The 258919-nt window shown below is 29.3% G+C and overlaps 7 protein-coding genes across 10 annotated transcripts; 3 read left to right on the top strand and 4 right to left on the bottom strand.

Moving 5' to 3' along the window:
- The first annotated feature begins 1221 nt into the window (after window positions 1-1221).
- Window positions 1222-37516, top strand: LOC129984913 (alpha-1,3-mannosyl-glycoprotein 4-beta-N-acetylglucosaminyltransferase C-like). The gene is made up of 5 exons (XM_056094863.1): window positions 1222-1321; window positions 7949-8043; window positions 11320-12490; window positions 35516-35684; window positions 37297-37516. The coding sequence occupies exons 1-5, from the start codon at window positions 1222-1224 to the stop codon at window positions 37514-37516; spliced, it is 1755 nt and encodes a 584-aa protein (XP_055950838.1).
- A 10557-nt stretch (window positions 37517-48073) lies between these two features.
- On the bottom strand, window positions 48074-94016 carry LOC129983683 (protein NPAT-like). The gene is made up of 13 exons (XM_056093265.1): window positions 93893-94016; window positions 90864-90943; window positions 87436-87600; window positions 87154-87350; window positions 83211-83415; window positions 82181-82823; window positions 67725-67818; window positions 66865-66984; window positions 65398-65488; window positions 62651-63742; window positions 54016-58877; window positions 52637-52660; window positions 48074-49372 (listed from the first exon to the last, which is right to left on the bottom strand). The coding sequence occupies exons 2-13, from the start codon at window positions 90904-90906 to the stop codon at window positions 49304-49306; spliced, it is 7605 nt and encodes a 2534-aa protein (XP_055949240.1). The 5' UTR covers window positions 90907-90943; window positions 93893-94016; the 3' UTR covers window positions 48074-49303.
- A 281-nt stretch (window positions 94017-94297) lies between these two features.
- On the top strand, window positions 94298-112631 carry LOC129985230 (cap-specific mRNA (nucleoside-2'-O-)-methyltransferase 2-like). 2 transcript variants are annotated; one of them, XM_056095177.1, is made up of 12 exons: window positions 94298-94801; window positions 96648-96842; window positions 98042-98239; window positions 101313-101433; window positions 103509-103768; window positions 104589-104795; window positions 104874-105011; window positions 105233-105418; window positions 106225-106377; window positions 107615-107713; window positions 111595-111775; window positions 112454-112631. In XM_056095177.1, the coding sequence occupies exons 1-12, from the start codon at window positions 94568-94570 to the stop codon at window positions 112558-112560; spliced, it is 2079 nt and encodes a 692-aa protein (XP_055951152.1). In that variant the 5' UTR covers window positions 94298-94567; the 3' UTR covers window positions 112561-112631. The 2 variants fall into 2 exon arrangements, with proteins under 2 accessions (XP_055951152.1, XP_055951151.1); XM_056095176.1 differs by having other exon boundaries at window positions 94298-94999.
- Window positions 112632-130805: 18174 nt separating this feature from the next.
- LOC129984615 (ribosomal protein S6 kinase delta-1-like) lies at window positions 130806-156256 on the bottom strand. 2 transcript variants are annotated; one of them, XM_056094538.1, is made up of 16 exons: window positions 155953-156256; window positions 155587-155622; window positions 154618-154735; window positions 152805-152920; window positions 149982-150112; window positions 144811-145226; window positions 143448-143753; window positions 142592-142713; window positions 140093-140239; window positions 139280-139789; window positions 137913-138148; window positions 137762-137799; window positions 137391-137480; window positions 136220-136302; window positions 133049-133144; window positions 130806-132340 (listed from the first exon to the last, which is right to left on the bottom strand). In XM_056094538.1, exons 1-16 carry the CDS (start codon window positions 156049-156051, stop codon window positions 132215-132217), a joined length of 2670 nt encoding a protein of 889 aa, XP_055950513.1. In that variant the 5' UTR covers window positions 156052-156256; the 3' UTR covers window positions 130806-132214. The 2 variants fall into 2 exon arrangements, 1 of the variants encoding a protein (XP_055950513.1); XR_008785509.1 differs by lacking the exon at window positions 130806-132340 and having other exon boundaries at window positions 133089-133144; window positions 137751-137799.
- Window positions 156257-156822: 566 nt separating this feature from the next.
- LOC129983695 (serine/threonine-protein phosphatase 2A 56 kDa regulatory subunit gamma isoform-like) lies at window positions 156823-190947 on the top strand. The gene is made up of 15 exons (XM_056093280.1): window positions 156823-156954; window positions 166954-167128; window positions 168600-168799; window positions 170707-170817; window positions 171243-171335; window positions 173296-173426; window positions 173740-173799; window positions 174309-174471; window positions 176022-176072; window positions 176187-176306; window positions 176387-176514; window positions 177847-177948; window positions 178032-178104; window positions 178193-178324; window positions 186628-190947. The coding sequence occupies exons 1-15, from the start codon at window positions 156928-156930 to the stop codon at window positions 186766-186768; spliced, it is 1707 nt and encodes a 568-aa protein (XP_055949255.1). The 5' UTR covers window positions 156823-156927; the 3' UTR covers window positions 186769-190947.
- A 4571-nt stretch (window positions 190948-195518) lies between these two features.
- On the bottom strand, window positions 195519-208254 carry LOC129984698 (techylectin-like protein). The gene is made up of 6 exons (XM_056094637.1): window positions 208116-208254; window positions 204758-204912; window positions 202763-202932; window positions 200332-200437; window positions 198505-198669; window positions 195519-195895 (listed from the first exon to the last, which is right to left on the bottom strand). Coding segments are annotated over exons 1-6 (891 nt in total). The 5' UTR covers window positions 208118-208254; the 3' UTR covers window positions 195519-195602.
- A 35416-nt stretch (window positions 208255-243670) lies between these two features.
- LOC129984185 (techylectin-like protein) lies at window positions 243671-258027 on the bottom strand. Of its 2 annotated transcripts, XM_056093997.1 has the most exons (6): window positions 257901-258027; window positions 255687-255817; window positions 253083-253243; window positions 250194-250299; window positions 246806-246970; window positions 243671-244042 (listed from the first exon to the last, which is right to left on the bottom strand). In XM_056093997.1, exons 1-6 carry the CDS (start codon window positions 257918-257920, stop codon window positions 243741-243743), a joined length of 885 nt encoding a protein of 294 aa, XP_055949972.1. In that variant the 5' UTR covers window positions 257921-258027; the 3' UTR covers window positions 243671-243740. The 2 variants fall into 2 exon arrangements, with proteins under 2 accessions (XP_055949972.1, XP_055949973.1); XM_056093998.1 differs by lacking the exon at window positions 246806-246970.
- Window positions 258028-258919: the final 892 nt, after the last annotated feature.

Genomic DNA, 258919 nt, shown 5'->3' with positions numbered 1-258919 from the left:
CAGTTCGACGTAGATCTTCATGTCCGATCTCGGTCAGTTTCTTCTTCTTGCATGCATCTGCGGTGGTTTCCGCCAGGTAATTCGCCAAGTCCATCAGAATGTGACCCAGGTATTTCGGTGCTTTTGAATCCAGGCCAACATCTGCGTTTCTATCATTTAAGAGCCTTTTGATACCATTCTTAAAAACGGATGCGAATATCAGATCCCAGGCAGCAGACTCTTCCGTCCAGCCTGATTTGATAGTCCGTCTTGGTTTGAAATCGAGCAATCCATTTTCGTACATAACTAAACACTTGTTTCCTTCGCTGTTAGCTGATCTTAGAGCATCTCCCTGCAAATATAGGGTTACGATATTCTTTATTTCAGCTGGCAGAAGTTCATCCTTCTTTTCATAAGTTTGGGATACTCGATCCACTACAATTTTGGCAAAAGTGTATATGCGGTGGCCCAATAAATGAGCGGCTCTGATATCGAGCGAAAGAGTGGGCAAAAGATTCGAAAAGGTTTTCTTAATACCGACCTTAAAGCTATTCGCCTTCTTTTCTATTTTTTCAGATTTGGCTCTTTCACTTGCTTCACTTTCTTGCCTCCTTTTCAGTTGTTGAGCTATTCTTTCGTCGTCGGCGCCATAGATCATGCATCCGCTCTGCAACAGAGCTAGTTGCTTGTGGGCCTCCGACAAAGCATTTTTTTGCAAATTTCCAGGATACAGTCTTATGACGGCTCTTTGAGCGCAGTGCCGGAAGATCCCTTCCTCATTTTTCTTTGAAGATTTGAAATCTTGCCCAATGATGGAAATGATATTTGCATTAATATCATTCATTAATTTGGAAATTAATTCCATTCCAGGATTTTCCATTTTTACGCCATGAAAGTAACTTTTCATTAAGTTTTCTACGCCAACCTTAAAGCTAATTTTCCTATTCGCAGACATTTTTTATTTATTTTTTTATTTTACAATTACAGCTCTATGGTGGATAATTTTTAGAATTTTGGAGGGTCAGGTCAAAGGAAAATTAAAAACTTCTGATCACAAGAATTTGTTACCTGCCATACATAATTTTAATCATATCTAAAATATTTTTGAACAATTTAAAAACAGAAACAGACTTTGAGAAGCTCGTGATAACAGTAGTATATGGTTTGCAAAATAAGTAATACTTTTTATTTTGCTTTCATCGGATAAATTAAACCTAATACTAAATTAGGTAAAATAAACGAATGACTTCCGGTACTGTATTATTCCAAGAAAAATCAGGAATTCAACAAGTGCAGTCAGTTTATTCTTCCATGATACACGTCAAATGTCCCATGACAGTTTGTGAGTTAAAATATATGTTAGTATATCCTTTTATAATGCCAAGGATGCCAGCAATGCTAAATTTAAAAAAAAAACGTATACAAATCAATGGCAAAAGTGTCTGGCAATCTTAATATACAAATCAGCAGTATTAAGATTGCTGGAAAAACTACATCATTTGCTTGTTAGAGTTACCATATTGGCTGAAAAATCAATGATTCACTCTCAATAGTGGATTTCAATCGATTTTTGAATCCATTGCGCAAGAGGAAAGCGGAAGCGACACTAGAGTAAAGCATATTGTTACGAATCTGTGATGCTGCTTCCCAGCATAGTTGGTTCCATCATCAGAAAGACTGTTTTACAGTCATCTGTATTGGACGGGGTCCGGGTGTCGCGTTGGAGGTCCCAGAGCTTGGCGAGAAATTTGGCGACTATTTGCAGACTTGGCGACGAATTTATACCCGAGATTATACCCGAAACATCGAGAATTTTCTCGATCCGTCCATTAGGAACCGAGATACGCCTCGAAGGTTCCTGATTGGTTGAGAGGCTTCTAGTCCTGCCTCTTGAGACTTATAAAATGAGGCAGTCTGCAGCTGCCGTAGAGTAGTCAGAATCGACGGTGAAGAACTGGTCTTCCAGAGCTTAGCAGGGCAGCGACGGAGTCAAGCTAGTGCTGAACTAAGCTGTGCGCTACTGTCTGCAGTAGAGTCTTGTTGTGTGCACGTCTCGGCTGAAGATAATTGTCTTCTCTGTGCTGTATATAATTGTCGTCTTTGTGCTGTCCTGTGTGTCTTCGTGTAAATAAACGTCGTTGTTTTATTTTCTACTTCCGCCTGCTGATTGAGCGTTCTCCACATCATATAACTTCCACTATCCAAACGAACCCCGGAAATTCCGTAACAATATGATAGCTTGCATACGTTAAACAGCATGCACAGTACGCTTTTCGTATGACTATGACAGGAACTAACTCACTTGCTGTGAATGATTGCTGGTCGCCTTTGGTGACCAGTTGAATCGGCGATAACGATGGTTTTTAAAAATTTCGATTAAATCTTATATATAACTTGATCTTATTAGCTCTTCAGAAAAGTATTTTTAAATTTCAAATTTTGATAGAGTCGCAACTCGCAGTTTTTTAGCTATGGCATGTTTATTGGGCTTTATACCTAGCTAATGTTCTTTTTATCATTTAAAATATGAACTGAAACGAGAAGAGATTAACTTTGAATCAATGCAATAACTTTCGCGAGTTCGCAAATTGTACAGACTAAATCTATGGCAAAGGATACCGACGTGCTCTGATTGGTTTAAGCCTTGGCATTTTTTTTTTTTTTTTTTGGCAATGCCTTGACATCTTTGGCAATATATTTTTATAAAAATAAATAAAATATGTGGATCCCCCCCCCTTTTTTACGGTTTACATGCAATATTAATCTGGAACACATATACAGCAGAAAAGATCAAATCCCGAAGCCTAATTCAGAAAATATAAAAATTACAATTTATTAAAAATATTTTTTGTGTCTGTTTTTTCTTAATAATATTTTGATATAACTAAAAAAATTAGCTACGAAATCACATATTCCGTTAAAGCTTACATATTTATACGTTTTGGGCATTAAGTAATCATCTCCCTATATGTAGTTGATGGAAGAGTAACAAACGTTCAGCAACAAGTTTCAATGACTGCATAAATTATCTAATAAAGGCACGAAAATCATAGAAAAATAATAATTATTTAATTGCTGCATCATATGTTGAGTAATTAATTTCATATAGTTTTTATACTTCTGTTCATAAACAACATTAGTTACTTGTATTACTAGTATTATTAGTAATATTTATTATTATTAATAATAATTAGTATTAGTAGTATTACTAGTAATATTCAGAGAAAACAATCATATTAATAAAAATTAGATCGTGTTGATATTCATTCGTATCTTCCATAAAACTAATGAAAGGTACAAGGTTTGAGCCAAATAAGCGAAAACTACACTATTATGAGTGCAAAACATTGCCAAAAAGATGCCAAGGCTTAAACCAATCAGAGCACATCGGTATCCTTTGCCATAGACTTAGTCTGTACAATTTGCGAACTCGCTATATCTTCATACCTTGATTCTGAACAATGGGAGAAAATTCTGGAATGATATAATTGTAGCAACCAAGAAAACGATTTGAGTTTTATTACAGCAATGAAATATACTTTAAAATATCATAAAAAATTTGTTGTTGTTGCTAATCTCTATGGCCTGACTTAGTCAGACCAAATCCAAAAATCCGTTGACAAAAAGAAAGTCAAAAACGAGGAAGGGAGAAGAATAAATTTCCCCCCAAAGAAGTCCTAAACAGTCTAGAATATGTTCGGCAGAAGCCTGATGTTGGAGGCAAAGAGGGTAAGATTTTTCACTCTGAGAAAAGAAAAGACATTTAAGGTGGCAACTGGCAAGGCGCGACAGGCAGGTGTTGGTTTTTCTATCATAAGAAAGAATTAAGGACTGGCCCGGCTTATTGGCCCTATACCAAACATGAGTAGGGGGTACCATCCAATTCTTCTTATATAGGAATTTCGCCTGAGAAAAGAGTTCTAAATATGTGAAATATATGTGCTGCTTCCTATCTTTGCAAGCCTGTCTGCTATTTCGTTACCAAGTAGATCCATATCAGATGGGATCCACTGGAAATGAATATCATGTGGGAGTGAAATCAGCTTCAACTTCTGAAGAATAGACAAACTTGCTTTATTTCCAACATAGGTCCAATTATTAAGGTGTTCCATTGAGCTGCGGCTATCAGTAAGAATCCAAAGGTTCTTATAATTATTTTCGTGTAAAATGGTCTTAAGTCCCTCATCGATTGCTAGAAGTTCGCTTCTAAAAACGGAACAGAAGTCTGGATTTCGTTGGCGTAGAGAAAAATTAGACTGAGGAATCGGTTGACAAATAAAAATTTTTTACCAAATTAAACAAATGAACCGAAAACCTATTGCCAATTTTATCTTTTGCAAAAACATTAAGTTTGATATTACATCAAGATAAAATATCTTGTCATAACTTATACATATTTTAATTGTATGCAATGCAAGTTATCGACATATACTACATCTCTACTAAAGGAGAAAAGGTACTTGTCGGTTGCAAAGGCGACCAAAAAGTGCCAAGAAAAAATATCGCCAATTTGGTGATTTTAGTTGGCAATATGTGATTTGCACGTGATTTGATCTATAATTATGCACATATTTTATTTATACATTTGAGCATATTTTTATAATTTGGTAAAATGTTTTCTTGGCGCTTTTTGTTTACCGTTACCAGAGAAAATTTGTGGTTTATCATTTTGCAGGCAGAGCGTTAGATACAGTGCTACCAGACTTGGCACAAATATATCTTGAAAAGTGGAAAGAGGCACTTGGAAACGATATTTTAAGTTTTTACAGAGAAAAATTAAAAATTAAGTAGAATTTTGAAGTTTTTCTTCCTTTCCCATAGCTGCTCATAATTCCACAGCCAAAAACACGTTTAACATTAACTTTAAAAAAAATTTAAAAAAATTATCTTCATCTTTTATAAAGAAGAATTACATCAATTTAATTTGTATACAGTTATTTATTATAGTAATCAATTATTTTTAAAATTATTTTACAATTATATTTTTCATGGTTGAAAAGAGCTTAAATCGTTTTTATTTGCTACTAGAAATGTTCCATTTTGGATATTTCTTTCACGATGAAGATAAGAATATATAAACCTTATTTTTCATTGATGAGTAGGTTTCTACTTTATGCTGTTAATAATATTTTCGAAATTTTGTTAAACGTTCAATCAAGTTTCAACTTCACATGTCAGCAATAAGGATAAATTTTTAAAATACGTTCATTTAAAAATATTGTTACGAATCTGTAATGTTGCTTCCCAGCAGGTTAGCTCCATTGTAGGAAAGGCCGTTTTACGATCAGCTCTATTGGATGCTCATCGGATGCTAGATCAATGACCCTAGGACTTGGCGACAAACTTGATGACCATTTGGTGACTTTGGCGCCAAAATGGTTGATACTAGAATCTTCAAGAGTTTTGACCATAGGGCCAATAGGAACGGAGTTATGCTTGACTGGACGATGACCTTCTTTGCCCTGCTCCGGAAGCTATAAAAGACTGATAGTCCAAGCCGAAGATGGTCCTCTAGTGAGAGTCGCATAGTGAATCAGCAATGAATTTGTTGAATCAGTCCAGCTAAGCGCAAGCGTTGAATGGACTCAAACGAATACTGGATTGAGAATTGATACCTTGCGCGCCAAATTTCGGAAATAAATATTGAAGTAGTATCGAGTCGTGTATGGAGTAGCCAGTCGTATAGCAGTGAGTCGTGAGTTGGGTGCAGCTAAAGCGAGCAGACAGTAGAGAATAGCTGACGTTTCAAGAGACCATAGTGAACAGCTTCGTAGATTCCCTCCTCCTGCTGAGCTGCTTTGTGTGATGTGATTGTTGTTTGCTACCGATTGCTACTTGTGAGCTGTCGTTAGTTCTAATGTGCTGATATGTATTGCTTGTGTACGTCTGGACTGAGTTTTGTCGTCTGTGCACTCGGGTCTACGTATTAATGAAGGCCGTTATTTTTTAATGAGGCCTATTGACTGTGTCTCCATACACCCACCACAGCGAACTCGTCGAGTTTATGGACTTGGTGGAGGAAGTTCCGTAACAATATTTTTGCCGAGAAAGGTTTTGTATTATTTGAAGTCCAATCACTTTCGCTTCAAATTAAAGTTTAAACTTTAGATGAGATGACAGAAAATTAGAAAAATGCATAGCACATTGAATGGAATGGTATAAGCCTTTTAAAATAGTACGTTTACATGTCTATCAAAATTTGAAGTTTAAAAATACTTTGCAAAAAAATTAATTAAAAGAAAGTTACTTAAAATATTTAATTATAAATTTTTACCAATCTTCAGTCTAAGTAAGTCAACTGATCACTAAAAGCGGTTAATTTAAAATACTCGAGCTCATCACATAAGACTAAGCTGCCAGTTGATTTTTTTAATTTCATTCATCTTTAATTGGTTGCAAAATCAATCAAAAAATTGTACGGCAATAAATTTATATGATCAAAAAGACAATTATTAAATTTTAAGATGGTAAAAAACCATTTATTTGCTCTAACATTTTCGTAAGTAACGGTGAAAAAATTTCGAAAATTTCCTATCCTCCAAAGTACCTAGCTCTATTCGTTAGTACAATTTCTAACAATCTGCCCTGTAGATCCTTAAAATGCCTACTATCAGGCGTCACAGAAACAATCTGCTTTATTATAAAGTGAGAATCTGTTTGATTAATGATAGCGATTTATTTCAATAGTCCCGGATTAATCGTCAGTTTCGTTTTATTGTTGAATTTTTTTAAATATCTGATAGGTAATCGTAATAATCAGTTTCATAAGCAAAATAAATACTTATTAAAATTTACGTTGGGCATATGGTAATCTAGAATATGAAGTTGAAATCTATTTTAATGTCCCTTCTGAATTTGCCGCCAAAATGTTAGTCCTACAAGCAAGTCAAGTAGTTCTTTTAGCAATCCTATTTACACAATTGTTTTACTTGCCTGCTGTCTTGATTTCTGATTTTAACAACTTGGCATCCTTGGCGAGGTGAAGAGGCATATTATATAGATTTCAACAGAATTTGCTCCTTCCAGTTTGAAATTGTGTTGTAAATTTTTTCTTATTGAAACAGGTTATGTCGAAAAATTTGCCATATTATCTCAATTAAAAGATAAAATTGAAATCTGCTATCTCAAATTTCATGTTGAGGACATTATTATTTTTAAGCCATTGTTTCTCTTAATTAATTTAAGTCATTAACCAGTTTAAACCTGTTTGAAACAATCACATGACTACGCATGCAGTCAGATTACGCATGCGTCGATATTTAAAAAAAATCGCATTTTTTAATTATTTTTTTATTTTTTATTCCATCTCAAAATCGCTCCAGCTCCAAAACTTTATCTCAAAACCAGAAATGGTTTTTGCGAAAATACGGTTTAAATTGGCTTAGAATGATTATGTGTCTACTGTATTACGCAACCGTTAATTTTTAAAAAAAACGTGTGTTTTTTTAAATTTTAAAATTGTTTGAGTTTCAAAACTTTTTTGCCAGCTAGAAAAATTGAAATTTAAAAAAACATATTATTATGTAACTTTCGATACTTCTCCTCGCTGTTCCACTTTCATTCCCATTTTCTTCTCTGTGCTTTTTTTGGGCACTAACTTCTTACGACCATGCCTTTTATTGGCCAGACAGGAGAATCGGGTAGATGGTGGACGTTCACGCCAAGTTGTAACTTTTTATTGGCGATAATTTGGCAAATGTGACAACTTTCTTTATCATTTTCCAATAACCCTAAAAATGAAAAATTGATGTCTAAAAATTGATCAATCGCCTTTTTCTGCCAGTGCATTTTGTGGCTTCAAAAACTTCAAATCATAACAACATCATGCTCTCACATGATAAATAAAGATTAACCTGATTGAAAAAAATCTGAAAAATATTTTAACTAACCATTTTTAGAAATTTTAGCTTTAGATTAGCAAAAAATTTTTTAATTGGTATCCTTATCTTTTATTTACCTATCTTTTCAGTGAGTGAATCTACTTTATCAAATAAAAAATGTGAATCTGCAGTAAATGAAGCCGTATCTCTTTGTAAACAATGTACTCTCTTGATGAAAGCTAAGGTATGTAATTAAGGCAATCCCCATGAATATTAATAATATTGATTGCAATTTTCAAACTTTTTCATATATGTCACTTACTTCTAATATATTCTGTAACAAAAACAAGCAAAATTGCAGTTGAAAGCTACTTGAACGCTTTTTGAATTTTTTGCGAATGTAACAACCCAGATAACCAAAAGGAATTACTTCGCTGGCAACCGTTTAGTGATTGTTTAGAAGTCTAGTGGCACTTTAGTAACTTTGCCATATAATTTATTTTTCATGTTAATAATGAACAAGGCATTTATTAGAATAGAAGATTTTTATAATTTTCAAATAGAAAATTAGAACAGATTTTAGAGTAAAAACCAGAATTTAGAATAGAATAAAAATAAAAGAACAGAATAAAATAGAAATAAAAACTTTTAACAGGTTTTTTTTTTTTTTTCAAATTTTTTTCGACTTTTCTAATATTATATGTGAATTTCCGAAGCCAATAGAAATTTTTTATCTTGAAACTAAAAAATTCGAAATTGAAGCATTATTTGAAGTAACATAACGTTTGATAGTATATTTTATATATACCTTTTTAATACCTACAACTTTTTAAATTAAATTTCCCTCTCAATTTAATAGTTTTTTTATTTAAAGACGAATACCTGGTTTCTCTTATCGATAACATAATGGTATATAAACTTAAAAGTCTTAAAACTCAGCAACTTAATCCAATAAAATTGCTGTACATATTTTCCTTCATATTTTGATATTTTCGAAACAATTCAATTGGATTATTAGCAACCATCTTATTTTATGGCATTGACGACTTGGCATCGTTGGCGACATGAAGAGGCGGTATTCTAAAGCAGCTTTCAACCAAAATCGGGAATGTCCTTTCCTGGATAGCTTTGTGTCGTTTTTCTTAAAAAAACAATACTCCAGCTGATAAATTTAATACAAAATTTGATACATATTTACAATTTTGATGCGAAAAAAAATACACAGAAATTTTTTGCTCAAGATACATATTGAAACTCACATGCAACAATAGTCAATCCTTTAATGGATTTTATCCTAAATTTGACAGTTATTGCCCATTTTTAGAGCAAGAACTTCGCATCAAAATTCATTTATACAGATCTTTATGTGCTTGAATATTTATGTTGACATAGTTCAGAAGCCCAAAAAATAATTCACAAAAATGTGTTTTTGGATTTAGAGATACCTAAGATTTGGAGAATTTGAATGGAAAAAAAAATTTGGAATCAAAATCTCATCATCGATATTTATTTTTTTTTGGTGCTGTTACAATATTAATACTAAATACCTGTTATTCTAAATAGTTGAAAGAGTTTCATGGGTGCACCATAAATCTAAATCTAATCAAATTTTATTAACTATTCCATCATAACCGTTTAGAATGAATTTGTAAATTTTCACCCTTTGATTTATGACCCCCCCCCCAATGTTTTCTGTAACACGTGAAGATGCCCCCCCCCCCACTTAGAATAAGACTCTCAGTGCCAGTTTTTATTAATAATTCTAAATACCAGTTATTTTAATTAGTGACAGATTTTGAAAACCCTTGTTCCCTGAGGATACCACTAATCTCACGGTCGTGTCATTATTGCTTGATTTTGTAAATTATTTCTTCTTCGATTTATGACAGGCAAGACATCATAGATGACAGCGGTTTCCATCTGAGGCATCTGTATTAGGTAAAAAGAAAAAATATTTAGTAGGAAAAAATTATATTAACAAATCTCTGCTTACGACATTTACTGACAGCATTAACTTGTGATAGGGAGCTTTAGGGACTGGCTTACTTCACATGGTCTTCCGTTTTCGAAAGCTCCATTTGCAGAATTTCCATTATTTAAGTCTTTCTAAAAAATCTACGCATATTTTCATAATGATTTGTCATTTTGTGAATTCAATCTTTATTTGTTTTTTTTTCTTTCACAAAATAGAATTTAGGCTAATTTTTAACAAGTGTATTTTTGGTACAAAAAAAAATAAATGCCATTAAATAAAAACGAATATTTTGCCACAAGCACTGAAACCTTTTGTTTTAGAAACATTTAAATTCTTTAACATTAATATTAAGAACATTTAAGAAATAAAAGCATTGGAGACAAATAAATTAAATAAATAATGATATTTCTTTGGGAATTAAAGACCTGAAAAGCGATTAGGCTGTTAAAAAAATTTCAAAAAAGCTGAAAGCCGGCGAAAACATTAAAAAAAATGCTGCGAAATTGCATCCTTGAAATCGCAAAAATTTAAAAATTAATTTAAAAAGAAGAACCTCAAAAACGAAAGAATACAAAGCTGAAGAGATTTTGTATTTTAAAGATATATGATTTAACTTAAATGAAGTTGATTGACAAAATGATTGTAGAATATTGTTTGTTGATAATATTTGAACTAAAATTTTGTTACCGTTTTTCTCCAATTCTTCATCCTAGCAAATGTATTTTGGATTCACCATTATAAGGAATATTATCCCCAGATTTGCTCGGGGGCTGTCTGCCACAGAGAATTTGAATACCTCCAGAAAAAGTTTTTGGAAGACTATTCCCTTTGTTTTGTTTGTCGTTAACTACACAGATATTAAACAGAATCTTTCTTCCTTGGCTATCCATAGTAGTAGGAAAAATCAAACGATTAATGTTTGTTGAAACAATGAAAATGGTTTGATATCTATTGTCTGTCTATTGAGAAAAATGTAGTCTATTGTCGGAAACTAGGGGAAAAATAATTTTTTTTTCAAAATCCAGCAAAAATTCACACGACTAATTGATGTTTTTAAAATCAATTTTTAAAATTATATTTAAAATTTCCAAAAAAAAAAAAAAAAATTGCTCTGAGGTGCACATTTTCACATTCCAAGGTACACATGTACCAAATTTGGAAAGAGTAGGTCTGACGGTCTGTGAAATTGCCAAAATTCAAGAAAGATTTCTATGACTATTCGATTACCGTTAAAAGACATTAAAAAGACATTTATTTAAAAATTAAATGGTAAAATTTATTTTTGTTTTCAATAGTAAAGCCAAAATTCATTTAATTTTTAATTAAAATTTCAAAAAAAATGACTCCGAGATGTGCATTCCCACCCTACAAGATATATAAAGGCCAAATTTTGAAGTTGTAGATCAAATTGTTTAGCCTGTCGACTGCCAATGTGTAAGAAGAACACAAATACAGACATTTATTTTTATTATTAATAGAGATTGTTATTTAAGATGCTTTTTTTCCATTTGTTATATCAAAAACACATATTTGTTATCTTTTTAGAATGCAAGGGCCAAACCCATCAACCTGGGATCATCCGCTAAGACGAGAATGGAAACCATAAAGATGTACGGAACAGTACCTTCGTTCAAAAAGTATCTGACAATAGGAATTCCAACCGTTTCGCGCAAAAAAGAAAACTATTTACACCAGACGTTACAATCGGTGATTGACAGTATGGATGATGCTGAAAAACGAAATGTTACCATTCTTGTTCTCTATGTTGATACAGATGGCGATGTCAGAAAAAAAAGGGCAAAGGAAACTGCTTACAAGTTTGCCAGCAGTATTAAATCTGGCTTGTTGTTACTGTATCAAATTTTACCTGAATTTTATCCCGAAGAAAATGCAACTAGAAGAACATTCAATGATTCCGTGGAGAGAATAAAATGGCGATCAAAACAGGTTTTGGATTTCGCTGTTTTGCTAATGTATTCTCAGAATATTTCTGAATACTTTCTAATTCTTGAAGACGACGTAGTAACCACGCCCCATTTTGTGATGTCCATTAAGAAGTTTGTTCAAGAAAAAGGGGATTCTGATTGGGTGTCTTTGACCTTTTCTAGTTTTTTCATCATCGGGAGACTGTTCAAGAACCAGGACTTGAATAAACTTAGGGAATTCTTAATTTTGTTTCATTTAGAAAAGCCTGTAGATCTTTTGATCATGCAGTTTTTAGATCTTTTAGTACCTAGCAAAACTATCGTAACTCGGCGAATACCAGGACTCTTCCAGCATATTGGTTTGTTTTCATCCCTCGAAGGCAAAGTGCAAAAAGCCAAAGATAGAAGTTTCACAGGTGCGTCCAGAGTTTATCATTTCAATAATCCACCTGCTGACATCGTTACCACTTTAGGAGTCTATAGAAAGCACTATCCGGAATTATGTTACTACGATTCCAATAAGTATTTTTGGGGAAGTGCCCCCAAAAGAAACGATACGTTTGATGTAATTTTAAGAGAACCTGTAAAAGTAAAAAGGATTTTTATCAGTTCTGGTTTGGCAACACATAAAGATGATATTATCAAATATGCTGAATTAAGAGTGGCTCCAGTTTTTGATAAGATGATAACTGATAAAAAGGCATCTTGTTCGAATTTTTATACAGTTGCCTATTTCGAAAAGGGAAAGGTTGATATTTCGTCCAATGGAACATTTAAGTCAGAGATTCAGTGTATTAGAATTTCATTTATAAAACAACACTCTAATTGGGTGATTATCAACGAAATTTCAGTAGATTCAGTACAAAATATCTAGGTATGTTGTACTGATTTAGAAATTAATACATATTTTTATATGAAATTATATAATGGGCAGTTAGAAAAGTGTTACTAATCCTAAAAGCACAAGATGTTCCACAATATTATTTCGATATCTTCACGATAATGTATGACATTCAGAATATTAAATAATATCCCACAGATATTGAACAATATCTCTAGCTAACAGAGGTTTGTAAACGTTCGTTGCAAAATATCAACTTAATCAAATTTAACCATTAATTTTAACTGCTTGTTAAATATATTCGCAATGTCTTTAAAAAATATTACATTGTTGATTGATGGGAAAAAAATAAAAGAAGATTTTTATCTAATTAAGTATTTGAATACATTCCAATGATGTGAAATTAATACATATTTTTATATGAAATTATTTAAAAAGCAGTTAGAAAAATTCAATTTTTATTGATAATACAAGTTGCTCCACAATATTGTTTCGATATCTTCACAATAATGTACGAGGATTCAGAATAATATCACAGAGATAGTGCACAATATCTATAGCTAACAGAGATTTGTAAAAATGCGTTGCAAAATATGAACTTAATCAACTTTCGCCATCAATTTTAACTGCTCATTAAATATATTCGCAATGGTTTAAAGAAAATTAATATTGCATTGTTGATTGAAGGGAAAAATAAAAAATCAGTTATCTAATTGGATATTTATCAATGAAATTTCAGTTGAGTCAAAACGATGGTTTGGAATCAGTTCCGATGAAAAATGCAGAAAAATTCAACTTTTATTCATAATACAAGTTGCTCCACGATATTTTTTCGATATCTTCACGATAATGTATGACATTCAGAATATTGAATAATATCATAGAGGTCATATCACAATATCTATAGCTAATAGAGGTTTGCAAAAATTCGTTGCAGAATATGGACTAAATTAACTTTCGCCATCCATTTTAACTGCTCGCCAAATGATCTCTAGATGTCTTAAAGAAAATTAATATTGTATTGTTGTAGGAAAAAAATTTTAAAAATTATTCAAATCCAATATTTTAAAACTAAAAAATAATAATAATAAGCTTACAACATTAAATCAAAGATACGTGCGCTGACAACTTCTGCCGCTTTTACTATTTTAGTTTTAGACGTATCCCCCATCCTTCAATTCTGAAGAAGTTTTTCTTTTCTGAAGAATTTTCAAGGAGAAAAATAATATATTTTTTAAGAAAATAGGTTATTTATCATATTTATTTTGATAAAAAAAAACGCCAATGGATGCATTCATGAAATATTTCAGTTCAGTACTCGGTTCATTATAAGTTAGAATCAAGTCTAAATCTTTGAAACACACCTAACTACAATTGTCTAAAACCTGAAGTTAGTGAATAAAATCTATATGAATTATCTGCTTAAATTATCTATAGATCAGAAAAGTTCCTCTTGACGAATTGAATAAACTGACGTTTTATTCAATTAATTTTAAAGAGATACCATAATGAGTATAAATTCAACATCCCATTAAAAAATTTAAATTTCGTCATTCTTTTCTTTATAATTTGACTTAGAACATGTATTTTTGCGATAGAAATATTTGTGCTTATAATTGTTTAAATATGAATCTCATGCAGATGAAAATAAGTAAAAAGGTGCATCATTTCAAAGTTAAATTTTTTAGCTTTTTTATTGAGATGAAATGAATACATTATAAATAATGGGCTCTTAAGGATTTAAAATTTTCTTAAAATGATTAAAACTTATGCAAATTTTTTATAATATCAATCATATACATTGATGCAATATATGAATAACACTTTGAAGTTCCAATTCCATAAAATTATATGTTTTACAGGAAGTATTTTTGAAAAGAATAATACAAAGTTTGAATAAAGATAATTATTTTAAGTTACATTGCAAAGCTATCAGAATAACATTCTTAAGATTTTACTTTTTTAGTGAAGCTATTTTGAATTATTTTCTATAGTAAAAAATAACAACCCATATGTTAACAATGCACCAAATAAAGATAGTATATAATTTCTGTTGAAGTTCACTATATTGAAAGCTGTCATTTCTGTATTCTCCTTTTTCAATATTGTTTTAATTATTCTCATGGTCTGGCATTTGGCATTCGAATGAACTAATTTGTTCAGATATATCCTTTCAAATTCTGTCTTAATATTTCCCATTTTCAAAGGAATTTCTGAAGCAGTGATAGGTAAGAACAAAGCTGAAAATACAGATGTGATTCCGAGGTATATTATTTCACAGTTTATAAAAATATTCACAAAATGCTGCGACAAAAGTAAATACCACGACAAAATGATCATCAGTTGCAAAGAAGGAAAAATACAACTCAATAATGCTGGTAGCGAAATTAAATCTTTGATATCATTAATTAGCTGAACTACTTCAAAATAAGATACTATATAATAAAATGGCACTGCGTTATCATTAAAACTTCTCAACTTATTTTCATATTGAACAAGTAAATACTTACATTGATAATACGTTAAGGATAATAGAAAATTTATGTAGCAAGGAAATACAAGCATCGGTAAGAAATATAAACAAATAAATGAAAATATCATTGCCAATTGTAGAGATTTATCTTTTACTCTTTGATTATAAGTCCATAACAAGTAATGGTCTGGTTCAAATTTCCATGATAAAAGCATTACAATTAAGCTATACGTTGGCAAAGACAAAAATATTAGAATGGCTAGAGTCTTCATTGTTCTAGATATCTTCAGTTCTTGTTTGAAAAGCTTTACACTGGCAAAATTCAATTTGTTCCAGGAATCGTGCAGACGCTCTTTGTGGTTGTACATGACAATCCAAAGAATTGGGATTAGAAAAGTATATATTGTAGAAAATATGAAAGATTTAAAGAATTCTGGTATATCACGCAAGAAGTTACATAATGTCAGCATGCTGTAAAAGAGGCTTATTGTACCCAAAATAAGAAAAAGAATTATTCCAACAGTGTTTTTCGTACTTTTGGATGATGCTCGTATATGTAGTCCAAAGACTTTAAGCAGCTTCCAAAACAAGTTGTTAGTTGTAAGACAAATTCTAGTTTTTGAATTCGATTCGATATTATTCGCCATCTCTATACAATTTGAGATTTTTAAATAAATAATTAAGTTAGAAATATTGTGAAACTGGAAAAACGGTTTTCTTTTTAAATATAAGGTTAATGCTTGGATGTGACAATGCTTCAAGAAAATAATTAATGCATTTTGTATTGTCTGTTAATAAATTCGTTGAACAGTCGGGATATCACCTTCTACAAAAGAAAAAAAAAGAATTAAGCTTTCTTTTTGATGCCACAAATCTTCATAAACATATTCAGAAGAATAATTTTCCTTCTAATATTAGTTTATGTATGTTATCACACTTATGATACAGTGAATATTGTGTTTTTAAATTAATTAAATCTTATAATTCTTTATAATATAGTCTTAATAAAAACTTTTTATTCCATTTGTCAAGTTAAAAAATATTTCTTAAATATTTTCGTTTTTAGAAATATCCACTTTATTTTTCGGCGTAATAAAATAAATATGCTGCTTGGATATGTTGATGGCAACAGCAAATATTTCCGATATAATAATTATAATAAAAATCCTCCATTAAGTCAACAATGAATGTTTCTTCTCTTTTATGTTATCTTCACGATGGTAAAATGGGTCACTCTTTGTTAGCTATTGTAGTATTAATCAATTTTCTTATTTTTTTAATGGAAATTGCTTGTTGAAATTCTTTTCGTTGGCTTTTTATGTTATTAAAAAAAAACATAAAAAGCCGATGAATTATGATCTTTCATTTCCAAATATGGGGAATCAATAAGGCTCACAGAATTTTTTTCTAAATGTTTTCTTTAACGTTTGGAAAATTGGCACTGGTTTGATTGATGGTTTATAACAGGCAAATAGAGTAACTGTCTGTTTATTCTGTTATAAATTTATAAATCTTTCCTATATCATAATTTTTATGTATGAATATGCAAATAAAAATTAAATTTGTTCCGATTTATTAATACTATTGAAAAATACATATTGAATTTATTTCAATAAATTATAAAGACATTAAATTTAACTTATAACCAATTCAGATTTATTATTTAGTGTTTAGTTTTCAAATCATCTTTCATGTAATAATAAACATAATTCTTACACACTAGACTGCGAGAAAAACTACAATATACTCCTGAATATCCGGCCTAATGTGGAGGAAGTACTGGTAAGATAAGAAAAATGCCTAATAGGCCGGAATTCTGTGAAATCATTTCTTTGCCCACCAATACAAGAAGACGAAGTTTTTATTCAAAAGTCATTGTTATAATACGTATTTTCTCACTTCTCATTGAGTACTAAGAACTCCATTTATCTTAATGTGAAAGCAACCGCGGCCCCGTGAATCATAGAAGGAGTTATCGGTAACGTGTCGAGTTAAAATAGAAGGCTCTGTACTAGTAGTTTATATATGTTTATATACTGCACTGCACGTTTCAAGAATTTATTAATGAAAAAATAAGCTAATTGATATAAATTGCTCATATTTTAACGTAAATTCTGTAATGCCCAACTTGAATGCAGGAAACATAAACAAAACATTAACGTAAATCGTAGACCTAATTCTTATGAAAATTGGCTCAAACTGATTTTATTTTTCACTGATAAATGATTGCACAAATATGAAAAGATAAAATAAGAGTCAAAATTTACAGTTTTTAGGTTTTGAAAAAGTTTTTAATAGATAACTTAGAAAGACACCTTGCCTTTCACATTTAATTACGATAAAAGAAAACTAGGCCGAATAATACGGAAGACAGATAGTCACTAACCGGATACTCAGCAGTGTACTTACTGTATTAGTATAAATTTTTGATTGGCATTATTATTTAATTATACATCCGAAACTGAGACTTAGATATCCCATCAAATTTACTGGAACTTTAAATATTAATTCATCAATATTTTCAGTACTGTAATTTCGATAATTACACCTATAAATCTTCCAGATGAAACTGATTTTAGTAGGGAGATTTTTGATATTGAAACCAGTAAAAATTCCATATTACCCGAACTGTGTAAAATATTAATTTGAGTTGCTTCGTTTCTTTTATTAGTTCAGAGCAAAAAAATTTGAACTAAATGGGCAAGAATTCTTTTAAAAATAATTGAAAGACGAATGTATTTGAAAGCGAATTTATGCTATTATTTGCACTTCGCTAATTTCATTTGTGCCATTAGATAATGGTTATCAAACTCAATCTCTAATACTGATCAAATAAAGAAGATCTAAAGTTTGTGCCATTAGATAATGGTTATCAAACTCAATTTCTAATACTGATCAAATAAAGAAGATCTAAAGTTATGAAGACTATAAAAAAAAAGGAACCGTCTTTTATTTTCATTAAAACATAAGCTTATTTCAAAAATAATGTATAAATAAGAACAAAGATAATCCATTTTAAGTATAATGTCCATTTATCTAAGATGAATTATTTTGGGTAACTTTTTGCCAAATATGGTATTTCTGGTAACTTTGTTGTCATCCTAAAAGCTGTTTGATACTAATTCATGTAACCATCCAAGATGGCGGACATAGGGCTAATTTATGAACGGCGGGGAATATTTTGTCATATTTGTTTGGAAATTGGACATTTTAGTCTTACCACAAAAGCAACAGTAAAGTAAGGTTTACATTCAGCTAGCTACAATCTATTCAATAAGATCAAACAAGCGCAAAAATTACACATATCAGCAACAAGCACTTGCTATTATCCGCTCCTTCAGCGCATGCGCAATTTTCCTTCTGCACATACGTGATCTTACTGGTATCTAAAAACTGGCTGCGTGTAAACCGAACTTAAGAATTCTTCGGGATACTAAACTTCTCTTCGCCACTATCTGTTCTATTCCGAGAAATATCTTGCCCTCAGAAATTTAAAACCGATCCAAGATAAATTTCAAGTTCTAAATCTAGCAGGAGACTATTTTCCTTTTATAAAGCAAAATTATCATTCGTATTAATAAGTACTTGTATGCGTTAGACTCAAATATATAAGTGATATCTTACTCTACTTTTTGAATATTTTCAAACCTGGCAGACAAATTGTTGTAAAATTCAAGCATTCTATTTTCTCTAAGAATTTGTTTTTAAATCCGTACAGCTTAAAATTTCGCTTATCTTCAATGCATTTGGTTAGTAATGATTTTATATAGAGAGAAAAAAATCGATGAAAATAAAGAAAACTTAGATAAGGAATATAAAATCCTCAAATTCAGTTTTAAAACTTGATATCTTTTCTGATATTTTTAATTCTATACAATATCATCTAAATTTGATTGTCCAGGAATATAATCAGGAATTGTAAAAATTAAACTATGGATTTTTTTTATTAAAATCTCTGTAATTATTATATTTGCAGAATCATAAAATGATTCATTGTGAATCACAAGTTTTGCACTCTTGCGCTAGATTAATGTTCTGTTTTAAAGCAACTTAAGAGTTATGTTAGGTTGATATCGTAATTTTTTTAACTGTGATGTATGCGATAATTAAGTTTAAAAAAAAAAACCCAAGTCGTATCAACAAGTATTACAAATCAGATGTCAATTCCATCGATTGACAGTGAATTAGAAACTTACCAAAATATTTATCATCCTTTATGACCTTATGCCCTCATTTGTAAATCAGTCTATGTGACTTGTTCAAGAGGCTAGGATCTTTTAGTGTGACATCAGTTTTCTGAATCAACGCTCGTGAGTTTGGGACCCACCTAAAATAGCAACTCTACCCATTTTTAATTTTACTCTGATAAATTGGTTTGAGAGACTTTTGATAAGTATGGCATCAATTTTCTATATCAACGATCAAGAGTTTGAGATTGAACGAGTTTATAACATACAGCCGTTTATGATCTTACGCTCTCACTGGTAAGTCGATTTGCGGTAATTAGTGTGGTATCAGTTTTCTAAATCGACCATCGCGAGTTCGAAACCCACCGAGTTTATCACAGCCAGCCGATTATGATCTTACGCTTTCACTAATATGCCGATTTGAGGTAATTAGCGTTACATCAGTTTTCTAAATCGACGACCGTATGTTCTGGACCCGTCTAGAATGTCACCACGACCCATTTATAATTTTACTTTGGTAAACTAATTTCAGTAATTTTGGCATCCATTTTTTAAGTAGGTGATCGTGAATTCGAGACTCGCCGAGCGTTTATGAGCACAGCTGAAACACAGACCTTATGTTTATGGCAGACCACTTATGATCTTACACCCTCACTATACTCTATTTCACCCTAACTTGGCAGTACTGTAAAAGGCAGAAAATGTGACTCTCCGCGTTGGGAAAGAGTTCCCCATCAATTTTTGACTTTAAAATAACTAAAATGCGCAAAAATTTATCAAATATTATCACAAATTACAAAAATCGTTTTTTATCAGCATGTATTTAAAATTATTCTCAAGTTAGAAGTGCTTATCTGTTAAGTATTTTGTAAATAAAGCGAATGAATAAAACCAAAAGATTTACATAATGAATTCCACTTTGGCTAGAACCGGTCTTCAAGGTCAAATATTTGGCGCGCTTTTCTTGTACGTCACCATCACCTTTGCTTCATTTAGTTCGCAACCGTTATTATCATCACTCGTACTTTTTCATTTTCGCCTTTTTACCAGTTGATATTTTTGATACTGTTAATCACATTAGTAGTTATTAGTTTCGATTGTTGAATATTTATTCCAGTCTTCCTTTCTATTCACTTCTAAAATGTCTGAAAAAGTGTTATCACCGACCACCTTCAAGACGAGGGAAACCAATAAAAAGTGCAGCACGCAGAAACATATATGTTAGATTCCGAGAAGAAAACCCTCAAGATTCTATCAATCAAATCGTCGATAAAGTTTCGTATCTTACAGGTATTCCGCAAAGAACAGTTTTCCGCTTGAAAAAAGAAATAAAGGCATCCAGTCCTTTAAGTACCCTCGGAAAGAAGCGACCAGGTTCAGTAGGTAAACATTCAAGGCTTGTAAAATATGATGACTTTACCTTATCCTGTATTCGACGAAAAATCCATGCATTTTTTCGTAGAAATGAGATTCCAACATTAGATAATGTTTTAAAAGATGTGAACGATGATACAGATATCTTTTCGAAAAACATATCCTGAACAGTGTTTTACAAAATATAAAAAGATTTTGAATTTTTTTGAATTTCAAAATATAAAAAGAATTGAAAAAAAAAAAAAAGAAAAGAAATAACTTTAAAGATTTATTAAAATAATGTATCAATAATATTGAACAAATAATGAAAATACAGAAAGAATTAATTCTCTGATTTAAAATGATGATATAATAAAGTTAATAAATATTTACTATTTGGCGAAACATTTGCGAGATAAAGTTTCGCCAACGATCTGCATTTCTAGTAACTTTGTACTTAAAGTAACCCAGTTCCTCTGACAATGACTGTGATTCGGCATGCGTAGAATATACATTACTGCCAAGTTAGGTTGGAACAGAGTATAATAAGTCGGTCTATGAGAATTGTCAATGAGGTTGTTGTTACGTAAGCATGTTGCCCCGCCTCTCACTTGTAACGCCCTCTAGCGGTATATGTAAAAAACCATCAGTCTTTGTAACATCATCGACGAAGCAGCAACGCCGAAAGGCAAGGCTCAATCCAACTCCCGAAAGCGGAGAAACAATAAAATCTTTAAAATACAAAAAAGGTCCGTCATCATTATCGAACCTCTTCATTCTGGTCCTAGCGATCCGGAGACGAATTAGCGAAACTATGGAGAAAAATAAAACTCAAAAAGCCAAAGAGTTAAATAGAATCCGTGGAAGGATAAAGGCGAAACTAACAAGTGTTAAAAAGTTTGTTGAAAGTAGTTCAACGGTTGAAGAAGAAAATAAATTCATATTAAGCTGTCAACAAAAGCTGGCCATTGTGGAAGAAATAAAACAAGAATTAAAAATTTTATTCAAGGATTATTTAGAAATCGACGAAGATGAAACGTTAAGCCAGAAGTGCGATCAAGAAATGTTGGATATCGAAGAAGAAAGAAATGAATTAGAGGTAAGTTTGAAATGCTTACTCTCTAATTATAATGTTAACGAAAATGTAATTCATAATATAAATGATCAAAATTCAAATTTGAACGCTTATATCAATCATATTCAATTAAAAACGAAACTTCCGGAAATTCCCTTACCGTTATTTTACGGAAAAATGGAAGAATTCAGTAATTTCAAAAATCAATTTATGTGTCTAATAAACGATAATATCGAATTAACGAATGATCAAAAGTTAATTTATTTAAAAGCTGCCCTCCGTGGTGAAGCTAGATTTATAGAAACAAGTGACGATACATTTGAGTCACTGTTTGCTGCTCTCGAAGAACGCTTTGAAAATAAGCGAGCAGTTGTTGATATTCACATTCGAAATATGCTAAAACTAGAAAAATTAAATTTTGAGTCTGCAAAAGGCTTACGAAATATCACAGACACAATACATAAAAGTCTGAGAGGTTTAAAAAGTTTTAGTTTAGAATGTAATGACTTAACAAGTGCTATATTAGTAAATATAATATTAGAAAGACTTGACAAAGAGAGTAGAAAGGCATATGAAAGGTCCCTACAATCAAAACAAATACCTTCATTAAAGGAGCTCTTGCAATTTTTAGAATCAAGAGCGTTGGTACTCGATCAATTAGAGAAATACCCTACAAGTAACAATTTCCACAAGGAATTTCAAGGCTCAATAAATAAGCCGAAAAACTTTCTTCTTACTGCGAATAAACTAAGTAATGCAAAGCCATGTATTTTATGTAAATTTGAACATCCTTTACAAAGATGCTCTGAATTTTTAAAATTGAGTGTTACTAAAAGAATCGAGCTTTTAGAAAAATATAACATTTGCAAGAACTGTTTGAAATTGCATAAGCCACCCTGCAAATCCGCATTCCTCTGCCGAAGCTGTCAAAAATCAGGCCATAATTCTTTGATACATCTGGATCCTAAACTCTTAACGCGCCTAGCAGAGGTAACGCCCCCAGACGCGGGGGAGCAACTTTATGTAAACAATGAACCGTCTGGCTCGTCGAGGTTCCCCCAAAAACTAACCCCTGATGCTGAGTCAGCGCTTACAAGTAACTCGAAACTATCTTCAACCATTCTATGCACCGCGCAGTTATTTATTGAAGATGCATTTGGTCAAAAAATAAAAATAAAGGCCCTGTTGGATTCAGGGAGTTCGGTAAACATAATAACTGCAGATTTGGCCAATTCTTTAGATTTGAAGCGGGAAAAGGTTAATGCATCCATCTCTGGTATTAACGGAGGAGAATTCTTCGTTAAAAATAAATTAACCACTACCATTTTTAATGAAGACAATGATTTTTCCAGAACTGTATCATTTTTAATTATGCCTAAAATTACGCCTTTAACTCCTTCTAAAGAAATTGATATCTCAAAAGTTAACTTCCCAAGTGAGATAAAACTTGCGGATGATACTTTTCATATTCCTAGTAAAATTAATGCATTACTCGGATGTGAGTTGTTCTTTGATTTATTGAAAGCAGAAAAATTTAGATCATATGATAATTCACTCTTGTTACAAAATAGTGTGTTCGGATATTTAGTAACTGGAACAATCAACGGCAGAAATTCTCATTTCTTTTCTGGATTAATTTTTAAAAATGATAATCTGGAGAATTCTGTTAAAAATTTCTTTAAGTTAGAATCTTTTCCTGGTGATAATACAGATGATTCAGTCGAAACAAAAACATATGAACAAGCTTACTGTGAGGAACATTTTCTTTCCACTCATAAGAGGGATAGTATCGGAAGGTATATTGTTAAATTACCAATAATTGAAGAAAAACGTTCTACATTAGGCGATTCAAAAGAAATAGCGGAAAGGCGTTTAAATTTACTTTGGAAAAGATTAGATAAAAATAAAACAATGGCAATACAATACAAGGCTTTTATGGATGAATATTTCCAGTTAAATCATATGGAAAGAATTTTAGATTCTCCTGAAATTGCCAATAGTGAATATTATATTCCTCATCATGCCGTGTTTCGCCCAGAAAGCACATCAACACCCTTGCGTGTCGTTTTGATGCATCTGCAACAGGAACTATTTTGCATCATTCCAAGATTCCGAACATATCAGTTTGCATTTAGTACAGATATAAAGAAAATGTATCGCCAAATTTTGGTTGCAGAAACAGATGGAGACCTGCAAAAAATTCTGTGGAAACCTAATAGATTTGCTCCTGTGGAAACATACAGACCACGGACTGTGACATATGGAACAAAATGTGCTCCATTTTTAGCCACCAGAACACTCAAGGCATTAGCTGAGAAAGAAAAAAGTGAATTTCCTCAAGCATCTGCAGCACTTCTTACTGATGTTTATGTTGACGACATTTTAACTGGTTCAAATAACTTACCAGAAACCAAGGCTTTACAACAGCAGTTAATAGAACTTTTAAGTAAGGGAGGCATGCAACTTCACAAATGGGTTTCCACCCACCCACCATAGATCTACATTGCTTCTGTGATGCCTCAAATAAGGCCTACGCTGCAGTCATCTAAGTGTGTTCAAAAAATAAATCCTGTGAAGTGAAGCAAGTAAGCAAGGTGCAATCTTCTGAATTTTCAGAGGAAATTAAAGAATTAATAAAAGGTTCATATGGTTTAGTCAGAGTTGTTGTAATAAGAGTTTTGAATGGTGTTATTAAAAGAGGTATTAGTCAAATATGTTTACTCCCAAAAAATTAAGTGTATATGTGTATATGATTGTAAATAATACATAGAGACTTTAACTCATTTGTATAAATGTGTATATATAAGAATTATTTCAGTATTATTTTGGGTAAATTTATATATAAGAATTATTTCAGTACTATTTTGTGTAAATTTATATTTAAGAATTATTTCAGTATTTTTTTAAATTTGTTTTTACATTTATTCGTTTTTTGTAATAATTCTGTCGAATTTATTGTTATGTGTGAAATTCATATGTGTCTGAATATTGAAATTGTGCAATTTCAAGGCGGGAGTATGTTACGTAAGCATGTTGCCCCGCCTCTCACTTGTAACGCCCTCTAGCGGTATATGTAAAAAACCATCAGTCTTTGTAACATCATCGACGAAGCAGCAACGCCGAAAGGCAAGGCTCAATCCAACACCCGAAAGCGGAGAAACAATAAAATCTTTAAAATACAAAAAAGGTCCGTCATCATTATCGAACCTCTCCAGTTGTGACCTACATTAGTGCGGCCAAAGAGGTGACAAGCGTCATGCATCGAAGACATGACTTTTATTACTTCATTTAACATACAACAGGTTACATACAAATCAGATCTTTTGAGGAATCAGAAATTTAATATATGATCCTCCAGAAGCAAAAACTACCGCAGACCTTGAAGTTTATTGAATATTTTTCTATGATAATTTAAACTTGCTTTCCTTTATACCATTATAATTAATAGTTTTGATCTTTTAATATTTACTTAAAAGGTTAAAATGGTGGAATTAAGGAAAGATTTGACTAAGAAAAAAAAATGGACATATCGAAAGAATTTGAATTAATTGGTTTGATATCATCTATTAATTATATTAATAAATTGGATTACACTTGTAACGGATTGGCAACAGCAAAATTGAAAAACTCATTTTTAATTCATTAACGGTTTGTTTGACTGCATGATTTTCATTTTACAAATTTTTCATTGATAACTGCAATATGGTTATTTCTACTCAAATTTCAGTTTCACTGTGATTGTAACATAGTGGGTTTTTAAATTCTCCAGCTTCGCTTGTGTTTATTCTTTTTCTGTGTGGTATTTCGTATGCTGAATGTGATTTGACAAATGATTAAAATAAATATTTTTTTTAGTTAAAACGATGGAAACGCAATTTTCTTAAACAAGTATATTTCTCATTATGAACTAAATTTTTTTAAAACTAAACATCTACATTTAATATGAAGATCATAAATACCCAAACCTTTAATCGAATTCGAATCTTTAAAATGAATATTTATCTCTTTAAAGATGATAAAATACATGATACTCACAGAGAAAAATAAAACTGTCACCTTTTTCATCTCTATATTATAATGTATTACATTTTACATTAATCTTGGTTTTTTATTATTGATTAGCTGATATGGCCGGCATTACTCTGAATGAAGTAGTTTTCATACATTTTACTAATTAAAAAGTAACTATGTATTTATTGTTTCAAATCCTTCCTTGAAAACTTTTTACACTTCCATATTTTAACTAATATTTGAAACATAATAACTATTTCAAATATCAATGTTTAAATCCATAGCACATCAAAGTTTTTAATTGAGAAAATTCTTTTTGTATAAAGCATGGCACACAAAATCTTTCTATTATCTTGAACTGAAATGAGAAAATATGTTATGCCAAAGATACTAATAAAATACGAAAAAATAGCTTTTGCGGTTATTGAAAATCGTTTGGGAGAATTTGTAATTTTCCGAGAACTTCTCGGAAAATTACAAATTGTCCCAAACGATTTTCAATAACCGCAAAAGCTATTTTTTCGTATTTTATTAGTATTAGTTATCATATAGCTTTCATATTTTATTATTATTTAGTTATTGATAAAAGAATAATATAATATTTAATTTACTGTAAGTAGCAACTTAAAATGTTTTTACTGCATGAAGTATGAAAGCGGAACTTTGAACAATCTTTGAATCAGTTTTAAAATAATATGAAGCTTCAAAACAATTTCAAAAGGAAAAGACATTTTTCAATATCAATAACATAAAATAAGCTTGTCTATAAACCTCTCTTCCCCATGTTCTGTGTACATTAAATTCAGTTTTCAAAATAAACAAAATGCAAAAATTTAAAAAAAAATAATTATTGCAGAACCTTTTCTTAAATTTTAATATTAATTGTAATTATGGACAAAATCTGAAAAAAATTCATTTATTGATTTCGGATTTCTATAGTGTACAGACAATGTAAGCGCTCCAGTTTTATTTGTTCAAGTTAATTTTTTTTTAATTCATATACACTTAAAAATTTACATATTTCTGGATTATCTCCCTTTTATATTGATCTTTCGTTGATAATTTGAATATAAACTAACATGAATTACCGAGATTCAACAGAAATTTAAGAAATGTTGGAAAAAATACTTTCAGGTATTTACATGTATATGGTGACTACATTATACATTTTATAATACAGGTGTATGATATGTAATACATTACACTCAATGATATTATCGATGTAAACCAGAAAGAAAAGTAACACTTTCTAGTTAAACAGGCTAAAAGTGTTTGTTTGTATAAACGATAGCAATTCTATGTAAAAAATAAAACAAATGACAAGGAACATACATATATGCTCAATACACGAAGAATGTAATAAATGCATTTTTCCTGTAACAAAACTATCGCTGTGTGAACCGAATTTCCGATCATAACACTCTGTCAAACAAAAATTTATTCATCTAAAAAGAAAATCAATGTGATATGAACACAATTACGTAATCGAAGATCTTCTACAATATACATAATTTAAAATATAATCGTTTTTTGTAAAACAATACAGAAAATATGCTAATGTTGCATTTTCAAAATTAAATATTTATTTAAAAATAAACTTTTCTGCAACATATTTATATTAATTAACTCTGCCAAACAAACTACTCACAATTAGATTATTAATGTAATTAAAATCATTAAAATCTCAATCAATTATGGTCATTGAAATAATACCGAAATCTATTAAAGGGTGATTAATTTTTGATTACGTAATTAACAATTACGTGGATGGATGGATTTATTGGATGAATTTATATGATAATAGCCGTAAATAGATTAACGGTTAATACTATTGTAATTCCACATAGAAAAATTATGCAATTGCATTAGGTAATATATAACTTGAAATAATAATTATATTTGTTCCTAGCCCAATTTAATTATAAATATATTTTATCACTATTCTAGAATATTCTGTTTATATTCTACTCATCCTATTCTTGGAGATCATAAATGTCGTCTGCCATTTAGCTATAAGCTGGAAAATTGTTAAAAATTACAGTATATCAGGAAACATAAGTTTAACTCGGACATAAAAAATTGTGTAAAAAAATATTACTTATAGCTTTTGGGGAAAGAATTATTGAGATTAATTTGTGTATTAATAAACCCATATTCTCCGCGGCCAAGTATTATAACAATAGCATCGCTTCTTTGGAAACCACAGCAAATGAAATGCCCAAATTTCTCCATAAGTAATGGTTTAGAAACAATTAAAGTGAGAATAAAAAAGAAGAAAATATGTTCAACAAATTCCAGAAGCTTAAATTATATTTATGCATTTGAGTTTGTTATCGGTTTATTTTCCTAATTTGCATGTAAGTTTCTCTAAAAAAAGATGTATATTGCCGCGGTAAAATCTTCACTATTGCTTGCAGTTTCATCAACTATTTCTAATATGCTTACCACCAAATTTATCTATTTTATATGCTTACCAACAAATCATCAAACTTTGAATGAAGTTATCTAAGTTGGCGTAAGTTCACACAAATTTTTCAGTAAAGCCAAGTCCTAGATGCTGTAGTTTCTTATCTCACACAAAATGATGTGTCTTGATTTGTTATTTAGTTATTAATTATTCAAATTAATAAATCAAATAAAATTTATGTAATAAGCTAATGAATCACTTTTCTTAAGCCAATTTCAGTCCTTAAAATATTTTAATATACCATGAATACTATAAGTAAATGGCATTTTAAAGGATTAAATTAATTGTATATTTCCTTGCTAGAATATTTATCACACTTTAAACGTCTCCATTCCTACGACTTTTCAGAAAACCTTCAATGTTTATGGAATATCTGCATTCATCATGGAGGTTTCAAGAAGAAAAGAAATTTCTAAAATCATTCATAATATTTACTCTCTTTATCCAAAAGAAAAACAACTACTCGAGGCATTGACGTTTGTACTGTCTTCAACATTTCCACCGTAATTCCATTCATAGCTATATTTTCATCTGAAACTCCATACAGGGATTATATTCCTGAACTTAGGATGAAAATGGATGACTTTTTCGCCCACATTTCAAATTATGGTTTTTAGACTCTATGTTTATGCCCCTAGTATATCCTTTGCCTTCACTTACATATCTAATATGTTGACAATGGAAACGAAATTTTTTCCAGTTTAAGTGATGCGGGTTCTTAGTTATTGTCGATCATTACAGAAGCTTATAACCAGTAAATTTAATGACGTATTCAGTGTTCAAGATTACTTAACAGACTTCAAGCGAATTGCGAATTGCACTGAAATAGTTGAAGTTGGATTTTCGTGGATTAGTTTATTCCTGGTTATATCAATACATTCTTTCTAATACTAAGTATAATATTCGATGGTAGAATAATGTATTTCCAAACACTGAATTTAATTTTCATCATGTCCGTGACCGAGTTCATTGTCATTATGAGTGGTGCTATTAAGCTGTGCAAAGAAAGTGGCGGTTGGAAAAAAATTGCAATGTGGTTTTCTGAAGAAATTTCCTTAGCCTATAACTCTCGGAGAGAAAGTGAGCCCTTAAAGAGTTTGCTATATTTTTCTTTTATGGCGCAAACTCTGTGAGAAACTACTTTAGAGTTGACAGGTGGAAAATCATTTGTTGTTTGCGTTTCTTGCGTTTCAATTTGGCCACCAGTGATGAATGATTATTTGCAACAAAATCTAATAAGTCTTTTACAAAATCAAATCAATCATATTACAGTACATTCATAAGTATCCGGTTTTCGATTCTTCGGCTTCCGCACTATCCGGCCTATTCTTCTTTATCGTAATTAATTGAGGAAAGTAAGGCATTGCATTGGCAACATTGCCAATGCATTGGAAGTGGCGTCTGTTACGATTTTATTACATGTCGTATGCAACATACAAATTGCGTTCTGCTCTTTGCTCATTGTTTCATCAGTGTGCAAAGGACCTCAATTGTTACCGCTGTTCCTGATTACAACTGCACAGTGCGTGCAGGATTCGTAAATTGTTCTCGGGGTATGCTTAATGTTTTTTTAAGTATACCACAGTGAAGTGTATAGAATTCATGCCAAAATGAGAACAGTTTATATCCTTTAACTTTTCTCTAATAAATTCTTACAATGAAGTATATAAATATAAATAAACTACCAGTACAGAGCCTTCTGTTTTAACTCGATATGTTACCGGCAACTGCTTCTATGTTTCACCAGGCCGCGGTCGCGTTGACATTCTACGTGGCTTGAGATAAATGGAGGGCTTAGTACTCAATAAGAAGTGAGAAAATATGTATTATAACTGTGAGTTTAGTATAAAACTTTGTCTTCTGGTATTGGCGGTCAAAGAAATGAGTTCCTAGAACTCTGGCTTATCCGGTTTTATTGTTATCCGGCATGTTCTTCCACTGCATTAGGCCGGATACGGGAGTATACGATACTTTAAATACAGAATAAAAATAGACGCTTGAATATTTAATGGGAAAATAATATCACAATGCTTGTTTGAACAGGAAGTCCTTTAAAAATCATAAATATATTAAATTGTTAAAATATATTGTTCCTCTTTTCTTCGGAATACATGTCATTCATTATAATTTCAATATACTTACATATTTAATAAATTCCATTTGTAAGAAAAATTTAATTTGCTTCTTTAAGATAATTTTATGTTTAATAGACAAACTATTGCAGATAAAAACATCCTTTAATACGTAATTCATCTCATTTCTCTAAGGAAATAAATAACAAACCATATGTGAATAAAGCGCCAAATAAAGATAGCACATACCCTCTGTTGAAGTTCAATACTTGAAAAGCAGTCATTTCTATGTCCTCTTTTTCCAAGATGGTTTGTAATATTCTTAAAGATTGAGATTTAACACCAAAGTGAGCTAATTCCTTTTCATATAATCTTTCAAATTCGACTTTGATCTTTTGCATTTTTAGAGTGATATCTGCAGCGATAATTGGTAACGTCAAAGCCGATAAAGTAGACATCGTTGTCATGTATATTAGCTCACATTTATATGGAAAGGTCACTTTAAACTTGGTCATGAGCAGAAACCAAGTCAAGTTAGACATTAACTGCAGGAAAAAGAAAATACAACAAAGAAAAGCTGGTAGTGAAACAATATCATTAGCATCATTAATGATTTGGGCTACATGTAAATAAGATATTACATAATTCAAAGGTACGTTGTTGTTTTTAAAGCTTGTAAGTTTCTTTTCATACTGAACGAGCAAACATTTACATTCGTGATATATTTTACATAGTAAAATATTAATACAACACGGAAATATAATCGCTGGTAACATATACAAAAAAACTGATAAACATATTGCTATCATCTGCAAAAATTCCTCTTTTAATCTGAAGCCATAAGTCCATATTAAATAATAGTCTGGGTCAAATATCCAAGAGGAAAACACCAAAATTAAGGCATACAATGGTAGAGATATCCATATTACAATTATAATACCAACAAACAGGCCAGATGTCTGCAACGTCTGATCACTAATTTTAATGCTGGCTAAATTCAATTTCTGTGATATGTCATACAGATGTTCTTTGCTTTTGTACATGACAATCCAAAGAAAGAGGGATAAAATATTACATCCAATTAGACAGAAAAATGCTTTAAGAAATTTTGGCTCATTAAACAAGAATTTGCATATTATCAATATATTATAAAAGAGGCATACTGCAGCTAGTGCCATACAAAATCTTCTTGCAAGTTTCCGAAATGTAATTTTCGAACTTTTTGTTGATGTGCTTTGTACGTGAAATCCAAACACCTCGAGTGTTTTCCATATAAAACTATGATTTTTAAGAAAAAGTTTTATTCTTACTTTAGCTGGAATAAATTGTTCCATTTTAAGGTCAAATTTTCGAGATGGAACTTAGAGAAAAACTTTATCAACATATATTACTATAAATGATTGGCGTCCTGGATTCGAGTCCCGGTTCGGGCATGGTTTTTCTTCATCTGTGAAATGTGTGAATGTGCCCTCCTGTAAAAAGTAGTTGTGCAAGCGAATGAGTGATTCATGAGTGGCAAAGTCGTACTCTTGGCTCTAGTTGGTGCTTCTAAAACAAGAGACGCACCCCTTATCGGCTTAAATCGTTGTCTTCGTAACAGTGGGCTTGTCAAAGTGCTATAAGAAACAACAACACTATAAATGAGACAAAAGATAAGATTTTCATTCTTTTGATGTATCAAAGGTTCAGAAAGTATTTTCAAGCAATACAGTAAAAATAAAAATGCTTGTTTATGATATGTAATATAACAAGCAAAAATTTTTTAGCAACTCACGTAAATCAGTTCTTTATTCCATTAGCTGATTTAAAGGATATTCTCTTTAAAAAAAAAAAAAGTCATTATTTTAGGTATCTAATCTTGTTGCATTATTTGAATGATTTAAAATGAACTTGCATGTTTATAGATTCAAATTAGTTAAATAGATTTTTTTAATGAAATTGTTCCATTAGAGTTCACTTTAAATGGATGAGTTATCCTCCTATAATTTGGCTTCCATAATACAATAAAGTCGATTTATTTATCAATAACATTGTGTTGGTTAAATAGATTTTTTTAAAATAAAATTCCATTAAAAGCACATAAAATAAATGAGTCTTTTTAATATACTCCAGTCTCCATAGTAGTAATAAAGCCAATTTATTTATCGATAAAGATGTTTTGATTTATTTCTCAAAAAAAATCTTTTTATTGGAAATTCTTTCAGCAGCATTTACTATTATTAAAGACTATTGACGCAATTATTTTTGACACTTTTGTTGTTGAAAAAACATCAATAAAATGTCATTGAAGCTTTTTCTTCCTTAATTTCTTGTTAAGGAAGTATTTACACTATATGATCAAAAGTATATAGACACTTTTGGATTTATACCGTTTTTTGAAGTTTCCAGAAAAACTGCACGAACTGCCTTTCAATTTCAAAAATGTATAGATATTTCAATTTCAAAAATGTATAGATATTTCAATTTCAAAAATGTATAGATATTTCAATTTCAAAAATGTGTTGAACACACATTTTGCAATGAAGATTTGAACATGGTATTTAAGGAATAGTTTAGAAACTGATGAAGAAGGGGCAGATTTCAGTTCACCTCCTTTCTTAAAAAAATTGATAAAATTTAAAAACATCCATCAGTATTTTTTTTTCTTTTGCCTAATATTACTATTGACAGCATTTACATCCTTTTAAAAATAAAAATAAAAACTGAATTTTTCATTGAATCCGTGAAGATATTATAAATTATGATTGAGAATAATTGATTATAAATTATGAAAATTATTCTGCAGTGCACATAAGACTTCAATGCCGAATGCGACTCTGCTTTCAGTTCTTATTTTTTTTAAACAAAATGACATGCGTGAGTTCGTTAAAAAAAAAAAAAAAACGTTTTTATATTAATTGCAGTTTTATCATTTCCATTTTAATTTAAAATTGAATGTTACGGGTGCTAATAGAAAATTAGAGAGATGCATAGTCCAATGAACAAAATGGCTTAAGGTCTACGTAATAGTATAATGAATGATATGACTATCAAAATTTGAAGCTTAAAAATATTTAGCTGGAAAAAAAACCTATTATGAGAACAAGTTACATAATGTATTAATTGAACATTTTAGAGAGCATTAATATTGGTGAACCGGCTGGTCGCCAAAGGCGGCTAGTATTTATTAAAAGGAAAGCAAAAGTAAGAATTTTTACACATAAATTTTAATTTAATATATTTACGAGAAAAAAAATATCACTTATTGGAACAACATAAAATTTCAAATATTTTTTCAAAATATCAAAATTAGAAACAGATGTCAAATTTCAAAATTTTGTCAGCAATTTAAGGAAATGAATTTCAACGACATTTATTCAGCATGAAAATATTTCTGTTTAATTAAAAACGGTTTTCAAAAATTATTTGATTTTGATGAACTCACTTGTGATGAAAACACACACACACACACACACACACACCAATATTTTGAATATTAGTAATCGAAACGTATTGTTTCAGTCTTTGAAATCCTCATTTTCTTCCAGCATTACAGTTCTTATTGTTATAAATGCGAGCAAATTAATTTAAAATTGAATTAATTTTGAATTATAATTTTGGAATGATACTTTTTAAGTTGTAGAGTATAAAGTATAAAGTTATACTCTACAAAGTATAAAGTTACAAAAGTGTGTAATTTTTTTATATTATAATACTTGTTCTTTCGTAAGTTTTTCAACTTTGCCTTAGAATACAATTATCATATTTTTATAGGCATTTATCCTTAAGTTTAAAATCTTTAAAATATTTTTGTAACATACTAAAGAAATCTTATTTAGTCAAATATTTTTTTGATGTTTTCATTGTTCATTTAGAAAAACTACATGAATATCTTCTCAATAATACCATCTGCCCTTAAAAATTAATATAATAAAAGTGGACTTTCAAACATAAACATTAAAGTTTTAAAATATTTCAAACACTTTATTAATATTTAATGTCAAATTAAGTCAGTTGAAAAAAAAAACTTGCTTTGCGATCACAGAAATACCAGCAAATATTGAAGAACGGTCATTAACAATGTATATACAACATGAAAGGAAAGCACATTAAAAGCACACATCAAATACAATGTGACAATTCGATTTTCGAATGCATAGTTTCTTCTAATCCGATGTTCCGAGACAGAATGTGTAATCTGCTAACATTAATTATACAGCATATAATATGTATGTATTTCTTGTGTATTTTGCAAGAGAGAGGAGCACGTTACTTCTCAACACAGCATGCGACAACGAGCAGTTACAAACTAGATGGTCCGCACTCTTACATTGATAGTTATATTCATCAAATTATACAGAAAGTCCACTCTAATCGTTGTCCAATAGCTAATTTATAAACCTATAGAGATAGGATAACTAATTCTAATAATTCCAGTTGGAAAAATGCTGTAAGTGGCGCAAAGCAATTTATTTTATACTGTCTGAATAAAAAAAAAAAAATAAAAAAAAATACAAGGCGAAAAAATTTCAAAATCTGAATTTTAATATAGTTTTTTGGTTAGTCAGTTACAATAAATAAAATTTTTTTGATACACTTACATTTGAGAAAAAGAAAATCCCATTCTTCCGCAACGAAAACTAATCAAGTTACAAAGTTTTGATTATTATTGACCAATCAACAATCGTTTCTAGGAAACCTTATAAGTTAAATAGCGGATTAAGGCAGCCATTGAAGGCAATTCCCTAAGACAGCCTAAAATCATTTGAAACAAAGATGTTCTAAACTTTTTGATTTGGCTAATTATTATCGCAAAAAAGAGATTTCTGTTTAAAATATTAATGTGTCAAATATGGGTAACTGTAATAAAAAAATGTAATTTCTCAACACTATATTAAATTAATATAAAATATAATTATTCATGTCGTTTACAGTGTTGCTGTAATTAGAAGTACAAGGTAACCAATAAAGTTCTTGCCTTTCTTGCTTTGCAAATGAAATAAGTGATAATAGGTAAGAAAACTAGAGTATCAAGTGATTTAAAAATCTGTCGTCGAAAGTAGGAATATCAGTCATGATAAAAGCAGGTTCACCACACAATTTAATCATTCGTAATTCGTACAGTAGCGAAGACAAATGAAAATACCCAAGGAGCTCGTTCGGTGTTGTTTTCTTTACGACTTCAAAGTAATGTTATCGGCAACTGCATAACTAGCCGAATATGTCAAGAGTTTGGAGATACTGCTATGAATGGACATACTGCAATGCATTGATTTAAAAAATTCAGGTCGTGTTGGACTGTGTTGAATCTTTATGTTGATCCTCGCAATAGATGATCACAAGCTTTGGATAATGTAGCCCTGCAGGCGGCTATTGAGGAAGATAATAGTCTGACGTGTGGAAAACAGTGCAATGTTTCTGATGAAGCAATGAGAATTCATCTGCACCGCTTAGGTAAGACGTACAAGCCGAGCAAGTGGGTTCCGCACATGCTGTTGGAAATCGACAAAAAAAACAAGTGGAGCCTGTATGTCGTTGCTTTCTCGCCACCTTACCGTATCCATATTCAGTCGAGTCTGAGTGCTTAGGAATGACGAAAAGTGGGTTCTATAAGATACTCCCAAACATTACAAACAGTGGTTGTTACCCCTGGATAAGGTCCCTCATAGCACAAAACCATCTGTGCAGCTATGCAAGATTATGCTTTGTGTCTGGTGATCTAAAAGTCAAGTGATTCACTATGAGCTGTTACCAAGAGTCCAGACGGTCACTGCGGTCCTGTACTCGCAGCAATTGGAACGTGCACAACAGGCATTGATGTAGAAGAAACAAACGATGAATTGAAATGGTGTACTCTTCTTGCATGACAATGCCGCATGTTCCGCGGGTGGCCAGGAAAACCATATAGCGGTTTGGTTGGGAGACTTTGTCCCATCCTCCTAATTCACCTAATGTAGTGCCATCAGAATACCACCTCTTCCCCGTTCTGGACAATCATTTTCGTGGAATCCTTCACCATTAAAGTAGATTTACGTCAAGCACTCACAAACTTCTTTGCGTCCAAACCCTCCGAGTTACCACAAAGGGGTCGCAGAACTGGAAACACGTTGGCAGAAGGTGCTGGATGCTGATGGATATTGGTTACCTAGTTATGCCGATTTCTCACAGTTTAGTTTGATCACAATTACTTCCAGCTGGCGTCCTGGCATAGGGGTAGTGGGTCTTCCCGTGATCTGGGCGTCCCGGGTTCGAGTCCCGGTTCGGGCATGGTTGTTCTGTTTTCTATCTGTGAGGTGCATGAATGTGCCCCTCTGTAAAAAGGGGTTGTGCAAACGAATGTGACGCATGAAGTAGCTAGAGGGGTTGTAAAATGCTATAAGTCACAACAACAATTGCTTCTCATTTTAAAGAAATTTGAGGGATTCCTTCAAACGGGCTTCGTAAATAATGAATTCTAGAGCAATTTCCGACTTAGTCAGATGTTGATGACGACGACATTTGAATCAGAGATTGTTCTCAAAACTTCGGTACTATACTAACCGGAGGATATTTGGTCTCAAAAGATTAAAATACCACAAATTCGCTCACGCATTAGTTATTCGTTGGAATTGGATTTGGGGTCTGGAAACATTCGAGACCTTACCACCTTAACCTCTAGGCTATGATTAGAGTGGACAATCTGTATAATAGTACTGCTATTACAAAAATGATTCTATATGTTATATTATCTGTAATTTTTAATGTTGGTAAAGAATTTTGGAACCATCCCGTCACGAAATCCTGACCCTTACCATCTTAGCCACTAGTGGACAGAAACCGTATCACTCAAGCTACTACGTTTTGAGTAGACATTCTGTGCAACAGTATTTATGTTTCTCTTTGTTATATTACCTGTGATTACCTTAGCAATGAATTTAATTTTTAATGTTGATAAACAATAAGCCGTAAGTGAAAAACGCACCCAATAAAGACAGAATATATCCTCTGCTAAAATAAAAGACATAGCATGCAGTCATTTCTATTTGCTTCTTTTTCAAAACTATTTGAAATGTTCTCAAGGTTTGGCAATCCACGTAAGACTTACATAATTCTTTTTCGTATAATTTCTGAATTTCCATTTTAATTCTCCTCATTTTAAGAGTTACTTCTGAAGCAAATATGGGAGTAGATAATGCTGATAACATTGATACAACTCCAGTGTACACAGTTTCACAAATTTGTGTTGAAGAAAATGCATCGCTGGGATCGAGTAAAATCCATGTCAGATCTGTCAGCAATTGTAAGAAGAGTATTACAGTGCAAATAAAAACTGGCCCTAAAGCTACATCATTTATATCAGCAATACATTTGACAATATGAGAATATGATGCTATAAAATTGATTGAAATGGCGCCATTTTTTAAGTGTCGGAGTTTTTCTTCGTATCTCAAGAGCAACACTCTACAGTTGTAATATAATGCACAGATCATCCAGTTTATGAAGCAAGGAAATATTACGAATGGGAGAAAATACAACAAAATTGAAAAAAATACAATGATTAAAGATATTAATTCATTGCCAGACTTAAAACCTAATGTCCAAAAGATATAAGAATCAGGATGCGATTTCCAACATATAAATAAAAATATTATTGCATATACTAATAAAGAAAGCCATATAAAAACTGCTATTGCGTTAATGTGCTTAGACTTCTGATAAGAATGTTCGAAAAGCTCCAAGTTGATTATGCTCAATTTCGTCAGGGAATCGTGCAACAACTTTTTCCGTTTGTACATACAAATCCAGAGAAAGGGAACAAGGATATATCCTCCTAAAGAACATAATGTTCTAAGAAAGGCCGGAGAAAAGCATAAAAAGTTTTTTAATATTAACATACCGTAAAAGAAACATGCCGATACAAAAAGGATTTTCAAAACTAGAACACATCTTCGAATTTTATTGTTCTTTGTATTGTCAGAAGATATAAATCGAACATCTAGTTCAATAATTTCAAGTATTTTCCACAACATTTTATAATCTTTGAAGTATATTTCCATTCCAAAGGCAAGATTCTTTCAAATTCGAAGAGTTTTTTTTTTAAATATCGTTGTAAATCGTTTCTTGAAAAAATAATTTAATTGTGATGTTCCATATTTTAACTAGCGTTCTATTGTATTTTTTGTGCTTTATTATTATTATTTTAATACATATTATAATTTCTAATGATTAAAACTTTTAGATCTCAAAACAAATTTATATCATTCATATTCGCTAAGGAATAAGATAAATTCCCAAAATTTCCCTTAGTTCTCTCTATTTCATCCAGTTGTTACCATAAACAATGAATAAGCCAAACGATAATAAAAAAAAGTAGCTCTTTTAAGACTCGTTGATGAACAAAAATCTGCATGTTCGTAATTATGACACTTTTGCAGACTTTTCCTCCCTTTCAATATAATTAGAATTCTATTGAAATAAGTTCCGAAAACAACTTCAATCAGAAATAACAATAGATTTCTAATACATTTTAATGGCATATAAATTGTATTTTTCCATTTTGTGATATTACATACATCAATAATGTAGCAAAAATGAATTATTTGAAATCAGTTGAGTCGTAAATAAATACTTTTATTCTTTACAAATGGTACTAAACACTTTTATTCCTTTTGTTAATGAAAAATATCGATTCCGAAAAGTTTTGATTTGTTCAGCTTCCGAACAAATTATTAGCATAGGATACATAATTAAACCTCTATATATAAAAAGTTTTTTTTTAAAAAAATATCAAAGTTTTAAAATATGAACGTTTTAAATTTGAACTGCATGTATTAATACGAATAAATAAATCGAGTTTGAAATCAATACTATTTATTATTGAAAAATTGCATCATCATAAATTCTTTGAATCTTAATCATGAAGAACATCTTTGAATCTTTTTCTAAACATTCTTTAAATCTTCATCATTAAATAAGTGCCGTTTGTACTAATGGGCTTGGAGTAAATATATATATTTACTTTACTTTCTCGTATTTATAGTATAGAAAAAAAGGTAGCAATTGTCAAAAGATTCGAACTCAAGATTTTGATGAACCTCCACATTTTAAAACTCTCCGAGTTCGAAAAACACATTTTTGGAAAAAGTCCGTGAGTCTGTCTGTCTGTGACAAAGACAACTCAAAAATGCTTTGAGCTAGACGGTTGAAATTTGGTATGCGGTCTTAACATAAAATTAGCAGATTTCGATCAAATTTTAAGTAAAATCCGTTCAGAGGAAGTTCATCTCTTCGAATATAAGTCACCACGATAACTATAAAATGAAAAATGCTAGATAGATAAGATTCGGTACACAGATTTAATATCTATAATGTATAGTTACATGTCAAAATGTGAGACAAAGGCAACAGCGATTGACTATGTGTTGACTTGTACATTCCGAAACGTATAAACACGATAATTCAAAAACGCAGTGAATTAAATATATCAAACAAGGTACGGGATTTTGAGACTACAAAGTTTTGTGTCAAATCTTTGGTTCAATCGTTTGAGAAAAACATATCTAATTCACGCCAAAAGTTAATATATTGTATCTATTGCATGCTAATGCCGTGCAATATGTGCTCTGGCATGACAAGTTTATAAGAGAATATGCGAAAAACTTTTAGGGAAACAACTCTCGCTGTTTTTCAAAATTAAAAAAAAAAAAATTACAATTTCAGAAGAAAAGGATGCTAAAAAGCATTAAACTTAGCATTACATTAAAAGCTCAACATTTGAATAATTAATAATTGATCAACACGGTCTCTACAATACGATATGACATAAGTCAAGCAAGTAAGCCCGTAACAGTTTATTTTTAAATGTACGGACCGATGTCCTCCAAAATTCCATCGTTGAGTTTCGCCAAGATGACAAGCTGGGTCATAACTAGAGGCTTGAGGATCCCGATTCAACCTAGCTATTTACTATTTCTCCCAACCTTCAAATTTTTTTAAGGTGTGAAAACGTGATGTTATTTTGGGAATGGAATTTATGTCGAAAAAAATTTGGCTAGATATAAAGATCGTGGAGCGTTAAAAATCGTCGATTATAGAAATTTGAACCATAAAAAATTTCAAATTTCTGAAAAATAAGAATTATTGTAACGTTTCCCCTCTTCCCTCACATGGTCAATGGCATCCAGACCAGATGTAAAGTCTCCCGTTTTCCCCACAGTTAAGGGCATACGGACCTCCAGATGTGGATCCTTTTCACTAGGAGAGTCAATTGTTACTATATACATGTGTGGCAAAACAGATGTGTAGGCCATCGTTTCAAATAGATCCATCATGTCTTCAAGGGAGAGGAACGTCAAAACATCCAGATGCTAAACCCACAAAGAAGAATCCTTAACAGGCACTCTCTAAATCGAGTTGAGACCACTGAAGAAACATTGCTGAACAACTGTTAGGTGATAGGGAACTCAAGTTCACCAATGAGAAACCAGAAGTAAATTTCTGATGGAAATAAAATGCGGTATTTTTTTTTTTTTCCAGGGGGAGAGGAGAGAAAGGTTTCGGAGAGACGTCGGTGTGCGAAGTTGTTCCCGATTTTTTGAGAAGCTCCGTGTGATTCGAGTTTCTGTGTTAGGGTCCACCCGATAAAGATCGGTAAATTTCTGGGCCGGCCCTGGATTAGCCGTTTAGAGCTAACAAACTGACAGCGGCTTTTTTGGTGATTTATTCTCCGCTTTGATCGAGAAACTATTTCGTGATTGAACCGTTATTTGATTTTTGTAAACAATATTAACCTAGATCAGGACGAGTTGTTTTTTGTACATATGTAAAGCTGTAAATAAAAGAATTATTTTGTCACTCTACTCTCTTATTTGATCGGTCTTGATCAATATATTACGCAATCTATTTTTTTAACTGTATTTACATTAGTAAAAATACTTTTGCAGGAAGATTTTGATATAAAGACTAATCTATTTTTTCTTAAAATTCGGATGATCTGAATTATTAAATTCATTTCATGTGATTAACTATGATTTAAAAATCCATTTTCATTACGAAATACAAATGTTCAAGTCCGATAACTTAAAATTTGTGATAGCAGATTTAAAATTTATTTTTTAGTGAATCGTTTGGTCATTTTCTTTATAATTAAAATAGCTTTATTGATTTTAACCGAAAGAATTTTTTTGGTAAATATCTCATTGATGTGTGCTTATTCTATGGCATTTTTTATTCTAGTTTAATTCTGAAACAACAACAAGATTATGATATCTGAAGCTTTTTAAGGTCAAAAAGAGTGTAATTTAAACTTACGCAATAAACACATAATTGGAATAAAATGTTTAGTAGAAAGTTATTAGGCTTACCTTATTTTTACACTTGGATTACAGAACTATCTGTTGAAGAAAAGAAAAAAAGAATTTTTTTAAGGCTTGATTATTCTCATTTGAGAGTACAACCCAAGTTAGCTAACTTTTCCTGTCCCATACTGCTTTGCAAACAGTTCCTTTACATTAATTTCAATTTTGAAAATCGTCCTTCTGAAATACATGCAACGAAATATATATAAGTAATTTATCATTTATTTCTTAAAACTGAGAAAGCGTTATTTCTTGATCTACAATTAAATTAAGCTTCCGAATTTTGTTTTGTATTTAGCAATCAGTTTATTGATGACAACAACAGAAAATGGTCTTCATGAATACATCTTATAATACTTTTCACCATAACACGAAAATTTAATTTCTGATTGTATTACACTATTTTGTACAAAACGAAAACATGTTTCCACTCAAAATTCTAGCTAAGATTGCACAAATAGCTAAAAACTTCAAAAGCTACAGGTAATGGAGCAAAGCAATTCAAATGCAATTGTAAAATGTACAAACCAATTCCAGAAGTGGGAATGGAAGATCTGCAAAAATGCAGGCATAAAAAGAAGCAATGAAAGATAGCCAGAAAAGCAGAAATCTTTGAAAAAATTACCATAATGAGCCTTCATTTTGAGGTGCGAATATTGGTAAATCCGTCTCTTACACCCAAGTCATATCATACGATGACTTTCTCAATTTTGATAGCTCTTTTGATAACTTCGGCAATGTGCTGTTATAGTCACTAGAAACGTTAAATGTATGCATCCAAAAAACACAATGCAAATAAACTGTGAGTCACTATGAACAATTCTGTCAATCCTCTGATGCCATTAATTTTTTTAAGTTTCTTTTTTAAATTATGCCTTAACAAAAGATTGGAATGAAAAAGTAGATAACACATTTTCTGGAAAATTACATACAAACTGTTTTGTTATGGATATTTTTTTGTTTGTTTGTTTCCATTAGAATCTAAGTTGGTAAATATTAAGAACCATCTTCATACCTTAGAAAAGATGACAAAACTAAATGTAAAAAGTCTTTATCATTGGGCAAAACACAGTTATCTTAAAATAAGATTCTTGGTCTTTTAATCGTTCTTCGCATAATCTGTGTTATTTATTTCCTTTTCCTAAACCTGTTCTTCTTAAATTCTATTTCCCAAGGTTCAAAAATCTCTAAAACTATATACGCCAAAGCTCCATTTTTTTTTTTTTTTCGAATTTTGCTAATTATATGAAAGGATTTCCTCCATAATCCATATGCTAATAATAGCCTCACGGTTTCAGACTGCAAAATTTTTTTAATTAACTTTAGGATTCCTAAAACTTCGCATTATAGAAACAGAACAAAATGAAATGTTCTCAGTTCTTTCTTTCTTTAGCAAAATCTCTTTATTCTTCTCTTTGCATCTTTTGGATAGTCAAAATTATGCAGTTAAAACATTTCATCACGTTACCAAGCTTTTCTTTTAAGACATACTGCATCATATTTACTAGACCCGGGAGTTGGATTTAAAAGGTTCAATATTTTCGTGTAACCCGATCCATTCTGGTGCACTGTTTTTAATTCTTTTCAATGAACATTATTATTACCGGAATAGCTAAACACATTTTGAATCCTTTCGAAAAACTGATACATTTATCTGCTTCCTTCAAAAGCAGCTTTTAAAAATGAATTTAGATTATGAGCTGTACAGTTAATAAATATTGGATCCTTTCTATTTTATATTGCTACACAGTCATTTTCTTGTATGCAACATTTTATTGTATCCATATTTTTCTTGCACAAAGACTTCTTCTACAAGATCCTTTGATGGAGGATCTTTAATTGTCCTAAAAGAGATAAAAAATTCACAAATTTTTAGCACGACAGAGTTTTCTTGTTTCGTCGCTTATTGTTTTCAATATCAATAAACTTTATTCATTTTTTTTCTAAATTTTGAGATATCTGAGGTTGTATTTAAAATTAATAATAAAATTATTTTAAAATTCCAGAGTGAACTTCAGGTGCTAAAATATTTACAAGCTCATTTTGGATACAAATAGTTTACTGTACCATGTGATCATTGTTACAAGTCATATATTACTGGATCATACGTTTAAAAAAAGCTCAATAATTGATAGGAAATTCCTCTTTATTTTATGTTGAAGTCTTTTGCAAGTGTGAAATTAATATAATGGAATAACTTTTTATTTTATTTTATGAATATATCTATTGTGTTGAATTATTGTTACGAATTATTCTTTTAACTTCGGTAAATTATTATGCAATGATTATCTTTTTATTTAAAAAGGATAATCTAATAATTTTAAAAACTTCAACTGTTGATCTGACAAAAATTAATTTATATACTTTTTTTATTTTGAAAGTGTTTGTTTCAATTAGATTTTTTCCTTACTTTTTAACTAACGTAAAAACCATAGAAAAAAACCAACATTCTGCCCTTCTTTAAAAGGTTGTTTGCTAAATTTTCAAGCATTCCTCTCTGTCATAAAAATATTTCTGAGGTCATGTGTTCTGTGTAAATTAAACGGTAAAAATTATTATTTTGTTTATGTCTGAGAGGGGGAGGGAATGTACATACGGATATTCCCTTCCCGACACACGTGAAAGAGAGAATAAGAAAGAGCGACTGTTTTTGAACTCCGTAAGACCTCTCCTATCTTACGGCTGTGTTGAGAATCTTTTAACCCTTTCTTCCGGAGAAATAGACGGCTTTATTTGTCAGAGAAATTGTAAATTGTGGGAGGAAATTCTTTTACAGGCTCACAAATCTGTCGCCACAGCTAGAAAAAATTTAAAATACTCCAATCAAAGTGAAGAAAGTAGGGAAGAAATTCCTTCACAGGCTCACAAATCTGTCGCCAAAGCAGGAAAAAATTAAAATATTCCAATCAAAGTGAATAAAGTAGGGAAGAAATTCCCTTACAGGCTCACAAATCTGTCGCCAAAGCTTGAAAAAATTAAAATACTCCAATCAGAGTGAAGAAAGTTAGCATGAAGACAAGTGAAATAGCCGAATAAGTTATATAAATAAGAAAACCCGAAATGAGATAACTGTTTTTTACAATTTACATCATTTTGGAAATATAAAGGACTTCGCCTAAAATGACTATGGGGGTGGAGCGATAGAAGCAACTGACCAACCCTCGCGCCTTCCTATCTTACAGGTGGGCCCTACTACCTTACAAACCGGTCATTCCTGTCAATGTGATGCCATGGATAAGTAATGAAGAGAATCTTTATCAGCGAAAACGAACCAACATACCAAGTTTGATAGAGATGGTCAAATCTTGTACTGTCCCTTTTCCGATGTGTACATTGAGTCTAGGGATTGCAATACCGGACTAAAATTTCAATACCGGTATTCGGTATTTTTTAGATCTTAATACCGGGAAACCGGTATTAGAAATTTTAGAAAAAGAAAAAAAACACAGGTGTTTGTTTTATTTGACAGTTTTATTAGAGAGTGTAAATATCACAAAAAATAATTTGTAACTTATAAATTATAACAGTATATAAAGAATCAGAAAAAAGTAAAGGAATATCTTATTTAACTCACAAAAAAGTGCAAATATCACTATTTAGTCTGTGGTACTATTACAAATTTTTGAAATGATGTTATCTTAAAAACATACGGCATCAATTGTACTGTCATTAAGCCTGAAAAGAAATTTTGTGTAAAAATTACCATCTGTCGAAACGCTCGGCATCTACGCTAGTTAGTGGTACTGTTATCAATGCGTGGTATACTTTTTCCAAGTATTTACTTCTAAATCCCTCATTATCGCTAATTCTAATTTTTGTTCAAGAGACAATTCCTTTTCACTATCGACATTAGTGCCATCATAATCTTCGATAACTGAACCGAATTCTTCTGAATGTGGATAGGTTTGTGGGTAAAACATTTTAAGAAAATTTACTCTAAACTTGATAAGATTTGAATTGGTTTGTCACTTTTCCATTTTCATTTTTAAACTCATTATAATTATGTAAATACCGTAAGACATTTTCTATTTCGGTATGCCTTTCCTCTGTGCGATTTTTCAATGTAATATATAATTCTTCAGATAGTGATGTGTGCTGTTCTTTCAGAGACTGCAACATGAAATTTATTGTTGCATTAGCTGTTAATAATTAGAATCTCTCCGACATAATGCCTCAATTGTCAGTTTTATTGGAAGTAGAGCTGATATAGTTATGGATATTAAGTCGAATTCACTATCTGAAAAATTAATTTACAGGTTTAAGTCGATTATTGCTTTTTGGATTAGATTTCTCAGTTTCAAAAATCGTTCCATCATTAGGTGTAAACTGTTCCAACGTGTTTTATAATCTAATATTAGCATATATTCTGTTTTATTTTTAGTTAGTATATATTTTAGTAATACATCATTTTTTATAGAGAAACGTTTAAATATCTTAACAATTAATCGAACTTTATAAATTATAGGAAGCAATTCTTGATGGTTAATATTTCATCCTTATTAGCAGTTTCTTCTTCAACAATTACATTGTCATTATCTTCATTGCCAATATCACTCTGACTCTTATTCTCTTCAAAGTTGGAATCCGAAGTTTCTATATCCACAGTATTTGGATTCTTCTGTTCTTTATTTTTTTGGTATAATACATCTATTACTCCTAATTCAATTCCATGTGCATAGCACAATTGCTGATTTGCATTAATCAACTTTGTTGCTCCATCAGTCATTATGGATACAATATCTTCGTTGGGGGATAATCCCTGTTTCGCAGCTAATTTAGATTTAAGCAATTAATTAGTTAATTAATTTCGCTCATTAGGGAGACATAAAAACAAAAACGTAAACTATTTTGCTATGTTCGCGATCCCTGAATATATAGTGGAAACAATTTAATAAAATTTCAGTAAATACCGAAAAACCGGTATTTAAACTTGTGAATACCGGTATTACAAAATTGTACAAATGGCTCAAAATACCGGTATTCGGTATTGAAATCCCTAATTGAGTCTTGTGTAGTAGGGACCAGCATTCTTCTTCGAAATGACCCAATGGTGTGATTAAAAAGGGTGGTGACCCCCAGGTAAGTGCCTTTAAAGGCAATGTCATTTTTTCTTGTCAAAAACGAATCACAAATAAGAAAATGGATTCATACATCTTTAAATTTTCATTTAATTTTTAAAAATGACATTATATTAAAAGCTAATACTAGTATTAATCTATTCGTGAATTTATTATTTTACTTTATTTATTCAGATTTTACAGCTGTATTCATTCAACTCACTTTTGAAAACTTCTTTATTATTATTTTGATGATCAAAGATTTTCAGTTTTCAGTAACTCTAATCAGTTAAACATACTTGAAAACAATTTTGTCTAAATGCCAGTAAAATCGAATGCATTTACCAATCCAATTCTTTTTTTTATTTTTCCCTTTTTACATAATAATTATTTTGAAAATAAAAAGATTATAAAAAGTATCCAATTATTAATCGAAAGTAATATTCAAAGATCTTTCTTATTTCATTTTATCTATACTTTTTTCATAGCAAACCCATTTACCGAATTGTGACAATCATCAAATATTGTTAATCTGACTACCCTGCATATTTTCAGAACTATTGAACCAAAAGGAATTGAATTTTGCTAGCAATGTTTTTTACAACAGAAAATGAAAACTGCATTGTATTAAAAATCCAGAGAAAAAGTAATAGAATTGAAAACTTTAAATAGAAAAAAAAAATTCCTGTGATCCCCTTCCTTTCATTACATAGTCGAATAACTAGTAACCTAATTATACGATGTTATTCAGATTTGAAGACAAAATTATCTGAAATTAGATTGTCAAAATTTCACAAATATTCGTCCATTAAGTTAGAAAACAAGAAAATCCAGCTTATGAAATTATTTTTATTGTGCGTGAGTACTTATTCATACAATTATATACCTCCCATCAAATTCAGAATCACTGAACGTTCAACTTAAGTTTGAAAATAATCTTACTGATAAAATAACCTTGAAACATGAAAGATGGTAGAAAAGAAGAAATGCAAGTGTCAAGAAGAAAACAACAATTCTATCATTAACCTTCATCATATTTTACTTTATTATAATTCATTCATAATGAGATTATTATTAAATGTTATTACAATAATTTTTTCCATCAATATTCATTATCCTCAGAATAGGCTTTAATTTAATTCTATTGATATTGCAACACCACCTTTTTATACCATAGAGCACCACATGGTATAGAATGAATAAAAATACCTATTTTATATTTCTCTGGTATCATATTAAATATATATATATATATATATAAAATAACACTGAAGATCTACATTCTTACAGTAAAAAGTAAAGTATTTTTCGACACAATATTTCTTCTCGCATATCACTGAATTTAACTATAAATAAATACAACCAAAACAGAAATATAACATATAAAATTTTATTTCTTTCTATACAAATAAAATTTACATGAATAATATGTACAGATAAACAATTCTGTCAATACCAAAAATATAAATAGTTATTTCAAAGAACGTTAAAAAAAATTTTTTTAACAAAAACAGTGACAAGAAATACTGGACCACTTTTAATTTAATTTTAAAGAAAAATTCTATCCTCCTTTTTTTAATAGAATTCCTTTTTTAGGTGCATTTAATAGGTACATTCATTCATGCTTTATGAATAATAAAATTGCATGCTAACTTAGGCTTTAGCCTAAAAGATAAATCTAGAATAATAAAAGATTAAAAAATAGAGAAGAAATTAACAAAAGTTATAAATGCATTTATGAATGTTATTTTTAACTGTTATAAAACTGATGTTATAAAACTGATTATGTACAATGATCAATTATATACACCTTGGCATTATAAAGAAATATATTATCACTTGATTTATAAGGCACATAATTGTTTTCTTCAGTATAGTGAGAAATACAAGAGTAACAGATAACATTACAGTATTTCCTTTATAATATATAGTGTGTTCACAATAATATTATAAAGGGAACAAAAATTAAATTGTACTAATTGGTACTAGTTAAAATGTTACAATATGAACTCAAAACTAAATAATAAAAATACAATGATGATAAAAGTTTTGTTTTTTGCATCTGTCAGTGATAGTTATAAGGTCTTAGTTTATCAAAGGCTCATAAAAACATTCATATTAAGATTAAAATTTTTTAAAAATTCAAACCATAAAATTTAATAAGTCAATTGTAACATTCTATTGAATAGTATTCTACAGATAAAGAAATGTGTGATAAAAACTAGTCAGTTCTGTAAATTTAAGAAAGTAAAAGATTTCTACATTGAAATAAAATGGTACATTATTATAAATAAGTCATACAAGTTATTTACAAAATTATATTTGTACTATAAATAGATGAACAGTAATGAAGATAGTTCGGAAATAATATTGAAGTGAATATACAAAAAAATGAAAATAATTATTTTCAATGATCAGTTGATTTGAAAAACGGCAATGAGTTATATATCTAGTCTTATGGAACAAAATGGCACATGGAGTAATTTCAATCAAAGTGCAAGCAATTATTTAAAAATTTAACCATACAGAAATAATTTTTTAAAAATTAATAATTTAAATTATTTATCTGTGAGAATATCAATAAAAAAGGGCATATAATATTAATTATTTAAATTTTAAATGGTATATGATGTCTTTAAAAAGACGCTAGTTTAAAACCCAATGCAGAAAAAAAAAAAAAGAAAAAAAAAAGCATGAATTGATATAATAAAAGTTCATCTTACAGAAGGGGGGGAAAAAAACTTGAGTCATTTTTATTTCTTTTGGCCAAAGATGTCTGCAATATTTTCCAGGCCTAACTCTTTTATTTTCTCTAAGAGATGCTATGAAGAAAAATAGAAATAAAATATTACAATGTATAATTAACTAATGGGTATATACAAATGCACATAATAAATTTCATTATTTAATATTATTACATTTGCATAGAATAATGAGCTACACTCATAATGCATTATTGAAGCCAAAATGCAAAATAATGAATCAGCTCATACAGAGTCGCAATACTTTGGGTATTATTTAGCAAGTGTCCTTCATGCAGTGTGTACAGTGATATATTTGATTTTATAAGTTTTCATTTCCCTATATAATTACAAAATGATTTAGAATATTTATCAATCAGAATATTTTAAAATATATTATAAAAAATAAATTAGGTAAAAACAGTCAAATTAAAAAAAAAAAAAACTAAGAGTTATTGATATATATAATTCTGTTTGTTTGCTAAAGAAATATTTTATGTTTATGTGCAATATGAATTAATAGTCAATTAATAAATATTAATAATTTCTCATTTTTCTGATATATTTAATAATATATATACTATATAACTCTTCTAATCAGTTTCAAACGTTTTTGAATGCTTTTTAACTAAAATTATTCAACACATAAGACATACAAATCCATAATAAAAAGAAAATAAATGTCACATGAATGGGTTATATTGCAATATACCCTCCAATATTGGTTATCCAGTCATTAGTAGTATTTTTTACCAATATATTACATATAACATAATATCAACAAATTATTGAAGAATAAAAATTGCTAAAGAATATTTCTAAAGAATTTTAACTAATTAAAACAAATATTTTCAAACATTATTCAAAATTCTTTAAGATATTTATTACTGACTGCATATATAAGTGAAATAAGTGTTTTCAAAAACTGCATAACACGATTTTGTTGATCAAATAAATTAATGCTATTTGTTAGATATTTACAATTTTGTTTCATTACATATTAAGAAATTTTCCTTTTTTTTTTTCAGTCACTATTGTTCAGTTTAACATCATAACAAACTCCCATATTCAATTATGCTATGAGAAGCAACTCTAGAGTTTTTGCATTCATGCTAAAACAAGATTCCGTTTTTTGTTTGTTTCTTTATAATCAAGCTAAGAATACTTGCTGAGAATGAAGATTCGGGAAAAGGGTATTCACAATGTATTTTGTAGTTCCCATAGTTTTTCAATATATATCCATAATTCTGAGTTTTCACCTAATTTCCGTAGCTGCTGGTGGGTATGTTCCAATTAATATTTGTTTTAACTTCCTTTAATGGTACATTTTTCCTTGAGATAATTTCAGAATGTCTGTTAAAAAGTAATAAAGTTTTGCAAAAGCCTTCACCTTTCTTTTCTCTGGAATTTATTTTAACTAAAATAGCAGGAATTTAATTCTAACAAGAGTAATTTTTTTACAATACAATAGTGAAATGTATTTTAAAAACAATCTAATAAAACATATTAAATAACTAGGCTTTGCTTAAGTGGAAAAATTCAATCTTCAAATAATGCCATAATCATAAAACCAATGCAGTACAAATTAAAAAAAAAAAAAAAAATGGCTGAACATTTATGTATCTTTCATGATAATAAAAATAAATATGACAAAATAATTAAGATTTTAAATTTGGATTTAATGATTATTTTTATTATTGTATATAAATAATTATAAGATATCCAAATTGTTTCACATAATATGCTTGAATGATTAAGCCCACACCTCTCTACTTCTGATCCAAAATTGCACAGGAATTTCAGTTTAAAGGAATTATCTACAATGGTGTGTACACTACATTCTGTAACTTTTTATTGTTACTCTGCAAAGTATTATATATATTTTACATTTATTTTTTTAGAAAATTAGTTTGGAATAGTTTAATACTTAGAATAAAACATCTTACTTGCAGTTCTTTTTTTTTTTTTAAGTAGGAAAGTTCCTTTAAGCAATCATTTTAATTAAAAATTAATTTTCAAAGTTATTTCCTCCAGGCCCATTGTAACTTTTAAAAAGATTAATACAACCAAAGCTGAGAAATAAACAGACTGCAAAATGCAGGGTTAAATACAGATGTTGGAAAATTAATAGAGTTAAAATAAATACAAATGTGTTTTGAAGTAGCACATGGGGTCTTTTGGGATAATCTTGTAATTTTGAATCATGTTCAGATAGTATGAATGACACCAGAGCGAATAAATAAATAAAATAAAAATTTCTGAATCACACCAGCAACTGAACATTTAGCCTCAATGAATTTAACATGTATTGTAGTTCTTTAGTAGGATCCGGTTTTGAATCTGGGACTCTCCTGAGATTTTACCACTAAGTCATCAAACTTACTTCTTATAACTAGGTCTCAAACACAGTTATAAGAAGTTATTGGATGTTAATTTATTTTATTATTTCTATGTATAAATATACTGAGCTGTTTTTGAATTTTAATATATTTATTATATCTTTTAAACAGAGGTAATCCTTCAAACCATATTAAAAGTGAAAAAGTCTTTAAAAAAACACTTAGTATAAGTGTTTCCCCCCCCAATTTCATGTTTGTAAATATAAAATTTTGTAATCAATTTTACATTCATATCCTGATGTACTTAAAATACTACCAAGATTAGCAATCCAGCAGAATTTAATGTCTGGGCACTTCTCTTTTTATAAGAGAATTAGGGGGGGGGATACAGTATTTTTACTATTACCTGTTCCTATATCTCCAGACAAATGAAATCTAATTTTGCCTTCATAACATCAAATTTTTCTTTATTTATATTAAAATTATCATGCAACTTGCTTAGTTGTTAGCTAATAAGTTGAAGTACAAGACAATATCATTATTTAGCTCCAGTTTGCATAGATGAGAATTTGTTTTTGAACTGATGCAGATTTTATTTTTCTTTATCTCTTCCCACCAGTCAATTCAGTGATCACAACATTCTGAATAAACAAACTGATACAAAATTTAAAATGAGCAAACAGGTGAACATGTTAAAGGCCACAAGGTGAGTGGCTCATCCCTCTCATCAAATAGAAACACAACTTATCATCAGAATCTGACTAACTCCCTCCAAACTACTATTACATTCACGAAGAAAGCGAAAACAAACATAATGTCAATACTTCTTATCTCCATAACAGGAGAGTCAATTTATAAAAATAATCTTTTATCAATGATTTAAAATTCTTTAAAGAAAAATATTTGCCATACAGTTTATTTTTTTAAATAAAACTATATTATGAAATTTAAACTAACATATAAAATTCAAAATGTCCATACCATATAAATAAAATGAAATACTTACAGAGATGTCTTGAACCTGCATAGGCTAAAAAAAGAAGGAAAAAAAAAATCATGAATATAAATAATTTAAAAAATTTTAACAGTCTATAAAAATATATAAAAAGCAATATGGACAAAAAAACTAAATTTAAGCAGAGGCTAATCTTATTCATTATTCAGAAGCAAAAATAGTAAGATAAATAACTTCAGTGGCTCACCATTGCAGTTTTGCAAGTAAATCTATAAAATACTACATTTTGACCAAAAATTATAATGTTTATTCGAAAACATCAAACTGATAAAATAGTAAAATCTGACAGTTAAAAAATAAAACTTTAGTATAAGTTTTCTGAGCAGTTTAAAATGCACCAGCCATACAACATAGATTCTGATAGATTGAAAAGCATTTTAAAAGTCACTGCTTTGATATTCTTTTCTCCTGAAAATGATAATTAATGCATGGTTTTCATGATAGCTTTTATTTGGGCACAATGTTATATAAATAATGTGAAGTAAAATTCGATTCTAGCAGTAAAAATACATTGTAAATGTCAAATTAAATCACCCACATCATATACATTTTTACTGTAGGTGGTTTATTAAATGATCACATAATATGATCATTAAATCATGCATTAGTATTTAGTGGCCTTATTAAAGAATTTTATTTAAAAAAATTAGTTTGCTTTGATTAAAAGCAACATGAAACATGCTAATTATAGCAATGGATATAATTAATTTTTGTAAACTAGTATTCAATACTGATAATAATTTTCTTCTCAAAAGTATATAAAACAAATTGCTTTTTCTATCTTATAAATAATTAGTTCAAAAATTTATTATATTTGTTCTGGAGAGTTAATTTTTTTAGTACTATTAAACACAACTTTTCAATTCATTTAAAAACCATATAATAGAAGAAGAAGAAGAAAAAAAAAGTGCAGTGGTTTGGTTTTTTATTGAAAAGAAAACAGTTTAAATGGCACGAAAAAATAATATAAACTATCTTTCCTTTATTAAATATAATTCAGTAAATTTTAAGGATGCAAATGCATAGAATTTTGTCTTAGTAGAACTCATATAAAAATTTAAAATGTGCAACTTTTTGAAAAATAATGATAGAATTATTTCATTAAAATAATTTTATTTCAATAGCTTATTTTGAATCTTAATGCAATTTACAACTTTTTATAGCAATTGTCTACTAATCTTTTAATATAAAAAAAAATAAAGTATAAATTTCAATCCTTTGGGATATTCTGTATAATGTGAAATTACTTTATATCAACCATTCACAAATGCTAAAGCCTAGCAGAAAACTATTTATGATTCAACTTAAATGCTTAGAATTAATTAATAACTCAATTTAAATGTCAAAAATCTATATAAAAAAAAGTTTACCACTGAAAGGCCAGCTGCTTTGGACAATTGTTTTATAACCAATGCACCAAAATCATCAGAATCTTTATCTGGAGCGTCATCTGTAACCTTGTCTCCATCAGCAATATTTTGACTAGATTTCACAGGTTCTTGTGATTTTGGAACTTCATCATTAGTTAAGAAAGCTACAGCTTGATCTAGTTCTTTCTGGTCAGTAGATGTCCTGCTTAAAGAACCTACAGCTTCATCAAAAATCTTACAATCATTTAAGTCTGAGTGTTCATCCCCACCTTCTTTATTTTGTTCAGTATTGAGAATTTGTGAGCTATTTTCAAGTTGTGATTCTTGCCTCAATTCAGTATGACTTTCCTTTAATAAAGTTCCTGATTCTGAATGAGACAGTTCTGTGTCTTCATTATATGATAACTTATTTTGTTGTATTTGATCTACCTCTAGTCTAATTCTGCTTTTCTCAAAAACTGCATCACATTTTTCAGAAACAAGAGATGCTTTATTTTCATCACTTAAATTATTAGCAGATTTATGTTTATTATTAGTACTTATCAATTTTTCTTTGGCTAAAATACCCTTATTGTATCCTTTTTCCTCATCATCAGGAAAATTGCTAGATGATGCTTGCTTATGAAAGCTTTCATTGGATTTTTTCACACTTGTGATGTTTTTATTTGGCTTTTCTGGCACTTCAACATTTGCAATATTTTTTGTTGATAATTTATCACGAGTTTCCTTTACTGGATTGGATTTTTCAAGTAAAATTGTTCTTTCTTTTTGTTTGTGTTTATTGGAAGAATCTTGATGGTCAAGATCTTTTTCAGATACTTTGAAATTGGAGTTAGAACTTTCATGCTTGCTTGTATTTCTGTTGCTTGATGATTCATATGGGAACAAGTGTTTCTGAGAGTCATTGTTCCGACAGCCAATTTCACTGCTTTTATTGGATATATCTCTATGCTCATGCTTCTTCCTAGAATAATTTCTAGTTGTTGATTCTTTGGAAAAAGACAAATTGCTTTCACTGTAGTTAAAATTAGGAGATGTTATATGCTTATTTTCATGCCTATGAGGGTGAGTAGAAGATCGATTATTATTGAGGTTAGGCGATTGTCGGAAAGATGATCTACGATTTTCTAACTGCAGCCTACGAGCTTGTCTCTCAGAATATAGTGTTCTATAAGGATTTGGTCTATTTAGATGACTAGATGGGTGCTCATTTTTCCTTTTAAAAGATGAACTGGGCTTTGATGGAGATTTAAAACCTACAACTTTTATATTTGGCCTACTTCTTCTAGGCCCCTTGAATCTTGTTTCATCTTCAGGTCTTGTAATAATACTTGAATAGTTATTAATTTTAGAATTATTCCATTTGTCAGGAATTTTTACTCCAGCTGGAATCACTGGGGAGACAACATTTTTTTTCAGGTTTGATTTAGATTTAGCTTTATTTAACAGAATTGAATGATGAACTGGTGATTTTTCTTCTTGGAGATGCTTTTCTGCAGTTTTGTCATGAAGTAAAAAACTATCAGTTTTAACAGACTTTAATTGATCTGAAACAGAACTATTTAAGTTTTCAAGGTGTGGACTAAAACCAGTAGAAAGTTTTTGTTTCTTTTCTGGTTGAACTGATATTTGATCACTTTTTTGTCCATGGCTTAAATTTTTCACTGGAGATTTTATCAAGCCTTCTTCATCAGATGATGATAAATGCACATCTTTTAAATGAACTTGAGGAGAAAGTAATGCAACATATTCAGATGCAGTTTCAGTATCTGAAGTGTTTCTAACAATAGTCTCTGCTCTTGACGGAGATTTTATCAAACCTTCTTCATCTGAGGAGTCTTTTATAGAGGTTGATGAAAGCTTTCTTTTTTGACTTACTTTTTCTGCTTCTTTCTTTTTAGGGGATATTTTATTTATAAGACTGTTCTCCTTATTGGAAGCTGTTTCACAAATATCAGCTGATGGAATATTTCTTCGAGCAAGAAGAGTATCTAATGTACATGAGGAACTAGACATAGGATCAGGGCTGATCGGCAAATCACTTTCACGATCTGGCAAAGCACTTTTATAGAACTCTGCCATTGCTTTTGGCTTACCTGCAGAGCATTTTCGTACAGGACCAACATTTATTGGAGTTACAGAAGACATTTCTTTAGTTTTAACAGTTGTTTCTGAACAAATAGTGTTTATTGGTGAACTCAATTCAGGTGCCGAAGAAACTGTTTCATTAATTTCTTCTGCATTAGAGATATTTCTAGCTATAGAATGCATTTCTACAGGTCTTGAAGGTGGGTCAATAAAAGGTAATTGTGCTGGAGAAGGCAGATCAGACAGACAAGAAATTATTTTATTGATTGGTGAGTCAGAAGGATTTCTAGATATAGAAGGAATTTCTTTAGGTTTTAAAGTTGAATCAAAGCAAACTGAATGCGCCGGAGAAGAAAAAGGTGAAAAAGGAGAAAATCTACCATCACGTGGAGAAGCAACTGGAACTGGTCTTATCCTTTTTTTGGGAGGAGGCAGCACTCTCTTTTTAACATTCGGTTTTATAGGCTCATCACTTATACTGGACTGTTTGGAATTAATAGTAATTTCAGGATCTAGTGTTACTGTATTTCTTATATCTGCATAGATTACTGATTTCTCTGTTCCTAAAATTTCAATAGATGTAGGCTTTAATGTTTCCTTTTCAGCAGGGTTCAAAGGTGCAGTTGTTTCTGAAGGAAGAAGTCCTTGTTCAAATGAGGTTTCATTAACTGGTATATGAGTTGAATTTTTAGCAGTTATATTTGTCACAACTGGCGGCAATTTATGAAGTGCCTTAGTTAAAGAATTTATAGTGCCTTCCTTCTTAGGAGAATTTTGAACAACATTCAATCTCAATTTATCACAAAGTTCATCAATTTTTTTGCTTTTCTTTATTGTTCCTGATGAATACTGACTCTTTTCTAATGAATCAGAGTGGCAAACTTCTTTCTCTTTTTGAGGTGATGATATGTACCATTTATCCTTCTCTGAACTTATTTGTTTCTCTATGGGAAATTTTTGAGATATCCTAGAATTATTTTTTTGAGATGGAGCATCTGTCTCTTCATTTGACAAAGGATGATTATTAGTTTCATTTATATTTATTTTTTCACTTAATTTTTTAGACATGTTTGAGTCTTCACTCTTCGACTTTTTATTATTTTGCTTCTCCTCTGTAAAGTTCTCTTGTGATACTTTACAGCTGTTTTTTTCACTCCGAGGACTGGATTTATCACTTTTTAAAAGATTATCACTTGTTTCACTAATTCTTGGTGAATTTGACTTTCGAGATACTGATGAATTTCTTCTTTCAGATTTTTTATGACCCAAAGCTTTTTCTTTTGAAGGTGAAATTAATTTTGTACGAAGCTTTTTCTTCTTACGTTTTCTCTTCTGTTCTTTCTTTGAAGATTTACTTTCAGAACTACATATCACGGGGGAAGCAATATTTTCATTCTCTATTTCAGGTACCTCCATATCTTCATCACTATCAAGAACAATAAGATCACATGGGGAATTATCAGGCACTTTTTTTATTTCTTCACTCACTTTAGAAGATTCTTGCTGAATATGATGGTCTAACTTATTTGATTTAATTTTCTTTGAACCATTGGCTTTTTTAGAACTTTTATTTTCTTTGTTTGGACAGACAGTTTTTGATATATTTACATGTGAATTAGAATCTTCTTTAAAACTAGACTTCCCAACTGCTGCCTTTGAAAGTTCAGTAGATTTAGTATTTAATGGAACAGCAGAACTTTCAGACAATTCAGAAGCTTTATGCAGTGCTAGTTTATTTATGCATTCCTTATCTGCACAAGGGAGAATTTCTTCTACAACACTTTTATTTGTTTCCTTTTCAACATTTGATTTTTGTGTATTATTTTGTTTAAGAGTAGATGTTTCAGTTTCTTTTATATTAGTATCTTTTGACTTAGATGCAATAATTAAACTCAATGGTATATTATCTGATTCTGAATCACTAGCAGATGAGGAATCTGGAAAATATTGATCTCTTGATATTGCTTTTTTACCGATGGATGAAACTTTCAGTGGAGTTTTCTTAATTGGGGACAAACTTATTTCAGCTCTTTGGAACACATCGCAAACAGATGATGAATCTTGCTTTTTGCTTTTCACAGGTTTTGCTTGTAAAGCATCTTGCATAGCACTTAGCACAACACTAGACATTGAAGAAGAAACAGCTTTATGGGCAGTTAATTTTTCAATTGCATTTGAGACCAAATCAGCAGTCATATCCACTTTTTCCTTAGTGCAGAGCTTACTACCATTCTTTTTAGCATTTGCATTTTCAACAGGCTTCAAAGGAGAGCAACATGGTGATTTACAGGAAGTTTTTTGTTTCAAGCGTGGAGAAGATCGCCTGCCATCGATTTCAGTAGAAGTTCTGGATTGTTTTGATTTATTTCCTTCCTCCTGAACAGTCTCAGGAGCAGAAAATTCAAGGGTCCTGACATGTGTGGAATTTAGTCTACCACCTTTTTCAGCCAAAATTTTGGCAGATGAAATCATAGCTTTTAGTAATGGGCTTTGTGTATTTGCACCTTCAGTTATAGATGTCAATATTTCCATGGCAGACATCGATTCATCTTTGTTAGGTGAAGGGTCTGGAATGGAGAGAACAGGAACATAATCACTAATTTCACTCTCTGGTGGATTGTCAGGATCTTTAGGAGAAGGAAATAATGGCCTTCGTTTCTTTTTCGGAGGCCTTTTTGACTTCTTTTTACCAAGTGAATTTTTCGCTGGTGATGCAGGGATATTGAACTTGGAGCTTTGCTTTTTATCTGCATTCTTCTTTGATTGAGCAGTTTCTATAAGAAAAATGAAAATAATATGAATAAAAACGTCTTTTAATTTATAGTACTTCGTTTAACATAAGCAGATAATTTTTGACATATTTAGATATTTTTTAAAATATACATTATATTAAAAATATAAAATCATCTCTATCATTTAAAATCTCGAGTGAAAGCAACAGATTTATAATTACTTAAATAAGTGCTTGTAATGAAAATGAAATACGATTCTTATATAATTCAAATCGCATTTATTCCTTCTCTGTTTTCAGCAAATCATTGTTTAATTGGCAGAAAGAAGATGGATTCTTTTAAAGAATTCTTTTTAAAAAAAGAGCATTGCAAAGGTTTGCTATTATTCATATTTCATTAATATTAATTTAATAAATCACAATACTTAATGAAAAACAGATGGCTTTCTTTGAGAAGAAACTAATCATGGGAAAAGAAAAATTCTTTAAAATAAATTGTAGCATTTTATTCTTAATGTAAAACTGACATCTACATTTGTGATTTTAAGGCATGAAATTTGATGAGCATAAGAATAGGTATTTACAAGAAACTTCACTCGTTAATAGATATCAGATACTAAATTGAGTACATAAATAAAAATATATATATATCCTTTGCAATTATTGTACGTAATTATAATACAAAAAATAAAATATTGGCTATTCTTTTTTAAAGATCTTGGATTGGAATTTGATTTAGGGGCAGCTCATGCATTGGCATAGCAGAACTGCAATACTTCTATCCCCTTCACCTTTTCTTTTCAATGTATAAATATAATTACTAATTTATTTTATTTTCACCTAATATTTAAATCAGGGTGACCAGCATTTCTGCTGTTTGAATTTCTCTGACATTTCCAGGTTCTTTAAGAAATTTCCCTGGCATTTTTTGGATTTTCTATCTTTAGAACAATGTCGCTTTATTTTATTCTCTTTAATTACTGTACAATAAGTTCTTACCTTTATTTGAAAAATTGTTCCACCCTTTTAACTAAAATCAATGTAAAATATCGTTTAATTCTCAGAAAGAAAAAAAAAAACAATTTCACTTACTGAATTTCAGATTAGCTTCAATTATGTAAAACCCTCCCCCCCCCCTTTTTGCAAATATATTAGAAAATACACTCTAGACAAACACTGCAAGATACATGCCCATCCAGATTGACTTTTAGCCAAACAGTCATATCTCAAATCTGTTTGTCAAATTTACTCAAGAAAAATGCAATACAAAAATACATGCACATTGGTGGAGTGCTTAAGAATGAAATGATTTGTTTCCTTCCAGTGGGGTCTTCCCTATCCATACTGTTTACCATGATGCCAATCAGAGCTGGACAATAATTTTAGTAACAGAGAGATAAAAAAATCATTTACAAATAAAAAATGAAATCTCTGTATCGAAATAAGAAAAATTCGTCAATGAAATCAAAATTGCATTGACTTTTAGCTTACCAACTATAATAATTTTTAAAAAAATCACTTGCATGTTGGCTTAATGCTTAATCCATAAAATAGAGAAAAAAAGTGAAAAACTGGTCCTTATCAATTTTTTTTTCCCTTCATTGCATACTAAGGAAAATGTTTTATAGGTATAAATTTCAAAAAAGATAGTATGAATCATTTTGTAAATTTTTATGGCAATAGTTACATATACATCAAACTGTATAAAATAAATGCTGCCCTTCTCTTTTAATTTTTTTTTAAATTACAAGTCATTTGTACCTATAATGTACCAAACCAATTAATTTCTAGTTTTATATTATTTTAATATTATAGAGCATGTTGTTGAATGTATGGGAATTTTAAATTAACACAAAATTAAAAAAAAAAAAAATGTTAAAAGAAAATATTAGCAACAATGCCCATTTCATGTCGTTCATAGTATCCATTCATATGAAGAATTTAATAATCTGTATTCATAATGTTTAAAAAAAAAAATGTTTTACTTAAAGTATAATAATAACATCCTATACTTCATAATTCAACAAAAAGATCTCCAAGAAGAGGGGGGAAATAATTATTGCAAAATACTTATTTAATTAAAATAAAATAATTTTGAATTGTAATAATGGGTCACTATTTTATAACCACTTTGGAATATTAATACCTAAAATACATATTTTTGCAACACATGGTATAAATGATTTGATATTTGAAGAAAGAAAAGGGAGGAGGGTAGCTCCCTCTCTCTCTCTCTCTATATATATATATATCTTTTTAAATAAAAGAGACCCATTAAAACTTAAAATCATAATAGCAAAAAGATCTGGGTTTTAGTTATACTGCCTTTTCCCATAGTATGCAATAGCATTTTTGCTAATTATGCCAATAACTTGTCGTTCTGAAAAAAAAAAGCACACAAAAACTTTCGACGAAAATATTATATATTTATACATATATGCAATAAATTAGATATGGTGGTTAATCTTTCTATTTTGTAGTCTGTTTTACACTATCAGTGAAAGTTTGATTTTCATTAGCCGCCAATGATGTATCATACTACTTATGAAATAATACCAGCAAATTATCATGTTTAATAAAAGTCACTGATTTATAAAAAAATGTCTAGTTTTATAATAAATTTCCCTCACTTTTCCCAACCTCCTGGAATTCCCCGATTCCCAGTAGGCTGGCCACCATGTAAATCCCTCAGTAATATAATGCATTTTTCTCTTCAATGTTTTCACTTATCATAGAAAAATATATGTCTCTTGCCAACAATGAGAAAACTTTTCAAAGTATTGCTTTTTAAATTGTTTCCAGCTGTTTCAACTACATAGTTTGTGAAGGGAAGAAGGTGCTGTCAAAAATAAAATCAGAGGTGTTACAGGCAACCTTTAAAATGTTTTCATTCAGTAGAAATATTTTTCTCTAGCTCAAAACTAAAAAGAAATAAAATCTGATAGATAATTAATGGTAAAAAAAGTTTATTTAAAAATATCACACTATTAAATTATTCTTATAAAGTAATACGGAAATAACATCCTTGCATGTGCATATTTTATGTTTTTAATTGCATTTTTTTAAAGGACACCAGCTAACTCCTAAATCATTAAAATTTATTCCATCTAGGAAACAGAAACATATGCATCAAAAAGATAAATATCTATGCTAATAGATAATCTTTCTCTCCCTCTCTCTCTCTCTATATATATATTTGGGGGCATCAGAAGTCACTTCAAGTCAATTCTGACAGAATTGAAACAGCTTTCATATTTACACTATATGGGGCTGGATTCTTAGTCCACATATATATTTATCACAGTTTTACATATATAAAAATATGAAAACAAACATTCTTTATTATATATATGAAAGAAGCATTTTATAATTAATCAATATGCTAATACATGTTATCATTCAATTAAAATTAAAAATTAGTTAAAAAGAAAGAATATTGCAGCACATGTTATAATATTTCTATGGTTACAATAAACAAAATGCCAGTGAACTTACCCTGTTCATTTAGATTCGATTTTATCCAAGATATAAAAATTAAACTAACAATTCGAATTAATATAAATTTCAATCTTTAATACTTAATTCAATCAAAAATGGAAGATTGGTATAAAACTTGCTAATTAGAATTGGTTATCAATAATAATTCTCAAGTAAGTATGATTGATTACATCGACTTATGATTACAGTTTCTGAAATTCTCACTTAAGAGATATATGTTTGTCTTATTGAATGTAATAAAAGTCATGTGAATATTTTTTAAATATCTAGTTAGTTGAATTAAATTATTTTTTAAGAAATTAATTAAATATCACTTACCAGATGTAACTGTTACAAAATTCCCAACATTAGATGCAAGGAAAGACTTTGAAGGGCTATAATCATGAGGTATTTTTATAGGAGATTGATTTATAACAGAGGGCTGAGCTACATTTTCAGCAGACACTGTCTGAACTGGAATAATGACATCATTCGTTAAATTATTATTTGTCCAATTTGTAGCATTCAAGCTATGTGTGGGGCATGGTTGCTGAACTACAATTATTTTAGATTGGAAGTTATCTAATGATTGCACAGGGAAACTAGGAGCTGGTGAGTAAGAAAACTGCAAAAGAGGTGAAGGCTGAAAATTGGAATTTAAAATGAAGCCTTGATTTTGAACAGCAGGTAGAATAGGAATATTTCTATTACTTGGGATAAATGACATTGTACTATTTGTGAGAGATGAAGGTGGATAGCACACAATTGTTTGAGAGGTTGGAATGGATTGGTTAATGTTGCTTGTGGCTTGTGAGACAGCTATTTGAGATCCAACTTGAAAAGGTGTTCCAATAGACACTGGTTTCAAAGTGCTTGTATCATCGAGTCCTGTTATATTTTCCGTCACAGAAACAGGAACAGGGGTGGAGCTTTCATTTACATCAGATGGTGAAGACTGTACCTCATTAGTATCATCAGGAACATCATTATTTTGCTCAAAATTACAGTCTTGCAAATGTGTTTCAGTATCTGGTTGAATAATAGACATGCAAGAGCCTAATAAATCTTTTGGACCAGATTCCTGAGTCAAATTTGTTTTATCATGATCCACTTGCATTGGTTCAGGATCTTCAACGTTAGCAACTGTTGGCGTATTTTGGTTAGCAGCTGATTCACTGCTAAGAGGAGTAACCTCAGATGAAGATGGCAGCTGTGAAGATGTTTCATTTTCTGAATTTTGGTCATTATTTTTCTCTTGCATATTATCATGATTCTTTGAATTATCTGTTTCATCTTTTGAAGTACTTGTTTCAGTAACTGTAGCTTGTTCACATTCATCTTTATTTGTCTGAGTACCTTCGGTTAAAAAGTTAATCTCTGAAGTTTCAGCAGCAGATTCTTGAATGTTTAAATCATCACAATCTCTGCTGTCTGCAAAAATACAGAATACATTTTTTTTTTTTAAATTGGATATCTTTAATCTTTTTAATACTTAAAAATGACAGTAAATTTATATAGCAGTTAAATCAAAAATTTTAACAAGAATAATTGAACACTCAAGTCAATTTTCAAAACTAAAATAATTAGAATGATCTAATCAGAATTGCTAATTAATATACGATTATTACAGAATATGAAATGATGCAAAAAATCACAAAAGAATACATAAGATTAACAAAGTAAAAATTAATATAATTTTACCAGACATTTTAATTGCCAAAAATAAGTGAATGAATCCATCAAACAAACTTTCATGTAATAAATTTTTTATAATATAGATAATAGATAACATGTTTAAGCATAAACATATATCTCCTCTCCATATTATAAAAAATAATCTCCATTTAAAGAATTTTTTTACAACATTTTGTGACTTTCCATTTTTGAATTTTCAATAAAATCTTGTGACATTACAATTATACTTTCTGATTTATTATGGAAGTGAAAGAGCTGTCTAATTTTATCCATGTCAATAACAATATAGTGACCACTGAATATCTTACAGAAGCATAATACATAGCAAAGTGTTATGAAAGAATAAATAAAGAGTGATGAAGAAGCTATTAAAAACCCTTAAGAGGAAAGACTAACAGTTTTTGGGATAGTATGAAGAAAACTATAATTTCTAGGAAATGCTATAAAAAATATTTTTAAATTTTGACCATAGCATAACAATTTTAATTAAATGTATGTTACTTATATAATTATACATAATTACATTTTCTTTTTGTTTTTGACACATGCATATCCCCCCAGCATTGCTTAACCAATCATCAGTAGCACTTCTTACAGATATATTCCATTTAAATAGTATATCAACAAATTATTGAAGAATAGATATTTCCAAAGAATTTTAATTAATTAAAAAATATTTTCAACTATTATTTAAAATTATTTAAGAGACCTTTATTATTGACTAAATAAGCCAGAATTGTTGAAAGAAGATATTTTCAGTTTTTTTTTTTTTTTTTTTTTTTTTGTAGTTTTTCACTATATAACCATAACTCCGTAGTCTTCACTAAAATAAATAAAATGGATATGTAGAAACTTTTAAATAGAACGATGAGACTTTGAATTGTATTTCTAAATAACTTATTTTATGTAAAAATTATATAATATTTTTACCTTTGAAACTTGTTTAATTTGGAGTGGGAAAGGGAACAACAACAAAGAATACCCTTTTATTTAATAATATCTTTAAGCATATAAATTATAGATAGATTCCGTTTTTTTTTTCTTTTCTTTTTGCTATTACATAGAGGTGAGGGGAGAAAAAACAAAGAACAACTCTTTATTTAATTATATCATTAAACAAATAAATCAACCACAAATAATTTCTTTTAAAAACAAAATTTTTTTGTTAAACATAATTTGAAAATGGAAGAATTCTCCATTAAAATTTAAATATTTATTACCATTAAGCAGAAGACTGGCAATTAATTCATTCACAAATAATATGTAGGGTATGATTTTTCTCTCAAGCTCAAAACAACAAAATATACCAGAATACTTTTTTTTTTTTCATAGTTGTCTCAAGGCATAATGCATTTTCAAATCATTGAAATGGATTAAATCAATGTACTTACTTCCAAAGAGAGAAATTATGTCATTAAATAAGGAGTCTGATTCAGCTCTGGCTAGAATATTTTGTATCACAATATCAGAATTTTGAATGTCCTAAAAAATATAAGATATACATTTAATGCATTCAACCATACTCAAAAACATTAAAATAATACGATCATAATAGAGATAAGAAGAATTCAGTCATATGATTAACTATTATTAAGAAATATCAGAAATCATTTTTCAACTGAAAACTTAAATCATTTAAGTTTTTGTACAAAGAATTTCAGTAAAAAAAAAAAAAAAAAAAAAAAAAAAGCAGTTTAAGATATAATTATTTTCTATTAAAACAAAGAATCATCAAAATGATGAAAAATTTTAAATCATACTACAGAAATATTTCATGCTATAAAATGGATGTTTTAATTATTTTACATCAATTTAACTGAATGACGATGAAGCCCTTCCTTGCGATTTATTATATTAAAGAGTTTTTAAAAAGTTGATGTTTTTTTTTTTTCTTTAACTAAATATTTCTCTTCAGTCTACTTTATTCCTTTACTGAATAAATGTATTGTATTAAAACCCCATGCCCCCCGTAAAACATCTCCACTTTTTTAAAGAGGGAGAAGGAAAAGCAAGGCTTACAACAATGCAAAAAAATTGTCTGATACATATACAATATAATTTCAAGATTTTCCTCAAAAGATGTTATTTTACTTTATGTATATAAAAACTGAAATACATACATGCATGCATATACAATTGAACCTAGCTTAGCACACACCTCTCACAACAAGCAAAACAAAATGTTGAAGGGGGGGGGGAAGACTGGAATGATGGATATACCAAATGGCAATATATGGGGATATTGAAAGACATCTGGAACATATCTCTCATTCCTTTTTCCAGCAAGTTTAAAATCTGTTTCCCATGCATAACCCTGCACTCCCCCCATTTAAGAACAATAATATCTATTTTAGGTATTCCTAAAATAATTTGCATTAAATCTTGGAAGTTTAAAAAAGTAATTCAAATTTCTTAAAAGCATTTCCTTTAAAACTAGCCATTAATAGTAACCTCATGCCATGTGAATAGGATGGTGGTACTGAATGTCATTCCCATTCTTGGTCACTCATTAAGGCTAATCATTCATGGGTACTTCACACCTGTTTCATTTCATCTCCCTCCCCCCATCAATGAAGACTTAGCTATTGTACACAGAAATCCCTGCCCTTTCATACATTCCAAGCATTTGCTCTTTTGCCATTATTGAATGAGCAATCAATCCAAATGATGCAATAAAAATGAACCAAGAGGGAATTAAGACATGTAGATACCAACTTCCCCATTCAAACATAGTAATTGTGTGTTTGTTTGTTTAGACATTCACAAGACATTTCTGAATGCCATTATTCAACTGCCATGGCATTGAATTATTATAAATACACAAATGAAAATGGCAAACACTCTAAATTAATTTTCACCTGCAAAGTTGGAAAGTTAGAATTTGATGCTTCAGGTTCTTCACAAATGACTTTATTGATATTATCAGCAAGTCTTTGAGTAAAAGGTTGGTTTGCCATAAGTTCTTCAATGATAGACTCCTTTTAATATAAAATATAAATCATTAAATATTATTAGAAATATATTATAATAAAAATCACTAATAAAATGTTACAAACAAGGGCAAAATAAAAGCATATAGATCATATAAGTACTTCAACTAATGTAAACTCAATTAACCTTAGAGAGTTTGTTTTAAAAGAAATAATTAAACTCAATCTTTCAACTTAGGTTTTGTCTACATTGGCAAAAATTTGTTAAACAGAATTTTTTACAAGTCTGATGAATACAGAATAGGTTAATATTAGATCAAAGAATTCTGTTTCATTACATTAATAATATTTAAAGAATATTGAAAAGATTATTCTTTAATCATTATCAGTTTTATTAATTAGTACTAAAGTTTACTTTTGTGGACTAAGCTATAGAATGAAAAAAAAGTATTTTGCATATAACACATTAGGTTACTAATTAAATGGAATAAGTGTATATGACATAAAGTGTACATAACAAAAATATAATATAAAAACACCATACTCCATAAAAATACAAATTGCAGTCATGTCAAAATGTCAACAAGAAATAAATTTTAAAAGTTCTTAGTGGTATAATTTTTTATGAAAGTGAATATTAAAATTAATTTGGCATTTGATATTTAAAACTTAAATGATACTTTTTTTCTTTTTCTTTTATTTTTACTAAAGTGATACTTTAAATAATACTTTTATTTAATTTGGATAAGCAAATCTAAATTTTTTAAAAATTTAAAATAATGCATTACCACATTCTCATGGATAGAAACAAAACTGTTGTCATTGGAAGCAATCTGCTTAGAATGAGGTGATTCACTCAATAGTCTCCTCCTTGGGATGGTACTGAAAATACAAAATATCTCAATTCCTATTTAATTCACAATTATTGATAAAATAATTAAAAGTTAAAATAAGTAACTTAATCATATATATATCTAAATAATGATAATTTTTTTAACGTATGCGTTATGGAAACATTCATGATCATGTGAAGCATGATGTGCACAGATTAATTTGATTTTAAGAATTCATTGAGGATCCTTTAACCTTTTTCATTGAGGATATAAGATATGGCATCAAGTAGAATTTAGCACAGATTGGAGTTAAAATACACTGTAATTTGACTCAAAGAATGAATGATTTGATGATTTATCATTTGATTGTGATATTATATAAACTGACTGAATAATTCTGGCAGATAAATATTGTCACAATTTTGACAAATACCAATTGTAGGGAATTCATATAATAGAAATAGGACTTCAGTTGAATGCATATCTACATTTTACTCATTGTATTATTATATAATAAATTAATTTTAAAGAAAAACTACAGAAAAAATTGCTTTTTTTATCCCCCCCCCCCCATTTTATCCAGGTCAAAAACAAATTCGACTGTTGAATTAAAAAAAAAAAAAATTAAAGTACAAACATGCTGCAAACAATATGAGAAGAAAAAGGAATAGATAATAAGACCTAAAAGATACAGTGAAAAACTAAAGTTTTCCTAAAATATGGATGCTGAAACAAACTTTCAGTTCCAATATAAGATATAATTAAAAAGTCAAAAGTGTAATTAGAAAAAAAAAAAAAAAAAAAAAAAAAAAAAGATTTTTTAAAAAAAAATATGTATGTATGTACATAATGATAATTTAATTTAAGTCCTAATCATTTCCTAATTTTTATCTTAAATTAGCCCATGCTAAATACTATCGTTATTTCCTTCTAAAATTTCATCTTATTTCCTGGTCTGATTATCATTTTTTTATTTCTAACAATTTCTAATTCTTGCAGTTAAGCTTAATTTTACAAAAAAAAAAATCATATGAAATCATTATTTTAATGTAATGACTTCAATTTTACAAGTAATATTTGTAATATACTACTATTAAATATGTATTAATATAGAGACTATAACATTAATAGAAATAAATGAAATAAGCATAACACTCAACTTTTAACTATATCCACGAAAACAAATATTAAACCCTGAGCAAAATAAATCATGGCCCTTAAAATGCCCAATCCTCCCAAAAGAACCGAAAACATGCCATTGCTTATGTTTTAATAACTTGAATCAAGTAAAAAAAAAAAAGAAAGATTAAAAAAAAAGCATAGAACCAAAAGCATATATTGAAGGTCAACACTGTGAAATATACTTCAAAACTATAACGGACTTCAATCGCCATCTAGTGTCATTTAAAAATTTAAATAAAATCAATCATCCAGATTGAAATCACATATAATTGATCATGGGTTCCTGGAGTGGGAAAAGCTTATCTCATATATGATATCATGAGCTGTGAAGAAATAATCATGTCACATAGTCCTGAATGGGTTAATCACTAAAGAAAAAAGTTTCTGGCACTCTGCTCTTTTGTTCTGACGTGAACAAATGTGCTCTGACTTTCTTGCTTTTGAACAAGTTATAGTTCCCATTGTAAAATAAATTGAAATTTATTCTAAAGGTTCATTTTTTTTCAATCAAGAACCTGCAAAATTATGTTTACGCACACACAGATATATTATAAGGGGTGTTCAAATGAAAAGGTACGAAACGACACCGTGTATATAAATGAAAACTTCATTCGTATACACCATAGGCCTAAGCACAATGATCCCATTGATTAACGAGCCGTAGGATTCCTTGTTCCCAGAATTCCTGTGGCTGTGACGAGACCCAGCCCTTCACAGTGTCCTTGAGTTCGCTGTCCGAGTTGAAGTGCTTCCCTTTCAGATGTTTTTTCAGGAGACCAAACACATGAAAATTGCAGGGCGACATGTAAGGACTGTATGGCGGATGATTGAGCTGCTCCCACTTGAACTTGGCCACTTCCGCATGTGTGACCTTGGAGTCATGTGGACGCAGATTATTATGGAGCAGAACCACACTCTCCGTGAATAGCCCCGGTCTTTTGTTTTTGATGGACCTGCATAGTCTTCGGAATGTCTCACAGTACACATCAGAGTTAATGGTTCTGAAAAAACATCTGAAAAGAAAGCACTTCAATTTGAACGGCGAACTCAAGGACGCTGTGAAGGACTGGGTCTCTTCCCAGCAACAGGAATTCTGGGAACAAGGAATCCTTTGGCTCGTTAATCAATGGGATCGCTGTACTCATGAATATGGTAAATACTTTGAACAATGTCTTCATTTATACCCACAGTGTCGTTTTTTATCTTTTCATTTGAACACCCTTTGAATATTTACTTCACCATGAAGTTTAAATTCTGAAATAATTCAGCATGAGTGATATCATTCATTTGCCCAATATTTATGTGATAATGAAATATTCTGGCATATTTATTAGAATATTAATGAAATATCCCACAGATTTTCTCAAATTGTGAGTAGAAACACTAAATAATATCACAAATATTTAAAAGCATTTCTGAAAAACCTCATTTTAAGACATATTAATTTCAATCCAATTATAAAAATGAAAATTACATTTTGCTTCAAATATTATTCTTAGGTTTTACTCATACCTATTTTGAAATCAGCAGACTCATAAGTTAGTACAATGCTTCAGGTTTTTAGTTTTTACACAAAATTATTTTATGGAAAGTTATATAATGATATGCAACATATTAATTGCTTTTACAAATTATCCCTACTTTCCTAAAATAATTATGTACAGTAAATATAATTTTAATCTTTATTTTTATTTTCATAGCAGTGCACTTTTGTAAACAGAGGAAGTGTGATATTAGAAAGGCATAAAATTATCTAGTAGTTGTAATACAAGGGAAATTACTAAATAATGCGGAATTTCAAATTACAAATATGATTAAAGATCTTAATGTAAATAAAAGCCAATTGTGACTATAAATGTATGCTCCACATCTCCTCTTAAACAGCTAGGCTAAATTCAAACAAATTTCATTCACTTATTACAAAGTTTAAAAGCAAGAATACAGATAAATTTTCCAAGAACAAAAATTAATTAAATATTCAATATTACATATTGTTACGAATTTCCTGCGATGTGCTTAGAGTAAATTCAATAAGCAGAATCCTTTTAAAAAAATAAATAAAGCTATTTATTTAACGAAGACTACAAGAATAACACTGCGCATTCAATAGCTCAGTCACCAGCCTACAGCTTGCTTGCTGTCTAAGGCTCCAATACAACTCCTAGCTTGATGGTTGGGTTAACGGGGCGCCTAGCCCCGGCAGGGGCTTATCCCCGGTAAGGAGAGACTTCACAGTGCTTAGCTGTCTATACTTTGCCGTGGCCGTCTTCGACGAAATTTGGAGATGACGAGTGTCAGGACTCATTGTGATTGTCTGATATTAGGGTGAGGGTGGGAAGGGGGGTGTACGCTGCCGTTGGGCTTAGTAAGTTTTTACTGCTTGTGAGCTAGAATTGGCTATTGAGATACAGTATAATTTGAGTTTGAAAAAATAAAAGTTAGGAAGAAAAACTAAGGGGCTGAGATAAATTAAAGTAGTATATTACGGGGTCTTCTAGAGTTTGAAGATGGTTTATATTTAGGGATTTTAGCTATTGCTTCATTTTCATTCTTATCCATGTTTTTAAAGAAGTTAGTGGCTAGAATTTTAATGAATTTTTTAAGAGGGGGATAGTCTAGGCATAAGTACATATTTGTATTGGGCATGTAGTATTTCATATTGCAGAAATTTCTAATTAAGTTATTTTGCTGGCGTTCAATAAGTCTAAGATTAGTCTTGGCAGCATATCCCCACACAGGGCAGGCATAAGTTAATACTGGACGCAAGTAGGCAGAGTAAATAAGCATTTTATTTTGTCTACTCATTTTGGAGTTTCGAGAAATTAAGGGATAAAATTTACGAGTTAGGTCTCGAAACTTTTTAGCTGTGTAAATAAAGTGGGGTTTCCAAGTTAATTTACTATCTAGAATAACACCTAAATATTTGCATTCCTTAGACCACGGGACAGTTTGATTTTTAATTTTAACTGGGGAGAAATTCTTTTTACAGTTATTTTTATTAAAAACTATAGCTTCAGTTTTACTAGCATTTATTTCAATTTTCCATTCGACGAACCAGTCCTCAAGAGATTTAATATGTCGGTTTAAAGCTATGGTAATGAAATTTTGATTTTTGTTTCTAGCTAGTATTGCAGTGTCATCAGCGTACATGCACAACATAGTGTTAAATTGCTTGGGGATATCATTAATAAACAAGGAAAATAAAATTGGCCCTAGTTTAGATCCTTGAGGTACACCTGCAAGAATAGGTTTTACTTCCGAAAATTCATTGTTTATCTTGATTTTAAAGGATCTGTAACTGAGGTAAGAAATTATAATTTTGATAAGATGTGGGGGTATGTTGTAATTAATTAGCTTGTATATAAGACCATCTTGCCAAACTCTGTCAAAAGCTTTCTGAATGTCAAGGAAAACCGCTGCAGTTTTTTGTTTATTTTCAAAACCTTCCTCAATGAATTCTACTGCTCTAATTAATTGGTGGGTTGTAGATAGGTTACGGCGAAATCCAAATTGTTCAGGTGTTAGTATATTATGTTCTTCTAGGTAATTATTTAATCTATTGAGAATTATCTGTTCAGCAATTTTGCTGACAGAAGAGAGTAGGGATATGGGTCTATAACTGCAGGGATCAGTTGGGTCTTTTCCTGGTTTTAATATGGGGATAACTGCAGCTGTTTTCCATGACATGGGAAAATATCCTAATTTGAGAATGCTATGAATTATATTAATTAAAAATTTTAGGTAATTGTCCAAAGTGTTTTTAACATTTTGTTGTTAAAACTGTCAAGGCCAGGGGCTTTTTTGATATTAAGTTTTTTAATATGATCCTTTAATTCATCAGTTAAGGGAGGGGGAATATCAATAAATTTTTGTGGCAATGAGTCGAGAAAGCCTTTGACTGTATTATTTACATTATGTTCTGTGGTGAAATTGCTCAATTCATTAAGTTGAAATTGTTTCTCAAGGCTAGCAGCCAGGCAGTTTGCTTTTTCTTTATCAGTTATTGCAATACTAGCAGGGCCTTTAAGGGCCGGAATTTTTTGTTTTTTACTTTTAAAAGTTTTGACAAGTTTCCAGATTGATCCGTCTTCTGTGTTAACACTAATTAATTTGTGTATAAATTCATTGCTTTGGATTTTATTATCAAGTTTTTCAATTTCCTTATTAATTTGGTTCATTAGTCTCTTGAAGACTGGGTCTCTGGTTTTTTGAAAATTTTTCCTGGCAAAGTTCCTGTCCCTGATTAGGTCTCTAATTTTAGGGTCAATAAAATTTTGACTATTTATAATGGGGGTGGAGGCTAGATTTTTTGCATTAATAATTTGCGATTCGAAGATGTTTACAAAATGGTCAAGTTTATCTGGGTTTGTAAATTCATCAATGTTTGGGGTTTCTGATTGACTGAGGGTTAATTTAAAATTATTCCAGTTTGTTTTAAATTTATTAAGATTATTGGGCAGGGAATATTTAAAGAAAAAATTTAATAAGATGGGATTATGGTCAGAGCTAAGTTCAGGTAAGGAGTGAATTTCATATGGGTACAGGAAGTCTTTAATTAAGGTGAGGTCTATTGTATTGGCTGACTGAGGCCCAAATCTAGTGGGAGTGGACGGTGCTATAATGTCTAATCCGGCCTGAAGGGCGAATGATTTTAGGGAATTACCTTTTGGGCAGTTACGCTTACAATCCCAGCTAACGTGGTGAGCGTTAAAGTCTCCGCAAATTATTTGATTAGGTCCTGTTTGCATCAGGATTTCGATGTCGAAAATAAAATTGGAATTATCTGCACTAGGGGGGATATAAATAGAGATTAAGGTTATTGGATCTTGATTTTTAAAATTTAATTTTACCACGCTAGCTTCTACATGTTGTAGTAAAGGTGGGGGGACCTCACTGTGAGGTAAACCATTTTTAATTAAAATTGCAGTACCGCCGCCAGCCTGGTTAGCTCTGTAACTGTAATATGAGAAATAGTTTGCCAGGAAAATTTTTCTTTGTGGTCTAAGGTGGGTTTCTTGCAGTAGGATTACATCGGGGTTATACTTATTTACAAAATTACGAAGGTCAATTATTTTATTGTTAATGCCATTTGCGTTTCAATAGACTATGCGAAGGCTATTGCAGGAAAAAACTAGTTAGTGACAGGTAGACTTGGGTTATCGAATGCCTTCATGAGTATATCCAGTTTTTCCATAACAGTGTTTGCGGTTTTTAGTTTTTTAAGCTGTGAAAAGAGTAAAGGGTACTCGGTCGTTAGCTTTTTCAGTTCTTTCATTGCTTCTATAATGTCAGCGAAATCATTGCCTTCTAAAACGATGTTGTTGGCTTGTTTGTGACCATAGGTTTGTGGCGCCAGCTCTGGTGGGCTTGTGTGGTAAGAGTGTAATGGAGGCACTATCTCATGATGGCTTGTGTTTTTAAAAAGACCTGCAAAACTGACATTTGGCCTGATCAGAGCTTGGTTTTTGTGAAAATAGTTGTCCCGATTTTTTCTCGCAGACTGAATTTTTGGGAAGGCCTCGCAGCCGCGGTAAGATGCTATGTGCCCTTGTTTGCCGCAATTGATGCAAGTTGGCGTTTCAATTTTTTCTTTTATCACGCAAGCATTAGTTTCGTGGCTTTCGCCACACTTCAGACATCTGGGCTTTATGTTGCAGTTATTCGCTGCATGGTGAAAAAAGTTGCAACGATAACATTGCGAGACTAGGTTGCTACCTCTGTAGGGCTCTACTGTGATACTAAGGTAATCCAGATGTTCTATTTTAAAGATTTCCTCAGCTTTTTCAGTTTTATTAAGTTCAACCATATAAAATGGAAGAGGTCTGTTAGTTCTTAGCTGGGTAAGTTGAACAACCCTAGTCACTGGGAAACCACTATCAACTAGGTTTTGAGCTATTATTTTTGTGTCGTATTCATGGGGGAGCCCTTTGATGACTGCTTTTAATGGTCTTTTGTTTTGGGGGGTTATGATATAATAATCATAACCCTGCTGCCTGCAGAAATTTTGAATGGCTTTGTGTTGATCAGTCGATTCTGGGAATATTTTTATGAACCCTTTATTCAGTTTGTTGACAGTTTTGCCGCAGGTTTTGGCAATTTGGGATAAAATTTCATTAAAGTTATCTGCATATTTCAACATTATTGGTGGTATTTTATGTTCTGCAGTGTTGGGAGTTTCATTTTCAACTGGAATATTATTGAGGACTTGAAATTTATTGCTTATGTTAATTACATTTTTAGGGGGTTCCGGTTTATTTCTGGCAAGTTTCCTCTTTGTTGGAGAGACGAAATTATCATTACTCAGGTTCAGGGAGGGTTCCTTAGAGTGTTCACATTTCGAGTCCTGACAAGAACTAACAAGGTTCATCTTACCCAGAAGGGTCTCCATCTCCTGAATCGCTTGTTTTCTTCTAGACTCCATGGCTGCAAGATGCGGGTGAGCATAATCAATCTGCTCCCTCTTGGCATGCCTTGTGGCTTGGTTGATACCTTCAATTTCAAGTCTTAGGACTTTTACCGCATCGCGGATCATCAATCTTTCCTTGCAATGGATGCAAGTGTATTTCTCTTTAGTTTGAGGCAGATCACTATGATTGCCATCAATGATCATTTCTTCATTCGTCTCCGCGCATCTGCGTTTTCCACCTTCTTCGCAAACGCTACCGTTCATGACGGAAGCTAACACGAGAATGACTTCAAACAAAATCAAGTGAAAATCACAGCCTGCTTTCGACTACCACCACCGACTCGTATACAACAACCCCAATACAACTCCTAATCTTTCGTGCTTGTTTTTATATGCTCTCTGCCGGAAGTGACGTCACTAACAGGAAGTTATGTCATATTAGAAAAATCCAGAACCTTGGAGAGAATTCAAGAAATCAGGATCCCTCTAGAAAATTCTCTCTGTCGCCAAGGTTTCCAACTTCCGTCGCCAAACTTGGCGAAATGTCGCCAAATTTGGCGACAAAAATTAGTTGCCTAAAACATCGCCAATGAGCCAATATCTCGCCAATTTGGCGACTTGCTATTGAAATACAATGGGATACATATAACATTCATTATCATAAGACAAATTACACCAATTTACAGAATTCGTAACATTGCCCCCCTCTCAAGGACTGCACGTCCCGGGCAGTACAATCCTTGAATAGGTAAAAATTATTTACAAGTATATACAATGGTCGACAGTACACAGTTACATACAAGCATATAAGTGGCTCTTTCGATCAGCTAGTTTCGTCCCTAGAGTTACAAAAATAAGGGGCCAGCCGATCACAATGCACTACCCTAGGCCTTGAGTTCTTAGATTTTTGGATACGAATCACAACGTCATTTAGTCTTTTTAGGACTGTATATGGACCGTCCCAATTTGTCTGTAACTTTGGAGAAAGTCCTTTTCGTCGAATCGGGTTCCAAAACCAAACCTTGTCACCTTCGTGAAATTCATGTCCTGTAGCTCTCGTGTCGTACCTGGTCTTCATCTTTTCCGTTGCGATGTCGATCCGATTACGGGCGAACTCGTGCACACTTTCTAAACGTTCCTGTAGTTCATGGACATATTCTTCAGGAGAAGGCACATCAGGAGGGCGCCCAAACAGGAGATCACAGGGCAGACGGAGTTCACGACCGAAGAGCATCTGGGAGGGAGTGAATCCAGTGGTTTCATGGACGGCACTTCGATAGGCAAGCAGGAACATAGGAAGCTTCCGATCCCAGTCTTGTTGATTCATGGAAACGTGGATAGAGAGATGGTTTAAGATCGTTCTATTAAATCTCTCAACCATGCCGTCTGACTGGGGATGTAAGGGGGTAGTTTGTGTCTTATCAATCTGAAGAAGGACACAAAGTGCCTTGAATACAGCAGAAGTGAAATTTCTGCCTTGATCAGAGTGCATCTGAAGGGGCGTCCCATAGCGAGAAATCCAGTTCTGCAGTAATACTTCGGCAACTGTTGTAGCTTCTTGATCAGCGATCGGGTAAGCCTCGGGCCACTTGGTAAAATAATCCTTGACAACTAAGATGTATTTGTAGCCATCATTTGAACGTGGGAGAGGCCCTAAGATGTCCAACGCGATTCTTTCAAATGGTGCCCCTACATTATAGCGCCGTAATTTTCCACGGCATCGTGTTTTGGGTCCTTTTCGGGCCCCACATGCATCGCAGGACTTGCACCATCTTTCTACGTCATCTCTTACTTTGCTCCAGAAAAACCGCTCCCGAACCTTTTGGATGGTCTTCAATATTCCAAAATGACCTCCGGTTGGACTACTGTGTAATTGTTCCAACACTTCCGGTATTCTTGATCGTGGGAGTACTAATTGCCATTTTGATGTTTTGCCATCCTCAGACTCCCATTTTCTGTATAATATACCATTACGAATATGGAGTGAATCCCAGAGAGCCCAATAGCGTTTGCTATCCGGACGATAGCTGGAGATATCTTGCCAACTGGGTCTAGTGCTAGATGATTCAAGAAGTTCCAAGATAGGTTTTATGTCGGGATCCGTAAGTTGAGCTTCTCTGACTTCTTTATCGCTCCAACAGTCTATTTGTGTCGATACCGAATCCTTTATTTGACGAATGACAGGTGTTATCATGTCATATTTCTTCTCGACTGTAGTGCAGTAAGAACAAGCATTCGAGCATGGTCTTCTTGATAAGGCGTCAGCATTACCATGAAGGGACCCCTTGCGATGTTTGATCTCGAAATCGTACTCTTCAAGTTTCTGAATCCATCTAGCTATCTGGCCTTCGGTGTTCTTAAAATTTAAAAGCCATGTCAGGGACGCATGATCCGTTCGGAGCAGAAACTTCCGACCGTAAAGATGACTATGAAAGTTCTCAACAGCTTTTACAATGGCCAGTAATTCTTTTCTGGTGACGCAGTAATTTCTTTCAGGCTTTGAAAGACACTTGCTCCAGTATGCGATGACATGTTCTTGGCCGTTAATTTCTTGGGATAAAACTGCTCCGACACTTTCATGGCTTGCGTCCGTGTCAAGAATGAATTGCTTTTCGGGATCCGGATAAACTAGAATGGGAGACGATGTTAGAGATGCCTTCAAGCTATTAAATGCTTCCTCGCATTCGTCTGTTCACAAGAACTTCTGTTTGTTTTCAGTCAGCCTGTGGAGAGGTCTCGCGATTGAAGAAAATCCTTTAACAAATCTTCTGTAATATGTGCACAGACCGAGAAAACTTCTAAGCTCATGCACATTTTTAGGGCGCCTCCAGTCTTTTACAGCTGACACTTTCTGTGGATTAGTTCTAACACCATCAGCAGAAATTATGTGACCCAGATAATTCACCTCGTGACGGAATAAGTTGCATTTGGAGGGGTTTAGCTTCAATTTGGCCTCTTTCAATTTTTCAAGGTTGCTGAGGTGTTCCTCGAAACTTTTCCCTACAATGATGATGTCGTCTAAATAAACAAGGCAAGCTTCAGAAGTGAGTCCGTTCAACACTGTCTCCATGAGGCGTTCGAAGGTAGCTGGTGCATTACAGAGACCAAACGGCATGACCTTAAACTGCCAAAGTCCTTGTCCTCCTGTCGTGAATGCTGTCTTTTCACGGTCTTCAGGATGTATCTCTATTTGCCAATAACCGCTTTTCAAATCCAAGGTAGAGAACCACTTGTTTCCGCTAAGAATGTCTAACGTGTCATCGATTCGTGGAAGTGGATAACTGTCCTTTTTTGTGACATCATTGAGCCGTCGATAGTCTACACAAAATCTCGTAGATCCATCTTTCTTTCGGGCTAACACGATGGGAGAAGCCCAGGGACTCGACGAAGGCTCGATGACATCTCGTTCCTGCATGTCCCTTAGTAGATCTTTAACTTCTGTTGTCTTAGCAATTGGTAGTCTTCGGGGATTCTGTTTAATAGGAGAGTGATTCCCAGTTTCAATTCGATGTTGAACCAATTTCGTTCTCCCGAGGTCACCAGATGTACAGGAAAACAGTTCCTCGTATTCGTCAATAAGCATCCATGCTACACTTTTCTGTTCCTCATTCAATTCAGTGGGCTTCAACAGATTCAGTTCGAGTTCTTTAGTAGGCTTTTTCGACATGATTTCCGGATGTTTCTGTATACAGGTGACTGGAGCACATGTTGCTAATACGTCGCCTTTCCTGATTGTTTTAGGATTACCAGTTAGATTAACAACTCTGACTGGTACAGTTTCCTTCGAAAGATCTACCAGTGCGGAAGCAACCAATACACCTTTTGGAAAATTTTCAGAGTCCGGAAATTCAGTTAGACCATGTCGAAAGTTTTGACTTTTCTCAGCGGCCCCTCTTACAAGCATCTCAATTCGAGCTGGAATAGTAATATCACTTTTACAAGTTATTCGATGACACGGTTCTCTTTCAACAGCTCCTAACTGGAATAACGCTACATCTTCCGAATTTGAGCGTAGCACATTATTCTCAAAGTCAATTACAAAATTATGTTTTGTTAAGAAGTCCAAACCGAGTATAAAAATGTCGGTGATTTCGGCTACAAACACGGTATGGCCATATAACACATTTCCAAACTTAATTGTTATATGCATCTTGCCAATAATGGGGATTTTATCCCCTTTCACGGTCTGAAGGGTAACGCAGGGCGGTGTCCGAAGAATTTTTACGCCAAGTTGTTGTGCTAAATCTTGGCGCAAAATGGTGACATTGGCCCCTGTGTCAACGACCATTCGACACAGAAATCCATTTACATTCGCTTCAATAAACAGTCCATTCTCGCTGCTTGATGAAATTTGTAACACTTCAAAATGGGGCTTTTCATTCTCTGGCAACCTCCGCCCCGCGAGACCGCCACTACCTAGTTTTCCTGAGTATTATTCCTCGACAGGCTCCTAGGCCGTTGATCTTGGCGAGCCTGGCATTGCCTTTGGAGATGGCCTTCTGCTCCACATTTCCAGCAACGGGCGTTGTTTCTTTTAAATTTGCCTGTCTCCTCTCCAGACCTCTGCTTCATCCCCCGGAACTCCTCTAACAGTTGTGTCATAACTTTAAGTAAAGGATCCTCATCTCGTTTCACCTCCGCCCCTCTGATAAAGTGACGATCCCTTCTCGATGCTTGTTGTGCCGCTTCAAACTTGATCGCGTAGACTAAAGCGGACTTCAGATCCTTAGTTTCCGCCATTCGTAGTGCCTTTTGTATTTCTACGTCTCTGACGCCATCGACGAAATACTGCACAGCTAAAGTCTCTCTTACTTCAGTAGGACAATCGGAGAAGGCGAGGTGGGACAGCTTTTCAATGTCCATTGCGAGCTCTTGAAGGGTTTTGTTGGCGAGTCTTTAACTGAAGTCGGCTATAATCCTTCAGGCATTTCTCGCCAAAACGCAACTCTAGGGCACTTGAAAGAGCATCAAAATTTAACTGTTCATTATCGGGAATGGTCCTCAGTATATTTGCAGCTTCGGCTCGGAGAGAAGAAGCCAATTGGCGAGCTTTGGTAATTGGATCCCAGCCATTAGCTTCTGCGACAATGGCGAACTGCGTCTTATACACCTGCCAAGATGTTTGTCCGTCATACGGCAGTAATTTCATACAGGGTCTGTTGACAACAGGCATATATCGAGCATTTTGAGATTGATTTGCAGTAGCCAATCCAAATTCTTGAGGAGTTTCATAGGACTCTCTTGATTCTTCAGTAACTTGAACTTCCATTTCTTGCTTCAATTTCTCAAATTTCTTTTCCATTTCTTCTAATCTTCCTTCAAATTCCTCTACTTTAGCATTGGCTACCTTCACGGCGTTATTAATTTCCTTCATCTCAGATTTCATTTCTGCTTGTCCTGCTTTCATTTCGACTTGTCCTGCTTTCATTTCAACTTGTCCAGCTTTCATTTCTGTCATGAATGACAAAAGTTGCGTTAATTTGTCTTCCAATGCGGATTCTTCCTTTTGCTTTTCTTCCGCAGCTTTCTTACTCTGCTCATTCGTTTCACCAACGTTGTCGGATATACCACCACAACTTTGCTCTCTTTCAAGAGCTTCTCGAAGACGTTCGATCAAGTCATCTTTCAGTCCTGATGTGGGCAAATTCCTCGCCGACAGTTCGTCTTTCAATGCGGCCACAGTGAGTTTCGACAGAGATTCTCGATGAAGATCAGCCATTTTCCTTTATCTTCACTATTCGATCCCACTTCTGACGCCAATTTGTTACGAATTTCCTGCGATGTGCTTAGAGTAAATTCAATAAGCAGAATCCTTTTAAAAAAATAAATAAAGCTATTTATTTAACGAAGACTACAAGAATAACACTGCGCATTCAATAGCTCAGTCACCAGCCTACAGCTTGCTTGCTGTCTAAGGCTCCAATACAACTCCTAATCTTTCGTGCTTGTTTTTATATGCTCTCTGCCGGAAGTGACGTCACTAACAGGAAGTTATGTCATATTAGAAAAATCCAGAACCTTGGGGAGAATTCAAGAAATCAGGATCCCTCTAGAAAATTCTCTCTGTCGCCAAGGTTTCCAACTTCCGCCGCCAAACTTGGCGAAATGTCGCCAAATTTGGCAACAAAAATTAGTTGCCTAAAACATCGCCAATGAGCCAATATCTCGCCAATTTGGCGACTTGCTATTGAAATACAATGGGATACATATAACATTCATTATCATAAGACAAATTACACCAATTTACAGAATTCGTAACAATATAAATTAACCAACGTTTTTCTTTTTTCCATTTTGAATTACTTTACAACCATTTTAAATATATTATTTTAATACAAGCATTAATAATTGTTTTTAAAAGAGTTAATTAATTATGCTTAAAAGTAAGCTAAAAACAATCGCTCAAACTGAAACGAAGGCAAGAAAAATAAAACTATTGCGGGCAAATTAAAGATGTTTGACTTTCAAACTAAGTTTATTTTTATGTTTTTGTGTCAATGAAAAATTAACTATTTAATTAATTGCTTAAAATTATTCTTTAAAATATTCCTTATGCTTCAGATAAAGGCATTTTTTTTCTAATATCCCGATTCAATTGATATTTCTTTTGATTAAAAAAAACTTCTGATAATAAAAGATTTTGTGTATTATAATATTTTATATCAAAGTAGAATCAAAGAAAAATATTATACACAAAAGGATACTAATTCTGAGTAATACCAGGTATATAACTAGTAAGTGATAAATTTTACAGAATGTATCTTAAACTATTATATATCTTTTTACCAGCAATACTAGGTACATTTATTAAAAAAAATCTTACCCTTTTCTTTTGGGTGATGCGAACTCTTCAGTCCAGTGCCTTCTGTCCTTCATTGGTGTTGTCAAAGAAGAAACTTGAGATCGATCAAAAGACAGAATCAATCTAGGAGAATTAGTATTTGGGGCTCTAGCATAAGGAGGTGGTTCAATATCATACTGAGGTGTGACAGAACTTTCATTATCTCCACTTGTTCTGATTTCGGTGGAAGTGAAGACAATTGTTTGGTTCACTACAGCAGTATTAGCAGTAGTCTTATTTTCTAGCAGCATCAACCTTGAGTCATTCAGATTCTCCTCAGAGTTTGTTAAAGAGTTTCTAGACTCAGGATTTGATTGTATTTGATTTTCTCCACAATAATTAGCAGAATTTACAGAATTTGTCAACTGATGAGAGCTTTCAGTAGATGCTCTCTCTGAAAGTATCTGATGAGAAGGTGAATTAGATGAAGTTTGACAATTTGTGTTGTCAATAACTACCTGAGATGTATTTACAGTTTCTGTTTGCACCAATTTACTGATCATAACAGGTCTTCTTTTTATAGTATCAGAATAACAAAGTCTTTGTGATGAAACACTCGCTGATGGTCTGGATTTCGGAGTATCAAATATGCCTCCTCTATGAACAGATATGGGTTCTTCATTTCCTATAAAGACATTAAAAGTAAAACATATTCAAAATTTCTGATGACTATAAAAGATTAAACTTTTCAACAAAAATCAGAACATTTTGAGCATATATATATATATATATATATATATATATAAACAAATTAACTTAAATAATAAGTATAATACAAAAAATACATAAGTATAATATAAAAAATTATAAATTTAATTATCAGCAGATTTTATGTTTAAAGTGAAAAATCTGCAAAACTATAACTGTCCTCTATGACTTTGATAGTAGAAAATAATTGTTACTGATACTTGTGATAAACTAAGCAAAGCTTCCATACTTGTGAGAGATACTAAATCCTTTTAAGAAATATAAGTTTTTAAAAATTACAGATACAGTAATCTTGTAAACTTACTTTCAGCACCAGTACCAAAATTTAAAGTTGTTACACAAACTCCCTGCAAGCGACTGGGTGTTCTAGATGAATGTTGTCTTGTAGGAGTAGATAGATATGCTTGCATACTTCGTGGAGTTCGATTTCCAACTTGAGCAAAGCGAATTGTGGCTTGTGACTGAGTAGCTTGATGAACTTTAAATCTATTAAATGCTTCAGCATTATTCTGGAAAAAAAAAATTCAAAAAGTGTTTAAAATTGAAACAGAAAGCTCTAGCACAATTTCTGAAGAAAATAATTAAAATGGGAGAAAAAACTGAATTTATTCTGAAAATAACTTCAGAAAGACTAGAACTATTCTATAAAAATACATTTTCACCATCCATCCACATTTATGTTGCTAATGATTCTTAATGTTATATTATATATATATATATATATATATATATATATATATATATATATATATATATATATATATATATATATATATATCATTTGATAACATTCTTACTATTAAAAAAATTGCACAATTTTGATTACTAAACCAAAATATTTCCTCATTTTACTGTAATTTTATTATTTAACCAATCACATGAATTGTGTAAAGGTTTAATTACGAACATTTGAACTCATATTTTTCTAATTCAATTACAATTTTATCATTCAAAAAACATACAGTATGTACTAATTCAAATTGAATAAAGGTATAAATAATGAATATTTGAATTCAAATATATGTTTTAAATTTTTATTCCATATTTTTTTAATCATTTTATTATTCAACAAATTGTCATAATTATTTTTTTAGAATAAAGTCCATAAATTGGTATAATATCAATACATCTCATGAAGTTTCATCGCATTTGAAAATTAATATTTATTTTTGTAAAATTTAAGCATGTGTCATCACATCTAATTTTTTTAAAAAATTCAATTGAAAATTAAAGGATGTTTGTTGTTGGTTTATTTTTTTTAGTAGCCAATTCCATTTACTGGTTTTTGAGTCAGCATTTTTAAAGCTTGAACGAAAATAGGAATTTTAGTTTTTCTAAACAAGTATCTGAAACACTAATCACTTTTGAAGTAATCCATCTGAAGGAGTGAATGTATTGGCAAGAGGTGTTATTCCTGGTGATACAGTGCTTTGACAACTTTTTTTTTTTTTTGGTTTTATTGGGCATGTTTGTGTCAAAGATATTTAGATTGCTGCTCGCCAAATTGGAGAAGATTCCCACCAGCTGACGCTGATAACAGACACCAAATGATGAGCAGTCAGCTAAATGTTGCCTTTGTTTGAAAATCGAGAAATAAAATACGTTCAATCTGATGAACAGAAACAACTTTGAAAACAGAGCTACCTGCAGAGTTGATCAAAGAGATGGGGAAAATTACAGACACTTCTCCAACAGTTACATACCAAAGTAAGACAGTCGCTACTGATCCCACATCTGTTTGGAAAATCTCATCTAACTGATCATAACCATTCCTACCCATGTATTTATGCGAAGCAAATCATCACTCTCCAAAGGAATAAACTGGCTAAGAACCATATCTGTATTGCTTAAATGAATTGTAAGTTAAATGCAATATTGAGTAACCTTTCCTTGCCTTATTGGAACTCCTGCTAGTCTACCAAGAGAAACAAGGCCACGCTAAAGAAACCAACCCACTAGAAGCTACATCCATGCTACTTAACTGAACCAAAACCTGGTGCAATACGATTATTTCTCCCTATCTAATTTGAATTTCCTGCCCATATTACCACGAGGAGCAAATCAGTCCAGTTGTAGCCAGTTGGCCAAGAGATCGCTATAAAATCCCTTTTGACAAACTCATCTGGATGCGAATAAATGTAAATACTCTTCACCTACCCTATTAATTTATTTTAGAAATATCATAATTTGTCACTTTAAATTAATATTACATATAAAGTTTTATTTATTTTCTTTATGTTATATATTTTTTACTTGTTATTTATTGGGATATATACATTAATAGTTTAGAAGAAATGCGGATTTTTTTTTTTTTTTTTTGAACTCATAAAACTTAAGCAGTGCAGTATAAAAACACTCCCTTATTTTGTTGGAATATGAGTGATTGAATAAATTAAGTAATAGTAAACTGGAGTATGTCAGATTAGTATCGCTTTTGTATATCAAAATGAAGTGTCATGTTATTTATGATTATTATTTATTTTGAAAGTTTAATAGCTGTTATGATATGAACAGTGAAATAGTGTTTTATTGAGTATTAATTGTGCATCATATGGTTATTTTATAGGCTGATCCTGTTTCTTGAGAAGTACATATATAAATTTAAAAATGACAATAATACAGAAATATCATCATCAAATATTTATAAAAAAAAAAATTTCTCTACAAAAGAGATAGTAAAATGTTAGCTTTTAAAACTAGTTTTGTCATGATTCTTTACTTCTTCTGATTATACTTTTATTCCTTTCTTCTTTGTTTATTATGTCCTAAATAAATGTTTTGATATTAATTAATTAATTATATGGATATCAGTTTAGATTAAATGGAAGATGAGGTAGGAAGATTTTAATCTTTAATTCCCCTCATTGTTTAGATATATTCTGTAACAATTATAATTAAGGAAATAAAATTGCAATTCCATAAACTGTCATCAATAAAAAGATAATTTAAAATTTTTATTAAGATGCAAATATCCTTTGAAAATGAACATGAAACACAGAAAATTTCTAAAACTTAAATTAATTTAAATTGAAAATTTTTGAAAATATCCTACCGGCTCAGACAAACACAAATTTTTTTGCCACAGATGAAGAATTACTGCATCACTAACAAATTTATAAAATGTTTTACGCATGTTAAATTATTATTAAGTAATAGGTCTAATGATCTCTAAGCTACATTCCCAAAAAGTACTTTAACAGCCTATTTGTTATATATCTATTATATATCAGCCTATCATATTTGTTAACTGTAATGAATAAATTTTCATTATGGTTTAACTTTAAGTTTATCAAACAATTTAAGAACAGAATTTACAGTTATCAATTTCTTTTTTCAGAAACCATTATCAAAATCTTTGAATAGAAATAAAAATAAAGGAAAATTTATACAATTATTATCCTTTTTCATGGTAAGAAAAATTTGTCAACTGGAAAGTATGGGATATTAATAAGTCTTATCCAAATAATAAGAAAGTTTTATAAAAGAGAAATAAAAAGGGAGGAAGCCACAATTTTGGTCTATAAGTAGTAAAAACTAGGGGTGCAGGAGTTCAGAAAATTTCATTACAAATACAGTTAATCTTCATGCAGTTAATATAATAAAAATAAAATTAATTGTATATATTTCAATTATTATTAATGCAAAGCAAATTACATTGTTTAAGAATAAAATAACTATTTTTCTCCACAGAGCATGAACAAAATACGGCTCGTAAGAACTTAAAAATCATAATTAGCTCTCACAGCACTTTTATTATGGTACCAATTCTTTCCACGATTACCACATTTTTTTTAGTTTTTCTATTTAAAGCTAACACACATGATAAATAAAATAAATTTTAGAATTTAAAAAGACCAGCTTAATGCTTCAATATTATATGCAGTAATATAACTTTTTAACAAATACATGAAAACAACATCCCAAATTATTATGAGAAAGTTAAGAACCAAAAACTGGCCCAAAGAACTTTTTTTTGTTTGTGTTTTACTTAAATACACTTACAATCTGAATTTTCAAAAATCATCAGAAAAAATATCAATTTTTCTATGGTTTTATGTTAAGATTTGTGAGAATAAAAAAAAACTCGTATTGCATTAAAAAAAGTAATTACAAAAAAAATAAATAATAATAATAATAATTAATTTTTTTAAAAGCTAACATGTAAAACAATTTAAAATAAAGGCATATTATGACTGCAGACATATTTTGATAATTATATACAATTCAAGAAACATTTCTGCACTCACTTTTTTAGGAGTTTTGAAATTTTCAGTACAGGAAGCACTTGGATTTATATTGCTTGAACTTGGATTTATGTTGCTTGAATTTAGATTAATATTGCTTGAACTTGTATTTATATTATTTGAACTTGAATACAAATGTGAAGTATTTAAATTGGCACTACTTGAATTAGTTTCATTTCTTGTATTCCTTCCTGCAGTATCTAATAATGAAATGAAAATATTTAATAGCAAAAAACATATAAAAGTGCCAATAACTGAAAATTAAAAATATTTTCTACCTTTTACCTTTTAAGAAACGGTATTCATGAAGGATATCCAATAGTGATTTTCCTTCGATATTTGTAGTACACGATCTTCCACTTTGTAACAATCGACAGTGTTCTTGAAGATCGATACTTTCTCCTAAAAAACTTTCCCATGTTTTTAGACAATTTGCTTCTTTTAAATAACCTAAACATAAAAGGATTAAAATAAAAAAAATTAAACAATTCTGATTTTTTAAAAACTGAATATTAATAAGCTTTTTTAATTTGATTTTATAAACAAATTCAATTTCAAAAAACATAATAGTAATCAATAATTTTATGATTTTGTTCGATGCAACAAACATTATAATTGAGAATAATATATAATTGAATCACACAAATCAACTTAGAAGAGCTATATCTACCACATAAAAGATATCACGTTATTTAAAATATACTATGTTTCAAATTATACTTAAGCAAAATGTCAAAGCATTCTAGTGATTAATTATACTTCAAAGTGATAAAATCGATTCATCTCTGAAATGTTCTATTTTACAATATATGTCTAAACGGAAAAGAAAAGTAGTAGAGAAATATAGTTGGAATATCTATGGGTCATGCACATTGATATATAAAAAAAATCCTAAATTAGTACAATGACAGTTTCTGGGGAATTTTGTCAAATTCCTGAAAGAATGTACAGTGAAGAATGGGTTTTCCTGTTTCTCTGGAGATTACAGTGGGGCAAAGGTCAGACCTCATTGATGACATATCTAGCTAGGTTATGAGTAGGGATTGCAATACCGGACCAAAATTTCAATACCGGTATTCGGTATTTTTTAAATCTTAATACCGGGATACAGGTTTTAATACCGGTATTAGAAATTTTAGAAAAAGAAAAAAAACAACACAGGTTTTGTTTTTGTTTTATTTGCCAGTTTTGTTAGAGAGTGTAAATATGACAAAAAAAAAAAATTTGTAACTTATAATTATAACAGTATATAATCACAAAAAAGTAAAGAAACATCTTATTTATTTAAATCCCAAAAAAAGTGTAAATATCACTATTTCGTCTGTGGTACTATTACAAATTTTTGAAATGTGATCTTAAAAACAATGCATCAATTGTACTGTCATTAAGCTTGAAAAGTAATTTTGTGTAAAAATGACCAGCTGTCGAAATCGCTCTTTCGGCATCTACGCTAGTTGGGGGTTCTGTTAGCAATGCGCGATATACTTTTTCCAAGTATTTACCTCTAAATCCCTCATCTTCAAATAAATAGATTTCTCGTCGGATGATTTTGGATATAGCTGATTTCTATATTGTATTTTGGTTTGTTGAAATTTTTTTATTTATCGCTAATTCTAATTTTTATTCAAGAGACAATTCCTTTTCACTATCGACAGTAGTGACATCATAGTCTTCGATAATTGAACCGAATTCTTCTGAATGTGGATAGATTTGTATGTAAAAAATTTTAAGAAAATTTATTCTAAACTTAATCAGATTTGAATTGGTTATTTTCTTTTCTTTTTCATTTTTAAAATCATTATAATTATGTAAATACCATCAAATATTTAGATATTTTCTATTTCGGTATGCCTTAATTCTGTGCGATTTTTCAATGCTATATATAATTCTTCAGATAGTGATGCGTGCTGTTCTTTCAGTGACTGCAACATGAAATTTATTGATGCATTAGCTGTTAATAAAGTAGAACCTCTCCAACATAATGCCTCAATAGTCAGTTTTATTGGAAGTAGATCTGATATAGTTCTGGATATTAAGTCGAATTCACTATCTGAAAAATTAGTTTACAGGTTTAAGTCGATTATTGCTTTTTGGAGTGGATTTCTCAGTTTCAAAAATCGTTCCATCATTAGGAGTAAATTGTCCCAACGTGTTTTAGAATCTAATATTAACATATATTCAGTTTTATTTTCAATTAGTATATATTTTAGTAATATATCCTTTTTATAGGGGAACGTTTAAATATCTTAACAATTTTCCAAACTTTATAAATTATAGGAAGCAATTTTTGATAGGTTAATATTTCATCCTCATTAGCAATATCTTCTTCAACAATTACATTGTCATTATCTTCATTGTCAATATCACTCTCACTCTTTTCAAAGTTGGAATCCGAAGATTTTATATCCACAGTATTTGGATGCTTCTGTTCTTTATTTTTTTGGTATAATACATTTATTACTCCTAATTGAATTCCATGTACATAGCACAACTGCTGATTTGCACCAATCAACTTTCCAACTTTTTTCATAATTGTTGCTCCCTCAGTCGTTATGGATACAATATTTTCTTTCAGGGATAATCCATGTTTCACTAATTTAGATTTAAGCAATTAATTAAGCCATTAATTAGCTTATTAATTTCGTCCGTTTGAGATACATAAAAACAAAAACGTATACTATTTTGCTATGTTCGCGATACCTGATCATATAGTGGAGGCAATTTTAAAAATTTCTAGTAAATACCGAAAAACCGGTATTGAAACTTGTGAATACCGGTATTTCAAAATTGTACAAATGGCTCAAAATACCGGTATTCGGTATCCCGGTATTGCAATCCCTAGTTATGAGCTTTCATATGACACAAAATTTTAATAAACTGGTTGGGGGTGTAAACTCTGGCACAAGATTTTCCCATAGAGAAAACATTATGAATTTTTATTTTTTCGATTCCTTTCCAAATTGGGGGGGGGGGGTAGTAAAAGGTAAATGACCCTTATGATATATTTAAGAACCATAAGCTTTCATGTGAAATAAAATACAGGCAACCACTGATGATATATTGAGAGGTCATAAGCTTTCACAAAAAACAAAAACTGGAGAAATCAGACAGGAGAATGGATTATATATATACATATATATATATATATATATATAGAGAGAGAGAGAGAGAGAAATATCTATAGAAACATTTCTTATAATATATAGATAGATTGCATTGTTTACAACAAAATTTTCTTATTTTATAGTTTTACTGTCTTTTTTTAAAAAGCATCTTCAAGTTCAGTTGCTTATTTCGACTTTTATCATCTATAGTTCAATTCAAAAAGTAAAAAAAAGAGATAATTTTAATGAGTTTCAGTATATCGTATCAGTTTTATTTGAGACGTAATTTCAGTATTAAAAAAAAAAAAAAAAGTTAACAATCAATTATAAAAAATGATTATTTTCTTTCAAATCAATATGAATCTTCAATTTAATGTCCAATGCAGTGACAAGCTGCAAACAGTTAATGATTTTTAATAAGCAACATTAATCTTCTAAGTTTTCAACAAGGAATTCAAATTTTAATACAAGGAATGATAAAACATGGAAATTATAACAATCAAATCATCAATACAAATGTAATTTTGAAATAACATTAAAGAAGTAAAGAGGATTTTTGACATTTCAATTTTCAAAATTTAAATTTAAACATTATATAAAAAGTCTCACCTAATACCAACCGTGCAACTTCTGATGGGTAGTAATCAGCCATGAATTCTTAAACCAACAATTTCATAAAAATATTCAACCTAAAAAAAAAAAAGAAGAAGAGCAATAAAACTGTTATTTAATTTCAAAATGAAAATTTTTTTCATGTTATATTTCTTTAATCTTGTAATTTTATAAGAATTTTGTTTGCAAATTTTCATCATAATGATTATTATTGTACTAATTGAAATAATGAAAATATTAGAAAAATCAATATAACAGTATCACCTAAAATTAGACTGCTTAAAAACTTATTGATAGAAATAAATAAGATATAAAATATAAGCAATTATAATCTTTGCTTCACTTCATATGAATTTTAAATATAAATATTGCTTAGAATACTTTCCCATATTTAACATTAATTATTACAGATTAATTAATAAAAAAATATTAAATAAAATTCTTGGTTGCAATGAAAAATTGCAATGTATAATCTGTCAGATTATATTTTAAAAATCAGAACTTAGTAACCATTATATACTAAACATAATATAAAACTGTATTATCCAAGAACTTGTATACTAATCGCATACCAATGATTATCTGCCAAAAAATTAACACAGATATGTTTATTGCAACTAGGAATAAATCATTTTTAAAAAAAATTACCAAAGATATCATGTTAATCATAGCTAAAATCTGGCTATGTTCAGCAATGATACATAATTAAGACTGAAGTTCAGCATGTAAATTTAATAATGATAGACAGTTATACACAAGTACTGAAAGTTTAAGAATATATATGATAAATTCAATTTACCTCTGCTTTTGAGATAATTAAAAATCAGCTTAGTTTTTAAAAATGAAGAAACTTCAAAAAGAGCATTATTACTTAAAATTAATGAATCTCTTAGGTATCCATTTCTCAAGAATCTCTAAAAAGCTGTTGAATTAACAAAAATGCAGAGATTATCCCATTTCAAACACATGAAAATTGTGAGCACAGTTCCAACTTCCTTTTATAATTTTTTGTTTAATTTTAATTTCAAAAACTTTTGACAAGATACTTCATCTTAATATGTTTCGCCAACTGTGAAATGTTTTTAATGAAATGACCATTCAAAATATCTTTTAATGTGTGTGTATCATTATGTGACAAGTTCAATAAAAAAATTTTGTGTACTTCTTATTATAGTAGCTCCAGATATTCAATTGCAAAGCAACTGAAATAAATCTCCCAAATGGTGATAAAATCTCACCAGGTGTTATTGTTATTATTTATTAGCCAGCAAAATTTACAAATCATTGTTGTAATCTTGGCATAATCCTAAGGTTGCAAAGTAAGCAAGAATAAAAGGAAATACCAAATTTTGCATAATTACAACTATACTCATTTCAAAATATCTGTGTTCCTAGCTTATTTCATTGCATAAGTATAAAAATAAGTTGTATAGCTTAAATCTACACAACAAAAATGTTATCAAAGTAATTTACAGACTAAAGAATACTATTTCGCTCTCTTAAATAAGTATGACAAAAACAAATATATATGTTTTTTCATTTGTTAAGTTTGGTATATTCTATACTAGAGATAATTTATGTCCTTGAATGAAAACAATGAACTTGTCTAATTTTCCTTTAGAATCTATTCTTTTTCTGCAGCTTTCAAAAGGAGAAAAAAAATAACAACTCAGTATGAGAAAATGTGCAATTAATGTTGACAGCATCCACAATTACGTGTATCATGAGAATAAGACTCCATATAGTTTAAGGGAAAAGAAGGAACCATCTCTCAACATCTATCATATATGTGATTTTTGATAACTAGCACTAATTTGAAAAAAATAATTCTAATACATATGAGATAAAAATAACTATAAACTTATAATTGTGCTAAGGATTTTTTAATATTATTTGCATATTAACTGCAGAAAATGTCATGTTAGTCTATTGACTATGTCCGCCAATGACATGCAATTAAACTTAACTCTTTAATTACTGACCTGGACCAACCAGCCATATATCCTGACAAGCTGGTTTATGTTTCATATGGTGGGTGCAGAATGTGAAATGAATTATCACAAAGAGCGTTATATATTGTGCGCTCTTTGTTTGAAATGGAAGCCGACCAGCCAGCATAGAATTTGCCAGGTCAGTGGCGAAAATGTTAAAGTTTGCCACTGGCAAGTTGTTAAAACATAAATTGTCAAATATTTAACAGCTACTTTTTCACCTGAATATGATAAATTTTCAGAAACAATGGTGACTTGACATGAACTGAATTTGTGATTTTGTAGATATAAATTCTAAGCTCATTTTATATGTTAAGTCAAGTGAAATTTACAAATTATTTTTTCCTTTTGAATTCTGGGTGAATAATCTAGTATGAATATTTTACAAGATGTAAAAACTTGCTTATTAGTTTAAATAGGTGCAAGGAAAATATTTGCACAGTGTAAGCCAATAACTAAAATTACTCTTAAAATGATGGCAAGAACATTTTATGGATTACAAATAACAGCAAATGCCTGTTCTTCTTACCAGAATATTGCAAAAGCAAAAATATAAAAACATTCATAAACAAGAAATATATGTAGGTTAAAATATTTAAGTCCTTTCTTATACTTTCTCAGCGATGAGAGAAGTATAAAAATTATTAAATATAAAAATACGAGCGAAGTATTTAGTAGAGTGATTAAAACGCAAAACAGCAAAAGATGTATGGCTTGAATGATCAGAGAGAATGCACGGCAAATATTAGACTCAGTATTATAATAACAAAACCATCATTTTTAGAGAAAGTATTTTAAATGCAAACACTTATATATGTAACCTTCATTCTCTTTTAATTATTTTAGTTATAAAAAATATGTTAGTAGTAAGATAAAAATACAATTCAAAATCTTTCAAAAAGCTCTTGAATTACTATTAAAATTATTTTATTATTACATCTTACAAACCAAAACAAGTGTTAATCCTACATGTGACATACACACTCTCGTTTCAACAAAAAAGCCATCAAATAATGCAAATGATAACAAACTTACATGAAACTTCATATGATAACAATTATTAAAAGTTGTACATAATAACAAATTTAATTCCAAGTCCGATTTCTAAAAAAATTATAATTTGGCGCCAAAAACAAATGATAACTCTAATATAAATATGGAACACGCATGGTTAGTAGAACAAAAAAAACATGTGTAGGGGTAATAGTAGTTTTATCACAATTATTATTTTTTCTCTCTAATTTTTTCTTTGCCATTATAAGTAAAGGCAGATTACAAGAATCTATTTGCTTTTTTTTAAAGATTAAATATTTGAGAAAAACTTAACAATTACGTTATCTATTTCGAATATAATTTCATTTTATGCCAGTTCAGTGAAGCTTTACTGATAAGATTATTTATTAACTTTAACTGTAATGCTATTAGCATGCTCCCATCGGAATGATTTCAAAATTCAAATAGAAGCTTTTTTGGGATGACATCCTTTATTGCTAACAATCCCAATCAGTCAAAAATATGAACATTTAAATCAATCAAATTTATTAAAGGAAGTGATCTAATATGTGTCTGATTTTATGTACGTTGAAAAGTAGCAAGAATTTATGAATGGTGTAGTGAATTTAGAACTAAATTACTTGTAACTTCAGAATGATTTGAAATATTGTTAAATTCTTGCTTTGAATTGATAAATATTGATTATTTAATTTTTCTATGATGAATTCTTCTGTTTTTTCAAGCTCTGATCACTATTTCGACAAGAAATTCACTTTTCTGCGTCAAAGTAATTGGATTTTACCGTCTGAGCATGAGATTTTTAAAGACTCACTGTGGAAGCTTGATGATTTATATCAAATGAAAAAGGAACTAAATGCCACAAAGTCTTTGCTAAATGATAAAGGGGAAAAATGGCAGGAACATACAACACGTATAAACAAAGCTAACAAGGTAATAAGTTTAATAAAACAGAAAATCCAGCCTGATATTTTAACACAAGCATGGTGTAAGTTTTATGAGATTTTATCGAATTATCCATTAATTCCTCCTGGAAATGAAACCTTTAATTCATTGCATCTCTGTGAAGCACCTGGAGCCTTTATAAGTGCATTGAATTGCTATTTATGCTGTTATCATCCTTCAGTTTGTGTAAGCTTGAGAATCTTTAGTTTCCTTTATGTTGTCATGTTTATTTGTTTTTTCATAAGTTTGTAAATTTAAATAATTATTATCAGATCATGCATAAGAAGAAAATGCACTATTTTTGTTTTATTTTACTCTGAATTATGTATCAACATTTAAATGTCCTGTGCTTTAAATGAAATAAACTGCTGAGATTGGTTTTATATTCTTATTCTGAAGTTTTCAAACATTGCATAAAAATCAGAGAAAATTTCAAGGCAATATATACTTAGTTGGTGGCAATCAGAATTGATGGAAAGAATTTTCTTATTTAAAATTATATGTTACACTATAATAGTGTTATATGATTCAGTGCTGTAATAGTAAAAATTGATTCTATCATGTGGAATTAAGAAGTAATGTTCAGATATTTTTTTTTAACTAATTTCAGACAAGAGCAAATGCAGTTATCTTCTATATATCAGTATTATTTATTCTGATTATAAATTAATAAATAAGGTAATGATTTTAATCTTCAGTAGGTATATTACATATTTAGATTATGAAAGTCAGAATGCAGATAAGGGATGCAATCAAAATATATTTGAATTTTAAATAATAAAAGAATGAGATCTCCTTCTTGGGCACACATTTGCTGCATTTAAAATAATTCATAAGTTAATGAATTTACAGGAAATTTTTTATATCTTTATTATCTAGATCCCCAACAAGATTCAGATCTGGTAACAAAACTGACCATTTCATATGCTGAATTGTTTACTACTAAAGAAAATTGCCAATGTTACCAAGCCTAGTGTCATCTGGAATCATCATTTTGTAGTCTGAAATAATCACTTCCTGTATCAGAATTAAGGACAAATATATGTTATTACTGTAGATTTGGGCTGCCAATATTCCTCTTTTTGTATGAATATTTTTAACAGTTGTCTCATGAATGATAATGAGATTTTAGATTCTCTTCAAATCATCAATATCTTCTATTACTTTACAAAATTAATATCATTTCATGTTAATTTATAGCCCAGTGGACATGTTAATGTAGTTACCTCAAAGATGGTGAGGGACAAATTAATGATTGGTTACCTTGTATATATTAGATATTGTCACTATCTTTCCAATAGTAGTAATTTCAGGAAAACTAGAGCTAAATTATTTCAGAGTGATAATTTTTTATATGTAAAATTACTAATATTAGCCTTTATTATTAAAGATATCTCATTGCTATATTACAGCTGGAGATGCATTAAATATTTGATTTATTTCTGATTTTAAACTGTATCTAATGCCTAAATAGTCTATCATTGCAATTCTTTTGTTAAATGATGCCCTAAGCCATGGGTGGAATTATTTTTTTCTAATTTATTATTGTGTTGTTGTTGTTAGATTTTCAGTTTTGTCTTTGTTTGTAAAATTTTAAACATATAAATGCTTAAACAAATTTTTCATGCATTTTGTTTGAAAGACTTTCTAGATCATTAATTCAGTCATTAAAAAGTTTTGCAAAGAATATCTAAATTGATTCATTTTTAAAGTGTTTAATTCATTGAATAATTTTCAGCTTTAAACAAAATTCTGAATTTCATAATATGATTACTTTTTTATTTACATTTTAACATTTACTCATATAAGTTTTTTTCCCCCCAATTTTGTTTAGTGGGAATGGTTAGCAAATACATTAAATCCTTATTATGAAGATCTAAATATCAAGAATGTAGTCTGTGATGACCGTCTGTTGTTTCCAACTTTGAGGCACTGGTTCTTCGGAAAGGATAATACTGGTGATATCACTAATCCAAGTTATGCCAAGGAGTTGCAAGAATATATTTCTGGAAAAGATCTGTTTAACTTGGTTAGTATGTATTTCAATGTTAATATTTTTTTTTTTATAATTCATAAGAATTTGGAAGTATAAATATATTTGTTTTATTATTTAATTCATATGTTCAATATCTTCATTAATTAGGTATTTTTTTAAAATATTACTGTAGTTTTTATAAGACAAATAAAAAAAATTATTTGCTTCATTCTTGATTTTATTATATGTTTAGCAGTTCAAATGATGTATGCTTTTACAATCTTACTATAAAAGTAACTTTGGATACAACAAGGACTCACTGATGCTGGAAAAGATATTTTTCCAGATAATTGAATGGTTGTTTCTAAAGCTTATTTGTTAATATTTTGTGATGCCATTTTATTTGTCTGTAGAGATTACAGTATGTGAAACCTGTCATTAAAATTATGTAAATAATATCAAAAAAATTTATTATTTAAAGTTAAAATATATTGACAAGATTTTATATTTCAAAATAATTAACAGCATTTTAAAATTATATATTATGGTATTAAAATTACATATTTCTTAGTGTGATCATATTTAATTTTTTTAATGTTTGTCTTTTTACAAGATTGTCACAGGGCCATGGAATAAGGCTTGTTTTTAGATTGTTGACTTATTACATTTTTTTAATCTAATAAATATTGGATTCAAATTTAAACTTTCAAAAGTGGTATTATTTTCATATAGCTTGTTGTAAAAAGATATTTCTATATTATTATACTGAATTTTGCTTTATAACTTCAGAACATCAATATACAAATTTTAATTGTGGTTCTTTGTAGCTATATATATATATATATATATATATATATATATATATATATATATATATATATATATATATATATATATATATATATATATATATATGAGTGATTAGGATACCATTTGGTATTGTAAAAGATTTATCTATTATGAAAATCTTGTTTGGAATGCTTTAAAACAGGGGCTGTACAATTTAGTTTCTCTATTGATTTTAATTTATCTCAGTGGCAATTCAGAATGTAATATGTTAATAAAAAGCAATTCATATGATTTCCATAAATTTGAATTAACAAATAAATAATCAAATTAGTTGTATATGATTCTTGTTTGTATATTCTACTTTTTACGTGCGAATTGCAAAAATAATCTATGTGTATATTTGTGGAGAAATTAAATAAAATGATGTTGGTGCAATTTTTTTATTTTTTATTTATTTATTTTAGGTTACTGCAGATGGCAGTGTTGATTGTACTGAAGATCCTGCTGAGCAGGAAACAGTTGTTGCCGAGTTGCATTTTGCTGAAATGCTTGTTGCTTTGCACAGTTTAGCCCCTGGTGCTACTTTTGTTTTGAAAAAATTTACCTTCTTTGAATGTATCACAATCTGTAAAATGTATTTCCTCAATTGTATTTTCAAAGAGGTATGTATGTATACAGTAAACAAAATATTATATTTTTATCATTTTCATATAAGAATTTTAAATTTTTGCATTTTGTTAGCTCATTGGAAAACAACTTTGCTTGTTTTATTTTGAAATTTTCATTGAAAGTCATACATTTATTCCTTAATTTTATATCCTTTATTCATTTTTTCCCACTTATTACTTGCAGTGATTTATTTTAATTTCTTGGAAATTAGGTTTTTCTTTTTCTATGGAATTGAATTTAAAAAAGGAGCAAATTTATTGTTTCATCAAGTCATTTAATCACCCCCCCCCCTTTTTATTATTATTATTATTAAAAAATGTTATCTTTGGACTTTAACTCTGAAACAAGTTTTTTTTTAACTTTTATTTTTATAAACTAATGTAATTCATTGCATACTAATTTAACTAATTGCATGATGCAATGTAGCCTTTATTATTAACATACAGTAATATCCATTTTAGACTAGTATATTTCTTTTGTTGTTCATGTGAAATGGCAAAGTTTCATACTTTTAATTTTCCTACTCTCCCCTGTAGATTTATCTTCATGTTTTTAAAATTTGCCTTTCATTTTCAGCTCATTAAATTATCAATTATTTTATCTTTTAATTCAAATTCATTTCATTTGATAAGCTTTGTTACTTTTTCTTAAATTACTGCACTATTTCCTTCATTGATTTAAGATTCCTACATCTTTTAAAACATAGTTATGTGTATTTGCTCTTTGATTTTACTTCCTAAATTTTTAATTTCATTTAATTTGATGGCATTTATAATTTATGCTTATTATTTTTATTATATTATAAAACTAATATATGTTAGGTTATTTTTATTGTTTTGTCACAAGTTGAATTATGTGTTTATCTCCTACTTTCAGAAACTGAGGAATGAAATTTGTATTATTTTTTAAAGAAATTTCTGTAGCTTTGAAATAATTTTTCATCAAAATGTTTTTTCAAAAGTAGCGAATCCAATACATAAAAATCTCATGTCACGGTGTTTGTGTTCGTACTCCTCCGAAATGTCTAGACCGATTATTATGAAATTTTTTTATGTGTATTTGGTAGGTATGAGAATAGATCATAAAGTATATTTCATAACACTAGGTTATTAGGGTGTGGCTATCCACGTTCAATGTACGCTGATGAGATCAACGCTTGCTTGAAATCATCGCCACTGTGGCGTAATGTTGAAAAAGTCCAGCTAAAAATAAACATGCCCATCCAAATGCTACAAGATCCATCTGCTGACACATTCTTGGACCAATTGTTAGATATCAGCGATGGAAAAGTTGCTGTCTAATAAAATACTGAATGCATAAAATTGCCCACTAATTTCTGCACTGTCGTTGATTTGCAAAATGCTCTCATTGACCGCATATTTACCGATGTACACACACAATGCATAAATCGTGTGGCTGGCAGAAAGAACCATTTTGGCAGCAAAAAATGTGGACGTCAACGATTTAAACTTCAAGATACAGCAGTCGTTGCCAGGTGACTTGGTATAATACAAATTGATCGATACAGTTTGCGAGGCTAACGAAGCTGTAAATTATCCAGCAGAGTTTTTGAACTCACTAGATTTGCCAGGCATGTCACCACACCTTCTATGGCTGAAAGTTGGATCTTCGGGTATTTTACTTTGGAATTTGAACTCATCATGGCTGTGCAATGACACGCGATTGGTCATTAAAAAATTGAAGAAAAACGTTATCGAAGCCACCATTTTGAATGGTTAATTCCGAGCCGAAAATGTTTTGCTGCCACGAATTCCAATGATTCTCACAGACGTGTCGGTCGAATTCAAACGCGTTCAATTTCCTATTAGATTTGCATTAGCAGTGACAATCAATAAGTTGCAAGGCCAAACAATGTCCATTTGCGGCATAGATTTGGGCACGCCATGTTTTTTACACAGACAATTAAACGTGGCATGTTCTTGCATGGGCAAACCATCGAGCTTATTTGTGTTGGCTAAAGACGGACTGAGAAAAAATATCGTACCCTCAATTGCTCTTCGAAGTGAATATTGATTTTCTTAATATCATTTTTATATTTTAGGGCAAAGAATATATTACTTTCTTCACTTTACGTTTAACTTTTCAGAGATCAAACAATGTTTATGTTCGTTACATTAATGAAATACATTGTATTAGGAAAATTAATGTTTTTTTTTTTTTTTAAATTGGCAATCATTGTTTAAAGCGCTCCATTCCTCTTTCTGTCATAGATCCCATCCCCACAAACTTACAATACATTCGTTATTTTTTAATTAACAACCAAAATATTAAATAGAAATAATTTAGAAGGCAGAACAGCGTTTACCAGGTCAGCTAGTAATAAGATAAATTTTACTTCTATTTCTGAACATCTGGAGTTTTTTTTTTTTTCTGTTATTTTAATATTCAACAAATTTTCATCATTGTTTCAGTTTCTATTGTTTTTGTTTGTTTCTTTCATTGTAATGTTTAAATCTTTTATTATATGCATAAGCAAAATGCTTTTGAGTCTAGTTGAAATATAAAATAAGCTTCATTTGTATTAGTTTTATTGTATTCTTAGCTGTCACACATTTTTACTAATTGCATATTACTTTATTTATGCTTTTACATTAAAGTTGGCATTTTATAATATTTGACTTTTACTTATGCTAATACATGAGTATAAGAACAGGCAAAATCATCTTAAATAGTACAAATTTTTATCACAATCTGAAGTTTTAAATACTTTGCTTAAGAAAAATTAAAGTACATGAACAACACAGGATATTTAATTCATACAAAAAATGAACCAATGTTCTTTTTTGGTCAACAAAGACAGTTTGTATATTAAAAAAAAAAAAAAAGGTTGATGAGAAATATACTATATTAATTTTATATGTCTGAATTAAATATACAATATTTATAAAATCAATTTTGAAAATTGTTGAAATTGTTTGATATTTTGCTATTCTATTATTTTTAAGTTAAATAATTTTACTCATTTTATATTGAAGAAATTTGTTCACAACTTATATCTTCTCATGCATAGATACAGGGATTATAAAAATTCTTTTCTCATTTCAGGTTCATGTTTTCAAACCTTTTACAAGTAAACATGGAAATTCAGAAGTTTATGCTGTATGCATAGGTTACATTGGAGTAGAAAAATTAAAGACTTATTTAAACCAGCTGAATCAAAATTATGGTACTTATAGTATGATTGGTCTTTTCACCAATTTTAATAAATTTGGTTTCTGTATTTTACTAGCTTCATCCTATTATGACGTTTTTCCCCTGAAATTTTCTGTGTTACACAAGGTGATTCCGAATTCATTATATGGACATTTAGAAAAAGTAGGAAAAACAAAAATAAAATAGAATCTTATATGAATATATGACTAGAAACATCAACCTGAGTAGCTGGAGAATATACATAAATACCAGTGCTTTATTAGGGATATTTTACATTAGAACAGTAGGTATGTGTACTTAAGTTTTGCAATTCAAAATTCTTCTCATTCACAGCCATGCATGCTTCACAATAGCAATACATTAAATGCCAATCCCTTTCAAAAATATCTTGCATTTTGCTGATAAGCTGGGACAAAGTTTAAGTCAGCAGTGACTTCATAGACTATGGCTTTCAGGGAACCCCATAAAAAAAAAATCCATGTTATATAAATACACAGTTATAATAGCCATGGGATGGTTTCATCACATCCAATCTGTTGAGATAGATGTTCTTCTCATCTTTGTCAAAGGAAAAAGCAGCTTGAGCTCTGTAATATTGGGACCACATTATATGTCAAACAAATATAGTCTAATAATTCCTCCAGAAAAATTCAAAATTTTCAACCATCCATGTGGGATAGTAAGAGGTATGGCCTGATTAAGTAATAACCAGTAATGCTTACTCATAGATTCACTGAGAACTGCTGTTGTATTGTTTAAAAATCCTTTCATCAAAGAAACTGGCTGTATCCATTAACAGAATGAAAGTTGAGAATGGCAGTTCATGTTGTATTTGTACTAGTACCAATGTGTCCTAAGGAGCTGTGGGGCACCTCGTAATTGAGGATGAGAAGCTACCAGCATCGTGGTTGGTTCTCACCAACCTGGTGGGTACATAAAAAGGTAGGGGGTCTGGCTCCTCCCATTGACGGTGGGACGTACTTCCTAAGGGAAGGATTGTACCATAGCTTGTGATGGCCTTAGGACTTAATCACAGTTCCCTCCAGTGCTGCTGTTGTGGCAGTTTGTCATTCAGATTTTTCTATGTGCCTTCTGGTGGATCGGAGTAACCAGTTTGTAGCTACTAGTATCAATGTGCATATTTCTCATGTTGAGAATCATCCTGAAATTACAATGACAGAACCCATTTTAAGCATTAAGGATGTAAATGCTTTCTGTGTAATACTATACATGAATGCACCATACACAAAGTATTTATTCCACATTTCAAGCATTCCTAGGGAATGAAAAAATGAAGCATAATATGTACATCTACTATGTTAGTACAAAGTGTAGCTAATTAAAAAGTTTTTCATCCATTATTAATTAGTCATTTCTGCATTTTCATTTATCCTCCAGCTGGTCAGATTGGGGTTAGACTCACATTCTAATGTGATTCTGTTTTGCTTTTGTATTTTTTTTTTTTTTTTTTTTTTTTTTTTTTTTTTTTTTGTTGAGTTTTAAGCATTTTTTTTATTTTTATTTTTTTTATTTCCTTTATATTTGAGATTGCGTAACAGAATGATGACATGTACTTAAAATTAATATAGTCCAAATAAAAATTATTTTATATTATTAAGTAATGTTTTATGTTAAAATCATTATGGATAACATCATCTGAATTTTATAGTTAAAATATGAAACATATTTCATTATTATGATAAAAAAAAATCTAAGTTTATTTTAAATTTTATTTCATTTAAAATAATAGCAAATGGATACATGAAGAAAATGTTTTAATGTATTTCAAATTGTTGTTTTTTTCAAGCAATTGCATAGCATTTGCTCTTGCATTTGATATCTCATCTTTTATTATAATAATGACTTGTTTCTGTATGCCTTATCTGCTTTTCTCATTGTAAATTATCCTTTGAGATATCTTGCATCTTTAAAAGTTTCTTTCAATAGATTTTATATACTATATATATTTAAATATTAAAATACATTAATTTTTTTAATGTAAAGCAAAAAAAAAAAAAAAAAAAATTAAATTTTGATCCTTTTTCTTCTGTTTATTTGACTGTTAATTTTCTTCTATTTGTATTGTAGGATCAATAACTGATAAATCCATGTTTCCTCTAACAAGCATTCCATCATCTTTCATATCACAGTTGATAGAATGTTCCAAATTTTTTTTTGAGCTTCAAACACAATCTATTCAAGATAACCTCAAATTATACTCTATTCCTTTTTCTGAATATGATTCTGAGATAAGAGAGCTACAGAAGACATGTGCAGAAGAATACATTCGAAGATGTAATATACATCCAAACATATTTATTGAAAGGTTATTTCCATTTAAAAAGCAGGTTTGTATTATCTCCAGATAAATAAAATTTATTTTTATTGTAAAGAAATTTCTTGTTATTGAGATATTTTTGTTTCTTAAGATTATTATTTTGTGTTTCTTTTAGAAGCATTTTTTAATAAATATTTTTTGTTATTAAAATAATTATTTGGCAAATAGAATATAATTTGTTAAGGATTACAGAAATCTTATAAAACTGATATTATCAAAATTAAGTACAGTTTTATCTAAAATGTCACATTGCATTTTGTTTGATATTTACTATAAAAGTTTTGATAACATTTACCATTATTTGAAATTTATATGTTCTAATTTTTAAAAAAGAAAACGAAAAATATATCTGAGACTTGATAGATTTTTTGATTGATAGTTAAAAATACTTTTGTAAATATCATTGAAATAAAAAAAAAATTATTAAGTTATATTTGGTTAAGCATAAATTATTTTACAAGCCATTGAATTGTATTTTGAATTAAATTATTAACAGTAATAAATAAATTCTAATTTCTAAAGTTATTTCAGAATATGATAACATTTTAATATCGAAAATAAAATGTCAGTCTTTTTATATTTATTTATTCAATATAAATATGATTATAAAGTGGAAGCTCTAGATATTATTTAAAAGAGGCTGTCTGTATTGTCCATGAAATTAAAAGTTTCATTGAAAAACATACTTAGTGAGAATTGCAGATGCTTAAATCATTCTGAAAATGTGTTAGCTGAAATATAAAACTTACCAATTATTATCATGTAAAAAAAATTAATTATTGATTTTATTTTAAATTCAGGCTATGTTATATAATTATTTTTTATTATAGATTATTACAAATTTTTATAATAAGCATGGAAGAAATATAAGAGCATTGAGATTTCAAGCAATGGGTGAAATATTTGAAAATATGTCTAAGTCGAAATCAATGCTTTGGCCAGATGTCATCTTGGATGTTGAAAAAAGATTGATTGCATGTTTTCCTTTGGAGGAAAAAAGACACCTTGATGATAATGAATGGTATTTTGTTTCAAAGGTAATTTAGAATTTTATAAAACTTCAGAATTAGGAATGAAAATTCAGACATATTTTATATTTGTATTTTAATTTTCAGGGAATAAAAAGTAGGATGAAAAGCAAGAGTTACAATAATTGGCTTTTGATGGGCAAGAAAATTTCACTCATTCAGAATTCAAAATTTTGCAATCCAATACTTCTGCACTTTTGGAATAGAGTTTCATTTAATCGTGAGGTAAGAACTGTTTTATATTTAAAATGTAAAGAATTTGCATTATTTAGAAGGAAAAAAAAAAGTAAAGAATCATTTTCCCAGCCTATTTCAAATGCTTTGGAACCACATAAACTTTTTTTTTTTTTTTGTAAAAGATTTTGAATTTTCTAATATTTTGCATATTATATTAATTTCTTTCCTTTAAAATGTTTCACTAATTTTTTAAAATATACTTTATTTAGATTAACATTCAAAACCATCAACCAACAACCATCAGTTATTGGAATATTGATAATATATCATCTCTATTATTAGAAAGCAGTGAAGCGGAAAAAATCTGTCTTGTGTCAATGGCAAAATTAAAAGATGAAGATCCGAGTAAAGATCCAGGATTGGTTAAACTAAAAGAAACATTTAATAAGTCATTTGTAAGTTTGTAATACATTTTTTAATTTGAGCAGTCTTGCATTTTTTTACACGATTATATAAATTTTCTATTGTTTACATAATAGTAATAATCCAAAAATAGTCTTGAATATTTTAAATAATTATTTTTTATGGAATTTTATACTTAGAATGAAAGGGAATGAATGAAAATTATTTCTTTTTTGTAAATTTTACCTTTAAATCACTTTTTAATTATTCTAATTTATTAATTTTTATATCTTTTATTTATCAAAAAATTATTAAATATTTTTGTTTGTCACATTATTGAAAATTGTCTAAAGCGGAATTATTTATATTTTTGAGAGAGAAAATAAATTCAACATCATTCTTCTGTGATTGTTAAGATATTTTTTTCTTAATCTTAGAACATATTTTTTGATATTCTATCAAAATATAACATTTTTTTTTATTCCTCAAAATTAATTATTTTCAGTGTTAATTATTCTTTTTGTTTACATATATAAAAATAAATAACTTGGATTGAACATGACATATGAATATTTATAGTAAAATAATTTGAAAATATGTATTTAATACATTATAGTGACAGTTTATAATGTGGTAGCTTGCATATTGTGTGGCAATTAATATTTTAATAATTGGTTAGAATCATTAAAAACACAAAAGTAGATTATTGCTTTGATTGTAAATTTTATGTTTTTTAATTGAATTGTGCCCTTCTTAAATTTTATCAAACTGAAACTGTTTAAAGATATGAGTGATTTTTTTTATGTAATTATGATTTATTGTTAAAAACATTCAATTTGCATAAAAATTTCTTTTGTAGAGTTGCAACTTTTTAAAATTAGAAGACCAAGAATCACATTTTCTGAAAGAAAGCAAGATAATCTACATTAATAGCACTTTATGGATTGATTCATTACACCAAGAAATCCATATTAAACAGATACTTCTAGATATCTTGTGCAATGTTATAAAGGTATTTTCAGTTTTGCTGATATTTAGTATTACTGTAAACTGTTTTAAAATTGATTGCAGTAAACAATTAATCCTTTCTGTATGCCTATGGTTGTTACTTCTAACAACTGAATCTACTATACTTATCAAAATAGTTCTTTTTATATTTAAATAACTGTTTCAAAAATTCTGTAGTGATAATGAATGCAGATAGATGAAATTAAACCTTAGAAAAGCTACAAAAGAAGAAAAAAATATGTGTATGTAAAAACGTTTTTGGTACAAATTTCTTCAGTTTATCATTCTCAATATTCTGTTAATATACTAAGAGAAATGAATGCTATATTGATTTGATGGTACATAATTAATTATTGTATATCACCAAATAATTTAAATCATGGTCTTTAGGATTTTGGAAGATTTATCAAATAGCAGTAGGTTGGTATGCATATGTATTTTCTATTTTCTTCCTCTTGTTCAACTATTCACTATTAGGATATATATGCAATCATTTAAATTTAAGATATCTTTTTTTAAAAAAATTAGAACTATAAAAATTGTAGTATATTTTATAGTTTTAATTGTTAATTAGAATTGAAAAATGTAGTCTATTTAATTATTTATTGTTTATTTCATTATTTACTTTTAAATATTTTAGAGAGCATAAGATATTTTTTAACATTTCCATGCTTTCAAAAAATAAAAAGACATGGTTGAAATTTCAGACTGTGTAGCAAAGTAATAGAATATATTTAAAAGAACTATTAAATTTAATTAATAATAAATTTATAATTTAAAAATTAAGTAGATTAATCTTTAAAAAAACATGATAGAGAAAGATTGTCGAATCTTCCATTAAATATGTGTTCCATTTTTTCTCAGCTTATTTTTGAAACTTTTAATGAGCATAAAAGTGCTCTGTTAGATTTTACCAATTATTCAAGAAAAAATATCATTTGGTTGAAAATTATATAAATAGGGGGGTGGGGTGGAACCTTCATTGTTTTAAAAAAATATTTAACCCATGTCGAATTTGACTTAACATTTGCCATGATACAGATTTAAATATTTATAAGAAATTAATTTCAGCATGAACAAAATTGTTGCAGCTGAAAGCTGGCCATCAAGAATTATCTGCCACCAAAATGCATTGATTGTATGTAAAATTTTCTGTTCATTGAGCAATGATACATTTATTTTGTATATTTTAATTTAGTTTCATATTTGCTAACTTTTATTATATTATGTTTTAATTACAGGTCATGAAATCAGGTGATTCCTTAATTATTTGCATCCAAACCCTCTTAACAAGATATACCACTGGCATTATTTTTATGATGCTTTCTCTTTTTGAAAAGGTACTTTTTTTTTTTTTTTTTTTTTTGCTGTTTTTTCAAATAAGTGAATTATCAAGAAAATTTAATATTGTGTTTCTCATAAAATATCTTTATTTTGTTATTCAAATTTACTCTTAATTAAGCATTATCATATCAATACTTTGTTATTATAATGTTTAAAGGCTTGCCTACTACATGTGAACTGCACAGTGCATCATATATGATAAAAAAATCATTTAAGATGTATCTTTTGACCTAAAACCATAAAATTTGGTTCATAGTTGCTTCTAAATAGTGGCTACTTATACACATTTTAAAAGTATTAGTATAATTTTTATGTGCATGTTATTTCTGTAGTATAATTTGGAGTAAATTTTTAAAATAAAATAAAGATAGATGAATCAGTTCTAAAACATTAAGAAAAGGTTATTCAAAATTTTAATTAGATTTTTAATTAAAATCATCAAACTTTAGCATTTTTTCATAATAACTTCACTGCTTATCATATTAAAGTCATTGTAATATCATTTTAAAATTGAAAAGAGAAAAAGATTTTCTATGATATCAGTTTTATTTCTGTACAAAGTTTTCCTCTAAATTTAATAATTTTTACAGCGATACGTTTCATTGTTTTAATCATTGTATACTCATGTATGCTGCAATAATTTTTAATTTATGTTTTACTTCCATATTATCTCTTTATTATAATTAAGAGTACATATTATAAACAAAGTAAAGATAGATGAATCAATAAAGTTACCCCAGTCCTTAAAAGCTTGTTGAATTTTATTTTGCTGCATTCAGGACTGCATTTTTTTTTTTTTTTTTTTTTTTTTTTTTTACCTTTGAAAAATAAGCAGAATTTACATCTTTTTGTTTCTCTTCATGGGCCCTTTTGAAAAAAGTTCTAAAATTTTATCTTCACCACATTTTTCTGACATTCGGACATTATTGTACCACTTCAACCTGCAGAACAACACTTTTTTAATAGTTTTTTTTTTCCCCTTCCAATTTGCAAATTCAGATAAATAGAGAATTTCTTATAGTCAGTTTTCAACAATTCTGTTATTTTTTTTTTTCAACTAAGCTAATTTTTGTAAAAAAATTATTTAATTAACTAGTTTTTATTTAAAAAATAATACAGATATCAATCTAAAATTTTTAGTATTCTTTCTTAAGCACACAGGCATTTTTTATGGGCATTTAACATATCTTTAAATATAATTATAAGAATTTCTTTGGAATTGCTTTAAAAGAATTAAATATTTTTTCAAATGTAAGCTTTTTTAAAATTTATTCCTGATAATTTGGCTATTTTTAATATTCGACAGCACATTATGTATATTTTCTTAGTTTTCATTCCATCAACATCCTATTTTAATGCAACACGGGGGGGGGGGGGGTGAGCCTTGAAATTTTGAACTGCAATCAGATGACAAGAGCAGCACCTGAACCTACATCTCCCTCTTCAAACTTTTGCACCGCATCAGCAGGAGAGCATTTGGCCCTGACAGAATTAACCTGCAATAAGACATTTTCAATATCTATAACTTTCCAATTTGATTTTTTTCTTCTTTTTCTTTCTAATAAGTAACCTTTTAAAATATGAAACATCAGTGTTCTGTCTTTCCCACACCCACCTCTTCACTTTTATGCTGGCAACATATTCTGGTGCAAAGAGGCCTCAATTTCAAAAGCGAACTCAATAACTTTAAGCAATAAAATGGCTGTTAGGTTTCCCACATTTTGGCATTTTTCATAATAATTTGACTTCAGTATTATTTTTTGTCTTGAGAATTTCTTCAACAGAAAAGCAGGTATTGATAAAGGAAATTGCAATCTCTGGTGTTTTCCGTTTGTGTAGTTTGAAAGAAGGTGGGAGGGGCAGTGTAAACAAGATAGCAGCCCAACAAAAGAATCTTCAGCAGTCCTAGCAGTTGGAAATAATAATATAACACCATTCATTGTGTCTTCACAATGTTTAGATGTGAATTGTCAGTACCAGGAAAGTTATCAGTCATTTAGCTCTTATACCAATGCATTTGTACTTTATTCCATGCATTCAGTGTGTTATATTTAAGATTATGTTGATCTTAATATATATAGCTTAATATTCAATAAACATTCAATCGACTTTTGAAACAAAGGAAGCAAATTTTTACTTTCTGTTTTGGTATGAAAAAAACAACAACAAGGGAATTGAAACCAAATATGTGGCTTCTGCTTTGTATTTAACTTTATTATTATAACCTTTTTAAGTAATTTCTGTTTTGTTTGATGGCATCACTATTACTATTTTTTCCCTTTCATGTTTTAAATGCTTCAGAAGCAGTTTTTGTTTATTTGTTTAGCTATCTTTTTTGTGTGTCTTTTCTTGTGTTTAAACCCAATAACTGTTTATAATCTTAATAGGCTATGGGCTGAGATATGAGTGGACCATATCTTATTAAGATTATCAACTCAATTATTTAACTTATCCTAAAACATAAAAAATTTCTTTTAAGTATTGGAAAAGTTAGAAGGGGCTTTAAACTGGTCAAGGTGGAAGTATCAAATAAAGTTGCACTTTGAATAATACCATTTGACATCTATTGATGGAACCAGATCCTGTCCAGTCTCTGAGTGAGTTTGCTAAAAAGTGAGCAAACTCCAAGTGAGTTTGCTAAAAAGGCATGTGAATGGTAGCCACATTCATTGCAGTTATGTTGAGCTCATCTGTTACTGATTTAGTGATGACATACTCAAGTGCAAAGGACATTTGGGACAAATTAATTAGTGTTTTTGAACAAAGTACTATTCGAAGATTTAATCTATTGATGATTCAATTTTTTCCAAATCTGCAAAGATTCTAACGATAATATTTCTACACATACAGCGAAAATTGAAAGAATTTACATGAATATAAATAATGATATTTGGGTAAACAAGATTGTGCACAAAGATGGCTAGTTTGAATTTTTTTAATTGTTTTTGTTTAGAAAATAACATTTTAATGGCACTCCTAACATATTTCTTCTAGATTATAAAATGAATGTATTGTTTACTACAAGAATACATTATTAATTAAGAAATTATTACATATATCATATGAAATAATTATGAGTCCAAAAGAAAAGCTAATATCTTCTGCATAAATTTATATACTTCTAATTATTAAATATAAAATTTATTTTTGAATGAATCTAAATAATCATTTAAAAAAGCATTTATATAATAATTTTTAAAAAAATCCTTTTTTTTTTTTTTTTTTTCTAAATATTAGCTCACATCAAAAGATACTCAAACCATACTAATATGGCTATACTGACCTGTTTCGAAGCTAGTTTTGTTTCTACTAAAGATCTATTATGTGTAATTACCTGGTGCACATGAAATTTAATGTCAAGAGTCAAAGGTCCTCTCACTAATGTGGCATGAATTTAGTTGGTGAGGTGTTATCATAGCCATGTGATCACAATTCAGAAATATAATGTACAAGTATTGATTAAAAAAGTGTGACATTAATAACACTAAAGTGAGCTAAACCTAAAAAGATACTGGAATTTTTATAACTCATACTATAGATATAAGGCTTAGTCTTTCAGCTTTAATTAATCTGCTATCATATTTTTTATCCATTAAATATTATTGAATTTTATGAATTACCTAAATAAAATGACAGTTCATTACCATTAAATATGTGGAAGCAATATCTTATAATTTATCTTCTTGTGTAAGAGCTCAAGAAAATTCAGATTCATTAAAAGCTATTCAATGAAATGAATAGCTTTTAATGTGTGTTTTCATGCAGGAATACTTTTATTCATATTTCTTACTTAGATTTCTTTTCTCTCTTATTGAAATTTTTTTGAATATTCAAATTTGTCTTTCTTTTATATAACAAATTAATCGCCCCCCTTCAGTTTCAGTGCTTTCTTCCAAGTGATTTGGCTCCTGCTTTTTGTGGTCAAATGTGGATACTGAGCAATTTTCAAAATCCTGAATACACTTCTCGTATTATCAGCTACTTTGAAACAGTGTCATCATTCAGTATTCCTGATGGAATGGAAATTCTTGAAATAGTTCCTATTCCAGCGTTGTGTGGTATGGCTTTTATACTTTTAAAAGTTTAGTTGATCCTTGTTATTTTGTTCGTTTGTTTCATAAATGACCCCCCCCCCCCCCCCCGCAATAGGCCAAAAAATTGAGTTTCAACTTTTTAAAACTAGAAAATATGTTGATTATAAAAAATAAAAAAAAATTCTAGTAATTACTGAGTTTAAATATTAAAAGGTTTTACCATAATGCGTAAAGATATTCTTTATTAATAATTATTATGTGGATGTTTCATTGTGATGAAGTTTGCTTATTTGTTAAAAATTTCATTAATGCATTTCTTTTGTAGATTTCTATGATTTTTAACAAACAAATAATTAATTAAGCAGTATGATTTGCTTTAATTATTAATCAGAATATTTCATTAATTCTGTGATGTAAATTATAGCGTTCATATTTAATACTGATAAATCAAACTTAGAGTTGTATTGTTGGTTATCTTGTGGTTAACTCTTCAATTTATGTAGTAAGGGGAGCAAATTTTTATTATTTGTTATTATCATTTACTTTCTTTATTATTATAATTATTATTGACTTTTCAATATCATTATATTTTTTATTCAATTCTTATTTGATACCTAATTAATTATGTTCTAACATAAACTAGAAATTTTAATTTTTTTAGATGAAAAATTTCTATTTATAACTAAATTTACTTTTTTTTAGGTGATTACTTTTACGAATATTTACTGGATTTGAACAATAATCACATGCATCAGAGACTACAAAGCTTCATTTCTGTAGAAAAACACAGGTTGAAAATTTCTGTATAAAGTACTACATTCTTCATCAAAAAGACTGTAATATACTTATTATGCTGTAAATAATACATTTATAAAAAATTCTTGTTCTGATTTCTTTGTTCATGATTTTGTAATCATAAACATAATTATTTTCAAAATACAGGATGATTATAAGAAATTTTGATATATAACCTCCTTTGCGAACATACCATTCAAAGAAACGGAATAAAATTTTGGATCCAGTTGTTTACAGAATGCATTTAAGAGTCATACAAAAAAATTATAATCCATCTCTTATAATTACGTTTACAGTGACAAAATGTTGAAATTTTTAGGCAGCAACATCTGCTTGTTTTATTTATTGAAACATGATTCTAACATTGAAAAACTTAAAATGGAATTAGGACAGTACTTTTAATTCGAAAAATGGTAACGCTAAATAGAGACAAAAAGAAATGAAATGAGTTGTTTTTCCATTAATTCATTTATCTTCAAATTATATCTAATACTCTAAATCTGGCCCATTACATTTCTCTAGAAACCAAAAGAAGATCCGTAGATATGTATATTTTCAAGGCTGATACAGAACACTCTCATAGCTGATGTCATTGCCATATGTGAATGCAAAATAATTGTGATTTGTGTTCTACGCCTTGCTTTCTTGTCCTTTGTTCTGTGGCATTGCACGTTTACAGTACATACCATAAGCTGAAATGAAACCCATATTTAAAACAAACTGTAAAGGATTTCATGCGCTGATTTGAAAAAATGAGTTGTACATGCAATTCTTTGTTTTGGAGGGTTTTCCATTCCTTTTGAGGTTGTTGCAGAAGTGTACAAAGCGAATATCATGTTGTGATCTCGTGTGGAATTTCATACATGCTGTATGAGCTGAATTCTATAGTCCTCAAAATTCTACTTTCTTTTCTTCATATATTTCCGTCCCAGTGCAGTGTAACCATATGCTGCAAAAGGATAATCAGCAATTGCATTTGGATTTTGCTGCTGAATTTTTCATTCTTTATATTCTGACGAAATCTGGTCTTTACTCATGTCTCTGTGGACAAACAAGATATATTTTCCATAGACATATTTTTCCATTCCATTCCACCTGATGACATTAATTTGGAGAATTGCAACATTGGGTAGATTCGAATCCCCATGTGAGCAAACTTCTGTTGCACCAAATAAAAAAAAATTTTTAAAAAAAATGACTGTGTGGTTTTTTTTTTTTTTTTTTTTTTTTTTTTTTTGACCCTTATGTTTTTGAAGAGTTTATTCCTCAAGATCTGCAAATTTGTACGAAAACAAATGCTTGCTATGAATCAATGTTGACCAATTATGTCATTCCCGATTTACAGTTGCGAAATATTGTGCCTGACGTCCTGTGAATGCATGATTGTGCTGCTCTCTCTCTATATATGTAAGATATTCTGTCAAACTTTTGCTAATGCAACACTTTGATGGCAGAATTATTCCTTCCCATTTCATCTTCCTGTGACCAATAAAATCGCACGACCTTACTCCAATGAATTTTTGGATGTTAAAAATACCTGAAATCCAATCACTAAATCCGCAAACTGTCTGATTTAAAATATTCCATTCAAAATGATACTCAAGTAATATCGTTTCACATGGTATGTACGATACTATGCACCATCAGATGATTGCAAAGTGTCGGCTTGTATGAGGCGGACACGCCAAAAACTTGTGAAGCATAAAAAATATATGCCTTATTATTGCTTCTGTGCCATTTATTGAATGTTTTCAAATCTGCTTAGTGAGCAGCTCTGCTTTTCAGAGCGAAAACTGGTGACATTCGAACTTCGAGGTTTTTTTTTTTTACGATGAAATTCACGTTTCTATTGGAGAAAAAAATGTGTGTTGCTATTTGAAAAATTCGAAATTTTGTCAATGCAGCTGTAACTGTGAGAGTGGGATTATAATTTTTAACTGGAGAGCATACCGTAATACTTGTATTCAAGATTCTATTCCATTTTCTTGATCAATATGTTTGTTAATGAGTTATACTTGCGAGTATATTATGAACACTTACTAATAAGCTATTCAGCAATAAAATGTTTTTATAATCACTGTTCTTCAAAAAAATGCACCATTTGTATATTATTAAAAAAGTATTGATTTTAACTTAATTCTTAGCTAGACTGATATTTAGGTTTTAATTACCAAGACCTAATTATAGATCAGCCTTCATGAAACAAATTTTTTAAAACCATGTCATTAATGTATTACATAAAGTGCCTCCCCACTCCCAAAAAAGTGAAAAAGCTTCTTTTTTTTTTTTTTTTAAATATTGCTATTTGACATGAGCGTCCCATTGTTAAGTTTCATTAAATAACATAGAATTGTATAAAAAGACTGACTTCTGCAAATAGTACAAAGTTAAATTTTTATAAGGTCTGCAAAATCATTGGCAATTTTTCAAAGTACCAATGTATAAGATATTTTTCTTACATTTGTCTATAAGCACAGACTTTCATGCTTCTACTTACAAAATTTTCTGTGGTTTTTATTAAAAGAGGAATCAGAAAATAATTTGCTTATTAGCTCTAATTAAATTAGATGTACTCGTTTAGAAGGGTTGTTATCGTGTTGAAAATCTCTTGACTTGGTCCGACCCTCTGTCATGCAATTCTCTTTTTCTTGTGTTCAAGTGCCATTTGAAACAACAACAATATTTATAAAACGCAAGCATGCATGGCTAAGATATCGCTCTTTTTACTTATTATCGAATGGCAACAGTCAAATATAAATAAACCACTATACGAATGTATATGTTTCAAACTATGTATTGTCTTTTCCATCAGGCTGTATTCAATTGGTGACATCGTCTGTTCTGAATTTACTTTAAAACACCAACTCATTTTGAAATTTTCGATTTTTTTCTTTTCAAAGAATCACTGACAAAGTTTGTCGTATCATGTAGCAAAACCTAGTAAAAACATTCAAATTAAATTAAATATTGAAAGTTTTTGTTTTAGGATACTTACATTTTCTGCTTCCCTCCTTTGCACTTTTCAAAAAGCATTTTTATCTTTTTCTTTAAAAAAATGTTTTTTCACTCTCATAGATAAAATAGAGTTGTTGTTACTCTTCTAAGCATATATGACGGAATAATCCCCAACAAATTCAGATAAAATTTGAATTTGGAATTTTCGACAATCGAGATCCAGTCTCAGAGTGCAAATTTAATATTATTAACTAATACTCTCCACAAGGTTTCGATTCTGAACAAACAAACACTTCTTTGTCTCTTACTACTTTCATTTTTGACGATTTTATTCTGCAACACACTTTTTAGGGAGGATCCATTTCACCATCTCTAAGTAATAATACCCTTGATTGGTTAATTACTCCTTACATAATCCTTAATACAACTGTTCCAACACATAGCTCCTTAAGATCACAATCTCTCTTAGATATAACTCTTTGTTCGACTGATATTTATAATCAAACCACTTGTTAAGTTTCGGATTTAACTTTCGATAGTGATATCAACTCTTTAGTAGTTTCCTGGTAGGTAATACAAGGTGCCAGTTGAAATCTGAAAACAATTAATTGATCACGCATTACTTAATAAACACATGAAGTTTTACACTAAATGGTTATATATTTGGAAAAGGTATAAAATCAAAATCATGTTACGTTATCAACAAAGGTAGGAAATTACATTAGAACATAAAAGTAGGATTAAATTTTGTTCCTGTAGTCAACTGATCTCGATGAAAAATTTTACCATCTCAAATTTGACATTTAGAACAAATAATTTATTAATCATAAAATAGAAAAAAAAATGCTTAAAGAATTTGTTTCTGAATGCTAATCGTATATGTGTTTTGCTGCAATAGTTTTCAAGTTTTTAACTACAAAGTGGCAACATCAAAAAAAAAATTCTGAATAAAAATACTCCTAAATTAGCGTAATATAGGAGCATAAGTTTAATAATTACAATAAAATTTTCATGTTAATATGTTAATGATAAAGATTATAAAAAAATTCATGAATGTTTAATTTTAAAATCTAAGAAAATAAGTGATATTTTGTATGATAAATAGCTTTTAAAGATCAATACTACTATGCAGAAAAAAATAAAAAATATATGCTTAGCTGATGGACAATGATTGTAAATATTGTTATATAAAATTTCATTCGATTGTAATGAACAGAACCTTCTATGCGTATCGATATTTGAAGAAAACGTGTTTCGAGAAAAACTGAAAATTTTTTGTCTTTTTATCATAGGAGTTCCTGTTAGATTCATTGTGAATAGATAGCTTATAAACTTTTTGACTTTTTATACTTATACAAATTATACATTTCTGTAGTCAGTGAAATGCACCCATTATATTAGACTAAAATTGAAAAATCAATTTTTTGAAATTTCAAATGTTTCCAATTCCCTTTAAGACGAATAACAGTCACTCGTGGTTGCTAGAAGGTCCTCATAATATACCATCAAATGGTCATTTGTTGCATTAGTTAAGAAAGTTTGGCGAGGAATATGGAAGAGTGTTTTGATCAAACTATTCTTTTATAAAATATAATTTTTTACTTCATTTAATGGACTTTCCTATTTGGTATAATATACCTATAATTTATGGTTTAGAAGTTAAGTACTGAAAGGCCATAATTAGAGTGGACATCCTGCACACATATCGTTACAAATTTGTAATAATGCTTCCCAGAGCAATTAGTTCCGTGTTAAGAAAGATAGTTTCGTAAACAGCCATGATGGATGTTGAATCGATTATCCCTGAGTTTAATGATGAAATCGAAGATTCCAGAAACTACAAGAATCTTGGCAATCTATCCATCAAGACTCGAGTTATAGAGATCTATCTAGAAAATTCTGTATCCTGTCTCGAACATTGTAAAAATCCTGACTAGTAGTCAATCAAGTAATGAGTTAATTGTGAGTCGGCAAGAAAATAATCAGTTGAGAGTAGCAAACAATTCGAAAGACATGAGTGGTTGAGCGAAGTCTCTCTCCTGTAAATTCTCTTACGTGCCTTGATATTTATTTATTATTTGTTGATTGTATATTGCTGTTTATTGCAAATGTTTGTTTCTGTGTTAATTTTCGGTTGTATTTTATTATCTGCGAATTCGTGTTTTTATGTAGAATAAAACGTCGTTATTTACTATTGAATTTGTTCGACTTTGTTCATCGCACACCCCCTGTGTCGGATCTTGAATTCCGAAAAAATTTCCATAGCAATATGTGTAGAAAAAGTGAGTCAAAATTAATCTAGGATTTAAAAACTTTACTACACAAAATGTGATTAATATATTTATTTAAAATATGCAAACATATAAAGGTATTACAATCAAATTTTCAATGTAGTCTTCACAAATGTTTTAATGAATAATTATTGTTACACGGCATGCATGAAGTCAGTAATTCAATTCTTGCGAAAAGTGTAGCATCGATGCTGGCCATAGCAACTGTTGTAAATTCACTGTATCTTTACAAGGAGGCACATACACACGATTTATTACGAATGCCTAAAAGAAAGAAATATTATGACAATTCTGCCTTAGTCGTATATACCTTGGCCAACACAATCCCCGAGCATGTCTTCTCTATGAAGGGGCCCAGGTGCAAGAAGCCGTTAGGGGCCCTAACTTTTTTGTAAAGTATAAAAAAAAATACAAACGAACATATCATACTATTGTGTGTTTATTTATTACGTTTTCGTTTTTGCATTTAATTACGTCAGAAAAATTATAATTTTTTATGCATTTTTTTCAATGCTTAGTATAGCAAGTGCATTTAAGCGTTCCGCACAAAGGTCTGACCGATGATAATCTTTGTTAATTTTAATTTGCTGAAAGAGGGCTCAGCATTTGGCTGCCGTAATTGGCAACGTAAAGAAAAGTTTTAACAGTGTTAATACATTTAGAAATAGTTCATTATAGTTATTATTTTGTATGTACTGCAATGTGTCTTGTGAGTTATTTACATTCCCTTCATTGAAAATCAAATCCCCTAGCAAATCTATTTCTTGGATTAGGTTTTCATCTTCATCTTTGTTGTAAAACTTTACAAAGTTCTATGGACATTTTTCTAATTCATGTTTCTCTACAATTTTTATATCAGTGATTAATTAATACTTTTAAATATATCTTCCATCTGCAGAATAACAGTGTAAATTACAGTGTTAAAAAATAACATCTAAATACTCTTACCAGGTTTCTTATAAATACATCTTCAACTATTTCAGAATATAATCTTGTTCTGTTTCGAATTCGTTTTTTACGAAAATGTTCAAAATATCCAAATTGCATTCTATCACTTTTGCTTCGTCTAAAAATGTGTTAAAATTTTTTCTCACATTTTGGATTTCAGTTTTAATTTTCATGATTAAATTAAAAGCCGATTCAAGAAGAATTGTTTTTGCTTGAAGTTGTTTATTGACAATGTTAATTTTGAACAATATTGTAAATCATACTATTAAACATAAAATAAATGGCATTTCTTGTCTTGAATCCAATACACTTTTGGTTTCAGATATAGATGTATTATCGTTATTAGCATCAATAAATTCTTCTAGGGCATTACAGATTTGGTCAAGCAGTGCACAATACTGTTTTAACCGAATTCCTTTGGCTACCCAAAGAGTATGACATAATGATTTAAGAGGTATATTTAAGTGCTTTTGGAGAATTTCTCATCTTTTTGTAGACGCAGGAAATAAAGCAATATAAAAGTTGTAATGTCCAAAAAAATACAATATATACTGCTGGAAGCGGTATCACAAATTAATAAATTAAAAGAGTGTGATAGGCAAAGCACATAAATTGCACGAGGGTTTAGAACAATTATTCCAGATTGTACACTTTTATATTTTCCTTTCATGTTGCTACCGTTGTCGTAAACCTGTCCTCTATAATTCATAATATACCGGGTGGGCAAAAAGTCCGTAAAAACTTTAAAAATTTATAAAACCCGTAAAAGTAAGCAAAATAAAAAACGGTTTGCAGATTTAGCGTCGATAGGTCATGGGAGTTTTTTAGCTAAGAAGAAATCTTTTATTAAAAAAATAGCCGCTAGGAGGCGTTTCGTACATAAGTGAAAGAATAGACACGCAAATAACAAAAATAATGTTATAAATTTTTTTATTATTGCAATATGTGTTCAACATATCCACCACCACAAGTGATTATCCATTGCAGGCGTGTCACAAATCCAGCAATGGCAGAGTGCAGCATGCCCGGCTGTATACATGACATCTCTCGGCGGATTGAATTTTTCAGTTCCGATAGATTGAATGGATGGGATAGATTCATTCGGGATTTAAAATTTTCCCATTTTCTGGTGTTATACCTGGAGACCGAGAAGGCCAAAGAAACTTACAATGTCTACTAATGATTCTCTCTTCCCCGAACGTCTGTATCAAAAATTCCTTGACTGGAATAGCAGTGTGACTTGTTTGTCCATCTTGCATAAAAGTAACAACAGAAAGTCCATCTTTTTCACGCAAACATGGGACAACCGTTTCGTGCAAAAGCGTTAAATAACGATGAGCATTTACTGTCACCTTTTCCCACCCATTTACCGGACATTGTGTTTCAAAGAAGAAAGGACATATGATGAAGGAATCTGCAAACCCACATCACACTGTGACTTTGGGGAATGCAGTGGTTTCTCAGCGTACCCTGGTGGATTTGACGTCGCCCAGATGCGACAGTTATGTGTACTAACATCGCCATGGAGAGAAAAATGAGTTTCATCTGTCCACAAGATGTTAAAGACCCAGGAGGGATCATGTTCAATTTTGGATAAAGCCCATTTCGTAAATGCTTCTCTCTCTACAGTATTCGATGCTAAAAGTACATTTCAAGACTCTAATTTGTATGGATATTGATTAAGGACTCCATGAAGAATGTTGCGTACAGAGGATGGTGGTAATCCCTAGCTTCTGCCAGCTTTTCGTGCACTGCTAGTTCCTGTCGCGGTTTCGGAAGCTAATGTTAACATTTCGGCTGTAACTCACTCCGAACGTGTGTGCATTAGACTTGGTCGTCCGAACCTTACACGATCTTCCAGCGATCCAGTTTCTTCAAATCGCTGAACAAGCTTTATGTCCTGCCACTGTTAAAGATGCTTTCCCATTCTTTACATTTTTCCGAAGTCGGAATTTACGCAGCGCAACAGTCGCTTATTCCTGGTTCAAGTTAAACAGTCTCACCAACAAAGCTTAATCTTTTTCCACATAGCATGCAATGGAGAACTGATTCTGGATCAAGAGCGTAAGTATTTATAACCGCCTTCACATTTGCATATTTTCCACCAAAGCCGTTCATACCAGCGCCACCTATCGACTGTTTTTTAAATTAATTTTTTTTCTTACATAAAAAAATCCCGTGACTTATCGATGCTAAATCTGCAAACCATTTTTTATGTTCTTACTTCAGCATTCTTTGCAGAAACTTCTTTATGTTGTACAGGACAAATTTTAACATAAAAAATTCTTAACTTATCAATTATAATACTTGGCCACAAATCTTTATCACTTATATTCTCTTAATCATATTTGTTATTGTCATTTTCAGCATTATTTTCTGATTCGATCATATTTGTATAAATAACGGTTCTTCAACGAATTTCATTGTTTCTACATTTTCATTGCAAGATTGTGTAGTTTGTGCTGAACTTTCTTCTCCAGTTGAAGCCTGAATTGTAACTTCTGAAGTAAAAACAATTTCATTTTCAGAATTATTTCGTAAATAAGAAAACAAATCTATTTGTGACTTTTTGAAATTTAGTTTTTCTTCTTCTTTCTTTTCTGCTAATTTTCTTTTTTGATACCCAGAGAGATATTTTCTCGGCATGGACATAATTAAATCTAACAATATTAAGCATCTTATCATACGAATAATCAAAATACTCTATGCAATCGAACCTAGTAGGTGAGGTAAACAACCGTAAATATACTTACTTTATAATATACTGCACACTTGGACTAGACTGGAACATATTTGTAAACTTCGTATATTTCCAAACCCGTCGATTGTTCGCTTAAATTTCTTCCTCTCTTCTTTCCATATCTCTATTATTGTTCAGAACATTATTTTAGTTCTTGATCATGTTGGGGCCCCGTGATTGCAGGGCCCCGGTGCATAGCATCCACCACATCCTCCAGATAGCCGGCCCTATGGAGGGGTCATAAAGGATAACATGTATATCTCTCCAAATACAACGACAATGACTGACTTGAAAGTCTTCATCAATACAATGTTATACATGGTTTGACAAAAATTACACAACAAATTTGATGCATGCCGCATAATAAAAGAGCAAATCAAACATTTGTAAGGACTGCATTGAAAACTTTCTTATAATACCTCTGAATGTATATATTTTTTGAATAAATACATTAATTACATATTGCAGAATAAACTTTGAAATACCAGTATTCATTTTGACTTACTATATATATATATATACATATAAGGTGCAGAATCTAAATACCGATTTACTTTTTAATGCCACCTTTTAAAGATTTTTTTAAAGTTATTGTTGATATCTAGTGACCACTACCAATAATACAAACTTTTTCCTTTCTGAGCTGGCTTACGGATGTAGATTCGCCATGTTGTCTTTTCCTCTGGCAATTTTGAACTGACTTCCAAAACCGGAAAATTAATACAATTTCATTGGTTTCAAAGAGTATAATCAGCACGTTTCAAGCAACAAATAATGTTATGTCATTTGAAGCAGTAATAGTGACTGTAATCGAGTATATTTTGGTGTAGCTTTTTTCTTTTCTTTCTTTGTCCTTCGATTCTGAAGATGGTGATCGCTATGGTTGAGAATTAAATTGTTCCCAATATCATCCATTTGAATATTTCCATAATCATTTTTGATGATATGACTTTTGATAACTAAGCAAAAAAAAAAAAAAAAAAAAAAAAAAAAAAGCTAAAGATGAATTTCACGTGTGGCACTATGATGAAGGCTTGTTGAACGTTTTGAGTAGAAAATCAATAAGTTGAGTATTGTTTACAAATGGACTTACAATAAAGAATGGAATATTTCAACTTGCCACTCGAAATAATTTAAATCATCTATTCTCGAAATATACAAAAATTTCAGGAACAAGTGCTTAAATTTGTTTTAAAGAGACACCCTGTTTTATCTCTAAAATAATCACTGACACTTTTTTAAAAAATGAATTGAAATGTGGATTCTCAGTTGAATATAATGGATTGGTGCAAAATTATCAGGCGTTTTAAATGATATTATCAGGCATTCTTGAACACTGTTTCTTATGAAAAAGTAAACATAAAAATTCAACAATAAAATTTTAAAATGATTAATCCGGAGCGTAGTCACCCTCTACTTCAATAACCCAACGATGGTTGAATGGTCCACACTGAAATTATTGGGTAGTATTCGAGTTGTCAGCTTTCGTCTCCTTCCACAGCTGCCAAAAGTTCCTGGTCGTCGAAATCTGGTGGTTGACCCTTCAGTGGTTTATTTTCCAAGCTACTGCCTTCAGATTTGAAACGGGCAAACCATTCCCTGCATCGATTTTCTCTGACTGTGCCCTTGCCGTTAGCTCGTTGAGATCGCGAAATGACTGCGCTGCTTTCCATCCTTTCTCAAAGCGATACAACATAATACGACGAAATGAGTATTGTTATCGACACATTTTTATAACCTAAAAGAATATTTTCTTTCATAAATTTATAACATATTGTAAATTTATATTAAAATATAGCACGTCAAAGAAACGCCTGATAATTATGCACCAACCTAATATATATATGTAATGATATTTTAAACTCTAATTTCAATTTAATTAATTTCCAAGATTTTGTCTTAATTTAGCCCAGAGTAAGTTCATTCTCTGATTTCGTGATCCAATTCCACTTTCTCTACTTAATTAATTCAAGAGAGATTTGTAAAATTGCTGAATCGGCTAAAAGCCTAACTTTCCCACACTCCTAGTGAAGGAACAAAATACCGCTGACGACACAAATTCTTTTTTAAAAGATCCCTGTGCTTCCCACGTCGACGCGTGTAGCAAAAATCCCTATCGAATTCTTAATAATATATTAGCACTGTAAAGAAATATTTTCCCTGTCAAAATCTCAGGTTATATAAGAAGAGGGATAATTTATTTCGCTCTTCTTCCCCACTTCTGCTTTTGTGCCGCGATGTGGCGGACGTGCCTTGTCCGCGTCACTGCTTATAAATAATTATGCTTTCCCGGAATGGATATTAAAATGAATTTAAAAATGTAAAATGTCTCATCTATGTCTTCAAACCTGCCTTCTGCTTCAAACAAAATAATGCTTACACACACACACACACACACATGTAGAAACATGTTAACTCTGGCTCGAAAAACAGGCCTCTACTAACCGAATTATATATCAAATCAAATATCTCTCACGGGCCCTAGGGGAAAGTCCGGTTGAGATGAATGCTTTGAGATGGCTCATATTACAAGAATCACACACTATTTTAACATAAACGAATTTAATGAACTGAACGAACATCGATGAACGCTATTACAGTACTGAATACAGTTTTAATGGTGGGAATCAGATAGCTACTTATTGGCTGTTGAGTGATGACGCGAACGCCGCCAGGATGACTCTCCGTACACCACAATCGGCCGTCCTAATGAACTTGACGTCCTCGTCAATCTGAAAAACTCAAAAAAGAAAATTTTACATTTTTGCAAAGCAGGAAAAAAAGTAGGTGCTTTATGCAATTGCAGACCAAGGCTTCATATAATCTGCTGCTATAGAGGTATGGTTGGGGCCTTCGTGTATTCCCAATTTCTCCACTAGGTACCTCTCGTGTGGCTTCTGTGATGCGATAGGAACCATGGAACTTCAGGCGAAGCTTCAAACCACTGCCGAATTGGGTCCTCTGTACGGCTACTAAGTCACTTGGATTATATTGAGTAGCTTTCTTCCTGTGCTTGTTGCAAGCTCTTTTATTTTCTTCTTGAAGGCGCAAAATATTCTGTCGCGCTTCTTCACGAATGTCCTCGCGGCTGTCGATGACCAATTGCTCATATTCTTCCTGCAGAATGTCGAGAATTTTCTGGTCATTTTTATGCCTTATTTGCACACCGATCATGAGTTCGAAAGGTGTAAATTTTGTACTCGGTGGAGCAATAGAGTTAAATACACGTTGTACTGCCTGAACATGAATGTACCACTTCGTGGGATCATTGATGGAAAGTTTGGCAAGCAGGGGGATAAGAGTTCCATGAACCCTTTCCACCTGTCCATTTCCTCGAGGTATTCCTGTAGTAATTTGAATGTGACTTATATTTTGATTCGCGCAATAGTCTGTGAATTCCTTGGAGGTAAATGTGGAACCTTTATCCGTGATGATAGGCACGGGATTTTCGAATATTGCTTCCTGCAATTGCAGTTTCGTAATTGCATCATTTGCAGTGACACCTTTAACAGGATATAACCAAACAAACTTTGAGAATGCACCTATTACGCTGAGAATATGATTGTAATTTTTATTGGTTGACATTAAGGGTCCAATAAAGTCGACATGGTAAGTACTTAGAGGAAAGTTTTCCTTCGAAATTGGATGTAAGAACCCTTCTGGTTTACCACGCTTTCGGTTGACTAGGATGCATTCGACATAGTTCTGTATTACCGATTCAATACTTTTTTTGCATATTCGGGAAAAAATAGTCACCCTCGATAATGTTTTTAGTTTTCTCCACGGCAAAGTGCCCTTTTGAATGCGCATTCGTAATGATTTCGTGTTTTATTAGTTCAGATATTACAAGCAAACGACAGTTGTCCTGACATTTATACAAAATGTTATTTTGTACCATGAAATCAACTTGGTTGTTATCTTTACATAGTTCTTTCAATTTTTTATGTATTTCAGAATAGCTTTTTTCAATGATACCCTGGGCAAGCCATTCCTCGATTTGCTTTGTAACTTGTTGTTTTTCTATGGGAGCAAGTCTACGAACTGGAGAGGTCACAGGGATGTCATCAGTTAAAATAATAGACATTTGCAAATCTGTAGTACGGATTTTATTTCGAGAATAATTTGAAATTAAATTAATTACATGATCTTTCATATTTTTTATCAGATAAATACCCTATATCAAAATCATTTTCAGAATAAACATTTAAAACATTTGTGCATACTTCCTTCACTAACCATTCAGAATTTACATCAGAAAAACTCTTTTCAAAACACGTATCAGTTATTAAATTAACATCAACAAATTTATCGTTATTCAAAGATATATCATCACTCTGTAAATAAAATTCAGAGTCAGCATTTCTTTTCGAACAAGTAGTAATACTTTTATTTTCACTTAGAAGAGAAGTTGAATTATTATCATTTTTTATACAACAAGCAGAATGAGAAGAAATATGTTTTGTTTCTTTTTTATTCTCACGGATTAATTTATTCGATTCGTTTATGTATCAACAGAAGGAATGATGCAACGTTGGTATTCTTTTTCACTTGATGACTCACACTCGGATTTATTTTCAGAAACGCATTTAGTTGTAGGATTTTTATTGGAAAAAAGTATTTTTAAGATCTAAATAGCTATTAGATGGTATAATATATTCAAAAGAAATATTTGTATCTGCAGCTGCTAAAACTCTTTTCGCTTCTGATTTTTTATCAATATGACTAATATCTATCGCCACTAACGGAAGACTGACAATTGAACTGTTCGCTAATTTAATTTTTGTGCTACGGCCTACATAATTTAATTTCTTTACATAATTAGGATTAATAATCATTAATACATTTCCGCTATCAACCAAAGCTTTAATAGGAACGTTGTTTACAATAATACCTACGTATTCCAACTCAGCGGTTATTAATTCTTGTGGAATTTGATTTGATGTAAACATGAAGTTTACAGGATTTGAGTCATGGGATCTTCCCTGATTGTTATGTTGTCTAGCATCAACATTTTGGGGACAGAATTTTATTAAATGCGATATAGAATTACATTTAAAACAAGTTTTCCTATCAATATTTCCGTCATGTACATGACCGTTATTTTGGCGGGAATTATTGATGCGCGACCTTGAGCTGTAGTCATGTGTATTCTTCTCTTACAAAACAAACTTTTGTTTCTTGCGCGGAAGTATATGTCTATTTCTTTTGCTAACGTCAGCGGTTTTAACCAGTCTGAGCCTTGTTTGATCAAAATATACTCGGATGTGTCCTCGTCAAGAGTGCTGGTCAATTTATCGGTTACAATTAGTTCACAAAGGGTCGCAAAATCTTTCACTTTTCTTAGTTCTAAATAATATTCTAAATTCGCTTTTAATCTTGAGACGAATTGCACGTGATTTTCTCCTTTAAATCTTTTGACGGCTTGAAAGTTATCCTAACATTCTTTAGCAAATGGTTGGAATTTTCTTAACACTATTCTTTTGATTTCGTCATAATCTTTTATTTCGCTTTCGTTCGCGTATAACAAAACATGTCGGCATTTCTCGCTTAACAAATTTAGAAGGACTTCGGCTTTGCATTCAGTTTTAACCTGTTTTGTTTCGAAAGCACGTTCCAAAATATTGAAAAACAAATTGAAATTTTCTGATTTAGTTAGTATTGGCATTGTCAATGTGTGGATGCTTTTAATTATTTGCTCGATGAACTCCGCATGACTTTCTGGAGGAGGTTCGTTAGGACTACTTATTCCGGTCGCTTGAACGTTTCTCATACATTTTTCATGAGCTAAATTTAGTTTTAATTTTTCTAATTCAAACTGTCTTTCCTTTTCACGCGCTCGTTCGGCCTCTATTTTTCCGCGTTCCTCTGCTTCTATTTTTTCGCGTCCCTCTACAGTTGAAATGATAATGTCTTTAACAAATTCCAAATCATCTTTAGCCGCTTGGCTATTTTCTATAATTTGTTTAAGCTGCACAATATTTGATTTTTCCGGAACTACCTCACCTATTGCTTCAGCGACAATAATTAAATCTTTCTTTTTGGTATTTTTAAACATTTTGAATATGCCTTTATTTTTCCTAATAACAAATGCTAATATAATAAATATAATAAAATAATGCTAATATTTCTTCAAAACAGAAATTTCTAAAATAAACACATTCAAACAGTTTCTTTTTCTTGAAAAAATCATTCTAAAATATACAAATCTTTGAAATAAATGCTTGCAAGATTCTTTATTCAAAATGGCATAGAAAATTCTCCTACCCGTGCTTCTTCAATTATATCCGTTGAGATAATATTCTGCAGGAACTTCACAATTTGCCGGCCACTGCCGAACCGAAGATTTTCTTGAACAGTTTTTCTGGCCACTGCCGATCCGAAGATAATTTGACGAAAACTAATGGTGAAATTTCCGGATTCTTACCGGATCGAAGATTATTTTTCTATTTCCCAGGCCATTGCATCCAGGACCGAACCCCCACATGTAGAGACCTGTTAATTCAGGCTCGAAAAACAGGCCTCTACTAACCGGATTATATATCGAATCAAATATTTCTATATTTGAATTGCAGCGAATGAAATTTTTTCAACACCAATTTTTAATGTTGTGGAGACTAGTAAACATCACATGAACATTGTTATGGAAAATTCGTCTAGCGGATATCATTGAATGAAAGATAATAAGCTGGATAATGGGGAAAGACGCCTTATTCCGTAATATTCGATGAAGCATGGAAAATAAATAATGTACACAAAAATCCCACCATTTATGCATTAACAACACAAGAAGATAGCAAATTGCTGAAACAGAAAGCAGCAATAACGTTCAGAGTAAACAACTAAAGATATCTTATAGGTTTTCTGACTGAGGGAGGCGTGACGTCATAGAGATTCTTCAGATTCCGATTCTTATTAAAGACAAGCTCATTTTCAAAACCCTTTTTTTCCCCAAGATCAGAGATCATTGACTTGGCATCTACTAAGAACTAATGTAAATTTCTCTTTCCAGCTAGGAGACTAAGGTGGAACAGATTCAAAACTACAGATTCAAAACAATATGACCCTAGGAACACAGATACGTTTTAAGATATTATACAATATTCGAAATATTGTATAATGTTCTTGCATGTTGAGTAATACAATATAATATCGCACAACATTGTGCAACAGGCTGTGTGCTTCTTGGTTTCCCAAAATGAATACTTTTTCCGCGAACGGATAACATGAAGTACGTAAACTCTTTTTAGCAGAACAGGCCAAACTGCAACCATTGTGATCTGCTTATAGTAACAGCATATCATTGATGATAGCATTTTCCAAAAGAAGGGGAAAAAAAAAACAAAAAAACCGATGAACAACTCATGGATGGAGCATCTTCTTGAAATATTTCAGAATGCCATCTATCCTGAGTGGATTCCGTCAGATCTCTTGAGGATGAATCATTTTTGAGTCAATCACTCAGAGGATGAATCATTTTGTCTCATTTATAAAATAAAGGAAACAGAATTCTGAAGTTCTTATTCTCGACGGTTATATACCAATCCCACGCGCAATCCTGATTCTCCCATTTGTAACTTTGGTGCGTCGGTTAAACCTCATTCTTCAAATCACAAGCAGGTGCTAGACAAAACGTTTATGAAGGTCTTCAAAAGTTGCTATGCTTAAGATATTTTTTCAGGTTGTAACAATTTAACAAATGGCAAAACAGCTACCACGAGAGCAGCAGCGAAGATCATTTACATTTTGTCTCAAATTGCAGTCCGTAATATTTTATTAAAGAAATATTTGTAGTTTAATCAATTAGATCGCAAAGGAAAAAACAAACAAACAAATTTTACTGTTAAGTAAATCTAATTTCCATTTACAGTTTAATTACACTATTAGCTTATGTTGATTTCATTTGAATTGGTAACAGCTAAACAACTCTTAACAGGTTTTATTGCAAAATTTAGTTTAGTTATTTTAACTTCCAGTTTTTTAAAACAACACTAGGGTTTGTAATTTTCAACTGCGGTCGAATGACGAGGACGGCACTGAGCTCGCACTTTCCTCTTCAAACTTCCACACCACATCAGCAGGAGAACATTTGGCCTTGACGGATTTAATGTGCACCAGATTCACTCATACGACGGTTCTTTGATGGAATCAGGTTTCGAAGCTAGAACCTTTGGTTCCAAAGCTAAGATCTTAATACCAGGCCAATCATATAACAAAACAGTAGCAATAGTATTTGTCTATGTTTTACTAGATAAATTTTATATGGCTACAATAAAATAACTCGTCTTTGCAAATCATATTGCAAAAGAGAGGCGATAGCATCTGTCAATGTTTTACTACATGAACTATAACCAATAAGCAGACAGAAAATATCTCTACTAAAAAAAATTTGAACTCGACATTTTGGCGAATTTTCACGCTTCGGACCTCCCTGTACGGAAAACACATTTTTGTCATTATATGCCTTAAGTGAACATGATAACGCAAAAACACTTTGAGCTGGACGGCTGAATTTTGGCAAATGGAATAACGACCACATTTGTAGATTTCTGTCAAATCTTAAAAGAAATACATACAGAGGAAGACTGTCTGTTCATATACAAATGAATTTCAAAACTACATAATGCAAAGAGCCAGGTAAATAAAATTTAATATACAGATTTAGCATCTAAATTATAGACAATCAAATTTTGAACCAGATCCATCAAATGATAGATTGTTTATCGGTCTGTATTTTTGCATGCTTATACATAAATGGGATAACTCATAAACGCCAAGCTTTATATCCATGCAATTCGGTTTATTATCTTGTGACTACACCTTTAGTTTTGTGTCAAATGTTCGTCTTTCACCGTCACCTAGGCGCCCAAAGTAACATTTTCTTGCAATATATTCAGTAAAAATGCTAGATTCAAGTCAAAGATCTATGTTCATTATTGTTTATTAATGCTATGCAAGGTATTCGAAGACTTTTCCAAGGTTCACAATTTTACGTGGAGGATGGTGGATAATTGGAGAGTATGTGAGAAAGTTTCAGGGAGACTACTCCCCAATTTTTTTATAGTAGAATATCAGCTGATATTTTTGAATTTAAAGGAGAATCAGCAAATTAATTTTATAAGAGTAAAACATTTAGAATGATTTAAGAGCTTATTATAAGTAAGCATCTATTATTAATTAAAAAGAATATTCATAATCATTACAACACATAATGTACGAATAATAAAATACTTGGCATTATAAGTAATAAGCAGTTATTTATTTTTTTAAAATTTCATTTGTAATCATCAATATATTTTTAAGAATTGAAAGAAAGTAAACAAAAAAAAATAAGATAATTTTTTTTATTACGACACATAAACACATCTTCATAATAATTTTTTAAAACAAAAACATTAAATACAAAAATATGCCTATATGTCTAACTAGGCATTTCTGTCAAACTATGTATAATGCTTTTATAATGTGTAACATATAAAAAAGTTCATATTCGAATGTTATATATTTGTATAAATTAAAATAAACTTATATATGTACACTCTACCACTTTAGAAGACTTCCTTATATAGTGAACAATAAAAATTTACAAATATTATTAAATCATTATATTTAAATTTGTACATGAAGGTAATTTAAAACATAATTTAAAAATTATATTGCACAAAACATCAATTATCCAACAAATATTGTGTGTTTAAAATTGGAATACATCCCATCTGGAACAGTGGCAGCTCGTCAGTTCAGAAATTATCAGTGCTGCAAAAAATATTTTTTAAGAAATTGCAATTTTTTTTAATTGCTACTTGATTTATAAGTACCATAAATTTTTCATTTCAAAACAATATATAATTTTTTTTTATTTCAAGCATAATGATATAAATTTCTTGTAGTTTTGTCGTGTGAATGCTGAAGTGAATATCAAAACTTCTCCTTCGCAATTATCTTGAACCAATTATTTTGATAATCCTCATAAAAAAAGAGTACATGAAATAAGATAAAATAATTGATTTACAATATTTATCATTTTTTACATTTAATAATCTACAACAAATGATTTCCCATAAAAAATTTCATTCTAAATAACATTTAAGATCAACGAATACCATTTTGGAATAACCTTTAACAAAAGAAAAACGAAAATTCGATCAAATAGAAAGTTTTTGTTTAAGCTAAAGAAAATAATAATAATAAAAACAAAAATACATTTTTGGAAAAAAAAAAAAAAACTTAACAACACTTGGTTGAATTTTAAACCATGTCTTCTGCAGCTTTTGTTCCTCGAAATTAAATTGAAGAAAAAATTGTGTTTATCTTCAAAACAAACAATTAATTATGTGCGCAATGGGCTGTTGAGCAGATAATCTTAACCTGTATTTCTTTTATTTGCTGATTCATTTTCTGTTTCGATTTTACATTTTTATTGCTTTCCCCCATTTCTGTATTAATTATCGAACTCTCAGAGTGATAAAATAAGCAAAGAGCAATGAACTCTCAGAATGCAAAAGTAAGGAATTTCAATAATAATAATAAAAAAAAAACATGACTTAAAGTAATACCAGGGTGTGCTGCTGTTCTACAGCCCCGATGGACGAACCACCACTGATTTGGAACAAGGATCCCTCTTTATAAAGGAGTGGAATGTAAAAAAGCATTTACAAAAATGTAAACTTGTCTCTAAACAAACAGCATTTCCAATAGTAAAAAAAAAAGGAAATTGTAACAATTCTAAAACATAAGTCATCTCTGGTTGTTATCAGTCTGTAGAGATTTCCAATCAATATCACGGAAAATGGGATGACTTTTTATTTCTTCCACTCCATAAATTCCAGATCCAAGCCTTTCAGTGGGATTGTATTGCAACAACTAAAATAACAAAAATCACTATCAGAACATTAGCATTCTTTTATATATATGAAATCTAATTTAGTTGCAATAATATTGTAGATTATCTATAAAAAAATATAAAATAAATTATAAATTTTCATTCAAGTACTTTTTTTAACATAAAAATAATCACAGTCCCACGAAAAGAGTAAAATTATTAGAGAAAGTTAAATAATTTGATTAGAAACCCCCTCTCAAAAATGGAATATAATAATAAAAATAAATGCTCATTTTTGTATTTATTGATAAATTAAAAATTAATTAAAGTAATGAGCTATTTATAAAAATATTAATAAATAATTACCATTAATATTATAATAAATTATGCTGCTTATAAATAAATGAAATTAAATCATGATATTTGAGATATATACTCCATTTATTATTATAAAAAAAAAAACTACAGTGTAAAACATAACATTAAGGATTTAACAACATAATGCTAATGCAACATATCAGACTAATTCAACTACAGGAGAGTGCTCAGTAAAGTATCCTTTTTTATTTTTTATTTAGCACTTCTACATTTTAGCATATGCAAGATATACCTGTTAAAATATAGAATGCAAATAGACAAAAAGATAGGCCTTTTGCATAACTTTTAAAATTTATATATATATTTTGTTTGTATTTATTATGGACATAAAATGTAAAAAAAAATTAATTTAATATAGTAAAATTACTTACTTTAGAAATAAAATTTTTGGCATCTGAACTTATTTCATTAGGAAAATTTAAAATTGTATGTCTTGTTATTCCAGTGGGATGACAGGATATAAGAGACTGTAAAACATAATATTATTGAAAAACGCAAAACAATAAAAAGAAAAAAAATCATAAAAAAGTTTTATGTATCATTAGTACTGTACTCTTTTATAGTATTCTTCATAAATATAAAACACTTTGCTAAAGAGCTCTTTTTTTTTTCTTCCAGTTTTAGTAGCTTCACTAGTAAACAAATAACCTGTAGTCATTATTCTAATATCGGTATTTTTTCCAGCCTTAGATTTTTAGGACAATCAAAAATAAGCAACTAATGTTTTTGCTTCTTCCATTACGCTGCTTTTGACAATGTTTTTCATTAAATGTTTAACACAAAAAAAAGATACCATTGGTTCAGATGTCTGAATTTTTTAAAGAAATAGCTGAAGAATATTAGCAATATAAGAAACTTATTTTAGAAAGAATCAATTTACCCTGACAGGCATTTATAATATTATCCCTCATGGCAAATCAAAGAAAAGATTTTTTAAAATTGAAATTTATGTATTTATGTTGTCACAAACTTTTAGAGTACTTCCACAAACAATGATATTTTATACCCAGCGGAGAGAACAGGACTTCAATGAAAATTCAGAAGAACCAATAACTTTAAAGAAATGGGCAAGTCTAGCAGGTCTATCTTTAAATATTTTATATAGTGCTCTTAGAGTAACAGCTACTTTCCATTCAGTAGACTTATGTTTACACTCATAAGCTCAGTGGATTATGTGTAGTCTACAAGTATCTGATCTAAAATTGTACAGTCATTTTCACACAGAATTTCTTCTTTGACATGTTTTCAAAATTTTAAATTTACATTTTGTTTATCCATACAAATTTGTAAAAGGTAACCGCATGTGCAAACTTGAAATAAGTGGTATGCCTTGAGAATATTGAATTTCAATACCTTGTAGAGGTTCTATTGTTTGATACAAACAAATACCTTACAATAAGATCCATTTGATTGTGAAATGTGTTTCAAAGCTACGTTTACATTTTTTTTTAGCTGTTTAATGATTTCTTAAGAGATTGTTGGGAAAAAAGAGCTGATCCGTAATAAATAATGTACAAAACAAAGTACTTTCTTTTTGGCTATTTCACTATTATTGAACATATGCGGAAATATTTCCAATATATCAATGAATGCATTAAAGGGCGAATGTGAAGCAACAAGTTTTTGAGGCCCATAGTTCGAAATCGGAATATTTTCGGAGATCAAAATTGACGTTTACGAACATGGCAAAATATCTCCTTGTATTCTTTTCAGATACAACGTCTAATATCAATTATAATTTTTTTTTTGAATTGGCATACAATTTTGTATTTTTTCCCTCTTTTAGCATGACTAATAAGTATCCGTTTTCCCTTATTATTTTCTTATAAGTGAACAGTACCCAGCAAACAGATTATATAGAACTTCTAAACCATTCAGCCAAATAAGGTTCATATTTTTATCTGTCCAATCTGTATTAAACAAACGGATTTTGAGTAGCCTATTGTTTTAAAAAAAGTCTAATCTATTTCGAATAAGCTCTCAATTTCTCAATTAACCCTTATCGTGGCAAGATGGTTTTTTGAAGAACTATACAAATTTATTTTATAGTGGTAGTATATTTTATATATAAATATATATATACATTTATATATAAAATATATACAAATATATTTTATAGTGATAGTATATTTTTATAAAGTTGTATGTATGGTATACTATACAAAATGAACATAAGGGTTAATAAATGAACCATTCAATAAACTCACGGGTAGTGATTGCATACAACCGTGATGCGTGCATAGATTGAATGCTGCTATTTCCGCAAGTGAAATTATTCTAATATATCAAGTAGTTATAGCAGTCTCGCACATCTTCATTAGCTGCAGTCTGAGAATCTCATGAAAAGAGAACAACTGTCTCTGAAATCGAAATTAAAACTGATCTATATTTACATAGAAAAACAGGGGAATGAGTAGAAAAGGGACGAATTTCTGGGATTGCACAATTGTTTTGTTTTTGGTGCTATGTCAATGATTATTATTCTTGCAATATTCAAAGATTGGAAATTTTTAGATGGGGAAAAAAAAGTAGAAGAAGAAGAAAAAGAAAAAAAAAAAAAGAATAAGAAACTTAAAATTCCATGTGTTTTCCCAGTTTTAATAGAAATTTTCAAATTTCACTGCATTCTCCATTTTTTTAGATGATTTTTAATTAATTGTATTTTTTTTTAGTTCTCTTGGTGCTATGGCAACCCTGAGAGAAATATGATCGAATATGCAACATACTATAAAGAAACTTCACTGTAAATTCTTTTATAGCAACTTCTCCCATATTTGATGTATCTCTTTGGTGCACTAAATTCATCCAGCTGTATTCTTATTTTAAATTGCGTGATCAATCTGCGTATTTTTCTTTAAAATCACATGAAAAGTTAAACATATACTTACCAGGCATAACTTAAATAAATTCTTCACTTTTTATAACACTTAAAAATTAAAATGCGGACATTTTTTGAATCGCAATAACTATGGTATTTCATACTGCCTTTTCTGGATCACTATTCTAGCATTTTAATAAATGGCAATACACATTGTTGAAGAAAATAACGCTTAGTGAGTGGAAAAAAGGCCCACCAAGCATTATCTTAATATGTGCTGGAACCCCTGGATCTAATTCACCCTGGATTCCTTCACTGATTTCCCCCCCCCCCCTTTAGTTGGGTTTCTTTCTTGATACATTCAGTAAACAAGCCTTTATGATCACACTTTTGAATTATTGTATTCAGCATGTGGGGAAAAAAAAACTTTTTTCGCATCTCTCAAGAAAATTAAGCACTTTTAAGGTACTGAAAACTTGGTTTCAAATTTAAGGACATTTTAAACTCTTTTCATTATACTACATACCCTGAAGAAGTATTCACCCATAATTATTGGGATAATTATGGGATATTCACCCATAATTATTTAAATATTATAAAATCAGGAAAAGCAATTCAGGTGAGCTATTTTGCTGAGATAATCATTTTTGTTAAAAACATACTGTTATTTTTTTGTGTTAAAAATAACATTCATTGTAAGATTTCAGTAAAATAAAATATTTACCTGGCTCATGAATAACTCAAACAAAACAGCACCGAGACTCCACCAGTCACAGTCGGGTGTTACAGGTTGCAAACTTCCAACTTCTAATCAACATATTGATAAAATTAGAGTTGATTAAAGGGGAAAAATATCTCTCTCTATTTAAAATATACAAGCAACTATGAAATTTTTGGCAAATAATAAAGGCAGCTTCCTAAAACTGCAAAATGTTTTATAATGCCTTCGAAACAAAGTCTAACATACATATAAATGAAATGAATTTTGTTAAATTCCTTAAATTGCAAATGAATTTTTAAAGAAATATCTATAATGAAAATCCATTTTAAATATTGGATGGATGCATTATTCTGAATGCCCATAACAAACAAGATTAAAACTAAATAAAGAAAATTCCTATTTTGCATAAAACACTAATCATCATGAATACAAATCATTTGGTGTTTATAATAATTAATATTTATAGTTTCAAATAATGAATAAATACTTTTAAAAACTTTAAATCATCCAAAGAAGTAAATAATAAAAAAACTCTTTGATGAAAAATACTTTGTAAAGTTAATCTCATAATGAATTACAGTGTTAGTTCATAGAAATTTTCATGGACTTTTTAAGCCATCAATAAATGTTCAAGTCAAAACTTTATAATCTAACTTTTTCAAAAGTAATTTATCTTTTGATAGCATAAAAATGGATCTTACTACTCAATTTACATTTCAAGACCTTCCACTATTTCAGAAATAAGAAACTACATTAATTTTTTTATTTAAAAAAAGATACACAGAATAATTCAAAATAATCAACATACATTAACAAGTGAAATAAAAACTAATTCTATTGGTGGGAATATTTGGGTCAATTTAATTCATATAAATAAACATTTTGTTTAACAGTAATTACTCAAGAATGGTTTTATGATGAATTTTATATTTTTCAATGGAGGATAAAGACCAAATTGAGCTTTTCCAAACTTCCCATCTCCCCCTCCAAACTACACCAGTAGCAGGATATTTGATTCCAAGATTTAACATGCATTAAATGCATATAAAAGATGAATTTTTCATGGAATTAAGCTTCAGACATATGACCTTCTTCATATATAAAATATATTTATGTACATTAAAAGGAAAATTTGCGTTTGCAATGCATATGCAAGAAAATTTTATTCACTTACCTGGGGCACAAAACAAATTTTCTTTGGCACTTTCATTGATCACAAAATCAACATTATTAAACTGACTTTGATAAGTAAGCAAAATATGACCTAGGTGAAAGGGGGAAAAAATCTATTTATTGAGTAAAATGTTTTAATATAAAATCAATAAAGTCTGTGATGATTTAAGTATTTAATTTATGATCCTATTAAAAAAATAGCAGCTTGCAAATAGAAATAAAATTTATAATTTAAGAAAAGTATCAAAAATTAATAATGAAAACTTAGAAAAGACTGTAAATAACTTTTAAAGAAGAATTGGAAAGAGAAGAATGATTAAAAATAAAATAAACTGCACAAAAATATACAGAAGACAATTACATTTACTGTACCTTCTTTTCCCAATAAAATATTGTCTGGATGGAAATCTCTGAAAAAGGAAGATCAATTTTTAATGATGAAGAGATTCTTTAAAAATAATATAATTATTAATAAAATAAGATTAAAAAAATATTAACAAGTGTGTTTTTATAATTGACTTACGTCCAAATTATTCCTAAATCATGTAATGACTCAAAAGCAAGGATTATTTCTGCTGCCCAAGTAATAATGCACGACTCAGGTAAATAGCTCTTAGATGTTACTCGTGTTGCTGCTTCATCCAGTGCATTTAACAATTCAAGATTGGTTGCTTTTTGGCAATATGTTGTTTCTAAGCTACCAGTCGATGATGATAAACGGTTGCAGATACTCTTTTGGGGCTGTAGAAGGCTCATTTGCTGAAAGACATTATGGTACATACAAGTTCATAATGCACATTATTAAAAATAAAGCAGAACATTATATATATATATATATATATATATAATTTTAGTAATTTTCTAAGTTATGATTATTTACTGTATTTACTGTTAACTTACATTTCATATGAAAATTAGTTTTTTTTTAGATGGTCTTATAATGAATAAAAATATTAGCTATGAATAATATTAAAGCATATTAATTTTCATTTTAATCAATAAATGAAATAAACATTGAGTATGCCTAATTAAATACAATAGAAATAAGAAACAGAATCAACAATGATTTCACTCATTTGTAGCCATTGATTCCTGTATTGAAAAGCATGCTGCTTATAAAAAAAGTTAAAAACTTATCAATGACATGAACAAAAAAATCTAATGTGCACTATAAATTTGTGTTTTTTATCTGATATTCTGAAATTTAATAAGAATTTTATGATTTAAAAAATCGTGAATTAATATCTACAAATCAAAGTATGTATATGACCATAAACTACAGTTATTACAACCAAGAAATTAACATTGCACAGAATTAAATTAGTAAAAGCAAGAATACAAAGAATAAATTTTAACAGAAAAGTAACCTGGTAGAAGAAGATATGATTACTTAATTTTAAAATATAGGGGGAAAAAAAGAATAACTATCTGCCATTTTTAATGCTAATTAAACTAACCTGAAATTATAAAATAAATGAACAAAAAATTTTTATTTTCTTCCAAACTAATGTGCTTTCACAATCTACATGTTAAGAGAGGCATCTTTTTTTTTCCACATAATATTTTTAGAATGCATTTTCAACTGCAACATTTTATTAAAAAAATTATGTTCTAGAACTGCAATTTATTGGATTTCTTTACAGTAATTAGTCAATCAAGAACTTAAAATGTATGGCAATATTCATTTACTTTGACTTTTTAAAACAAACTTTTTTTTTTTACATTTGAATTTAAGTGATGAATAAAAGAATTAATTTTAAGAATAAAAAAAAAAAAAAAAAAATCCAACATGACACACATATAAATATATTTACTTTAATTCACAATACTTTGCAATATTATTAAGAATTACAAATATAAATTTCATTGCGATATTAAAATTGAACTTACTGTATTAATGTCATTTTGGATTTCATGTGAGGCAGAAATCTTTGAAGATTTCTTTGAATTCTTAGAAGGCACAGGTTGCAATTTGTGATATTTTGCAAGAGAAACAGTTTCTTCATTATCAACAATATCTGCATATTTTTTAAATAATGCTACATAACTTGAGGGACACTTTTCTGAAGGAGTAAGATCAGAGTCAACAGAATTATTAGTATTCACATTTTCAGTAGTATTTCCATCTGCTACTTTTTTACCAGAATATATATTACAAAGTTCAACTTTTGCTTTAGATTCCACAAACAAACATGTGACATCATTATTAGGAGAAAGAGGACTTCTCTGGACAAATGAGCTCACATAATCCCAAAGACGGCCTCCTGTAGCATATTCCAAGATAAGAAACAGAGCATAATCCGTTTCATATATTCGATACAACTTCACCATAAAAGGCACATTCTGAGGAACTATTTGAGCTGCACCATTATTTTGAGGATTGGGACTTTTATATAAAGTCTGAAAAAAAAAATGAAACAAATTTTTTTTTGTATTAATTCATGCATAAAAAAAACTGATAAAAAATCTAAGATGTGCTTGATTAAATATTCAAAATTGCAAATAATTAAAGCTATGCTTTTAAATTTCTATGATCATTTTAAGTATTCATATCAATAATTTTTTTAATCAAAAATTGGGTAAAAAAGTTAGAGAAAAAAGCGTTAACCATACATGATTGAATTTAGTATTATAAATAATAATATAATTATAAATTATTGAATAAGATATTTGCACGTTATTACTTTGTAACATAATATTTACCTTTACAACAAATGTTTTATCTGTAGAAACATCTAACACAAGTAGAACTTTACTTAATATACCTAGTACTTTATATTTACTCAGTTCTTGAACAGATCCTTGTAATTTTGTATTTATTTTCACTGGAGAATAAAACATTGGATTGACCTAGAGATATAAAGTAAGCAATTAATTAATTTTTTTAATCTGATGTGAAATACATGGCAAAATATATAATAAATTGATCCAAGCAAAATCTTAATTTGTTAGGTTTTTAATTCAAATAAGGTAAGAATTGTTGAAAATACAACATTTTAATGATTACAAATAAATATGTATTAAATAATTAGAAAAATGAAATAAACTTTTTGTTACACTTACAATCAAAATTAGCATTTCCATAATAGTTTTGATCACTATAAGCAACTCAATGAAAAAAAAAACATTTTTGCTTATTACATCTACAGATATAAAAGCAAGCTATTTTAAATGACTTCCTGTAAAATTACATAATGATCAGTCAGAAGGAATGACTGTAGCACACAGCTAATGTTTTAACCATGAGAGGAACATTCCATTTAACAACTATTTTTAAATTCTGCTCCTCAACTTTATTTAGGTAAACAAATCTTTACTAATAACATCAGTACTTGGATAGAAGTGGCAGTCTGAAGGAACAAAAAGGAGTTTTGAGATGAAGAGAATATAATGGTATAAAGTGACTATTATCTTCAATTCTCTTATTATAATTCAAATGTATAATCTAAGTTTAACAATCTCTATCATTTTAAAAAATCAAAACAACTGGCATTTAATCTAACGATAAAATAATACATAAATATTTGATTATGTAGCTTTTTAAGAATGATTTTTGACTATGAGAATGAATTTTCTAAAATCATTTCAAAATATCAATAAAATTTTGTCTTTTAGTTAATATATTAAAATTATAATAGTATTTTCATTCTAAAAATTGTCAAGATGACAGAAAAATATGAAACTAAATTCCTGATGAAATAATGACATCATTTAAAACCATGCAATGATTAGGGGATGAAAACTTTTGCCATGGTTTTTAAAAAAAGTATTACTTTGAATTTAGCGCAATATCTTGGTAATGTAATGCACATTTGACGATGATACATAACAATGACATTTATCAAAAGAAATACATTTCTTGTAAAATTTATGATACATGAATTGGATGCAATGAAGAATCAGAGAAACTAAAACATCAAACAAAATTCTCAAATCATACCCTAAAGATGAAACTCTAATCACAACCTAAATAATGATTTTTAAAATTTTAGAGATAGGTTCCAATTTGAAAAATGTTTTGAATTATTAAACATACAGCTGAAAAAATTACTAAATCTAAATTTTTATGCAGTTCATATCTAGTAAAATATTCTGGAGATACTAATATTTTATATAAAACAAGGAAGATTCACTGTCAAAACTGATTGAATTGCGAATCTTTGAATTTCATTCTTTTAAGTCAGTCAACAATTTATCAGAGGAAGCACAGTTCATTCATGGGCAAGTGCTCTTCAAGCTGACCATTTAAACAGTCTTAAATAATGATATTTAAAGTTTTATTAATCGATTTTAAATGTGGAGTTTTGGTACCGTTTTTGTTTAAAATGTGAATGTGACAAGAATATTTTGCTAAATATGACTAATAAAATCAAGAGATTATACAAAAATGTAGACTTAGTAACTTTTTCAACAAAACATTTGATTCAAACAGCATAAAATTGATTTATTATGTTATTTAAAGAATTTTTCCACCTAGAAACATATGCCTATCTCAAACAATTTAGAAATCAGCAAATGCAGAGTATATGCATTGCATGCAAACTAAAGGCTTTGCTTCAAAAAAATTAAATCCTGTTTTGAAATTTTATCATGAAATATCAAGGATGGATTTCCATTTTTATTTATCATAAAATGTTACATTAAAGAAATTATACATAACTAAATTATTTCAAACCAATAACCAATATTTTCAACTAATTTATTGTTCTATTGATAGCAATAATCTGGTGGCAGCAATAAAGAACTAATTTAGTCTGCATAAATCAAAATTAAAATGGTAGCAGAATTTAGTTACTGAAATCTTGTTTAGACAGGATAAAAGGATAGCAAATTTATATTACTTTATTCTTTTAAAATCAATAAATGAAATTAAAACTATAAAGATGGCTAGATATATTTAAAAAGAGATACAGATGTAGATACTAAGTAGACAAGAAATAAAAAACAGATCAAAAGACTAGATATTCCTCTGGTAATAATGTTCGAAAAGTTTAATACAAATGAATATTTTACAATGCTACACTTATAAATTTTTTTGATATGCGTAATCAGTGATACATAAAAATATTAAGATGAAATATCAATATTACAATGAAAATTATATATATTCATTATCTGGATTAAAAATGGTATCATATTTTATACAATTGTTAAGTCAACTGAAAGTAAATTTACAAATATAAGAACTGAAAAACTATTTACCATAGTAAGCTTTTCATTCAAATTTGTTTTAGGAAGCTTAGTTTCATACAATTCTTCAGCTTTCACAAGATAAAGCATTATTCTCTTTTTAACTAAATCTTTTAAATCTGGATTCTTATCTTCTATAAATGAGAAATAATATTTATTAGAAGTTAAATTCACATTTTTTTTGAAAACAATACTAATGCAAGAAAATAAAAGCATATTAAACAAAAATATAAAGAAAGTCAAGGTAATAAATATAAAATAAGGATTTTAATTTTTTTTCTTCTAAAATGTAGTAAATTATTTTTTAATCAAAAATCTGGGAGTCTAAGTAAAAATTGTAAAAGCATGACATGCTGATATAATTGCTCTAAATACATTGGAGCTTGAATCATTTTCCTAATATATTATAGCTATTAATGATCCTTTAAGATTTTTCTATTTTATTATTCATTGTGGTTTAGATTCGAAATCAAAAAGTTTTCAGTGTCTCACAGTTTTCTGATATATATTTTTTTTATGATCTCAAAATTTATAACTAAAAAAATATTTTTTTCTCTGTTTTAACATTCTAAAAAAAGTATGAACATAGTTTTATTTATACTATTTTTATATTTAGTATGTAATATATTTCAGAGCACCTTCATAAAGAATAAATTAAGATAATAATTTATTCTTCAATTCTTCACAAAGTAATTGCTCAAAAATTAAACAAATCAGGCAATCTATTGCTAATTATATTCTGAAAATATTAAAAAACTGCACTGTTATAATCTGAGAGTGAGTAAAGAATTAATTGTAAAAATTAACTTATTCAAATATAAGATATATCAAGTTAAAGAAAAGATATTAAAAAGATAAAAGTTTTTACTTTGGTATCCATGCAAAAGTGAATCAATAGCTTTCTTATACATTTCAAATGCCTCTTGATATTGACCACCAGTTTCAGCTTGTTGTGCTGTTTCAATATATTTTGAGGACTGCTCAACATAAGAAGGACGTCTAACAGAGTCTTTTTTATAAGAATTTGGTGTCATTGCAAACCTATCATAAAAATAATCATCTTCTTCCACAGAGAAATTGTTTTTATTTGTTAAGGGATCAAATTCTGAAATATATGATGGTTCTTCAGCTACAGGTGTTGGAGAATCAAATGTAAAATGATTTTCTTTAACATCTGCAAAAAAATAAAATTTGAATCAAGAAATGTTTAGGAAACACAGGTATAAAGTAATTCTTAATCTTGAGTAGATTTATATTAAAATAAAGCAGAATAACAATAATTTCATAAATATTAATCTGATAATAAAACTATTTTAAGATAGTAAAAAAGTCATACACAGTGTGTTACATGTCTCTTCTAAAACACTTTCTCCCATATTATCTAATTAAAGGCTATACAGTTTTAAGAAGAATATATAAATCTGGATAGATAAAAACTATGTAAATAAGAAACTTTAAAAATTTGCAATTTGTCATTATTAATTTAGGAGTTAATGAATTAAAATTTTCATTAATTTTGAAAATTAAACAGGATTTTATGATATTAATGTAACATTTTTAAGAATAACTATCAAGATTTTGCACATATTGGTATATATAAATAAAAGGGAAATTCACACATAAATAGCTTATAGGCTATATAAATCTAAATTAATCCATAAATCACAAAATTTTGCTCAGAAATATCGTGAAGTATAAAGAAGATTTTAGTGAAAAGTTTATGATAATTAAGTAAATGGTTAATTAAAAAATCACATTTCTGTACACATAAAAGATAATTTTATTTTTATTATTGTCAATTCTATTAAGTGAAAATATGGTATCATTTAAAATAATTTTATTTATTTGTCTCTCTCTCTCTCTTTATTTTAACATATGAGAATTATATTAAATTATTTAATAGTTAATTTTATCTATAATAACCCAACCTTCTGATAAAATAATTTTTTAGGCAATACATATTTGAAGCATACATATACATACATCTATAAGCATACTTATTTGTTTGCAAATGCAGAAGAATAAGAAATGTTTCATGAAGTTTTTATGATGATTAATTAAGTAGTTAATTATATTATAAATAAAAAGAAACCTAAAAATAATTTCCTCCTCAACAACAACAGGCATATCAGTTAGTCTATAATAAAAGAGTGATATTTGTTATAAATTTTGAACCCTTTAAAATGAAATGATGCCAAACACACCACAAATATAAAGCTATTGTTACTAACCTGTATTATTTTCTCTTTCAGAATGGCTGTCATTCCTAATTTGAGTGCAATCTTCAGGAATTTCACAGTCTCCGAAAGGTGTAGGGAATTCTAATATAGTTTCAAGGTCTCTTTCATTATCAGCACTGCTACAAGACTGCAAGGCAGTTAATAACCAACTATTGCATAAATTGTCTTGATTTTCTGAATTATTAAGTCCTAATATATCACTTCTACTCTGAAGTAATGGATCAAATTCTGCTAAATTGAGTGACGGTCTAGATACAACACTATCATCATCGGTGAAAGTAGTGCGGTCATCATCATCATCTGTGCCATGGGATCCCAAACTGATAGCATCAGGAAGTTGGTGATGTTGCCATATTCCACCCAATGCTGGAACAGGTTCTGGATATCCATTATCTTGATTGGCATTGCTGATAAAATGAATTTCATTACTATAGCAATATTATTATTATGAAATGTTACAACATATAAATTTTAAAATAGCATGTAAATCAATACAATGAATTATTAAAATAACATTCAAACAACTGTTAAACAAAAGCTAATGAATTAAAAGCTGGTGAGGTCAGCTTGATGTTTTTTATTAATTAACCAAGTTAAAATATTTTGTTCAAGTCAAAAGTTTCCTCTGATGTAGATCATCCAAGTTTCCTCTGATGTAGATAATTTGATTGATGAAAATGACAAAATGCTTCAATAATTAATTTACTTTCACAGACACAGTTAAGTTGTGTTTTCCTGTTTCTTTTCTTTCAAAAGCACACTTGTAATTTCTTTATTAAAATGCAAGAGTAGCAAATCAGATTTCATATACAATTGCTCATCAATATTTCTGGCTTTCCAAATGTTTGTCAACTTGAAATGTTTATTCAAAGTATGCAAGCGAATAGTGTTTTGTCTCTACAGTTTGGTACTTCACAACTGACTGCCTGGAGTGCATGCTCATCACATAATATTCTTTCTTAAAGCAGAACACATAAGTTTTTGAAGCTACTAAATATTTCAAATTTTTTGGCCAATCAAAAGAGTGAAGTTATATATATTTACTGCGTTTTCGATAAGAAGTGATTATTTCATTATGTAATACAGTAGACTCCCGATTATCCGCGCCTGCCACACAAAGGTTTTATTTTATTTTTTTTTCTTTGTACAAGCGTAAAGCAAAGAAAATTAAAATGTTCACAAAACTGAGTGAAACGTTAAATTTGCTAACATCGTGCTTATTTATGGCAAAAATATCCCAGGCCTTCTCGGAACTTTCCCCTCTGATGAGTAATATGTATTACATATGTATTAATTTACATATGTATTAATTTTTCTGTGTATCCTTGACGCCGCTCGTAAGTAGAAAGAACTTTTCTGGTTTCATTAACAAAATGCATTTTAGGTTAGTTTTGAGTGATATACTAAAATATTAAGTGTTAGTTAAAGATTTCTTGTTGTTTATTTTACGTTTTATTGCACATAAAACGATTTTTCAAAGTTGGAATGACTGTTTTCTCTTTTGCTATACCCGTTTTCAGCTTTTTTCGGATTATCCGCGATTTTTGTTATCCGCGGCGGCCGCGCCACCCAATTCCGCGGATAATCGGGAGTGTACTGTATTTATACTTACTACTAAAGCCTTTTTGGAACAATTGTAAAGCACAAATATTTAAATTAAGAGGATGAAAAAAAAATACTTGAAACTTTTTAAGATTAATTAATTCTTTGACAGTTAGATCCTGTTACAACTGGTTGTGCATTGAATTATAACTACATTTATGTACAATATTGTCTTAATGTCTCATCTTCGTATTATTATTACTATATTCAGTTTTTTTAAATCTAATCTTTTAGAAAGAATTTATTTTTGAAGAAGACTTTATATGCTCTTCAATACAATATTATTTAAATAAGATAGTATTTCATATCTAAGTGTGTTGTTTTTGATACTGAGCAATATATACTTACTTTCCTGAATTAATTTTATTTTAAATAGGTGTATTAATATCTGTGCTCATAGTATAATAGGCATTTATTAAAATTAAATTTGGTTGAAATCCACTAGTTGGTTATTTCCCTTCAAATTGCTAATGGATTCCAAATTATCATGTCAAAAAGTAGGGAGACCATTAAGGTAAATAAAGAAATGAAGCAACTATAGTTTAAAGATAAATTGCTTAGTTCAGAAGAGTAGCGAAGATAAGCAAGGAAGGTATGTTATAATCCAATTTATTATTTATGCAAAACTAGTAACATATTAAAACTACATCTGTTCCAAATGATGAATTCAAACGGTCTAGTTATATAAGAATGAATTTCTAAATTAAAAATCTAATAAGATTTAGATTATATTTTTCAATGTATTTTAAACACATAAGAAAAATATGTTTCTTACAAACATGTTTTTTCCCCCCGTTTTCTGATTTGCAAACATTGAAAGACATAACATTTGCATAAAATTTTAGTTCATTTAAAAAAATAATTTATTACGACTTTCATTACTGTCTCCAACAGCCTTCTTTCCATGAACTACAATATGTTAGACTATGCCAAGGGTTAACATTTAATATGTTATTTTTTCAATCAAATTCTAAAAAGGAGGAATTAAATTTGATAACATACAGAGGTAATAAATTGTTCCTGTATTTGTAATATCTGTTTGAAATTTTTGTGAGATATACTGCTAATTTATCATCTATCAACTGCCCCCCCCTTCCCGATTGTGAAAGGTAATATTTCTGCATTTTTTTAACATCTCTCTTTATTGCTTACAACTTACACACACACACACACACACACACACACACACACACACACACACACACACACACACACACACACACACACACACACACACACACACAGTGTTTTTTTTTTAACTAACGGTACTCAGAGACCTCCGTAGTTTGAAGCCCCAAAGCCACCAGATTTTGTATGGGACTATTGGTGACATGGAAAAAAGGAATCCACACACAAAAAAAAAGTTCCAAAAGTCGCCGATAGGGTAAAATGTGGCGCTTCACACTTTCAGACAGGGAAAAATTTGCATACAACATGGAGAAAAATGTAAAATGCAAAATCCCAATTACGTAGTTGGCACTAACGCCAGTATTTTGAGTTATAAAAAAGAAGCGGGGCTTTCAAAATCCTTTCAAGTATCAGTTGATTTGTAAAATGGACCTCACTTTAGCATAGCGTGCATTACTTGTGAAGCTCTTTTATCTTAATCAATCCAATGCAGCGGCCACTCTTCGGAATTTAGAAGTCGAAACAATTTACATAAAGGACTTCTATCAATTAATGCAGTAAAAGCAATCATTAAGAAATTTGGAAAAAAAAAAGAAAAAAAGAAACAGTTTTTTTCGCAACTTGGCTTGGTAGAGGACGGAAACTGGTATCGGAAGATACGATGACATATGTTGCGATTGCAATCGTTGAAAGAAATAAGATGAGCACTACTTTTAACAGCATTTCACATTGAGTTGTCCGACAACTGGATGTTAGTGCTTCAACAGTATGGAAAGTTTTAAGAAAATTCCTTCAATTTTATCCATATAAAATTAGCCTTTTGTATGAATTAAAACCTACAGATTATGACCTTTGATTAACCTTTGCTCCGACATTTCTTGCCAGGATGGAGGTTGACGAGACTTGGCCCCGACAATTCTCTGGGGTGATGAGATCTATTTTTATTTGAATGGGACTGTTAACACTCAGAATTCTAGAATTTGGACAACCTCATGCATTTCAAGAAATCCCACTCCATTCTCAAAAAGCAACTGTTTGGTGTGGTTTTACAGCAGATTTTTATGATTGGATCATACTTTTTTGAGATTATTACTCAAACAGGACAGCAGACCTGTTCTGCAAATGCTCAAAGATATCATGATATGCTGAGTAGTTTTGTTATCCCACAATTTCAGCAAAGGCAATGCTTAGATAAAATTGTCTTTATGCAGGATGGAGCACCACCACATATTGGTACATCCGTCCAGCAACTGTTGCGCCATCCCTTTATAGAATCATTAGTCGCTGTTTTCGTGTTGCATGGCCATCTCGCTCCCCAGATCTAACCCCATGTGCCTTTTTTCTGTGGGGCTATTTAAAATCGAAGTTTTATCTTGGTGGAGTCTCGCACTTATCAGTTTTAAAGGAAAACATAACACGGGCTGTTATGAACATGCCCCCTGAAATGTTGCATTCAGCCGTAGAGAGTATGGTGTACAGAATGCAATGCTTAATCGAAGAAAACGGAAGTCATATTGAAAATAGCCGATGTCTTCCCTGGGAAAGCGATTCTACTGAATAAAAACAAAAGAACAAAGAATAAAAAGAAAATCAAATAGAATCTCCTCTTTTTTTTTTTTTTTAAATTTGCAACCATTTACATTAGTTATTTTTCCAAATAAAGCATATTTGTGGTAAAATTACTTCTTTGTTATTCATTTATCTGTTTACTGTAGCTTTTAAAAATTTTATCGTGCAGTGAAATTAAAAAAGAAAATAGATCAAAAGCGCCACATTTCCCTCTATCGGCAACTTTTTTGAACTAATTTTTTTTCTCGCAGATTCCTTTTTCCCATATTGTCAATAGTCACCGTACAAAATTTGGTGATTTTGCGGCTAATAATTCAAGCTACAGAGGTCTCTTGAGTACCATCAGTTAAAAAAAAAAAAAAAAAAAAAAAAAAAAAACACCTGTATATATATGATACTTTCAAAAAACAAGAACATACAAATAATTATTTCTTTACATTAATGTTGCATTGTTTTATCAAAAATTATACTCTATAAAAATCATTATGCAGCATAAGGAAAAAAAAAGTATAATTTAGCTAGGTTAGCTAAGCATTTCTTTTGGGAACTACACAAGAGAAATTTCATCCTTTAAACTATGGTCAAATGTACCTGAGCAGGCCCTTCAAACCTTAAATCAATGTAAAAACAATTGATTCTGAATAGCAAATTTAATATGTACCCACATTTGTATACACAATGGACCTAGAAAATTTGTGATCAAAGAAAGATGACAAAGGCGAAATAAAAATTCAATGTTCAACCATGAGAGCTAAGACACAATTTTTTAGAAAATAAATTGATTTGTAATAATCATACTTTACAGAAATTGCATTCAATAATCACATTATTTAAACTGATTCATAGTCTTTCAGAGAATCTACCTTTCCTTTCCAAGTTGTTTTGGTTCTTGAATTTCAGGGAATTGCAATATTTTTTGTGGTTGGAGAACATTATCTGTTTTCTGTTCCACTGGCTCAGCAGTTTTCTTAAAATCTTCAACATAATGTCCATCCTAAATTTAAATGTTACTATTTCATTACTGCATCTTTTCTGGAAAACTACATGTAAGCCACTATTTTTTTAGATAAATTAAAACAATTTTTTCAAAATACATAAAATACAAAACTGTTCAATAAAAAAAATGATCATAAATTAACAAGAAATTGTTGCTAGTACCAATTCCTCCAAATGTTGATGAATCAAAATATTAAATGTACAATGCCCTTATCCCACCTTTCAGTCCTTTGTCTTCAAATACATACTAGAAGTATTTTTTGAATATTTCTTTACAACTATTTTCACCGCTTCTACAAATGTCTTTGATGATAAAAAAAGAAAAAAATGTTTTTCACTGTAGCCAATTTTTGAAATTGGGAGAAGTAAAAAAAAAAATCGCATAATGCTAAAAAGGTGGTGTTAGGAGTATAAGAATGATGGAAAATACATATGTCGTTAATTTTTAAAAGATTCTCAACAAAATTGGTAATTGATATAGCCTTAGAATGTTTTCAATAAGGGCCGGGATAGCCTGGTTGGTAGAGCATTGGAATATGCGCCCCTTAGGTTGCGAGTTCGAATCCCGCTAGCCAAAGATTCTCCGCGTGCTTAGTGTGATGCACATATAAATCTGTCATGGTCACAAAATCCTAAATGCCGAGAGTAATACCTCTGGGGGTACTGTATCAGGGCTGATCGTTCTCTGATTCAGGTCTAAATTACAATCTGTGGATGAGTGAAAGAAATGCGTGAATGAAGTTCGTCCCGTAAAACGGGTTGTGACATGTGTGTAGCTAAGTCATTCTCTTAGCCCTAGATGGCACTACTACAAAAACAAGAGACACTCCTCCACTGGCTTAAAATCGCTGTCTTTGTAACAGTGGGCTTATCCATTCCAAGGGGCCATAAGAAACAACAACATGTTCTCAATACATTTCTATTCCTCCAATTACAATAATATTTGGTGGTATGAAATGCTAATACATCATTCCTCAAATATTGAAAAATGATTTGACAACTTTTCCAACAGAACCAACTATTATTGCCTTCTTAATTGTTGGTAATAGAAGAGATTTTCTCATAGAACTACATTGTTATTTTACTAATGGTCCCAATGAAGCCAACTTTTATCAGCATAATTTTTAGAAGAAACATGGAATATTTTATAGCTTTAGTTTTAAATAATTTGATAACAAGCAAACATCTACATTTTATTTGGAAATGAGCAATTTTGGAACACAAACAAAAGTTGTGCAATTTTTCTGGGAACAAAGTACAAGTGATATCTAATGAAAAATTCAAACTTCATAATAGGCATTTCAATGATTATTACAACAGCTGTGTTGATATTTACATCTGTTAGAACAGTCATTGGAGCACCAAGATTATCCTTGTTTAAAATCAATTATTTTCCCTCTTTAAATGTTTGATACCATTAATGTGCCTTAGAGAAGGACACATTTCCCATAAACCTGCAGCATTACAAAGGGAAAAAAAAATTTTTTTTAAGGCAAAAATAAAATTTCAAAGCAGTATATTGCTTATCATGTGTTACATTAACTTTTGATTTAGACAAAAGTAAAACTATAACACATGACTGGTTGCCAAAGCCAAAGCAGTGTCATCATAAAAGTGAACCTGCACCATCTATTCTTTATTTATCACATTATAAAAGCAATATTAATCCGACTGTTCTTTATTTTTTAATCATGAAATTTTTTAATCATTTAATTTATGAACATTCTTTATTGAACAGCAATCATATAAAATACTGAGAAAATATTACACCATATAGAGAAGATTCAAAATTTGAATATAAATTAATAAAAATTCACTTATTTTGTAATAAAATTGATGAAAGGAATAAGTAACAATCATTTGCTAAATTATACAAACCAAAAAATTAACTCTGTGTACTTCTACATTAGTAATTTAAAATGTCAGCATCTTATGATCAATAACTGAAGGGATTGATTGCTAATTAGAAGCATTTGAACACAGTGTCTTTTTTTCCCACTTTCAACTGGGACTTAACATTTAATTAATGGCCTCATTAAACATTGTAGCACTGTTATAATATCAATAAATATTTCATTTAATTAGAAATTTTAACTTTTCATTTTAATGAATAAACACACATTTTAAATTATAAATGCCTTCCAGAAAAACCACCTTGCATTTCCTTTCAAATTTAATTTCTTACTATTATATCTCAAAATTCTTATCTATGCTTTGATGATATGAGAAAAGCCAAAAAGTCATAAACACAGCAATAATTTCCTTCAAATTTTAGGAGTATTTATGGATATTTAAATATGGATTAAAAATATTTTAATTTGGAGGCATGTATGGATATTGTAAATATCCATACATGTCTTTAAAATAAATTATTTATGATTGAAATGGAACTATTGTAATAAAAATATAGAGAAGAACAGACGGCGTTTGTACTCGTTTTGTGCATAAGATGAATATTTTGTATATCATAAAAAAATAGTTTTGTTCCTTTATAGGAATAATATCACAACATCAAACATATTTTTTAAGGAATATTATTGTCATTATAGATTTAAAAACTATAAAATATAAAAAAAATCTTAAAAGCAGATTTTGAAAGTTGAAGACAAATAAGCATCAGTTTATATACTTTTTAATGTTTTAAATGAAGCTTATTCATTTAATGTAGCTTATTTATTTATTAAAATTACCTCAAAAAATTTAACAAATACTTGACTGGTAAATAAAGGTGAGCAATTGGCTGCAAACTGAAGTAATCTTAGTGCACTTTGTCTTCTCTCTTCAATAACTTCAGGATCAAACCTACCTAAAATACTTATTTAATTAGTGATATTGCAAATAATAGAAATATAAATTCTCAAAATGCAAAATGAGCAAGTGAATTGAATCTGAATTTTGTTGAAAAAACTTTGAAAATATATGATACAACTTCTCATAAAATGTAGTTGAAATCAATCTTCTATCAATTTCTTCCAAAACCTAATCACAACAAATCCAGCTCAATATCATTCCCTATATATGGAAATATTTATGTTATTGCTGTATAGAAGTAATGTTCATTATCACCTAGAAAAGATTTTGTTGCCAAACAGTGCCCTCAACTGTATTTCTTCTTGAAATATTCAACCAACACAATTATCAATTCAAAAATTTATTTTCAGCTTTAAAATTGCTCACTATCAAAGTTAATACTGATTATATTAATTTAGATGGAACTTCGGATAGATTTTTCAATTTAAATTCCTTCAGCAAGCACTTAAGTTTCCCCCATGATTCAATGTAGTGTAGCCTTAATCATTTATTTGGAATGGTGGTGGTTTACTTTCCTATTAACAAGGCTCCAGACACTGTCAAATCATAAAAACAACACTCCCAGTAGTGAATGCTAGCAATATTTTGTAAGTGTCAAGATTCAGGTTTGATAACAATTGGACCTGCTAATGGAAAAGTAGACTTTTCCCATCTTTTCTTCATTGATAATTAAGAAACATATACTTAGCACTGATAGAAAAAGATAAAAATTTTATAACAGATGATCAACAACTACAAAAAGAAAACTTACTACTAGTTAATAGCATATTGTTTAAAGTGCAAATCAGATATGATGAAATATTTCAATGCAAAACAAATCGAATATAAATTAATAAGCAGGTTAACAGATTAATAAAGATCTATATAAGACTCAAGCCTCTAGTCTAAAATATCATAACGTGAAAATATTGTAAACTTTATTTTTCCATAAAGAATGAGTAAGAATTTAAAAAATTGTCAGTAAGAATATATGTATAGTGAGAATATAAATGCTTTGTAAAAGTAAGAATTGTTTTAAAATGAGCACACACACAAAAATAGATTTAAAATTGTCACAATACATGTAAAAATAAATCTAATAAAAAACATAAGTATTGGAATAAAATATATTTAAGAATTAAAAAAAAAATGTTCAGGGACTAAAATCAGCATCACTAAAAAGCTAATTTTTTATATTTTAAAATTATATAAATATGATTTTTGTACAATAATATGCTCCAGGTTCAATGATACATATGCCGTTTAGGAAAAATGTTAAAATTTTGCTTTGTTCTAAGTTAAAAATCAAATAAAAATTCCTTTGTAGTGAACAAGTAACTTCTATCCAGAAAAAAAAAAGTTCAAGCTAAATTTAGCAGCTCTAAGTCAAATTATTTGTTTTAAATAATATTAAATGTTTTTTTCATAATGCCTGTTTTTTTTCAGCATGCCATCTTATAAATATTATTATGGTAATAAAAACAAAATGGTAGGGAAGCATGATTACTTTTATAACAGATATTTTTTATTACACACAATGAGGGTATGAATTGTGTGCAAGCAAAAGAATAAATTATGGAAGATTCAGAAAAAGTACTTATTACCTATAAATAATTAGGAAATGTCAATGAATAATTTGGGTTAAACTGCTGTAGAAATTTTCAAAAATATATGCACCACTTAAATAAAAAAATTTAAAAAATAAGCTCTTACCAAAGAAATGAGTTTTTGCAAATGGAGGGAAGGGTTCTTTTAAATACAGGTTCTGATGCAAAGTATTCAGAGCCTTGTGCAGTTTCTTAAAATCATTATATCTTTTCCAAACTGTAACCTGTAAAAAATTTATATTATAAGAACAAAAGATTTTTAAAATAAGATTCATTAAATATTGTGTTACTTTAATACAACTAATTCATAAAGTAAAAAATTTCTTTTGGCCTAACAGTTACAGAAGATAAAATATAAAAATATTAAATGTAAGTGAATAAGCAAATACTGCAATACTGGATTTAATAATTCTTAACCTTCAATAAATCATAGAAAGAGGCAATAATTTTCAAAAGGTATTTAATGTTCAAGGCACTTTTTGATCAATATATATAATTGTGTGTGTGTGTGTATAAGTACATAATTTTTTTTAATCAAAAGGCAGATACAAAGACATTGAAGAGATTTTCGATTTTTTGATGTTGTTTTATTTCATCTGAAGGAGGCACACATTATGAGCAAGCAGGAGCGATGAGCACACACAAAACACAGAAAGAAATGAGGGAAAAGCTGATAAACCTTTTATCCTTGGTCTTATATACTGTGATGTTTTAATAGGGATTTTCATCGCATGTCAATCAAAAAGCAAAGGAAACACAGGCATCTTTTAGAAGAATTTGTGAAGTCCGCAGTGTTTTGTCTCTTCACTCAGAGTATGGGAACGTTTAGGCTTTTAGCTGATTCAGCAATTTTACAATGCTTCTGTTGAATTAATTAAATAGAAAAAGTGGAATAGGACCAGGAAATAAGATAATGTTCTAGAATGAAGTTAATATGGGCTAAATTGAGCTAAAAATTAAGAAATTAATTAAGTTTAAATTAAATTTTAAAATTTTACTATATATATATATTATTGCCTGACCAATCAATCACTTTTCAAACCAAAGAAATTAATATTTACAACAAAAGAATTACCTCAGATACAGCTTCAACGGAATTTTTAGGATATACCTGAAACAGAAACATAATTATTTAATCAGCATTAACAAGTAAAAGAATAAATACAAATAGATTTTTAAAAACTCCACACAGATCATTAAATATCACACAATTGAACAAAACAAAAACTTATATATCAGTAGCAAAAATAGTGATTTTCGAATAGAAAAAAATATGATGGAAACAAAACATTCTCTGAGTATTAAACATCACATTTATATACATTTTTTTAATTTAACATTTTTTTATGCTGGTAATGATTTTCTTTAAAGAATCAACAAATCTCAAAACAATTTTCATGAAATGTTTCAAGTCTTTTCAGAGCAAGTATTCAATACATACTTTTGAAGTTACTTTATACAAAGTATAGCCTTTCTTATGTAGAACTGGATCGGAAACGTCGATAACTCTGACCCACGGATCTTTAGCTTTTTTGGACATTTTGTAAGGATTACGCAAGTTTTAAATGTGGAATAATTCTTTTTTATTTTAAATATAAAATTTCTGCAGATAAAATTAAATGGATGATTTTTCTTTATTACTTAGTACATTCTTAATAACAGATTAATTCTAGGAGAAATTATGGATAAAACGTAAACACCGCAAATTGAAAGAATCCAAAACAGAAACAGTCTGCTACAATTGCACATACTTATTTCATTTCATTTCAATCATTGTAGGATAGTATGACGTTAATAAGATTGTGAAATGCTTTATGAAATGTATAGTTTTGAAATTTATTTTTATACCAAAATTAAATGAAACCTATTTCTTTATGAATGCAATACGTGTATTTTTATCTGAATCAGTAATTAAAAAGATTTACTGATTTTTCATGTCATAATCAAATTTGACACTGGTAAAAAAAAAAAAAATTAGAATCACTCTTATCTATGCAAATGAATTTTCACTTTACTATACACAATAATTCTAAGTAATTAATTAAAATGCACTGTTTCAATACCCATGTTCGTTTTGCTAATGTGATGATAGAACAGCATTGAAACTTTGAAAATTATTTTTCAACAAATTAAACAAAAATACATAAACTTGGATCTTTTTACAAATCACGCAATTTTTGATAATAATTTCGATGCAGATTTCAATGCACATTAGAGTCAAAATTTGAGGTGGAAATTAAAATAGTAAAATCATTTCTCGATGTGACGTGTAGACAAAACAATTCTGACATTGTTTTCATGCAGAAGAAGACGATGTCAAACAACACTGCGAGAAATGGAATTTTTGGCAACGACAAATGTAAGTGTAGCGTAGCGTAGGCCTTGAGCCATGGTAATGTTTGTGTGTTGAAAAGAGATGCCGAATAAATCAGAAAAAGAAAAGGTGAGCGTAACTTGTGGCTATATTGTGTTTATATTTCTATTTACACGAAATTATATATTTAGTGACTTCCTTTCTTTGAAATTCTTAGCTGCGCAGTTATATCATTTTATCCATTATCTCTAGTAAGTCATACTATATCGCCCGAAAATATATTAAAGAGATCTTGATATGGAGCTGCTAAACGATGTATGTGAAAGCTCATTTAGATTTTGAAATCTGAGCATATCATTGATGATTCTAAAGTTTGTTGATTTCTATATTCTCATTGATTTAAAATTCTACTACTTCACATCCTTGTATCCGAATGATTGATCTTCCTTTCGCCCTGGTTGATAAGTGTTTACAGAATAATACCTGCAGAGTATGAACAAACTGATGATCGCTTCTCTAATGTGTCGAAATCTATTGAATTATTTTTCTTCCTATAAATCTCTGAAAAAACGTTTACTACTTATGCATCCATTAATTAACAGTTAACGAAATGTAAATAAATAAAAGTCAAAATAAAAAAAAAATTACTTTCGCATTTTTTTAAACACAAATTTCAATTTTGTTTTCTTATGAATTTTCTTCATGGATCGGCATTTATTCATTATCATAAACTAATTTTCATGATACATTCGTATAAAAAATGTGGTTTATTAATTGTTGTTTGCTAATAGGAGTTTTAGTTGTCGAGAATTGTTTATTTCTTTTGTAGTTTTTTTCCCCTTTTTATTGAATTTTTATTTTAAATCCTTTTTCTAAATGCAGCTAATCTGGTTATAAGAATCAAACTAAAATACTGTAAGTATATATATTTTTTTGCTTATACATAGTTTTGACAATCATTTATGTGTTTAGATTTTTTATATTGTTTATTAAAGCTTTTTCATGGAAACTGGCTATTGTTAAAATATAGCTAATTGCATGTGAAAGTTAAATTTTATTGTCATATCTGAATACTATTGTTGAAATTTAAAAAAAATTAACTGATAAAAAAATAACTTATTTGAGTATGTAATATAGAATTTCCAACAAGAATTAATATTTTTAAAGATAATTATCTGTTGTAATTGTCAATGAACAGATTAGTATATTCTGAATTTTTCCTTTTTTATTATCAGATATTAGTAGTTTCTGATTCCTGATAACTAGTATATAAATGTGCATTTATTTTTCAACATTATTTTCATTTTATATTTACAAAATTTTAAAGACACTTTTTTTTTTACACTTTTTATTTATGACATAATTTACATTTACATTAAAGATGTAGAAAAATTATTTGGCATGAGCCTTTGCATTTCTGTGATAATTTGTTAATTGCAACTTTGAAAGTGTTCTATGAAGGAGCCTTTTAATGTTCCATTTACTGAAAATTTCATTTTTATAAATAGATGCCTTGTTTAGAAAAAGAAATATGGAGTTGAAGTTTTGGTGATGCATCACTTTATAAATCTTATTTAAAAATGTATATTTTTAATAACTAGTTCACAATTCAAAATCTTATTATTTTTTTTTAATTTGAATGTTATAAATTTTTACTTTTTATAATAATACAATTTGCTTATTATATTAGGAATGTATAATATAACTTGAGTATATTATCAGTAACATATATTTATATATTGAATGCAAATATTCTTTCCTTAATGGAATATAGTTTCTAGTCCTATTTTTAATAGCTTAGAATTAAGCATTGAGCATTCTAGAAAGAGCTTAACATTAACAAAATTCTTTGTTTCAAAATGCTATGTAAAATATGTTGATATTAGCAATTTAGTTATTAGTTGCTGCTATTAAAAAAGATTTAAGAAATATTTTTAATTAGTATTTTATGTTTTAATATCAGTAATTTCTCCAAAAGATACGTTAAATTCTTTACTTCTGTCTGTTGGACACACTTTCTTTTTCATTTTATAAAAAAAATATTTTCATAGCTTTAGTGCTTTTTTTTGCTTGAAAATATTATCTTTAGCTCATACAATATTAAAGTAAATGAGTATACTATGATGATCGTTTAAATAAATTTTTAAAAACATTATTACTACTAATTAAAAAGAAATTAATTTTAAGACTTTGTAGCCAAAACATAAAAATTAGCTGAATTGAAAATGCTTCTTTTATGTAAAGTTTTATTTATTTTGGTTTGTGAAAGTTATAAATGATTCCTTATTTAAGGAATTTCTATCTAGGCAACTAGTAATGTTTATTTTCTAAAACTGCAGTTGTGACATTTTAAAATTTTTTATTTATTTTATTGATGAATGTTGTTGGTCTTAATGTGTTTTATTCTTTCTAAATCTTATTTCTTAGCTGAATAGAAAATTTATATTTCTGAAATAATAATTTTTTGTTAGCTAATTTTTAGAGAACTTAGTGTCTATGTCTTTTATTTCATATTTTGTATTTAGTTGTAGTATAAACTCAATTAATGATGGAATGAGATGAATAAGAATTATATTTAACCTCATTCTAGAAAATAATTTAGATGTTTTTGCTTTGGATGAAGTTTTTCACCTATTAAAATATTTTCTTTTTGTAAGGTTTAGTTTAATATAGTATTTGTATAATTTAACTGAATATATTTAGAAATGACTTCATTATTCAATATATATCTAATATGTGTGTGTTGGGTAATATATTTGGAGTTACAAATTCTTAAGAAATCCATCATTCATACTGTCAATCAATTCATACTGTTCCTTCAATATATTATTTTTTATTTCAGTGGAAATCTTTGCATGTTCTTACTTATGTGGAAAAAAGATGCATAGATGACTTTATGTAGCTATTAGTTTATAGAAAATTTCATCCTGTTCTTCTAGTTACTAATGAACTGTAATATTTTATTGTGATGAATCTAGCGAGAAAAGAGATGGTTTGACCATTGAATTAATTACATGGAATGAAATAGATTTGTGGATGAATAACATCTTTTTTATATCTTGCCGTAAATATATGTGATTTATTATTTCAGTCATATTAAATATTTGTTATATTAAAATGAATACAATAAATATGTGATATATAAATTATAAATAAATACAATAAATATGTGATATATAAATTATAAATAAATATTTAATATATACATAAGATTAGTAGGCAGGGCATTTTTTACCCCACTTTAAACAAAGAGCTGCAGTAATTTAATGATTAAATTCTTATTCTGTTGAAGACTTGCCATCTGTTACTGGGTCTGCCGATCTATATTAAATATGCCAGTCCATTCAGATGGAATGATATGGAAATTAGGAGAATAAGGTATACAAAGAATAAGGTATATTTTCCTTGGCATCTGATTGCAGTTAAAAACTATGAGAAAAAAACATATGGGTTCCTTCAAAACATAATGCGAAACCAACATATCATTCAATTCTATTTAACATTTTGTGCATTTTAAATAAAGTTTCATTTAAACCATTAATGATTGTTCAGTTCAGATCATTAGTGTCAAAGTAAAAGTTCAAAAGTATGGTTTTGAAATCTAGTCTATTTATTATGATAAATGGTGTCCATTCTGACCTGTTGCTTAGTATGGGAAATTCAGTGTAGTTAGTATTGTTAGAGATAATGTTGTAGCTGTATTAGAATTTCAGAGTGACCTTTGTTTATGAACATTAATAATATAATTGTGCTGATTTTAGAAATTATATATTTACTAAACTAGTTTCTTTTGCTACTTGTATTTTAGATAACACGTTGATACTTACATATCAATCTCATGACCTTAGTTAAATTTAGGTTTTAAAAAGCTATTAACATCCAATTTTTGGGGATTAATTTCTAGCATGTAGTTAATATGTAAGTATTAAAATGTCAACATCTTGTCTCTGAATTATAAAGATACTTTTTTTAAAAGTAGAATATTTTTTATTTTGATTGAGAGTGAAAGATGCTTGACTGCATTATTAAAGCAGTTGAGTGCAAACCTATCTCATAAAATAAATCTCAAGGTTCATACTCTAGTTTATCTAAGAAAAATAAATTAGACACTTTGGCCTTGTACAAGACTTCATTCATCCAAATAATATATTTATGTACTAAATGAATGGTTAATTATAAAAGTTTTTTTTCCCCATTTATATTAATTCAGTGGTGATCATTTGATTCTTTTAAACTTCTTTGCCTCTTATATAAATAAGTTCTTTGCTCCTTATATATTAATATATTATTTTTTATTATGTTTTTAAAATTATTTATCTTATGATGTGATATTAAGTAATGAATGCTTTTTAAAATATTATGGTTAATTAAATGTTAGTGTATAAATTTTTCTGTTAGCTTATAATACATATAATACATTTCCTGTTATATTATAATACATTACCCACCAGCAACAACAACAAAAAAAATGAAAAATACCCCAAATATGTTACCCAACTACAACAAAAAAAGAAAAGTACCCCAAATATAATATCCAACAACAACAACAAAAGTATCAATTGGTGTTGTACTAATAATATATCCCATATATTTTCCCTAATGAACCCTATCTAAGATTATATATCAGATGTAAAATGATTAACCTTGATGCCAGATAAAAGCAGTTCTGCTGAGGCAACTGTACAGCAGTTAAAATTTTTCAACTTTTTCCATCTCTTTAATTTCTTGTGCACATATTTCATTTTTTAAGTTACTGCTTGCTGGCGATATAAATAGGCAATGAAACTGTTTAATGGACTATTCTGATTCATATGAATAGTCCATTAAAGTTGAGTTAATATTTTTTTTTATTAAGTGATAAGTTAAAAAATTTCTTTGAAATTTGTTTTATAAAGAATTTTTCCTTATTACCAGACATTGTGAATTTATGATATTTCAAATGATTTACTTATTATCTTTTAAAAATTCTCTATTTTTTAAAAAGTAGTTTATATTAGTAATAGTTCTTGAGAAGTTCAATGCTTAGCTATGTAGTTAAATAGCTAAGTGCAAACCTTTCTCATATATTATATATCCAAGGAAGATACTCCAATTTTATTTAAGAAAAATAAATTGGACACTTAAGCCTTGTACAAAGACTTTTTTTTTGTCAGAATAATATGAAATAAAAATACTTAGAACTTATTTTTATATGTTGTCTTTAGTTGATAATTTCTGTAGAAGGAATTAATGAAACTATAGTCTAATATCTGTATATTGAACTTAAATTTCCCAATTATTAATTATTTGAACTTAAATTTCTGTATATTGAATTTAAATTAAAGGTTAAATTTTATTCATTAAATGAAAAAAATTTAATGAATAAAATTACAAATTTTGGTCATTTTTCTTGAAAAAAAAACAACAACTATGCATTGTTTAAAAAATGTTCAAATTTGAGCATAGTTTTGAAATTTGTTTATATTGTACTAAAATGTAAATCTGTATAAAAAGAGAGAGAAAGAAAAAAGAACTTAAAAGTAAATTTTAATTTTAGAGAAAGTCTTTAAATATCTTTCGAAGTTATGAAAAAATATTAACTGTTATCTAAAGATATAAAAATATTGTTAGAGACAAACTGATTGAAAGTTAAAATTTTTTCACCAAGTTAAAAAGGAAAATCCTAGAACATGAATTAAAATTAGCATATGACTTGCCTTATTTACTTATATTCGATGGTTTAAAAAACAAACTTCCAATCAATTTCCAACGTCTTCCAAAACTTTCTTGCATGCTCTATAATAAAGGTTTTATCTTGGAGAACATGTTGCATGGCATTGGTGTACAGCCGAGGTTCCCAAACTTTTTTTTCTCGTGGACCACTTTCAAAGTTTTACTATTTTCGGTAGACCCCCTGCTGCTACATTTCTACTGTATTCCCAAAACTCCTAAAAAATATCACCCTAAATTGGGGGTGTTAAGAAGAAAAAAAAAGTAGCACATTTTCTTGTGTCTATTTATTAAAATAATACTTGTGGTTATACAAAATTATAAACATTTATTATTACAAACACTTACAACTTGTGAACCCCTGTTTTCTTTTCACGTCTACGTGGACCCCCGTATGGTCTCCTATGGACCCCTGGGAGTCCACCTGGACCACTTTGGGAACCTATGGTATACAGTAATTACAAAATATTAACCTTTGGCATGAATTTAGCATTTTAGCAGTCTATCTTATGATCCTTGATGTGTTTTGGGGTGGTTTAACCTTGGTCAGCGGTTATTAATATACAAAAATTGAATTTGTGTTTTACATTCGTTCTTCCCAACTGATTAAAACAAAAATTTGACACCAAACTGCTCTTCTAGTTGCAAAATCCCATACCAGATTCAAAATATTTAAGTCTTTGTGCTTTTGAGTTATTGCATTTACATGTTTTTGAAAGTATAGATTGACAGGACAGTTAACCCCTTTTTAGATTTAGTTCAAAATTTGATAGACTTGTACCAGATGTTAAATCTGTGTAAAAAAATTTATATGTCTAGCTTTCTTTGTTTTGTAGTAATTGTATTAACTTATATTCGGACAGACATTCTCTGATTAGATTTTGCTCAAATTTGATAGAAATCTACAAGTTTGATATAAAGATCATATACCAAATTTTTTCCAATTAGCTCAAAACACTGTTCAATTATCTCTGTTGCAGACAGACATTTTCTAAAAATGTATTTGTTTGAACCCGGGTTTTTCCGGGTCTAAAATGTGGAGATTCATCTAAATCTCGAATCCAAATGTTTTGATGATTACAATACTTTCTTCACATTTCATATACAGGAATGTAAAAAAATTATGTTATATTTGTATTACTATAAATTTTTCTGTAATAGAAATAGCACAATTTTACAATCTATTACAAATTATGTTTTTGTACCAATAATGTATTAAATCTGGTGATACAAAGTATATTTACATTGGATTTGAAAGGTGTATAAGTTATGGGAAAATGCTGGTAATTTATGAACCAAGTCACATACCATCTTTTAGGTGTCAAATTGTAATCTGTTCATAAGTACTACTCTTGTCATATTTTGGAGAGTTATGCACTAGTTTTTGATAGAATGGTTTTTGAACATTATTTGGTATATTAAAAATAATTCTTTTATCTGTCACAATAACTTGAATGCACAAAAGAAAACATTACAATTACTGTGCAAAGGTTTATTTAATCATATTTATTCCCATTTGAAATGATATGCATTTTCAGTTTTGTCAATTTATTCTTTAATTAGAAGATTTGTTTAAAATTTATTTTAGTCTTAATTTAATAGTCATTTGAAACTTATTTTTTTTATTAATGAAGAAAATACTTTAAATTTATATAATATGCATTGAGTTTCCAGTTTCTATTGAAATGCTGTCATCTGTCTTATCATTCTTGATATTTATGGTGGAGTTATTGTATTGATTCTGCAATTAAGAAATTTCCAAGCAAGAAAATTATGACCAGCAATGCCATTATATTGATTTAATATTTATTATATTTCTGAGGATTATCAAGGTTTGACTATGTAAAAGAATCAAGTTCCTAATTTTTTAAAATTTTTTTTATTATTATTCTAAATGTTGACATGATTGTATCATATGAGCATTAGAAAAACATAATTTGAAAAGAAATCTCAAAAATTTGTTTAATTAATATTGTGGTCAGTGTGAAATTTTAAAATGTTAATATTTTTCTCACTTTTTCTCGGATATTTTTTTGAACTTATGAAAATAAACTGAATTCCATTATTTATTTGTAATAACCATTTTGCTTTAAAGTTTTCTGGATGTTTATTTTCGAACCTAAGTTCACCTAACAAAATCTTTTATTGAGATAGCTTGAGATTGCTAATTCTCCTAGATATTTGAGGTAAAAAAATACTTGCCTCAAATTTTTTCTCATTTCTGATGAACCATAAAACTAATTTATTTCACATGGCAATGCAACTGTGGAAAGTAGATTTAGTTTCAACTAGAATATGCTTGTTTAAACTCTGAAAAAAAAATCTTTAATTGGTCTGTGTATGATGCCATAAACATTTATCAAAGGGTTATAAATTTTCCAATCTCAAGAGATTTGCTACACCATACAAAATTTAATGCATATGAAATATTATATCAAAGAGCTTTTAAGTTGCCTTCCCTTTGCTCTGTTAATCTTTTAAAATAAAATTTGATCATTTAAAAGGGCAAATATGATTCTAGAAACTCAATGTTTTCTAATTATATGTTGTTAAATTCTAGAGTGAGAGATTTAAGCACCCATTCTCTCTCTCTCTATATATATACACCAATTTGTGACTAAAATTGTCTTATAATTGAAATTTTTAGCAATTAGTAATGGTTGAGGTTTTCAAAACTTGTTTAAAGGCTGAATATCAATATTGTACAATATAAAAATGTGCTTTATTTTTTCTTAACCTTGTATAGAAAAAATAAATGCAAAGGAACCCATGAATAGTACATAAGCTAGTTCTAAATAATAATAATAAAAAAAATTATTTTTTCTGACTACTGAGTTTGCATTTAAAGATATCTATTAAATTTTCTTATTTGAATAATTAATCTTAATTATAACCTGAATATTATTACAAAGTTAACATAGAAATAGATTTTTACACTTAAATTAGGAGAAAATGCTTTTATGGTTCCATGTTTAAAATTAATAAAGTTCTCATTTTTAGCATAATATATAACTTTTAAAATTTGAAGTTGGACATTAATATTGTACAGCTATTATTAGTGTTTTAAAATGGTAATTGTTAAATTTTTTTTGGATTGTTTTATGTTTAGAATAGCTAGAAAATTAATTGGCATTCTTGTGAACTTTCATCTTATATTTACTTAAATCACTTGCAGATGCTTTAATTAGAAATTGACTTCATTTTTGATTATGAAGTTGTTTAAATATTTATCAAGAATGTTACTTTATTTGTAATATTATTAAGCATTTTTCCAAGTAATCTAAATAATATTCATGTACAGCTCCCTTGATTTCTCTGAAAATATCATATCTGTCTTATAGAATGGCTCATGTTAAAATTGTAAACAAAGATAATTTTTATGTAATTAGCGTGGATTCCATTCATTCTCAGTGGAGGTAAAAAATGTCTTAATGTGTATTTTTAAGATTGTAGATGGTACCATGGGGCCCATTTAATTACATAAAATTTGCATGTAATTTGGAAACATTTTAAACTCATTTTTCATGCATTATTATTATTTTTGTATGTAATGCTTTTATTTAAATAACGTATTTCTGGTTTGTAGTTGTAATTTATATAAATTTGCCAATTGTTAATGGCATTGTGTTTTGTTTTTTTGATAATGAGGACAGTGATAGTACTTTCAAGTATATTTTGAGTCTGTTTATAAGTTATACTGATTCTAATGATGATTCAGAATACATTTGATGGATGTACATTTGTACAAATAACTATATATAGATTCCAGTTTTGACAAATTTTAAAATGACTGTTGGACACATTTTTAACATAGAAAGCCATACTTGCTATAATAGTCTGAGCCATTATTTTTATGTAATTTGAAAGAAAAAATGCTTACATTCTTTCATTAAATCATGAATAATATATTTAGATGAAGAAAATATTTTTAAAAAGTACTGCACATGCTTTGGGACTGAAAATTATTGATATTTAACTGTACTTGGTGGATTAATAGAAAATAATTAACTATCTCTAAAAATTTTAATGGGGATGTTCAAGTATTTAATAGAAAATAATTAACTATCTCTAAAAATTTTAATGGGGATATTCAAGCATTTAATAGAAAATAATTAACTATCTCCAAAAATTTTAATGGGGATATTCAAGTATTTTCTAAAGAAAACCTTCAAGTTCCTACTATTGATAAGGCTGCTGCTGCTGGTAGTAATGGCTGGTTTAAAATCTGCTCTGACTTGTATCCTTTGCCCACAAAATTCTATTAATGCAAAAAGTACAAAAACCTATTATGTTATATTTTAAATGTATTTTTGTTTTTAATAATGAATTTAATTGTATATGTAAAATATTCCTGATTTCTTTTAAGAGCATTTATAATATTTCTTTTGATTTTAGAACAATTATTTTTATGCTTTACAGTTCTCCACGGTCGCAACTGCTGGTGATACTAAGAACGCTAATGTACCTCCACCTACACAATTAACAAAAATTAAATATACTGGTCCTCCATACGTAAAAAAAGACAAGCGCCAAACTTCTTCTAGGTTCAACATCTCAAAAAACAGAGAGCTGCAGAAGTTACCTCTCCTCAAAGGTTTTTAAATTCTTATTTTTCCTATACAAATACCTAATAATTGCTATGACTTGTTCTTAATTTCAGTGATTTTGATGTACTGCTATTTTTATTATTATCATAAGAACTCTAGATTTTTAAATTTGCTTAGAAAAACTTCTTGTAAAACCTTTTTAAATGATATTTATAATTGTAAACTATGTTTATAATTACAACTCATTAAGGAGAGATGCCTGTTCTTTTTTGGTGTTTAGAAAACTTTTGTAATAAAAAAATTTCCTCTATTATAAGTAATGAAGCTTAAAGTTGCCTTTGTTTTTATAGGGAATCATATGGGTAAGCAGCTTTTTATTTAATGTGAAGGGATATCTGGGACTGTTATTAGGATGACATTGCTGAATATCGATCATCTACAGTGTGGAAATTTCAATTTGTTGGCATTCTGTATGCCAGGATTTACAATATGATAGAAATGAATTTGAACGTCACTGATAGAATTATGTGCTATATAGAAGTATGCATCAAAGAGATTTAGTCAACAGAGAAAAATTTAATTTAATGTATGTTTGTATAATTTTTGTTTTATTTTTTGGTTGTTCTTCCACCTATTCCATTCTTATTCAGTTGGTTATGTTTTAAAACATTGCCGATAAACTTATCTTAAATTTTGGAAAATTGTGAGTATGCCTATTTGTTACAAAACATTTGTTTCTACTCTATTATTTTCTTGAGTTATTCTTTTAGTTTGTAAATCACCTATTTATTTTAACATTCTGTTTTGTTAAATTATGCAATTGTTAATTTTATTATTTATGTATCCCTTGATCAAATGAGATTATACTAACATTTAAGCTTGGAAGTCAAGTGAAATTATTTCTTTGAAAGTTCTGATTTGTAGTTTCTGTCGGCTCGAAATACAAGATAACTCAAAATCATTCAATCAAAGCAGTTTTAAAAACATATAATTTTAATTAGTATGAAACCAATTAAATATGAAATGCAAAGATATATTAGTGATCATATTTTTTGGTTTTAATATTTTCTTCTTTTTCTTTTTTTTTTTTGATAATTTATGTACATTATTTTTAACATTTTTTTATAATTTGAGCTATTAAATATGTTACTGGGTTTTGTCACTTTAGAATTGAAACATTGCTTTAATGACTACTGACTTATTATTTGTATGAACAAATAAAGCTTAATTTATGCATCTAATGATCGAGCAAGTTTTGCGTGAGATCCCTGGGAGAATGTTTCTCTTTCTATTCAGTTGTGCCATTATTTTGTAGATGATAATTTAAATATTCAGCACATTTGCAACTTATTTATTTTCATATGTATTTATAAAAACACAATAAAAAATTATATATTTGTAAGGGACCTTAAGGTGGTTTAAAATATCAAGATCCTTGAAAAATCTCCAATAAATTTATATCAGTATGTTTTGCTTGAATGTTTTATAATGAGAAAATAAAAATATTTGCTGTTTTAGATGCCCAACCAAATGAATGGGAAGATCTTTTCATTCAGAAACTACGGCAATGCTGTGTTTTATTTGACTTTGCTACGGATCCCCTCAGTGACTTGAAATATAAAGAAGTCAAGAGGGCTGCATTAAACGAAATGTTAGACTATATATTTACGCAGCGAGGAGTGATAACTGAAGCAATTTATCCAGAGATAGTGCACATGGTAAGATATTATAAGAATTTTAATTCTGATATTTGTACATCAGTTTATTGTTTTGTAAGCTCCGTATTACAGAATTCCAATTTTCCATTCATTATAATCACCATCACTACTATTTAAATTCAAATTTCCAACATGTGCTGTCATTTTTTTTTTCTTTTTACATTATGTACTTTGTGTCTTTTAATCTGTTAACATCTAATTTAATTTGAAACAAACTTCAGTAAATTTAAAAAAATTATATTTAAAACATCAAGATAATGTGAAATAAAATTAAATTCTGAGAAAAATATCTTTCTTTAAAAAAAAATTAATAACAATTCTTAAAAGTGTTCTTAGATATGTGTTATTAGTTTTTTGAAATATAGTAAAATAACAAACAAAAAAGATGGCAACTTTTAGTTTACCTCAAATAAACCCAAAATCAAAATGATATCACTTCAACATTTTGATTTTGTGAGATGTTTCAGTTTAAATCTGTTTAAGAGTGTGAGATTACCTACTGATTGGTTCTACGAAGCAAAAAAGGAGCTGTGGAATGTAATTGGTATAGGCACATTCCATGGTTTCTTTTTCCACTCTCAATTGAAGATGTTGGATATTAATGGGTTAAGAGCAACACTTGAAAGAGTGAAATATTTATGAAAATATGTGTAAATTCATTTGAATATTATGACAGTGTATTGAGGATTGTAAAAAGGCATATACATGTAGTTTTCTTTTAAATTATATGAGAGGCCAGACTACCAAAATCTTCTGGGCTATCATCATGTTTTCAATATATGTCTGTTTTAAGATTTTCAAAAATATTAAAAGAAACCAACAATAAATGCATAATTATAAAATGTACTAGTCAAAAGACAACTTAAAAAAATATTTAGAATATATTTTATAAAATTGTAGGTTTAAACTTTTTATAAATTAGATGTTTAATAAAATTTCACTTAAAAATATTATTGAAGTAATCTGTGGCTAAAAAATGAGATTGAACGAGTGAGAATAAAACCCATGTGTTGAATTTCATTACAGAATATAAATCAGAAAAAACTGTACAGTAAAAGTGGAATTACTCTTCTCTGGAAAAGCATGTTTCCCTCAAACAAATCTTGGCAATATCTAAATATGTAGCATTTTTTAGTTATTCTATTCATATGGATATAAAGATAAATGCATTTGACTCATAATGTGATGCATTTATTTTAGTGTAAACATCATATGCTAAATTTTATCCATTTAGTTTCTGATATTGATTTACCTTGTTGGGAAGAAGAAGGTGAACAGACATATTTTCTATTTTTGTTGTACAGTTGATGAGCCAGTCCAAAAATTTTGACTTTTTTGTTTGTTTGTGTCTGTAATAACCAAGTTTCATCCATCTACTTTTCATACTTTTGATATACTAGGATATATATTGATATACTAGGGTTAATAGATTGATACTCATAGACTTAATTAATTTTTAACCTCAAATACAAAGAGCTCTAAGGCAGCAAAAATCATCAAAATCTCCTGATTGAATTCCTTGATAATTATAATTCATGCTTTCACTTTATGTACGTTATATGCAGTAAAGTAAAATACTTACATTTTGTATTTAGATCATAAAATATTCTTATTTAATATAACTGCATGGTATAATTAATGTAGAATCTCTACAGCTTTTCTTTCTTTGTCATCGATTCATAAAAAAAGTGTTGTTTTCTTTTTGTAAATTATATAAAAGTACATCTCATCTTAATTTGTTTTATACTAATAGAAAAATAATTTTTAGAATTTTACTGAAGATTTTAATAGTATTCAGAATATATCGGCATTTTTGTCACATTGTTATTTTACTTGAAACATGGTTTTGAATTATGTTTATTTAAATTAAATTATACAGTTATTTATGATTTAACTTGTTGTTATAGTTTAGTTGCAATGTATTTCGTACACTTCCACCATCGTCTAATCCGAGTGGTGCAGAGTTTGATCCTGAAGAAGATGAACCCACTTTGGAAGCTGCCTGGCCTCATCTTCAGGTATTTTAACTATTAAATTAGCTGTTTTTAGAATTTTACTCTGCTGTATGTATAGTTCAGATATGGATTTTGTTGTTTGTAGATACAATGTTTTTTTTTAAAAAGCATTTGTATAACAAGTATCTTTTAGCAATTAAAGCATATTTTTTTATATAATACAATTCTTTTTTCTTTACTCCTTTCTGAAAGTTTTATAGATTAGTAAATTGCAATAAGTATAAAAAAACAATCACAATAGAATTAATTTAAATAAAAATCAAACCATATTTTGGTTAATATGGTAATTATGTATACTCTTAGTATTAAAATATAAGCAGCAGTTCTATATTTGTAATTAAAAAAACTTCTATATTTCCACATTTATATATTTGTAATTGAAACATTTAATTTGTTTTTAAAAATAAAAACTTTGTTATTTATTTCAGTTGGTGTATGAGTTTTTCTTGAGATTTCTTGAATCGCCAGATTTTCAGCCGAATATTGTGAAACGATATATTGATCAAAAGTTTGTACTACAAGTATGTTTACATTTCATTTTTCTAATTTTGATTATGACATTTTTTTTGTTTTGTTAAAATAAGCATTATGTTTGATATGTCTCATTAGTGCAGACTGCAATTTAGAAAGGAACTTAAAGTTTTATATGCATGTTTAATACCTGCTCTTATTGACTATTCTTGGTCGCAGGGATAATATCCAAACAGAGTTGATTCCTCTTTCATATAAAGCAATCTCTTTGCAAATATATTGATTGTACAATGGACATTTGCTTTCTTTTAGAGATAAAAGGAGATGTATAACCCCTTGAACTAACTGAAGACACAAGATGTAATGTCAAAAGATTTAAATGCTCACCAGCAAAACTTGACATTTAGCATGTTTTGTGTTCATAAATTTGCTTTTTCTTTACTTTCTTTAACTACTTTAATTTGCTTTCAAGCTGGTATACTTGTTGTAGCGATAAATGAATGAGATTTCTCTTCATATTGAATTAATATGTTTCTTCTTCAAATAATTTAGCTGTTTATTTTAATCCCTTAGCTATTCAATTATTACAAGCCTAATTCATATTTTATTGTTGATGAAAGAAAATAAGAATTGTAACTTTATGGGTAGTGAAAGGAAACTACAGCATTATCTTTTGACTATTTAAAAAAGAATATAGAGCATATAAATATTTCTTTATCAAAGTTCTCATAAGGAAGACATATTTGAGTCTTTATCTAATCCTTAACTTAAAGATAATCTTTTTTTAAAAATATAAATCCCCCCCTTTTTTTAAATATAAATTCAACATGTACTTCTCATGAACCTTTCATAATAAAAATAAAATTTGGTTGTTATTCTACTGACATGATACTTTATTATAACTCATATTTTTGTTCTTAATACAACTGGTTAGATTGTTTTCTGAATGGAATGAAACTGGGTAATTGATGGATAGTGGCTCTTGCTTGCATTTGTGCTGAGGTGATGATATAGCTGTTGATATATATGGTAGCTCGACAAATATGAATAGTTATTGGTGATACAAATATGATTCCAATTGGGATTTAGTATAAATAGTATAAGAGAATGCAGGGATTTTTCAATGTTATGTGCACCATTACCTGGGGTAAAAGGTGGTTCAGGCTGGAATATGCATATAGAGCTAAAAAAACAACAAAAAACATAATGCATGGTTAATAGCTTTGCTATGCATTAGATTGATTGGGAAAATTGTGAATACAAAAACTGACCCAAGCACCTAATATTTTTAGTCTGTATCAGTTTTGTGTTCCTGTCACATAGCATCAGGTTGACACAGTATCACTCAACCTTAGATTAAAATAGTGCTGAAGATCTATTCAAAGAATGCATTGATGTCAGTTCTACAAATATATTTTAAAATGGCTTGAAATAGGATATCTCTTGAATGCTGTCTGTATAATGTCATTGATAACAGTTATTACGTATGCAAATTAAAAGCCATATATGCCATACATAGTTATAGTGAACATAGTTACAGTTAACTTGCCTTATATAGTTATAATAATGAAGATGCAGAGAAAAAAAAATCAGATCAATGAAGAATTTCAAAATAAGCAATATTTGTGATATAAAAATGATAAATAATAAATTAAAAAAAATTGCTGGTATATTCTGAATAAATCAAAGTTCTGTTTAGCACTAGATAAATGACTGAATCTAGCATAACAACTGTGTAAAGGTACTTTTTCTTATAAACTAGGAAAAGAAGAAGAAGTAAAATTTAATAAAATAATTTTCATTTTGAAAGTAGTTTTTTTTTTTATTGCAGAGAATATTAAGATTGGTCTTTAAATTTTGTTGAAATATATCTGTTATCTTTGAAATGCATTAGATTGTTTATAACTATTTGATCGGTTGGAATGTAGTTAATGGCTTTTGTTGTACCATCAAGTTAATCTATATTTAAATATAAACTGTCATTCATGTGGAATGAAAATTGTTTTTCAGTTACTGGAATTATTTGATAGTGAAGATCCAAGAGAAAGAGACTTCTTAAAAACAACTTTACATAGAATATATGGAAAATTTCTTGGACTACGTGCATACATACGTAAACAAATAAACAATATTTTTTACAGGTATGCTAGTTAAATATTACTTTTTTTTTGTTTTTAATTTCTTATGACCTAAAAGTACCTAAATTTTTTTCATTTTAAAAATATACTGTTTGTAAATATATTGTTAATTAAATATGCTTTGTTCTTTTTATTTAATGACTTTCTACCGCTTTTTAATTATTTAGATAATTTTTTTTTAATTTAAAGTTTTTTAAAATAAGTTTTGACTGAATTTAGTAAAAGAATTTTTTCATTCTTATAAAAATATTATTGGCAATAGTATATATATGACTGCAAAGGTTGAAGAAGTATGTCACTTTTCTATCTACTTTAGGTTTATATACGAAACGGAACATCACAATGGCATAGCTGAACTGCTTGAAATCTTAGGAAGGTGAGTTTTTGTTTTGGAAATTGGTTTATATAATTGTTGCATGGTTAATTTTTGATAAATTATACTACATATACCAATACAAAATGTCTTATCAGGTTTAAAGCTTGTTAAGCGTAATGTGTTTATAAAATAGATATTTTATTGTTACATGTAAAAATTTAAAAGCAGTTTTTTTTAAAGAATTTTCTTAAATTTATGTATTAAGTAGTTACTTTTGAAATATTATTAAAAATGCACAATTTATAAATTGTAAAAATATCAAAATTTCCCAACTTTATTTAAATGAAATTTTATAACATTTATTTATATAAATATAAAGTTATAATTCATTAAGTTAATTACAAAATTTATCATTTTTAATGACAGATAAAAAATTACATTTCTTCCTTTCTTAATTTCATTTGAGAAGTGGACACTTTCTGAATTTATTAGATTTTATCTGTGTAATTTTAAATATACATTTTGTTGTTATTTTAAAATAATCTAATTAAAAAAAATCTTTTTTGCAGTATTATCAATGGTTTTGCATTACCATTGAAAGAAGAGCACAAAGTATTTCTTCTAAAAGTCCTAATGCCTTTGCACAAGGTCAAGTCATTAAGTGTTTACCATCCCCAGTTAGCTTATTGTGTCGTTCAGTTTCTAGAAAAGGACCCTAGTTTAACTGAACCAGTAAGTTGTGCATATCTTCTGAATCATATGCTCATTTAAATAAAAATAGTATAGTTAGTCTTCTATTATCACATAGCATTATACATACAACCTAAATTTCTCATCATTCAGATAGGAAATCATGATTTTGTTATTGTTTGAGTTTATTTATTTGAGCTTTATTAAAGTTATTTATTGGAGTAACCTTTATTGTTAATATTTTTTTAAAAATTAAAATAATGTTTTCCTGCCTTATTGAGCTTACTAACATGTGGTTTATGTTCCTAATTAGGAAAAAAATATATAACAGCTATATTTATTTATTTAATTATATTTTTTGGTCAGACTTCTGCTTATTTCTAAATTTGGCTATTGAGAATTTGCGATTGAATAGCTTATTTGAATAAAATGCAGATGTTTCCTCGTCATCAAATGAATGCTGAATTTATAATATTATTAGCTTTAAAGTCATAGAAATATAAATTTGTTCCTTTTTTAAAATTAAATTTTCAATCCCTGAATCTTAGTTATGAATTTAACATTTTGTTAACCCTTTAAATATTCTATTGCATGAAATAAAGGAGTAAAAGAAATTATTCTGTCTTCTAGTCTTTATTTCGGACATTTTTAAAAACTACACCAGATGCAACTTTAAATTTCAAGTAAAGTATTTCATGAAATATTAGCATACAATATGTAATATGACATTTTGTAAAACAGAAGATGGTATTGAAAAATTGAGAAGTTGTCATCATTAATTTTTTTAAAAAATTCATTACTCTTAATGCCAAATATGTATTCATTTACTACCTTTGTGAAAAATATAAGAGCTTAATGTTTGTAGTTCTATATGAAAAGTTTCTGTTTTTAAACTTTTACCTTATTATTTTTTTATAAGTTATAATAATAATATTGCAACTGGTACTTTTCTTAAATAATTTTTTAGTGAACAGTTTTGTGATAATATTGAAATTTTTTTTTCTGTAGTTAATTTGACTTAATTTAAGTAAAGTAGAGCATTTTAAGTAAATTTATACAAAACTTTTGAAATTTTGCTTGATTTCAAGAATTTTTTTACTTCCCTTTGATTTTGATGCTTTGAAAACTGTGAAAAAAAGATTCTTTACATAATTAAATGCTATTGAGTTTGATCTGTTTTACATTTTTTCCTATATGAATTTAATCAAACAATTCAGTCACTTAAAATTTACTTTTGTATCTTGATGTTATATCTCCAAATAAGATAAATCTGATGTCTGAGCTGTTATTTCAAATAGATATTGTAATCAATTCTTTGATATTGTATATTAAGTGGCACTTTTGAAATCAATTTGAGTTGCAAACAAGCAATTATGTCATTCCTGGCATAAGTATATACTTATGTCATTATTCAATGTCATTCTTGAGAATTGAACTATCAGATCATTATAAAAACAATGATCTCTATGTGTATATATAAATTTCAAATTAACATTTTTAAAAATTTAAAATGTTGCAAATAATTAATTCTTTAAAATTGTAATGGTTTATGAGTTCTCAGAAATAATAGAATTTTGTTTTGTAACATTTAGGTTGTTAATAGCCTATTAAAATTCTGGCCAAAGATGCACAGTCCTAAAGAGGTAACTAATCTTCACTCATTTTCATTTTAATGAAAAGATAGCATTTTATTTCATTAAAAATTAAGTATTGCAGACTACAATAATGTTTGTAATTGTTTTTATTACTTTTTTTAGGTAATGTTTTTAAACGAATTAGAAGAAATTCTCGATGTTATTGAACCAGCTGAATTTACAAAAGTGATGGTGCCACTGTTCCGACAACTTGCAAAATGTGTATCATCTCCCCATTTTCAGGTAAATATCTAATTATTTGTTACAATAATAATTTCTGTGTATATCTATGGTTTGTCTATCATATTTATATTCTTATATAGGTGGCAGAAAGAGCTCTGTATTACTGGAATAATGAGTACATCATGAGTCTCATTAATGATAACGCCACAGTGTTGTTGCCGATAATGTTCCCTGCACTCTACCGGAATTCCAAATCTCATTGGAATAAGTAAGTATCTCATGTTGAAATGATAACTGTATAAATTTTGTTTCATTGTTAGCCTCATTGTTAAATATAGGAATTTAGGATAAATTAATGTACATCTCTAAAAATAATTATCATTTATGTTTGTTTCCTTTATTTTACCTCTCATTCTTTATTAAAACTTTGTTCAAAAATAGTTTGTGCTAAAGATGTTTTGACTTCCAAAGAACACCTGCTGCAGTATCGAATAAAATAAATACTTTTTAAAAAGAAAAATGTGTCCCTATTGTCTTTAAATATTTAATAATTTTTTTTTAGTAATGTGTTTATAAATATAGCTGAGAATGGCTTGTTTATTTAAAAAAAGTACTTTTTATATTATATGAACAGGGAAAATTGGGTAAAAACTATGTATTTAAAAGTCGTATATTAAACAAGGAAAAGGCGTGGAATTTAAAAATTGTTAATGTAATGTAAATTTTTAATTTCTTCTTCCTTTTTTTTTTTAATTTAAAAAGTTAGGATCTCTAAAAGTCGCAGGAATAAAAAATCATTGCCTAAAAAAAACAAAAACAAACACACTATTCATGACTGTTAAATTTTAGAATCTCTTTTGCTTTCTTATTCATGTGCTTTTTTCCTACATAGATCATTCTGATTTCCAAAACTATGAAAAAAAAAAAAAAATACTGATGTTGGAATATTGCATACAGTTACTTAAATTCTAGTAAGACTTCTGAAACTGAAAAAAGACAAAAGAAGGGGAGAAAGAAAAAAAAGATCGACGAGTGAAAAGTCTGCAGAAATTGATATTCAAATATGTGAATTGGAAAATAAATGAATAAATGAACTTCATAATGTTTTTTGTGAAGTAATCATTAAATGGCTTGTATCACACTATAAGAATGTTATTTTGTGTTTTATTTCAACCAAATCATTAGCTTTATGTGACTTTAAATTAAAAAGCATGTGGAAGTGAGTAATATCTTTTTCCCTTTCACAGATGAATTTATCTTGCTAATTTCTAGCTAATAATAAAGAGGTCTTCCTTTTTTCTGTATATAAATCAAGATATTCATTTAATGTACTGTTATTTTAGGTAATGTTTAATTGTCGCTTACTTTTCTTTCTCTGTTCCATTGATAAAACCTGGGAGAGGTGGGGGGATATAGTTATTCTAACTAGTGCATGAGTATGTATGCAACTCTAATACTACATATACATACAGGAAAAATGTTTTTTCCCCCATATTTGAGTGGCAACCCTGTATGAAGAAGTTGATGGTTTTTTTTTAATTAATTTTTTTTGTATTATTACATTTGTGGTTTATTTTAATTTTTCTTTTTAATATTTCAGAACCATCCATGGATTGATCTACAATGCTTTGAAATTATTCATGGAAATGAATCAAAAGTTATTTGATGAGTGTGTACAAAATTACAAACTTGAAAGGCACAGGTAATTATGAAAATATGTTTATTTATTTTATATTATAATTTGTATATGCTAAAATCTAAATTTTCTTTGTTTTCATATTTTAGTGAAAAGCAGAAGGTAAAGGAGCGAGAAGAAACATGGCAAAAAATTGAAAATTTAGCTCTAAAGAATCCTAAAGTAATTAATTTTAGCATAATAATGCTTTTCTGAAAAAGAAATATAATATTTATTTTGTGTATGATATATTTCCTCCCCATTTTTCTAGTTCAAAGAAATAGCACCATTAAATCCAAACCTTGCCAACAATCTGTCAGAATCTGCAGTTCCTGATCTGCCAACACCTGTTGATGAGGAATTTTTAATGAATTACGAAAAAATAGAATATGAATCTAAGGATGTAAGTATATCTTTGTAACTTTACATTTGCTTAAATTTTCATACTGCTTTACATAATGGATACAATTGACTTTATAGTAGTAACATTACTTGTATTGACAAATAATTTTTATTTTAATGATCAAAAATTCTAAAAACATTATAAATGATTACCACTTATTATTAAAAGAAAATTGTAAAAAATGCATCATAAATTATTTTGAAATTGCAACTACTCTTTGAAAAGATCTTATTTTATATAAAATTGGTTTTCATTTTATCTTGTGCTATTTTCTAGTTTACAAAACAAATTTTATTCAAGTTTTTATTTGAAAGTATAATTTTTAAGACAGATATTAAGGTGTCGTAAGAAATCATTATCAAATTTTTTTTTTTTAATGGAAATCCCTAGAAAGCTGCCAGTATAGAAATAAGATTAAAAATTTCAACTTCATAGAATTATTTTTAGACTTACCTCATCAACTCTGATATAAAGTTATTTTTCTGCAAAAAAATTAGCGAATTTTCATCATAACATTAGAATCTTTTATTTATTTTTGGATTGTGATTTTTTATTCTGTAAAGAATGTTGCTATCTCAAATTTCCATATTGATCACTTTTTTGACAAATAGATCAGAAAATCTATAATTTTTCTGAAACCAGGCCTAAGAATTTATCTTTCTAAAAGTAAAAAAAAAAAAAAAAAAAAAAGGAAAAAAGTTAAAATTTATGTAATTTGATGTTTTTTAATACTATTTTCTAGTTATTTAGTACCAAATAGTTCAATTATGATGGTTTTTAATACATAAATTTTCAACCTTGTAAGTGAAAGAGAGTGTGGGATAGATTTGGAGGGGGGGTATTGATTTACAAATTAATTATGTACTATAGCCAAACTATCAAAAATTTAAAACAGTGAATTTAATTTAAAAAGAGTTTTAAAAGAAATAATAGTAATATCATAGCCGATTTTGTTGCTAAATTTTCAAATAGTGCAGTAGATAAATTGAATTAATTTGTAGATTAATTGAGTTACCAAAATCAAGGAGGTCATAATTAGGTTTTCAGATAGTAGGTATCACAGATCCTGGGAATTATTTTCGTTATTCAGCAATTACTTACAAAACATAACTGTCACTGTTTTCTAGCTTTCTTTCGATTTGTAGTAAGAAACAGCTGCAGCGATTTGATTTCTTCTTGAAATGTGATATTAGTAGGAAATTCTGGATGCAGTATAGGATACTATCTTAAATTTTATTCAGTATAATTTTTACATTCATATCTGTTAGTTGATATTACCATTCTCTTCTCTTTACTTTCTAGTTTTTTTAAGTGCAAACATTAAGGATCAAAAGTGATTATTAATTTTTGTTGTTTGGAACAAGAGGTTATTTATCTTTTGAATTCATCTAAACAGAAACATTAATGATACCTTTCCTTTTTTTTTTTTTTTTTTTAAATCTATGTAATATTATATCTATATTCAGCATTTGCAACATTTGTATTGCATTTCTGTTGTAACAATCTGAATTGGCTTTTGAATTTTGATATTTATTCATTTAATTAATTAGATCAAGTTTTGAATCTATTTGCCACTGTTTTGGCATGTTTTAATTATTCTCAAAGCTACATGATGTTCTCCTTACTCATCTGAGATAGTACTTGGAAATTATATTTCCCTGTGACTGTTACCTTTTGAATCCATTTGCAGACTTCTTAAAGTTTGCAATTGTTGATTTCTGTGAAGAAAATAAATTCTGATGGCTTTGAGCAGTGAAATAGGGCTAATTTTAATACCGAAGTAATGCACATGGAAAGAGTAATTTTTTTTCATGCTTATTGTTTTAATGCCTATTTATTTATAAATTATATTAATTTTTTATTGAGAAAATAGCAGGGAATTTTTAAAATATTGTTATTTGTATTTATGAAGGAATATATTTTTGTGTTAAACACATTGAATTATTCTTTATGAATTTTTATTATGATTTATATTTTATACTCAAATTGTTCAGTTGCTCAGGTGAATATTTTTTTATTGCATACCTGCCAACTGCACTTTCTCATTTTGGCTTATAAGGTATACTTTTCTCGTAATTATCATTTTATATTTCTATTTGTTTCTTTGTGAAGTATCTTTAGTCTTTTTTAGACATTTTTTGTTGACACATTGTTATTTAATTTTTGTTAAATGTTTTTAGAGATTAGTTGCTTTAGTTTATAGCAAATTTATTATTATTTTGCATCATTTGATGAACTTTATGCATGGCTTATTTGTGATAGACTCAGATGAGAAGAACAAAATGTTATTGATAAATTATGTGTCTTCTATTAAATATGTAAATCAAAATCCTATTTTTATCATTTAACTTTAGATTTCAAAGAATGCCACCCTGATTTTTACTAATTTACAGATAGTTATTTGTATTCTTCAGGTTTTAGTGAGCTCATAATCACCCCTTGCAGTGATCAGATTGAACCCCCCCCCCCGTTTTTTGTAATAGTTAATTTTATCATTATTATTATTTTTGATTTTCTAGTTTCTTAAAATTTCATAAATGAAATATTCTTAAAATTTCAATGATTTAATTAGAAATCAAAAAGTATGATCGATCTGCTTTTTAAACTCAATTTTCAAGATTTATTAATTAGCTGCTTTGAAATGTTAAATGCTTCATTGCTTTAAACCAATGCATTTTTCATTGAAATGGATGATAATTTCTTTTCGTAATTAGCAATTCAGTTGTTTAAATTAATGCTATAAGTAATTCGAAAAATCTAATCTGTTGGCTATGCTGTCTAGAATCTTTTTTAGGATTTTTTTCCCCATTTACTTTTAAAGATGTAAGTCTATATTCTGAATAGTTTTGAATATTTTGTTTCAGTAATGCAAATGTTTGCATCTTGATTAGCAACTCTATGTTCATGGCAAATAATGTGCAATTTATGCTTTTAGTTATTTTTTTGTTTTATTTAGTTTATAGTTTTGTGTGTAGCTGAGATTTTAAATTTTTCTGTTGGAGTTGGTGTTAGTTGAAGTAGCATTAGATAAAATATGTTTATATTGTTTAGATTAGTGTTTAATTTTATGTGGATATCAAATTGTAATTACATTTTATTATATTTATGTATGTTTTATGATTTCCTGTGCATGATGATGAACTATTTAATGGTCTTAAATTTTTAATGATTTCAGTTATCTTAAATTCAACAGTTATTTTTTTGCAGAATATTTGAATTCATCATATTTCGTCTTTTATATTTTAAATATATTCAACTATTACTATAATAGAAGGAACATTTATTTCCTACTAATTAAGCTTATAAATTATTATTTTAAAAATGGATGTGGCTTTACATTTCAAAGTTCATAATCTGCAATGAAATCTTCGAATTACAATCTTCTATGAAATAAATATTTTATATGCATGCTTTGTTGCTGTTATTTGTTCTCTTCTTAAGAAAAGGAATTATTTCTAAAGAATTCTTTTACTAGTTAGTGATTCAGTGTAATATTGTGGCATTGCAGTGTCTTGAAATTGAACTTAGATAACAAGTTCTTTTTAACCCTTTTGGGATGGGAGGTCTCTATCATAGATGCAAGAACGGGACATATGTGAAAGGAATCATCCCACAGGACAGGGGTTTTGCGTCTAAGCCTAACTAACTAAAAAAATAAAGTCTTAATGTTATCATATTTTCTACCTTTTTAGATTATTAGTGCTTGAAATATGTCTGAAAGCTACACAAAATACAACAGAGCTGACGGTAAAATGCATATATGCTTAATGTATTTTGTTATAAGTCATGATTTAGGCATTAAAACATAATAGCTCTTCAGGTCATCATTTTACCATTGAACTTCATGGGTTTGTCTTCAAACTTTCCTAAACCACTACATAATTTACAAGTGATGGCATGATGTGAATTTGATGCATCTAAAATGTGGTGCATTTTCCATTAAAAAAAGTAAAGTTAGCGGTTAAAAAGGCACTTAATAAATGCTAATTCAGCTTCCTACTTAAAAACCAGTGGGTGTAGTGTCCCTAAAATTTTCTCTTATACTCTCTAATAAACTTGTCATGCCAGGGAACACTTTACATGGCATTAGCATATAATAGTTATGAAACTTTTAGCATGAACTTGGCATTTTTACTGAATCTACCATGTCATCTTTGGTGAATTATTTGGCCATTAATCCCTGGTTTGCATTAATAGTGTACAAAAATTGAATTTGGGCTTTAGACTAGTTTTTAATCAACCAACAAAAATTTGACACAAAACTACATTTGTACTACTACATTGTCAGAAAATCCCATACCAAATTTAATATATTTAAGTCATTGTGTTTTTGAATTATCATATTTTACATGTTTCTAAAAGTACAGATCAACATACAGTCAACTCTTTGTTGGATTTAGCTTAAAATCTGACAAGTGTCTACAGTATTGATGTTAAATTTGTGTACCGAATTTTATCTATTTACTTTTCATTTTGCAATTAATTATCACTTTAATTTATATTCAAACAGCTGGACAAATGGACTTCTTCTGTACAGATTTTACTTGAAATTTGATAGAAATCTGCAAATTTGGTATAAAGATTTCATAAAATCAGCACAATTTTCTGTGGACCACACTAGTAAAAATAAATAATTATTTATGATTTCATTTGCTGTATTTTTTCTACTATTTCTCATTGTTAGGGAAATTTAGTTTGGATGAGTAAATCTTTTTGGATTAGGAGGTTTGGGGGGGGGGGGTCTCCGTACATGTCTATTGATGATCAATCTTAAAAATAACATGTCAGATTTTGGTGAAAATTTCTTTATCTTTTATTATTATCTATTTGCATTTCTAGAAAGAAAAAAAAATATAAACATTATTAATAAGAACACTTTATATGACATTTTCCCATCCTGTTTCCCATCGTATCTATATGTCATTACGTCACATCAACCTGTTTTAATTGTTCATATATATATATATATATATATATATATATATATATATATATATATATATATATATATAATATGAAGTTCCTTTTTGGTTTTAGTTTAAATAGGTAATAAATTTTAGTTGCGATTTTGAAACTGTTTTGTTTCGTTTTCATTTTAGTTTCGTTTTCAAACTTTTTCTTACTTTAGATTGGTTATATATATATATATATATATATATATATAATTATTTATATTTTTCATGATTTTTTAAGAGACTAAAATTGCTAATATTATATTTATATTTCAATGATTATATTTACTAAAAAAAAAAAAACAAACAAATTCTTCCTCTGAGAATAATGTGAGATGAGAATTCTCCTTGCCTTTTAAAACTTTAAATTTGTATATAATATATATATTGACTTTCCCGAAACAATTGCCTGCTATATTCCAGTTTCTGTGTAATATGATACAATAAATTGATAATGTTGTACTGCTATTCTTTATATTGTTATAGCAATGCAGGAAGTATTTTTTACTTTACACTTGGCATGTAAGTAACAGGTATTCATTTTTACATTCCAGGTTTTTCAAATTTAAATAGTAATAAAAGACCATCCATGCAACTCAGCAGTCCTTTTTTTTTTTTTTTTTTTTTTTTACAGTGCCTAACATAAAAGAATTATTTGATTAGCATTATGCAATGGAATGTATTGTAAAGCAATTTTTAAAAGCTAATCTAAGAATGCGCCAAAAATGTGGTGTGCCAGTATATGAAATTTCAGATATTTATGCTAGTGATAAATTAATTTTATGACTAATAATTGTTTGTCATAAAATTAAATTAGCTGTTAGATTTATAACTCTTCTTAACTTAAAGTACGTTATAAAAAGCTTTCTATCTAGTTAATGAATTGAACTGTATTTGGACTTGATTGTTGGTTCTCAGATAGTAGTTAGTGAGTTCTTCTTAAAATGATAGTTTAAGATAGTCTTTGCTGGTACTGTTAACAATTATTTCATTGCATCCTCACATTTGCACCATAGTTAAAGCCACTATAGTTAAGAATTAAACCATCATTTTCAATTTTTCTCAGATAAATATGATACAAATTTTGACTAATTCTATATTATTTGTCTCTAGAAATGGTGCATGAAGTGTGTGGCGATAAGGAATAAAAAATATAAGATCCTTAATATATTTTTTATCTGTATATTCAAAACATTGACAGCATTGACATTTAGCGTGAAAAAGAATTTATTATTGATGATATAAAATGCTTCTCTTTTCAACAAAAATTTAAAAAAAAAAAAAAAAACGTTCTATTTGCAACAGTAAATTTCTGTCACTTGATCTTATATTTTGTTATATTTCAAATTAGGTGAAAAAAAATGTAAAGGGATTGTGTTACAATAAAGTGTTATCATTAACACAAAAATTCTGTTAGAAAAGTTAAATCAAATCATATCTGTTAATTTTTTTTATTAACATTTTATTTGTCATGTGTAACTATTAAAATATTTAGTTAAAAAAATTATTTATTCATTTTCTAGCAATTTTTTCATTATTTAATCTCTGCATTCATGTTGGATATTTTGCTGTGGTGATCAATATATGTGCCTCATGAAATAAGGATTATAAATGTTTTATGTAGTTAGATCTCTTAATAATGGGGAAAAAAAATAACTATTGATCAGAAATTTAAGATTACAATAATATGTTTTTTGAGATAATTGTTTTGAAATGTAAATAATTTAAAGCAATATAAAAAAAGTAAACATTTATTAATTTTAAATCATAGGAATTCTATTTGAAGCCTTTGATAATTAATGGGTGACACATGTATTTTTTACAATTTAAAATAAACTTTTGGGATAAAATTTTTTTTTGAAAATTATTGTAATGTGTCCTAATTGAAAAATGACACATGTACATATTTAGTCACTGAAATACCATTACCTATTTTACCATCAAAAGTTCATGATTATTGAAGACCTGTGCTCTGTAATATATATATATATATATATATATATATAAATCTTTTTTTAATCAATTAGTGAGCAATGCAATAGTTTTTGCAAAAAATATTGTTTAAATGTACTTGTAATTATAAGCTTTCATGGTAATTATAATTGTTTTGTAATGCAGAAAATAAATTTTTTTTTAGTTAATGGATTATTTTGCCCCACACCTAAAATATTGAGGACACCAAAATAAAACAAAACTTTTGTTTAAGGATCTCTCAGTGATTTAAAAATCAGTGGAGGGAATTCCAAACAATAAATTTGTTTCATTTGGAGCATATGGTCTTCAGTCTCATAGAAAAAGGGTGAAAACCATTTGATAAAAAAAGTTTATAATCGTATAAAATTAATTATGAAACTTCCTCTGTTCAAAAAAAATAAAAACTTTCATTGCAATTCTGATTAAAATATTCAGACTCTTTTTATAATTTAATATTCATTATCATAATAATAATAATGGATAACAGAAATTTCTCATAAAAATTGGACGAAAGAAAAATAAATAGAAATCAGACAGGGAAAGAGTTAATGAAGTGTTTTGTTCTTTCCCCCTCCTTTCACCTGTCCCTATTTCTTGTAGATTTATACTGAATATTTGATAATAAGATTCTTTTTTAAGCTTAAATTAATGATTTACTTTAAAAAAAAATTATTTTACATTTTTGCAAATTTTATAAAATTTAAATTTTAATTCAAAATTAGAGACAAAGATTGCAAAACTTTCACTATGACTACCATTTTTGTTCATTGAATGTTTTTCTATAGTAATAAAGCAAGCATGTTGAAGTTTTCATTAATCAGAAATGTGATTTTCAACTTTTATTTTGTGTTTCTAAATATATATATATATATATTATAATTTATGCTAAGTATTATTATTATTATTTTGTGATACTAAGATAAAGGGGTTGCAAGGCAGATAAAGAAAATGTACTGAAAGAGTGTTTAAGAAGGTCCTTTCATATAAACTTTATGTTGATCCATTTCTATTTTTGAATCTTTCCTTCCATAAATAATCAAACATAAAAAATAAAATAAAATTAGACATGTTTTAGAAAAAATGTTTTTAATATGTAAAATTATTATAACTTGAAATTTTTGTTTAATTTTTACTTGAATATTAATTTTTAACTTCAAATTATTGAATTTCAGTTTATGATGCTCATAAATTTTATGTCTTTCTTTTTGAGAAATTCTAATATTTAATTTATAATATGTAGTTTCAGAGAAATGGAATGTAAGGACTTGCAACATTCTTTCCTGTAATGGGCATTATTATTATTTTTCTTTTTTGTAAAATGTTAAATATTATTTATGCTGTTTCTTTACAATTGTTTAAAATCAATTTATTTTTCAGGCAAAGAAACCATTTCCAAAAGAAAAAACTCTGTTACGTAGGAAATCTGAACTTCCTCATGATACCTTAACTCTCAAGGCTCTGAATGATCACAAGCGGGTTGATGAATTTCTAACACCAGCTCCCTCTGAAAGTATTTGAAAATAGCAATAATTTAGGGTGTGCTAGCCATCTATTATTAAAAAAAAAATTAAGGTGCTCAATGCTTATCTACATTCCTGTTGAGCCAACAAAATGGACTGAACTCTTCCCTCCTGATTGGTTGGTATTTGAAACAATCATTTCAGTTTTTTTTTTATATGGAAGACAAATACTTTTCTAGCACTTCATCTCAAATGGTATTGCTTATGGAGAACACTTTCTTATAAAAAGTAAACAAGCAAAAAATTTTAATAGTTTTGCCTCTCACATTTAGCAAAATGTAAATTTTGAAGTAGTGTCATTGCTTGTGTTTCAAGAGATCTGTGTATTCCTGAGCACAAAATTTGGTTTTATGTGAGTTTGTTATTAATTTTTTTTTTGTTGATGATGATTGCTTTTGTTACTTCAAAGAATTATGTTATTTATGTTAAAATGAATCCAGTGATTTATGTATGACTGTTTAAAGTGGGAAGGATTGTGTGGTGGAAAATGTGACCTTGCTTGTCTTCCTTTTTTTTCTTTCGGTTTACGTTTTCCATTCCTTGGAGGGAATAATATAATTTATATAAGAAAATGTCTTAAACATTGAGACAGAAATTATATTTCCTTCCAATGTATTAGGGTAGTGATGTCAAAAATTTTTTATTAAAAATTTAACAATTTTTTTTTCTTAATAAACATGGCTATGCTTTCCAATCAGGGTGAGGGTGTTCCTACTTTGTTGCTATTTTGATTTACTTCCATGCTTATTTCAATGCTTGCCAATAGAATGCATAAATATTAAATTAAATGTACATGTAAAATTATTCCCTGGATCATTATTTTTAATGTCTTTTTATCATTTTTATCAAACAATGGAATTAAAAATTTATTTAAAAATTATGATTTTAATTATTCTGCACCCCTATTGAGTGTAGCTCATGCATTCCCCTTGTCAAGTACTTCTGTGATATAAGAAGAAAAGACAGTTATTACTTGATTTAATGTTTTATAGTGAGATTTAGTCATGTCTTAAATAATTTATAGTTTTACAAATCAAGTTGAAGGAAATGCTTGTAAAGAAATACAGTCTAAACATGCAATTTTTTGCCCATGTCAACTGTTAAAAGAGTAATGCAGATATAATAATTAAATATTTTTTTATCATAAATCTTGATTTGAATTGATCATTATTATTGCTAATTGTAAAATCAATTATACTTAACTTCTTTTTATTTTTATTTTCTGCCTTTATTCTGAGGGAATTTCTGTTATGTGTTTTATTTTAAAGAACTTTGTACCCAGAAACATGCATATCTCAAGTCGTATTTTTATGTGCCATTTTTTTAGTCTGAACATGAGAATTTTGGTGCACTTTTTCAGCCCAACTCTCTCTAAAGAGAGCTATAAAATGTTGAACTGTTACTACACACTCGGTAATTTACATTATCAAATCCACTTTTGTGAAATCTAATTAGATAGAATGTGAAAAATTGCTATGGTTGTATGTTCATTTTGAAAACAGAAAGAAAATTAAGCTGAGTATTTTAGATATTTTTCAACCTGGTAGGAGCTTATCTATTCTGTGCATCTCTGAATCTTTATTTGTAAATATTTGGAAAATATTTTAATGCACCTTGTATTGTCTGTGAGTCTCGTTTAACATATGATGTAAACAGCAATCAGGGTAGTTAGTCTTAAAACATGTTTTAGTATTTTAAAAGTTTTTTTTTTGTTTGTTATATTTTTGCCTCTTTAAACATTTGAAAATTTTGCCTTGAATTTTAACTGTGTGGTTTGTTGGATTTTTTATGGCTGGATTTATTTCTTTCATAGTGTAAAATTACTTTTACTTGGATTCTTCATAAAATTAATATGTTTTTATGCAGTTCTATGCCGAATATTGTAAATATTCTATATTTGGTATTCCATTTCTCTAAAGAGCTTTTCTTCTATCATGAACTGTATTTAAAACTTTTTACAGACAATGCTTATCTTGTTGAATACATTGCTTTATTTTATTTGTTAAAAAAATGAATTCCAATTCTAATTTTGCAACATACATCAGTAGTTCCTTTTTTATGACCTGCATTTAAAATGACTATGTAAACAAAAGCTAACAACTAAAATTCTCAGTGAATATTTTGTAATGAAATTAGTAAGTTTGAAATATTTAGTTATTTTTCCTCCTCATACTATATTATTTATTAATGAGTTACAATATGAAAATGCTCATGAGTAAGAAGCTGCATAGATGTTATAATTTTATATGTATTTTTTATAATAATTTAATATTTATAGATATGTCATATGTTTTTTTTTATTGAACTGTCATTTGAATGAAAATGTAGATCTAAATTAGTTTGATTTTCAAAAGATTTAACTGCAAGTAACATAATTATGGTTTTAACTCTATTTATTTTTGCTTTATTGTATTTCAGAACTTAGCAGTCTAGTAATAGTTTTAAGCTGCATATTGTTTTGTAAAATTCATTACCATGAAACTATATTTGTTGTAAGCAGAATTTCTGCTTAAAATGCAAGATCCAGCCTGTAGGGAAATACATTGTACAATAGATAAAAATTAATATATAAAATAAAAATATAATAACTAATCTAACTGATGTATGATTATTCCTAACAATGGTTTGGGATTCCCTTATGGAAAAACTGACATAATAAGCAAGGGTTGTAATTTAATCATTATTTCTGCAAATATATTTTTTTCTCTGAAATCCATCAAAAAGCACCAGTTTAAAGTGCTAAGTAACTGAACTACCCAAATAAGTTTTTTTTTTTTTTTTTGAAATTTCAGAACATTTTTTACTCAGCTGTTTATGTGTGTATATGTATGTATTTACATATATTTCAGTAAATGTATATGGATACAGCCATGATACACGTGGAGGACCATATTTATTTGATACTTTAAATATCAGTAAGTGTTGTTCTGCCAAATCTCACTGTTAGCATTTGTGTGCTGTTATATTACGTAGTGCTTAAGATTAGTTGTTCAAAAGCTGCGAAATGAGTTTGGCACTATGAGAAATGTTCTTAAGCTCTGTATCCTTTGAACCAGATTCTATTGTAAAATTCTGAGAGTTAAGCTGGCGTCCATTCCTTTGATCTTTAATATTTTGAGAAATAATTTTTTTTTGTTTTTATATTTCATATATATAGTAATGGTTTGTTAATTTATTCCTTATCCAAGCTTGATGTTTATCTTATTTGATATGTATTCCTTTACTATTTGTCATTTGCTGTTCAACTCTCACATGTTTAAAAAGAATATTGCATTAAACTGTACATAATGTAACATTTAAAATCAGTTATACTGTCTTAATAAAGCTTTGATTTGTCGGTTAGTGAAGTTAAATTCTTATCAAAAGATGTGTATATTTTGTCATTTTATTATAAGATTTATTGTAAAGAGCTTGATGGATGAAAATATTTTATCTTTTTAAGTAAATTCTGAAAGCAATTCAGTCAAAGATATAAGAAATTGAGATCGTATTCTGAACGTGTTAATTTGTGTGTTTATTAATGTTTATGAAGTGATATAGAGGAATTTTGAAGGTATTTGTACCTGATTAATTCAAACTCTTGTGAATTTTTTTTCTTTTTTTGCTGTACAAAATTATTAGACAGGCAGTTATACAAACTGCTGATATTTAATTTTTTAACCATAATTCTACATAATTTTTTTTTTAAAAAAAGTCAAATCACGTATGTATATGTGTGTACTCTATGTTCCATTATATGTAACTCAACTTACAAAAAGTTATAGGATAATATTAATCCAGTTTTAACACATTTTAAGTTGCTGAGGTTTTTAGCTGTTAGAAAATCTGTAGCTTTGTGTTCATCTGTAATGAATATTCATGTGTGCATATTTGTCTCTAGACCTGTCTGAAGAGTGCTATCAAAAGTAATTCTTGCTACCAGTTCTCTGCAAGATAGACTTTAGTTTTTCTTTAGCTTTGGGACTATTTTGAATAGAACTGAAGACCTGAGAACACTATTCAAAGTTAAATCTACAAATACACTATTAGGAAGTTTATGTGATTGATTGTACACTGAAAGAAAAACAAAAACTGTTCTTGATGTTGAAGTTGGCTGATTGATTGTTGCATATTTTTTTAATTGCTAAGTAAGTCATGCAAAATATTGCAGTACAATAAATTCATTGATTGTAAGAAATACTTTTTATTGAAGATTTTTTTTCCCTCTCTAGTCTATTAATCACTTATTTAATTGAAAAAAAAAACTTTCATCACTTTAAATGGTTTGCGTTAGTATTTCGGGTATTTCTCATAATTTTCAATTAATTATTCTGTATAAGGATATTGTTCTGGGAAAATCCCAAATCTAGTTGTTTGGTGAAAAGTCCAGCAGGCGCAATATCAAATTCTTTATTCTACAACAAAACACGATACACGGGTTACAAAAACAGACGAAGCATACACAAATAGCACTTGCAGTAAACGGCTGCACAGAATTGGTAATAAATACTTGTAGCAGCACAAACTGCTTAAAGAGAACTCAATATTCCAGAGATTTCATGCACCTACTCCCAACTCGTCGACCATTTACTGATTTTGTTATTGGGTTTCTTCAGTGATTGTATAAAATGCTCTAAAATAAATGCTGGAATTCATGTCGTAGAGTATCTGACACAAAGATTCTTGAATATTCGGGATCCTCGATTTTTGCCGAGACTTTTTGGGAATCATTAACCTGGCATTTATTCAGCATCCATTAGAGCTATCTATAAAAGTACATTTGATATTAAAAATGCGTAGTTTTACATTTCAGAAAGTCAGATTACGTTTTAAAGTTACCATATAATATATATATATATATATTATCACAAGAACATTGGGCATTTCTTAGTAATAACATCGCATGTCTGTCGGCTTACAGACTGTTATACAAAATTAAAAAAAAAAAAAAAAAAAAAAAAAAAATCTGTGCATGCAATGAAATTTTATAGCATCATATTCTGATATAGATGAAAACTGTAAAAAATCTTATGAAAGCCTGCAATCATTTGTCAGCTTAATTCTCATTATTTTTTTTGGCTTTGTATTTCATTTCCGTAGTTTTTCTCCTTTACCAGTTCATGTTTGATTATTTCATCATAGTTGAAAAAAGTATGCCGTAAACAGAGTTGCATAGATCGTGTTTAAATTTATAGGGAAAATTTTCGAATTTAAATATCTAACTTTATAATGTCGTTGCAGAAGAATAGAACCTCGATTATCTGATTTGATTGGTACGTAATTATTTCGGGTAAACAGATAAACTCATTTGCTGCAACTGAAATTTTAATAATTTTTAAAAAAAATTAATTTCCAGGAGGTTTACCAAGTTTTTTTATTTTGAAATTTCGAAAATAGTTTTCAATTTATATAGCATATTCATATTCTCCGACATGTGTTATCCAGTCATCAGTAGTACTTTTCACCGATATATTACATATAACTTAATATCAACAAATTATTGAACATTGGATATTTCCAAAGAGTTTTAACAAGTTTAAACAAATATTTTCAAACATTATTCAAAATTATTTGAGACATTTATTGTTGACTAAATACATAAGTGGAATAATTTTTAAAAAAATCACAAAACGCGATTTTGTTGATCAAATAAATCAGCACTATTTGTTGGACATTTGCAATTTTGTTTCATTAAATAGAAAGCACTTTTACTTTCCTTAAGTCATCATTAATCAGTTTAATATCATAGCAAATTCTCATATTCATATTTTTTATGAGGATCGACTACAGACCTTTTAGAGTTTGAAAAACACATTTTTGAAAAATATCTGAACGTGAGAAAGATAATTCAAAAACACTTTCAGCTAGACGATTGAAATTTGGCATACGGTCTTTTCATCGAATTTGCTGGTTTCTATCAAATTTTGTGCAACATCTGTTCACAGAAAGTCTGTCTTAATCTGTTCGAATATAATTTAAAATTACAACTAAAAAATGAAAATATTTAGATAGATAAAATTCGGTGCACAGATTTTACATCTATAGTATAGACACCTGTTAAATTTTGATTCAAATCCGATTATGAGTTGACTGTCTGTCAGTCTGTATATTCAGAAACGTGTAAACGCGATAATTCAAAAACGCAGTGACTAAAATATATCAAATTAGATATGAGAATTTATCACTACATGTGCAGTTTTATGTCAAATTTTGGTTTCATTCGATTGAGAAAAGCGTTCTCAAACACAAATTCGATTTTTAGATGCTATTAATGCATGCCAGGGATTAATCGACGCCAAATAACTCGCCAAGGATGACACGATAGATTTAGTAAAAATGCTAAATTCACGCCAAAAATTAATATTTCGTAATACTGTTCGCGAATTCCATGCAAGGCGTTTCCTGGCATGACAAGTTTACTAGAAAGTATGCGAGAAAGTTTTCGGAAGACCTCTCCCGCTTTTTTTGTTTTTTTAAACCTCCGTTCCTCTAAATAACTTGAGCTACAAAAGACCAACTCTTAGAAGACCTTCGCCTCCTGAAAATCTATTAAATGTGAATTCTGATTTTTTGAGAAAAAAACGTTGATTTATTAAAAAAAAAAAAAAAAAAAAAAACAGAAAACAGATTTTGTGTTAAGTCTTAATCGATAAAGGGCTAGATAATGAAATGTTAGTGTTTGAAATTTCCCTTTGATTGGTGGCCATATACGAGATTTGAATGCATATTTTGTAACGGTCCAAAAATAATTTAAAACGAATGATCAGATATTAAGAAGAGTTTGCTTCTGTAAAAATTTTTTCATTTTAACATTATAAAAAGCGATGGAGGGCAATGGAGAAATTATTACGAGAAAACTTTACTCTGGAGTAAATTAACATACAAATTTCATTATATGATTTGTTTTTTGAGATCAGGCTAGACTTAAGAACATAGTTGTACTGCTAAACTGAAACAATGAATCGCGAGATTTGGTATTTAAGATCTAGCGGTTGAAAACAGTGTCATGATTTTAAATCTTAACAAGTTCATAAAATGTTTCATTTGATGAAAGCCTACAATTTTTAAGACAGGGTGAGAAATTCGATATAAGTATTCACTTTAATTCGGAAACTGAAAGTTTAATGGACTGTTGTGAAACAATTAGTTTTAAGACTAGAGACTAGACCAGCAATTTCTTTCATGGCTTTTTTTTCTTCTTTTTACTTTTTTGTATATGTAGTAGAGAGAAAGTATAGTAATCGTCAAAAAATTCGAACTCAAGATTTTGACTAATCTCTACGTTCTAGTCCTCCCTGAGTTCGAAAAATCACATTTTTGGAAAATGTCCGTCCGTCTGTCTGTCTGGGACAATAAACATTTTTAGCTAGACGGTTGAAATTTAGTATGTAGTCTTTGCACCGAATTTGCAGATTTCTACCAATTTTGAGTAAAGCCTATTCAGAGGAAGTCCATCTGTCCGGCTGTTCGAATATAAGTTAACACGATAATTACAAAATGGAGAGTACTAGATAGATAAAATTCGGTAAACAGATCTAACATCTATAGTGTAGACACTGGTCAAAATTTGATACAAAACCAACAATAGGTTGACTTTGTTGGTCTGTACTTTAAGAAACTTGTTAACGCGATAATTTTAAAAAATAATGACTTGAATATATCAAATTTGGTATGGGATTTTGTGACTACAAGTGTAGTTTTGTGTCAAAACTTTGTTTTAATCCATTGAGGAAAACATGTCTAAAGTACAAATTCGATTTTTGGATACTGTTAACCGCATGTCGGAAATAAATCTGGGGAAAAAAAAAAAAAAAAAAAACTGGCCGTGGATGACATGATAAATTCAGTAAAAATGCTAATTTCAAGCAAAAAGTTAATAGTTCGTAACTATTGCACACCAGTGCCATTCAAGGCGTTCTCTGGCAAGACTAGTTTTTGTGCTCATTATTTTCGTGAGTTACCGTGGAAAAATACCAGATTTGCTTAACGTTGAATTAATGAAAAGGAAATCAGTTCTAATTAAAATTTCAAAGAAATCTCACCGAGGTGGACATTTTCACCTTACAAAATATACACTATATATCAAGTCTGAACTGTAAAGCGCCAAAACACACGTTTTTTAAAATAATGTAGAGAAACGCGAAATATATCTGTAATCGAGTTTAGAAAAAAAAAAGTTACATGTGTTAAAAAATTTTAAAAAATGGGGGGGGGATAAAAATGAAGGTTTATGTGTCTCATTGAAAGTTTGGTGAATGGAGTGATAGGATAGTCTATTGCACATAGAATCCCTAATTTTGAATATTTACCGCTTTTTAAAAACAACCTTTTAATTAAAAAGTAAACTTTTTAATTACTCCTTTTTAAAATTATCTGAAAGTTAGTTTAAATGAAATTTTTTAATCAGATTCGCCACACTGTCGTCGCGTATGTGGGTATTATAAGCAATTATTATGAAATTATTTATTATAAGTAAAGATTACGAAACTTTATTCATGTTATTTACAATACTTATTTACAGCAAAAAGTTTTAGTGGTTGCCTATAGTTAATATTAGCAAACACAGACATAAACATTGGATCTTGGTGGAAGAATAAGCAACGCCATCTATTATGAATTGTATACATTTATCATTGATGTAGAAGTAACTTTGATGTTAGATTTCGCATTCTCTTTGTCACAATTTTGATTATCTTTTCTTTCATTTGACTGACAGAAATACATTTCTTATTGATTAACATTAGTGATTAAAATAACTTCGAGCAAATATAGATGGGATATTATTTTTATTTCAAGTTTTCCAAAAGCATTTTAAAAACATTGTAACTAAGCAAGCAATTGAAACATCATCAATCACATTGGCGTTTCGTCATTACGGATGGCAGTTTTTCTAAAATTTTTGGGACGTATCTTCATTTCTGAGGTGTCCAAAGATTCATGGTAACCTTTCCAACTATGCCAGTTGACTCCATCGGCAAAGCTCTCATGACGTCCTCTCAGATAAAGGCCGTTCAGGTTAGCAAGATGGCACACGTTATACCACCAGCCACCTTTGTACAACAGCGCACAATTCTGTTCCTTTTGATTGTCGTTTTCTTGATCTTTTGTGGAGAACTTTTGGTTGTTGTGTGTGTTCATTGAATCACCTGGAAAATAATATATAGATAAATAAAACGACTAATCCAGAGAACAGAATTTAGTAGAAACCATTCACATGCTGTACAGTCATGTGGTGCATAGTACCTAACATGTAATTGCATACTGTCTATGATCTACGAGTAGAATGGCGTATGACACCTAACATGTAACTTCATGCTGTTTTCCTCTGTTCTATGCTACGCCCTTTTTATTTCTTCGTATACAAAGTAGTATTGTAACAGTCAAAAGGACCAATCCGAAAGTATTGATGTGCGAGGGTTATCCAGAAAGTAAGCCCCCCCCCCCATCCCCAAAGATGGTAGATTATGGGTATGGTTATCATATGCAGTGGTTGTAACTTCCCGGCCGCTTCTGACAGTGTCGAAGATGTCTGCTCTCATTTTTTCCTCCCGTTGACTGTGAGACTAGACACTGAATGCTAAAGGTTCATGACCTAGCTTAACTACAGAAGTTGCGACGATCCATTCAGAACGAAATGTATGGGATGTTCTATGCTGTCATTGTGTTGATATGTGACAAGGCCCTCCTGTACACGGCAAATTCCATAAAAACTTCAGCTATAGAAGATCCGTTGGAAGTTGCTTGACCATCCACTTTATAGCCTCGGTCTTGAGGTCTATATTGCTTCGTTTAGTGTTAGAATGTCGGCTGTACATAAGAAGTCTAGGTCTAGCTTCCAACGATTTCCACCTGTTATAATTATTGAAGAAATTCGTGTCTGGTCATCGCTTTAACACAGAGAAGATGCCCAGAGAACTGTGACACTTTGATTTCATTTTCAGGTGGCAGATTTTTATGCACTGACTACAAAAATTTATACCACGGTATCGAAATTGTTACAATTCCGGTGGTTATTATTCTAAGAAGTAGCTGAAATATTGCTGTATTTATTGCAATAAATTTGTCCAGAAAGTTACGTTTTCTTTTTATCCTCCGCGAAAAACTTACTTTCTGATGCCATTTTAATTTCTATGTTTCAGACTTTTTTGAGTGTTAAAAAGACATTTTTGGAATTGTATTTGTCTGTCTGTGGGCATGATAATCCAAAAGAACAAACCAGACAGTTGAAACTTGATATGCTATATTTACACTAAATTTATAAATGTCCATCAAATTTTGGACAAAGTAGCTCTATGGCGGGATGTCTTAATCTCTGATACATATACTACTAAAAGTTTTACATTATTTTAATGATAAATTTTTATACAAATTTTTTAATAAATACTGAAAAGGAATGCAAAATAAAAGTTTTTGGTACATATATTTGAATTTTGCATAAAATTTTAGTTCTTATTATGTAACACAGAATTTAAAAAACCGCTGCTATAAGAGTCTGTCTATTATTTATCTGTCCATGTGCTTGTGAACACAATAATTCAAAAATGCTAATTAGATGAAATTTGGCTTATGGCTTTAACTACTAAAACTCTAGATTTGCATTAAAGTTTAAATCAAATGCATTACAGAAACCTTACGTTCCGTTTTGGACTTCTTTCCTTGTATTTTCATTTTATTATTTATGCAGAATTTTATTCTTCAATACATTTTCTACTTGTTACGCTTAAAATTTTAATTTCTCTAAATCAAAACTCTTGACGATGTCCCTCAATTAACCAATTAAGTGCGTTCGACGTGTATGCATGTCAATACAAATCTTCATTTTTGATAAATCGATGTATAATTTTTTAATCAAATAAAAATAAATCTTATTTACTATGCAATTATTTGTATTGCGTATGATTTTTTATATACTTCATCGTTTGACTTTAAAAAGGGGGACTTGAGAGAATTTAAAAATAAATTTTGCAGTTAACTGGTTAAATGCTTCGATAATACAATTTGTCATACTATTTGTAAGGAAAAACTTCTTGCATAAAAATTAATTAAAACTTGCTGCCTTCGGCGACTAGTTGTTCGCCATATTAATAAATTTAATCATATCAATTAATTTTGCTGAACTACATCTTATTGCAGCAAAAGAAAGAACTATTTTAAAATTGACTTGCACGGTAATCATAGAAAGTTTTAATTGGTTAGCAACTCTTGCATGGGTGAAGTTGTTGGGACTAGAGGCTCTGTCAAGAAAACATTTTGTGATATTTTTAGAAATTATAGAGAATTGTGGAAGTACAGACTACCAATAATGAGGCATCCAGAATAATACTTTCGTATGAAATAAAAATTGGCGATATAGGTGAAATGATTGGGGATGGGGAAATGTCTGTTTTGTTTTGTTTTTTTCACTAAGAAAAAATATATAAAGAGATTTTTCTAGAAAATGAAGACTGATAAAAATGAGGACAGGGGTGGGTGGTGAAAGGTGACTATTAGTAACGCATCTAAAGGTCACCAGCTTTCACATAAAGTAAAAATTGACAAAATTGGACAAATGATTGGGGTTGGGGTATTAGTTTTTTTAGTATTATTATTTCAAATATGTTGATGGAAAAAAAAAGGTTTGGCTCTGGAGATTAAAGAGAGAGAAGATAGTTTTGAGACTTGCATTTTTTATAATTACATTGCATTAGCTAATCCGGTGTTGCTAATTGGAAGTTTTTCAGCAACTCTTTGACTTATCCATGAATAGTTACTGTACCTGCGTCGCCACTGTAGTCTGTGATGTGCAAAATGTATTTATGCTCTTCATCATCAATCCAAAATGAATCGTACAGAGCGTATCTTTTTTCCCCATCAACAGCTTTCAGGTCAAATCGGATGGAGTAAGGTCTTTGATTGCTCAAGGCAAATATAAAGTCATTTCCTGAAAAGAAAAAAAATCTTTTTTCAACAAAACACTTAGTCATTATTTTTATTTATTGAATGTTACAACTGAAAGATTTGCAACAAAAAGGAGACAGTTCGAATTCTTTCAAATTTTTGGAAAACTTTTGTAAAGTATTTGGAAGATGCACGTACGAGCATACACACACACACACACACACACACACACACACACACACACACACACACACACACACACACACACACACACATTTTTATTACAAGTAAACATTATGAAATCTTATTTATGTATTTTCAGTACACATTTAAGGCAAAAATAAATAATTTTAGTGGTTACCTATAGTAAAACTAACAAATACAGGCATAAACATTGGACCAGTAGACGACGAGTTATAGAGATATAATTCAATGCTCTGCTTTCGTACAAAAAATGTAAATATTGTAGGTATGTATCAACGTTTGAACTAATCAGTTAGAAGTGAATTTTCGATTGTCACGACGAAGTCATGATGTCTACTTTATAATGGCGTGTTGTGTAAATATACGAGAGAGTCAAAGAAAGATTATTCAATTATTTCTTACCATAATTTAATTTAAAATTTCTACTTTATTTTTTTGCTGTATATAAAATAAATTCATACTCAGAAGAAATGATGATGAAAATAACAAAATTTCTTATAATAATGTATGTTATAGTATATAGACTGTTCATCAAATCTTGGTTCACTACTTATTTTCAAAACAATTAGAGCTAGGCATATACTTCCAATAAGAAAGCGCTCTAAACAATGTGATAAATAAGATTTTAAGTGATTTGAGTCAGTAAAAGTCATATATTAGTCATAAAATATTTTTTACATATTAATTATTTAAACAGAAAAGTTTCGCTTTTCTGCGACTAAAATTGAGAGAATTCCATAGCTTTAGATTTCATTATTTACTTTAATTAATAGGTGTCTTAGCTACAGGGTCTCGAGAAAATGTTGTAGTTGGAAATTTGTGATTATATTCCTCATTTGTAAATTTCTTGTATATTTTTGTTTGGCAACATTTAATTTTCTTTTTGCTGTTGGCATATATTCATTTTTTTTTTTAAATTGTGGTTCTTAGTTTTTATTCTTCCTTCGGTTTTTATTTTTTTCCTTTCCAAGCGATGTACAGTATAATAGTTATCATTTTTTTATTTATTAAATACTATATTATTTATATTTTTTAATTCAAATTGATTCTCCTTAATAAATGCCATCAAGCGACATCCATGCGTTGATATATAGATGTTTCTTGAAGTGGTTCATTGAGTGGTAAAAAATAATTTAAAATAATGATATTCAGTGTTTTGTAACTTAGTTTTAGTCGCAGAACTGTGAATTTTTTTTTGCATAAAATAGATTATGTGTCAGTAATATTTTACTAAATATGACTAATAAGATCAATGGATTGCATAAAAATTTAGAATTTTTATTTCAAATTTTACAGCAATTCATTTTTTGACTCAATGAACATAAATCATTATTCTTAAGCCATTTTAAGCTTTTTTCTAATCTCGAATGGTCTTAGTACAGGGTCACGATTAGAATGGCCACTCTAAATAATTCTTTCAGAATTACGGGCCAACCCTCATGACGAATTTCTTAATTTGGATGCTTCTTTGCGAAACAAATTCATACTCTCTAAATTTTACCTAACCAAAAGTCCTTTTCTATGTCGCCAAAGCCTTTCTTGTAATTTGCCCAATCCTTGAAGAAGTAATCATTTGGTCTGCTGAAATTTCCTCTGCGCTGTATAACCTGTAAGAGAGGTTAAAGAAATAAATATGTTACATTTTCTGAATAAAGCCAAAGATGTAAATTAAATCAGCGGGAGTAGTCCCCCCCCCCCAAAAAAAAAACTTCTCAGCCTACTCTGTGATAAATTTGCTATGCCAGAGAACGCCTTGAATGGCAATGGCGTATAATAGTTACGAAATGTTATTTTGGTGCGAATTTAGTATTTTTACTGAATCTATGGTATCACCCTTGACGAATTTTTTAGCGATTAATCCCAGGCGTGTCTTTAATGGTATCTAGAAATCGAATTTGTGTTTTAGATACGTTTTTCCCAACCGATTGAAACAAAAAGTTGACACAAAACTGCACTTGTAGTAACAGTCCATATGGAATTTCATATATTTAAGGTAACCGACTACGTTCGAAGCAATATTTTTGAAAAATTGGATTTTTTAAAAACTATTTATGGATTTTAGATGTATTGTCAATTATAAACACTATATATACAAAAAAATTATTTGGAAATATAATATATTTTGAGAAATAGGAAAATGTGTAGTAAATTTTAATGAAATTTAACCTAAATGGTTAACACTCTACACAAAATTGTAAAGAAGCAATCCTATTTTTCTTTGTACACAAGTTATAGAATATAAAGATGAATGAAATGAACAAAATCTAAGAAACATTTTGAAATGCAAAGAAATTATGGGTAAAAATATGCGTATATATATACATTTTTTCCGTAAATTTACAACTTAATTTTTCTAAAAACACCTATAAATGAAAAACTATTTCACCAACAATAAAACTTTTGGTTCATTTCATTGCCCACAGTATTTAAAACAAATACTGAAATTTTTATGTAAATACCTCTATTAGTTTTTGAGATATCATGTTAACGTTGGATAATTTTTATGAAAATTAAAGTTTGAGAAAATTGAAGTAAAAAAAAAAAATTTAGCTAAAAAATTGTTTAAAATTCTCCTGGATGATAGATCAGACCTTCCTCTTCCTGGAAAATACTATTTTGGAAAGAGGAAAGCCTGAACTACAAGAAATAATAATAAAAAAAGAATTGGCCAATGTGGTCGATAACCAGTGTTTTCAACGTAGTCGGATACCTTAAGTTATTAGGTTCTTGAATTATCATGTTCACGTGTTTATGAAAGTACAAACAGACAGACATTCAACCTGTTGTTGGATTTGGATCAAATTCATTCTGTGCGTAACGGTTTTTTTACATAATGGTCGCTGCGGAACACATTACGCCTTTTTGCACGAAATGAATGCCAACCTTAATACAATTATCATGTAATAAAATCTTTTCTTTATTGTTTAAATATTATAAATTTATATACTGTGATGTTTTCTTAATTTTTCAAGCTATTGGTCTTTTTTGAGCTTTGTATTATTTTTGAAAATTTACTCTAAATTATAACAATAACAATTGTCGTAGAACGTATGTGTGTGTTTAAACACAGTAGTTAAAACAATGAAAAATAATATTGCAAAATATACATAAGAATATTACATTTTTTAATTAAAGGAAAAATTTGTAATAGAAATAAAATTAATATTGAAAATTATTAATATTTTCGGTTTTTAAAACTGGGTGAAAATGAATTTTAACCATTTAAAACATTAAAATTGTGATTAATTAAAAAAAATTACAAAAAATCTTATTAAAGCTTCGAAAAACATTTCGTAGTGATCACCTAGTATCCTGAAAAATTTACTTGCCAAATATGGTAGATCAAGGTTCAATGGTCTGAACTTGTAGACCATCTTTTATCATCATTGCATCATGTATGGTACAATGTAAATTTGGAAGATCTAGGTTCAACGATTTTACCGGTTGAGATTTTCTATGACTTTTGCATCATGCATGACGCAGTGTAAATTGGGTACGTCTAGGTATAACGCTCTGACTTGTAGCGTATTTTGTATGACTTTTGCATTATGCATGGCACAATGTAAATTTGGTAAATCTAGGTTCAACGGTTTGAACTGCAGAGACTTTTTATGACTTTTACATCATGCATGAAGTAGTAAATTTGGTAATCTAGGTTCAACGGTTTGAACTGCAGAGACTTTTTATGACTTTTCCATCATGCATGAAGTAGTAAATTTGGTAATCTAGGTCCAATGCTTTGACTTCTAGAGTATTTTGTTTGACTTTTGCATCATGCATGACACAATGTAAATTTGGTAGATCTAGGCTTAACAGTTTGACTTGTAGAGTATTTTGAACGACTTTTGCATCATACATGACATAATTTACAGGTAGTATGCTAGCCTATAAACATTATCATGCTAAATAAAGAAAAAACATTTGCAACTGACCGTCCATCCTCCTCCATCCGTGTCCATATCGCAATACACCTCCAATGATTTATCTTCTGTCACCCTGTTTCTCGGCCATATGGTGTAGACGCCACTTTTCCTAGGTCCGTTGCGTAATACTTCTTCACAGTCCACTGGTTTGAACGTTGAATTCTGAGCCATTGATGGACCTTCAAGAATTAAATCATTTTAGTTAGCTAACTGTTATTTGTGTCAAATTTGTAAATTTAATATTGACAATCATATAATTACAGCTGATATAACATTAACATTAGCTTGAATTCTTCGCAGTCTTTCTATATAATCACCAGCATTATATGCTTTAAATCGACACGAAAACTGTAGAATATATGATGTAGTACCATTTCTTTTGATGATTCATTTTAAACGGAATACTGCTTGAAGAGTTTCTGGAACAATTCGAACGAATTATATTTGAAATTTGGCTTTAACTCGCTTGGACTGGTAGTTGCTCTACTATCCTCTGAACACCGGATTTAGTTCCTATGATTCTGATTGTATTTCAAAGATGAAACTCAAGGAGCCCTGAAGGAATACAAGTCATAGTATTTGATACCCTATTGAAGAACTTTTCCGAATCATCATAGACAAAAGTATTGCATCAAGTGATTTATAACAGCTATAGAAATAATTTGTACACAATGTATTTGCTACTTTACTGTTCTAGAGATTCTTAAAGAGATAAACTACTTCACCCGAATCATCAATGGAGCTGGTATTACCTGAAGCGATCTAAACCTTCCACATCCATGTGAATTATTTGTACACAACGTCTTTGCTACCATATTTAAAAAAATTTCTTAAAGCGGAAGATCGCTGCATTCGAATCACCAAGAAAGCTGATACTGTTTTATCTATATCTTCCATATCCATGGAAATTATCTGTATATAACGTATGCATTTATTACCATATTTTTGAAGAAATTCTTAACGCAATAAATTGTTTCATTCGAATCTTCAAAGGAGCTGTATTACTTTATATGATCTATTCTTCCCATATGTACACAATACGTACATAACTCTTTGATATCACATTGTTCTAAAGATTTTTAAAGCGATAGGAACTGATACTGTTTCAAGTGATCTATGCCTTCCATACCGAAAAATAAAGAATTGATACACAATCCATTTGTTACTTTACTGTTCTAGAGATTTCAAAGCATTAAATTACCTTCATCCGAATCATAAAAGGATCTGATTTTATTTGAAGCGATCTATACTTTTCCCCTTCGACCCATACCGCCTTTATCGTATTGCTCCAGAAATTCTTAACGCGATTAACTGCTCCTCCGAATTATCAACGATGAAGGCTTTAGGTGATCTATGATTTCCATACTTATGAAAATAATGTGCATAGAACGTCTTTGCTATCTTATTGTTTCGAAGATTTAGAAAACGACAATCTATTTCATTCGAATCCTCAAAGGAATTGGTACTGGCCGTTTGCCTCTTTCACATCCGTGGAAGTTTATACATAACGCTTGTGACAATAACGATGGGTTATAAAGGTTTCAAACTTTTTGAAAAAGTGTGAAAGGAGGAACTGTTGTGGAAGGTAAGGAAAAATAATTGTTACTATTATTGGATAGTGAGAAACTGTGCATAGTGAATAGTGAAAACATAACAGTGATGACTGTTATGTGTCACATGAGGCATATACCAAACTTGAGAAGTCAGAAATATTATGAGATTTACCACGACTATTCTTTGAGCTTTGTATGCAAGGGAATCACCAATTTTAATAAAACTAGCAAGAACTGAGATTTTACTTCGGTTAAAAGATTGCTAAAAATTATTATTGTTATTAAAATTTCCTTGAAAATTGAAAATGAAACACTAAACCACCAATGAACATTTTACAAAGCTAATACCCATATTGCATCGTCTGTAACTCTGTAGTTGCGGACATTAAATTTTCAATTCTTGTAAATCTTATTTATAATTACTGTATCTAGGAGAAACATTTATACTCACATATTGGGTAGTTGGCCTTTGCTTTTGCTATCATATCTCCGGCCACATCTAAATATGACATGGACCTTTCCTTTTGCTCACAGCTGGCAGTTGCATTTCCAGGGTTTTGTGTATTTGCAACATTCAGGATCAATAACAAAATTAGAAAGTAGAACCTGAAATTTTGATCATCAGATTAGATTCATACAATGATTGACTGTCTATCTGTCTGTGTAATTGCACTCATATATGAACATTATTACTAAAAAATTCAGTAAGATACAGGAGACTACTATGCGATCTGGTTACTAAAATTCTAGATAGATGTCAAGTTTTGATTTCAAACATAAAAAAAAGAAACGTTTTTTTTTTTAATTATATTACAACAAACAAGGACGAGCTATAAAACTTTAGGCTCTGAATTAATTCTGGTTATGAAATAAAATTCATTTCTGATTGATGTTCTGAGGTCCATTTTTAAAGACGGCCTTGGCGGGAGTTATGACCTTCAACTTTCAACGCATGCATGTAATGGATCAAGATCATTATCTGCTGAGCATCTTCTCTCTAAATGATTTAGCTTTGAGGATAGAGCACGTTTCGATATTTTTAAAACACAATTTGGAGTAGGATAAAATTAGGCTAAGTGTTATTTAGGTAAAAGAAGTTTCGGGGGAACTGCAACTTTCTTTAATAGACATCTTTTATTGATTTTAATTCTCCATAAAGTAGTTTCAAGTAACACATTTTGATAAAATGACAAAACAATCAATTACAGCTTTTTTTTCAGAGAATTACTTTCAATCTTTCATGCATAACAAAAGTAAAATTTACATTTAAAAACAATTTGGACATAATAATAATAATTAATAATAAACTTTTGAACACAATCTGAATTCTATTTAATTACTGAATCAGACAATTAAAAATCAATATGTTATTTAGTTTTTAAACAGAATAATATAAAACTCGTAAAATAATTAACTAAGAATTTTAGAATGAATTATACTTTCAAACGATGCTTTATTTTAATTTGAATCTGTTTGAGTGCAGAGTAATTATAAATTAACTGAAATCATAAGATTAATATATTCTGGAAATATCGCAAAAGAAATTTATTGATATTTAAGGTATCTAATGTTGTGGGTCCACAGGCAGTTACTTCTTTGGCCGAATTCGGCCCTGACTCGGCTATTTAAATATGCACAATTGAAGATTGTATTGAGGATACCTTGCTAGCCGAAAATAAAGGAAAGCTATGGGAATGTAAAAGAAAGCGAGGAAAGCATTCGATCATCTTTTCAAGGTGCGATAAAAAACATAGAAACGTTGATGAACTTAACATGACACAAGAAAAAAAAATATCTACTGAAATTGATTTAAAACAGATAAATCAGACATATAGCGATTTAAATAGGAAGAATAAAAATATCGAAATAAAATAATTTTAGTGTTTAATTGTGGACTTGTTCCTTTTCCCCATAAAAGAGACCATAAGAAAAATTGTAATTATGGAAGCGATTTAATGTCCATACTATAATTAATTTACGATGTTAAATATCACAAAATATCCAAACATGTTAAATGCATTTTTTTTGCATGCACTTTTATTTATCTTGTTTTATGCTTATTGTTTTATGCTTTTAGAGATTATATTTCGTAATCAATTCTACATTCACTTTTTTATGTGATATATTTTTGAATTTTTTTGTATTCTTAAGATTTTTCAGTGGCTGCATAAAATTTTACAAGTAACAGATCTAAACTATCAGTTGATCAAGAATTTAATAAAACTTGAATTTGAATAATGGCAACAGCTGGTAAAGAACATATAAAGTATTGAATCTATCATCATTATAATTAACTATAATTATAATGATAAATAAATAAATAAAATTACTATTAATAATAAAAGTTATAAATTAAAAATTTAACAGTAAAAATAATTAAACTATAGTTCTACTTTTGAATATACTAATAAACGTTCATTTCTAATTTTTTTTGTGTGTGTTTCAATTTATTTCCGACTCAGCGCCTTTGGCGATCATTTAGTTCACCGGAATGAATAGCTATTGAAAATTTCAATTAAATAATGGTTGTCTTAGCAAAATATTTTTAAATTTTAAATTTTGTATATATATATAGTCTTACACCATTTTGTTCATTCTGCTATGCAATTTTCCGATTTTTACCCATATCTTTATGCATCCAGTTATGCGATAGAAAAGAACAGCAGCATTAAAGCTTACAGAAACATGCTTAAAAGTTTTTTTTAAAATTATTGTTTGTTTCTGAAATCAAACCTTAATAGTAATAACAAAATTTCAAATTTTTATTAAAATTACACCTTATACACTCAATATGGAAAATTAAACCGAATTTTGAAATCTTGATCATCAATAACAGAAAAAAAAATCAGAATGATACATCAGTAGCAACAACTAAAATGATTTGAATTTCACTGCAATAATAAAATATATTTCAGTAAAAAGTAAATACTTAAAATATTTTTTTAAAAATTGATTGAAATTTTTTTTGCATAATTGAAAATATAATTTTTAAAATTTAAGATAATGTCAAAATTATTTTTTTGCTATAATAGTTTCGGAAATAATTGTGGGAAAATGCCAGAATTTTATTTAATTTTTAATTACTTAAAGCTTGCTCCGAGGGACATATTCTCTCTCTTTCTTTCTCTCTCACACACAGACACAGACATACACACAAACACATACACAGGCACACAGATACAGAGAGAAAAAGACACATACACACGGAGAGAGACATATACACACAAGACAGACAAGACACACACACTTCTTCCATGTAATAAACATTACTCTGAGGAGCGCCTTCTCTCTCTCTCTCTCTCACTCACTCACTCACACACACACACAGAGAGAGAGAGAGAGAGAGGGAGAGAGAGACATACACACATGCACACACACAGAGAGAGAGAGAGAGAGAGAGAGGGAGAGAGAGACATACACACATGCACACACAGAGAGAGAGAGAGAGAGAGAGAGACATACACACAGGCACACAGAGAGAGATAGAAAGATACACACACACACAGAGAGAGAGAGAAAGAGAGAGAGAGGGAGAGAAAAAGAGAGATAGACATACACACGGACTCAGAGAGAGAGACAGACACACACACACACAGAGTGAGAGAGGGAGACATACACACAGGCACACAGAGATAGACAGACAGACAGACACACACACACAGAGAGAGAGAGAGAGAGAGAGACATACACACAGGCACACAGAGATAGACAGACACACACACACACACACAGAGAGAGAGAAGCACGCAAGACACATACACATTCAGACTTCCTCCATGTAATAAATAAATGTAATAAAATAAACTTACATGTTTAAGTAAAGACAGATCTTCTTCTCTGCAGCATGCAAAACTGTTTGATTGAAGAAATCACTTCAACAACGTTTTTAAAGTTAAAAATCCGTACTTCCCAAAGAGATAACATCCAATCTACGAAGAAGAAAAAATATGGAAAAACCATCTCTATAGCACCTGTAAGCAAACAGGAACAAAGCCATTCCGGATAGGAAACAATGTCTGCCTGCTTGACTTTTTCACCTTTTTGATAAGGCTAATCGACAAGGAAGTATTGCATTCCTTTTCGTGGAATGAACCCGCAGACATTCAGAGCAAAGATTTTACTTTTTTTAAATCATAAATTTAAAGAATCTTGTAATCTAATCAAATATCATAAAATTGTGAAAGTTATCCAGTGAATTTTCTATCATTTTTTGCTCGTTTTTATAAAAGAGTGGAACGCTACTTATCGTGTCAGTGGCATAGCAACGAGAAGGTTGGTGCAATGAGAGAACAGACATCCCCACTATTAGACTTAGGGGCACCGTAGGGACAAAATAAGAGTGATTTTAAGCCGATTTTTATAACCAGTTCTGCTAAAGGATTGAGAGTTATTGCATTCCTTGGACAAGTTTACAATTATTCAGTTGTTGACGGGTGGAAGTGAAAAAAAAATATATATGTTCTGGGAGTCATTTATTCTCGTTATGTCATACATCATGAAATAGATTAACCAAAATTCATTTTTATTTTATCGTATACAAAATATACAAATAGAAAAATACTGTAATCGTTGAAAAATTCGAATTCGAGCTTTTTGACGAATCTCTATATTTCAAATGTCCATTGAATCCGAAAAGCACATTTTTGGAATAATTGCTGTCTGTTTGTGAATATGATAAGTTAATTACATATTGAACTAGATGGATGAGATTTTATATATCGTATCTACTCTAAATTTCAAAACTGCTATCAAATTTTGTATGATGTCGATTCACCAAAATTTTGTCTGTTCAACTGTGCAATTTTAAATGAACATGATGATTACAGAACGAAGGCTAAATGAATAAAATTCAGTACACCCATTTAACATCTAAGATGTAGATACGAATCAAATTTGAAATCAAATCCATCAAGGTGGGAATCATCTGACGGTCTATATTTTCACAAGCATGTAATGTAATGATTTAAAGGAATAAAATTTTCTACGTATTTTGGGACTATAATTATAGTTTTGTGTCAAATTTTAGTTTTAATTGGTCAGAAAAGATGTTCAAAATATACTTTCGGTTTTCTGGTGCTTATATAGTAAAAACGTCCCTGCGATTAATCACCCTCCCCCCTCAAAAAATCGCCAAACTTCACAATCTAATAGGTTCTTTCGTAACTGTTACTCGCCAGTGACATGTGGTTAGTAATCCACACAATCATTTATTTGCGTGTATGCAAGACAGTTTCTGGGAGACCCGCTGCTTTTTCTTTCTGCTGTCGACACTTTTCTGGTTCTAATCTTCAGAATTTATGACATTCGAATTAGAGTTATTCACTTCTCAAATTTTCTTATAATTGTTTTTGAATACGCATTCCGGTGGGAAAAAGAACGTGCTGCTGCCTTGTGAGTAGCAAGATTCTCGGTGATTAAGAGGCAGTCCCCAAAAAACATTGCAGTTCAATGTGTTTAAAAGTTTTGCCTTATTGGCATTCATCTATTGAGATCTAGATGTGATGGGATTTTTGAAATGCATTGTAGATTTCGTTATTATTCTCATTTTTAAAACATTGATTAAAATTATGAGGTCCTCAATACAATGAAATTTTCTTGTCTTTCCTTTAATTGATGGAGAGGATTAAGGCACTGAATACCAAAGGTATTTCATTTTGAAAATTGAGAATTATAGCCTCATTCTGTCTTAAACAGAATTATTCATATATGGTAGACCTCGAGACCTCCTACTAAGTAGGTAGACCAAACTCCTACTTTTGGGGTGCTTGCAGTCCCCAATGAATGTCTTTACAGCTCAGAAATCACAATTGCTTATAAAGAAATATTGTGAGTAAAATTTGAGCAGATAAATTTATTAAATTCCTAATTATACGTAATTATTAATAACAAATCAAACAGCCACTAGTTATTGATTACTAGTCTTGTTACTTTGACGCAACATTTCTTCTTTCAATAACTCTTAATATCTTTAAAATCTTTAATAAAATAATATTCAAACATGCAATGGATTAATTGAGATTCCATTGCCATACAGATTTGAAGAAAAATTCAGTGAAGATGGCGTGCATGAATTTTAGAAATATTTTCTAGCTAGTTTTGGAAACATTTGAAAATAGTAATTCGAAATTTTACATATCTAGAAATTCTTAACGGTGCGAGCATTTATTTAATCTCATGTCAGATCCTGACATCCATTTTGGGTCAGTTTTGAAAAAAGCTGTAGCGAATAAGAGTATTAACCTCATAGTCGGAACATGGCAGCAGAAAAGTGATGCCATTTGTCCGGCAAAAACTTTATCGTTCTTCCTTCTTCTTCTTTTATGTTGTGTTTGGAAATAAATCAAAATTTTAAAAGTAAACAAAATAAATATTTGCAGTCAGGTAGACCTTGTTTATTTGACTCATGCTAACATTGACATTCTTATGGTAGTCAAATAACTCATCAGCAAAATTATTCTTGATGTCAACAGCGAGACAAAAGTTTTTTTTCTTCCCAACGAAGCAAAGAATATAGACCAGGCCACTTTGACCAATAAAAAAATGAATAAAAGAAAAACACTTTTCTTTATCATGGAACTTTTGTAGTTAGGGCAGACCAGGTGAAACCATTTAAAAAATGCGTTATTAAAGTGTCAGTGGAAAATACAATGCAATTTTATTTTCATTTTGTCAAAGGAACGGTGGAAAGATATTATAATATGAGCATTTGTTCGGTTTATACGCCGATTTGTTTAAGAGTTTCATGTTTTAAAAACATTTTCTAAAATTCTGGTTTATTTTTTTTCCCTATTTACCAGAACAAAAATGCTTTGTAGGAAACGACAAACAGTGAGAATGTTTTTTTTTTGTTTGTTTCGTTATTTTTTCTTTTTTTGTTGAAAGTTTTTCTTGATAAGATTTGTGGCTATTAGTATAAGAGATCGTACTGTTTAAAATTTATATTAGCAGGTGATACACCGAAATTATATATAAATACATTCAATGCAATTTTCTAAGAGCATAAATTTGTGCCAAAAATATTTCGCATCTCATAATATATAAATAAGATAAATTTGGTAGATGTAAGCATTAAAAATTCTTATTGAAAGATTTTTGGGTTTATATCAAGTTTTAATCAATCAATTAAAAAAAAAACTACAGCTTTATCACATTTAATTTTCTTCCAAACGTTTTTGAAGGAAGTGTGAAGAAGTAATTTCAAATCGGTGACTACTCTATTTTAATATTTATAACAAGCAATCCATATGTAAGTAAATTTCCAAAAACAGAAAATATAAGCCCACATTTTATTTCCTGTACACCACCAGCAGTCAAAGGAGGAAAAGTTGTTTCTTCCATAGCTTTCAGCAGGAGCACGGATTTCCAATTCTTTTCTACGTCCCTGATTAAGATATTATGCATCTTTTGCAAGCTTGTTCTGATGTATTGTGTTTGTGATAATACTGCCGATGCACATAAGTTGACGCCTATCAAAGTTGCTGGAATTATTGTTATTCCCGGAATGGATTGCCATTTGATGCTGTCCGGAGCATGTATGGAGTTAAATAGAACAAAACTAGCTAGAGATATGTACATACATAAAATCTGCGAGCAAAGAAGCAAGAAAGCAACTGGAGAAAAGACGTCTTCGATTGTGAGCAATAAGTCATAAAGCAGATCGTAGTTTTCCGCTAGTTTTGATAACATTCCATAAGAAGAAAATCTCACATCGTAATTTTTGATGTTGTCATTGAAACTTGAGAGCAGTCCACTAAAACGATAATAGATAGTACCACATAAGACTGCAATTACTGACGGAAACGCGAACAAGCAGGTAAATATTAAAGAAGTTACGATAATATTGAGAAAAATGGCTATTTTACTGTCGATTTCGAATTCAATATAAAGAGTATACGAGACGGTATGTTCGTAGACAGAGTTCGGTAAATTCATTGCACAAAGTATTGCTGATAAAAGTGTAATCAAGATGATTAAACCCAAATATATATTTATTGCTGCATTGAGATTTTTTCGATTTCTTTGGAGCCTAAAGTTTATTTTTTGACATTTGATAAGTAACTCTACTAATTTTCGCTTCTTCTTGTTCATTAAGTGACAAATAATTATGGAAAGCAGATTTGCTACCATAAAAGACGCAACGATGGCAGTATAAACATGAAACCTTCTAATCGTTATAATAGCTGATGTTGTAATGAACACTTGAACCAAATACATAAGAATAACAGGAAATTTTAGAACTGAATTCATTAAGGACCATTTTCCAATTAGTTTTGTTTTATATTCTAAAACATTTATACCGCAAAATTGTAGGAAATTGAAGAGTAATCCGTAGCCATTGAAGTATGAAGCATTTTGTTGCGACTCATTTTCTACCAGAACCATCTTGCTTTGCCTTCACTTGTGTATTCATAAGAGAAACAAATCTGCCGATGTACTAGAAAAGTTGAAATTTTGTCAGAATCTTGCATGTTTTGTTATTACTCTCGAAATTGTATTGATCAATGCCAGAAAATGAGTGAAAGCTTTCTTGTTCAATTGAATAATTTATGCTCATTCGCATAACAAGCGTTTTCTGCTTATCAGGGATCTATTTATCTTTATTAGATATTTGGTTGTGTAGATAAATTATGATTTTATAAGCAATCCTTGCAAAAGATCATTATCTAATTAAATAAAAAAAATACACAATTTTCTTTGATACAGATAAAAATTATATGAAGGCTAGGAATAGAAAAACGAGTAACAACGTTTTCGTAATGAATTGGCAGTTGTAGAAACTGAAAAGTTTGTGTTCATTTTCATTTCTAAAGATTTTTCTATACGACAATCATAAATATGCTCAATGAAAAGAGTTTAATGAAGAATAGAATTTTGTTTTGCTTCGATATTAAAATGTCAAAGAGAGGAAAAAGTAATTTTATTTTCTAAAATTTATAAGAATAATGTACTAAATCTGAAATTTATAGAATAAATTTCTGTATAATCTCTATTTTTTCTTTTATGAATAATGATAGTTCTTGATATAGATATGATATGATAATTCTTTTCCTGGAAATATATAAAGACGAAATTGAAAATTTTATTCTTTCAGACATTTGCTTTTTTATTTGAAATACTGGATAGTGCCTCATTATCAATAAAGAGAAATTTTTTAAAAATAACTTTTACGAAATGACGTTAATCTATATGGTGCCATAAGTATCAGAGAAACACAACTGCATATATGATCTAGCATCTAAGTAAAATTTATTATTCAATAATTCATATCATACATTCCTTTTGTAGGAGGCATCACAGATTCAAAAGTAAACCTCATTATATCAGTGTTTGGGTTGAAAACGAATTTTTTAATGAGATTATAATTTTTTTAAAGATAGTTCAGTTTGAATTCTTAAAGAAATAATCATTTAATAGCTGCACTGTGTTTGACACTGATGGATTAATAAAACAATTTCCTTACAGATATTTAATCTAATAGAGCTCCAGGACAGATATAAATTTCATAAAAATTATAAAATATATATATTCAAAATTATAAAATTCTAGGGGAACTGTTTTCCGTGACCATTCTGGTCACTGAATGGTTTGGTGGGCATGTTAAGGGAATTTTATTTAATTAACAAAATATTTACAGTAGAAAAACGAAACAAAAATAACTATTTACATAATTTACAATTATATGAGAAATTATATTATGATGAGAGCGTTTACATAATTTTTCAATTTAGAAATATAATTTGCAGTAATAAACTTAGAAATATAATGCAGATTGAGAGATAAAATTTGTAAAAATATACATATAATCTGTGTTCACTTATTTTTTATGATATAGTAGATCAGGATGCAGTTAAAAAAAATCAGATGGAAAATAATTTGAGAAATGGAAATGAAGACAATCTCTGTTTGATTGAAATGTGTGACAGGAGACTGCAAGTGCTTGTTTTTTCCCCTAGTCTTTTTTGGTATGAGACTTGATGTTGAGAGCTATGGAGGCAAGAATAGGTCTCTATTTCCACTTATAAATTTGATTATACTGTGGATTTTTTGCCTGGAAAGGAAGTTGCCGGCGACTCTTTTCCGCCATTCCTGTTCATGGCTTGGTGATGGTTTTTTCATATGCCAGGAGATTGTAAGGATGCATTCCGTAGCATAATGAAGTGCGGTGCCTATCCCACCACAACTGCACTGGTCACTCTCAGACAGATTGAACCTTTTGAGGTAGGCAGGAAAAAGGCCGTGTTCTGAGAAGAAAATAATATCCTCTCTGATCCAGTTAGTGGATTAAGGTTGACTGAAGGTAGGATATTAAAAATTTTTCTGCCTGTGACACCATTGATCCAATATCCTTTCCATTCCTCAAGCATGTCTTTCCGGAGGAGGGCTTTTATAATATTAATTTCTTCGTATTCATTTTGCCCAAGGCATAAAACCAGTTCATATGTGGATTTTCCACTCTTTAAGAATTTTTCAGACATTGCAGATTGCATGATGCTTACAGAATAGCAAATGTCATTTTCTTCAACTACAGTAATCTTTGTATGGCTAAGTATTACTAAGTTTTGAAACAGTAGAATAAGAAAGGAAAATGGACAGGTCTCACCTGACTTCAAAGCACTATATCACACACCAGTTGAAAACAGAACTTCTAATAAAATAAAGGAACAAAGAGAACATTCTTTTACTTCAAAAATAACAGCACACAATTATTCAAAATTCAAATCTCATTTTCTTTCAACGTCAACAATGCAAAAAAAAAAAAAAAAAAAATCTTACGATTCCCAAGTGGACTTGGAAATGCATACAGTATTACTCCGGTTGGAATATACTTTAAAGTGCCTCTTGAGTTTATTGCCAATTATGGTAACGCAAGCAATCAAACGAAGAAGTTACGTTAGCAAATTTCCGGTTAATCTTTCTCGTTGCTGAGTTGTCCATTTACTACACGAATTTTAGAAGAATTATAAATTTAAAGAAAAATTTGAATATTAATTTAAGTATTAAATTAAAATTTGAATTTAATTTCTTTCACACAAGAATATTTTTAATAGAAATAATAACAATTTAATACTTTTTTTTTTTTAAGATTCTGAATTTTCTTTTTCATTTCGCTTGTTAATGAAAGAATTTTTTGATTTATTACTTTCATAAAAAAATCGTCTGCTCTCCAGCTTTTTGAAATTACCTTCATTTCGCAAATCTCTATTTTAACACAAAATCTTCGTCTCAACGGAATTAGAGCTTTTTAACTTCTCCTTCCATGATTTTATAAGGCCTTTGATATTTCAGTATCCAATTGATTGAAAAGGCAAAAAAAAGAAAAGTGAGTAGAATTTTTTTTTAATTGATAGTATCATGGTGAATGTTACTGATAATGAAGAATCAAAAGTTGACGTTCTGTTAATTTCTTTCGTTTTGTATCCATTCTTTGCTAATTTATTCAGGATTCTTATTTTCAATATTCTAACGAAGTTCCTAGATTCTCGCTCCCACATCTAGCAAAGTCAGAGAATTTTTTTTTAAATTAAAAATTTCTGCCATGTTTCTTTTTCGACGATGAAATATAATTTTCCACTATTCATTTGTCTGCAATTCGTTTGCAGAAATTCTTTATTACCGGATTCTAAGAATATTGAACAATGGCGGTTTGTAAAGACTCAAAAAGTAAAGTTCCTACATAGAGTAATTCCAATTGGTAAAGCTCATAGTCATAGTAAAAAATAATTAATCTTTAATTGTGATAACTTTACAGCATTGTTTATCAAGCAGCCAACTTGGCATCATTGGCAACAAATCAAACCAGATTTTACTACTTTTCTTAATTTTACATTTATTTTATTTTATTAATTTAAAAATAAATATATTGAATTATTTTTTAAAATTAAAATATAGTAGGTCGAATCTTGCTAAGTGTGCTCAGAAATTTATAGCCAACACGGTAATCCATAAAAACAGCGAATAGTTATAGTAATCTTAATGCTGAATTGTTTAATTTTTCTTCGCTTTCTGAGTTGTACCTCTACTACAACAGTTTTGTGACAAATGAAAATTAAAAATAATCAGCAAATAAACATCCGTTAAAGAATTTAGTTAAATTACATATTATAAATGAAAGTATTATTATTGCTAATAAAACATCTTAATATTATTTTTAAAAGTGAATTAGGAACAGACAATTTTTAACCTTTAACAATTCTTATCGAATTAATTTATTCTAATTAAAATAATCTGTTCAGGAATTTTGTCAGAACAGGAAATAAAAAAAAAATTAAAATCATCTCCTCGCGTTTTTTGAAATCGTGTCTTTATTTTACAATTCTATGATTTCGTCATTTTAATGGAATTCTTTGTGATTCGTTGTTATTTTCGTGGATTTTCTGTGATAATTCGATAAGTCAATGATTGTTCAGGAATCATCTAATCATCATCAGTTTCTAATCATCATAATTGTTAACAATTATGATGATTAGAAATATTATGATCATAAATATTATCAAGAATATTGTATTGGAGAATTGGCCTACAAGGTGGAGTATATATCGCGCCGATAGAACAACGTTTGCATCTCTGAAAAGTTCTGCCTTTATTTTACAAAAAATAATAAATCGTTCTTTGCTCAAATGAAACATCAGTTGACCCGAGCAAGTGCATTTATTCCTTAAAATTTCTTCTTAAGAAAAACACCAATCTCTAGTAGCAAAGATATTAGGAATGGATACTTTTTCCCCCTATACTGTTTCTATTATTCTCAGAATCCTTGCGTTCAATGAGCTAGAGAAGCTTCTAAGTTTTTTGTTTCATCTGCTATGGAAGCGGTAGGATATTTTTTTAACTAAAAAAATTCTGCTCGGAGCCTTTTTCAGTTGTCGAAAACAGTAGGTGCTCTTATTGTTTAAAGTACAGATCGAAGAAGCCTGTTTGCAGAAGTTCTTTATTTTAGAATTCAAAGAAGATTTAGCTATAGTGATCAGTAAAGGTTAAAAAAGAAATCTTTTATAAAACAATTGTGATCAATAAAGCTCATAATATTCTTTGTCTGGATAGCCATTTTGATTGGAGACTTAGCAATGTTTGCATCCTTGGCGAGGTAAGGGCACACTAAACTAGGATTTTACCCAAATGTGATGAATGGAACATAATTTTTTTTTTTTTTTTTTTTTTTTTTTACAATTTAATATTAAAAATAATTATGTATGCGATCAAGGGTGCAGGAAGTTGGCTTGCAAAGTCCTGTTTTAGAAAAACACTGATTTGTAAAATCGTTCGGAGTTAAAGAACAAATTAAAATAATCGTGATCGAAATTAAAACAGGGATTTCCTAATGGGCAAAACCTGGGATAGCAAATTGCCTAAGACAGCCACTGAGATCAGGGCCTATAGACTTGTTAATTCAGCTCTGGTTAATATAACAGTTCAAACAAAATGTATAAAAATATTTTATAAATTACGCGAATCACATCAAATGAATTGGAAAATAGTCTTGGAAATAGGAATATCTGAAAAAATTTCTTCTGTATATTTTAAGAAATATTTGCAGGTACATTTTTCAAGCAAAATCCTATTTACATGAAGGTTTTACATGTATGCAGGGAAAAACAATATTTTAAAAGCAATCTCATCTTTTGCAATTTATTTCAATAAGCATTTAGATTGAAGTTGTTTTTAAATGCTTTTACTTAATTTTTCATATTTAACATTTATAAGCATGGGATTTTGTAATAGAGATTTCATTTGCTGTTTCATATACTACTTGCATATTTTAATGATTTTACGGATCTGAAGTCAACCATCCGCTACTTTTGCTCTAAAAATTCATGTGAACGATGACTAATTTTTAAATTTCATGATATCTATAAACATGAATTATGAAGTAAAGAAAAACTAAAGGGTTAAAAAAGTGAAACTAAAAAGATTTAATGCACTATTTTAATAGTGCAGTAATAAGCAGGAAGTAGTATTTTTTAAATCGAATATTATGTAATATAATAAAGAAATTAAGACACAATATAATCGTAAAAGCATTTTTTTTTAATATTTATTGAAAATTAAACTATATGATAAGTTTGGATTAAAATCTTAATCCTGAATGTGATGCTTCTCTGTTATGAAACAGAAATAAAATATATCTAATATTTATACTTTAATTCTGTAAGTTACTTTAATTGAACAAATTAAAAAAATCTTGTTCTTATTGTTAAGAATTTTTGCTTTTAAAGTTTATGAAAAGTAAACCATAAGTGAAAAGAGAGCCAAAGAGGCCGAGCATTAATTTCGGAGTCAAGTCTACAATACCGCCAGCTGTCATGATTGGAAACTGCTTATCATTCATGATCTTAATGTAAGACATGATATCATTATCAAGGTTAGTTTGCCTCATAAAGCTGTCCAACAACAGGTGGATGGTTATCTGTATCTTCTGGCACTGAACGTATATTCTGGATGCACACAAAACAACCCCTATGACGGACGTTGGTGCCAATGCAGTAATCAAGACCAATTCAGATATCATTGGCTCGATGATATTTTCTGTCGGAGTGAGCACGAACACAGAAAGTAGGCAAAACATGATAGTCATCTGCGTACAGAGGAAGAAAAAGCAGATGAATGACATTGCTTCTTGAAGATCGAGCAGTACTTCGAAAAGAGTCGAGTGCATCTTTGAGACACTACTTCTTTTTTGTCAAACGGTGGACTCAAGACCTCCAGACGTTTGCGAAATCTGAAAAGATATTCACTGAATTCGTAATACAATACACCACACATTAAACCCATCACACAGGGAAGGACATATTCATATGCAAAAATAAAATGGATAGTGAAAATGAAAATGCACTCGCCAACAATATTATTGTGGAAATTAATATAAAATGTGTAATATAGTTTCTGCTCAGGATAAGAGTGCATTGATATAATACAAATAGTGGTAAGAATGACCAAAATGACAGCGATGCTAATCAAGATGAAATTTACTTTCTTTCTATAACTTACACAATTTTTCCCATCAAGAACACTAACTCTGCTGTACTGCACCAGGATGTGCTTTAATGCTTGTTTCTTTAATTTAATGCTGTAGTGCACAACTAAAGGAAGAATATCAGCCAAAATAGATCCCAATAAATGCTCCAAGTGCAATTCCTTTTTTAAATAGGACGAAAACCATACAGATATTGTATACATTGGTATTACATGCACTAAGAGGGTGAACATTAAATGAAAGATCCTGTACACTATGGGCATCTTTCTTTGAACTCCAATTCCATAGATGTTCAGAATGAAAGATAACAATCCATATTTACATTTTAATTTCCTTCTTTTGATTCGTGATATTTCTTTAGAAGCTTTGTTGCGCATCGCTGTAGATTCTGGAAATGCTTCGCGTTGATATGAAATCTCAAATGTTTTATAGTTGCTATGGTTAATGAATTTTTTAAACATTATAGATAACGATTTTTCTTATTCCGTATATTGATCGTGTTTTTCCAAGATTTATAGGCTGTATGAACCATCAAGTCAACTATTTAATTAAATACCATTAATTCACAGTAAAATTATGCTCCTAGAATTGCAATAAATGATGAAATTTGTTTATGGCTTTTATGAACTATGATTTTTTAAATCATCAAATACGATAGGATTTTTCCTCATTCCAAGCACTGTTAAGTATCTTGTTGGTGTTTTTTGTTCAAGTTCGAAATCAGCCAATGCATATTATTCTGTGAGGCACTTTCCATTCGTAAAACAAATGGTGTATACCATTTGCCAGATTCTACATTTTTGCAGAGATAACATTCATTTTTCTTTCTCACTGAAATAAAAAAAAAAAATCTGTATTATTGTAATAGCTTTCACCTGTAAAATAAGAAGTTTATATCTATTGATCAACAATAACATCTTATTTTACTATATTCTATTACTATTAATATATGTATACAAACAATTTCCAATATTAGATTAAAAAATATTTTTTTCCGGCAGTCTTTTTTTTTTTTTTTAAATATTTATACTTTTTTTTTATTTCGTTAGGTAAATAAAAATATTTTAAGCATCATTCTCACACTTTTGAAGATGATTATTGCATACTCAAGCTAATGAACAGCACATCATTAAGTTTTTATACCACTTTAAACTTTACTAATTTTTTGTGAATAAATTATGTAGATTGGTCTTCCCAAATTGTGGGTCACAAGCCATTTTTTTAAAAATAGTTATAATTTTTTAAATGTTAATACCTCTTTTCACAATTTGTAAAAATGTGATGTGAGCTAAATAGAGTTAAGTGTTAAATTTGCACCTTCTTTTTACTGAATTGTATTTTATTAATATTTCTTTTTTCCTTTATTATATTAATATTTAATGAATAATATTTTCTCTTTCCTGCATCGTTTAAAAAAAATAAAATAGCACTTATCACTCAAATGTTATCAGATAATAGAATTATAAATTTATTATTTCCGTTATTCTTAATAAAATTATATTCTGGTTACTATAAAACATGGCTCAAACATAGAAAGTTTTTCATATGCTTATACAAAAAGGGAATAAATAAGCGACTTTGAGTTTTAATATTTCATTTTCATGTAGAAAAATTCGGCTTGTATCAATTTATAGAAAGTTGAGAAAGTATATTTCTTTATTAAGAGAAAGTAACTTAAAAAAACAAATTGCTCTTTATACATATTTAAAATTAAATCCATTTATTTTGAATTGAAGGATTAGCGGATTCATAATGCAATTTACTCATTTTATTTATTCGACGTAAGAGAGAGACACATACTTTCGTTTTACGCATAGTCTGTTTTCATTCCTTCCGTTCAATCTCTAAAAAAAGCATATTACGAAAAAAAAAAAAAAAAACCCTACCGAATCAGCAGGTGTTTAAGATATCAAGAATTTTTAATGCATTTTTTGTTAATACAAATCACTTCAGATAGTCGACGCTCCGATTTCAGAAGTTGTAATTCATAGAAAAGCTGTTAAAAGTCACAAAAAAAATCCATATACAAAAAAATTATGAAACAGATAACTTTATACACCAGAAATATTATTGTGTTCATTATTATAAGAGATTTATTATAGAAAACTCGATACGTTAAAATCTTATAGTAATCACTTGCCATACTTAATATCTTCGATACTTACCTTGAACTGTCTGGATTATAAAAAAAAGGTATGAAATCTCATCAGAAAGATAAAGTTTTTACTTCAAAGAAAATTTTGATGATCATGAAATAATGATAATCATGATACTGAATGGCAAATTACTGAGATTTACTATTATTATTCGACTAAATGCCAAAACTTTGGAAGGAATAGAGCAAATCATATCATCAGTGTGTTGCCAATTCATTGACAAAGTTGCTGGATTTTTTTTATTAGTTTGATATTTCGCATGAGTCATGTCATTGTCTAGATACTGAATATTTTGCTGCTGTTGTTTTGAGAGGTTCAACAGCTTTTCAGTAGTTGCCAGCTTTTACACTTTTCAAGAGCTACTTATCAGTAGCATTTAATACTAATATTAGGAAGAGTCTGAGGAAAATTTTTTAACCTTATCCTTCAATCTCCTGCCACAAGATTAATTTAAATAATTAGAATAGTTCCTATTTTATTCGTTTTTAAAATTGTCTGCTTTTATTTGAACATTTTTTATATATAATCATAATGCCACCCGACTAGTCTTTTGGCATCAGAAATAATTAAATAATTGGACTGGTATATATGCCCATAAGGATTGTGAAAAAAATTCCATGAAAACAGATTCTGCTGTGAACATGACATGCATGGAAACTTTACAAAGAGGTGTGCTCCGTCATAGGCGAGGCGAGCATTAATCAACCATAACACCAGTACTATAAACTACTTAAGAACCTACATAATTATTCAGGAAATGTTTCATCTTTATATTACAGTTCACCCCCTCCTTCGCCCTACGAGAAGGACCATCTATATTTGAGCTGAATATTGCTTGCCTTTGAGCATTTTTCAAACTTTCCTAACAAATACCAATTTCTTCTAAAATTTGTTATGCTTTTTTTTAAAAATAAAATCTTGAAATTATATAACAACATACCTTTAAAAGATAAATAATACTTTTATATAGTTTCATATTTATAAAGACGATATTTTGGATTCTCGAATATATTATTTTAATATATTCGAAATGCAACAATAAATTAATTTCATGAAGTTTAATTCCGTAAGAATCGAGATATGTGGTAATGAATTTCAAGGAAAGCTAGCCGGCGTCCTGGCATAGGGGTAGCGCGTCTTCCCCGTGATCTGGGCGTTCCGGGTTCGAGTCCCGGTTTGGGCATGGTTGTTCTTCTGTTGTTCTATCTGTGAGATGTGTGAATGTGCCCTCCTGTAAAAAGGGGTTGTACAAGCGAATGAATGATGCGTGAGTGGCAAAGTCGTACTCTTGGCCCTAGTTGGCGCTGCTATAAAAAATAAGAGACGTTCCCCTTAGGCTTAAATCGCTGTCTTCGTAACAGCGGGCTTGTCAGTGGCAAGTGCCATAAGAAACAAACAAACAAGGAAAGCTGACTTCATAATAATAATTATAAATCAAATAATTTTTTGGAATTATTTTTTACTAAACAAAAGAAAATGAAACAAAATTATATTTTATATTATCATATATTAATAAAAGAATGTTTCAAAAAACTTTTTTCTTAAAATTAGTTTTTATATACTTCCTGCTACAAATTCAAGAAGAAAAGGGAAATATAAAAATATAATTAATAAAAGAAGAATGTTCGAATAAAGAAGAATGTTTCTGATAAGAGGCTGCTAAAAATATTTAAAAACTGTGTTTTTATAAAATTTTAAATATTTTTAATATTCTATGATTTTAAAAGCATGATTGTGAATCCTTAGTAAAATTATTCCTAAATCATTATTTTAAGGAATTTTGAATCGATATTCCATGATTCGGTCTAAACTTGTAATGATATAAAAATGAATATAAATAATGGATCAATCCATAAAAAGATTAAATAGCACATAATATTTTGTAGTTCTTTAATTGACGAACAAGTGCTTTTAGTGAATAATAGTAATACTTCCCCTCAATTTTTAAACAGATGTTGCTGTTCCTTTTAAAATGGATAAAATATTAATTTTGAAATGTGATGTTTAAAATATTTTATGTGTGAAATATATCGAGCATACATTTAGAATTTTTACAGAGAAGAATAGAATCCTGATCTTTAGTAACACGCATATGGAAGAAAAATTTGGCATCTTTATTTTCTTTAAAGAACTTTAATGAATAAAAAAAGCCTGAAATATTCAAAATGGAAATTCCATTCAATTACATTGACTTTCATAGAATTAAACTACTAAACTTAAGATATATTGCATTTTTTCGGTTTCAAAAATTTTAAGATTGTAAAAAAAATGGCTTCATCACTTTATAAAATAGGTGAAAAATTAATGTATTTATATTTAATCTATTTGTATAGACTAAAAAAGAAATCGTGTTTTATAACATTCTAGTATGTCACAAGATACTTACATTTTAAAAAGAAGTAGGTCCTTGTTTGCTGTAGAATGTAGTAGGATTTGACCCATGAATTCTTTTTTGAAGCCGAATCGTTTTTGAAGTTGAAAAATCTGTATTTCACAAAATGGTAACATCCTACTTACGCATGGAAAAAAAGCCTTTATGTAAGCACCTGCAAACAAACAGGAACCAAACCATTCCGGATAGGAAACTGTTTCGGTCGCTTGCTAGTTTGACCTTTCTATTGCTGATAATTAAGAAGGAAGTAAATTTAAATTTTCGTAAAATGATATCGCACAGATTCCAAACAAAGCTTTTCTTTTATAAATTGGTATCAAAAATTGTGAAGTATCTGTTTTTTTTTGTTTAATGTTGTTAATGAGAAGAAAGCAGAATGAATATAAATTTGTTTGTGAATTGGACTGTTTCCCTTTTTTCTTATTTTAACAATTTGCTTTGAATGCAGTTCCACTTTTTGTAAATTTTGTTCCAATTATTTTTGAATATATGTATGTCAGGAAGGTCGGCTAACTTTCTTAAGTGAGATACTGTTTTTTTGCCACAAATGAAAACTGAATTACTCCAAGGCTGCCATTTAATGTACTCAGATCTATCTGGTACACATTAAATCCATTGTGATAAAGAAATTGACGTTTTTTAAAGGTGGTGAAATTTTAAGGCCCCATTTTTGTCTTCGTAACATGGTTCGAAATACTGAGTGTCGTATTAAAATGCAATAATCTAATCTGTTCCTCCCCCCTGCAGTCGAGTTCATTTAAAGCATTACATGCCTCAAGTATTTCTTTCTGAAGGTTATTAGTTATATCTCAAATTATTGTAATCTACAGGTAGGGTGTAATCGAGCCCTCGATACGCATGTGATTTTCAATGAATACTTTTATAATTCAGGAATCGTAAATGTATTTAAAGATATTTTTTTAATAAAAAATACGCATCTTAGTCTACAAAATTCCTTATTATACATAATTATTAATTATTATTATAATATTTGTCAATAATTGATTACATGTTGTTTTATTTTGATAAACCACTTCTCTTATCAATATCAGCTAATATTTTTAGATTTGGTAATAAAATACTACATAAATATGCAGGTATAGAAAAGCAAAATTCGGTGAATTCTAAATTTTAGAAATATTTGACAGATAGTTTAGGAATTATTGCTCATCTCTTATCAGAGCCAGAATTATGTATATTTTGTGTGGATCAGTTTTAAAAGTAATCATAGTAAACCTGATATCCTTTTCAATGGACAATATACTACGGGAGAAGTGATGTCTAGAATATTGACTATACCGGTGTCTTTGTTCTTTTATATTCAATGTTTTCGAAATAATTCAACATTTCTAGTATAAATTAAAGCATTTTTTGTTTGATTAGGATTGCCCCGGTTTAAAAAGTTGTTTTTTTTATATTCAAATCTCGGGTGGATATTTTCTCATCAAATCTTACACCAGTATATCACGCAAAAAAAGAATCGGTGTATAGTGATGGTTCTTTTAGAGTTTTGCAATTGTTATTATTCAAGTGTAATCATTATTAGTTTTTAATTTCGGTTGTTGAATCGAGATAAAAAGTTCGAAACACAATTCACCAAAGTTATATTTCAAAATACAATAGTCAAAAACACTATATATAAAGATTTCAATTTTAAATACATTAAAAGCAATTTGTACTGATGAATTTAATGGAAATAAGGATGAATTGTTTTTGAAAGACTATTGTTTGAGGTATGGATATACCGAATTTTATTCAAGTAATAAAAAATTACAATCTCAGAATTTTTATAAATTTAGTGAAATCTTTTGAAAGAAATGCGCAGAAGTCGTTTAAATACATCTATCATGTTTTAACATTTATAAAAAGCAATCCATATGTGAGTAAAGTTCCAAAAACTGAAAGAATGAGGCCACTTTTCATTTCCAGTATGCCACCAGCCGTCAGAGAAGGAAACGCCATTTCTTTCATTGCTTTCAGTAGAACTAAGGTTTTCCAATTCTTTTCGAAGTCCCTGCTTAAGATATTGTGCATTTTTTGTAAGTTTGCTCTGATGCTTTGAGTTTGTGACAAAATTGTCGATGCACATAAATTGACACCGATCAAAGTAGTTGGAATTAATGTCATACCCGGAAAAGATTGCCACTTGATGCTGTCTGGAGCATGTATAGAATCGAACAGAACAAAACTAGCTAGAGAAATGTACATACATAAAATCTGCGAGCAAAGAAGCAAGAAAGCAACTGGAGAAAAGACGTTTTCGATTGTGAGCAATAAGTCATAAAGCAGATTGTAATCCTCCGCCAGTTTTGATAACATATCATAAGAAGGAGATCTTGCCTTGTGATTCTTGATGTTTTCATTGAAATATGAAAGCAGTTCAGTAAATCGATAATAGATCGTACAACACAAGACTGCAATTATTGATGGAAACGAATACAAGCAGGAAAATGTCAAAGAAGTTACGATAATTCTGATAAAAACGGCTGTTTTACTGTCGATATCAAATTTAATATAAAGAGAATAAGCGGCGGTTTGATCGTAGACAGAGTTCGGTAAATTCATTGTACAGAGTACGGCTGATAAAAGTGTTATGAAGAAGATCAAGACCAAACTGGCATTGATTGCTATGTTAAGATTTTTCCGATTTCTTTGGAGTCTAAAGGTTATTTTTTGATATTTAATGAGTAAATTTATAAATTTTCGTTTCCTTCTGTTCATAACCTGCTAGAGAATGAAGGAAAGCACACTTGCTATTATAAACGATATAATTATGACAGTATGAAAACGAGATCTAATAATCGCAAATATAGCTGACGTTATTATGAATACTTGGATCAAATGTATTAAAATGGCAGGTGATTTTGACGCCAAATTTTTTAAAGACCATTTCCCAGATTGTTTTACTTTATAATCCATGACGTTTATATCTGAAAATCTTAGAACATGCAAAAGCAATCCATAACCATTGAAATATGGAACATTTCGTTGCATGGCGTTAAATTCCATTTTGTTTCTAATTCTCTAGCGTATTTGCAAGAACAACGAACTTTCTCACATATGCGCGAAAAGCTGAGCTTTTTCAGAATATGGCAGTTTTTATTATTCATCTGAATATTTCTTTAAATGCGTTTTAAAAGAACTCATCAAAAATGATCGAAGTTATAGTCTAAAAAATAATTGTTTGATTGAAAGTGTTCTTGTTCAATTTATGCTCATTTGCATAACAATAGTTATGGGAAGTTCCTGATGTTGTTTTGAACAGAAAGTATTTTCAATGGATAATAGATTATGTAGATCAATAATGATTATTGTAGCAGTGTTCAAATTTTAATTGCATGTTAACTTAAATACACGATTTCACTTTCTTTCAGATAAAAATAAAATAAAATTTGAGAATGTGATCACAAGTAACATCGATTTATAATAAAATGAATTCTCTGTTGAACTGTTTGTATTCTAACAATTTTTCAGGTTTTCTACACAATTACAGACATCCATCCTTGTAGCTCATTATCTAATAACAAGAAAATAATTTTTGTCTCCATATTATATTAAAAGCCCCCCCCCCAAAAAAAAAATACGAAACTTAAAATTTTTTTAAAAAAATTATTAGTTATCCACCTACTTTTCCTGCGATTTCTCCAGGTTTGGAAGCCAGTCGAATTTCTGCTGCATCCCACGATGTTCATGTCGGAATCATTGGCAATGAACTCGCGGATAATGCTGCAAAGACTGCGTCTTTACCTCTTCAGAGAGATATCCCATTCAGTGATGCGAAAAAGGCAATTCAACGTCATTTTTACTCACTCTGGCAGGAGTCATGGAATTTTCAAATAAATAACAAACTTCGCAATATAAAACCTATTATTTCATCCTCGCCTTGTTTACCAGTGCGAGAGCTAGATGTTAAATTATCTAGACTCCGCATTGGCCACACACGTCTTACTCATAAACATCTTTTATTCGGCGATCGAGCCCCATTCTGCACGAGATGCAAAACGCTTTTAACGGTTCTTCACCTTTTAGTTGAGTGTCCTCATTTTAATCATCATCGTTTAAGATTTTTTAAAACTTCAACAGTGGACTTGCAAACGCTTGTGGGCGAATATCCCCACAAAAATCTTTTTAAATTTTTAAAAGAAATTGGTTTTTATCATATTTAACATTTTATTATGTTGCATTTTTTTATATCTTGTTCACTATGTTATGAGACATTGCCACGTAATTTTATTTATCAGTTTCTACTTTTACATAAAAACCCGGTCTTTATATTTTAACCGTATGTCTGGCGCAGTATGGCCAAGTTTGGCTTTTGCGCCACTAAACTACACAATCCAATCCAATCCAATCCCACGATGTTCATGAGCTCGTGTGTTTATTAGCTTTTACGGATTCGAATTACATCATCCTTTCATAAGTTAGCATATAATAATAGTTTGCTTTGCTTTAAGTATATATTTAAACTTGTTTGTAAAGATGTTCGTTTCATCTAAACAGTGATTTAAGAAAAAGTGGGGGGGGGGGCGGAGGGAGGAAGCCAGAAGATTTAAAACGAACAAACAACAACAAAGACGCAAGAAAGTGTAAACCGCTTCAAAAGGTTTTATAAGGTGTTGAATAAAGCAACCTAACACACGCACATCGTTTCAACATTTTCACGATATTGTTCGGTATTCAGAAAGCAGAGAAGCATCGGTGTAATAATGAATGCTTTAATGATGAAGCGTTTACTAATGGAACAAGACCCATGTGGGAATGGCGAAATAGACAAATTATAAACAGGGTAACTCAAAAGAGTTGAACGAGCACACATTTTTATAAATATTAGGCACATTAAGTGCAAAATTTCATTAAAGAAGGCAGATAATTATATGAAAACACTGAAACTTCTATAGAGATGATAATAAAAAGTTATTGGATTTTGTAAGGAAAATTTGAATACTATTATTCTCGCTTTTAAAAGTTATTACCGAACCTTTCTTGGATGTTTTCCCAATTATCTTACAACAGAATCGACAGATAATTACGACGGTTTAAGGATTTTGAAATCGTTATTGTTTTTGTTTTAAGTTGCAACTATTGGAATGAGGTAAAGTGTTTGAATCACAATGCATCAAACTCATATTTAAAAAGGCTCTAGACTTTAAGTATAAAGATTTAAAAACTCGAGATATTTCTAAAACAAATTCTTAGAACGTTAAATTGCGCTGAAAAATTTGATGGAAATAAGGATAGGTTGTATTTGATGGCAAGGTGGGCTGCACCAAATCCTATTCAAGTGAAAAAAAATCTTTAGCATTTTTGTATTTTTAGTCACACATTTTGAAGGTAATGTACAGAAGTAATTCCAATGCGGCAATCCTGGTTTACTATTTATAAAAAATAATTCATAAATGAGTAAAGTTCCGATCACTGAAAGAGTAAGCCCGTTTTTCATTTCCAGTATGCCACCAGTCGTTAGAGGAGGAAAGGCCGTTTCTTTCATTGCTTTTAGTAGAATTAAGGCTTTGCAATACTTTCCGACGTCCTTGATTAAGATATTGTGTATCTTTTGCAAGTTTGATCTGATGTGTTGCGTTTTTGAGAAAACTTCCGATGCACATAAATTGAAGCCTATCAAAGTCTCTGGAATTATTGTTATGCCGGGAAGGATTGCCACTTGATGCTGTTCTGAGCATGTATAGAATCGAAAAGAACAAAACTAACTAAAGAAATGTACATACATAAAATCTGTGAGCAAAGAAGTAAGAAAGTAAGTGAAGAAAACTATAATCAACGCAACTATAAACAAACTATATAAATATAACTATACTATTATCAATCGCAAATGGATAATCGACTATAATCAAATGCAAAATAAAATATGAAAATTAATAAATAAGCGAACTTTGGTTCTTTTTAATTATCCTAATTTCCTGCATATAATGATTTCCTTCCACGGATTATCTGTTAAAAACACACGAAAATTATCATTGCAATCGTCACGAAAAATCTGCCGCAGCGGAAAATCCGCCTATAATCCACGAATAATGCGGCCTGATTATTATCTACTGAAATTCTTTTTGTCATAGAAGAGCATCTACGGATTATACGCCGCCGCGGATAATATGCAGGAAATTATGGTATATCTTCCAAAAACATTATCTTATGAATACGATTTTTTCAACAAAAAAAATTGCCTTTTTAGTAATACTTATTTCATTTGCAATTTTTCTCTAATTTTAATGAATTTTGTAAATTTAATTTGATACACAATAATAATAGCTTTACTACTGTGTTGGAGGTCAAACTAGGTCTATTGGTGCACGAAGCCTTCCGATCGTATGCTTTGACTCATAATAAAATAAAAATATAAAATTTCCTTCTTTGGTTATCAGTTCGATGTAGGATTCTCACTCTCTCATTCATGTCGTAGTATATGCACTTTTGTAAATGGCACGTTAAGATATTTATAGTCTGAACAATCAGTCCACTCATTCTTTTAATTTCTTTTTATTCAGTCATATGAAATAACAAATTGAAATTTTGAATAAATGCATCCCATGTTAATAGTTCAAGAGCCAGAAAAGATCGTACTTCGAAGAAATAAACTGGTTACCAAAGGCGGCTAGTAAATAATAAACGGAAAAACTATTTTGAGCCTTAAAGATGATAAAACTGAGAAAAGGGCATTCTTATCAGTGATGACTTTGACACTGCCAGAACGCGCTTTGCTTCTGAAGTTGCTTTATGAAAACAAAAGAAATGCTGCACCTGCACTTCGAGAGTTTCGTCGACTTAAGAACTGAGGCAAAGGACTATTACTTACACAAGTTGCCAGGAGAATAATCGCTCGATTCGAGAAAACTGGAGATCTTAGAGTTGAGCCATGTCCAGGACGCAAATCGACTCGCTTTCTTAGATGCCGTTTTAGATGCTGCCACCGCTATTGTTGAACAATCAATAGATAAATAACCTTGTAGGGCTGTAGTAGTGCATGCGTAGTGTCAATACGCTTGGGTGTTACCTACATTACAGTGCTGAGAAAAAATGGTGCATTTTTACCCATACAAAATTCGTTACCATCAGCAGTTGCTACTTATTAACAGAGAGAAGCGACTGACCTTTGCATTGATATTTCTGGCTAAGGTTTAAGTGGATGCATCGATTCCATGGCAGATTATATGGAGCGATGAAGCACATTTCCATTTAAGTGAAACAGTCAAGGGACTGCCGCATTTGGAACACGGAAAAACTTTGTACTTTCCAAAAGATTCTACTTCACTCACCGAAAATTACAGTTTGGTGTGGATTCGTAGCCACATTTGTTTTTGGACCTTTCTTTTTTGAAGGAAGCTATGCAGAATGGCCTTGTGACGGCCATGAGGTACCAAAACATGCTCGAAAATTTTGTTGCACCCCAAATTCAATTACATTTAGGCAAGATGGAGCCCCTCCACACATTGGACTATTAAGTGCAACAGTTTCTACGTCATTTTACTAATGATAGAGCAATATGTCATGAGTTTCCGACAATCTGGCCATCTCGTTCTCACTGTGATTTTTGACTGGGGGGGGACATCTTGTTTGTCGAGAATGTCTGGTAACCTTGGTAGATTTGAAAGACACTATCACTCTGCATGTGAGAAGCATCTCAATCGGCCAATTACGAACCACAGTTGAACAAACTGACACAGAATGCAGATTTTACATCTTGAAGAAAGGAACCATATTGAACAGTTTTCCTTGCATTGATAAGGTTCTTGTGATTGAATGTTTGATACTTTCGAATAAAATGTGTTACAAATGCGTATTTTGTGTCCTTTCAGCATATTTTCTGTTGTACAGCGTCATCTATCATTGTTTTTGAAACTAATTTTTTTCACCTAATCCGTTTCCACATGTCTTGAATAGTATGCTCAACAATTCGGGAGCCTTTGCACTGAGTAGTTCGCTGTATAGAGAGTTCAGAGTAGGGGCATTTTAATTTTGATCACCCTGTATATACACATTAATCCAAACCTTCATTTTGTAGCGGTCGTTGTTTTTTTATTTAATAAAAAATGAAATCTTATTCTCTTTATTACAGTTTTTTGAAAAATTTACTATGCAACCATTTTTATTTCTTTTTAAGTTTGTATGCCATCATTAGTTGTCTTTACAATGGAGGGCTTAAGGGACTTTAAAAAAAATTGCACAATCAACTGGTTAAATATTCTGATTCTAAAATAAACATCTTGTATGCATTTTAAATTGTGACTGTCAATCAAGGAACATTTTTCAAAAAGTGTTATATAATGGACAAAATAGACTTCTGACTCTGTCTTTTAAATACAAGTTTAATTTATATGTATATTAGAGCTTTAAATATTCTGCTGTTCACTATAACATAAGTTGCGACAACGTTGTTTCATAAAAACAAAGTAACAAGGAAATTGTATGGTTATATTTATGTTTGAAAGAGATTATGAAACATATCACGAAACAATTTAAATGCTTTTATTAAAGTATCCGTAAATCAAATATTCATTTAAAGGTACTTTAAATACTAATACATAAACATATATATGTTTATTTTGCTGAATTTGAAATTATTCTGTTTGAAATTGCTTAACAAAAGAGTCATTAAAATGTTTCGTATATACATATTCTTTAAACAGATAATGCATAATTTACTATATAATTTCAAGTTTTTTTCAAAAAAAAAAAAAACGATTTCAAAGCAATTATTATGTAAATACGTATACAATCAAAGAGCCTATATTTCTGTCATATATCAGCTTTGAAGAGATATTTCCATACAATCACTATCAATATTTGTAAAGTTAATATTCTTGCTTTAAATCTTGAAAACTACTTCAAATTTCGAATATGGCACTTCCGTAATACACATAAAAAATTTCATAAAAATAGGTCGAGCCGTTTCGGAGGAGTACGAACACAAACACCGTGACATGAGATTTTTAAATATTAGATATATATAATCAAAGAGCTTATATTTCAGTCCTGTATCAACTTTGAAGAAGCATTTCTATATACCAGTAACGATATCTGTGAAGTTGATTTTACTGTTTTAAATCTTGAAAACTACTTCAAATATCCATTATGGCACTTCAGGAGAAATTGATAATATGCACATTGAAGTTATTTGGAATAAGCATTGTTGCGAAAAATGTTCGAATAAGCTTTTCTGAGCGTATATTTGCATTCATTTGTGTGATATACAAGTCCTTCTGTTGTTCAATTATATGTATAACGTTCACATCATCATTGCGTTCAGCATTTATTCTTGACAAACTTTTCTTAGTGCATGCAATTCAGACTGCATTCATGTTGGTATTGTGGTTATTTATGTTTTATAGGATAAAAACATTAAAGCAAAGTTTATTTCAGAGTACGTTTTTTGCTTCAAGACACATGAAAAAATGTCAACATCTCATGAAAATGGTGTTTTTATTAACCCTGCTTATGACTGTCTATATTATTTTGAATACCACAAGAGTACTGAAGACAAAAGAACAATATCATTTTTTTCTAAACGTATTCACTTTCGGTGTTAAGCAGCAAAAGGATATTCATATGGAATCTCTATTTACTATAATTTTACTGAACTCTTATATAGCAATATGCTTCGCTTTCTTCCATGCTTTTCCACTTTTAACAGCAATTATTTGCTACGTTCTGCTGATTAAAATGCGCAGTATGTTAAATTCTTTCTTAGAGATTCTGAAGGATGCAATAAGAAAAGATAGGCTGACAAGTATTCAAACCACTTTGCAGATGGATTTGAGAAAAATTGCCGGAATCGTGAAGAATACAAATAATGTCTTATCTCCAATTATTTTTTTCCTTATGGCATTCTGGATGTCAGGTCTGTTTTTCAACTTGACGAAATTAATGTATAGACGTTCCGACTTCTCAATAGCAAATGGTGAATCACAAAATTCTATTCTTAATGTGATTATTAATGGCATTCTGTTCATTATTTTAGTTGCATTGTCTGCGGAGATTCCCATCATTTTTTCGAAAATGAGAAGTGCTGTAGTCGAAGCAAGGAGTAGGGAAACTCATCACGAAAAAGAAAGCTCGGATATAATCAAGATAATCCAAATCTTTGATGATTTCAATGATGATGTAACAGTGAAGCCATTTGGCGTTTGGAAGTTAGACAGAAGTTTCATTTTTGTTAGTTTTGGAGTTGTAATAACTTACGAGCTACTCTTAGTTCAAATATTGGAAAGATAATTTTTAGTCTCTGCTTCATTCAGGTTTTTTTTTTTTTTTTTTTTTTTTTTTTTTTTTTGCATTACAGTTAAAATGGAACGGTTCTAGACATGAGGATAATATAATAGAAACTTTTCTACATAAAATACAATGGAAAAAAATCACAAGAAAATTATGTTCTCAATTTATACGGTATTTGTAATTATATGCTTAAGTTTTCACTTTTTTTAGAAGTTATTATTTTTATAGTTTAAACAGTATATTTATAATTAAGTTGTATAATTTTTATAAAATTGTGCCTTTAAAAAACAAAATTAATATTCTTAACCCTATTTTGTGATTTGTTAGTCGATTATTTTATGATGATAGATTCTAATTCTTGTCATTTGATAATTTTTTCTATATTTTTGCAAGAAATTGATGTAAAATAATTATTTTTTTATTATTTCAGGCAAAGATGTAATAACACTGCTAAGAGTATTTAGTAATTCTTAAATATTATTACATATAAGTAATTAACTTAATAAATATTTTTAAATGAAATAATTATAAATATTAATATTTTATATTTATACTAGCTGGTACCCGGCACGTTGCTGAGGAGAGAAACATAATTTTGGAAATATCGTTCGAAATTTGAAATAGCTATCTCGTTTAATTAGGAAAGATAGAAAGAATAATATTTATTTACTTGTTGACAATGAACATATTCATTGAATTTTAATGATATATAAAGGAGAAGTATAAATAATATTTATTCTCTTTATTTTTTTTTTACTTAATAATTCAAGTGCTTTAGGGTACACAATGTTTTTTGTTTTTCCTTCATCAGAAAAAAAAAAAACAAATATATTTCGTAGTTGTCCGACTCATGAGCATCCAGCATACAACTGGCCGCGTGAAAAACATGGATATTCTAGGTTTAATCCATACACTTCAAGTGATTGACCTGGCATCTTGTTGATGGTCAACGAGAATGTAAGTCGAATGAAATCAATCGCTTGAAATTAAAAGGTATGTCGGTGGGAATAATGGGAATAAGCACATCTTCTCCAATCGACTTTCTGTTAAGAACAGTTGCCTCACTTCTTGCCGCATTATTGGTCTTTTGATTCTGATGCGCGTGATCAAGTAGCATATAAACGTTGTATTTCGATTCTTGCCGCATGTTGATCTTGAGATTCTGAAGCACAATTTGCAATTCTTAAACTATCTGCTTTATTGCTCGTTTGCCGTTCCTCGTTTGCTTGAGAAGTTCGAATCGGCTTATTTCTACGTTCTGGGTTGATAGATCTACAAAGTGACGAACTTTTGGGGATTTGTATTTTGTCAAAACAATCAACACGATATGCGCTTGTATAATCGAAATATAGTTTGTCGATTCACTGAATAAATAGAAAAATTAATGTTTGCAATGGGAAATATCATATATATATATATAACTTAACTTGATCGCCATTGATAATAATAATTCTGTTTTGGTTTTGGGAGATAGACTGAATAATATGTGCGGTTTGCCGCAGACAAAATTTTGTGGTTGCTGAATGACAACATCTTGTGTAGATTATTATTCATGAATGAGAAGAAAAAAATTAGCGCTTTCACTAAATATTTTCGATTTTATTTCACTCATATTGATTGTCATCCATGATAATAGTTTTATGTTGTTTGATATATGTGTGATTTACTCGAATGACATGTGCCGTTTGCCGTTTACTGTTTGTCTTTTGTCAACTGTCAATTTAAAATATAACCTTCACGCAGGAGCGAGCAATAATTTGGCCAAGTTTCATCGCAATCGGTTGAACGTAGGTAGCGCAAAATGTACGAACAAACAAAAACTCATTTTTACTTATTAGATTACGGCAGTAAATGCAAAATAATATAAATTTGAGGGTATGACAGTAAAGATGATTTTGAAGCGAATGAAGAAGACGCGACTTTATTTTCATTATACAGAATTCTCAAAAAATAATTGCTCAAATTGTAAAGGATGATAGAAGGAATCAAAATTATCACCTTTAGCTACATGGAATATGAAATCGATAAGTTGTATTTAAATAATAGATTAAGGGGCCAAATAATTTATTTAATTATAATGCAAAATTGTATGTCTCTTCGTTGATATGTTTTCTGTTAATATGAAGCTACGTACAATATAAATGCAAATGAAGTATATCAAATGAAAATTTTGAATTATTAACACATTATGTTACAAAGTTGCGCAAAATTGGTGCTCTGCTTAATGTTTTATATTGCACGGTATTCTCAAAAATGGTTTTGTCAAAATTATAAAAAGATTTTATTTTGCTGTAAATAAAAATTCCATAAATGAATTAATTATGAAATTGCTTTATAAATGTACAAATAAACATAAAATGATAGTAAAAATACCCTAAATGATTACAATAATTCATTGATTTTACGAAATTTGAAAAAGTGCAAAGTTTAATGACCTTAGGTTGTATTAGCCCGTTTAGAATATTGTCAAACTTCACTTAACAAGGGCCTCTCATAATAAGTGTTTTCTTAATGAGCAAAAGAAAATGTTAAAAAAAGTGACTCGCAAAATGAATGATTAGGAGACATTGTGATATCATATGCAGAACTATTGTCTGTACCTCTTAGATATCGGCCTAGCATTTGCTCATTGATGATTTAAAAAAAATTAGAAGCAGAATTGTAAAATATATAGACAAATGAAGCATCAAAATGAAACAAAAGGACAGACACGTTGGTAAGCCTCATGGTTTTATAGTGCAATATGAGGGAAAAGAATTATAAAAAAAAATGAAATCTACGATCGCAAATTTCAAGTTACTATGTGAGAACATTATTGTTTTTCTTCTTAATTAATTTAAGTCATTAACCAGTTTAAACTAGTTTCAAACAATCACGAGACTTGTGCATCGCCCCCCTCTCTCTCTGTATATATATATATAATGTTAATTTTTTAAACTTTCATTTCCAATTTTTCTAGCTGGCAAACAAAGTTTTGGAAACTCGACCAATTTTGAGATAAAAAAAAACATTGTTTTTCTAAATTTCGAAACCGGTTTCAAACCGGTTTAAACTGATTAGTGACTTAAATTAATTAAGACAATTCGTAAAATTCAGAGAATGAATAATTTGGAAATCAAGTTGTAATTTTAGTTGGCGATAAATCGCTAAATGTGACATACTTTTGTATTATTTTCTAATAACCCTAAAAGCGAAAAATGGATGCCTCAAAAGCGATAAATCGCCAATTTCTTGCCAAAGCCTTTTGAGGCTTCAAAAACCTCAAACCAAAACAACATCATGGTCTCACATGATAATAACATGTGAAAAAGAATACAAGTACTCTCGTTCACAGGAGTACAGGAACTTCATTCTGTGACACAGTAAGAAGTGGCGGAAGAGATTTCACCAGGAGAGGAAGATATAATTGCTTCAACATGCCATCGGTTTTTCAGAGTAGCGTAAATAAAAAAGAGAGTTCTTTAGAATACTTTCCTGTGTAAAAGCATTCATTATTAGAAATAAATTATATTAATATAAATTTGTTTGACTATTTTTTAGGAATGGAACATGCAGTGGAAAATTTTAAAACACAAAATTTATTTTTATATCACTTTAAAATTAAAAAAATTTCAATGATGTCAAATGTTTTAGTATATAACGTTTTTTCTAATTTTATATAATTTTGAAAAAAATATTCAAGCTTATTTCATAGCAATATATTTCATTATTTACAATGCACCTCAACTTGTTTTCATTGTTGCTACTAATATTTCATCATGTTTATACCATTGGATGATCAGTATATGAATATGTTGGTAAATTCTAGTATAATAATGAAATCATTTAACGTTTGCTTTAATTTTTTCGCTTTTGAAATTAATATTTGAATTCAGAATCTGGAAATGCTGGAAATTTTTTGAAATACTCTCATTTTTTAAATATTACTGCTCTTTTTCTGCAGCATAGCAAAATACATAATTATATAGACAGAAAATTAGGGAAACGCATAGAAAAATGAAGTTTTAAACTTCTAAGAAATATGATTTGTATATCTACCAAAAACTGAATTCCAAAAATATTTTGCCGAGGAAATCATCCAGTTTACACACACACACACACACAAAATCAGTTGAAATTTTCAGTAACCGTTAATCTCGGAAAACCAATTATTTGCTAAAGGCGGCTAGTGTAAAATCAATTCAACTATATCATTTAGAGCATTTTTTTTCATCTGAAAATAAATAATAATTTTTACCGGTTTAGAAATTAGGCATTAAATCAAAAATAGAAGGGATATCCTATATAATTTCAGCTGGGTAAAAAATATTCATGTTTTTTACAAAACATAGTTATATTTTGGTATATGCCTTTTATCTGAGTGAAAAAAAATATACTGGAGATTTTCGAAAGCATTGATAAATTGAATAAAGTATTAAAGCTAAAGAAAATGTTATCATATAAAAACGCATTGATAAATGTGGCCTCTTCTTTCATTTTTATTGAAAAGAGTATCTCCTTTTGCCTTATCGTAAAAGGAATGCACTTTTTGCATTGTGAAAAGAACAAAATGACGGAATTGTAAAAAGTGTATCTATGTGTTTCCTTCAGAAGTGAATTGATTTCTTAAAAAATAATTATCTTTTTTTTTGGAATATCTCAGAAAATAAAAAAAAAAAATCGTTTGTTTGATGTCTTATGTGTAATAAAAAAAATTCATTTAAAAGAATTGAATAATAGAGGCACTCTTTTTATTCCAAAACTTTTCTATGCGAAACACTTGTAATCAGAAGAAACTTAAATTTACATTATATTATCCGTCATGTCAAGAATATACTTAAGCTTATTTTTTGCAGTAAAGATTTGTCTTGAGGGTATTTAGGACACAAACAAGAAATTGATGAAGAAAATGATCTGGGATCATTCTTTTTTTATAAAAATATTACAATAATTTCCAACTTTCAGTAATGACATTCTTAGATGAGTCCAATATTTATATGCATTTTTGCAAAAAAGAGCATTTATGTTCGGACAAAGTTTTATAAAATAAAAACTCATTTTTTAAAAATATAATTTGTTTGTAAAATGCAGTGCTTTCAATCAAAATTCCTGATATCACATTAAAATAAGCTGGTAATTATACATACATTCAAAGTAAATTGCATAAATATTCAAATAAATTTTTTAGAGCTCATGTGCTAGACATTGCATGTATTTTCATAATTTCGATGCCAAATATATAGGGCAGATTACATCAAAATTTTGGTAGAATTTCGTTATATCACAGAAGAAATAACGGCTAAACAGTGAGTGATTTTAGTTGCCCACTAAGAGAAACTAAAAGTATTAATAGAGTTAATTTATAACTCCATTAATGGTGTTGGAACGGAGTTTTCAAAAATTTATATTGTTTCAATTTGATTCTTCGAATTGTTGTTTTAAGTTATATAGAAGTGAGAGATGTCCTTAATCTTTGTATATTTATGAATTTTAATTGTACAAAATTAAGCATTATAAATAATAATATAGTTAATGTAGCTATTTGCTATTATATTCTAAATATAATATTATGTAACTTGCTATATTTTATGTAATCAAAAACAAATTCTTAAGGAATGACTAAAACAACGAAATAAAAATCCGTATTCTTTTATTCTTTTATTTTCTTATTCCTTCTTTCCTTTATTCCTTCTTTTCTTTTCTTTATTCATTCTTTTCTTTCTTTATTCCTTCTTTTCTTTCCTTTATTCCTTCTTTTCTTTCTTTATTCCATGTTTTCTTTCATTTCTCTTTTCCTTCTTTTCTTTATTCCTTCTTTCTTTATCCCTTAATTTAATTGAATAATTCCTTTTAATTAACGGAAATTTAAATATTCATTTTTCTTTCAATTTAGTCCCTTAAAGCATGCTTTTTTCAACTCTCACACTTTAAATTACATTAACACAACATCCGAATTAGAAATAATTTCTTTTAGTTCCTGTAGCTCCAGACTAATGGCATTGAACTTTCTGGATAATTTTTTTTAATATGACTAAAAATCTTGCATATACTTGTTGCAATTTTCCTTTCTTCTTTTCAAAAAATTCTCCATTATCTTGATTTTCACTTTTTATTGTAGAATAATAATGATGGATAAATTCTTCTTCGGATAATTTTTCAATAGCACTCAGGCTCTAAGACTATTCACCTAGTTACACAGCTAAGTTAAAATATAAATCACACTCTGATAATTTTCAAGCCATTACAAGGAATCTAAGTAATCTTGAGAAAAAAAGAAAAAACAATAAACGATGCAATATCAGAAAATCAGTTTGAAATGAAGTTCGAAAGTCAGCGATCTAATTCGGAAGAACCCGATTCCTTGGATTATAGGGTTCTTCTCCTACATAATGAAAATACAATTGAGTCATATTACACTATATGTCAGCGAAGAGATTCCTCGACGATTTCTCGGTTTTTATGCAGATAAAAGGACAAAAAATAAATGTTGGATTTCTTTTTCTTTGCCTAACTCGGAAATGATGGTATCCCACTGTCCAGTTATAACACAATATCGATTATTGAGAATCATAGTATTGGTAAATTGAGCAGCATAATCTAGAGAAAAATAACATTTTAAATGTCATCTTTTTAAAACATGCAAATTATATAGGAGTATATTTATAAAGCTGAATATAAGAAAAAAGAGTCAAAGAAGCCGAGAAATAGATTCTAGAAAGAGTTTCAAGATATCTCCGGCTGACATGACTGGGAACTGTGTGTCCTTTATCCGATTTTGTTGAGAAGGAATATAAGCATGAAGATTATAAAGACTGCTAAAAAAAGAAAACCAGAGGAGAAAGAAGCATATTAACGATATGTTATTGTGAAAAACATTCGACAGTTCGTAAAGCTCACATGTATCTTTACTTTAGCTCAATATTTTGTTTGAATCAATTGTGATGAGACATCCTATCACATTTTTGGTGACAGAAAAGAATTCTTTTAGGTTCCATTCTGTGTTTTTTACTCGAAAATCAATTGTTTGGAGTTTGATTTCTATGATTCTCAACAAACGTCATGCTACCATTTTTAATGCGTTTTAGCGTTTGAGATTTAAAAAAAGCAAACTATATGTAAAAAAAGAGCCAAAGAGACCAAGCAAAAGACTCGGAGTCAATTCTAAGACACCGCAAGCTGACATGACTGGAAACTGTTTCTCCTTCATACGGTTTAGATAAGTAATAATGTCAGCATCACGGTTACATAGATTGGTACAAGAATCCAAAGATAAATGGAGAGTTGCTTGTATCTTACGGTTCTGCGCATTTATTCTAGATGCGCACAATATAATCCCAGTGACGGTTGTGGGGATGAACACGATTAGCAATATAATTTCGATTACTTGTGGTGCAATAATATCTTCTGTTTCTGTGAGCACGAATAAAGAGAGGGAACAATACATAACAATCATGTAAAAGGAAAGAAGTAAAAAACATATCAACGACATGGCGTCTTGAAGCTCATTCGACAGCTTGTAGAGCTGACTGTGTATCTTTAATTCGTGCAGTAATTTGTTTGCAATGAAAAGGCTGTTTTGCGTCTCTAAACATATTCGAAAGTTAAAAAGAATTTCGCTGAATTCATAATAAAAAGTACCACACATTATTCCAAGTATGCAAGGAATTCCATAAATATATGCAAATATAAAGTGAGTTCCAAGAAGATTAAGGAAGGTACTAATAAGATAATTATCGGATAGAACGAAGAAACAATAAAAACGTTTCCGTTCTGGATAAGGTTGCATTGTTATTGTGCATACCGTAGCTGATAACACCCATATTAGTGTAATGATTATTACAATGAGATTCAACACTTTTCGATGTCTTATACATATCCTTCCAAGGATGGTATTTAGTTTTTCGTACTTAATCAAAACATTTTGCAAAGAATATTTATTTAATATTATGCTATAATGCATTGCCAAAGAAAGAGAGTCGCCAATAAACAAGCCCAGGAAATTCTCGAAATAAAGTCGATTATTCCTATATTCAACTATAGAAGCAAATATTGAATAAACTGGCATTCCGTGTATCAGAAGAATCAGAAAATGTCGAAAAATTCTGTAGGATATAGACATTTTTCGTGGAGCTCCAATTCCATAAATTCTCATAATGGAAGATAGTATTCCATACTTGAATTTTAAATGTACGTCTTTAAAAGGTTTCATGTCTTCGGTAAAAGAATATCCTTATTTTTTATATTCTAATCCTGTTGATAAATTATCTGGTCACTGCTATTTACTATTTTCCAACAAGAAGGTTCAAATGGCGTTTCTTTTCCTTGAAAATTATTTCTCTTATTTCGAAACCAATTTTGAAGCTTTAATTTTTGTTCAGAATTGTTCGATTCCTGTATGTCCAACATTCATTATGTTTTCACAATGCACAACATTTTTAATTTGGAAGCTGTGTATTAAATACAATACTCATTCCTATTTTCAAATATCATGAAAAAATGTTATGATCGATAATTAATAAAAGGCACTTTATAGAGACATCGCGAATTATGTTTTCTAACTTCCATGCATCTGTGTAACTTGATTCATTGTTCTTTAATGTATTCATAAGCATAAAATATATTTCTATGCGAATGTATGCTTTTGCCATACTTAAATATTCTTTTGTGACAGACTGGTATTATTTCGTTTCGATTGTGATAACTTTATTTTACTTGTATTTAACATTTCTTTGTTCATTATCATTCCTGCAATTCACAAATTGTATGATTTTTTTCTGTCTTAATTTTAACATTTTTTGTTTAAAATTGTACTCCCCTGTACAATGTTCCGAAAGAAATTTTTTTTGAAAAATTCTGTAAATCACTCTATGTTTGTGATTTAATACATAGAACTCATTTAGGCAATCTGGACGCATTTTCAAAATTTTGTTTTGAGGTTTACAAAACTTTTAACTGTTTACTGTTTTTATAAAATGTTTTTAAAAAATTAATGCCAAGTTTCTTTTTTAACTGAAATGGATATAAAAAGAGGTACTTTAGAGAAGTTTAAACAGAACTTTTGAAAAATCAAAGATTAATAAATTTTTCTCGACAATTCTGATATCAAGACCAAAATAAATGGCAACTATTTATTTGCATATTTAAAAAGAAAATATAGTAATTCGTTGAAAATTTGATCTTCCAAATTTTGATTAATTATCACATTTTAGATCCTCCTGAGTTCAAAAAATATAATTTTGCCTTATATGCGTCAGTTATTCTGCTTGTGAATTAAATAACTCAAAAACTTCTTAAAACTGAAGGAGGAAAATTAATTGGTTGATTAGTGTTTCGTGGTTTTTCTTTCTTTCTTTCTTTTTTTTTTTTTGATGCAAGAACCAAACTTGACTACATTATGCACTAACACCATGTTTGTGAATTTCTATCAAGTTTGTGACGAAAACAGTTGAAAGAAGTCTGCCTGTACTCATATGAATAGAATAATACAAAAATGAACACATGAGATGGATGGAATTTGGCATATAAATTTTTCATCAGAAATATACATAAGTATTCAATTTTAGACCAAATGATGATAGGCTTCCTGCCTGCATTTTTGCATGTAAGCAGGTGAGATAAACGCAACAACTTGAGTGAATTAATTTTATGGATTTTATTTTATTTGTGGATCATTTTAATTTACATAATTTAAGATGCTATTACATATTCTTCAACAACAACATCGCGAATTGTTCATGGAGGAATAATTTTTCTTGAAATTCTTTGCCCGTATTTTCATTTCAACATCCTCCAGCGATTCGTGGTAATTTCTGAATGTGTACCAGTTGACTCCATCCGCGTAACTGTTGTGCTTGCCTCTGAGGTAAAGACCGTTCAAGTTGGCAGTATGACAGGCGTTGTACCACCAAGCACCTTTATGACTTTCGGCACAGTTCCCACCTTTATTATTGCCGTTGTTTTGATCCTTTGTGGAAAACTTCTGATTGTCATGGTTAGGGGTCATGGAATCCCCTAATAAGGAAAAAAATATTTCAACTATATACTTTATGCTGATTCTTTGTATTCTATGTTTTTAGAGGTTCAAAAGAAGAGCAGTTTTTAGAGAATCAGAAGAGCAATTCAGAAAAGCAATTACATATAAAAGTTGCAAAAAAGGCATCGGTTATAATCTAAACCTTCAGACAATTCTGCATTTGCTAGAGTTGCGGTGAAGATAAAGGTTTGAATAATGGCGTACAAACAAATTGAGCTGCAAATTGGCTTACAAATAAGTGGGATAAGACAATCACCGGAATAATAGCGACACCGAAAAAGTGGGATAAGACAATCATAGGAATAATTATATATAAATAAATAAGATAAGATAATCAATGCATATAGTGCACTGATTATCTTGCTGTTGACCAATGCAGTTTTTTTTTTTATATAAATCAGTATCAAAGATGGCGGCCATTTGGCGAATGTTTCGTGGACTTGGCGATAAGTTCTTTGTCTAATCTCGAACTGGAATAAAGATATCATTGTAACATTTAATTTGATTTTAAGATTTATAATCGGAATTTCTAGAATGATCTTCCTGATAAATTTATTTATCCTGCATTTCTTAAAATAAATATGTTTTTGTTCAATATATTTATTAAATTTGTTAGGAAATTTGACAAATTCATTTTATTAGGAAAATAAATTAAATGCACTTTTAAAGAAGAAATTAAGCTCATTTAGTAGAAATCAACTGTTTATCTCAAATACATAGGTTACATGCAAGGAGATATCTTCATCAAGTTTTAATAACTTGAATCCTGCTTTACATGATAGAGCAATAATTTTTATAGCTTTTATGAAATTGATAGATAATTTATTAAATATCATTTTAACAGATGAGGATTTTTAGATCAAGTAATAAAAATCAATCAAATGATTGTTCAATTGTCTTAAACAGGAACTAGAAATACCGATATCGTTAACTTTTGGGTTACAGAGAAAGAGATCATTTCTGGTGGAATAGAATTTGTTTTAATAATTTGATGGAATTTCATAGTGAAGGGTAAATGTAATTTAATTAATCTGAAATATGGTAATAATGCATCTGAATTTCACTAATACACAACAAGCAGAAATGAAATTTTTTGTTTTTATGTAAGAAGGTAGAAAATAAATGAAAAAAAGAATAATTTCAGATAACAATTTATTACGGGATTTTATCCCAAGACCGAAATTTGGCCGATAAAAGTCAATATAATAAATGCAGTTGCTTTGTTGACATCCGTATCATGACGTCACGAAGAAAAATTACGTCATTCCACCGCGCAATAGTTCCAAGTCGCAGATAACATCAGAGATGGCGCTACTGTCTATGTGAATGGCCATGTTAAAAAAGTTGCCGTTACTGTCTATGAGAGTGAGACCTCTGTATCTCTTTCTCTGTGGGTTGAAGTTTATAAACTAAAAGATGTGAAAACAAATTATCTGGTCTTGATAAAACTAATTAAAATTTTTGAAATTTTTCATCGACCGATTTTTAAAAGTTTATTTTATTATTTGGGCAATATTATGATAAATGAAGGACATTTTTTGAGAATGGATAATCTACATGTAGTGGAAGCCGTAATTTTGTTTTTTATCTTTCTTTGGTATACTACTTTTCGGTTTGCCAGACGTAAGTGAAAGGTCGCCAAATAATTTAGACCTGCGCCAAAAAAGAAACGTCGCTATAACTTGCGCCAACTCTCATACAAAGCTAACACTACAACTTTTTTTGGCGCTGTTTTTTGGGGGAGGGGAGGGTGAAGGTAGGGGTGCAGGTCTAAATTATTTCGCGACTTTTCGCTTCCATAAGGCTAACCGAAAAATACCCTTTCTTTTTAATAAAATTATTCGTCACATTTAGGTTTCACAAAGAAGCGCCATTCTATGACTAGATCAAACTGAGTTTCCATTTATTAGCTGAGGAAAATACGAGAACATTAGTTCTCAGAACAGTCTGCCCTTCCAAATAATAGTCTGAATTTAGCAATTAAATATTGAGAAAACAAAGAACTGAGTAATACTGTGACATGAAATAATGAATAATTTTTTTCAAAACAGGACCTTTTTTTGGTTGAATGAAATTGCTCGAAGAAATGAACAACACGAAATTATTAAAAATTATGTTCATCAGCAAAATATTTATAAAATTTTTCATAACTATCTTTTAAATTATTCTCTTTGTCATGAATTAAAAAAATATGCATGCATTTATATGCATTACATTTACGTTCTGAGTTATTCGATATTATGTCGGATTTTTACTTCATGCTTATTTTCAGATTTTTGATATGGAGTCATTATCATCTCTCTTTATGCTATTTCTGTTACACTCTTAGTTTGAGATTTCCCCACAGATAATATCTATTCGAGTATTTTTTAAACTGATATACAAATTTATGTAACATTGCAAAATCGATTTATATCTAGTATTTTTATATTTTTACTTAAAAAATTAAAATTATGTATAAAAATTTTGGGGTTTATAACTAAAATCAAATCACTGCACACACACACACACACACACACACACACACACACACACACACACACACACACACACACACACACAAAATCGTTTTACTAACCCTGAATCAGTAGCACTCCTGGACTACATATCAATTATTTCATTGGATAAGACGAAGAATATATTAAGACCATGAATATGATATTGTGCATTTGATATTCAGTTGAAATTAAAAGAAAATCACTACTCCTGAAAGCGGCTAGTTGAAAAATAAGTTCAAGTACCTGCATCCCCACTGTAGTCTTTAATGTGAAGTGTGTATTTATGATCCTCATCGTCGATCCAAAACTTGTCATAGAGGGCGTGCCTCCTTTCTCCATCGACAGCTTTCAAATCAAATCGAATCGAATAAAGTCTCTGATTGGTCAAAGTGAATATATTGTCGTTGCCTGGAATGTAAGAAAGTTTCAATAAAATATTCAACAAGTACAAGATTTTAAATTTATCCAATGCTAAACAAGTACAGAGCCATCAACTTAGACACAAATAATACCCTAAAGGATGCTTAAATGTTAGGATGCAAGATCAATTAATAAAAAAATTTACAAGAAGAATTAATAATAAGGAGGGAAACAACTAAAATGAAATTTTATTTTTCTCAGAATGGCAACAAATGATGCTAGTTGTTGCCCAAATTCATTGAACTTCAGACAAGTTACAATAGGTGAAATGTTGAGATTCTTTTAAAGTTGGTCTCTCATTCATGTGCAAAGATAATACTATCAGTGGACAACTAATCAGTATGGACTAAGAAATTTATGATAATGATTTGTTGACATATCAGGAAATGAACGCCTTTTTTATGTATTCGACAAAAAGGCAATATTAATCAAGCCCTATTTTTCTTAAAAAATTCAAGCTTTGAAACAGAATTTCCTGAGAGCATTTTGGTATCATCCTTAACACAGCAATGATTTATCTCCCAGAGATTATCCCCCCCCTATAATTGATAAAGTACTGGTAGGAATAAATTTTCTTCAGATGATGAAGAAACCAAGAATAGCGTGGCTAAACGAGCAGGCAAAAATTCTTATCAATAAGCATGAAAAACGAGTTTTTGCCTTCTGATAATGCTTTTACTGATTTAGAGATTAGGTAAGGTAATATGTCTGTGTTTCAGTATATGCCATTTTACTTTGTACCAGCTTTGTTTAATAATCTTTATTGGCATTGTAACAAATTTTGCGAGATCAACCTTCATACAACTATTCCTTTTACTCAGAAAAAAAGTAAGGGGAGGGATATTCTTGTATATCAACTAATAATTTTTGGTAATAAGATTATTGAACGAGAAACATTTGATGTCTTCTTAGTCTAGTAATAAAAAAAGGAAGATAATTTTGACGCACAAGTAAGTTCGCTATTTTGAGACCGCACTCTGTTCCCCATATACTTTAGTGCACATATTCAAAAATACACTGGTATAGGACCAAATTCTAGGAATAGCTATTTTAAAATGTTTCCTACTTCGACAGTTCAATAAAGTTCTACCATCTTTTTAATAGTCCGCCATCTAATGATGGCAACAGGGAAATATTAGTCGGCGTCTGCCAGTGTGTATAAACAAATTATGCTTTCAGCATAATGCCATTGTATCTCGAAATTATAAACCGTATAGAGAAGTATGACCATTGGCGCTCTCTTCGCTGATGTATTCATATCTGGAACAGCCAATTTTGTGAGTTTCTGTATCTCAAGGATCACTGGGTTAAGAGTTATGACAGACGACAGAAGCCTGGAATGCTGTTCTCAGTGAAACCGAATACTGGATAAAAGCCAAATGTTGAAAAGGAGTTGCCGATAGTTGCCAAATGACGTAAAAGCCGCAAATGATTTCCGTTTACATAATTCCGTATCCAACAAAACTATTCAAAAGAAGGCTGCTTGTTGCCTCCATTCATGACAGACTTTCCATCCTACGGCCGCTAGAGTGGCAGCGAAATTCTATGAAGAGATGGTGCCGAAATCTCCCAATATGGACACAACAGCATTGGGGCACAAGTAATCTGATCTGATGAGTCATTTACATTATTTAAGTAAAATGAACGTGTGCTTGTCTGACGAACACAATCAGAAGCATTATATATTGTGTCTCTGGTTCCTAATGTGAAACAGTGAAGAATGTTCTATGAAAATACGGTGTGATATGATTTAACTTGGAAGCTATTCTTAATTTTGAGGGGGAGGGGCGATCCCATCCCATTACAACATTCGCGCAAATTAATTCCACTCTATGCGCTATACTCTGTTTCCTGGAGAACATCATTTATTCCAAGATGACAACACCTTGTCCGCAAGGCTCGCTGTGTTTGAACATGTTTATATGAGTATAATTCTAAAGTGAAGCGTTCTGACGTGATCTTCAGTTCCTGATTTTAGCATTTTTATACCTTTAAAAAGTTTTGTTAGAGAACAAGGTTCATGCTCGGTTTCTCTTCCACGCACATTACTTGAATTCAAAATTATTCTGCATAGGGAATGGCTGAGAATTCCTTTGAATGTTATGGACGATATTTTTTTTATCAATCATAATATGACCCAAGTTGCAATTTTAAATGTAGTGAAATAAATATTAACACATTTTTAAAATGAATTTCATATTCGAAGCAATTTTTTTAACATGAAGGGTTAGAAGAAAAAATAAATAAATAAGAAGATCTTGAATTGATGAAGCAAGGAAAAATGATTTTTTTAAAGAAAAGAAAAGAAAGGGGAAAAAAAAAACCGTGCTTTTATAAAAATTCTTAAAACTAGGAAATAATTTTTTTTTAATAAAATATATGGAGATCATAAATCTAAAAACCGCAACGGATTAATAAAAATGTTCTGTGTTGGAATTTTAGTCACATCTTAATATATTTTAATTCGGAATTCATATTTAGGACTATTATATTTCATGTTTAGTAAATTTCTTTGTAGAAATATTTTATTTGTTGTTTTGAAAAATTCCTTTTAGATATAAGCTTTCTTATGTTAAGTGATATTCTTTATTGGTAGGCAAATTTCCTTATCATTTTCCCCAAAGTCTCGAAGTTTTCATTTCCTTTGAAAACGTGTTTTTTAAGTATTCTGTTATTATTATTTTTTAGGTATTTTATTGTTAGGGGCTAGGTATTTTATTATTTAGGTATTTTTATTATTAGGGGTTTATATAATGATTCATTTTTAAGATTAATACTGAAACTATTAACAATTTTCTTTATTAATTCATTTTCACAATGCTGCTTTTGTGCATCATCGAAATTTAAGTATCATTAATCAATTAATTAATAATAATGAAATTATTAAAATAACTTATTGCATCTGGGAAATATAATTGCGAAAAATGTCAAAATTTTTGACTAAAATTATGTTTGATGTAAATACTGCATTAAATTATATTATTATTGATATTTAAATGTAAGTAATTAAATTTCTCAATCTAGAAAAATGCTATTAAATATACTTTGAAAATTTTAACAATGAATATAACTGTCCAATTAAGGCCACAAACTCGAAAAGCAGAATATTTACCATAATCTAATATGCTTCATGTTCTCAATAATTGTACGTCATTAATATAATTGTAAGTAATTTTTTTACAGTTTTAAAAATGGAATTCAATGATTCTACCCAACCAAAAGTCTTTTTCTAGAGAACCAAATCCTTTTTTGTAATTCATCCAATCTTTGTAGAAATAGTCGCTGGGTCTGCCATAATTTCCTCTCCTCTGAATAACCTGTACAAATTTTTAAAAATAATATAGAAATTGTAGATGTTAAATCTGTAAAGATTTTTAAACAACCTATGTTAAACTAGTTGTTTAAACCTATGTAAATATATGTTAAACCGACGTTAAACCCGTAGAGATTTTTAAAACTAATACAACAGACAATAAATCTGTTTCTATAAATTCAAATTAGAAACGTCATAATAAATGTGTTCTTTAATCGTATGAATGAAGTTTGAACAATGGCATTATCGTCAAAATTGGAGGTATATGTCCAATTTTGGAAGAATTTCATCAGCGAATTAATGCAGGGATGATTGTGATCCCGAGTTCCGGATTTCTTACATCCGTAAATCCGGAATTTCCTGATTTATTAAATGTAACTTCACTGTCTTACTTGATTTTTGTATCACAACAAAAGTGTTTTCCATATATTATTCGGATGGAGATGCTATTTTTGATTGCAAAAAAAAAAGCAGTGAAAAATTAATTATTCTGATTAATGAAAATGCATGGCGAATTTTCGCAGGAGCAATCTTTCTAGAGACACTACTAAATGGTAATCAAGAAATTTTTTCAGGAAATATTTTGCCAAATTTTCTTTATATATTTCGAATATTCTTTGGAATTATAGATAAACAAACGAACTTCAACTTCTTATCTAATACCTAGAGATGAAGTAAAGAGATGCTGTCTACATCAAAATTTTTAGTATGATCACATTGAAATTTGAATATAAAATCATTAATTAATAGATATTAATCCTTCCTCTCTTCCGAAAAGATAGCAAGTTGAAATTTGCAATTACTTTTCTAAATATTAAATTTTTTTAAAAGGATAAGAATTGATGTTTTTTTATTCCGTTGATGAAATTCTTTTCGAATATATGCATATATATGTCATTGTCAATATGGTTTATTTTTAATAATAACCATAGCTAGTATTAATACTATCAGCAATTAGTAATAAAAACTAGTTAATGTGATAAATCCTTTAATCATTTTTACCGATTCTGAAAGATAATAAATAGACAATCAATCATATTAATCATAAAATATACAACTAGAAATATGTATTGTCTTAATACTCTAACGTAATGTGAATATTAAGATAATACATGTAGTAAATATTTGCAATTCCAGAATACAGATATTACAATAATATTAGATTTTTAAATTATTCCTGAGATTTGAAATAAACTCGTTATTATTACTATTAATAAAACAGAAAATTAACATTGCAAAAATGTGCATTGTTTTAAATTATTTGTATCTGTTAAAAATTTCTACCGAATTACTCCGCTTTTACACATCTGATGGAATCAGAGGATCGTTTGTGGGAAATTTCAACTGCGTGGGAACACTTACATTAATTATCATTCAAAGCTATATCTTAGGAAAACAACAAAAGGTGTTGTGAACGAAGGAAAAACATAAAAGATGGGAATAAAACGAAGGAGTAATATTGTATTTGTTTCAAACCATTTTTATTACCAGGAGACTTATTTTTTTATCTGTTACAGATCAAGAATTTTAAGGCATTCTTATACAATTTCAAACATTAAATAAATATGACGAAAATATTTTTTAAAAATACATTTTAATTAGAGTACTCAAAGAATGATAGTTTAAAATTTTATTTCTTTTCCTTTTTTTGTTCTTTATATATAATATTCATTATAAAATTTAGAAACCAAAATACTTTTCTCGAATCCATCAGCAGGGACCGCCACTGTGTAAAAATTAAATTTTATTAAATTAATCTCTTATCTGTCAAGGGTGATATGAAAATGCAGAAATAGTATATTGAAAGAGAGAAGTTTCACGCTTACAGAACATGCGAACTGAACACTTTGAAAAATGAATGAAATATAGATTAAAATATTCCCTCTTTATAAAAAAAAGTCAATTTAACTACAAAATATTTAATAAAATCGTAAGATTTTGACAACTCTATTCTCCAAAGTGGCAATAGTAAATTTGTAATAAAATTTTTATGCTTATATTTATTAATTTAAGTATTCCGAAAGAGTTACTTATTAATATTTTATAATATATAATTAATTATCATAATTATTAAAATATATTTCTAATAACTTGGGAGTAAATGTCGAAATAATATATAATTGATATTATTTCGATAATATTAATTATATATATTATTATAATAATATAAAATTAGTATTATTTATTAATAAAATATATAATTAATTACCATCATTATTCAAATATATTTCTAATAACTTGGGAGCAAATGTCGAAATAACTGAAATCATAAGTAATATACAAATTTCAAGCAATAATATAATATCTTTATATAGTGCAATAAAGTTCAAAATTTCTGCATTAAAATAAATTTCCAATATTCAAACTTTTATTTTAGAAAGACAGTAAAAACATAGAATAGAATGTTAAAAACAATTTTTAGAAATTCTAATTTATTTATGGAAATAGAAGCAAATTTTTTAATAAATTATTTTCTTCTTTTTAATCCTTAGTTTTATTAATCGTTAGAAAATTATAGTACTTGAAATTAATTATTTAATTTTATTACCAGCTGGCGGTTTTTATCTAGTATAAAACTCTAATTTAACTGATCCATAAACTAGTAATTAATTTCTTAAAATATTTAAATATTGCACTGTCATTGAGAATGCACGTGCGTAAAATTTCATAACTTTCGAATATTAAGCACTGCGTGAAATTCGATTATAATATTCCACAGTAACAAATATGAAATTGGTTAAATTAAATAAAAAAAAAAATGTTTGAAAACGAAATGGTTTTTCATACTGTCCATCCTCCACCATCAGTATCCATGTCACAATACACCTCCATTGGCTTGTCATCGGCTATTCTTCCCCTAGGCCAAATAGTATACACTCCGCTTTCGTTACGACCATTGATCAAAACTTCTTCACAATCGATGGGTCTGCATATCTGGTTGCATGAGCCTAGAATACGCAAGACTATTACCAGATGAAAAGGTAATTAAAGATTTAATTCTAAGTAATAGTTACTGCTATATATTTAGTTTAGTTAGATACATATATATGCAATGATATTTAAAACTCTAATTTCAATTTAATTAATTTTCAAATTTTTATCTTAATTTAGCCCATAAGAACTTCATTCTAAAATATTCTCTTATTTCCTGATCCAATTCCACTTTCTCTACTTAATTCATTCAAGAGAAGCTTTGTGAAATTGCTGAATCGGCTAAAAGCCCACTTTCCCACACTCCGAGTGAAGGGACAAAATACCGCTGATGTGACAAATTCTTTTTTAAAAGATCCCTGTGTTTCCCTTGCCTCGTCGGCGCGTGTAGCGAAAATCCCTATCGAAATCTCATTCTATATTAGCACTATGGAGAAGTATTTTCCCTATCAATATCTAATGTTATATAAGACCAGGGATAAAATGTTCAAGAACTTCTTTCGTTCGAACTTTCTGTGTCGTTCTGTGTTTTGTGTGTGCTCGTCGCTCCTGCTTGTACATAATGCGTGCTTCTCCAAGAGGAAATAAAAACGTCACGAAATCGAAAGTCTCTTCACTGTCTTCAAAGCTGCATTCTGCTTCCCATAAAATAATGCTTACATATATATATATATATATATATATATATATATATATATATATATATATATATATATATATATATATATATATATATATATATATATATATTATTTATTTTGGAGTGGGCCTAAAAATTTATGTCGTTGACGGAATAAACGAATAGCATTCAAGATAGCAAGCATCGCTCCTTGAAATTTCCACACCCCATGAGTGATTTATTCTGATGGTTTCATATTCCTATGTGCACAAGATATTGTCCAATAATTCCACGTTGTTTTTCGATATTCTGATTACCGGACATTATTGTAAGGATATCGCAGCGGTGTTGTTGGGCATTTTGTGCTAATAGGGATGGCATTTTTAAAGAACGGCAGGTTCACATATACGATAGACCTACATTGGAAAGGATTTAGAATTCACAACTTAGGTCCGTCCCTGTAGTCTTCCTTAATTTTACAGAAAATATAGTTCCTTTGAATATAAGAATAACAACAGCCAAAAAGCAAAACAGGAATGTTTTAGGTAATCAAAATTGAATTATTCAATTGTTTCAACTCAGTATTGATTATTGCTCTTTTTCCTCCCCCCACCCCGGAGAAAATAATAATAATAAATCCCAGAAAAAGGGTCTCCCTAGAACTTACTCGCATACTCCCTAATAAAAATGCTATCTCAGAGAACACTTTACATTCCACTCGCATACGATAGTGATGAAATTTTGATCTTTGGCGTGAATTTAGCGATGTTACTGTATCTGTCATGTGATCCCTGGCGAGTTTTATGGCGATTAATCCTTGGCATGCAGTTAATAGTATCTGAAATTCCAATTTGTGTTTTAGATACGCTTTTTCTAACTGACTGAAACAAAATTTAGACAAAAGTATGTGGTTTGTAACATTTTATAGTCACAAACCACATACCAGGTTTGATATATTTGAGTCATTGTGTTTGGGAAGTTATTGCTATTACATTTTTCTGAAGGTAAAGATCGATAGGCAGACAAGACTTTGTTGGTTTTGGCATAAAATTTGACAAGTGTCTACATTATAGATTTTAATTCTGTGTACCGAATCTTATCTATCTAGATCTCTTCGATTTGTAGTTATAGTGCTAACATATATTCGCATGGTCGGACAGATAGATTCAAAATTTGATAGAATTGCTCAAAATTTGATAGAAATATTGTATAATGTCAAATTTAGACATTATACTAAATTTGACATTAAAGACATTATTTAAATTTTTAGCTCCAAGCACTTTTGAGTTATCTTTGTTACGGAAAAATAGACGGACAGTTAAAAAAAATGTGTTTTTCTAACTTAGCGTGGTTTAAAATATGGAGATTTGTCAAAATTTTAAGTTCGAATTTTTGTGATTATTACAATGTTTTCACTATATTTCGTGCACAAGAAAGTAAAAAAGCCATTCTCGTAAAACGGATAATTCGACTCATTTATTACAAAACATATTTATTAAAAATAGTTATTAATCCTTAAAATTGTAAATAATAATAAATAATTTCAATCTGTCTAAATTAAATGATATCGATATCTCAACTTAAATGAACTTAGCTTATGAATCTCAGAAGCTGAAATCCGAAAGGTGGGAAACAGCGCCATCTAATGGCATGACGGATAGTTGTATCTGTTTCAGAATTAAATGAAAGCTTGTAAATTCTGCTAAATAAGAACAATTATTTGTTCATTCAACAGATACTTTTAGTTCTTTTTTAATTTGTCTTTTATAATTTATTGTAAAGGATGATAATATTATTTCATTTTTGCCTTATGTGTTGAATAAGTTTCAAATCGCACTCACACTCAGGTAAGTTCTCTTTTGCTTTTTTCATCAAATCCAGTGCTCCATCTAAATAGGATCTGGACTTATCACTGAGATCACAATTGGCGTTTCCATTTCCAAATGACTGCGAAGTAACTAAGCAGATGGAGCTTAGTAAAGTAAAATAGAGGAAATTGTTAGTTCTAAAAAATTCTCAACAATTCTATAGAATTCAGTAGTATTTCATGCATTGAATTTACATAAATGGAAAAATATTTATAGATCTATTTTTTTTCAGGAATCTTGAGTTTTCAACCGAAAAACATTTGACTATAGATTTCTTAAAGTTTTAACCCTTTTTACTACTGATCCGACCCAATGGACGTGCAAATTCTATCTTGGCTTGCCAGTTTCTGTTTCAAATGAGGCTTGGCGGAGGAAAAATGAGTTATCACTAAGTATGTTCTCGTTTTACATTCTGTAGCTCTCTTTTGAAACAGAAATCAGCGACCATCCGGGTAAAAATTAAACAGCCGGTTGGCTGGAACAGTCGTGAAAAGGTTAAAGGTCATGCTCATAATAAATACGAAAGAGAAATTCAGATTAATAAACGATATAGGAAGCAGAGTAAAAAATAAGAAGGTCGCAAAAAATATGAAATTTCGACAAACAGAATAACAATAACACTGAAAATTTGCTATTATTGTTGTATTTTTTTAAGCACAGATATTCCCTTTTAAGTCTTCTTTATTTAAGAAAAAGACTATAAACAATTGTTTTTTAGTAAGTAGACGATGAAAATCTTATATGTTTTTTTATATATTGAAATATTTATATATCAAAATTTCTATAGGTAAGATTTTCTTATTAAGATTCCTCTAGTCAATATATAGAGATTTCACTATATTAAAATTCTCACGAGGAATATAACAAACAGAAAAATATCGTTTAAAAATTGTGGAGCATAATTTGCTATCATTTATTTATATATTAGAATAGCATGAAAGCGAATGCTAAATTTAAATTTAAAAAATTGAAAAAGAAGTTTGTTTCCTAAGAAAGCACTTAGCACACTAAAATGTTGAAAATCATATTTTTTAATTTAAAAATTCTAAGTCAAATCAAAAATAGTGCAACTGTGAAGAATTGATAAAACTACTTTAAGCAAACTGAAATTCACATTTATGATATATATTTTTTTTAATATTTCTGATGAATATTTCAGAATTTTTTTTCTTCGTAGCCTTATTATTGTTTCCTTCTCCTTATTACTTTTGCTATTTTTGATTTGACCTAAGGAAATTTGATGAGAAATATTTTATTTACATATTTATGCACGTAAAAACTTGTATTTCAAAAGTATTATTATTTTTTCTCTATCTTGAATACATTAATATACCACAGCATTAATATATGGAATCCTTCAAACCAATACTTTTTATTTTCAAATGAAGCTTCTCGTAATAAATCAGAACTAAATAAATTTTCACAATTAAATGAAAAATAAATTCTGAAAACATGGAAATATGGTACTGTCATCGGGAACATAAAGTTTAGAAAACTTGAGAAATAAATCAATTCAGAGATATAATTTTACAATATTTTATTCATCTGGATATTATATTGCACTCATAAAAATTTATATTATAAAATTTTAATGAGTATAACATAATAGTAGATAAGAATTGAATATTGTATCACTCATCAAAATTTATACCATACTCATCTAAATAGTTACACAATGGAATATTTAATAACTAAATTTTCTACTAAAGATTCATTTTATCTAAATCATTATATGAATATGACATTTTGTAAGCATAATTGCTAAATTATTGTTTTATTTTTTTTCCTTTTTGTTAGTTAAAAAAAAAACTTTTACATCAATACCATATTCTTTCCTAAATAATTATAAAAATAATTATATATAATTATAAAGATAAATTATATAAGATAAATAATAAGCATAATTATATAATAAGATAAATAAGCATAATTTAAATATAGATTAGATTGATATTTCAAGAGCAAAATCACATATGATAGGCACATGAAAAATATAACTATGTATGTCATTAAAAAAATTAGTGTCACATTTCATGTTCTTTTTTTCTTTCAAAAAATGAAAGACATATTACAAAATGGTATAGAAACATCTCATTGATATATATCAGATGACAATGAATTGATTTTGAAACATTGTTACACAAATAAATGATTCATCTGACAATACGAAATTTGAAAGCGACTTACATATAAAATAGTAAACCCATTCCTTTGAAATTTTATTCAACGAAAACAGCGATGAAAACCAACAAATCGATAATAAAAAACTAGAAGAGAGAGGCAATTGTTTAGCATTTATATATCTCTTTAAAACTGTCAATATCACGAAGCAAACAGCTGTTAACTTTCACGAACTATCACATTACTGACAAGACAAAATCAAAAAGATTAATAATAATCAATTTCATTTGAGAGCATTTGATTTTTTTTTACTAAATATTCTGATTAATATAAACAGAATTATAAAGAAAGTGATCGCTGCTCTTTCTGTGTACTACTATTGAAAACTAAAAACAATAATAGAGACATTTTTAAAATTAAAAAAGTGCCTTTCGTTTTAACAAAAAATAAGAGGAATAAAAATATTTCTTTCGAACACGTTTTTATTTACTCTAATAATCAACTCAAACATGATGGAGTGGAATATCTTTGTTGATAAAGATGATTATATAATTAAATATAGTAGATAATTATAAATTTAATATGGTACACATATTAAGGGAATATTCAAATAGATACAAATTAAGCCTTAGAGTGTTAATAAAATAAACACTTTAAAAATAGATAATATTTAATTAAAAATTTGTGTAAAAAATTGTATTGTATAAAATTATATAATTAAAAATGATACCAGTTTCCTAAAAAAGATAGTAAACCCATAACAAATTTTGAGTTCTTTTTATCAGAGAAATAAATATTAGATGGATACTTTGTTCGTTTCAGATTATGACGAAGATGAACACAAAACATGTCGTATTTTAAAAGTGTATATTTACATTTTAAAAGTGTATTTAGTGAAAATTCAAATAAGGTTACTTGATTTATTAAAAGAATTTTAATCAAATAAACAACGTAGTTGCTGATTTCTTAATTTCCATATATTGCTCTAAATTGTGGCACATTTTGTGTTCAACTTTGTTGTAATGTGAAAGTAACTAAATATGGATCTGAGATAAGCTTTTTGTTTATTAAAAAAAACTCAACAT

This window comes from Argiope bruennichi, chromosome 9 (assembly GCF_947563725.1).
Source record: "Argiope bruennichi chromosome 9, qqArgBrue1.1, whole genome shotgun sequence".
Classification (NCBI taxonomy): domain Eukaryota; kingdom Metazoa; phylum Arthropoda; class Arachnida; order Araneae; family Araneidae; genus Argiope; species Argiope bruennichi.
Note: the sequence above shows the minus strand (reverse complement) of the source record. Positions and strands in the feature narration are given on the sequence as shown.

Excerpts from the sequence above, each read along its gene's own strand:
- LOC129984615 (XM_056094538.1), bottom strand. The coding sequence starts at position 156,051 with ATGTCCAAAAAAGCTAAAGATCCGTGGGTCAGAGTTATCGACGTTTCC. Across the intron at positions 139,790-140,092 it reads ATAAAACATTTGTTGTAAAG|ACTTTATATAAAAGTCCCAA; the intron begins GTAAATATTATG and ends TTTTTTTTTCAG. Across the intron at positions 137,481-137,761 it reads TATTTTATTGGGAAAAGAAG|GTCATATTTTGCTTACTTAT; the intron begins GTACAGTAAATG and ends CCTTTCACCTAG.
- LOC129983695 (XM_056093280.1), top strand. The coding sequence starts at position 156,928 with ATGCCGAATAAATCAGAAAAAGAAAAG. Across the intron at positions 174,472-176,021 it reads ACCCTAGTTTAACTGAACCA|GTTGTTAATAGCCTATTAAA; the intron begins GTAAGTTGTGCA and ends TGTAACATTTAG. Across the intron at positions 176,515-177,846 it reads TCCAAATCTCATTGGAATAA|AACCATCCATGGATTGATCT; the intron begins GTAAGTATCTCA and ends TTAATATTTCAG.
- LOC129984185 (XM_056093997.1), bottom strand. The coding sequence starts at position 257,920 with ATGGGTTTACTATTTTATAT. Across the intron at positions 250,300-253,082 it reads CTGATGGTGGAGGATGGACA|GTTATTCAGAGGAGAGGAAA; the intron begins GTATGAAAAACC and ends AAATTTGTACAG. Across the intron at positions 244,043-246,805 it reads AGACTACAGTGGGGATGCAG|GGGATTCCATGACCCCTAAC; the intron begins GTACTTGAACTT and ends TTTCCTTATTAG.
- LOC129984698 (XM_056094637.1), bottom strand. Across the intron at positions 200,438-202,762 it reads CGGATGGAGGAGGATGGACG|GTTATACAGCGCAGAGGAAA; the intron begins GTCAGTTGCAAA and ends CCTCTCTTACAG. Across the intron at positions 198,670-200,331 it reads AGAAAAGGACTTTTGGTTAG|GAAATGACTTTATATTTGCC; the intron begins GTAAAATTTAGA and ends TTTTCTTTTCAG.
- LOC129984913 (XM_056094863.1), top strand. The coding sequence starts at position 1,222 with ATGACTTCCGGTACTGTATTATTCCAAGAAAAATCAGGAATTCAACAA. Across the intron at positions 8,044-11,319 it reads CTCTCTTGATGAAAGCTAAG|AATGCAAGGGCCAAACCCAT; the intron begins GTATGTAATTAA and ends TTATCTTTTTAG. Across the intron at positions 12,491-35,515 it reads ATTTAAGTCAGAGATTCAGT|CCCTGCAGGCGGCTATTGAG; the intron begins GTATTAGAATTT and ends TGGATAATGTAG.
- LOC129983683 (XM_056093265.1), bottom strand. The coding sequence starts at position 90,906 with ATGGCTGATTACTACCCATCAGAAGTTGCACGGTTGGTATTAG. Across the intron at positions 82,824-83,210 it reads TTTTGGTACTGGTGCTGAAA|GAAATGAAGAACCCATATCT; the intron begins GTAAGTTTACAA and ends ATGTCTTTATAG. Across the intron at positions 65,489-66,864 it reads CTAACTTTCCAACTTTGCAG|GACATTCAAAATTCTGATAT; the intron begins GTGAAAATTAAT and ends TATATTTTTTAG.
- LOC129985230 (XM_056095176.1), top strand. The coding sequence starts at position 94,568 with ATGATGAATTCTTCTGTTTTTTCAAGCTCTGATCACTATTTCGACAAG. Across the intron at positions 96,843-98,041 it reads GAAAAGATCTGTTTAACTTG|GTTACTGCAGATGGCAGTGT; the intron begins GTTAGTATGTAT and ends TATTTATTTTAG. Across the intron at positions 101,434-103,508 it reads CCAGCTGAATCAAAATTATG|GATCAATAACTGATAAATCC; the intron begins GTACTTATAGTA and ends TTTGTATTGTAG.